Here is a 288,358-nt window from a genome sequence, read left to right on the forward strand (position 1 = left end):
GGGTTAACAAGTTCTAAGCAATTTAAAATATAAAATGAATTATGCTGCTTCAACTGTGCCTCTTGATACCACCCTTTAGACAGCTTTTATTCATATTTTCAATATCATTTTAACTGGATTTCTACATAGGTTTTCCAGTTTAATTTACTAATATTTTAAGTGTGAATTTCATATAGTTTAATGAACTGAAATATGTTTTAGAATATCACTTCTAGAGCTGTGTTGGTTAATGCAACCAAATAATCTGCCATAATAAAGAGCAGTATCTTGAGTAGCAAACACAACAGCTTATGCCAATAATTAGTAACAAATCTGACCATGTACAATGGTCAGATTGGTTTGACCATGTTTAGTTTACTTTATTGTCATTGCACATAGTACAATGAAATTAAATGCCATCTTCAGTGTACATTATAACTATAAAAATAAAAACACAAACATAAATCCTTTACATTGTGTTTATGTATCTGGCTTTAGGTTTGCAATGAAAAATATCAGTTATACAAACCAATGTTACCTTATTAGCTCTAAGTGTAATTTGGTGGTGTCTACTTAGATGGATGAGTGAATGTTTTGAAATGCATACCTAATTTAACAAACAAACAAGCAAGCAAACAAACACAATTGTAAAAGAAACACTGTTCTAGGAAGTTGTTTTATTACATTTATTTAGCCACCTAGTCAGCATTGTTGACTAGACCTCCAGAATTTCAGATAACTTTGTTTTTTCTTCAATTTTATTGGGGATCCTGAGAATTGAACCTAGGGCATTCCTCATACCGAAAAAAATGGATCTAGGTACTGGAATATGGATGCAGCAACAAAAAGCAAGGTGTCTGCAATAGCAGTTAAGTTTGGTGAATTGAAAGATAGTTAATGGTTACTTATATGATTCATTATAATTACATTATTCCTAGGGAAAGATACTTTTGTGTTTTCTTTCTGAGCTACAAAAATATTACAGTTAGTCTTTGGTACTATCCATCTTGACAACATAGAGCACACCGTGTGCTGTTTTGCCTTAGGCAACAACATGTTTAGTCCTGGGAGATAACTGATGGTATATTGAAATAATGCTTTATCAAATACATGCTCAAGGGCAGAAATCTTAACTGCTAGAATCTGGATAGGAAAATTATTATAGTAGCACATGAAAATGTTCTTTTTGAATATTCTCAGGTATATCATTTCAAACACAAAATTCTAAAAAATGTTCATGCATACATGCTGAGGTTTTTCAACAAGAATCCAGATTATGTTCATGATAAATAAGCACAGGGTTAGATATTGCCATGTAGTAATGCTTTTCGTTGTTGTTCTCTCTATAGTTGCCACTGACGTTTTCTTTTCTTTTTGCCTAGAAAAATCAGAGAAATGTTGAGGTGGTTCATAAAAGCCATGGTAAGACATAAGGGTTTAGCCAGAGTCCTGCTTTTTCACTAGACTTTCAATAAATCAAAGTGAATGCAAAAGTATACCTCTTCAAGCAAAACTTTGGAGAAATGTCAAATAAAACCAGACGTCCTTTCATAAATCATATATAAATTGTTTCACAATTCATACTTACCTTTTGCCACCTTCAGTTTCTGACCTTACTGCAAGCACTTACAGTATATTTAACTTTCATATAATGATCTTCTGTCTTTCACTTTTTTAAAATAGATATGCACTCCTACAAGATTTACTTGAGATAAGTTCCATCTTACAAATGAAGGCAAATATACATGTCCCACGAGAATGTTGTAAGATCCAATTTGAATTGGTCATGGGGACCAGAGGTTTAGTTTTCTGAGCTTTTGAATTTGTGCTGGATCCCATCCTCAGGAAACTTCTCTCTACTGGAGTTTGTGTGTTGGGCTATTCTATGAGTAGTATTTATGTGGTGCCTTCCTGTTGGTTGATTGGTGTGTTGATGGCTGGCGATTAGCTGTTGTTTCCTTGTGCTGTCAAGCCCTCAGCTTCTAAGTACCTGATAAGCTGGTGGTAAATCAGCACATCCTGTGGAATCTTGATCTTGTAGGATCTTGACAGACTTGAACATTGGGCGCTATCTACCAAATTAAATTCATTGGTGAAAAAAGTAAGGCTCTACATTTAGGCAAGAAAAATAAAATGCAGAGGTAGAGTATATGTGGTACCTTGCTCAATAGTAGTAACTGTGAGAGGGATCTTGGAGTCCCAGTGGACAACCATTTAAATATGAGCCAGCAATGTGCAGCAGCTGCTAAAAAAGCCAACACAGTTCTAGGCTGCATAAACAGAGGGATAAAATCAAGATCACGTAAAGTGTTAATACCACTTTATAATGCCTTGGTAAGGCCACACTTGGAATACTGCATCCATTTTGGTTGCCACAATGTAAAAAAGATGTGGAGACTCTAGAAAGAGTGCAGAGAAGAGCAACAAAGATGATTAGGGGACTGGAGGCTAAACATATGGGTATGTTTAGTTTAATGAAAAGGAGTAGGGGTGACATGATAGCAGTGTTCCAATACCTCAGGGGCTGCCACAAAGAAGAGGGAGTCAAGCTATTCTCCCAAGCACCTGAGGGCAGGACAAGAAGCAATGGATGGAAACTAATCAAGGAGAGAAGCAACCTAGAACTAAGGAGAAATTTCCTGACAATTAGAACAATTAATCAGTGAAACAACTTGCCTCCAGAAATTGTGAATGCTCTGACACTGCAAGTTTTTAAGAATATATTGGATAACCATTTGTCTGATGTGGTATAGGGTTTCCTGCCTAAATAGGGGGTTGGACTAGAAGCCCTCCAAGATCCCTTCCTAAATGCAGCATATGGGGTGTTCCTATGTTCCTGTTTAGTGACTGCCTCATTTAACTAATTTTTGCAGTTATGACAGTGATAAAAAAGTAACTTTGTAACAAAACCTTACATTTTCAACCTTTGCATTCTGTGAAGCAAAGGAAAGCTGAACTAAGATTAGTAGCACAGTTGCAGTTTCACTTAGCAACTGCTTCAGTTATCAACCAAGTTGCCAATCCCAATTGTAGTTGCTAAACAAGGACTATAATTTTTTTGGAGTCCAAAAAGCCACTGCATGAATGTTTAGGAGCTGAATAAGATATCATTCTCTTCATTAGCTCATGTCTTGCTGTCCTAATCACTAAAGACTATTAAGGAGTAAAATACTTGAGCTTAATTGTTACTGTTACTAATATTGCTTATTTCATCCAAAGTGGCATTTGCTAAACAGATACATTCAGGAAGAAATAGGTAAGATCAAATATATAAGGTTAAGCAACTGCATATATGAAACTAAACTTCAATAAGCTATGTGCCAAGAGCACATGGCAGCTTCTTGCCACTAACTGCATTACCAAAGATCAGTAAGCAAACAAGCATTGAATGTGCAATAGTACAGCTAGCAAGGTTTGGCTATTGGCAAGATAAAATGAAGGAAAGGCAGGCAGATCAATGCCTGTCACAGCCGCCCTTGGTAGGTAAAAAGGTGGGAGGGGAAACTATAGAGAGAAAATAGACATAAAATAGACATAAAATAGACATAATAGACATAATAGAAAATAGACATAAAGGATGTGAAACCTATACAGATGAATTTCTAAGCATAGCAGATCTCAATCATTCAAAGCCTGCCATGCTGCAAGACTTGACAGAGCCATGAAGAATGGCAGCAGGAGCTGAAATGAATGATTACCCTGATCATTTTAAAACTAGCTCGGGGGCAAAGGAATACTTTGTGGCATATTCCCATCTAGCTGTGCTAAATATAGAGGAATAGTAAAGGTGGAGGAGAATCAAATACCCTTGGACTTTTGCATCAGATAGAAACAAAATATTTTAGAATTCTTTAAAATGTAGAAAACAACTAAGAAAGGGCATAAAATCTTACCCAGCTCATTCATATATTTTCTACTGAATACTTTTCTTTTTGATTCTGTGCCATCTATCTAATCCTCTCTTACTTGAGATCACTGTAACTGAGGTGAACCAAAACTCTCAGTAGATTTACAGAAAAGGTGCTTGTGACTCCCTCTACCAAAATGATTGACAAGAAAAGCTCACAAAAGCAAGTGAGCCAAGTAAAAAGTGCAAAAACTATAGCAACTAGCAAACAAGATTAATGTGACACAAAGCACGAAGACATTTCCATGGATAAAACATTGTGGATGGTAAAGAAAATGAAATATGGAGAGTGGTCCAGATATATACAGCTATAGCAAGTATAATGATGTTGAATACTGAAGCTGTCAGTTCTTGGAGCAGGGAAATAAAGTGGCTTTCTTCTCTTCCTCCCCATGGGCACAACCACTGCTGCCTATTCTTCTCCATCCCACCTTTGTTAATGCACATCTTCTCCTACAGATTTCTCTCTGCCTCTAGTGTCTTGTTTTCTATCTCTTCCATGACTGTTACTACCTCCAGAAAAATCTGTGTTGGTGAACCTGTTAAAATTGGAGCTGCATGATTTTGTCATATATATGATGGTATCCAGAATCTCATATTCCACAATCAGCTCAGATTGTTACTGTTTTGAAAAATACCTTATGTTTTTTTTCCCCTTTTGTAATAGTGTAATTGCATCAACATGGCTAGCACAGAGAATAATCATGAAGTGCTTTCTGGGAATCTTGGGATCCCCAACTAACCTGTATTCCATGCTGTAGTTTAAGAAGATCCTGCATCTTGCTAGTCTGCAGAGTGCAGCAGAATCCTAATCCTAATTACATAATTTTTAAATGACAGTATTAAAAAAAAAAAAATACCAGTGAAAAAGCCCATTCACTTTTAAACTGAATTTTCCTTCTAGCTACAAAATGATGACAGATGATCTGCTTGTTTATTTAAAATATTGATTTCCCACTTTAAATTTATGCAAATCCCAGGGCAGTTTACAGCAAGAGAAACACAGAAACAATTCTATTAAACAAAAACAAATCCATTAGAAAGACAAGTATTAAAGGAATTAAATCCCTTAGTGTAATACAAACCACAGTATCTTTTGCAATTGCCATTTTCCAAAGATATTTTTTAAAAAGTAACTAAAAAAATTTCCTTCCTTCCTTTCCCTTTCCCCTCCCCATGCATGAGATTATATTATTGATAATATTGTTAGCAGTTGCAAACCAATTTTTAATACTGTATTTGCTATTTTTGGAATGCACACATTTACATCATAGTTTTGACAGTTTATTGATATCAAATGTATCTATCTATCTTCCATCCATCCATCCGTCCATCCGTCCGTCCGTCCATCCGTCCGTCCATCCGTCTGTCCGTCTATCTGTCCGTCCATCTGTCCGTCCATCCATCCATCGGCTTTCTGTCACAAATTGTTGATTTGATTAACATCAAACCTGAAAGAAAGTATTCCAGTGGCTGCACTGAAATGCACTGCCTTCATCACCTCCTTCAGCAAACCTTCTCAGAATGAACATACCAGGTGGATCAATTCTACCTGGAAGAGACAATCCCAATGATATCTAGGAACTAATCCATAAAGGAATTTATTCAACCATCAAGTTCAACCATGTATTCAGTATAGCAGGGGTGTCAAACTCAAGGCCTGTGCACCAGATCCTGCCCATGGGGTGGCTAATATCTGGCCCATGGGGCAACCCTGGAAACAGCAAACGACCAGCCTGCAGTGCCTCTGCCAGTGAAAATGGAGCTCGGGAGGGCCGCATGTGGCTCTCCTAAGCTCTGTTTTCGCTGGCAGAAGGTTGCAGGAGGCTGTCCCAGTTGAAAACAGAGATCAGGAGACTGTTTCACTGGCAGAGCACTTGGGCCACCACAGGTGACCCCAACACAAGTGATGTCAAGCTGGCCACGCCCACCCTGTCCCTCAAGATGAAACACAAGCCTGATATATCCCTCAATGAAATCGAGTTTGACAAACTCTCAAGTATAGGAATCAATATATAAAAGTTTCAGAAATGAGGGGTCCTTGGTGTTTCTCTAAGCTTGCTTGTTTTCTTGCAGGCATTTCATTACCCAAATTAGGTAACATCATCAGTGCTAGTAAGGAGTGCAGTTTGCTGTCAGTTTATATTCTGGTGACTTGCCTGTCAGTGTTGGGGTTGGTGGTCGTAGAGATTCTTTGATTGGGCTGTTTGCTGTTGGTTTCTTCTTCAGTTTCTTGATTGGGATGCTGTTTATTTGATTGTTGATCTGAAGTTAACCTTGGAGTTAATCTATGCTGATTTGGGTGCTGATGGCTGGTGGAAAAATGCTTGGTTCTTTTTGTTCCTTTTTGGGCTGGATGATAGTCTCTTCTGCATATTCTATAGATATTGTTAATGTTTATGTGTCTATTGATGGCTGATTTGTCAGAGTGCCAGGCTTCTAGAAATTCTTTGGCATTTTTGGACTTTGCTTGGTCTAGGATGATCACATCTTCCCAAGTGAAATTATGGTTAAATCTGTCTATATGTTGTGAAATTAAACAATTTTCAACATGTCTTTCAATTTTCAATTTTCAACATGATTGCTAGCTGGTGTTCGTGGATGTGTTCTGCCAGTCTTCTATCTATTTGTCCTACATAGTGGTTGTTGCAGTCCTTACATTGTATGCTGTAGATGACTCTTGTTTTTTCTTCTGTAGTTGTTGGGTCTTTTGGTCTTTTGGTCTGCTTAGGATGTTTTGAAGGGCTTTAGTTGATGTGTGTGCTACGCTGATTCCATGTGGCTGTAGTAGTCTGTTGGTGGTTTCTGAGATATTCTTGATGTATGGCAGTGTAATTCTTTTTAGAGTTTGCATTGGCTGTGCTGTATTGGGTTGAGTGATCAGGGACTTTTTGATAAAGAGCACCAAGGACCCCTCACTTGAACCCTGAACTACAAATATTCTCCTTTATTGCTGTCAGAAATGTTGATCCAGCCTCTTTGACTATATGCAGTTCAGGAGAATTCACCATCTCCCTTAGTTATTGGTTCTACTGTGTAACTGTTTTTACTAATCAGAGGCTCTTTTTCTCTAGCATTTTACCAAATTCAGCCACTCTGCTGCAGATTATGGGATGATAAAGGACAAATAATAGAAGTTAAATATTGGGTGACTGATCTCATATCTTTTCTCAGCTGTCTTTTCTCATGGCTAAATAATAATATACTTTGCTTTCTCAGTCCTGTCATGTAATGCTTACTTACTTCAAACTGGGAGATATCTAAGCTATTCTAATATTGCACTTACTTAAAAATATATTTATAAATGATAGGTATGATAAATGACTCAAAGATTTCCACCTAATAGTTTTTGTTGAACTGTAGTTCACCAAACAATTTTAGATATAACAACAGTTTAAACCCATTTTATCTGCTATATCTGTACTATAGGCAGATTGCTATTTAATGTCAAACAAGAATGGTTACCAACTGTAGTATTCTACATTTTCTGCTGGAGAAATGCAATTAGGGGCTGATATCCGAAAGTCAGGAACTTTCTGAATGGTTCAGTAGTGCCAATGTTGCTTTTCTAATTATGTTCACCGAAGCTAAATGCAAGACTAAGAGAATTTCTATTACAAATCCTATAGTTGTCCAAATTCATGTGAGGATACTATTTAATGACCAGTATGTCAGAAACTATTGTAGTCCTCAAAATAGCAAATATAACCAAGGATTATCAAAACTACCCATCTGAGTCACTAGCCTTCAAATCATTAACACACTACTTGGAATCTAATTTAGAGCAAATCACTTGATGAGAAAGGTTAAATGGCAAATGACCTGCAGTCCTTGGGACCCTGTTCATAATTTATTAGGCCACAATGTAGAAATTGTTCATCTTTGCTTCTTTTAGGCAGACTGGACAGCTCTTTGTGGTCTCCTGTCCCTTCCATAATCAATTCAGCCCAATTTTCTTAGAGGCCAGTTGCTGGCTGCCACTCACTTGCCACACTTGGCATGGCATGGCCATTCCTATGATTCCCAACCAGTTGTGGAAAGCAGTTGTGGAAAGCTCTGATCATGCACAGAGTTTATTTGTGCAGTCTGCTCCTGCCCCACCTTCTTTAACCCTTGTTTGGGATGTGTGCTGCTGGGAAGCTTGTAGATGATGAGGTGCATCATAACTGGACTCTGACCAGAGCTTGGCAGCCTTGTGGTCTCCTTGGCTGGGATGGTCAGTAGCTCTTGTACCAGGGTGGGAAGTGGGGTCTCTTCTATTGCAGGGTTGGGGGAGTTCTGTGGCTGGAGGGGGCATGACCTCCTCAACTGCAGGGACCAGGAACCCCTCCACAGGGGACCTGGCCCAGAGGACCAGCAAAAGAACAGCAGCATTTTCAGTTCCTTCTCCACAGTGCTCCAGAGCTTCCCACATGGCTGATCTTCCACCTGGTTGGATCATTTTCCACGTGCAGGAAAGAGGAGCCAATCCCCTCCAGGGATCCCCTTCTTTCCAGCTTGTTCTCAATCGCCTCTCCGGATCTTTGGATTTCCATTAGATTTTCAATTTTCCTCCTTGGATCCCTTGCTTTCTTCACTTTGCTAGGAATTCCCAATCACCTCTTGGGATCCTTTTCGATCCAACTTAATTCATTCTCTAGATCCCTTTGTCTCCAGCGGAGTCCCAAGCAATTCTTTTGAGTTTTTACTTTCTGGCAGATTACTGTCCACTTTTGTCTCCTTTGGGGGTGCCTGTTGGTGGAAGAAAAGAAGCCACACTTAGGGATTTTGAAGGACAGCCTTTTGGTGGTCTTCCCAGAATTCACCATGCAGCATGCTTTAAGATAGGTGGACTTCAACTCCCAGAATTCTCCAGCAAGCATATTAGATGGGCAATTTCATGAATTGAAGTCCAGTCATCTTAAAAGTTGCTGCAGTTGAGAAAATCTGCCCAATTCATTGAAGGTCTTTTATATGCTGGGCTAAATAGTTCTAGGGAAGGAAGGTAGCATTAAATTAAACTAAAGCAGTTAAACTGAAGCAGTTAAAATTCCTTAGTTATTTCCTAATCATATAAATTATTCTCTTCATATAAGCATTTTAAGAACAGTTGCAGAAATTTTGTATGTCTAGTGAAAAGGACCAGGATAACATGATAGCAATGTTTCAATATTTGAGGGGCTGCCACAAAGAAGATGGGATCAACTTATTCTCCAAAACAAGAAGCAATGAATGGAAATTTATCAAGGAGTGATTCAACCTAGAACTAAGGTGAAATTTCCTGACAGTGAGAATAATGAATCAGTGGAATAGCTTGTCTCCAGAAGTTATGGATGCTCCATCATGGGAAGATTTTAAAAAGAGATAGAACAGCTATTTGTCTCAAATGGTACAGTGTCTCCTGCTTGAGGAGGAGAGGGATGGACTTGTCCAGGGGTGTCAAACTCAAGGCCCAGGGGCCAGATCCGGACTATGGGGTACTTAGATCTGGCCTGGGGGATGCCCTGGAAACAGCAAAGGACTGGCCCATGGTGCCTCTGCCAGAGAAAATGGAGCTCAGGAGGGTCGCATACGAACCTCCCAAGCTCCATTGTTGCTGGTAGAGGCTTGCAGGAGGCCGTCGCAGCCGAAAACAGAGCTTGGGAGCCCATTTTGCTGGCAAAGCACTCGAGCCATCACCAGTACCCCTGACACGAATGACATCAAGCTGGCCATGCCCACCCTGGCCACGCCCATCCCAGCCCTCTGAGGTCAAACAAAACCCTGATGCGGCCCCCAGTGAAATTGAGTTTGACACCCCTGGACTAGACGATCTCCAAGTTCCCTTCCAATCTGGTTATTCTGTTATTCTCTGTCCAAAAAAAATAAAATAAAAAATCAGTATTTATTTATTTATTTAGCGTATGGCTGGTCACACACAGCATTAAAACACTTCATTTTTACAAGTTAAAAACAATTAAAACAAAAAAAAAGCAGTAAGAAAACCTAAAAGGAAAACAGAAAACAGAAATAACATTTCAAAGTTTAATGTCGAGTTTGGAGATCCAGTCAGTAGCTGCCGTTGTTATGCAGAGGAAGTCCCTAGAATCTCCTGGATACCTTCTGTTAGGGCATTCCCTCACTATGTGCTGGATAGTCTGTCGAGGGGCCCCGCAATCACATTGTGCTGAAGGTGTCTTTCCCCATTTATACAGGGAGTCAGCACACATCCCATGAGTTGTTCTAATTCTATTATATGTTACCCATATGTGTCGGGGTAGGCTAAATCCTGGAGGTATACTACTAGGACTGATACGCTCGGAGACATCTTGGGGGGAACAGCTATTCCACGCCTCCATCCACTTTTGTGTGGTGTTCTGATGATCGGCCATCAACTTACGTGCTGTCAAGATTGGTGGATTTCTTGACTTTAATCGGCATCTTAAGAGATCAGGAATGTATCCATGTATGGGTAGAGAGGAATTTAACAGGATCTTACTATACTCCCGAATGAGAGCTTCTTGTCGTCGTAAGTGCGGGGGGAGTATGTGACTAAGAACTGGTAACCAGTAACTAGGTGTAGATTTTATGCACCCAGTAATTAGCCTCATCGTACGGTTAAGTTGAACATCAATAAGTCCTGTATGTGAGCTGTTTATCCATACAGGTGCACAGTATTCCACTGCAGAGTAGCAAAGCCCGAGGGCTGCACATCGGAGAGTTGGGGCTGAAGCTCCCCAAGTTGTTCAGCATAGTTTTTGTAGGATGTTATTCCTGCTGTTAACCTCGGCAGCCATATTCTGGATATGTTTCTTAAAGGACAGGGTCCTGTCTAAGGTGACCCCCAGGTATTTTGGTGTTGCCTCGTATGGGAGCAGTTTGTTATTTAGGTATACATTGAGTTCTCTTTTTGCCAATTTGTTGTTGAAGTGAAAACATGATGTAACTGTTTTACTTACACTTGGGATTAACCTCCATTGGTGGAAATACGTGCTCAAAGTTGTAAGGTCGGCTGTACGTATGCCTTCTGTAGCTTTGATGTCCTTGTGGCTATATGCTAATGCCAGGTCATCAGCATAAGAGAACTTTTTTGATATCATGGGTGGTATATCAGAAATGTATAGATTAAATAAAGATGAGCCAGCATGGAGCCCTGAGGGAGTCTGTTATTCAGGTGTCTTTGCTTACTGATTTTGTCACCCATGATGACTTGAAAGGTCCTTGCTGAAAGCATATTATTTATTAGGCGGCCCATAGTCCTACAGGGGATAGCGTGGAGGAATTTCTTTAATAGGCCCTCCCTCCATACTGTGTCGTATGCTGCTGTGAGATCCACAAATACAACAGATGTTTTCAATTTATTCTGATAGCTGCTTTCAATATGGCTTGTAAGACTAAGTACCTGATCAACACAGCTCCGATAAGATCTAAACCCAGCCTGTTCAATCGATATTTGTTCGTTAATTTTCATCCGATTCTGTTAAGTATCAATCTTTCAACTAATTTATAACAGACACTTAACAGAGCAATGGGGCGATAGTTTTCTGGCTTATTGCTTTCTTTTCCAGGTTTTAATATGCCGATTACCTTGGTTCTTTTAAATTCTGGAGGGAGCCTACTGGAAGTTAGGATATCTGTATAGAATTTTGCCAGCCATTCTCTTGTGCGAGGTCCAGAATGGATGATAAATTCTGGCATTACTCCATCAAAACCAGGAGATTTTCCAGCTTTGACATTCTTCAGGGCAGTGTCTATTTCAGCTGCTTGGAACGGTCGAGCGTATTCCTGGTAAGGCAATCCCAGAGTTTTTAGATGCTTTAGTTCTCTTTTCACTAGTTTAGTATGTTTTTTATCATGGGGTACTCTAGTTAAGTTGACAATGCGAGTTGCTACTTGATCTGGAGTAACCCCTTGTTGTTTACGTTGAGCTGGTTGGTCTCCTCCCAGTTTTCTCAGTAGGCTCCATGCCTTCCTGCTTGAGTGTTTAAAATCTAATCCAGATGCAGTGTGCTCCCATTTTTGCCTGCGCGCCAGGTCAAAATTATGAAGAAGTTCATCAGCTATCTCAGCATCATCATCCTCTAAAAGTTTTTGGTACAGGTTTTTGCAAGTTTCATTCCATCCTGGGATATATTCCTTGCGGAAGCCACGTGGAATGTATTTTTTAGCCGATGACATAATTGCTCCAACAAAGCGATAGTAGCTGTTACTAATTGCTGGAATACGTCCTATTGTGTTCTCAAGATCCATCATGTACTTTTCCCAGTTAGCCTTCTTCAAGTTCCACCTTGGTCGAGGTATAGATCTAATAATAGGTATCTTTATTCCTGTTTTAATGATGACAGGTCTATGTTGGCTATGGGGGAACATTGGTAGCACTTGTCGGGAGGCAGGTATAGGTTTGGTATTATCTTGTGTAACGAAACATAGATCTGGGTTGTACTCTTTCTTCCATGCAGCTGATTTAAAAGTGCCTTGATCTTTAGCATCAAAAACTAAGTATAGATTGTTCTGCTCTGCCCATTCGCAGAGGGTCTCGCCGTTAGTATCGTTAAGCGTATATCTCCATTGAGTATGGTGGCTATTAAAATCTCCTATGTAGATGCCTGGATGTGGAATCCTTGGGAGAACTGAGTTAGGCCAGGAGATAGTAGGGGGCTTATAGAGGTTCTTGACTTGGGTATCTCCAATCTTAGTTGTGATAGTGTAGATGTTATCCTCACTGCTTGTTTCTAATAGATATGCATTTTCAATGTTATTACGCACATATGTTATCAGGCCATAAAAAATCAGTTTTTCTACCTGATTTACTTTTGCCTGAGTATTTGTGTATGTGTGTTTGTGTATGTCCATTTTTTAAGTTGGTGATCTTATGGGACTTGTGACATGTTAATTTTATTGTAACCTTTTAATCTAAAGTAAAGAAATAAATAAACCTGTTTCTTACTATTTTTGCATTTATTTGATAGCCCCTAGGCTTCTTTTATAGCAATAAGGTTTACCTCTCTGGGTCTGCCATATACCGTAAATGCAGCCAGGATAGATTTTTTGGCTGGGAATAGGGTTCAGTATATCATATGAACTTGTCTTGGGTGATGATCAGTTCCTCCTCCTCTTGGATTCAGGGAGACCCTGGATACTTAAGTCTCTCTTCTTTGCCCACAAGATGCCTTCCAATCCCTCCCACCAAGGCTCATCTGTCTGCCCCCTCTCCTTCTGCTCCTTCTCCTGGGCACCAGGGATCTGGGACAGTCTCTCCCCTCCCCACTTCTGCTGGCCTACATTATAGACTATGAAGAGAATGCTTCAGGCCATGGGGAGGTTGCCAGCAACTGGCACCTTGTGCTCAGCTGTTCAGCCACTTGGGAGAGGTTGGCACACACAATCTCAGTTTTGTTTAGCGGTCAAGGTAGTGGGCTTGAAACTAGGAGATGGGCAGTTCTGAACCTGTAATAGACAGGAGAGCCAACTGGGTGACTTTGGACCAATCACCAGGAGATGGTGAGTTCTACTCCCACCTGAGACAAGAAAGGCAGCTGGGTTACTTATGCCAATTAACAGAAGACATTTAGTTCTATTGCTGCAATAGGCACAGTGAGTTAGAGGCCTGCAACAAACCCAGTGAGTTCTAATCCTACAATATGCATGACAGACATTTGAGTGACTTATACCAATCACCAGGAGATAGTAAGTTCTTGTCTTGCAATAGGCATGGTGATGCTGGTCCTCCAATACTCCTGCAGGGAGATGGCCTGAGTGGTGAAGGCTTGGTCTTCCCTGCCAGTCAAAGACCCTCTGCTTCATCCCTGCCCCTCCCTTCATTGTGGCATCATAGAAGAGTTTGCCCCACACACTTCACTTGCATAATCACTAGCCCCTCAGGTAGGGAAACACTCCCCTTCAAAGAGGTTGCCAGCAAGTGTCAAGTGCTGAGTTACTCAGCCAGTTGGGAGAGGTTGGCACAAACAATGTCCCAGAATGACAGCCAATTATGTTTAGAGGTATGCTATATTTAGAGGTCAAGGTAATGATCCAGAGACGGTGAGTTCTAGCCTTGCAATAAGCATCAAAGCTGAGTGGGTGACTTAGGGCCAATCACAGATTATTGTGAGTTCCACTCCTGCAACCACACAACAGTTGTCTCAATGACTTTGAATCAATCATCAGGAAATGACATTATTCCTGCAATAGGCATAAAAGGCTGCTGACTTTGGGCTACTCACCAGGAGATGGTAAATTCTTGTCCTGCAAGAGGTGCTATGGGTTCTAGTACTGGAATATGCACAGCAGCCATCTGAGAGACTTGGACCAATCATCAGGAGAAAGTGACATCTACTCCTGCTTAAAGCCATGGTGAGGTCTAGTCCTGCAATATGCATGACAATCAGATGAGTGACTTTGGGCCAATCACCAAGAGAAAGTGAGTTCTAGTTGAACCTTAGGCATGAAAGCTAGCTGTGTGACTTTGGACCAATTAAAAAGTAGACTGAGTTCTAAGCCTGCAATAGGCATGGTAAGGTCTAGTCCTGTAATATGCACCAATGGCGGTTGAGTGACTTTGGACCAATCACCAGGAGATGGTGAGTTTTAATCCTATAATAGGCACACTATGTTCTAATCCTGCAGTACACATGACAGGCAGCTGAGTGACATTTGACCAATTTCCAGGAGAAGGTGAGTTCCAGTTGAGCCAAAGGCATGAAAGCCAGCTGCCAACCTGTGGCCCAATAACCAAGAGACCATGACTTCTAGTCCCGCAATAGGCATGGAAAATTCTCATCCTGCAATATGCATGACAGGCAGCAAAGTGACTTTGGACTAATAACCAGGAGATGGTGAGTTCTATTCCTGCAATAGGCATATTAAGTTCAAGCCCTGCAATATTGTATGTACAACAGCTGCCTGAGTGATTTTAGGCCAATCACTAGGAGAAGGTTAATTCCAGTCCTGCAAACAGCATAGTGAGTTCTTGACCTGCAATACACACGACAGGCCAGAGAGTGACTTTGGGCCAATCAACAGTAGATGGTGAGTTCAAATCGAACTTTATACAGGAAAGCTAGCTGCATGTCTTTGGACCAATAACCAGGAGATGGCGAGTTCTAGTACTGCATGACAAGTGACTGAATGACATTTAGCCAACCATGAGGTAGTGGTAAATTCTAGTCAAACCTTAGGCATGAAAGGCAACTCTCTGAGTTTGGTCCAATCACAAGGAGATGATGAGTTCTAGTCCTGCAATAGGCATGGTAAGTTCTAGTACTGCAATACCCATGATGTGCAGCTGAGTGACCTTGGGCCAATCATCAGGAGAACATGAGTTCTAGTCCTGCAATATGCATGACAGGCAACTGAGTCATCTTGGACCAATAACCAGAAGATGGTGAGTTTTAGTCCTGCAATAGGCACGGTAACTTCTAGTCCTACAATATACATGACAGGCAGCTGGGTGACATTGGGCCAATCATGTGATGATGGTAAGTTCTAGTCCAACTTAGGCACAAAATCCAACTGCATGACTTTGGGCCAATAACCAGGAGATAGTGACTTCTAGTCTTACAGTAGGCATGGTATGTTCTAGTCCTTCAATATAAATAACAACCAGCGGAGTGAAGTTGGGACAATCATCAGGAGGAGGTAAATTCTAGTCCTGAAAAGAAACATGGTGAATTCTAGACCAGCAATACACAGGGCTGGCCACTGAATGACTTTGTGCCAATCACCAGTAGACAGTGAATTCTAGTCCTGCAATATGTGCAATAGGCGGCTGAGCAACATTGGGCCAATCACCAGGAGACAGTGACTTTTAATCATGGTAAATTCTAGTCCTGCAATACAGATGACAGGTGGCTAAGTGACTTTAGGCCAATCATCAGAAGCAGGTGAGTTCTAGTTCTGTAATTTGCATGGTAAATTCTAGTTCTACAATACATACAACAGGCAGTGAGTGACTTTGGGACAATCTCCAGATGGCAAGTTCTAGTCCTGCAATAGGCATGGTTAGTTCTACTCCTGCAAGACTCAAAAGGTTTCTTGCCATCCGCCTTGAAAGAGGTGGTGGTGAGGCCCCTTCTCAAGAAGCCTTCTCTGGACACGGCTGTTTTGGCAAATTACCGTCCTGTCGCCAACCTTCGCTTTATTGGTTGCGCAACATCTCCCGCAGTACCTGGATGAAACCGTCTATCTAGATCCATGCCAGTCCAGCTTCAGGCCTGGGTACAGCACAGAAACGGCATTGGTCGCGTTGGTTGATGATCTCTGGAGGGCTCAGGACAGGGGTTGCTCCTCTGTTCTGGTCCTATTAGACCTCTCAGTGGCTTTTGATACCATCGATCATGGTATCATGCTGCACCGGCTGGAGGGATTGGGGGTGGGAGACACCGTCTTGCAGTGGTTCTCTTCCTATCTCTCTGACCGGTCGCAGTCTGTGTTGGCAGGGGGGCAGAGGTCAACCTCGAGGTGCCTTGTTTGTGGGGTGCTGCAAGGGTCATCCTCTCGCCACTCCTGTTCAACATTTATGTGAAGCCGCTGGTGAGATCATCCGTGGATTTGGGGTGCGGTGTCATCTGTACGCTGATGATACTCAGCTGTACATCTCCACCCCAAACCACCCCAATGATGCCCTTGAAGTGATGTCCCAGTGTCTGGAGGCCGTGCGGGTCTGGATGGGGAGGAACAGGCTTCGACTCAACCCTTCCAAGACCGAGTGGCTGTGGCTTCCAGCATCCCAATATAGTCAGTTGGTACCATCACTGACTTTTGGGGGCGAGTTGTTGGCCCCCATAGAGAGTGCTCACAACTTGGGTGTCCTCCTGGATACACAGCTGTCTTTGGAAGAGCATATGACAGCTGTGGCCAAGGGGGCTTTTTATCATGTTCGCTTGATCCACCAGTTGTGCCCCTTTCTGGATCGGGATTCCTTATGCACTCATGCTCTCGTCACTTCCCGCCTGGACTAATGTAATGCTCTCTACATGGGGCTCCCCTTGAGGAGCACCCGGAGGCTCCAACTGGTCCAGAATGCGGCCGCACGGGTGATTACGGGAGCGCCATGTCGCTCCCATATAACACCTCTTCTGCGTGAGCTGCACTGGCTCCCGGTGGTCTTCTGGGTGCGCTTCAAGGTGTTGGTCCTCACCTTTAAAGTGCTCCATGGCTTCGGGCCAGGGTATTTACGAGACCGCCTTCTGCTACTGATAACCTCCCACCGGCCAATATGCTCTCACAGAGAGGGCCTCCTCAGGGTGCCGTCGATCAAGCAATGTCGGCTGGCAGCCCCCAGGGGGAGAGCCTTCTCTGTGGGGGCACCCGCCCATTGGAATGAGCTTCCTCCCAGAATACGACTGATCCTGGATCTCCGCACTTTCCGTAAGGCCCTGAAGACTTTTTTATTTCAGCAAGCCAGCCTAGCCTAATTAGTTTTTTTATGGGTTAGTTTTTAATTGTATAGCTTTGGGGTTTTAAATTGGGGGCCGATTGATTTAATTTATTTTAGCTATCTTAACTTTTATATTGTATGTATTTTAATTTTGGCTGCTCACCGCCCTGAGTCCCTAGGGGGAGAAGGGCGGTATATAAATTCAAATATAAATAAATAAAAAATAAACAATGGCTGTGTGTGATGTTGGTCCAATATGAGACAGTGAGTTGTAGTCCTGCAATACATATGACAGAAGGCTGAATGATTTTGGGCCAATCCCCAGGAGATGATGACTTCTAGGGGAACCTTACACATGAAAGCCAACTGTATTATTTTGGGCCATTAACCAGGAGATGGTAACTTCTAGTCCTGCAATAGTCACAGTAAGTTCTAATGCTCCAATATGCACGGTGGCAGAGTGACCTTGGGACAATCACCAGGAGAATGTGACTTCTAGTCCTGTAATAGGCATGGTAGGTTCTCATCCTGCAATATGGATGACAAGCAGCTAAGTGACTTTTGACCAGTAACCCAGAAACGATGAATTCTAGTCCTGCAGTAGACATTGTGAGTTCTAGTCCTCCAATATGGATGACAGCTGGAGGAGTGACTTTGGGACAATCATCAGGAGTTGGTGAGTTATAGTCAAATCTTTGCCATGGAAGCCAGCTGTGTGATTTTGTACCAATCACAAGTAGACCACGAGTTCCAGACACACCTTATACATGAAAGCTAGCTTTGTGTCTTTGGGCCAATAACCCAAAGATGATGAGTTCTAGTCCTGCAAATGGCACAGCGATTTCTAGCCTACAATATGCATAACTTCCATCTGAGCAATCAGCAGGAGATGGTGAGTTCTGGTCAAACCTTTGAAATGAAAGCCAGCTGCTTAACTTTGGGCCAATTACCAGGAAATGGTGAGTTTGAGTCCTGTAGTAGGCAATCACTTTGGGCCAATGTCCAGGAGACAGTGGGTTCTAGTCTTCCAATAAGAATGAAGGCCTTCCTTCCTTCCTTCCTTCCTTCCTTCCTTCCTTCCTTCCTTCCTTCCTTCCTTCCTTCCTTCCTTCCTTCCTTCCTTCCTCCCTCCCTCCCTCCCTTCCTTCCTCCCTCCCTCCCTCCCCCCTCCCTCTTTCTCTCCTCTTGTGTCTTTTTTTTCCACCTCTAGGCAGAAAGCCATCTTGGTGGACTTGGGGCAATCACTCCCTCTCAGCCCTAAGAAGCAGGCAATGGCAAATCACACTAAGAAAACTGCAGTTACTTCACAGAAGAAACTCCACTCCAACTTTAAGACTCTGCCCCAATTGGGAGGCTCAACCATTAGGTATTCCCTCTCAGAGCTCTGCAGATTCTTGTATATGCAAATGCAAGTTAGGATCTCAGGACTCCAAGATCACACTGCTGTGTTCTTGGGCATGGGAGTGTAGGATAGGATAGGATACAAGAGGGAACTCTTCCTGCTGGGCAGTCATGCTCGGGGGGGGGGGGGATACTAACATTTGTCAAAAACTGACCAATTTCCAAATTTTCTTAAGAAATGAGCCAAATTAATCTCTATCTTCCAACTCCTGCAGTTTATTTGAATATCTCTGAAGTGTGTTGTGAGTGCATGTTAAGATATGACTGACAACTCAACATAGTTTCTTCTTTCATTTACTTGCAAATTTCTCATTTCACTAAGTTCAGCCAGGCTTGAAATCAGGAGACGGTGAATTGTAGTCCCATCTTGGGCACAAAGAAGGAGGAGGCGGGCAACAGGGAAGTAGTAATTGGGGGTAGTGAATTGACCCCTGCTGGGCTTCAGTGCAGGCTCCAGGAGGCTTCATGGATTTCTCTCCTTTTAAGGCTGTGGCACAGGGGTGGGACAAATAGTGCCACTCTGCACTTGGCTGCCAGCAGTTTGGGCAGGCAGGGAGCAGTGACAGTGCAAAGTTGCAACTCTCAGAATGAGAGAACAGAATGGGGGGGGGATGGCGGGAGGATTTGTTAGGATCCTTGCTGTTGCCCAGCCTCTCTTGAACTACTGCTGCCTTTCCCCCTGCAGAAGCATGTTTCTGAGCTTCCTCCATCCCTTCTTTGTAAGGAAAGCTGCAGGCAGAGGGCCAGCTCTTTTGTGGAGCACTCTGGCTGACATCCCAAGCTGTTATCTCTAAAACGGCAGCAGCAGGACCACAATCTGGACAGAGGATGGAGGCTTGTCATGGCACACAGTCCAGGTGCATGTTTCCCATCCTGGGAGTTAGGAAGGCACCTGCCAGGACAGGTCAGCTCTAATTATGAGCACATTGCTGCATTGCATCTTGGGCCTGGAATGGGACAATGTTTCTTCTGGTGTGTGTGGGGGAATGCCTCTTCCCTTCCCTGCTTGGTTTGAATTGTCCCATGCTGGTGATTTCCCTCACTGCAAGTTGTCTCCATCCCTGCATCCCATTGGCTGGAGCATTAGGGGTTGATGTTTCTTCAGGTGGGGCACTGAGTTTTCCATGGGTTCAGTTGGCCAGGTCGACTTGTTCTGCATCAATCCAGCTGCATCCACCAAGGTGCACTCACCCAGCCACAGCCACCCATCCACGCTGACCTGGCCACACTGAACCCATGAGTCATTCACACTGAGTCATCCACACTGAGTCATTCATGCTGACCCAGGCACACCCACTCATTCATACCAATCTGACCAAGCCTACCTATCCCTGCTGACCTGGCCACACCCACCCATCCACATTAACCTGGCCACTATGAGTCATCACATTTTACTAGGAAAGGTATTGTTATAATATTCCCATATAACTACCTATATGACTTGGATCATCTGTGGTCCAACATGTATGGCAGGTAACAATTTAATTGATTACAATTACAGTCAACAGCATTTGCCAAGTATTTACAAGCTAAGACCCTGTTATAGTAGAAAAAATGTTGCTAATTGATCCAAAACATACTTGTTTATTCTATCCAGCTATTCCCTTGATATATTTGATGAATAGATGAAGCTATCACAGTCTGAATTTAATCTATTCCCCAAGATTAGTTGACTACACCAATTAATCTTTTTTTAGATGTTCTCATAAAAAAAACCTTAATCCATTATTGACTTGTTTAGGTGTGTTCTGTGAGCAGGATTTATATTTTACCAAATCAACACATAATTCAGCACTTGATGACTGAGGTAACATGGACATCCCAGAAGCAGGCTTCATAATGTTACACTTTGGGTTACTGCTGCAGATGATTTCAAGGCTTTGTCACTTGACTCTTCAAGATCAAGTCAATTTTTCTAAGCAGAAAAACACTAACAAACAAAATCCAGTTGGATTGCTATCCCTTTAATTTGCACTTGTAAGTTTGATAAAGATCTTCATGTGGCCCAGAGTAAGTTCCAGAAATACATGAAACTGTGTCTAATAAAATTTCATTATCCTCTACTTTTAAGGATTTTCTTAGTTTGGATTTTTTTCTGATATAGATTGTAGTACCCATTTTTCTCAAAATAATTTCTTAACTTTGTTGATTTTTCAGATTGTCAAAATTATTAGAGTTCTTTTATCTCAGTTTGTAATTTGTAATTTGAATAATACTGTCTACAGTTAATTACTTTACTTTATTTGTATCTTTGAATCAGTATTAATTCATAGTGACTTCTGGACAGGTCCTTGTAATTTTCTAAGCAATATTTCAGAAGTGGTTTTCCATTGTCTCCATTTTACGGCTAAGCCAGAGTCACTGAGCTGCCTTTCTGCTTAAGACAGGGAGAGAACTTACGGTCTTTTGGTTTCTTAATTGCTACAACAAACGAGCTTTCAGACATCCTTTCATACTTCTTAAATATTCATATGTATATAAAATATTTTAATATGTAGATCAAACCATTGTTATTTTGAAATTATATAACATTTTTATGATGCTTGTAAATTTCCTTTCTGTTATCTTTTATTTTCCTCTTTTGATTTTTTCTGTTATTTTAAAATCAATAATTTTTAATAATATTACAACATCTGAACACTTCAGTTTCCTATCTTCTGCTCAGGAGGGAAATTTGGAATGATGGATTTGTCAAGAAGAAAGCTAATGTTCCTGTTCTCTGAACAGAGAGCAAAGATGTGGTAGCTATAGCATTCACGACCCCAGCTTCTGAAGACTTGTATGTATGTATATACAGTATTTCCAAAACATGGGTAAAGACTTGTTTAAAGGAATGCACACATTACAACTTAGAACAAACCCATACTGAATAATTAAAATAATCTCACAAATTATTAAGAACAATTTTATGAACCAATATATCCTCTTTCCCCAGAGGACTGCACCAAGTTATTATGCAACACTTGTTCCTATAAAAACAAGTAAAAAAAAAAATACAAACCCTCCCAAAAGACGGTTTCTACAGAAAAAAACCACCGCTGCGCCATAGGTTCACTAGTGTCCCCCATTGTAGCCAATCTCTACATGGAAGAGGTAGAAACCAAAGCCCTAGACTCCTTAACAGGAATTCCACGCATTCACTAATATAAGTATGTGGATGATATCAGCCACAGGAATTGGAAACATTCATCAAACATATTAACTCTTAGGACAGATACATCAAATTCACACAGAAAGATGTTAAGGAAAATAGTCTAACCTTCCTGGACTGGGCAGTCCACATTAAGGAAGACAGAAGCCTTAACATTGAAGTTTACAGAAAACCCACTCACACAGATCAATATTTACATTTTGATTCCCACCACCCACTGGAGCACAAAATTGGAGTCATCAGAACTCTACACCACGGAGCTGAAGACCTGACTACCAGCAAATATGGGAAAGAAAAAGAATGTAAACACATCAAGGAGCCATCAGAACATGGTTATCCCAAGTGGCCTTCATCAAATCTCAAAAAAGATCCTACAGGAGCTCTTCTGTAACAGACAATGATGAGAACAATAAACAAAGCAACATTGTTATTCTGTACCTTGCAGGCATATCAGAAAAGCTCAGGAGGATCTTCAGCCAATATAACATACATGCACACTTCAAACCCAAGAATACACTAAGGCAGAAACTTGTCCACCCCAAGGACAAAGCACCCAGACAGAAACTGAGCAATGTGGTATATGCAGTACAGTGCAGTGAGCCATGTGCAGATCTGTACATTGGGGAAATGAAACAACCACTTCATAAACGCATGGCACAACATAGGAGAACAAACACATCAGGACCAGATTCAGCAGTCCATCTGCATTTAAAAGACAGAGGCCACTCTTTTGAAGACAACAAAGTCCATATTTTGGACAGAGAAGATTGCTGCTTTGAAAGAGGGGTTAAGGAGGCTATATATGTCAAAATTGAACAGCCCTCTCTCAACAGAAGGGGAGGGATATGACATCATCTATCTCCAATCCATAACACAGTCCTTTCAACAGTTCCAAGAAGGCATCACACCAATTTGCACCACTTAGATGAACCTGATGACACAGATAAACCTCCAGGTGACCTTAATGACCTGCTAAAAGAATGCAAATGACCAGCTGTCTGCAAGTAGTATAAATCCTTCCATTCCCCACGATCAAGTCAGAGCTGAAGAAGCTTCTTGGATGAGAAGTGAAATATCTTCAAAGAAAAAACCCCCCAGAATGACCAGTTACCTCTTGAAAAAGCCCCTTTGGGACAACCATGGCCTGGATGACTGAGAATCTCCATAAGCAGCTTTCATGATGAATGAAATGGCTCCAGTAGTTTCAATTTTATATTTACAAATTTTCACAAGGACTTTCTTCACTTCTATGATGCACAAAGAAAGCTCGAAAATTTGAGATTATCCATTCTATGGTGACATATCTTTCCAATAATATGAAGTTTTGAAACTCCAAACTCCAAAATTTGAAAATTATTTAGCAGAGATTTGGAAAGACTTCCTGTATGTCTATGTGAACAGACAGTAGATCAGTGAATAGGATTATGGTGGGAAAGTGTGGACTTTGGGACTCATTCTCCTGGGCTACATGCCAATTGTGAATAAAATTATTTTCATTCAAACATTGCGTATCTGAAACTTTGTATTCCCTTAGATATATAACAATGCAGTACTTTACTAGTGCTATAATTTCAAAATTTGTGTAATTTTCCAGCACCTAAGCTTTTGAGTTTTAAATTTTTAAATTTATCAGGTAGCAATTGAGTATAACTTAAAGTTATAAAATGTTTATATGTTTGAATAGCCTTTCCAACTCTGATATTCTCCAGATTTTTAATGATTTTTATGCACTTTTTTCTCTTAAAATCTGAAATGTTGCAGAACTTTAATACAGGCAGCCACAAGGCAACCCCCCCCTCTATAATAAATATGACATAGGCAGCTCATGTGCTAAATGTAGCTTCGCAATTCCTCATCTTATATTCATTGAAAATAAACAAGGTTCTAGTGTGTTTTCCCAAAAATAAGCCATACCCTGAACATAAGCCCTAGCTTGATTTTTAGGAATGCACCTGTTGTAAGTCCTACCAAAAAATAAGCCTGAGTGAAGATCGTCATCAACCCGTGGGTGGGTGGGCATGGCCAGCAACGGAGGTAGCAAGGTTGCAAGGGCCAATGATGTCCAGCAGCAGCCACAGCCTGTGCAGCACAGGTGAATTGATTATCTGTCTGAGCAGCTGGCAGAAGCAGAGGCGTGGGGAGGCCAGCAATTCAGACATGCCACATGGGCCACAGGCAAGCCAAGAGATGCAAAGATACCCATGGACGGCTACCCACTCCGGCCCTCCGTCTTTTGGCTTGCTTGTGACCCACATGGCACATCCAGATTGTGCTATCCCCTACGCCTCTGCCTCTGTCTGCTACTGTGCCACTGTGCGAAGATGAGCATCCTATGGCCGCCTGCCCATTCTGGCCCACCAACTCTCCGCTTTGCCACAGCCTGTGTGGCGCATCCAGATTGTGTGTCTCCCCATGCTTCTGCCATCTGCTGCTTGGATAGGTAATCAACTCACCTGTGCTGCATGGACTGCAGCTGCTGGACACCGTTGGCCCCGGCACCACCTTTTGTGCACATGCCAGGGGGTGGGCCACCTAGCTGATCACCCTGAAATTGTGTTTCCGTGAAAATAAGCCCTAGTGCTTATTTTGGAGTCAAAAAATATAAGACCAGGTCTTATTTTGGGGGAAACACAGCATGAGTACATGCTCTGTATTTAAGAGTAAAAATATGTCTTTCTGAACTGTAATTGTTTTTTATATAAAAGATCAGAGAACTTTTGACCATACTGTTTGAATGTAACATAAGGTAGAAATATTGCTTTCTTTAATGATACTAAAGTTCATTGATGTCTATCAAATAAATTTACAAGCATTATAATTTATTGGTAGGCTAATTAAGAGTTTTTATCTTTTGTTCAAGAAAGAAGGTAAACTAAAACTTCTTGTTCTAAAGAACTTGAATAGCCTTAGAATAGTTAGATAAGCAATTTCATCCCCTAATAAGTGAGATTAATGAACTCAAGTGTCCTTAAAGAGGCTGTGCCATAGTTGAGAATGCAATGGTTTTCCTTCATCTCCTGGCCCTGAAGTGCATGGGAGATTGCTGTCTTGCAGTTTTCTTGTGAGCATCAACCATCCAGAGGACATGTGGTTATTTTCCTGTGCTCTTCTTGTCCTACTTCCTGCTCTTTGCAGTGATCACCATCTCTACTCTTTCAGAAATATGCTTAGTTAACCATGCCTCCCCAGAAGTTGTTACATATTAGTTTTTGAGCCTATTATTGCTTTTTAAACTATATGTGTGTGTGTGTGTGTGTGTGTGTGTAAACATACATACATGCGTGTACACACACACATATATAATTATGAAACTTGAAAGTTACTAAGTACATTTTAACAGATTTTTTAAAAAATCATGTGGGTCTGAGCTTAATTTTGTATTACCCTATGACTACATGAGGTACTGTTTTTCCCATAGTAAATTTGGCATATATATTTAATTCAAAGATTTATCTCAGAAAATACAGTGAAATTTTGGTTTGTTTTTACAGTGTGCCCAACTATAAAATTTGTGTAAGAAAAAATTTGGTGTAAAATTACCACTACTCGTATATTTGGTTAGATGTGTATTTTTTTTTTTAAAAAAAGTTGCCTTATAATTTATTAATTAATCCAGCCTGAAAATGACTATCAAGAATAAAAGTACTTTCCTAAACATGCGCAAAAGCCCACACGTTCATATACAATGTTGTGAATTGCATAGCAACAAAATATGTAATATGTGTACCTCTGACCCAGAGATTTACCTCTGAAGATCAGACATGCACAGCAAAAAAAACCCCTCTATCTATATAAATAAAAATGTAAATGTCCGTTTGTACATAACCACACATCTCCGAAAGTTCTTCACCAATTGCTTTCAAATTTTGACACAACGTTGCATTCGACTACGGGCATGTTTTTATATACCTATATTATATACATGTCACACCTGTGACAGGTAAAAACATGAAAAACATTGGAAAACATTGAAAGACATTGACAAACATTGAAAAACATTGAAAATCAGCGCCATCTGCTGGATGCAAAACCAACATGGCAGCCTCCCAGCCCTGATTACGCTCAACAGATTTCTGCTCCTTATATTTAGACTCTCCATATTGCTTCCAAGAAACTGCGCATTTGGAAGGCAGAGACACCCGAGGGCCATATCCTGCCACCAGGCTCGGCAGGTAGGCAGCCGGCTCCCCGTCAGGAAGCCCTCGCAGCTGGCGCTTCTAGGGCTGGCCAGGGCCCGCTCTGACCTCCCCCTCCCCCAGCCACTCCATGAACTAGATTCGCCCGCTGCTGCTGCCCATCCCCCTCGCCAGCCGCTCTCAGGGCTCCCTCCAAAGAACACCTGGCAATGAGGCTGCCTGGGTCCGCTGAGCGGGAACCCTCCATCCCTCACCTGGCCCAAATCATGCCTGGCCCAGCGCTATCATGGGCCCCGAGGTCAGAAAGACCAGCCGCTAACTGGCGCTATGCGAATCCGGTCAGTGAGCGGGAGTTGGAGGCAACTGGACCTTTGGGGTCGCCTTTGACCAGCGCCGCCTTTGATTCCCAGGTGGGCGCTCTGGCAGTTCACGGAGCCTACATGAAAATTTTGGCTTCTGGCAGAAAAGGGGCTCTGGGGAGGCTTTGGGGGGCGGAAACGGACAGGAGGGAGGATGGCCAGCCTTTCTTCGTTTCGCCTGGAAGAGCGGGGGATTTAATCATTCCCCTGCCCTTGGCAGGCAAGGGAGGAGAACTGTGCAGCAGGGGTCCAGTGGGGTGTGCGTGGCTCCTGGCTTTGCCGCTTTCTTCCTTCGGGCAGGAAGCCCCAAACCAGCCTCGAGCCCCCACCGCACCCCCTCCCTCCCTCCCTTCCCTGCTATGCGTCTCCCCATCAAGCCCCCAGAGAACATCTGTGTAGGGAGGACAGAGGGGGGCTCCGAGTTTCTGCTGTGGTGCGGAGAGCTGTGAAGGCCTGGCCTGAAAAGGTCAGGGTGATGGTAGGGGATGCAGAAGAGGCCAGGCCAGAGACAGAGATAAACAGAGAGAGAGGGAGAGGGAGACATAGAGAAATACAGAGAGATGAGGGGGGAGAGAGACACATACAGAGATACAGAGAGAGAGGGTGGGAGACAGACAGAGAGAGATACAGAGGGGGGGAGAGAGAGAGAGAGACATAGAGATACAGAGGGGGGGAGAGACATACAGGGGGGAGAGAGAGACATAGAGAGATAGAGAGATACAGACAGAGATACAGAGAGGGGGGGAGAGAGAGACATAGAGCTACAGAGAGGGGGGGAAGAGAGACACATAGAGAGATACAGAGGGGGGGAGAGAGATACAGATGGGGAGAGAGAGAGACATAGAGAGATACAAAGAGAGAGGGGGAGACAGAGAGGGAGGATTTTGTGATTCCCATTGTTTTTTTAGCAACCAGTTCTCTGCCCTAATTACCAGCTGGGTAGGCGTGGCTCTGGGGCTGTCATGTGACTGATGAAAGTGAGTGACATCGAGTTGGCCATGCCCACCAAATGTTCGTGGAAAGTTTGGAACTTCAGCCTTGCTCTTTTAGCCCAGCAGAAGCACCAGACTGGGCCACAGCAATGCGTGGCCGGGTACAGCTAGTATATACATAGAAAAAGATCAGAATTTTCAAAATAAGTTAATCATTATTAAATTAAAAATTCTTAATTCAAAGAAATAGTTTTCTGATTGCTTCCTTTAGATCCAGTTGCTCTCCCAAAAGGAAAGAACGTTTCAGTCATATTTTATATTTCATATATGCTTTTCTAAGAAATAATAATTAGTATAATTTGTACATACACCACAGCACCATTTAGTACCATTAGTATCATTTGTACATACACCTCCTATGCCTGAGTGGCATAGGAGGCTAATGCCTCCTACTAAGGCAGCATTTAACATCCAGCTACCTGCAATTACTGCGAGTTCAATTCTCACCACGCTCAAGGTCGACTCAGCCTTCCATCCTTTCTAAGGTGGGTAAAATGAGGACCCGGTTTGTGGGGGCAATAAGCTTTGTATAAAATATACAAAAGTATGAAGGCTATTGCTTAACGCATTGTAAGCCGCCCTGAGTCTCCGGAGAAGGGCAGCATATAAAAATAAATAAAAAAAAAATAAAAAAATACTCATTGAATATCCAACTTTGCAGACCTAGTGATATATGCAGAAAACTTATTAACTGTGGAACTCTGCCTGAAATTAGTTTGTTATATGAAGTCCCATGGCGTTTAGACTCTTCTATAGGCTCTTCTATAGCATCTCATTGTACTCTATGGTAGAACACATTCTTTGCATGTGATCAGTCTTTGAGGTTTTTCAGTAAGATTGAAGAAGAGGGTTGAAATAACGGAACTGATAATGGAGTACAAAGAAACCAATTGGTATATGGTTTTCATATATTTATATAAAGTTGCATATTATAGCCTAGTAATTAAATATCAAAAATAAGACTAAGAAAATTATTGGTTCAAAAGATTCAAGAAGTTTTCATTTGAATTAATTATTATGTTTAATTGTAAGGTCATTACTACCTTAACCTGGTGAGGGCTAGCATTCTGGTTAACAAATATTTAGTATGGGTATCCCTTTTCACATGACAGACTGTAACTAAGGAAAATAATAGCCTGGTTTAGCTCAACAGACAGAAGCACTGTAATTTAACACCAGCTGTCTGCAATTAAAGTAAGATCGAATCTCACCAGGCTCAAGGTTGACTCAGCCTTCCATCCTTTCTAAGGTAGGTAAATTGAGGACCCAGTTTGTGGGGGCAATAAGCTGACTTTGTATAAATATACAAAAGTATGAAGGCTATTGCTTAACGCACTGTAAGCCACCCTGAGTCTCTGGAGAAGGGTGGCATATAAATCAAATTAAAAAAAAAATGAAGTGTTATGTTTTAGTCATGATGGCAAAGATTCAGCTTTAGACAGCCAGTGTCACAAAGTGATTAAGAGGAGGAGAGGAGAGGGTCAAACTATTTACCAAAGCACCTGAAGGCCAGACAAGGAATAATGGATGGAAAGCGAACAAGGAGAGATTCAACCTGGAAATAAGGAGACAGTTTCTGACAGTGAGAACAATCAACAAAGGGAATAGCTTGCCTCCAGAAATTGTGGGAGCTTCATCACTGGAAGCTTTCAAGAAGAGACTGGATTGCCATCTGTCAAAAATGGTGTAGGGTCTGCTTGGGTGGGGTGGGGGTTGACTAGATGACCTTCCAACTATATTAAACTGTAAAATACTAGGCAAGGACTGAGAAGGCCCAACTTCTAGTCTACCTTCTGCTAGGAAAGGAAAATTCATTAATTATAGATAGTATTTGTTGTATTCAGTGGTTTGAATGTCAGCAACTGGCATTCCATAAAGTTATCTGCAAACTCTTAGCAAGATTGGTTACAGTATTTATCTTTATCAAGGTTATCATTTCAACACTTATCTAGGCTTATCATTTCAACACTTTTCAAGTGTTGACAAGGCTCATTATGGACTACATATTACATCCATATTCTCACATACATGTGCACGCTCACACAGAGATTTTCAAAATGATAGTTTTACAAAAATGATAAACACGTAATTCTTTGCACAAAGCATTAGAAAATACTGTGATATTTTATTATTAAAAATGCTGCTGAAAAGTTTATACATATGTGTCCAGCCATATATATCTTCTGTCCTTACTTAAGGCAAACCAAAAAGAAAAAAATGAAGAAATAATAACAAAAGAAACCCTGCGTGCCTCTTAAGGTTAAGAAGAAAAGTCTGGGATTTTTTTTTTCTATTCTTTAAAGTATCTTTTGTTGTTATTATTATACAATCCTTTGAAGAGCCTAAAAATTTCCATTTATAAATCATACATCTGTCCCGATGTATTAAATTATTAAAGTGACATCATCTTCATTGATTTTTAAAAGCTAAAATCATTCACTTACAGAAATGGTTTTATCCAAATGTCACAAGCCTGACACATTACTGTACATATTGCTAGCAGAAAACAACTGGAAGTACTAAACAAATACCATAATTCACATAACAAACATACCCATCTGAATAAGATGCCATTGTTTTCTTTATTATTCCCCACTGAGTCATGAAGAAGTGTTATGTTTTAGTCATGATGGCAAAGATCTAGCTTTAGACAGCCAGTGTCATGAAGTGATTAAGATACTGGGCAAGGATTGAGAAGACCCAATTTCTAGTCTGCTTTCAGCTAGGAAAGCTCACTAGATGACTTTGTGCCAATCTCTACTTTTAAGACCAATCAATTTCACAGGGTTGTTTTCATGGGGAAAAGCTGGAGGAGGGAATGTTATGTATTCTGCCATGAGCTCCTAGAGGGAAAGTGAAATATAAAACTAACAAAATACATTACAATTACATTTAAAAAAATCAAGGAATGCATTGACTTCCTTTGACTGTTGGGTAAAAATTGGAACTGTTAAAATTTTACCTGGAAAGAAAAGGAAAGCATGTACTAATTTCATTTTCTAAGATGGAAGATCATGTTAACAATTCTATTAGATCTTCAGCAGTTGTTTGCTACTCTAGGAACCTGTTTTCTCTCTCAGAATCAGCATGAAGCTGTACATATATTCCATACTCCATACCCAGCAAAACATCAAAGTAGCTATAAGTTAGAATAGCTCAAACTATCTATTTTAAAGCAGAAGGCATCCTGTGTTACATTATGTGACATCACATCACATTTATATTTATTATTACAAAGATGATAGTATAGCAGTATTGTGCCTTCCTCAATAAAAGAGAAAAAATAGAATGTACACCCCAGGAAAGATGTGATCTTGTGCAGAGCAACTCTGTTCAAATATCTTTGGTTTCTACCTTTATAAACCATTTGTAACTCACTAATAACAATTTCTACTTTTATGATGTCTGATTTATTTTGATTGATTTTCTTTAGAATTGTTTTTCAACTCTATACAGAGATGCCAGGTATATTGTTGGAACAGCTGCATTTCGCATCACACTTCCCTGCATTTGTAGATGATGTGAATAATAATATTTTCTTATAGAATTAATAATGATGAATTATGAAATGATCCAACTTCTTCAAAACAACTCACCCATTATACATTAATATGGTTTCTCACTTGCTTTCCATGGTATCAAGCTTAAGCTTGATTAAAATAGGTCAAAAGTTTTAGCTACTGATCCAGTAAAAACTTAATTAATGGGAAAATAATATCGCCCTTTGTCTAACTTGTGTGATCTCCCTGTTCAACATAGCTATAGCAATTTCCCTTCTTTGCATAACCTTTTCTGCTACCCATTAGAGCAGGCAGAATCTTATCAAAGAAAAAAAAACCTGCTTTAGAAAGTAGGCTGTCTGAAAGAAGCAAAGATTCATGGTACATAGGATACCAAGAACAAAGTTCCTAGATCAACTGAACAAGCTTGTTGAAATTCTTCCAATTTGTCGCTGTGTTGCAATATAACGGACACTAACACAAAGAGGAAGGAAATGGTGGGGTGGGGTGGGGTAGGGTAGCAGGAGAGGTTTCTTTCCTTTAAGGGAGGAAAAATAAAATCCTGTTTCCTATCTATGGATGCCTTAACATGCATCTATTCAGCCTGTAAAGGAAAATCTAGCAGGCCACACAGTCATCTGTGTCCTTTGTATGATACAATATGTTTTCCCAGAAATGAAATATTAGGAAAAAACTTTCATGTTTGGATCTTCAGTAGTAATTAAGAAGAACACCCTCCTTTAGGTCTGGGAGGAAACATAGGTGGTATGATTAATGCTTATACACATAGATCACAACTGAAAGCACAATCTTTCTAAAAGCTTTTTTCAAACTGAAAACATCAATAAAAGCTTCTTTTTTAAAACTCACAGCTATGTACACTTTTTGTTTTTATACAAAGTTCCTTAAATATAGTTCAGGCTGGCAAGTCATCTCTTTGCACAGAACTATACATATTTACTGCATAGTCAGTCCTAGGTTTTTTTTAATAATAATAAAATCTTATTTCCCCATTCTGGATTACAGCTTCTTAGGATGGGTAAAAGCCCATGATGACGTCTTTTGTATAACAAGGGCCATTCATGGTATGGCACATATAGAACATCTTTTTTTTTTTTAATTTTATTTATTCAAAGAAAAAAAGAAGAAGAAGAAACCCTATACAGTCACTGGCTCTGTGTTTCAAAAGTTCTGTTTCTGTTTGTTACACTCAATATATATCCTTTTCTAGGAGACTTTCTTCAGGCCTCAACTCTTATTTTCAATCAAAGTGGTTGAGATATTAAAGCGGAATCCTAATAGCAATGTACACATTTCACATTTCACAGGGTTTGAGAGGGTGATCTTTCTTGAATATCAGAGTTCCTATGGAAAGGATCTGAAGAAAATTATGACTGTTCTGCTCTTTCACCTTTTAACTTTTCATTTCCACAAAATTTCTTGATGGAGAATATGAATTTCCCCCCTTTTTTTCTTATGGTTAATCTTCCGGGTGGTATGTGATGGGTGCATGACTGAGCTATACTCTAGTGGTGGAATGTCCATGAGGCAAATTAGTACTGTTCTGTCCTCCACTGAAAGTGTTGAAAGTATGCAAAGGTTGCATTCCTGTTAATGTATTTGGAATCATGGTTATGGTATTGGGTGTCATGAGTGGAATATCATCTGGAGATCTTCTAAGAGTCAGGGTGTAATCAGGTGGACAGGTGAGTCTCAGGGTATCATGAGCTTGTAGTGACTCACAGTCATGATCATGCTCCAGCTGTTTCATCTGCAGTGACATAATTTCTTCATTCTGTATATGGGCAATATCATTGGTTGTGTTCCTTTGGGGACTGGGGCGTCTGTGTGTCTCATGACGTCGCTTGTCTTTCTTATAGTACAAAGCCGCAAATGCCAAAATGTTGAGGAATAATAATGATGCTCCTACAGCAATAGTAACGCTTAGCTCTGTAGAATAATCTCTCTTGTTTTCTATCAGAACACTTGTATCCTCTGGAGAGGTTTTCTGGGTATCTTTTGAATGCTTTGGATTGTTGCTTGGAGTCATTAACGGGCGTTTGGTGGTAAATTTCCCAGGAGAACGTCGGGTAACATAAGGGAACGATGTCATATCAGGCGGTGGCACCTTAGTTGTAGTGGAAACATACTGAAATATTTCATTCAAATTGTGCAAGTGTGGTACAAGTTCTAACCAGAAAGCGACTTTTGTTGCTCGGTAGTGATCTCGAACTCTGGGTTTCAAACCAATGTGCAAATAAAGTTGGTCTTTTGGGTTGTATTTAGACCAAGCAACTTCCTCAAAACGATTAGGCTTTGTATGGATGAATTTTGTATCTTGGGGAACAGGCTGGTTTGGATCCCTAAAAGTATACAAATAAATAATATTAAAAACAATCAACTTACATACTCAAAAGTATTACAAAAGCTAAAGTCAATTTCCTTACAGTCGTTACCTGATGATATTTTGAGTTTCAAGGTTATGACTAGTAGTCTGTTTAGATCAGAATACTTGCACAAAATATATGCTCTGGATACATTTTATAATACTTGTATATATGAAAGTAATACTCTAAGTTACTCTTTTAAAAAAGGCAACTTTTCAGGGATTTTCAATAATACCTCACAAATGCAGATTTCAATAACAGGCATGGACACAGGCATTCAGAAAGTGGATAAAGTGTCAGGTGTGAAAGACCAGGTCTACATGTGAAGGCTCAATTAAACTAATTTATTGGTAAAAGCTTATGCACCTGCTTAGAGTTAGATAAGGTTAAACGACACTCAAAAGAAATTGGACTTAGTTTCTTTATGGGTATGTAGGGATTCTAGGCTGTTTCCCCTTTTTACTCCACCCCAGGTTTTGCCATCCTTTCTCCTACATAAAGGGATGAACTATGAATTGTGACATCACTGAACAAACTTCATGACTTGGCAACTTGAATCTGATTTGGGATACTAGTATGAAAAGGGGCTATTTCATGAAGTTGAGTGGTATGTTTCCTCAAAATTATTTCTTTGTCATCTTATCTCATCACAATCTAACAGATTCTCATGCACCCAATTAAAAATGTTTACAAATAATCATAAAACACATAATGTCAAGGAGATATCATGATTTAAATGTTCTCTCTGAAAGAGCCCAGTTTGCAACGTATTCCAGAAGATGGCATATCCACATCCTCATGGAAGAGGTCATTCCAAAGGGCCAGAACTGCCACTGAAAAACATTACTTCTGAAAACTCTCCATGACCTCTTGAAAGTGGAGAACTATTTGCTGCTTCTCCTAAACATGATTGTAACAGGTGGGCCAATGGAAGATGCATCTCTCTAGATAGCTTGGCACTAAGCCATAAAGCATTAACATCAGCAATTTAAATTTTACATAGAAGCTAACAGGCAGCTAATACAGGGCTCACAGTACAGGTATAATATGCTCCCAACAATAACTACTGATAAGTATCCAGTCTATACTAAATGAAGCTTCAAGTACATTTTTAAAGGTAAACTCATTCAGTCATTACTATGGCTTACATCAACTACCTATGAACACAGAAATCTTTTTTTTTTTAAAAAAGGCTAAAAATGTCAAATCTTGAAAGTTGTATATCTCTCTGTAAGAACTAAGAATTTTGATTTTTTTTCTATCTTCTCTATACATACAGTAGTCGTCATTCATTTCCTTGTCATAGGAAAACTAGTTCCACCCCATGGAGTTTCATTTTAATTATAGAGGGCTGTTAAGGCAAATCATAATAAGTATCAAGCCTTTTTTTGCTATGTTCACTACTGCTTTTGTTGGAACAGCAGTAATTTGTATTAATGGCTACTGAAACAGAACATGTTTCCAATGTTAATAATTAGACCTGCAAGTATAATTGGTATAAAAGCTACAACTATATTTCTGCAACGGACTGTTTCAAGCAAAGGTATCAAACTTGCTATAATGCAAATCATCAACAATGTAAATATAACTTCATTTGAAATTATTCAGGCTACATTGTACATTTTCCATTCAGTTACCCTTCTGAAATTGGATTGTACATTGTAGATATCTATCTGTATTAGATTTTGCCAGTGGGATTTCATGTTGAGAAAAAAAATGCAGTGTATGTGAATTTCTGTTTTAGATTTATAGATTTTTAGATCTAGGTTTTTAGATTTCTGGTAGATATATAAATCACATTCTACCTTCTGAACTCGCCTACTATGGACTATCACTCTCTACTTTAATTGGATCCAGTAGAAAGTATGGATGATGTGATATAAAAAGTGCTTGGTTTACATATTCATAGACAAAAACAGTTATAAGAAACATGGATGGGATATTCTCCTACCATCCTAAATATTTTTACAGTGGTCTCTCTGCTCAATATAAAAGGGTTTTGTACGGTTTTTATTAATTGTTAAACAGGTTTCAAGTTCCTTGCTTTGATTTCCATATTTTGACTATACACAATAAATAAAGAAATGGCATCTATCTGCCAACCTACTACCTAACAAGCACACACACAAATGCATAATACTAATTTTGCTATATAGCAAGATTTTGCTATAAAATAGTCATGGATTTTGGCATTTTGATTAATCCCTAGAATTTAATTCCGCTTCAGCTGGACAAAATGGCTCTTGCTCAAATCAAGTTCTTCCTCTCAGAGAGAAAGACAAAGGTTTGATATAAATGGGTGGGCCAAAATTTAAAGGTAACAAAACATTCCCTCTGATACCAAAGTTTCTATCTTTTTCCCAAAGAGAGGAAGGAATATTTCAACTTCAACTTGTGGCTCTATCATTGTTAGGGATGTCTTGAAAGTTCTTACATTGGGGTTTCCCCATCTTGTTTACTTAAGAAGCAGCTTGTAATAGGAACTGAAAATGCATTCTGGAAACAAGATAGAACTCCTAGTATGTTTGAATGATTTCACTTAGATACAAAGTGTTGTCAGCTTTAGTTAGAAGTTGAGTAAAAGAGATGAAAGGGAACAGTAAAAGTTCTCCTGTTAAGTTCTTCTACATAAATTGAAGAAAATTGCATGAAGTAGATCAGTTGGATTCATTATGATGTCTTTTATTAGCCACAGTAACAATAGCTTCACCCTGTTTCTGAAGAACTGAAGCAAAATAATTTTTATTGTATTGTATTAGTATTTTATAAAAAAACCCATTTTTTATAAAATACTAAACTGTTGCTGAGGTAACAATTACAGATTCTTCTTCAAAATTGGACAATATGTGGAATATATTTGGTGCATTGCAACTATTGTGCAGCATTCTGTCTTCTGTTATAGGCTTTATTATTTTTTCTTCTGGTTTCTCTTGACATGTAAATGCTTTTTCAATAAGGCAGTAAGATGCATAATGTATTACATTGAATTGCCTTGAGTGTTCTCGTTCTCTCTTCCTCCTCTCTCTTTCTTCTGTATATGTAAAATGTACTTGTGGTTTGAAATATCCATAACTACCATAAAATTCTCCCAAGGTTTTTTATTGTTTACTACTGTTAAAACTATAATTTAATCTTAGTAATATTTTATATTAACTTAATAAATTTTTCCTTTTAAGTAAGATCTCCTAGCATTCAAAAGTAACTCATCATGCTTATATCTGAGTTACTCACTACAGGTAGTTCTCCACTTACAAAAGTTCATTTAGTAACCGTTTGAAGTTACAACAGCACTGCAAACACTGACTTATGACTGTTTTTCACACTTACGACTGTTCCTATAGTCACATGATCAAAAGTCAGATGCTTGGCAACTGACATGTATTTATGATATCACACTGTCTCCAGGTCATGTGATCACCTTTTGTGACCTTCTGATAAGCAAAGTAAATGGGGAAGCCAGATTCACTTAACAATCATGTAACTAACTTAACATCTGCAGTGATTCACTTAACAACTGTGACAAGGAAGGTCATACAATGAGGCAAAAGTTTTGCTTAACAAAAGTTTTGCTTAGCAACATAAATTTTGGGCTCAATTGTGGTCATAGGCTGAGAGCTACCTGCATAGGACAATTCATTTAATCTATGTATTTTGCTTTAAAAATATGTAAACAGTGTATATGTTTCTAAAGAAAGAATTCTATTTCTTTTGGAAAAACACTCACTTTGTTCTAACTCAGGTAATTATACACATTCTACAAGCACAGTTGTTATCCCTCCTGTGCTAGGTGGAAGCAGCCAGTCAAATTCAGAAGATTCTGAAAAAATGTAATATCTCCATGTAATATTTTTATGGGAAAAATGGTTGGAGGCCAAAGTGGGATTAATCTATCTGTCCATTCATCCATACATCCATTTTCCCATCCATCCAAAATGTAAGAATGCTGTTTAAATTTAGCAGTCAAGGAAGAAGAAGTATATATCATTTTTTAGTGTAGAGAAGGATATGTTCTCTCCTGGTTTCTTGGTGGAACAGAAACAATTGTTTGCTTTTTGTGATGATATGTACTATGCCAGTCTGACTTTCTTAAATCCTATAAAATCCACTTAAGCTCCTGAATGAATCAGGACACTATGTTTTTCTCTGAACTGTCCAATATTGCTGCATACCATTTTCTGCACTGCAGTAGAGCTGCGGTTCTGAAAGCTCGGATTTGCCATAAAGTTTCATTGGAAAGATTTATGGGCCCTTGGTGCACTGCAAGGACCTTTCTTAAAATTCAATACTAAGACAAGAAAAGAGAACGAAAAAGAAAGTTTCAAAACCTGAAACAAAACAACAACCATCACTGCTATCTAGAGGGGAAAATACTGCATTATTAATTAAGATATTTATATAAAATGTTTTCTGTTAGCTTTACCAGTAAGTTCCTCTGACCTATTGTAGCATTATGTTCCTTTCATATGCTTCAAAAATATATTTGGAGCTTTCACATTTACAAAACTAAATATTAATTTTAAAATTAATCATATGAAGAAACAAACATATATAATTACTTCTATTACATCTTTTACCCTTTAATTTTAAAAGGCAACCAATTAATTCTATAAAGAAACCACAGTGGCAGTCTTGATTAAATCATTTTATCTTTTTTTCCCCTTTTCTTTGTAATACATTATGCCCTAAGTGTTATGGGAGTATGAAATGGTGAGAAAACAGGTCTGAAATAGACAAACTAACCACATTGTTGCTATTTATGAAACAATTTAATGTGACAAAGGTATCTCTTAGCCATAAATATATATAGACAGAAATCAAATGTGCTTGATTACTGAATTATATTTTGTATTGCAATTCTTCCAAATAAATGTACTTTTAATGCCAGAAGTTGGATGGCAAGAAATGTGAGCTGTAGTCCTGATAATACCTATGAATGGTGAATTTGCTTTATTGCTTTGCCTCTTCTAAACTGGGTTGGTGGGACAAGGCTTATTTTCAATAAAGATGATTAAATTTGATTGTATACATGTGTGGACTATACCTTCCAAGGTCCTGAAAGCTATTCATAATTTGTAAAAAGACAGAATAATGAATGCTAATCCTTTTACATATATAGAGGTCATAGTCCCAAAAATCTACAATATGTTCTTTTAAGCTAGCCTTGCTTGAACATTATATTTGAAAAATACTGCTTTCCTTCGATAGAAGGGTGCCCACTGTGAAACAAGGGCAGGTCCAATGAGAAGGCTTTTATAAGAATATCAAAAGAGAAGATGTTATCGTTATAATTATATCATTATAAAGCAATGATATGCTTAAAATGTTAGGTGTCATCCTACCCTGTTTTGGCGAAGTTTGTCCAATAGGTCATAACAACCGCACTGAGCATGACATCATTCTTTGAAAAGTTGCAGTTGAATAATTCAGTAGGACCGATCATGGGGATACCAAACACATAAGGAACTTCATCACCATGAGCAGAATCAGCCCAACTGGGTTTCATTTCACTTTGGCAATGGTGATAAAATGCATAGAAGTATGTTGGAGAACCATATTGAGCATGGAGGTCTGCTGTGGCAACAGCTGGTGCAACCCACTGGTGGTCAGTAAAAAGTGCTACCAGGGTCTTCCTTCGTGTTTCAGGATTCTCCTTGTCTGCCCAATCTGTGTACATAAATTTAATGGTTTCTCTTAGAGTATCTTTCCCTTCTGGATAACCATATAGATTGTCCACAAAATTAGATACAGAGAAATCAAAATCATTCGGAGATATGCCTTCTTCATTATCCACAATTCCATCTACAAATTTTAAACCTTCTCCTTGGTTTACACCTAGCATTATATCATAGTTGAGAAATTCTCCCTGTTCCATTAGAATCTGTGGATCATCTGGAATTACATCCCCATCAATCACAGGCCCAAAGGCAATGTGGTATGTAGCTGGTGTGATTGTTTGCTGAATGAGTTCTTTGTAGTTCTTGTTCCGAAAGCATTCAACTAAGTCTGTAGTATCCAAAGTGTTGCAGCCCACTTTTTCTGCCAAAATTGCAGTGTACTTGGCAGGCTGGTAATTCACTGCCCAGCTGGACAGGGCTGTTCCACTTTGTATGATTGCTTTTTGGAATAGACCTGCAGGTGCAAAAGTGAAAATTAAAAAAAACAAAACACACATACACACAATTGACAAAGCAAAAGGAATATTTATCATATCAAGAAGTACTGATTAAGAGAAAGCACAATTCAGTTTGCTTAGAACGACGACAGCACAACATCCTCTTGCCAAATGGTAGCTGTATTTCCTCTCATATTCAATGTTCATTATATAAAAAAATGAAAAATCCAATGTGAATATCTAGGAGGTGAAATTATTTCTGAAATGTACAGTACATCAAAATAATTGACTCCAATTTTCACCGAGTCCATCTATGGAGCCAGATGTTACTGTCTCTGCCTAACATAGATACATGTTGATAGCAATTGTTATCTGGCAACAATAACTTTTTTATTTATTTTTTTTTTAAAAAACCCTGTAATGCTTTTGACATTTATATCTGGGCTTTGCTAAACTTCACAAAATCTCTCTCTCTCTCTCTCTTTTTTTTTTTTTTACCGATTTTAAATATTTTATTGTTAAGAAATTGTTATAATACAATTTTTGTCCATCCGGTTACATGGTATAGGAAAAGGAAATAAATACAAATACAGATGTATGTATATATAGATGATCTTTGCTACTCAGTTACATGGTATATAAATGTATACTTATATCATTCTTAATGTATATATATATAATGGGTCTTTAAAGGTAGATTAATAAATACATAAGTCATAAGACTTAAACTTCACAAAATCTCTTATACATAAGTTACTTCAAAACAGAGAACTGATTTGACAATCGAGTCTGACGATTTTATTCAAAGGGGTGATTCAATCAACTCAATTTCAAACAGAATAGTGGAGTAGAATATTTCAATAGAATATTGTGCAGTCTAGCACAAATTTATATCTTCTTTTTTCTTTTGCAATACGCATGGTTGACCAATCTAATTGTGGTAAAAGATTTTTGGATGCTGTATTTTTTAAAATGGAATTTTACTATGTGACATAATTACTTAGTAATTATGAAGATCATTTGGTCCTGATTAGTTTATTGATTTAATCCATATATTACAAAAACACTTATTATCATGACCTTTAACTGGGCAAATAGTGCATCATAGGGCAACAATTTTTGAGACAAGGGACCTCAAATGAACTAACTTGCAAAATGCATTCAAAATCTGTGACCCATGACTCCTGTGGGAATGAAATTTGGAAAGGTTACGGCTGCTTCATTACTATAGGTTGCTTCTGCTCCCACTGCTTTTTTTTTTTTTTTTTTTGTCCATCCTTGGTCATTCTGTTTCTTTGTTTAGATAAGGAAATGTCTCTGAAACAATGACCAATCAGGCCATGTGTGTCTAGTATTACATAAAAGCTATCTGTTTTTATTTTAAAAATTGGAACTGAAAACCTAGTACAATTGCTATAATACTAATTCCTAACATGCTGATATCCTACAGGTAGTCCTTGACTTTCAACCATTTTTGACTATTAGAAGTTATAGACACACTGAAAAAAATGAATTATGACTGTTTTTTACTTATGACCCAGCACAACTCTATGATCATATGATAAAAATTGGGACACTTGGCAATTGGCATGTATTTATGAAAGTTGCAGTGTTTTGGGGGTCATGGGATCGCTTTTAGCGACCTTCTGATAAGCAAAGTCAATTCACTTAACAACTGCATTACTAACTTAACAACTGTAGCATTTCACTTAACAACTGTGGCAAGAAAAGTTGTAAAATAAGGTAAAATTCACTTAAAAATGTTTCAATTAACAACAGAAATTTTTGGCTCAATTGTGATTGTAAATTGAGCATTACCTGTAGTAATTTCTGGAACTAATTCCTACTGTTTTTGCAATCCATTCTTACTTTATGACTATTAAAATTATATTATTTATGGAGAATGGTTACCTTCTGAATAGTGCGATAATGTCAAGAGACTAACACAAGATGCTCCAGCTCCTGATCCAAAAATAGTAACTCTTTTGGGGTCTCCTCCAAATGATCCAATATTTTCTTCAATCCATCTCAGAGCTTGAATTTGGTCAAGTAATCCATAATTGCCTTTTGCTGCTTGGTCTCCAGTACTTAGGAAACCTACAAATTAAAAAAAGAAAGAAAAAAAGGAAGGAAAGAATATATTAACCTCACTGGTCAAGGAATGAGTTACAGGACGTGCACATAAAATCTTTTCTTTTTCCGATTTTCAAAAATTTACGGTTCTACTTAAATGTAATTAATATAAACTTTAATGATCCAATTATTTTTATGTCATAGAAAAATGCATGAAGTGTGACAATTTTTATTTCTTTTACATTTATTCTCGTATAGCAATTACAAGATTAAAAACAGTCTTTTTTTAATAAAAAAAATTGCTTTACAATAAAGTAGAATTAACTGATCTGGCCATACATACATACATACTTTGGGAAACAGGTGCAACTACCCTGAAATTATTCCTCCCTCCCCATCCAGTTCACAACTGCACAGTCTCTTGTCTTGGAATAATCTCTGGAATGTGCTATCTCCTGCCTTGGAAGCCACAGTGCTACTGGCAACTTCCTCCTGCTCCCATTCCTTCTTCAGCTACACTTTCCATCACACAGCTGTTGGGATGGAATGAAGTATTATCAATATGGGATGGGCAAGAGGAGCATTTGGAAGCCCTGACCCAATGCCTGGAGAACTTTAGGTCCAGACAGGGAGAAACAAGCATAGACTTAATTCCATATAGTAAGCACAGCAACTATTTCCAAAAGTCATTTAATGTTGGACATTAAATGAACTTTAATGAAACATCTGAGTATCCCCCTGGACTCACAATTTATGCATGAATAGCAGATAGAGACTATGATCTTTTCACAGTCACATGTTGTGTATCAGTTGTGACTATGAAAAAAAAAGTTTTCTCTAGGTTGTGATCTTGTCATCTAATGACTAGACCACCAAAGTTTGTTTTATATCAGTCAGCCCTTGAAAATTGTATGGAAACCTTTTGATTCAACACACAGTAGTAGATGTAACACTAGTTAACAACAATGGAGCCATGTAAAGAGGCTCTATACTCAAAGTTCTTAGTAGGGGTCTTCTGCCTTGGAACATTAAAACCCCAGGTATTATATTTTTTTTAAAAGTTATGAGCTACTAGGGGAGACTTGATCATTTTGCTGCCTATTTTGTGACATCATCTTCTTCTTATAGGGATGTTATTGATTTTTATGTTTTCATTTTATATTGCTAATTGTAGCCTGTTCCCAGTCTTTAAAAGCATAGAAAACTGACAGAATGAACGCAAAACTAGCTGCTAAGAATAATAATTCATAAATTCATTTGATTCTCTATCCTCTTCAATAATGCACAAAATAAAAATTCTTTATGGACTTAGTAAGAGGTAAATAATGATGAAGAGACCTGCAAAGTACTGCACAGTTAATTTAATAGGACAAGATTTTGGGCAAGAATGTAGGTGAAGCTAACTTTTTCACTTTGGGTACTCAGAGATCCTACAGTAACAAACCAGAGGGTTTATTTTTTCTTCCAAAGGATGGGGAAAAGATGTAAAAAAGCATCTGGCTTCCTGTCATGCAAACCCCATTTACACTTTTATCTTGTTATCAGATTCTGAAAATGGAAATGAGCCATGTTTGCAGGTGGCCTTGTAATTCAGAAAGCTGTCAAATTTATAAGCTTCAGATTTTCTTTGATTTGCTGAAAGCAATTTGCTTGGAACAGTTTGAATTCCACAGTATATAGTTCTCTAAGTCCTAATTTATCATTTTTATTATCAAATTCTCAAGTTTTATTTTTTAAAAAACTTTTTTTTTTACTTCACAGGCGTTATTTCTACAAGCCCTTTCAGAATTGCTGCATTAATGTAAAATGTAATGTAACTGACGGAAAATTCAGATTTCATCACTCCCACTTGGAACACTTGTAGGCACCCAATAGTTGAAAAGGTGTCATCCATTAGCATTTGTAAATTATCATAACTGTCAATATAGAGCAAGCTGTCAACTGGAAGCTGAAGAGATTTTTGAGAGCTTTCTGTTCCACAGAAATATTTCAATGTTATTTCTTGTGGTTTGATATGGATGGAAGATTGGTGACTCTGAGAAATAGGAGATTATTTGAGTTGAAAGGACATTATTTGAGATTTAGGTGGCCTGTCTATCTAATGTAACACAAAGTTAAGACTAATATATATACATTTTCAAAATCATTTTGTTAGGCATGCCATATTGAAGGTTTGGAACAGGTTTAAAGCATGGGTGAAATGCTCCTGGTTCGGACCGGGTCGCCCGATCCGGTAGCGATGGAGGCAGGTGGTTCAGATCATCGGTAGCAAAAATACCTGCCCCCCCCATGCCCAGCTGAGCTGCACAATCATCAGAGGCTTTTTTTTTTTTACTTTTAAAAGCATTTTTTTCTACAAAAATGGAAAAAATGCTTTTGGTGGAAAAATGCTTTTAAAAGTAAAAAAAAAAAAACCTCTGATGATCGTGCAGATCAGCTGGGATCGTCAGAGGCATTTAAAAGAAAAAAAAACCCTTTCATGATCCAAGCTGAGCAGGCAACTCAAGCTGGGATCGTCAGAGCTTTTTGAAAGCATTTTTTTACAACCTCTTCGCCGAAGCGGTTGTAGAAAAAATGGTTTTAAAAGTAAAAAAAAATTGGCCACACCTACCCAGTCACATTATTATTATTTTTTTTAATTTGATTTATATGCCGCCCTTCTCCGAAGACTTAGGGCGGCTTACAATGTGCTCAGCAATAGCCTTCATCCTTTTGTATATTTATACAAAGTCAGCTTATTGCCCCCACAAACTGGGTCCTCATTTCACCTACCTTAGAAAGGATGGAAGGTTGAGTCAACCTTGAGCCTTGGCGAGATTCGAACCCTGCAATAATTGCAGGCAGCTGGTCTTAATAAGCTTAATAACAGGGTGCCTTAAACCCCTGTACTACCAAGGCTCTTGTATTACCGCCCCAAGCCATGCCCACAGAACCGGTAGTAACAAATTTTAGATTTCACCACTGGTTTAAAGCAAGATAGAATCCCAAGATTATTCTATGATTGTCATTCCAAGTACCTTTTTTAGAAGAAAAGGGACGGTCTTACCTGAGATGTTCCTTCTCTGTGGGATAGTGGGAGGGTCCAAGAATGGGTTCTATGATGTCCTTTCTGCCCAGAGACTGAGTGAAACTTTGAAGCCACGCCCAGGTGCCTCTCTCTCTCTGGCTCCAGTTTCAACAATGGCGTGGCAGTGAAAAGAGGGATTAATCACCCTTGACCCCCGCCCAGTCAGTCAGTAAGGGTGGGTTAGGACCTTCCCACTATCCCACAGAGAAGGAACATCTCAGGTAAGACCAACGTTCCTTCTCCAGTGTGATAGTGGGAGGGTCCAAGATGGGATTTACCAAAGCCTACTGTCTCAAGGACGGGAAGACGTCTGGGCCGGAGTCCCCCCTGTGGAATGCACCTTCTGAAAGACCCTTCTCTTGAAGGCTGTGTGGACAAATGCAAAGGAGTCTAACTTATAGTGCCTAATAAATGGCGAAGGGGAAGCCCAGGTAGCCACCCTGCAAATTTCCTCAATGGAGGTTTGGGTAGCCCAAGCCGCCGTAGTGGCTGCACTCCTAGTTGAGTGTGCCGTTACCTGTCCAGGTAAAGGGAGAACTTTAGACTGGTAGGCTGTGGCTTTGCAGGCTCTTAACCATCTGCCAACAGTCAATGGGGTGACTCTAGAGCAGTGGTGAAATGTAAAATTTGTTACTACCGGTTCTGTGGGCATGGGTTGGTGGGGGGTAATGTGACTGGGTGGGCATGGCCAACTTTTTTTTGTTTTTTTACTTTTAAAAGCATTTTTTCTACAACCCCTTCAGCCAAAGAAGTTGTAGAAAAAAAATGCTTTTAAAAGGCTCTGATGATCCCAACTGAGCCGCACGATCATGAGAGGCTTTTTTTTTTTTTTTTTTACTTTTAAAAGCATTTGTAGAAAAAATGCTTTTAAAAGTGAAAAAAAAAAACCTCTGATGATCGCATGGCTCAGCTGGGCATGGGGGGGGGCAGGGATTTCTGCTACTGGTTTTCCGAACCACCCAATGCCATCGCTATTGGATTGGGCGATCCGGTCCGAATCAGGAGCATTTCACCCCTGCTCTAGAGCCTACGGAGGAAGGCTGAAAGCATACAAAGAGGGGCTCTGTTTTCCTATCTTTGGCCGCCCTCCTGATGTAGATATGTAGAGCCTTCTAAACATCTAATGTATGCCATTGTCTTTTCAAGGCATGGGAAGGCCCTGGACAAAAGTTAGGTAAGACAATCTCCTGGCCCCGATGGAACCAGGTATTAATTTTTGGAATGAAAGAGGGGTCTAATCTGAGAACCACTCTGTCTGAATGGAATATGCAGAGGTCGTCTCTGACTGACAGGGCCATTAGCTCCAAAATACATCTGGCCAATGTCATGGCCACTAGGAATACAACTTTAAGCGTCATATAATGGAGAGTAGTAGTCCTTAGCGGCTCAAAAGCAAAAGTGCTGCAGACGTAAGTGCCTGCAGCACCAGAGCCAGATCCCAAGTGGGATATCAATGGACCACAGGCAGACGCAAGTTAGCTGCCCCTCTGATGAATTGTTGAATCATCAGATGATGAGATAGGGGGTCCTGTTCCCCATCAGGACCATGGGGAGGGACACCACTTGCCTGCAGATGGTGTGGTGTGAGAGACCCCTATCCAGCCTGTCCTGGAGAAAGTCTAGGACTTGTGGCACAGAAGTTGCAATAGGGTCAATGGTCTTAGTCAAGCACCAAGTGGCAAATGCCTTCCAGGTGGCGCTGTAAATCCGGGTAGTTGATGGCCTGAATAGTCTGTATGACCCTGGAGAAATATTTGTCCTCCCTCAAGAGATTCTCCTCAAGTGCCAGACAGTCAACTGGAGCCACTGAGGCTCCGGGTGGACCAGGACCCCTTGCCTGAGGGAAACTTTGTCCCGAGGGATCCTCCAGGGGTGCGACACTGAGAGATTCACCAGGTCCATGTACCACAGACACCTGAGCCAGTGAGGGACTACCAGCAGGACCTCTGCCCTTTTCACTAGGACCTTCCTGATGACAGTGGGAATAAGTGGAAAGTGTGGAAAGGCATACAGAAGGCCGCTTGGCCAAGAGCAACACAGGGCGTTGGTCCCTTCCAATCCTGGGGTCGTGAATCTGGTGAAGAAGCATGGTACTTGGGCATTCACTGGGGAGGCAAATAGGTCCACAATCGGCCAACCGAATCTCTGTGACATCTCCTGGAAGATGTCCAGGTGAAACCTCCATTCAGAATGGTTGATTGTGTGCCTGCTCAAGAAGTCTGCCTGCACATTTGTAGGCTCGGCGATGTGCTCCGCCTTCAGGGAGAGGAGATGAGCCTCCGCCCAAGCCCCCAGGTGATTCGCCTCATCCATAAGCATCCTTGAGTGGGTGCCCCCTTGCCGATTTATGTGGGCTTTTGCTGCCACATTGTTGGTCATAATCAGGACATGATGTCCCCTGGCTAGACTCTGAAAGTGGTGAAGGGCCAGATGTGCTGCCCGGAGCTCCAGCCAATTTATGTTGTAGGTGAGCTCTGCCGGTGTCCAACACCCCTGCACCATATGGGTCAGTAAATGGGCGCCCCAGCTGACCAGGCTGGCATCTGATGTAATCACCAACCTGTCGGGCTCCTGGAAGAGACGGCCCTTGGCCAAAGCTGGAGACGTCTAGCATTGAAGTGAGTGAAGAACCGACAATGACACCAGAATCCTGACCCGTGTGTTGCTTCTCCCGGACCACTGGAAGGGAAGCAGGAGCCACTGCAGTGAGCGGGTGTGCAGCCGTGACCAGGGAACAATGGAAATGCACAAAGCCATCTTCCCCAACAGCTGAGATAGCAGGGCCATGGGCACCATGCACCTCTCCCACACCTGATTCACCAGAGCCGTCAAGCTGTCCCTGCACTCTTGAGACAGATACACCTCACACAGGGAGGTGTCGATCACTGCCCCGAGATGCAGAATTCGTGTTGTTGGAACCAGATGGCTCTTTTTGAAATTTACACAGAAGCCATGGGCTTGTAATACTTGAACTGTCATACGAACATCCTCTGCTGCTAGTGATGGAGATGAGGCCTGGACAAAGATATTGTCAAGGTAGCACTGGAGCCTGACCGGGATGGATGTCAGGTGAACTGCCAGTGCTGCCAGAATCTTAGTAAAACACCGGTAGGTGGGGGGCTGAAGCCAGCCCGAAGGGCAAGGTCCGGTACTTATAGTGACTTGTTCCATAGTGAAACTGTCAGGAACCGACAATGTGCCATCAGAATCAGCACATCGAGGTAGGCCTCTCTGAGATCTATTGTGGCCAGGAAGTCCCCCATCTGTATGCCCTCCAAGATGGATTGCAAGGAGCAAATCTTGAATTTCCTGTAGATCAAGTGGGTGTTCAGATATTTTAGGTCCAGAATTGCTGTACAACCCCCACCCCCCGGAAGGCTTTGGCATGGTGAACAGGATGGAATAAAACCCCTGTCTCCTTTGGTCCTGTGGGACCGGCTCTATGGCCTAAATATACAACAAGTATTGGATGGCCCTTTCCATTAGACCCCATTTTTTGATGTTGTTGGAGGCAGGGCACCGTACAAAGTGATTCGGAGGCGTGGAAAGAACCCCAGAGAGAGGCCTAGCCTCTCCATATTGAGAACCCAATTGTCTGTGGTGATCTCCTCCCATTGGGGGGCAAAGAGAGCCAATCTGCCCCAATGGGAGGGTTGGTCTGACAGTCACTTAGGCCTGTGGAATGGACGGCCTCCTCCTCCTCCTCAAAAGGGCTGACGGGACTGAAAACCCTGCCTATGGTCACAAAAGCAGGACCTCTCTGGTTGGCGATCCTACCTCTGTGGCCCCAAACGTTGATGAGAGGAACTGTCCACCTCAGGAGCCCAGAATGCTGGTCTTCAGTAATAGGGAGAAGGCTTGCAGTCTGCTCATTGGGATATGCCCGGCATAACCTTCCTCTCATGGGTCGGTGGGCTTACCAGACGAACTGGGCTAGCCAGCATGTTCCCACTGGTCCCAGTCCAAAGAGATTCAGGTCGGCAGCATTGCCAGAAAAACTGGATTGGCCAGCACGACCTAGCGCATGGAGCTCAGCTCCGGCAGAGAACACAGGGTGAGATCTCCTGCTGCCTCTGCAATGCTGCAACAGTTAAAGAAGCCAAAATGTAGGATAGAACCTGATCCTGTCCAAGAATGGAATTCCAGATGTCCCAACTGTCCAAAGACATCTCTCTAGAGCAAGACTGAGTTGAAACTGGGGCCAGAGAGAGAGGCACCTGGGTGTGGCTTCAAAGTTTCACTCAGTCTCTGGGCAGAAAGGACATCATAGAACCCATTCTTGGACCCTCCCACTATCACACTGGAGAAATGATAATCACACAGACTTGGTTGACCTACACTGATTAATTGATTTTTTTTTTATGGAGAACTTAGAAAAGCATTGGAAAAGGAGGCTTTTACTTTACTTTTACTTTGTCCATGGTTTGTTTATGCTCAGTTGACAGAAAGATTTAAATTGGTTAAGAAGAATTTTGACTTTACAAATGGGAAACCACCCCGATTCTGACCTGGATCTGTGAACCAATTATGAACATGCTATTGCTAAGATGTATAAACTTTTATTGAAAATGAATATGGAAGAAGAATATATTAAATACTGTAACACTAAATGGGTAAAAATGGACATAATATAATGTTTGATCAATGTGAGTATATGTGAAGTAAGGAATTGAAATTCATATTAAATTATAACTTGAAAGATAATTTTTATAAGATTGGTCTTTTAACACCTGATAAATTAGCAAAGATCTTTAATGGTGTGTAAAATATATGCTGGAAACTTAATCAGTCTGAAGATACTTTTTATCATCTTTGATAGACATGTAAGAAAGCTAAGTATTATTGGGATGATATATGTATTTTACCTCAGAGAAATCTTTATAGAAATGTACAACTGAAATCCAAGGTTTTTCTTTAAATTTGATGGATTAGCAGCTTGAAAAAAAGAATTTGGGGACTGAAGAAGCTTCTTAGATGAGAAGTGAAATGTCTTAAAGAAAAAACAAAGGAAGTCCACTTGCCTTTTGAAAAAAACACTTTTTGGACAACATAGGACTTCATTTCTATATATGTTAACAGCAGCAAGACTTTCGTATGGACAGACATGGAAGGATATACAGATTCCCACAATGCAAATATGGATGGTGAAGTCAATGAAATTGGTGGAGATCATGAAACTGACTACTTTGATTAAACAAAATACTTGTGTAGCTTTGTTTCTACTTGGAAACTCATGTTGGATACTTTACTTGAACCTGAAAGAAATGAAACTTTAATCTTGGTATCTGACAATTAGAGCAGTTTATAGTTATAGAAATACTGTGTATTATTGAATTTTAAAGCAAAAGGTAAAGGTATTTTGTAATTGGAACTAGATGGGGAAAATGTGGAAGTTATCCTTTTCCTGCCCCCCCCTTCTTTTTATCCCTTGCACTTTTCTCCCCTATCTTTCCCCTTTTAATTTTTTTTTCTGATTTCTTCTATTTTATCTTTTGTTGAAATTTATTTATTTAACTAATTAATTAATTAAATAAATAAAAACCGATTATTTTAATAATATGATCATCATCAATATTGCTAGAACATAAATAATACTTTGAATTTTATCTATCGTATTAATAGTAATGCAAATTAACATAAATAAGAAAAGAAATATATGAATAGAATAATATTGGAATACAATGAAATTAATGTCAAACTTCCAGTTTTATGCAAGTAAGGCTATTCATTTCATATAATAATCTGTATCTGACTGCCTTCTATCCAGCTGCTGGTTTAAATCTCCAAATATTTGGCATTACCTTATATGAACTATAAAAATCCACTAACTAGCAGCAAAGACAATTTTCTGAGAGTTCTAATTTTTACTCTGGAATTGGAACATATATGAAACTTCAGCCAAAGGCTTAAAATTTGCAGCATGGGCAGTAGTGCTCTGTTATCATATGACAATAGATTTAAATAATTCAGTGAACATTGTTTCAGTTTCAGTTTGTATAAAGAATTTAACTGGTTTTGTCAATCAATAAATTGATTACATCATTCAAATTTTGAAAAATTATCCTAATTGTAATGTGATAATAATTGTATGGTAAAGAAAGAAGAGAGGGAGGGAGGGAGGGAGGAAGAAAGAATAGACTTTTGTCTTTGCACTCGATCTATAGATTCTTTGTGTAAGGTAACTTCTGATTCTTTTATTTTGGAGAATTCAAAGCTTTTAATTTCGTTTTCTCAACTGGTCGTTGAGGTGACAAATTAGCATACAGGGAAGAGGTCCAGAAGTTATCTACATGGTGCTCAGGAAACAACTTGCACCTAACAGCAAGACCAAGGAAATGGTGCTAGACTTCCAAAAGAAAAGAGAGAAACCTGCCCCACTTTACATCAAGGGGGGCTGTGTGGAGAGGGTCTCCTCTTTCAAATTCCTGGGAGTCCATCTTAGTGAAAATCTCACTTGGAAAAATAATACTATCCAGGTGGTCAGGAAGGCTCAACAGACACTCAATTTCCTCAGGATCTTGAGGAAAAACAAAGTGAAACAATGACTGATGATCTCCTTCTACTGGTCTACGATAGAAAGCGTCCTCACATATTGTGTTACGGTATGGTATGCTGGCTTGACAGCCATGGATAGAAAGACATTGCAAAGAGTGATGAGTACAGCACAAAATATCATGGGCTCCCAAATGGATTGCCAGCGGAATATTATAAGACTTTACAGGAATCACTGAGTTTCCCACTGTTAGAAGTTATGAATAAAGTAATGTCAAAGAAGGAAATACCCAAATCATGGTTAGAAGCATATATTACACTTATCCCAAAGGAGGATACTGACCCACAATAAGTCAAGAACTATAAGCCTATATCTCTGCTAAATCCAGATTATAAAATCTTTGCTACAATATTAGCAGAAAGACTTAAAAGATATTTAAATAACTTTATACATTCGGATCAAAATGGATTTCTGCCAAAAAGGCAGATTAGAGACAATTTGAGGATAATTCTGGACACTTTGGAATATTATGAGGCACACTCAGAAAAGTAAATGGCTTTGATGTTTTTAGATGCACAGAAAGCCTTTGACAATGTGAACTGGTGATTTATGATATTACAATTGAAACAGATGGGCTTCGGGGAGAAATTTATTCAAGCCATAGAAGCTATATATCATAAACAAATAGCAAAAGTAATGATAAATGGAGAATTGACAGAATTTATTGAAATACAAAAAGGAACGAGACAAGGTTGCCCACTGTCACCACTGTTGTTTGTGTTAACACTAGAAATACTAATTAGAAATATTAGAGAAGAAAAAGAAATAAAAGGAATGAAAATTCAAAACCAAGAATATAAATTGCAAGCATTTGCGGATGACCTGGTGTTTATTCTGGAAGATCCACTTGAATCAATAAATAAACTGATAGATAAAATAGGAGAATTTGGTAAGGTGGCAGGCCTGAAAATAAATAAAGATAAAACAAAGATTTTGACAAAAAATATGTTAAAAAAACAAAAAGAAGAGCTGGCGGAAATATTAAGGATGCAGGTCATGAACAAGGTTAAGTACTTGGGGATATATTTGACAGCAAGATGCAGTACACTTAAGGAGAATAACTATAATAATCTTAAACAGCAGATAGTGGCAGATTTGGCAAAATGGGAGACCTTGCAATTATCATTGATAGGGAGGATATCAACTATTAAAATGAATATATTGCCTAGAATCTTATATTTATTCCAGACAATTCCAATTAAGTTGGGGAAAGAATATTTTAAAGATCTAAATAAAATTGTGTTAAAATATATTTGGCAGGGCAAAAAGGCGAGGATAAAATTAAAATTGTTGGAAGATGTTAGATCAAGAGGAGGCTTTGGTTTGCCGTATTGGGAACTTTATTATCAAGCTTGTAATTTGATGTGGATTAAAGAATGGATAATATTAAGAAATATTAGATTGTTGACTTTAGAAGGACATGACTTGTTGCTGGGCTGGCATGCTTTTTTATGGTATAAAAGTACAAAAACACAGGGTTATTTTAGAAGACATATTATACGAGAGTCTTTGTTGTTAAATTGGGAGAAGATCAAGAAATATCATTACTTAAAAATTCCAGTCTGGTTATCTTCTACTGAAGCATTCTCACACTCAATAATATTTAGAAAGGAACAAATTGTTAGATATGGTGAATTATTGAATGAAAAGGGTGAGCTTAAATTGAAGCAAGAATTAGAAGAACTAGAGATAGAAATGGATTGGTTTTCATATATGCAAATACAGTCTAGATATAATGAAGATGCTAAGACTGAGGGTTTTTACAGCAATTTGACGAATTTAGATAAAATCTTAACAGGTTCTGATGACTATGTTATTAAAAAGTTATATAGTTACCTATTAGAAGTAAAACTGGAAGAAGAACAAGTTAAAGAAACAATGATTGCATGGGGGAAAAATTTTGGTCATGGGATTGATTTAGAGAAATGGCAGAATTTGTGGTTGCATAATTATAAAATGACAATGTCAACAGCATATAAGGAGAATCTGTATACGATATTTTACAGGTGGCATCTATCCCGGGCGAGAATAGCCAGAATGTTCAAGAACAAATCAGAGAAGTGTTGGAAGTGTCATCAGACTCCGGGTTCATACTACCATACGTAGTGGACATGTGCAGAAGCTAAAAGATATTGGACTAAAATCCACACATGGTTGGAAAAATGATAAAGAAACATATTGATTTTAAACCAGAGATATTTTTATTAGGGATTTTACCAGAAACATATAACAGAGAACTGAGATACTTAATTATGAATGTTTTATCATCAGCTAGAACTGTATTTGCTAAAAACTGGAAAGGAGAAAAGATACATACTGATGATGAAGTTATTAAGAAAATTTTGGAATGTGCTGAAATGAGCAAACTGACATTTGAAATTAGAGAACAGGAAGATAAACAATATTACTTGATATGGGATTTATTTTATCAATGGCTAGATAATAAAGCATGGAAATGAAATATGAAATACGAAACGGATCTAATAATAAAATATATAAAGCGGTTGTTTTTAATGGGAGATAAAACTGTTAAATAATTGATAAATGAGAATAATAATACAAAGGGATATAATAAATTGTAAAATAATAGAACTTTGGATATGGGATTAAGCACCAAAGATTTGTAACCGATCGATACACTTTCTGTAATTGTAATGGATGATCGTTGTTTTAAGTTTTGTTTAAAAATAAAAAAAAATATATCAAAAAAAAAAAATATCATGGGCTGTCCCCTGACCTCACTAGATGAAATTGCTAGAACCTGATGTCTTAGCAGGGTGAAGAAAATCCTTAGGGATGATTCACACCCTGGTGAGCACGTCTTTACTCTCCTACCATCGGGCAGGAGATATAGAAGCATAGCCAGTCAAATGAACAGGCTGAAAAATAGCTTCTATCCATGGGCTGTGAGATTTCTGAATGCAACATAACACCATAACTATTTAGTATGATAGATTTGTAGGGCCAGCACAACGTGCAACATGTCTACACTGGTGCAATATAATGTAATGTAATGTAATGCACATATATGTAGATAGGATTGTGTGTCTTTTAGTATGATCTATTGGGTTAGGGTTCCCCCCCCTTTCACTTATGAGTTATTGAGATGTATTTTGTGTTTGGGGGGCTGCACTAAGGAAGGCTTATCCAATCTCATTGTATACATGTTGTGCATTGACAATAAAGGTTTGAATTGAATTGGTCCATCCAAGATATACTTAAAACTAACATTCCCAGAATTATCATAGAAGAAACTTTTTGAAAGATACTGTTAAAGCAGTGATGGAATTAACTGCTAGGGATACATTTCTAATTTCAATTTTTCAGTTTCTTTCATATTAAATTTGTGCAAGACCCCCATCAATAACTACTTCATGTTTAACAAATGAGTTTTTTTCCCTTCAGTAGCTCTGTGCTGATCTTCATTAACTGCAAGAATAAGTCTTCTTAATTTAAAAACTAATCATCAAAGCAAAGAGTCAGTCTCATCTGACACCAAATGAATAAACAAATATTTCTCCTCTGGATGAGGTTCTATAGCATTTCGTGGGTTGAATACAAAACCATATTTATATAAAAAAAGAACATTAAGAGCCAGGGTAAGATTATGTATTCAAATTCAAATTCAGTAAACTATAACTATTTCTACTTATATTAATAATTTGAAAGATTTTGAAATGCATAATAATTATATATCATTGTAAATACTATTCTATTAAAGTATACTATATATAATTCAATGGAGCTCTTACTTAATCCTTGGCTGTATGAAGAAAAGTTGATACTACATAAAGCTGCCTTTATCAAATGTAATCAGAAGAGTTTCAAAATTACTTGGCTTTCAATAGCTATCATACAAAACAATCTTTCTCTAAATTTCAGTTTGATTGACAGGTGCATATCTCAGTGAATTGAATGAAGAGTCTGTAATCAGTCATTTTCTTTTCTCAATGCTTTAGATAATATCTATTTTTAATGTTTTAAGATTACTACTATGTTCACTAAAAATAAAATAAAAGACTGTATAAAGGAAAAGATTGCAAAACATGGGATGACTTTAGAGGTGGTAATCTACCTATCTCTCTCCATATCTATATTATTAAAATATTTATTAAAAAGAAAAAGAAATAAGGTATATTTTCATTTCATCTTAAATTATTTGTGCTATTAACAAAACAGTGGTAAGGGTCTTAGTTTAGAAAAATGGAATCCATTCGTTGATCGAAGGGCTTGCAATTTAGACAATTAAGAAAGTTGTTTTCAAGTTGGGTCAAAACTTAAGTTCCTAAAAAGATTGGGAAACTTTTTCCTTTTCTTTTTCCTTTTCCTAGTGAATAGAACTTTGACAGCACAGAAAAGTATGCAAAATGGAAATAGCAATAGCACTTATTTATTATTTATTTATTTATTTATTGGTTCAATTTATATGCCGCCCTTTTCCGGAGACTCATGGCGGCTTACAATGCATCAAACAATAGCCTTCATACTTTTGTATATACCTGCTTAGTAGGGCTTTCGCCCCCCCCCCCCCAAGCGATGTCCTCATTTTACCTACCTCAGAAGGATGGAAGGCTGAGTCAACCTTGAGCCTGGGGAGATTTGAACTTGCAGTAATTGCAGGCAGCTGGTGTTACTTAACAGTGCTTTAGTCTGCTGTGCCACCAAGGCTCTTCTTAGACTTATATACCACTTCACAGTGCTTTGCAGCCCTTTCTAAGTGGTTTACAAAGTCAGCATATTGACCCCGACAATCTGGGTCCTCATTTTACAGGATCCAGATTTTACAGACCTCAGAAGGATGGAAGCCTGAGTCAACCTTGAGCTGGTGAGATTTGAACTGCCAAACTTCTGGCAGCCGGCAGTCAGCAGACATAGCCGGCAGTACTGCATTCTAACCATTGCACCACCACAGCTCTTAAATAGGCATGCAACAAATCCAGATGTCAACTTAGGCCCCATATGTACCCCAACAATAACATCATAGAGTCTAGCAAGTATACAGACAAGATTACAGCTGCCTTCACATGTTTCTTTCCTAATGCCACCATCTGCCAGGAATGCCCCTCTGGATTCTGCATGGAACAAATGGAATAACTTTGCACAAAAGTATGTATAAATGCAAATCTGATACAGTATCAAAGTGCAAAACAAGAATAAAGAGGTATTGCAGTATTTCAACTTTCAACTTTTCAAAATACTCTATATCAGAACTGTTTTTGAAAAACAGAACTTGAACCCTGAAACACAGGTTGATGAATTCATATGCATCAAAAGGCAATCTCAGAAAATCTCAATAAACACAAAGTATTCTTAATGCATTACAAAGATTAATTGATAAATTACTTATAACCTGTCTCTCATTTAATCTTTGTTTCTTGTCCTTTTGTTTCTTTCTGCCTCATCAATTTAAATCCTACACCCCCCAGTCTAGCCATTCTGTGGAGCTGATAAAGCTCACAAAAGCTTATCACTTTTAATAATTGTTATTAGGTAGAAACAATGTCATTAGAAATATTCTGATATTTTTTCTAGCCTAGACTAACATGGCATCTTCCTATAATAAAAGAATAAAGCTACATGATTAAATAAATTCTTCACTTGTGCTATCCTGAACTGTTCATATATAATCAACTTAATAAAAAATAATATTCTGTACAGAAACAGACATATCCACATATGCATACACACACACACCCATACAACAATTGCTGCAGATCCAACGAAATGGGAGATTTTAAGATTAATTCAGAGTTTTATTCATGGAAAGGATCTTATAAATTAAAAGATTATGGAGATTAATCACATTGCCAAATGGCAGGGTTCTTTTATAGACAAGAAAAGCAAAGCTAAACATTAATAACTATTGACTGGTAAAGCTGATACTTAATCAATAGAATAAAGCTTTCTATGCACCTCGGCGTATAGTCATGCTGGCCATATGACCACAGAAATATGTTTGGACAATGCTGACTCCCTCAGTTAAGAAAAAGAGATGAGCACCGCCCCCTGGAGTCAGGCATGGCAAGACAGGAAAACCTTTACCTTTACCTGAAGATTTATTGAATAGTGGCTTGTATGACAATGAGGATAAGGATGATAACAACAACAATAATTCTTCCTCCAAAGATACCAAAATCTTTGCACCAAAATATGTTTGTGTCATACAAAATATCCTACCTCCAGTCCCTAATCTCCAAATAGGGCTGAGCAAGAATCCTTTGGAGGGCCAATGTCTGTGATTTATACACAATGCTTCAATTTTGTAGGAGCCAATTCCCTTGTTCCCCTGCATCAAGACTGATGATTAAGTATTCAGAACTGATAGTTAGCCAAAAGTGGTAATCCAAATAAAAGTGTTACACTCCAAAATGTACATCAGTAATGAAATCCTGATTTGGCATACTTATCGCACTGAAAAAAATTGGACATCTTTTTCCTTACAAATTAACCTAACTGAATTGAACATGCCTCAGATGAAAAGGTTAACAAAGATGACCTTCATATCAACAATGCCATTTTACTGAGGGAAGCATACAATTTTGCTACAAGAATTGCCAGAAACATTGATCTTTAATACCAACACAAGAGAAAAAAAAGCAAGTATTTAAATAATAATTTCAGGTTTTAGATGTATTTCACAGAAAGACCTTTAACTGCTCTGCTTGAGTGACTTCAACTAGGTGACAGTCATGGAAAAATAGCTTCTTGAGACACTGGGGAATTGCTATTGGACAGAATAGGCAAATAGACAAATATCTTTCTATATTGCTAAATATAACCTTTAGACAATAGTTTTCCATATGGTATTTTTTAAATCAACATCTGTCCAAACTGATTTTTTTCTAAAGCATTATGTTAATACCTAATAATTCATAATCATGCTTTCAGACAAGCTTAAAAATAACTCCCATTTGAAATGGAATGTTTAAAACACCATGTCTCAACTGTGATACTATTTGAAGACAGACTTGGCAAAAACTTCCCTAAAGCCAGTGTAATCAAGTGTGTGAAGAAGCAGTCAAGTGTAAGGTTATCGTTACATGAACAGCTACTAGCAGTGTTTTGATGCTACACCGGCATTGGGATTAGTTAGTGAGAGAAAGGAATGCTTCCAGTTAAAAAAAAGAAATCAAAATTGTATTTTAATAGGGGAGAACCAAAAGCTTTCTCTAATTTTATCACATTAGTTTCATGCTGCAGATTGGGGATGGAGGGTGACATTTGGTAATAGAGAACAAGGCTTTTAGGAACTAATGATACCACTGATGAGTGTAGCACAATTTCCAGAGGTTCATGAAAGGGTAAAGATAAAGATTTATCAGAACAAATAATTGAGACATTCAGCAGAAACTGGCAGAAGAAACAACATTCGAAAAGAAAAATCCAGTAAAGAAGGAACTAGACTTCTATCCAATTTATGAGCATGATTCATCGGTGGGGAAAAAAAAGAAATCTCAAAGATATTCTCTACAATTGATATTCAGAATAGCTTTTATACTCACAAAATAAAACTTCTGAAGGCTTTAGGAGAAGAAAAGATGATGCTTTAAACAAGAAGATAGTTTCTAAGGCAGATAACTAAGGCCTGTAAGAAAAGCTGTAAGGAATTAGTGGTTATATACTATGAGTTGTATAGTATCGAGATAAGACAGCAACTTCAAAGAGTGATCAGGTTAATTAATTATTCCTTCTTGTTAGTTTTTATGGGGTTATTATTACTGAGAATTTCTAAGAATGATTTATTCATCTTTCTTTTATATTAGAGCCAATGATAGTATTGAAAACTACAAAAGATCTGAGAAGGAAAATGGGAAACCATTGGGATGGCTGGCAGTTCAGATGTATTCTCATCTCTATATACACCCATGGAAAGAAGGAAAGGAAAATAGAAATATTGCAAGTAAATGATATATAATCATGTTAATGGAAGAAATTTGATGTCTGAGAACATTATTGGTTTACCTGGATGATGGACAGTTGGTACAAGACACATTGCAGTTCATAATGAAAAATAAAAATGTGTTTAGCCAAGATTGTGCACTTTACAGGAAGATTTTAAAATGCATCCTTTAGACTTGAAGACCTGAAGTAAATAAAAGACAGTAGAAACCTCATACCATTAAAATAGTAAATGAAAAGTCAAAATGACCATTTGCTCATATCAAAATATAAGAAATCAGTAAGATGAACCTGACCTCTAGTACATGAAAATATAAAAGACTTGTTTTTTGGGTGAAGAATGGTGAGCTATCAAATCTCCAAGTGAGTAAATGTGACTGTAACAAAAGGAATGATGAATAAATCGGCCTCATGGAATGCTTCTGGATAAGGAGAGGACAGAAGATTCAGAAATTATCTATTTTACTAGGTTGAGGCTAATAGAGGTCTTCAAAATAGCATGTTTGCAAAACCACCTGGTGATTTTTCATTCATTTAGAACAAACATGAATATAAACATAGGAATTTAAAGAATTTGAACATGAATATAAGCTTAGGAATTTAAAGAATTTGAAATAAATAACAAAAGAAAAGAGGCAGGGGAAGAACTTACCTTTTTATGAGCATTGGGACAAAATGACATAAAGTAGTAAAATAGTAGAAATACTTCTATTGATATTCTATGTCCAAAACTATTAAAAAAGAAATGACAGATCTGAAATAGAATACAGGTAGTCTTCAACTATAACAATTCATTTAGTGACTGTTCAAAATTACAATGGCACTGGAAAAAGTGACCTATGACTGTTTTTCATATTTACAATTGATGCAGCATCCCTATGATTATGTGATCAAAATTCAGATGCTTGGCAACTGACTCATATTTATGACGGTTGCAGTGTCCCAGAGTCATGTAATCATCTTTCGCAATCTTCTGACAAGCAAAGTCAATGGGAAAGCCAGATTAATTTAACAACCATGTTACTAATTTAACAACTGCAATGATTCACTTAACAACTGTGGCAGGAAAGGTCATAAAATGAGGTAAAACTGACTTAATAACTGTCTCAGCAACAGAAATTTTGTGTTCAGTTGTGGTCGAAAGTCGAAGATTATCTATACCTTCTTCTAAAATCTACAGAATAAGGAGCTAAAAAATGCCTTATGTGATGCAGAAAACTAGATAACAATTGTTGAAATGCCGGAAAATGAAAAAATGAGAATGATAAAACAGACAGTTAAAGTGGAAATAAAAATGAATGAGAAGGACAGGGACTTCCTAGTGGATTTACAAAAGAGGTTGGCTAAAGCTTAGAAAGTCTTTGTGATAGAAAATTCAAAGAGAGATCAAGTCCTACAATATCTGTATGAAATTCAGATTCCTAGAAACAAAAGCAAGTGCAAGGTTGATTTGTTTCACCAAGTAAGCTACAAGATTCAGAGACTTTATGGACTATATTCTGACACTGGGACAGAAAAGATTTATGGAATTATGTATGCATAAGGGATGAGCTATTGCAATAAAACGTAATAGTTGTAACCTTATAGGAAACAAAGAAAATCAAAAATCACTTGAATATTTATTTTCTTCTTTTTTTCCTGTACTTTCTTTTTTTCCTCTTTTTTTCTCTTTTCTTCTCTTCTCTTTCCTTTTCTGTTTATAGTTTCCACTGTCTTTTTAAAGTTTTTCAATCCTTTTTTTTTAAACAAACAAACAAACAAACAAACAAACAGGACAGATTTAATAAGATTGGAGAATGGATAGGATTACTCACATGATTAGAATACAACAAGTGAAGAATAATAAATTTAGAGCTATTATAATTTAATTTTAGCTGAGAAACTAATGGGGAAAGGACCATGGTATGGAGACCTGGAACGGAATGAAATATCCAAGGAAATTGGTTGCAAGCTTGGAGATTAGGGTGAGACAATCAAAGTCTGTGATAGAATGTAGAGCTAGCTTTTTTACTCAATCCCACTAAATGGAGAAAGTGTGCAAATGAAATTTAAAATACTCTTGCCTTGATTGTGTTTGGTATAAGCAAGGCAGAAAGAGAGATTTAGCAGATTTTCAATGTTCTGTTCTTCTATTTTTTTACAATAAGAATATTCCTGGAATCCCTGTTGTGCCTGTTTTTTAATCTTGCCTACCTTAAATGGTTAACAAAGGCAAAATGAAAAAAAAAAAGTCCTGAAGGAAAACCTCGAAATAGTTTTTGAAAATCCCCCAAAACATGTCTAGCTATATATAGCCCAGTTTTGTAAAGGAGAGTTTAAAAAGATGTTAAGAACAAGAGACAGAACTCAGAACTTGTGGCTATCCCAAGTGGGCCTTCATCAAATCCAGAAAAAGATGCAAGCATGAACTCCTCCATAAAAGACAAAGAAGAGAATAACAAATGAAGCAACGGTGTCATTCCATACGTTGGAGGAATAGCTGAAAAGTTCAGAAAGATTTTCAACCAACATAACATACATGCACACTTCAAACATAAGAATACACTGGCAGAAGCTTGTCCACCTCAAGGATAAAACACACAGACACAAACTGAGCAATGTGATATATACAATACATTCCAGTGAGATATAATCTGTACGTTGGAGAAACAAAACAATTACTTCACAAATGCATGGCACAACATAGGAGAACAAACCCACCAGGACAATATTCAGTAGTTTAGCTGCATTTGAAAGACAAAGGTAACTCTTTTGAAGACAGCAAAGACCACATTCTGGATAGAGAGGACCCTGGTTTGAAAGAGGGGTAAAATAGTCCATCTTCATTAAAATTGAATAATCCTTTCTCAACAGAGGTAAAGATATATTACACCAACTATCTCCTGTTTACAACACAGACCTTTCAGCAATTCCAAGAAGATTCCATAACCATTTGCACTCTGATACAGGTAACCCTGAGGGCAAAGATAAACAGTAATACCAAGAAAGCCTCAACAGCTTTCAGAGAGAGTGCTAACAACCAGATGACTGCACAGGAATATAACACCCACCCACCCACCACCCACACAGACACATCCAGTCAGAACTAAAGAAGATTTTTGAATGAGAAGTGAAACTTCTTCATTAAGGAAAAAAAACATAGTCCAGTTGCTTTTTTTGAAAAAGCACCTCTGAGACAACCATGACCTGGATGACTGAGACTCTCCATAGACAACAAGAGAAAGGATTTATTAAGTATGTTTAAAAGAAAAGAAAAAAAATACTAGCTGTTCAATTTTATATATAAAATTTCCCTTCTCACCTCTGTCTTCCTCAAACACAGGTCCTCTAAAAGAGTTTGGAAGTGTGAGGTTGCTGTGCAGTATCTTAGCTATCCTGCTGACTCTCTCTCACACACACATACATTACTGTGGTTTAGTGAGTTTATTATTCCCTAGCAATTCCCTTTTCCAAAAAACCCAGGACTGACCCAATTAAGTCTAGCCATGAGCAGAACAATGCTGGTCCACAAAGCAATGGCCAAAGAGTCCACAAGGCACTTGAAAGTTTCTCAATCAAAATAAATCTACCAGGCAAACTTAAATCCATAACATAAAAGAGTTCACGAGGCAAGAAAAGTCCAGTGTTTCCAAGGCACATTCCAAGTCAAGACACAATGTCAATCCAATGCGAGCTTGAAATCACGAAAACCAGAAAACACAGGGCTAGGATACACACACATTTTTCCCAGCATCCCCTCCATCTATCTGCTGTGCTAAATAGCCAGCTTCTGGTGCAGCCAATCAAGAATGGTGATGTCAATATTGAACCACTTTGCTTCTTTCAAAGCCTATCGCTATTCAACTTGCTAATAACTGGAGGAAGGGAAAGGTGGAATGGAATGCTGAGTAGTTATGCACAAATTTAGAGCCTGGAAACCATCAAGGTCACCACTTCAGGTGCATGAGAAGGAGATGGACTGTTTCCATAACAAAATGACATGTCATAATTTGACAATGTGATCAGCCATGGGTGGGGAGGAAGGGAAGTTGTTGTTTAACTAAGCAAAGCATTTGCATGGGAAAACCATAGCTGGTTTTGATTCTTCAGTACCAAAATGTCAATAAAGTTTTACTTTTGGGAATTCAAAGCTCCCAAGAGTGTTTCCTTGTTTTGGGTCCACTAGTCGGATAGTTGACATTAAACCAGCTCTCCATTAACCTAACGCAGCCTACTTGAATGCCTCTGAGAGAACTGTGAAATAATGATGTCCGGTACAGAGTGGAAAGTTGATGCCCTGACCCGAAGATGTGATGGCCAAGCAGAGTAGTGAAGGCAGCCAAAGTAGAATCCCCCTTGATCCTGCATGGGGTTGCCATGACTTGAGGAAGCAAATAGATGGCCAGGACGGTTGTGGACTGGGAAGAACCAGTGGATTGGAAATTCCTGATTGCATGCTGTAACCATACAGTGGAGCAGCTGCATGAAAGATTTGCCAGAATGGAGATGCAGGGAGCAGCGTGGATGAAATTGTCAGTCCTGGGAGCAGGGCTTGGGACTGGCCAAGCATTGACAACCCTGTCCCCGTCTCCACCCCAACTGACTTGGTCAGGGAATGTGGGGCAAGGAGCACCTCAAGGGGTGACTGCCTTCTCTCTGGCAGCCGTGGGACAAGCTCAAGGTGATGTCTCTGCAGTGGCAGAACTCATGCTGAAGCAGTTCCACAGGCTGCCGAACATGGATAAAAATCTAGCTAAGAGCTTTATACAACCAGCAAAATCTAGGATGGCAACTCTGGTATTCTTCAAAGAAAAGAAAGATGGTTCTTTGAGATTATGCATGGATTTTCCAGGAATTATTGGGATCTCCATGGAAAACATGGAGCCCTCCCCCTTATGAAGGACATGCTGGGATACCTGTCCAAAGGAAAGGAGTTCTCTAAGTTGGACCTTAGAGAAGCATACTACCAAGTGAGGATTAAGGAAGGCGACGAATGGAAAACAGGTTTCAATTGCCCCTGAGTGTTACCAATTATGGGTAATGCCTTTCAGACTGCAGGGAGCATCTGTGGTGTTCATGCAACTAATAAACAATGTGCTGCATGAGTACCTGCATAAAGAGGTGTTGGTGTACCTGATGACATCCTCATTTATTCTGAAATGATGGAAGAACATGTAAAGTTGGTGTGGGAAGTGCTAAGTAAACCATTAAAAGCCAAACTCTATGCCAAACTACCCAATTGTGACTTCCACAAAACCAATCTGGATTACTTGGGGTACTGCATGTCCAGTGAGGAAGAGGAGATTGACTCCGGAAAGGTGAAAGCAATACTAGAGTGGGAAACCCCCCAAAAAAGAAAGCAACTACAGAGTTTCTTGGGCTTTGCCAACTTTTTACCACCACTTCATCCCCTCATTCGCACAAATAGCTCTGCCCATCACTGAATTACTAAAGATGGGCAGAGGGGGTGGGTGAAGCCCAAGCGGAGCCAGCTGTTTAACTGGACTATGGAATGCCAAGTGGCTTTTGAAAAGCCCATATGGCTTTTTGTGGGGGAGCCAACTCTTAAACACCCGAACCCAAAGGAACCGTTCATAATACAAGCCGATGCTAGCGATGTGGTGGTGGGGGCTGTCCTGATCACAAGAAATGTGAAGGGGATGCTGCAATCCTGCATGTACACTTCCCGGAAACTGACTGACATTGAAAGACATTGGGTGGTGTGGGAAAAGGAGACTTCTGCCGTTCGATGGGCACTGCTGACTTGGAGGCAGTTCATAGAGTAAGATCCCTTTCAAAGTGTGGACTGACCGCAAGAATGTAGAAGTCCTAAAACCCCTAAGTAAACTATCCCCTAAGCAAGTACGATCGTAGTACTTTAATCAGTTCAACTTTACCCTTCAGTACATGCTAGGGTGAAATAATTTCCTCGCCAATATGTTTTCTCGGATGCTCCAATACAAAAGGACCTGGGAGGAAATAGTCAACTCCATTATCCCCTCCCAGCAATTGGCAGCACAGGTCTCAGTAAAGTGGCAGCCACTAGCCACTCCTCAGCCAGCTGATAGTGCTCTGACCCAGTAGTTAAAGGAAGCCCTGAAAGAAGATGCATGGTTCAAGGACCACAAAGATGAGCTGATGATGAGGGAGGACCTGGCATGGAATGATCCAGCCAGCCAGAGAACCTGGATCCTACAAGAAGCCATGATGTAAAGCAAGCAGGCACTTCAGGTTCATAAAGACTCTTTACCTGGCTCAGATAGTTCTGGTGGCATAAGATGAAGAAAGACATAGAAAACTATGTTACCAGCTGCCTGGTGTGCATGTCCATGAAACAATTGCCAGGAAAGACTCCTGGGCTTCTACAGCCTGTGGCCAACCCCAGAAGACCATGGGAAGAAATTGCCATGGACTTTATAGTAGAATTGCCTGAGAGTAATGAGAGTACCATGATTTGGACAGTGGTTGACCTGTTTTCAAAGCAAGCACACTTCTTTGTGTGTCCGAAGGTTCTTTCAGCCCAGAATCTGGCCAAGATGTTTGTGCAGCATGTTTATCCAAGGCGCATCATTGCTGAGGCGCCACACACACACACACACACACATACACACAAATATATATATCAGTGGTGGTATTCAGCTGGTTCTATCCGGTTTGGGCAAACTGGTAGTTGTGGCTGCTAGAAGCCTGCACTTCATCGTGTTCTATTTTTGACGCTCTGTGCATGCGTGGAAGACGCGCTCAAATTTGCAAACTGGTAGCAAAGGTAAGTGAATACCACCCCTGATGCATATGCACACAGACAAAAATGGAGAAATGAAGGAAGAACTTTTCAACTATTATAACCATTATTTTGTTCCAATTTTCTATGGATGAAGAATCTGTATTGTATCAAGAAATTGTAAAGATCTGACTGATGAGCAGGATTGTAGCTTCAGACTGATAGAAACAGTCAGGAAATACTACTTACTTTGACTAGGTTAAAATCTTCAAGACAAGATCAATTGCATCATAGAGTACTGAATAAAATAACTGATGAATTCACTAACCTTTATATATGTTATGTTAACAAATCATAAATCAAGAAGCAACAACTAGAGGATTGATCTGGAGCTCTGTTATTGGCTGCAGATGCCTTCCCGCAGGCATCTGAAGGCAAAATGATGGCTGGGCCAATGCATATGAGTGGCGGCAAGCGGCTGCAGAAGAAGTGGCCACAGAAGAAGGTGAGGCAGGTGTTGGGGTGTGCGAGGCCTGGTAAGTTAGGGCAGCTCTACTCCATCCTAGCTTATTTTTTACCAGTGTGCCTCGCCCCACCCCTACACCCCAGGGTGGGCGGGGTCTTAAATAAGGCTAATTTTCTGGGTGGGGCTTAATTTGATCACATGCGCTCAAAAACATGATAGGGCTTATTTTCAAGGTGGGTCGTCTTTTTGGAGAAACACGGTAGAATGGCTTTGTCAAGAACATAATATATATTTCCTTTACTAATCTTTTTTCGTCCACATTTAAAATTATAATTAGAAACTTTAAGAAGGCTTTGTTGGGTATATATGACCTGGGCCTCGGGTACTTTTTCCCAGTCCTAGAGAACAGTTAGGGAATACTCTCCTCACTTTTTTCTGACATTGCTATGTCATTAAGCTTAAGCTGCACAACCATAATCATAATTGGAATCAGCACAATGAATCTTCCTGATTAAAATGAGGCTCACTGTTAATTACCAAGCCTCCTGAAATTGCCTTCATTATTACAGAAATGGAGAAGAAATTTATTGGGCCACATTTTTTTTTACAGATTTATCAAATTATTAACATATTGGTACACAAAAAGGCCCTATTTGATTCTACCTAAATTTGTTTCAATATTGTGAAACATTGTGTGTATGCCTGCATGCACGCACGCACGCACATGCATACAATATTAATACTACAAGAATCATATCTAGAAATGAATATATAAATGGAAAAGCTATAACATTCTGCACAAAATAGTTAGCCATAAAAGCAAATTTTCCTACAAAATATTTCTTTTTGATTTTATTTATACATAATCTACTTTAAAAAAACTTTTAAAACTTTTAAAAGTTAGCAGTAATTACAAGTTCATTTATATTTTTCTCTCTCTAAATTACAACAGAATTTCCTTTTTTTTCCTAATCTACCTTTTCAAATAATCAAACCCATAAATCACACACTCATATTTTTCTTTTTTCAGCAAAGGTCCATAAGGGGTTTCCAGTTACTAGTAAATAAACCCTTTCTCTAATCAGAGAAATCAGTTTTGTCATCTCTGCTAATTCTGTCATCTTCACCAGCCATTCCTTCATTGTGTAAATTTAAGAATTTTCCATTTCTGTACATATAATCTTTCAGAGGTTAAATATATATATAACAATGTTTCACAACTCTTTTCTAATTGTCTATCAATTAGTCCTAGGAAGAAAAAAGTGGTTTCAATGGAATATTAATCTTTAAAATTCTTTATATAACATTCTTTGAATCCCTAAATTTTCAGTTTTAGAGGTACATCAGACATTATAAAATGACCCTTCCTGTTTTCCACATTTTCCACATAGCTTTTAAGTTTATACATTTTAGATTATTTCTCTGGAGTCATGTGTTAATGGTAAATCACTTTATAAAAAAATTATCTTTTAAGTTCTCTATATAATTCTCTTTATAATTCTCTATAACATAATGTAGATTTCAAAACTTTCAACTACATATTCTCCCACCGTTCCATCAGTCCAAAGTACTTAGTCCAAAGTACCTAAGTCCAAAGTACTTAGCCCATTTTGTCATACTCCCTTTCATTTTTTTCTTGTTTCAAATTTAATCAAAAGTTTATATATTTTAGCAATTAAATCAATCACTTGTACTTAATTCAATTACAGATTATATCACATGCTGCTGAATTCCAAAGGTCCTGTTACCTCTACAGTTAATTCTTTTTTTGATTTCTTATCTTACATTCTCCATGTCTTTTTCTAACAGCTCTCTATACGTTAATGGTCTATCTTTGCTACTGTTTCTTTTCTATCAAATTTTCATGCAGAATCTTGATTTGTATGTATTCAGTATTTTCAGTATGGCACTTTTTGGTCAAATTTTTTAAAAAATAAGACAAAAAAGTAAAAAGCTCAAACTCCCTGACGTCTTTCATTGTCAGGAAAGTCAATGAAAATTATTATTCCTCCCTGGGATGGGAACTCACTTGGGAGTGAGTTCTGAAGCAAAGCTACTGATATTGTGAAAAATCTATTCTAAATTAAAATGCATACCTTAATTAAAGGCTAGCTCAGAGGTCTTCAAACTTGGCAGCTTTAAGACTTGTGGACTAGCTATGCTGGCTAGAGAATTCTGGGAGTTGAAGTCCACAAGTCTTAAAGCTGCCAAATTTCAAGACCTCAGGTCTAGATGATGAACTTTTCAAAATTCTTTAGTGGGAATTGAAGAGTTCATAAAGAGAGTAACATTAGGACAGTTTATGGCATACATATTGATTTTATTCTCAATGTTTTCAGAAATAAACACCATTCAGTTTTAAGGAACATCTTCCAAAATAAATGGGGAACGGTAAATTATACACTAAATATTGGCACATTGTTCAGAAAGTATAGTACTTGGCAAGGAATTGTATACTTTGTGAGTAAAGAATCTTTTTAGTGTCAAAAATTAATATATTAAAATTAATTTCTATGATATGTCATTTAAAATAAAAGTATTGGGTGGAAGATAATATATTATGTATCTTTAATATATTATGTATCAATTTCTCTTTTTTAAAAGATCACTTTATTTATTTATTTTTCTCCAGGTTTTCGGCCGCTATTGCTCATTTTTGCTACAAGGGCTGTAAAGTCTTCCTAAATCATCAAGAATTCATTTTTTAAAGAAAAAATAATGCAAGTTGATGGAGGATTTGAGGCTGAATATTATTTTTGCAATGCTCATATATACAAACAATCTAAAAATAGAATATTAGAATTGGAAGTACAGTAGCTGATCTATTTGGACCTTTGTGTTACTGAACCATACATTTAAAAGGCTACTGGTACATTTTTATTTTGATCAATGGAGCTCTAGTATTTTCATTGGACTCAAGACTTTAGAAAAAATGATGTGTGAATTACTCCAGTGTTCTTCCTCAGTTTTTAAAACAAAAATGAAAACTTCTTCTTTTTCAAAATCCATAAGGTCATGAAAGACGGTAAGTTTTTATGCATACATACACAAGACTGGAGCTGAGGATAATACTCTATGAGGACAGAATAATATTAAGTGATCCTATTGCTGTCATAATAGCTAGATCATATTACATCAGCAAAATCTCTCTTGAGAACTCTGCCTGATACCAACATTCAGTATTAAGGGTCTCTATTGCTGCTGGTACTGAAGATTATGTAGAACTACAAACTGAATTTATGAATATATAAAATAATCTATGCACACTATGAAAATATTGATTATAATATTTCACTGAAGATGTAATAATAAAAATGTTTGGTAAGTATATCATACAATACCTGAACAACAATTATGAAGATGCTTTTAATATATGCAATATATGTTTGATCAGAAAAAATATTTCTATTCATAATGACTTCAGTAAAACCCATCAATATTTCCCCAACCATCTGATGTTTGATAATTCAGTTCTTCTCTATAAATATTATTGGCAATAATTAGGAAGGCTTACTTTTATAATGACTGCATACTATTAAAAAAATGATCATCTGTCTCATTGCCAAATTACTGGACTTCAACTCCAGTATTAAACAGCCATCATTATGGTCTGATGAACGGTCATTATCAGAATTGAACTCCAATACAGCTAAAGAATGTCAAGTTGGGAAAGCTGTTCTTCGGAAGGCACTCTCTAAATGTGTCAGCCCCACTGAACAGAATGGAAAATCAACTCAAGAATTAGAACAATATTTTACTGAGATTGGCTATAATATCATTATCCCGCAAGTCTGGTTGTGTTTTACCTCTCTCCTCCTTATATCCCAATAAATCAGTGAGGAGCCTGCTAAGTCACTTTTAAATACTATCTTGCTTCTTAGGATTTAAAGAATGTTTCAGCCCTCTTTGCTTTAGTTAAAAGAACTTCCATATTTTTCTCAAGGTTTTCTTTTTCCCCTTATTCCAAGACAGTCATTTTGTCATTCACATTTAGCCCAATCATTAATTCATGTGGGTTGAATCAAAAGTATTCAACTACTACTATTATCTCAAATGGAGATATTTCAATACACTAAAAAGTGGGTGATTGTAACTGGAAGGCTAAAAGACATTTCCAATAAAATGACTATATCACAGGAAGTAGCCAAACCTCTAATGGCTATCCTGGTCTTTAACAAAAATGAAAGATCAAAGTTTTCCAGGCTTAACCCTGGAAAATGATAGAAATAGAGTATCCTAAGACCTAAGTTTATTTTATGCCACATATTATAAGCAGATCTGTTAGGATAAAACTTTTGCAGCAAGAAGTAGTATCTCTATATTTTCCAGATGATCTTCCTTTGAGCTACAGTATTCCAGCTGTTTCTGTGAATATGTCTGGTTGAGTCCAAATGAAACTTTTCACATAATATCATTGGCTCAGTAGCTCACTTGCTCCCTTAGTGCATTCTACCTAGCTGATCCTACTGACAGTGTCATTAGATCTTTCTGCTAAGATATTGCTGGGGGCAAACCTTATGAATTAACTCACACCATTTAAGGTAATGTTTCATTCCTTAATAGAACACTTTGATTTGGAAAAAAAAAAATACTTCGAATTTTAATATTATGCTCACCCAGAAGGTTTATGTTTATGTTGATAGATTTTCTCCCTTTAACTAGAGTATTAAGAAAATTAAACACAAACAAAAATTGTGTTACTGGACTATACCAAAAAAGGACCAAGATGACACATTGTGACATTTGGTGTTCTGTTGCAGTCTGGATTTAGAGTCCTATTTATTTTCTCATCATCAACATGTAACACACACACACCCCGGCCACAATTGCTTAAATGCTGCCCTTATATAACACAAAAATAACATAATTTGGAATATGTAGCTGCCTTCCAAAATTTCAATAATATTATTAGAAGTTATATAAAGTCTAATGATAACCTGGTGTCTTCTTACCATCACAGATGTCTTCCCCCAAGATTATACTGTATATTCTGCCTCATTACAGAGATGTACCTCAAATATTATTTGGTCATTTTATTGTAGGTAGGTCTCATTATTGAGCAGCCTGGACAGTTCTTTGCTTAATGGCATACTTCAGGTGTCCTTACTAATTGGATAGAAGATTAAGCAAATATTCTAAAATATATTATTATTTTATAGTATCAGCTTTATTAGATGATTTACTGGTTAATCATCTAATAACTAATAACTGTTAAACAGTGATTTATTTCTGATTCTGAAATATTCTTAAAGGGATATCTATGAAGGTCATCTGTCAGTCCACCATTTTCTTTTGATTGGCTGATCAAAGCCAATAAACTCTCTGAGCCATATGTTGATACATGAAGTATAGAGAAACCGTGTCAATTGTAGGGAATTTTTGCATCACAGAAAAAAGCATATGATTCAAAATTTAAAGAGCTTATAAATCTATTAACTTAGGGTTTCAATGTAAATTTCTGATACAAAAAAGGTAGTTAGGTCATCCTAAGCAGGTTAAAAAAAAAGAGTTAACAATTCAGGGATCCTGGACATATACATTTGCCTTTGGGAATCTGCCTTTGGGCAAGCTGTGTCATATACAGTATATTTTCTGAAAATTTTCTGGGATGTTACATGCCATCAGATGATTGGGTGGTCATATTAAATAGACAAATACTGTAGATATTAATCATCCCTTTTTGTTTTCATTTTGAATTAATTCTCTCCTGGAGTGGCTCATGGTTCTTCTTTCAGAAGTCACTAAGATAATTGCCCTAAATTCAGGGACAATATTATAATATAATATATAGTGTAATAATAATGTAATAATATATAATGGTATGGTATGGTATGGTATGGTATGGTATGATGATGGCTAACCTTTTTGTTATCGTATGCCAGGAGGGGGGGCGGGGGAGGTTCACATGTGCGCATGCCCACACCCATAATGCACGTGTAACTCCCCCTTCCCCCCTGTTCCTGGCACGCGATGGCCCGGTAGGCCCATTTTTCTTTCTCACCTGGCTCCAGATACTCTCTATGCATCTGGGAAGGGCGAAAACAGCCTTTCCCACTCCCTTGGAGGCCCTCTGGAGGCCTGAAACGGGCCATTTCCCAACTCCCGGTGGGACAGGAAGTGACTTTTTTGCTGTCCCAGCCTCCAGAGACTCTGATCAGAGACTCTGGAGGCTGGGGACAGCAAAAAAGTCACTTCCTGTCCCACTGGGAGTTGGGAAATGGGCCATTTCAGGCCTCCAGAGGGCCTCCGAGGGAGTGGGAAAGGCTGTTTTTGCCCTTCCTAGATGCATAGAGAGGATCTGGAGCCAGGTAAGAAAGAAAAACAGGCCTTCCTCACCCACCCCAGGCCCTCTGGAGGCAGGAAACAGCCTTTTTCACTACTTCTGGTGGGCCCAGAAGGCCCAAAAATCAGCTGGCCGGCGCATGCATGCATGCCAGAGCTAAGCTGGTGTGCCCACTGATATGGCTACGCATGCCACCTGTGGCACATGTGCGATAGGTTCGCCATCATGGGTATAGTATTAGTATACAATATCATCAAGAGAGTAAGAGAATTGAAATGCAAATTGATTGGTAAAATAGCAAGAAGAACTGAAAGCAGGTAGACCAAGGCAGTCATAGAATGGATTCCACTTGATAAAAAGCATCCACAAAAGAGACCTAAAACAAGATGGATCAATGATATCAGCAAGTATTATGGACCCAATTAGCAAAAGAAAGCTCAGGGCCGTATTGGTTGGAAACATGCGGAAGAGGACTTCATCCTGCAGTGGATAGACAAAGACTAGAATGATGATAACATAAATATAAATTATATTATCCTTGAAGAGTGAGCAATTATTGGTGACTTCTGAAAGAAGAATTATTATGCATTGTATTGTATTGTATTGTATTGTATTGTATTGTATTGTATTGTATTGTATTGTATTGTATTGTCATATTATTAGTAAGTTATATTATATCTTAGTATCTTATATTGTTAGGCATTAGTGTTAGCTAAGCTCAGCGCATGCACCGATCAAACCATTAATGTGACCATGAATCAGAATCTACCCACCATAATTGCATTTTATTTTTTTAAAAAGTATGCATTTTTTTTCAGGCATATTCACTCTGTAAATACTATTACATAATTGATTCTCGGTTGTCTCCTGGATAAGAAAGAAACAAGATTTAGAATGGACTGGTCTATCTTGGATAAAGTTTCAGCATTCCTTCCTCATGCCATTTCTATAGAATATAAATCTGCATTTAATTCTGTCTCTAGGCTTCTCTGTTGACTCATGATTTCTTTTGCTCATTTGCTAGCTTTACAGTCATATCTTTGGGGTTAGATACATAGCTTAGGGCCTGCTGTCAAATTCATTACAAGCCACAAGAAAATACCATTATCTTAGCTCCAACACTATTTAATCTTTATATTAATTCATTAGTGGATTGTTTGGACAATCCAGACTTCCATCCTCCTAAATTATACAAGAGGCATGTCATTATCTTACTTCATGCTGATAATGCAGCGTTTGTATTGTGAACTCTAATAGGGCTGAGAAGAGCTCTTTATAATTTGCTTCTAACAGCTGGCAGGAATTTCTGACCATCAATTATTGCAAGATCAAGTGACAAGTGTTTGCTAAAAGATCTTTGAAATATAAATGGTGAATAGATACTAATGTAATAGTTTCAAGTCATAAATATCAGCTATTCAGCTATGTAGACCTACTTTTTTTTTTCATTTTGGACCTTATATTCCATTAGCTTTCAAAGGCTTTGAAACTAAAGGTATAGCCCAAATGCTATATGGCTTTTAGACTTACATTTAAGCAATTGTAGCAAGTTGGAAAAGATTCAGTCAAAATTTCTCCAGGCTATCGTCTCAATAATTCTCATGTTTGCTTAGTGCTGGCACTACAATTGGAATTCAGGCCTCTTTAAATCTGAGTCCATGACCTGGCTTTTACAGAATAATGGTTGAAAAATATTCTATTTTTTCTCTGTGCCCTTAGCCCCTCTCACTTCGAATGATAATTTTCAAAAATTTTCAAAATTTTCAATTTTAAAAAGAGCCTTGGTAGTACAGGGGTTTAAGGCACCCTGTTATTAAGCTGGTTATTAAGACCAGCTGCGTGCAATTACTGCAGGGTTCGAATCTCGCCAAGGCTCAAGGTTGACTCAGCCTTCCATCCTTTCTAAGGTAGGTAAATTGAGGACTCAGTTGTGGGGGCAATAAGCTGACTTTGTATAAATATACAAAAGGATGAAGGCTATTGCTGAGCACATTGTAAGCTGCCCTGAGTCTTCGGAGAAGGGCGGCATATAAATCAAATTTAAAAAAAAATATTAAATTATTATTATTATTATTATTATCATCATCATCATCATCATCATCTTTATTCATTAAATATGAAACTCAATCAACTGAACATTCAAAAATGCATCACAAATACCATTGACTGGTGCTAATGATTGATACAGGTTGCTGCCAGCATTCTAGGTATCAACTAAGTTCCTTCTTAAGATGTACGATGTTCCAAGTAACACAGTTTTTTGCAGTTCCAGTGGTGTTATTGCAGGAAGCTGCAATTTGCTGATGTATGTTATAAAATTCTTGGACATGGTACCAAGTGCCCTGATGACAATGGGTATCACTGTTACATGTTTCATCCATATTACTATTATTATTTTAAAATGTGTCACAAATACCATTGACTGGTGCTAATGGTTGATACGGGTTGCTGCCAGCATCCTAAGTATCAACCAAGTACCTTCTTAAGATGTACGATGTTCCATTGTTGTTGTTGTTGTTGTTGTTGTTGTTGTTATTATTATTATTATTATTATTATTATTATTATTATTATTATTAAACAAGGTTACAAGAACACAAGCAAGTTTTTAGAAGAGGAGACTCTTATTGGTAGCCTGAATGAACAAGGACATGCATTCAATTTTGCAGCTACTAAGATTGTTGGCCAAACAGGGACAAAAATCATTAGAGAAATGATTGAAGCCTGAGAAACAGGCCCCTTGTCAGTCAACAGGGTTGCTAATTTACCACCAACAAGTACTTAGGAACTTGGGCAGGCAGAAAAAGGAAACAACAATCAACAATTTAATAGCTGGCCATCAACACCATCAACAATTCAAAGCCACACCCAACCAGGCCCCACATAAATATTATGCAAAGAACAGCACAGCGTACACATCTTGGAGAGAAAGAAGTTCCCTGAGGATGGGCTCCAGCATGAGTCTGAAAGCTTGGAATAACAAACCTTTGGTCCCAGTGGCTAACTCAATTGGATCATGAAACAAAATTATTTTCATTTGGATTTTCAGTTTCAAGATTCACTAAAAATAAGCAAAATTTATAGGTACTTCTGTGCATAATTTTCCAATGTATATAGTTTGTGAATTCTTTTCTAAACATATATTTCTAGGCTATTTATCTTGGAGTTTTTAATTTTTTTCAAAGTTTCTTAATTACAACTATTTGGGAAAATTAGCATTAGCTAATCAATGCATTTCCTTATTTTTTTATTTAGCGATTCTGGCAATGTCCAGAAAAATGAAGATTTGTTACATGGATAACTAGTTCTACACTATCTTGACTAGTCAGAGGTAAGTAGTACTTTTGGCATTATAAATACCTTCTGAAATGGAATTACCATATCATTTTAAAAAGTTTATAACCTTTATGCTTAACTTCCATTTTTTTCCTGCTACAGTATTTATGGTGAAATCCAGATGGTGAATCTCTTTTCTGAAAAGTGTATGAATTAGAATGGATAGTAATCACATGGTATTAATTGCCTTAATTATGGTTTTGTCTGGGAGCCCTAAGAATTCTCATCAAGTAATTACCTCACATTTCCAATACTATTTTCAGTGCAGTGTGATTAAATGAAAACAGCCTTTAGTGTATTGTGATTAATAAACTGAATCTGTTGCAGTTCAATATACTTATCATGCTTCTAGACAGTAGTTTTTTTCAGCCAAATTAAAGTGCTGGCAAGTGGCAAACTGGGGTGCTAGATACCAAGCCAGATATGATGAGGATTTTATATTCTGAATCTGAGAAAAGAATCAAGATCTACTTTTTAACACCTAAGCAAAGTCAACTTAATTTGGGTATAATAAAGCAACTTCAGCTTCTATGGCCTACAGATTACAGAACTAATGTGCCCTACATCCTCTTAACACCAAAGCATTACAGGTAATCCTTGAGTTACGAATGTAATGGAGCTTCCCAATTATATTCATAACCCGAGGATTCATAGGAGTAAATCATATAACGTGAACATGATCACTCCCTGCTTTTGCCCTCACATTTGCTAATTGAATGTACAGGTTGTTAAGTGCACTCGTATCTCAGGATGGGGAAGGCCATGGGGGGAGGGTAGTGCTTCCGATCACCCAAGGCCTCCCCTAACCCACTGAGATATCTCATGCTTTCCTCCCCCATCCTGTCAAAATCCGGTCACTTATATTATGTAGATTTCAATGATTAATGGAACTGTCTCCTCTCCAGCCTCTCTGCCATGGTTTTGTCTTGAGAAAAACTTTGCTGAGGCCTGCAGGGAGAAGAGATTGCATCCCTATAGGATCCAGTTGTCTTTGAAAAAAGCCTTTGCCACTGAGAACAGAGGCATTGGGCCTCCATTCTTATCACCAAGGGCCTTTCCTCAAGTCCTTTGCCGCTGAGAACGGAGGCCCAGACAGACGCGCACACCCCTCATGGCTTTGTTCTCTTCAGGAAAGAACTTGAGGAAAGGCCCTTGGCAATGAGAACAGAGGCCCAAAGTCCTCCATTTTTGGCAGCAAAGGCTTTTTGCAAAGATGGCAAAAGGCTTTGCAAATGGAGGTAAGGCTTCGGTCCTTCAGGTCTTCCCTCCGTTTGCAAAGCCTTTTGCCACATCTCGTTCAGGGCTCCATTTGCAGAGAACAGGCCTAAAGTACTGTGAGATCACATGAGATCAGTAGCATGAGATCTTACACTACTGATTTCATGTGATATTGCAGTACTTTAGGCCTCCATTCTCTGTGAATGCACTGAAGGCCTGTGTTGTAAGTACAGGGGGGTATGTCATAACTTTGAACGGTCGCTAAGTGAACTGTCATAACTTGAGAATTATCTGTATAAAGTACTACTATATATTTTTCTTTATTCATACAATTTTGTACCACATTGATTTCTGAACTAATATACGTTAAGGGAATGGTTCTGAAGGCTAACAAAATTAGAACAGAAAAATAACTTGTTGCAGTACATTTTGAAATCTCAATTAACTTTTATTTTTGTCTTCATATTATAAAAACTTCCACTTTATGCCTAAATTTAAAGGATTTTAGAATGCATTTCAGCAATATTCTTGATCATACTGTATTACTATTAAATGTAGTTTTTTTCTATTTCTTCCAGGCATCTAACAGAAAGAATTCCCACAAAGGAATTATTTTACCTTATTTTTAATTTATTCAGATTCATCCAGGAAGAAGATTTAATTATACGATAAAAGGTCACATATAACTGTGGTAGGTGCAAAGAAAAAAAAATATTGCCTCACTAATTTAATCAGAAAATGCATTTACGTTTAGTTAATTTATATCTTTCTAGCAGCAAATGGCACTAGAAAGAAAAGCATCCTTCCCCACATTAAGCTAAATGAGAACAATTAAAAATATGGTACGAATTCCTTCCCAAAAGGGATAACATGATTTCTAAGGCAAAACTATTATACGAAGAAGTAAGGTAAGATACATTCTCAAAAAGGAGTAAACATTTATATTGGCTTTTGCAACTGCCTTGATTTTTCTTCACCATATGTAGAAATGTTTAGTGGCCTTTGACAATGTATGTTATCTTAGTCAAATGATAAGGTATGATGAGGCAATTCTGCATAGCTGAAAATGCTTTGGCAAAATGTGCTGCTGTCAGCAGCTATCAAGCTGAAGTATACTGTACATTTGTTTCTCTTTTCAATATTGTCTCCAATCTGGATTTCTGGTTACTGTGTTTCAGAAAGGTTGTTGCAGTTACAAAATGCCACATTTTGGTCAACTCTAGAAAACTCAGTCCATAAAAAAAATATCTTCCTTTTATTTTATGAGTAATACAGGTAGACTTTGACATACAACGGCAACCGAGTCCCAAAATTTCTGCTACTGAGACATTTGTTGTGTATTTTGTCCCGTTTTGTGACTTTCCTTGCCACAGTTAAGTGAATCACTGCAATTATTTAGTTTAATAACATGGCTGTTAAGTGAATTTGGCTTCCCTATTGACTTGGCTTCTCAGAAGGCTGCAAAAGGGGATTACATGACCCCAGGACACTGCAACTGACATAAATATGAGTCAGTTGACAGGTGGTTGAATTTGGATCACACGACCAGGGGGATACTGCAATGGTCATAAGTCACTTATTTCAGTGCCATTGTAACTTTGAAAGGTCACTAAATGAACTGTTGAGGACTACCTGCATAATATAATAGTGATGGGCTGGGGAAGAGAAATGAAACTATACAGATTTGTGCTTATTTAAATTAAACAAAAATCTGTATATTAAAATAGTCTTAATTATGTCCTAATTTATTACAAAATGAGAAATTCTGCAATTTTAAGCAGATTAAGGGCTCATTGGTGTAAAAGGCACTCAATCTAATTGTTTGAATTATCCATTATGATAGTAAATTGGATTAAACTGAAAGAAGCTAATATTAAAGTATATTACAACTGAAATGAAATTTAGCCTAATCACAGTGTTGCCGAATTCCATTTGCAGAGCATAACTTGAAATCAGGATGTATTGGCATGTCCATATCTCTATTTTATCCTATTGTATTTTGACTCAAAATTAGATATAAACATCTCCATTCTGCTCCTGAATATTCTTGGCCACAACTCTTTTGTAATTTGTGTAATCTGAATTCAAGTAATTTGACAAATTTATGTGCATACACATGTCAGATACTTAAAAGTTCATGTGTAAATAGAAGAGGTGTTTGTAATGAAAATGTTTGAGGTTCTTTCTGTTGCATGTTAGTAAGTAACTGAGTAAGAAATGCAATAATTATGTTTTGTAACCTTCTTCAAGAATATCAAGATAAAGGCTTGACCTCCAAAGTCATGCTAATTCAATTAAGAATAAGATGATTCTACAAAGACATATTTACACTGCAATGATTGTAATCTCACAGGAATAACAGAGACTATAGAAAAAATCCAGATCACATATTTTCTAACCCATTTCTACAGTTATAAAATGCTACAAAAATCTTCCTATAACCTTGAAACATTTGTTCAGAAACTTAAAAAGAGATGATGCCATTTATTTTTAAGTGGGAACTTCTCACTTAAAATTTCTCATATTCCAAACCTATGCAAACTGTGGGATGCTGAAATACAGAAAAGAGAACAGCAAACCCATGTACAAAAGATAAATAGTAAGATACATGTTGACAAAATAAAAAAAATTAAGGGAATTGTTATAATGTCATTGGTATTTTAATAAATGAAATTGGCATTGAATTAAAGCATGTCATCTTGATTCTGGCAACTGCTTCAATTTTATAGAAATGAGGCCTGTACTAAATGGGTCAACTCTACCTTGCGGCCTCATTCAGGTTCAGGCCATAGAATAATCCAGCATGAGATACAGCAATGTTCAAAAAATTGAAATTATTTAACCTTAATTCCTTGAAATGCAATGGAGCTCACCATTTCATTCTGGTGGAAAGGGACATTTGTAGCTGGGATCCTGACTCACTGGCAGCTTACTTAAATGTTGCATTAACGTGCTACTTTGAGTCAGTGCTGAATTTGAGGGAATTCTTTCATTCAGTGTTTCTCAACCTTGGCAGTTTGAAGAAATGTGGAATTCAACTCCCAGAATTCCTTAGCCAACATATTTGGATGGGAAATTCTGGGAGTTGAAGTCCATACATCTCCAAACTGCCAAGGCTGAGAAACACTGCTTTAATCAGAACTTCATGGAGTCAAAGTACCCCTTTGAAGCTCTGCATAAAGTGTGTGTTAGAAACTCCTTACAGGCAGCAAGGCTTTTATTAACCAGATTAATAAAGGGTGGATTTTCACTCCTTTCTTGCTTCCCTATGATTTCAATACTTAATGTCACTTAAAATGTGATTCTGAACATTAAAAAAAACCCAAAACTATAGCAGTGACGTGGGTTGAAAATCTACACTACTCAAAAAAATAAAGGGAACACAAGCAGAAGACATCTGAGATCTGAATGAATGAAATAGCCTTATTAAATACTTTGTTCGTTACATACAGTAGTTTTGTGTTCCCTTTAGTTGTTTGAGCAGTGTATAAACTACTGTATGTAAAGAACAAAGTATTTAATAAGGCTATTTCATTCATTCAGATCTTGGATGTCTTCTGCTTGTGTTCCCTTTATTTTTTTGAGCAGTATATATTATACAGGTATATTTTTAAAAGGAGGCAAACAATTGTAATTGGACTGGCCTCACTATAAAACAGAATGAAGGATGAAGGATGAAGTACGGTGGGCCATGGAAAATGAGTTCCGTTATTTTTTAAAATTGGAGTAATTGCTTGGTTTGTTTCTCTTTAATTAGAGATTACCTTGGAAGTCTGAAAACAGCAGTGAAATGGAATATGGCAGTTTTTAGATCAGCAGATCTGAAAATTAATTTAGGTAGTGATCCACATAGAATATCCAATTGAATCCACTAGATTAGTTTCTTTCAGCAAGTCAGTTATTTTTCACTAATGCTCAAATCTATCGGGAACTGATCCATACGAATGGCATTTTCTTCTGGCAGTCTCTTCTGAGCAGATCGGTAGTGCAGAAGTAAGAAATGAAAAATGTGGGGAATCAGTGAAAGTAGAGAATAGAAAATGTGAGAACAAAAATTGAGCTGTACAGCATTGGCCTTCTCAAGAAATAATCTTACTGACTTGGTTTTGGTAATAACTATCAAATGAGTAGTTAGTTGTCTTAGGCATCTGTCAATTAAATATCTTAAAGATATACAGTATCTGGAAAGCCTGGCCTCCTCATAAATGTCTGCTACATTCCTTTCAAAGGTACTGTTAAGGAAAAATCCTGCTAAACTTACTTCCTGGTTGGAGTGTAAAACTCAGAGCAATAAAACCTGATTTCCTCTCTTCTAATTTTCCATTCTCTGTGTGGAATTTGGAAGGTACTGTATGTATGTATGTATGTATGTATGTATATATATATATATTGTATCCATATAAAATTCATTTCTTTCAAATTAGTATTAGTGCACTTGAACTGTGTTGTCTGATCTCTAATGTTTAGTGTTTTTAATAGTCACGTATTGTCCTCTGCAAATGTTAAAAGTCTAGTAGGATAGAAAATCTACTTTTTACTGTCAATTCCATTAGTTTTATTTATTAATGTATCATATTTATATAGCTGCTCATCTCACAGTAATGTGACTCTGGGCATTGTATACAACAATAATGAAAAACTTCCTAACAATCTAAAACAATCAAAAATAAAATAAACACATATAAATAAGAACTCTTCCATGTTTTTGAGCATCAGATGCAGCTTCTAGAATACATTATGTGAATTGCCTCTGGTCTGAGATGGTATTTTTCTTCATCTTGCAAAATTTGTATCATAATTAATATTTTCCACTATATGTACTGCTCATGAAGTGTATTGAAGTCGTCCTTCCCATTTAATGCCTCAGGTAAATTTGATTTGGTGGAAAATTATGTCTTCTAAAAGAACATGGAACAAAACTGAATGCATTGATAATTTATTATTAATTAATAAATAATTATTTATTTATTTATTAATAAATGATGATTTATGCATTGATTATTGATTATGTTTCTATAGTTTGATAAGCCTTTATCTTAATTGGTTTTAGCAAATTTGGGGAAGATTTGTTATTCTCACCTTAAAAGATGGTTTCATCTTTGCTACAGAAGTCATCTTAAATTTTGAGATATTTTGTTTTAAATATTAAGTGTAAAATTACTAGTAGATTCAAATACTTCATATATTATTGGAATTGTATCACTTAGTGTATGCCAATTTTCATTAAAATTACTTCTTTAATGTATTGTATAATACACATTAAATTGCAGCCAGTTTATTTCTCTTGGGCTTTATTTCAATGTAATAATCACAATCTAATCTTGCAATACATGGCCTATTTTTGCCTCCCTAAATGGCTCCACTAATAGCTGCAGAGAGATTTCACAGACTTCCCAAAGCTTATTTTACTGCAAGAAGGTCACTGTCAAGTGTTGGGGCAATATCTGGCCATTTAGATTTAGCTCATGAGACTCTGATATTCAGTCCTGAGTATATGTATAAAACAAGTTTTTCTAGTTTAATTTTAATGATTTTTTTGTATGCTGACCTAATTCCCAGCAGTCCATTTTGTTTAGTAATACTTTGGTTTTGATTTTACAAATCCTTATTCCTGACCGATGGGGATTATCAACAAGCATTATTTCAAGATTTAGTAAGAAAATATAATTAACAACTTATCAATCAGTAGAAGACATTACAGATTCAGTATATTCAAATCAAATTTCTGCTTGACCTGAAATAGATTAATAACCACATTCTAAAGTATAGCTATCAATCAAAGAACTGGATTGTCAACAATAAGTACACGGCATATGTAGGAAGACTCCAAGTTTCTATATCCATGTTAAAGTGCTTAATTTCATACAGTGATAGTTATTGATTACTCGATATTATATTCTATGGTAAAATTGAGCAAATTTATTTCTTAGAAAAGAATTACTTTAATTATTTTCTTAAAATTTGCTGATATATAACATTTAGAGATAAAATATTATCAAAGGCATACTATAGAATTATTTTTGTTCCTCAATTTACCTTCTCAAGTGCAAGAATCCATAACCATATCGATCAAATTATTGTGTCACGCCAAACAGAGAAAGTAAATAAAAATAAAATGCCAAATACATTAAAATCATAAGATAAAAAAGAATGAAACATAACTAAAACTAGCTTAAACCCACCCTATTTATTATACCTGTCTGTTAGCCTTGCAATACATTATTAGTTTCATCACATTCATATTCATATACCACTTCATATATTGTCTTTTGTTCTTTGGATGTCTTAGTTGAATTGCCAGCTATGGAGTTGCAATTTAACAGTTCTTAGTGCCACTACAATATTGTAACAAATTTACTCAGGGATGATCATGCAATTACCCACTAGGAAAATGAAAATAAAGGCAGTGAGTAATTGTGTTTACTGTACTTAGTTACAGCACTTAATTTTGATTTTGGTTACAGTAATTGACTAGTTTTTATTCAAGTATTATTGAAACTGAAAAAAGAATTGCCAAATATAATATTTTGTTGATTTAAATATAACCTATCAATATTAGTAATTAAGTAGATGCAACTATGTTAATTAAGAGCCATTAAGTTGAACTTAAATTCTACCACTATATAGCTATTTCTAATAATAACTACTCCATAATAACTTTTTATAATAGTTACTCTAAGGACAGTCCTCTAATATTTTTCATATTGTTAAGTCATCTTATATGTTGTTTAGTCATCTTATATGTTTAGAAATGAACCACTGCCTTAAAAATTGGTGTCGTCAAGATACTGTAACTTAGGCTTCATAGACCATGGCCTGTATTACCTAGATGAAGGGCTACCAGCAAGAGATGGAGTAATCATCACAAGAACTGGAAACAATATATTCAGAAAACAACAGGCTCATCTTATCAAAAGAGTTTAAACTAAAATTGAGGAGGGAGGGGGGGACAATCTTTGCGATCTTTAGAACCTAATTCCAAGCAAAAACCACTAGATAACCAATCACATAAGGAGGAAGGAAGTAAAGAGAAAAAAGAAATTAAAAAAACCCCCATAATGAAGTAGAGAGTGATGGAAAGGATGGAAACCCCAGTTACAATGTCGGACTCAAATGCCTATACATTAACATTCAAAGTTTAGGGACAAACAGGGTGAACTTGAAGTATTAGTACATGAAGGCAGATATGATATAGTTGCCATTACTGAAACTTGGTGGGATGAAACTCATGGCTGGAATGTACTGATGGAAGGACACAAACAGATCTAACAAATGAGGAGGTGGAGTTGCATTATATAAAAAAGATCACTACAGCTCTACAGAAATACAGAAAACCAAGGATGGTTGGCTATATGGGTAAATATAAAAGAAGAAAAAAAATGACATTGCTATAGGCATATACTACAGGACACCCAACCAAGCAGAAGAAATAGTCGAACTCTTTGCTAATCATTTGACAAATGTATGTAGGAAACATTCCCCAGTGTAATGGGACACTTTAACTAGCCTGATATCAACTGGGAGACCAACTTTGCAACAAGTGGGAGATGAACAGATTCCTAACCTACTTAGCTGACAACTTTGTCATCCAAAAGGAGGGAACTAAATGAAAAACTATACTGGACCAAATTCTTACTATGAAAGAAGAACTGATAGAGGGAGTTGAAGTTGCCAGAACTTTGGCGAGAGTGACCATGTCATACTGGAATTCAATATAATGCAAACATAAGCAATAGATATAATTCAACCAGTGTCTTAAACTTTAAAACAGCTTATTTTAACAAACTCAGAGAGCGCCTAAGCAAAATTTCATGCATAAAAATCCTGAAGGGGAAAACAACTCAAAAAGTGTGGGAAACACTGAAAAATAAGATCATAAAAGGCCAGTCCAAACACAATACTACTGAAAATGAAAAACAAAAAATCCAAGAAGAAACCAGCATGATTACACAAAGATCTCTCTGATAAACTGAAAGACAAAAAGGATAAGTAACTAAGGCAGAATATCAGCAAATATCTGCAAAGATGAAGTCAGGAAAGCAAAGGCTCAGAATCAACAAACACTTGCAACAAAAGTCAAAGATAATAAATACAGTTTCTTTCAAAATATAAATAACAAGAAAAAAGTCAAGGAAACAGTTGGTCCACTAGAGCAGTGTTTCCCAAACTTGGCTATTTTAAGATGCATGGACTTCAACTCCCAGAATTCCCCAGCCAGTATGCCTGGTTGAGGAATTCTGGGAGTTGAAGTCCATACATCTTCAAAGGGTCAAGTTTGGGAAACACTGCACTAAAGAGAGAAGAGGGCAAGGAAGTAACAGGCAGTAGAGAAAAAGCAGAGCTGCTTAACTTCTTTGCATCAGTCTTCACACAAAAAGGAACTATAGCCCAACCTATCAAAAACATAACTGTAAAAGACAGACTAGAAATAAAAATTAAAATAAACAAGAAAATGGTAATAGAAGACCTGTCTGACCTTGATGAAGATAAATCACTGGGACCTGATGCATTACATCCCAGAGTTCTGAAAGAGCTGGCAGGTGTTATCTCAGAACCATTGTATCGTATCTTTAAAAAATCTTGGAGGACCAGGGAACTACTAGAGAATTGGAAAAGGGGGGCGGGAACAGTCACAGGAAACTACAAACCAATCAGCCTAACATCAATACATGGGAAGATACTGGAAAATAATAATAATAATAATAATAAAAAAACCAGATCTGTGAACATCTAGAAACAAATAAAGTTCTAACTAGTAACCAGCATGGGTTTGTTAAAAACAGATCATGCCAAACCAATCTTATTTCATTCTTTGAAAAAGTGACTAAATTAGTAGACCAGCGAAATGCTGTGGACATAGTGTACTTAGACTTAGCAAGGCATTTGACAAAGTCGACCACAACCTATTTCTTGGTAAACTAGAAAAAAGTGGGATAGACAGTATCACCACTGGATGGATTTGTAACTGGCTGACAAACCATCTTCAATGAGTAGTCCTTAATGGTACTACATCTATATGGAGGGAAGTAAGCAGTGGGGTACCACAAGGTTCCATCTTAGGCCCAGTACTCTTCAATATCTTCATAAATGACTTAGATGAGGAAATAGAAGGGGAACTCACCAAATTTGCAGAAGACACAAAACAGGCAGGAATAGTCAACACCCCAGGATCCAAAAAGACCTTGACAGACTTGAAAAAAGGGTCTTATCCAACAAAATGTTTAATATTTTACCCCTGGGCAGGAAAAACCAAAGGTAAAAATACAGATTAGGCAAAATCTGGCTCAAAAACAGTAATTGTGAGAGAGACCTTGGAGTGGATGATCAGTTAAACATGAGTGAGCAGGGTGCGGCAGCAGCCAAAAAAATCTAATACAATCCTTGATTGTATAAACAGAGGCATAAAATAAAAATCATGTGAACTGTTAGCACCACTTTATGAAGCCCTAGTAAGACCACATCTGGAATACTGCATCTAGTTTTGGTTACCACATTACAAAAAAGATGTCGAAACCTTGGAAAAAGCACAGAGAAGAGCAATTAAGATGATTAAAGGCCTGGAAACTAAAATATATGAAGAACCATTGCAGGATTTGGGTTTGGCTACTCTAAAGAAAAGAAGGACTAAGGCCATGATGGCGAACCTATGGCATGCATGCCACCATATCCGTGGGCATGCCAGTTTAGCTCTGGCATGCATGCGCGCGCTGGCCAGCTGATTTTTGGGCCTTCTGGGCCCACCAGAAGTAGGGAAACAGGCTGTTTCCTGCTTCCGGAGGGCCTGGGGGGGGGGAAGCCCATTTTTCTTTCTTACCTGGCTTCAGAGCCTCTCTATTTATCTGGGAAGGGCGAAAACAGCCTTTCTCACTCTCTCAGAAGCCCTCCAAAGGCCTGAAACGGCCCATTTCCCAACTTTCGGTGGGACAGGAAGTGACTTTTTTGCTGTCCCCAGCCTCCAGAGACTCCTAGAGAGGCTCCAAGAGGCTCCTAGAGACTCCTAGAGGGGCTCCTAGAGATGTTCTGGAGGCTGGGGACAGCAAAAAACATCACTTCCTGTCCTACCAGGAGTTGGGAAATGGGCCATTTCAGGCCTTTGGAGGGCCTCTGAGGGAGAGAGAAAGGCTGTTTTCACCTTTCCCAGATAAATAGAAAGGATCTGGAGCCAGGTAAGAAAGAAAAACAGGCCTACCAGGCCATCACGTGCCAGGAGCGGGTGTGTGTGTGTTGCACATGCATGTGCAGGGCAGGGCGCATAGAATTATCGGTGTGGGCATGCATGTGCGCAACCCTCCCCTGCCCCCCCTCTCCTGGCACGCGATGGCAAAAAGGTTAGCCATCATTGGACTAGGGGTTCAATTTATTTTCCAAAGTGCCAGAGGGCAGGCCAAGAAACAATGGATTTAAACTAATGAAGTAAAGTAACCTGGAATTAAGGAGAAACTTCCTAACAGTGAGGACAATTAAACAGTGGAAGAGCTTGCCTTCAAAAGTTATGGGTGCTTCATCACTGGAGGTTTTTAAAAAGAGACTGGACAGTCACTTGTCTGAAATGGTATTGGATCTTTCTTATTATTTTACTCTGCACATATCAATATTCTCAGATTTGTTTTGTTTTTTTGAAAATCCAGTGTTTTTCCCCAGTATCTAAAGGAGTGCTTTGTGAGGTGGAGGAATGTGATCATATAATATCTAAACTTGTCTTAAAGTTAAAGGCATGTGGATTAATTTTAGTTTCAGCCTTCTACTTTTCAATTTGAATGTGATGAATAGTAACTAATCTGCCGGCAATGGTGTCAAGTTCACTGAATTTATTGAGCCTGTCATTTGGTCAATTTCATAATCTCTGAAGTGGAATTGCTACTGTTTATTTCATGTTTAATGAATGGGTGGGTGGATGGATGGATGGATGGATGAGTGAATGAATTACAGCCATTACACTGTTTATATTCAACATCTATATGAAATTTCTTGGTATATTATGCATAAAACATATTCAAGGAAGGACTTACCTACATATGCTTAAAATCCTTTTGCAAAAATTTTGAAAAAATTGCACAGCTAGGGAAATAGAAAGATCTAAGCTTTATTCCTGCATTTTCTTAGGGGCTTGAATAACTAAAAGTACAGTTTAGTGTAATTATAGTACTACATATATACAAAATTATAGTTTAACAAATAAAAAGACTCTAATCTATGATTAATTGAATGACTAATATTAGCGCAGCTTGATAAGTTTTAATAAGATATCTTATTATAGTTATATTATGATTAGAATTAGATATGTAAATAATGTTATAGATTAGTCCATATTCTACAGAAATTCTATCTGTCCTTAAAATAATATTTACATATCCCTTCAATGTAACTACGGAAGCAAAGCCAAACTATGGAAAACCAGGTACTCTCTGAATGGAAAAGTAACTCTTCTAGATTAAATATTACATATTTTAAAATAAATTGAGAAAGGTCACCAGCTCTAAAACTGTAGGTGATTCTTCATGAAACCCTTCATAGAAATATATATTTATTACTAAATATACTGTATGGAATGTTGTCTAATTTTTGTCTTCAGAAGACAATCTTCAATTGCACTATGCCTCTGGGAATGAAATACATATGTCATATGTATTTTAAAAGAGAAAGGATTCCATTATGGATTTCCTATTATAAATGGGACTTACTGAAACAGCACCAATATATACAATTAAAGATGCTTTTTTCCCCACTCCCCAAATATCAATTGAATAAATGTGTATATTTGCAAGCCCATATGTCGATAATGTCCTAATCAAAGCACTATCCAACTTTATGTCAATAGCAAATACTATTTTGAATTCACAATAAACTGGGGATTTGAAATTTGAAAGAATGACATGTAGAGTGAGGCTACCATGGCTCCTTCCATTCCATGATACTGATGGACAAAAACAAAAAGGAAGAATATTTTGTCCTATCTGTCCTCTCAGCCCGTAAATTGGTTTAAAATAAGTTAGTCTATATAGGTAGTCCTTGATTTACAACTGAGCCCAAAATTCCTGTTGCTAAGTGAGACATTTGTAAAGTGAATTTTGTCCCATTTTATGATTTTTCTTGCCATAGTTGTTAAGTGGATCAGTGCACTTGTTAAGTTAGTGATACAGTTGTTAAGTGAATCTGGCTTCTCTATCAATTTTGCTTATCAGAAGGCCACAAAAAGTGATCATATGACTCTGTGACAATGCAATTGTCATAAATATGAGTCAGTTGCCAAGCATCTGAATTTTATGACCATGAGGTCATAATGACCATGAGGATGCTGCAACAGTCATAAGTGTGAAAAATGGTTGTAAGTCACTTTTTTCAGTGCCATTGTAACTTTGAATGGTCACTAAATGAGCTTGTCAAGACTGACTCGAACTTTCACCTATATTCTGCTTTACTCACAGCTTGACAAAGAAGAGGGTGGGTGGGGGGATTGGAATGCAAGAGTGGGGGGAATGGCATCCAAGCATCATCAGTTCCCATGAGACATTGCTGTCACCTCAAGGACACCCCAAACAGATGTCCCAGCATGGCTGGCTGATTCCCATAACAAAACGAACAGAAGTGATTGGTGGAAGTAAAGGACTATTGGTGGCCTGTGGAGAAAAGGGGGAATGAACTATGCCTTCTTTTGAGTGGGAAGCCCGGAGCTGGTTTTGCTTCTTCTCTGCCAATATGGATTTATTCAGTAAAGTTTGTATTCTTGGTAAAATAATGTCCCAGGAGTTTCTTTTTCTGGATTTGCCAAATGGACAGTTGACAGGAATGTTGTAACTTGAGGACTACTGTAAATCCTAGAAGTAGTGAAAAGGACTAGCAGGCATTAAAAACTAAGAGGAAAAAAAATCTGTATACCATTTATAAGAGCACTATGAAAAACAATAATGAAAACATATTGTAAACATTGTGATATTTGTAATGCAACAAATCAATAAATGATCAAATGATAAATGATAAATATTTCAAACTCAAAACAGTGTTTCAAATTATTATAATTGATTAGTAAGAAAGTGGTTTTATTCCACTTTGACTTTTCATTGTTGTCAACATAAAAAAAAACCAGAATTTTTGATTGGGGATTGTATGACTTTTTTGGAGTTAGGCAAAAGAAACAAGCATTATACTTAAATGCTTTTTAAAATGTTTTGATCATTGTTATATGAGAATCAATGCTATTTTTAAGAACCTAACATATTTCTTTGTACAAAGGTAGTGATACCATATGGCTGTACATCGCCCTGAGTCCTTCGGGAGAAGGGTGGTATAGAAATCTAATAAATAAAATAAAATAAATAAATAAATACATATTTAAAAAGTATAATTAATTTTCTGGTATCATTCTAGTTGTGTTTTGCACATGTGTTAATGTTATAAGAAACATTTTTCATCATTTTATGTTTCTTTCCCCTGGCTTTGGCCAGTTGATAGTTAAAGGGCATAATAATTACATTTGAGCATGAAGGGAATTAGTGAGTGATTATTATTAAGGAAAAGATAATACCCTCCATCCCACACAGTTTTATGGTATCCTGCAGCTTTAGATTCTGATGTGTTCAGGCATTATGCAAACTGGGAAACTGCTATGGAGGGTCATCTAGTAAAAAAATAAATAAATAGAATATATCTTTATTTTAATAGATGCTGAATAGTTGCAAATCCTAACCAAATTGTAAGGAATTATCCAAAAAATTTGAAGGTTGGGGTATAAATCACATGAGAGTTAACTAATAAACTTCTTGGAATGTTCAACAGACAAAAAATAGTTTTAGAAAAAAAACCATGAATACAATTATCTGTTACCTAAGAGCCTTGGTGGCACAGTGGTTGGAATGCAGTATTGCAGGCTGATACTGTTCACTGCCAGGAGTTCAATCCTGACTGGTTCAAAGTTGACTCAGCTTTCCATCCTTCTGAGGTCGGTAAAATTAGGACCCAGATTGCTGGGGGCAATATGCTGACTCTGTAAACCACTTAGAGTGATTTATAAAGCACTATGAAATGGTATATAAATCTAGGTGCTATTGCTACCTCCTTATAATTGTATTATGGTAAATGCCAAACACATACAAACATGAAAGATGTATAAAACAACTTTTTTCAGAGTAAAGAGTTTCCTAAGCTAGACAAAATATATAGTCAAAATATATTGAATTCTCTTGGTAGTGTTAACTCATACACATACAGACACACATATGCAATGAGCAAACTACTACTTTAGATAAGGACTAAACTTAGTTTGCTGAAAGAGCATACAGAAAGGATCAGAATATCTTGGAAATGGAATGGACGAAAAGGCATGGTGACTTCTGTTATTTAGAGTAAAATATTCTAAGCTTTACCATTCCAATAGAAGAAAGTATATGTAGCTCACGGTTGAACTGTGAAATTCTTGACAGACTCTGAGCTTGGTCATTTGCTTGCAGATGTTTCATTATAAATGCATCATGATGTTACCTAGTTGGGTAATGAAACATCTCTAAGTATATAACCAACCTCAGAGAATACCAACAACTCCAAACCATCATTTGACTAAATGTTATGATTTAAAGGGATTGCCTTTTCTTCTGAATCTAGGGAAATATCATTAGCTGAGATACATCCTTTTTCATGTCAATTATTTATAGCTTTTCTTTCAGAATAACAATCTTTTCAACTTGATTTACAAATATGAACAACAAAGTATGGAAGCAGTCAGTTAGAGGAATGTTTGGAGTTTTTGTTTTTATAAATATTTATACAGCTGCCCATGTCACAGTGTGTGATTCTGGACAGCATATAATGAAAAGACAGGTTCTATTTTCCACCAAAATGGCAAATATGAGTAGGTCTGTGAAGGAGTAAAAAATTCAGCTGTGCAGGCTTCTAGAATAGTAGCCTTCCTTTTTTTCTCTTTGGAAAGTTTCTGTATGAGATAATTAATAAATAGGCAACATAGTTGTCTTCGCATCTGTAATGGTTTTTTGTCTAACATTCATTCATTCATTCATTCATTCATTCATTCATTCATTCATAATTCAAGGCAGTGAACATATCCAACATTTCCCTTTTCCTGTTTTCTCCAGAACAACTCCTCTGTGAGGTGGGTTGGACTGATAAAGAGTGACTAGCATAAAGTCACTCAAGCTGGCTTTCATGGCTAAGACTGGACTTGAGTCTCATAGGCTCCTGGTTTCTAGCCTTAACTACTACCAGTAAAGTGGCTTTCAGCTTAACTTCCTTCCTTACTTGGTATTGGATAATAAAATAATGTAGTAATTATAGTTTTGTGATCTAAGCTATATGACCTTTCATCATTATAATTATGAACATTTATTGGCCAAACATCTCCAGGGTTGAGCCAAAGGAAAAATAATCATAATTCAGTTGAAAAATAATTCCTTTTCTCTGAAAATATCGGGATGGGAAATGTAATTTTTCTTAGTCTTGCTTTTTATTTATTTTCAGTAGCTATAACAAATTGTCCTGAGATATTTCAATTATTCAATTTGGCTTATTAAAAATATTGATTTAGTTAATCCTCATTGTTGCAACCTTCAGGGAAAGAAAAAAACTACATAATTGCCTCTATTTTCATATTAAATGAAAATCAAAGGATGTAGGAATTATTGACAGTTGGTTTTGAGAATCCTAAGGACTTGATTAATAATGTATTGACTTGACCATGAAAGAAGATTAGTGATGCTACTGTACTGAAATTATTATGGGTTATGAGTTATATAATTATGGGGTATATAATTTATGGTGCTGTGATCTTTAAATAGACAAATGTACAAAATCTCAAAAATCAATTAAGCAAATAAATTTATTAGTTCTATGCTGAAAACTTTTTTAACCACCTTATTCAATTTGAAAATGAAATCCCAAATGCTATATGCCCTATTCATTCAAAAAGAGTACTTGAATATATTAGTGGAAAGCAGAAATTAATCTGCCATCTAACATTGACTTCATCAAACTACAACTCTAACAAAAATGTCTGTTCACTTCACAGACTCCAAAACACTTATGCTGATATTTATATTCTTCAACAATAGAGTCGAAAAATCTTCATTTCTGCCTGGTATAAAGAGTCAGTCTCCTTAATATGGCACATTTCTTGAACTCCTATTCAGGAGTTACTTCCAATAATAAGATTTTTCTGTAACTAATAAAACAAATATGTGTACATCCATAGACTGCCTGATTTAATATGAAGTTAAATGTTAATTATTTTAAAGTTAACTAATTGTATATTAAATCATTCTGAAAAATATTGCAATAAAATAGAAATAAAAGACAAGACTAATCCTGAAACTGTACATTTCAAAATTGCATTTAGAAAAACCACATATTTCTAATACAATCAGTAACACATACAGGCTACATATATCTAATATGCGGGCCTCACCATATTGATCTTTTTAATGCACTATTCAGGTCCAATAATAAGAATTAAAATCAACAAGGAAATAAAAAATATTTCTCCAAAGAATAAAGATAAACAATAAAGTGAACCAAGATGTCACTAAAGGGTTGACCACTATGACTAGCTTGTCATCATGCATAACTTTCAATGGATTAGCTTCATCAGGTATACCAGCTTTGTAAAATCTCTCCTCCCACAAATATTAAACTGGAAATCCTGGATACATTTTCATCCGGACATGTTGGCAGTTGTAATTCAGACTGCCACCAAGTAAAATTCAGTTTCCAATGCATCAAATGCTTGTATGAATCTTTTGGGAATTGTCATGATGTGATTTCTATGTTACCTCTTGATCCCATGCTTGCAGAAAATGATGCTTAATGAGAACTGGCTGAGTCTGAATTTCAATATGCCTGCAAGTTAGTCTTTTCATTTCTGGGTAAAAGCACTTTACTTATCAACAGGGTGGATTTGATTTAAATCGAGTTGATTTAAATCATAATTTAAATCATGATTTAAATCACTAGTAAAAAGGCTTGATTTAAATCAACTCGATTTAAATCATAATTTTTAAAGAGCAACTGTCATCTCTGCTACTCCTTTGACCCACTGTTGAATCACCGATAATCCCAGTGTTGCAGAATATACAGCCTCATGCTACATAACAAAGCTCCATTTCATGCTTAATAAACTAAATTATTTATGTATCTTAAATAAAAAACTATCTTACGATAGATTTTTACCCGAAAAGTTTTTTATTAAAATAAATTTGATAAAAATAAAAAAAATCCGATTTAAATCAAAAAAATCTGCAATTACTGTGAGTTCAATTCTCACCAGGCTCAAGGTTGACTCAGCCTTCCATCCTTCCAAGGTAGGTAAAATGAGGACCCGATTTGTGGGGGCAATAGGCTGACTTTGTATAAAATAGAACACCGCTTAGGGAGGCCAAAAAGCCCTACTAAGCAGGTATATACAAAAGTATGAAGGCTATTGCTTAAAAGCATTGTAAGCCACCCTGAGTCTCCAGAGAAGGGCGGCATTTAAATCAAACTAATAAATAAATAAATAAATAAATAAATAAATAAATAAATAAATAAATAAATAAATAATTGATGGAGATAACTTTCATAAGAAGGTTAAAGTTAATTTTGTATGTAAACTATGCTCTTTCTGAGACAATGATCCACTAGATGGCACTATGTTAATTAGATAAATTATAAATAACCTCAAAATGATATCCTTAAAATTTGACTTAACATAGACTTCAAAGCTCTCAACAGGCTTTTCTTTAGATTGGAACTAATGAAATGGCATGACTGTTGATAGGCCACTTGGTCATATAGCTGGATTCAAGGAACTGCATGATGACTATTTTGTACCAAACTATGTTTATCATATTAGCACATACTGTATATCCATAAACAGTCAAGAAAGACAAATGTGAAATATCACTGTCCCATTTATACTATATGTCTATTAGATTCTTATGGCTATCCAAACATATTTGACTTGTACCATCACATTCTGAAGAATTTCATTTAATGAATTGGTAATGACTGATTTAATGACAGTAATAATTTTGCTGTATAGAATACTTTCCTCCTTATGTTATGTTTTCAGTGTCTACTGGAAACGTATCTCATTTTATATTTAATGTCCTGATTAAATGAGTATTAATTTATGAATTTTTAATGCTTCCTTCTATACTCTGAATGTTTTTCTTTATTATATACATTGAGGCAATATGAAATGCTTAATAATATGCAGGATATATTATGTATTTTAATACACAATGTGCAGTAAAAACATACCATCATGCATATTATATGAATGCTTTCTAATTGAAGCTGATCTTGCACTTTTATAAAGGAAATTTGTTCCATAAAACTTCAATTTACTTCTAGAAAGCTGATTAGATCTTATATTTGGTAATTTACACCATGAGCACAAATACTGCATTTTTTTTGCTGATCTTACTATTTTAAATTATGTTGTTTCATCAATAGCACATAGCACTAATCAGTAAAATCAATCAGCATTCTTCTCAATAGACTTCTTATAGTTTAAAACCTATTTATATTGGAGTCAAAGTATAAATTCTCATTTTACAAAATGTAACCGCACAATTAAGAACACTGAGAACTGGAGGTTAAACTATGTTAACTTGATCAGTGAAAATCTGGGAAACCCTAGTTAATCAATCTATATGTTCTTTTCTTTCTTTCTTTTTTTACCATAAGCTATTTTTAAAATCTTTGTAGACATGTAATTTACATACCCATCACAATTTCTCAAAATAGCACATTGATCTGGTTCTGTCAAACCTAAAAAACAGAGTAAGGTTTCCTTTTGGTTTAATGCATAAAGGCCAAAAAGATTCCAGCAAACTCAAAAGTGATTGTTTTGCTAAAAATAGGGGAATAGGGGAAATATTTATGGGAAAAGGCAACTTTTTCATAGTACAATGTTCTGATTCATTTATCAATCAATTATCAGATTCATAGGATTTTATAATTATCAAGCTACTGGAAAAAAAAACAAAAATAAACAATACAATTGTAGTTCAGGGCTTTATAACTAATTTTAGTGATGCCCTTGGGAGTCTGATATGGTCCAAACTATTTTTAAAAATTGGTTTGGGAGTGGGGTTAGGAATTAATATTTTAGATAATTCTGTTCAGTTCCTAAGATTTCAATTTAGTTAAAGCCCTATACATTACTCTAATAACTTTCAAATTTCAAACTTTTGCTGATATGAACAAACCTGTCCCACATGAACAAGTCAAGATAGGGCAGACAGGTTTGTTTATATTGGCAAAATACATATGTGGAATTCTGTCACCCTCTTCCAAACCCTGGTTCCTTCTAGGCTGGAGTTGTTGACAGGTAAGACACACTTCTCCCTACCCCCCCCCCCCCCACACACACAAAGTGGAACCATTTCAGCAAAACCTCACAGATCCAGTGAATGCTGGGAAACAGTGGGAGAAGGCAGGAAAAGAAATTGGGAGATGACAGGAAAGGAACAGTTTCCTACATACTGCATATGTGTGTGTATGCAACACTCCAGAAACCAACTTCCTCCCACCCTCTCCTGCATTCCCCCCTTATGCCCTCTCCTGCCATGACCCAAAGCCCACTGGAGTGCTACCCGGGCAAGGCAGGCTCTACACTGGGCATAGATTTATGCTTGTTAGACAAAACAGACTTAACAAACAACTGCTTGGGATGTAATCTATTTCTTAAATAGGATGTATGCTCTTCTTCAATCAATAAAATTACCAAAGTACATAATTGTAGTACATAATTTTAATTAAAGGTAAAACAAAGTGCAAAATAGAGTGTGGGGGATGACAAATTAACTATGCAACATGCTTTTATGAACCTGTGTTACTAAACAGAAGAATTTGGCTTCAATAAAAACTATGTTTCTGTTAACATCAGGAAAATTAGATGCCAGTCAAAGAACTGATTAAGAATAGGAGTAATACATCTTAGGTGTTCCATATGAGAGACATTGCAGAATAATTTTACATGATTTAGTGATATAATAGTTTAGCCCTGCAGGAGTAGATTTGATTATTGGGTATGTATGGCATACTCTGTAAATGTCCAAAGCAGAGAAGATAGATCTGAAAAAACACAGCATGACTTGGCTTTTAATTAAATTGTTCAGAAACCCAGCATATCCTTCATGTTATTAAAGGTCCTAATGGAAAACAATCCATACAGGTTGATGTATAACATTATTGGAGATCAATATTCCAGATGTAAAGGTTAAAAGTAGGCCCTGCTCAGCAATGCTCACTTTTTTTTATCATTTGTGTCAATTCATGGCATTTGACTTACATAAATCAATGCAATTTTTATTATTAAACAAAGAACTAAAATAATGTGCATTACATACATTCAGATTTAACAGATAATATGAGTTTAACCAAGTACTTCCAGTTGATATATGCACTTTGGTTATGCTCTTTTTTTTTTCTTTCCAATTTCATAATTGACCAATTTAATTTAATATCATGGCTGGCATCAAACAGTTGGAGGAAGAAGGTTGTATCTCTCAATAGCTATCTAGTGGTTGTTCATAATTTGTGTCTATAAAATGCAAGTGATGCAAGTGATGGGAAGTGCTACTGAAGAACTGGAAATTGAGAAAAGAATATAGCTGTAAGGAACAGCATGGGAGCGATAAACCACCTAATAACATACTTACCATAAGAAGAGGAAACAAGAAACCAGGGCATCTGTGGGAGTAATGACTACTGGGAAATAATTCTTTAAATAGACTTCATAAATTTAAAAGCTGACTTTTTTCAACTAATGTGTTAAATTAGGATGCTTGAATCAGTTTCAAGGCCTAGGTGTTGACTTCCTAGGTCAACCAGTTGACCAACCTACTAAAAATGGTTGCAGGAATCAAAGTTCTTGTCTTCCTTTCACCCAAAAGAAGCTCAAGTTAGGCAAATAGCCCAGGGCAAGACTAAAGGAGATGGTTGTAAAGGAATCTGGCAGAACAAATTGAATTCCGAAGAATACCAGCACAAAAGTCATTATTTACACCACTTCCTTGATGCATATTACTATGAGTACAATTTCTGTACACAGTATCTTGATTTGGGATATTAAGGAAAACATCAATTCATATTATGTTAACTTAAGACATTTTGAGCCTGTCTAAGCTTTACAATACTGAGATACAGCAAAGGCATTCAAACATATTTATGAAACGTTTAGAGGACTATCTTTGCACTGGGATAAAATGATAGCATGGATTTGCCTAAATCTATAAAAATCTTAAATAATAATTAATCCTGGAAACTATTTTCCAACTTATTTTATAATCATTAATGTGAATTAGTTTGAAATTTGCACTCCACATAAACTTATTTGAGTAAGCCTTGACATTCAGTCTGATAAGGATTTATACTGTAGTGCAAATGTGCATTGAATTTCAACTTAGTGCTTTATTGGTATTTTTAATGTGCATCACCTGCATTGATGTTTTTAATATGGTCTTTTCTTTCTGGCATAACATGGAAATAAAAGACCTCTTAATTCCCCCTTTATCTTCTTCAGTAGTTCAGCTATCTAAGCTTCTCAAACAGTCTGGGGATTGGTTGTACAATGTAAGTCATGTCAGTGCAATAGCTCAGTATATGACTGAGCTATACTGCTAAGCAGCTCCCACTACAAGTCTCTTAATACGGTTATGGTTTAGAGCATTTAGTATTTATGATCCCTCAAAAGCCTGGCCTGTGAAAGTAGTACTGCAAAATGTAGAGAAGATAAAGATACTTTTCTCCATCAGTCATATATGCTGCACAGTTTCTTAGACATTTTGAAAATACAATTAAAGAATGTCTAGACAAAGAGAATGAAGATGGATGTGAAGCTTTAAACACATTACAAGTGGAAGGGCTGAGGAAATGAAGATTACAGACTAATGTGTTTTCAAATGTATTATTTTCTTCCAGCAGCTTTTTTTTTTTTTTTTTTTTTAGAAATTTGGCAGTTTTTAACATCTAGTGAACATGGATGCATTTTTGTAAAATACATGGATGCACACATTAAAGACAGATTAGATGTTATGATTGGATTTGCAGGAATAATATATTCAGTGTATAGTAAACAGTGCATTCAGGAAGTATTCAAACCCAATTTACTTTTGTCTGTCTGACTGAGCTCCAGAGATCCTGTGTGGAGATGGAACAGAATTCCAGAAGGACAACTATTTTTGTAACCCTCCACCAGTCTGGGCTTTATGGAAGAGTGGCTAGACAGAAACCTCTCCTCAGTGCAAAACGTATGAAAGCCCACTTCGAGTTTGTAAAAAAGAACTTGAAGGACTCTCAGACTGTGAGCAACAAGATTCTTTGGTCTAATGAAATCAATTGGCCTCAATTCTAAATATTATATCTGGAGGAAACCTGGCACTGCTTATCACCTGCCCAATATCAAGCCAAAAGTGAACCATGGTGGTGGCAGCATCATGCTGTGGGACTGTTTTTCAGCAGCAGGGACTGGGAGACTGGTCAGGGTTGAATGAAAGCTGTATGGAGCAAAGTACAGGGATATCCTCAATGAAAACCAGTTCCACAGTGCTCAGGACTTCAGACTGGGCAGAAGGTTCACTTTCCAACATGACAATGATCCTAAGCATAAGCCAAGAGGATATTGGAGTGGCTTAGGGACAACTCTGTGAATGTCCTAGGGTGGCCCAGCCAGAGCCCTGCCTTGAACCCTATTGAACATCTCTGAAGGGACCTGAAAATGGTTGTCCACCAGGGGTGAAATCCAGCAGGTTCTGACAGGTTCTGGAGAACTAGTAGTGGAAATTTTGAGCAGTTCGGAGAACCAGTAGTGCAAATTTTGAGTAGTACAGAGAACCAGCAAATACCACCTCTGGTTGGCCCCAGAGTGGGGTGGGAATGGAGATTTTGTAGTATCCTGTTACTTGTTTAATTATTCTGGTCAGGCCCAATATAAAAGACTGAAGCCTTTTTTATAACAAAGGTATTTATTTCTTGTCTTCCTCAGGAATACATTTGGACAGCTCAGGTTCTGACAGGAGCAATGACTTATATACAGAGGAGGCGGGGCAAAAGGTAAGTAGGAACCAATGAAAAAGATCATAATGACATCACACAATAACATATATACAAATATACATATTTACAGAGAACAAGTTAGGTATTTTCAATTGTAACAAATCCCCCTCTAAAATACCTAACCAATAGTAAATTATTAATATTATATATGTACATTAAGTTTAGAAGTTAAATATACATGTTGTTTGGTTGCTAAGGGTTTAGTGAGAATGTCAGCAATTTGTTCACTAGTATCGCAATGAACAGCTTTAATAAATCCTATACTCGATAATTGTCTCACATGTTTGTATTTGATATCGATATGTCGAGATCTTTGGCCTATTGCCTCGGAAGCTGAAATATCTATTGCTGCTTTATTATCTTCATTGATGATAATTGAATAAATAGGTTCACCCCATATATTAGATAACAAATCATCAAACCAGGTTAGGTTATTGACTGCTTTAGACAGACAAACGTATTTGGCTTCTGCTGTAGAGGTGGCAATTAAATTTTGTTTGCCAGTATACCAATGCACCGTACAACCATTTATAAGGAAAACATAACCAGAGGTGCTTTTTCGGCTCTTTGGGTCACCAGCCCAGTCTGCATCAGCGTAACAGGTCAAAGTTGGCTTTTCAGAAATGAATGGTTCTAAATATAAACATACATCAACGCTAGATTTCAGATGTCTCAGAATTCTCTTGATTCCTTCCCAATGGTATAAGTTAGGATTGCTTACATGTCTAGACAACAAATTAACAGCAAGGGTGATATCAGGTCTGGTCCAATTAGATATATATAATAATGACCCAATAATTGATCGATATAAAGTGTTTTCTTTGAATGGCTCGTGTTCATTGTGCATGTTTCATGGAAGTCGGTTGACATGGGTGTCTCGCAAGTTTTTGAGTTTATCATATTGCACTTTTGTATGAGTTCTATAATTTTTTCTTTTTGGGACAGTTTGAACCCCTTATCGGTTTCATCAATTTGGACTCCTAAATATTTGTTTACCTTTCCTAATATTTTTAAGTTGAAATGTTTAACCAATTGTTCAGCAAATTCATCACATTTGGTTTTATCATGTCCAAAATACAATATGTCGTCAACATAGATCAATACATATTCAATAGAATTATTCTTTCTTTTAGTGAAAAAACATAGATCAGATGAAGTAGCTATAAAACCCATATCTTTAAGTATTTTTGACAGACATTCATACCATCGTTTACCAGACTGTTTTAATCCGTAAAGACTCTTATTTAATAGCCAAATCTCTCCCTTTTTTGTATTCTTTCCTGGGGGTGCCTTTACATATATTTCTTTATCAAGATCAGCATGTAGATATGCAGTTTGTACATCAAACTGATATACGTCTAAATTTAAAATGGAAGCTAGTACCAATGCGGTCTTAACACTTTCTGATCTAACAGTTGGAGAGTATGTGTCCTCATAGTCATCAGGGAATCTTTGGGCAAACCCTTGAGCTACTAACCTAGCTTTATATAGGAATTTGCCATCTTCTAGCTCTTTGATTTTAAATATCCATTTAGTGCCAATGGGGGACTTTTCTGTGGGGAGATCTGTTGGTGAGTATACGTTTAGTTCCTTCAAACTATCCATCTCCTTTTTCATTGCTTCCTCCCACTTATTTTTTTCTTCTAGAGGTAATTTAAGTATATCATCATATGTATTGGGAGTCAGATATTTTGCATGGAGAGACAGTACGTAATCATCAAATCTTTTAGGAATTGTACCCCTATTAGATCTAATGGGTCTATCCGGAGGTTGTTCATTGCTATGCATATATTTAGCTTCCCTTTCAGTTAGCGGGTCTACTTTCAATATAGGATGTCCTTTCTTCCATTCATCATTAATTATTTTTGGGTATTTGGGTTTGTTTGTTGTTATAATTTTGGGGTTGGTATCTGGTGAATAATGTTCTGTGTGTGTGTGTGTGTAGTGTTTTTTGATTCTAGGTATATCTCGTTGAGGTGTATTTTTGACCAATTTGCATGTTCATGGAACACGGCAGATCTGGATACAATGAAATGGTTATTTTTATCAATGAAGCGATATCCCTTGGTTCCTGATTCGTAACCCATGAATATTAGTCTTTTGGATACTTTCTCTCCTTTGTGTCTCAATTGTCTAGGTACATATACATCAGCAGTTACGCCAAAAATGTGTAAATGTCCAATTTTGGGGTTTTTGCCATACATGAGCTCATATAGAGTTTTGTTGAGTGTACTTGACCATAAGCAGTTTAGAGTATAATTAGAATAAGTGAGGGCCTCAGCCCAGAATGATTGGCTTAAACCAGCATTGTCTAACACACATTTAACCATGGTTTGTAGCAAACCGTTTTTTTCTCTCTGAGACTCCATGTTGAAAGGGGGAGAAGGGACAAGATTTAAAGTGTAATATTCCTTGTAATTTTAGACAATTTGAAAATTCGTTGGATAAAAATTCTGACCCTCTGTCGGTCATTATTTGTTTAATTTTAATATTATGTTGAGTTTCTACCATTTTAAAGAATTCCTTGAATTTTTTGAAAACTTCACTTTTATGATGACCAAACCTGCTGTAATCATCAACTATAGTTAGAAAGTATCTTTTTCTATATTTAATTGAAGGTTTCATTGGGCCTACAACATCCATATGAACTAGCTGAAAAATTGAATGTGTGGTGCGAGTGGCTTTTTTGGGCTTAGGTTTGTTTTTGAGTTTGGATGAATTGCATACGGAGCATTCCAAATAATTTTTACAATTTTTTATTTTTAAGTCTTCGGAACATTCTAACATTTTCCGTATAACAGGGAAACTTGCATGTCCTAGCTTTCTGTGGAGTAAATGGCTACAGTTGTCGTGTATAGATTTACCATTGTGTAAATTTTCTGATATAGTGGTTTCAACAGTTGGTGTATTATTACCCTCTTCATGACTATCTGCCTCTGCCTCTTTGTTTTTTAATTGATAGTGTGCATAGATTAATTCGTTATTTTGTGGTAGTAGATATGTTAGTCCTTCATTTGTGAATAGTTTGCCAATGTTCCTGTTGTTTCTAGTCATAAATACTTTTCCACCTTTGAATGTGGTCTCTACCCCATTTTCTATGCTTAGTTTTAGAGTTGTCAATATATTATTTGGAATTTCGGGTATAAATAGCACCCCCTCTATTTTTCCTATACCTTTTATATGCATGTCACCTACTCCTCTTACTAGGACTTCATCTTGGTTTGCTACTTTTATGTAATATTCCCTTTCTGTGAAGTTGTTGAGTATTTTTCTATTGTGAGTTGTGTGACATGTGGCTCCAGAATCTATGAGCCATGTGTTGAATGAATCTGATGTTGATATATCACTGTCTTTTATTCCATATAGTGATCCTTTTTTGTTTTCCCTAGGATTGCCTCTGTATATTTGTTTTTCTTTTGAATGTGATGATTCCCTGCGTTTATATCTGTAGTCAGGAGAAGTTTTATCTAAGAAATGTATTCTTCTATCTTTGTGATGATATGTATCTCTATATCCTGCGTTCTTGGGGCAGTCTCTTTTTTGATGTCTTTCAGATCCACATATTGAGCATTCATGTGGGTACCTGTCTCTGACTCTAAAATCTGTCCTTTTTTGATTTCTACCTTCCCTTTGATGTACAGATCGTTCCTTTTTAAGTCTGTCTTCAGCAATAAGTTTATTGGTAAGGTTTTCTAAGGTAATTTGTTCTAAACTTAAGTTATCAATTAAAGTAATGTAGTTATCCCAGCTGGGGTCTAATGAATTGATTATAATGCTTTTCATAGTGCTATCAGAAATATTTTCCCCTCTTTGAATGAGCTCTGCTCTGGTTGCATTCAGATTTAAGATGTGTTCGCTCATAGATGTGTCATGTTTTAGTCTGGCAGAATAAAATTCTCTTGAAATTCTAGTAGTTGTGGCTACACTTTTGCTATAAAACAAATTAAATAATTTTTGGTATGTTTCAGATACAGTTAGATTATGTTCAAGACTAGGAAAGATACTTGGGGAAATAGAAGTAATTAATAAATAATAAGCCTTATGATGGAGGCAGTCTATTTCATAAGTCCAAGGTTTGTCTGGTGGATCATCAATAAAGAATAAAATGTTTTCCCTCAAATATATAATTTGTAAATACTGGCTCCATTCCATTAAGTTGCTTCCATCTAATTTTAATTTTATAAAGTCTGTAGGTAGTGTCCCAGAGTGTTGTGAGAAATTATTTATATTCAGGAGCTGTCCATGGTTTAAGACCTTAGCATACTCGCAATAAGGTATAGGTATGGTGAGGTATGTCTGTATTTACTTATCTCTCTGTTTTGGCTGGATCTGTGCTGACTTGTATTTATGTCTTCTTCTTTTTTCTTTGCAGGTTCGTTCTGCGCATGCTCAGTCCTCATTCTTCCCCAGTAGTCGACGACAGAGAATCCTGTGCCTGCAGCTCCCGGGATGAAGTCCCAGTTGGCCTTCTGTTCTTCGGCTTTGTTTCCGGAGGGCCTCTGGTGACTGAAGAATGCCCGGCATGCTGTCCAGCTCGTCGGGAAGTCTCCGGAGTTGCGGCGATCGAAGAAAAATTCACCGGAGGCTTGTCGGCCATGTTCCTCGATGCGGCCAGGAAGCGGAGCTCGATGCGGGCCGTCATTGGTGGTGAAGTCGGGTCGCTCAGCAAGGTGTTCTTCGGCAGATAAGTATGGTTGCCAGTGCGTCTTTTCTCGGGCGACTAGTTCTTCTTTTAGATAGTTTAGTTCTTTTTGACTTTTGATAGGTGTTAGTTTAGAATTTTCTTTTTCTTTTTCATTTTCTGATTGTTTGTTTGATATTTTTAGTTTAGTCCCGAATGCTGCAGTTAATACCTGCATGGCATTATCTATTTCAAGTTCAGTAGGTTGAGTGTTGTATTGGTTAAATAGTTGTTTTTTATTTATTTCTGGACTCGGGTAGGCATCTTCTTGGTAGGTTTTGTTTCCCGCTTTGTAATTTAAAATTTGGGATTCCTTTAATGATTGGTCGGCCATTTTGGGAGTATTAAGTAGATAAGATGGCCGCCATGAAAAAGGCGCGAAACTATCGCCATCTTCAGCGTTATTTTTATAGTCAGGGGTTGACTTTCTTACCTTGGATTTTTCTTGTTTATTATGTTCATTATTTGCTGCTGTTCCGTGATTGTTTATCATGCTGTGGATTTTCACAAGCAGATTTGATTCATCTGCAGTTGTTTCTATTAACTCTAGTATTTTTCTTTTTACTTCACCTTCTTTGTTTGAGGCTGAGGGGGTTTCTTCTGTTCCAGCTAGTGGTTGTTTGTATTGTGTTAGTAGTTACATTTAGTTAGTAGTACATTTTCTTGTAATTGTATGTGTTTCTTCATGTCTTCAATTAGTGTGTTTTTGTCAGGAGTCAGCTGGGCTGCCATTCTTTTTGTTATATATCTAGTGGCAGGTCTTCTTTTGTCTTTTTGTGATTCTTGCATTTTTATTTTTGGTTGAGCCTACCAAACCATCCTCTTGCTACCAATTTGTTACTTGTTTAATTATTCTGGTCAGGCCCAATATAAAAGACTGAAGCCTTTTTTATAACAAAGGTATTTATTTCTTGTCTTCCTCAGGAATACATTTGGACAGCTCAGGTTCTGACAGGAGCAATGACTTATATACAGAGGAGGCGGGGCAAAAGGTAAGTAGGAACCAATGAAAAAGATCATAATGACATCACACAATAACATATGTACAAATATACATATTTACAGAGAACAAGTTAGGTATTTTCAATTGTAACATATCCTTCCCCTGGAGTGGGGTGGGAATGGAAATTTTGCAGTATCCTTCCCCTGCCACGCCCACCAAGCCATACCATGCCCACCAAGCCACGCCCACAGAACCGGTAGTAAAAAAAATTGGATTTCACCACTGTTGTCCACCAATGGTCACCATCCAACCTGACTGAGCTTGAGAAGATTTGCAAGGAAGAATGACAGAAAATTCTCCAATCCAGGTGTGTAAAGTTTGTTGCATCATACCCAAAAGGACTTGGGTATGCTGCCAAAGGTGTTTCAACAAAGTACTGAGTAAAGGGTCTGAATACTTATGCCTATGTGATAGTTCAGTTTTTTCTTTTTAGTAAATTTGCAGACATTTCTAAAATTTTCTTTTCACTTTGTCATTATGGGGTACTGAGTATAGACCAATGAGAAAAGATGAATTTCAACAACTGTAGAATCAGGCTGCAGCATAACAAAATTGACAAAAATGAAGGAGGTCTGAATACTTTCTGAACGTGCTGTGTATCTTTCATTACTAACACTGAGCAGCTTAAACATTTGCAATTTTTAATGAGCAATTTTATGGAAATGATAAAATATGGTTAAATTTTACAATTACAATGTAATCATAATAATTTGAATCAAAAAATCAACTTTCACTCAGTAAGTAGGTAGGGAAGATTAATGCTTATGAAGTTGAAATCAAAATGGATTAAAAGGACTCCTCAATGTAATTTTTAGTATGATGACATTAACTGTTGTCTTTGTGGATGAATTTAATTTGTTAATGGATACATTGATTTCTATAGGTAAATGGGTGATCCAAATTATCTTGAATATAAATTCTTACATTTAAAGAGTATATGAAAAGCTTCATTTGTCAAAGAACATCATACGTTGGCCACTATAATGAACTGCAACTTTTACTAGATATAATTCATATTACTGTATATTGGATGAATGACTATAGATAATGTTTTATAAATGTATGGAATAAAGGGCATTCTGCCCAGAATTTACATGCGGGTTTAATCAAACCTTATGCTACCTAAGCACACATCTAATATCAAGTAAGTAATATAATCCATGTATGTTTTGACACAACAAAATATAGAAGCAATGGAAAGCATATATCAATGTTTAATACTTTCATAATATCAGGAATGGAAGCAATTGGGTTTACATTAGGTTAAATTATTAAAACATTTATGTTTTAGCCTTAAAGACAATCTACTCTCTGTTTACTATAAAATTGCGTGAAAGGAAAAAAAGCACACAAAATGTTATAATTATTGCCAATATGGTAGAAAAAAAAGCAACCCTCATCTCTGTATTTCCATTTTTTACTTAATAAACCACAACAACAAAAAACAAAATTGAGATTAATATACTACAGTAAGCTAGAGTAGCTATGAAAACATATAGGTGCTCAGCTTCAAAACACTAAGCTCCATACCAAGTATTAATTTAGAAGAATGGGATAATAAACAATTTTTTTTCATTTTTGCACTAGCAGTGGGAAATCAATTGATGGGTATTGCTTCTTTGTCATATATCTTGAAGATTTGAATTTAACCTATCTATGTCTATGAGTCTTCTGCTGAATTAAGATGAGGAGTTGAATTAAATCATAGTGTTGGAAGATTTGAGATTTACTAACTTTAACCATTCCCTCTTCTACATCCACTGGGCCTTTCTTGAATATATTGTCTCATGTATACAACACTTTTTTGTACTTAAAAGATAGTCATAATGCTTTCATAGATCCTTCAGTTTTTGAAGCCATAGATACTGACTACGGAATAATTCAGACCTGCGTTTCTTCCATTTTTGTGACATTTTTACTTTCCTGTTGCATGTTATAGATAAAACTTGGAAGCATATGTGAATGTATCTTTGCATTTAAGAACTTATATGTGAGTTTTATAAATATCTGATGGCACAGGTTTTTTTTTAATTAGACACAATTAAATGATACCTTTGGGATACAAATTATGTTCTAGACTCTAAGCCATAATTACTATATTGACAAATCCATATATTTATAGCATTTACATTACAGTTTTTCTCTAGGAGGTGAGGGTGAGATATGAAATTCTTGCATAACTTGATCTTTGAAACAGAATTTTAGGTACAACAGAGATGAAAAAAATAAAACAATGAGTTTTGTGATGAAGTGGGGATTTAGATCTAGATATTCCAAGTCCAAATTTAATGACTACACAATATGTTCACAGAATTCACTGTTACCCACTGCTCTCCTGGAATTTGTCTTCTGATAAAGAATAACCTGGATAGAATGGTTGAAAATGAGGGCCTTTACTAACACAACAACACTGCCCACTTTAGTAACAAAATATGAACATTACTGTAATGTTGAATCTCTAAAATTCAGTATCAGGTTGTATTTATTAGCAAATATTTTCCTAGCATTCCAATTCTGAGAATTGCCTCAGTCATTAGCATTAAAATTCAGACAATGAAACCAAAATATTAATTGTTTTGTGTAAAGGTGTTCCTTGCATTAGCATAGTTCAAGATTCTTAACAGTAAAGATAAAGCCACCGTGATATTATTTTGTCACATCAGAAAACTATAGTTGTAGCAAACATGAATTAAATCCAAATTTTATCATATCCATCAAATAATATGTGACATTATGTGCATTGTTATGTATATAAAATTTGGAAAAATATTTCACAATGATGCACATATAGAAAATATGAAAAATTACAACAACAGGCCAACTATCTGCTCTAAGTAAAGTCTTGAAACCAAGTGCATTTGCAATATACTGAATATATTTCTTTTGGGTGGAATTTCATTAAAAATAAAACCATAACTGGTATCTCACACACACACAAAAAAACTCTTAACAGAAGCTAGACTATATTTATATATGTATATATGTTCTTAGTCATATGCTAATGGAAAATGTGTTTCAGCTAATTGAAGAAAACAGATCACTGTGATATTTTTTTAATCATGAAAAGAAATAAAGAGACATAGATACCACCTATGTGTGTATGAGTTTATGCATATAGATATTTATTTTACAAATTGATCAGTATATTAGCAAGAAGCAACTAGTTAGTGTCTAATGTTTTGCAAGTTTTAACAGGGCTGTTTAACACTTATGAAAAAGCTTAAAAGCAGTGAGAAATCATGCTGACCTTCAGAGACTAGCAAACACACTCGTTCATAGTGTTCAAAATCTAGAAATATAATTCAATTGTAGCAAGAGGTGCATTTTTCTAAGTAGTAGTACATCTTACATTTTATCTTCCTTCCTTTCGTTCAAAATACAAATACAACTGTATATGTTAACACATTTACAAATATAAGAAGAAATATTCCAGTAAAGTTTTATTTAGTGCAAGTCATTGGGATGAATTAATTATAAAGAGTGATTATAAGGAAGCTTTCTACTGGGGGGAAATATAGAAGTCACTGAGTTACAATAAAACTTAGTGCAGCCATCTTGAATTGATATTACAAATTGTGTTTTATTTATTTATTTATTTATTTATTTATTTATTTATTTATTTATTTATTTATTTATTAAATTTCTATACCGCCCTTCTCCAAATAGGACTCAGGGCGGTGCACAGCCAAGATAAAAACAAAGCATACAAAATTTAAGAACAGTATTAAAATAATTAAATATTTTGGCCGAAATTAAGATAACCCAATTTAAAATCAATTTAAAATTTAACTCAGGCCAGCCCAGCTTGTTGAAATAAATAGGTTTTCAGGGCCCGACGAAAAATCCGGAGGTCTGTTATTATACGTAACTCTGGGGGAAGGTTGTTCCAGAGGGTGGGCGCCGTCACAGAGAAGGCTCTCCCCCTGGGGGTCGCCAGCCGACATTGTCTGGCGGACGGCACCCTGAGGAGGCCCACTCTGTGCGAGCGTACTGGCCGGTGGGAGGCTATTGGTGGCAGAAGGTGGTCTCGTAAATACCCCGGCCCTAAGCCGTGTTTTACTTACAATTGGAAACAGAACATTTGTTGTTAAGTGGTGGGATTATTAAGTAAAGCTATCTGATTTTACACCTTTTTCTGTTGTGGTAGTTAAGTAAATCATCATGGTCATTAAGCGAGACATCACAGTATTGCCATTCTTAACTTTCCTGTTGGTTTCTTCATAGATATTGATATCAGAAGTTGGCTGGGAAGGTCTCAAAAAGCAATAATTTGACCCTGGAACACTACAGCCATCATAAATTCATGCTGATTGCCAAATCTCAGAATTGCAGTCACATTACTGCAGGAAAACTTTGACTATCATAAATGTGAGGACTGGTTGTAAGTTACCTTTTTAGTGCAATTGCAACTTCAAATGATTGCTAAATGAATGGTCAAGATAACCTTTATTACACCACATAGCCTGTGAGTTCTGCACCAAAACAGCCACAAAAAGACACTATGCTTAACAATATGAATTGGTTTCATAATCAATTTTCTAACTTTAGAAAACAAAAAAAGTCACAAAGAAGCTATATTAACCTTCCACAATTCCTTAAAGTGTTTTGGTGTCAACTTCTTGAGCCATTGTATCTTGGAATTATGGAAGTAAAGTGGAAAATTACAGGAAAAGAAGTTGAGCAAAACTGGATTCCAACAAGATTATTTAGTTGACTTTACAAAACATGGATCAAGTCTTTATTCCTTAGAATACAAGAGTAACGAAGTGGTGCAGTCATAAAAAGGTATAGTCATAATTTTGAATCTTAGACTCCGAAATGTTCCAACATGACAAAGCATTATCTTCACCAAACCACATTAACTGTCATAAAAAGGGTCCTATACTTAAATCAATGCAAAAAAAATAAAAGTTAAAATACATCATATGGGTTTAATGGTTTAAGGTTGTAGGCAGATACTTGAAAATAAGTCTCATTTAATCCAGTGAAGCTCATTTGCTGAATGAATAGCCAAACACATTTTTTTTTACTATCAGAAAAAACCTCCCAGTAATGCTAAGTATAAATGAAATCAGGAACTAATGATTTTTAAAGAGAGAGAAGGAGAGAAGTTGCTGGGGAAAGAGGAATAAGAGGGGAAAACAATCACTTACCTAGAACCCCTAGCCTGTAGTTGATGGTTACAACAATGACATTTCCGTAGCTTGCCAGTATGCTGCCATCAACTATATTCCCTGTACCTTCCATATATGATCCACCATGAATATAGACCATCACTGGTTTCTTGCTGTTCTGATCATGAATATCTGAAAAGAATACAAGTAAGGAAAACACAAGAAAGTAATACAAGTATTAAATTTAAAAATCATAGTCTTTTTTTTTTTTTACTTCCAAAGAGCTAATTTTGCATATTTTTTCATTTCAAATGTATTTCTTATATGATCACCTCTATTTCTCTTTGGTTATAAACAATAACATAAAGCAAATATGATTTTTGGAAGAACTTTGGAAAAAAATACTTTAAGTATCATTTATACAGAATACAGTTGATTGTAGGACTGAAAAAGTAACAGAATATGCCCAATACTCAAATATGCAAACAACATAAAAATAGATTTTTTAGCTGTTAGAAAATCCACAGTGCAATATTCATTTCCAATATTCAGTTAGCTTATTAAACATGATTTTCTGCAATTTATGAAATAAAGAATGTATGTAGTTTGAACACAACAAACTGACATTCTTACTACCCCTCTCACCATCAACTAACATTCAAAGTACAAAAAAATCTAGGCAGAATATAATTTTTTTGACAGATACTTTATTCCTTCTTTCAAAGCACACTGTATGTCCATATAACATAAGCTACTTAGAGACACCCAGGAGTTCAACAGTACATTGTGTAATAAATATGTTTTGCCATTGACTTCTTTTAGAAAGTTCTTTTCAACTTCTAACTCTACTTTACTGGTAATCCTCCATCCAACAACTAACCATATCCAACCCTGCTTAGCTTTTCCATCTCTACTACCATTGGCAATTAATACAATGAATCACATAGTCAGCAAAATGATTTGTGCCAATTAACAAATACCAATTTAAACAGCACTTAAACAGCACTCCCCGAGTTGCTTTTACAGAACAATTTCTCTTACATATTCTTGACCATTAATGTCTCCCAATGTACCAGGCACAATCATGCTAGATCAAGCAAGCCCTGGTATCATTCAAAGGTACTGCCATTGGTTTGAATGACTATATTATACTACAAAGAGCAGCATAATAAATCAAGATCAAGACACATTTCACAATCTATTCCAAATAACCATACAACTGATTGCTAAGCACTGCAAAGAGTTGGCTTTGCTGGTTTGAACATCTTTCTTTGAAGATTTATTTGCTTTTGCAACTGATGAACTTATTAACTAGAAGTAACTTTGGATCACAATCAAAAGGAACGAAGATGTATTTGTCTGGATAATATATCACCAGATAATTGTTCAGATCTGATATCTTTACTTAGCTACAGATTGAAATAATGTTTTTTTTCAGAAATATCACATATTGTAATATGCTGTTATTATATTTATGTAAGAATTTTCAGTGGGAGGTGAAATAGTCTTATAACTAGAATTAAGTTGTTTCTGGGATCCCACAATCCTATATTTGAATATGGAATAAACACCTAGTTTCATTATATTTGAAAATAGTTGAAGACTGCAAGGAAAAATAAGATAACTGTTGCATTACCCAAGAAGCAGATATTTTAGCAGCTACATTTCTAAAAAATAGAAATCATCCTGAATCTTGAGAAGTAGGATATTAAAAGATGATCCCACCATACTATACACATTTCTGAATGGAATTGAATAAAAGACAAATTGGTAAAATATGTGTAGAATGTATTAGATATGAAAATTGATATGAAAAATCAGGTGAGAGTCCTAAAACAAGACCATACCAAGAGAAGCTGTCAAAAGTACACATTCCTAAAACAAATGGGTATTTCAATTAATTTTACATTTATGGCATAAGTTTCAACCCTAATTTCACATGGATCCTCTGCAGGCTTCATAGCTCATCATATCACCCCACGGAAAGGTAACCATAGATAGAAAATACTGGTACTTTTACAATGCCACTCAGTGCAAACTTCTATCATGAAATGTAATGTTGGCTGTGTTTATTTTAAATCTGTAAAACCATCACAATATATCAAAGACATATATTTTAAAAGGTTCTGGCTGAATTGCTTTTTTTTACAGACATTTGAAAAAGTATGCAGGTAAAAAAAATAAGACTAGTCTACTATAATGTATATAACTTTCTGACTTATTTTACTTAGAGAAAGGCATTTTTGCATAGTACAATATAATGGTCTGCAAGAATTAACTAAATCCATAGTAAAGTTCCAAATCCCTTGCATTTGATAATTATCAAGTAATTTAAAGAATATCCCTAAAAATTAAAAATATATACCTACCAGTTTGTCATAGCTGATACTGCCTGAGCAGCTGTAATCATAACATCCCACGGATGCTATTAAAATATTTACAGAAATAGGTTTCCTTGTAATTTTACAATAACGTGCAAGTGATAGAATTCCATATAGGACAGATATCATTTGTTGACTATTGTATAAACTCACAAAATAGCTTTTCAAGAGAAATGCGGGAATAAATGGTGGAGGCAATTTTGCCCCAATTACATGCAAAAGAAGGAAGCTTCAAAAAATAAAACAAAGCAAGTTAAAAGCATCAGTGAATTTCCTTGACTTGTTACATATTGAAGGTAAGAAAAAAAGAAAAAAGAAACCCAAGAGGAGTGAAATTGCATCCAGTATAAGGGAAAGAGAAGAAAAATAATGTGAAGGTGAATTTACAAACTACTAAAAGAGAAAAGAAAAAGAAAATATACAGAACATGCAAGGTTTCGGTTCCATTTCTTTTCTTCCCACTTAAAAGTTGGGAATTGGAATAAGCATCTGATTGTAAATAACATTTATGTTACTCACTTCACAGATATTATAGATAATTTGAACTCTTATCTCAAATAGGAATTGCAGTAATCTAAATGCTAATTTGTGTTTTAGAAAAAAAGGAAGGTGGATTTTAGATAAGACAAAAATAAAACACCACACCAAAACGTGTGTGATTAAATAAAGGAGGGGAAAATTTTTATGTTCATGCATATCAGGACTGCGGTTTTTTGGGGGGTGAAAAACAACAACAAAAATACCTTCATCTTCCCCACGATCAGTACTGGTTATATCATCTGCGCTTTTCTTTGTGTTGGCTCCTAGGTTCAAAGGGAGCAGGAGAATAAAGGGAAAAAAGATAATTTGAAAATGGCAAATTCCCCAAAATTTAAAGAAAATGATCCGGAAATTGCAAAAGAAAAAAATGTAATACACACAAAAAAAGTCAACATTTGTACTGGAAAAATAAAGGTTGCAAATTCCATAGAAACATAAATCTAAAAATATTCCAACATTTTTAAAAAAATGCTACTGGGAAAAAACTCTTATCTTGTGTTAATGCTGTTAGTTTGACTAAATTTGATTGGTAAAAAATGAAATTGATATGTATATATTTCTTTTTTACATTGAGAGTTCCATTTTCAGTACATGCTAGATCAAATGGACTTTTATGAAAGCTGTTTAAGAAATGGAGACATGATGAAAACAACTATGAAATTCAATATAAGTTATTCAAGATATGTTTTAACCCTAACCACACTGAACCTGGATCCCAAGAAATACAAGAAGTTGCCATCAATATTTCATGGCAAACCTACAGTATTTGAAAATAAGAAAAATTTCATAGACAGTTTATTAGCTATTATTTGGGTTTGCTGTTCAAAGGGGAAAATTCTACTGTGTGAATCAACAATTAGAATTGAATAATGTTCTCCAACAAAATCCATACATTATCCTTAAGACTGATTTTTTGTTGTTGTTCTGTTCAGTCATGTCTGATTCTCAGAGACTGCATGGACAAATCCCTGTAGTTTTCTTGGCAAAGCTTTTTCAGAAGATGCTTGCCATTGCCACCTTCCTAGGACTGAGAGAAAGTGACTGACCCAAGGTCACCCAGCTGGCTTTGTGGCCAACATGAGATTAGGACAGATTCTTAGATCCTAGCCTGATGCCACTATAGCAAAGTGGCTTTTGTTATCATAATAATTGCTAATAGATCAATATGAACATATAGTCAATTAGCACTTTATACAATCGACAACTTGTAGGTCAAAATCTATTTTACAAAGCTGATTTCAGACAAAAACACATCTGAATATGAACAAATAGTATTCACATGATTAACGCACTGCATTTTGAAAAGATGTGAATTAACCATGACAACCAAAACACAATTAATCACATGCACCCAATCCCCTAAAAACAGCATATAAGGTATTGTATAAGGTGGAGAATTTTGTATAATTCTATTGCCCTGAAACATTTCAAAAAGAAACTATAGTCCTTGATAGACAATTATGGCAATTTCTTCCAATCTAATGCTTTATATCTTTGTTAAAGCTTTCCATAAGAAACACCCAGCCTTACTCTCTCTTCTTATAGATGGATTTATCTGTGTGTACATTTTAAACTTTAATCTTGAACCAAACAGACTTTCATGTAGCAAAAAAACTGAAATCTATCTGCCTCATATAGCCTTTTTTTTTTTTTTTAATTTGATTTATATGCCGCCCTTCTCCGGAGACTCAGGGCGGCTTACAATGCGTTAAGCAATAGCCTTCATACTTTTGTATATTTATACAAAGTCAGCTTATTGCCCCCACAAACTGGGTCCTCATTTCACCTACCTTAGAAAGGATGGAAGGCTGAGTCAACCTTGAGCCTTGGAGAGATTCGAACCAGCAGTAAATTGCAGGCAGCTGTGTTAATAACAGGGTGTGTAGACCACTGTACTATCAAGGCTCTTTTAATGGAATTTCATTTCTATATTATCAAAGAGATGACATGAATGGACTGCTTTAGTGCCACACATCAATCTACAATGCCAACATTAAAAACCTGCAAAGGAACATGAATGTGGAATATACAAACAGGTATATGATTTACTGGGGATGCAATGCTTAGAATGCAGAATTGCAGGCAAACTCTGTCTACATCCTGGAGTTCAATCCTGATGGAGTTCAAAGTTGACTCAGCCTTCCATCCTTCCGAGGTTGGTAAAATGAGGACCCAGATTGTTGGGGGTAATATGCTGACTTTGTAGACCATCCAGAGAATGCTGTAAAGCACTATGGGGTGATATATATGTATATGTATATGTATATGTATATGTATATGTATATGTATATGTATATGTATATGTATATGTATATGTATATATATAAGTCTAAGTGCTATTGCTATTATTTTTAATAATATACAATGCTTTTGTCTTATGTAGAAGATAGGCAATGTATAATATTTTTGTTGTATAAATTGGCAACAGTATTCAATCTCTGAAGACTTTCCAAATATTTTATACTGAAATAAAAATATAATCCAATATATAAAAATCAAAACCAATTTGTTCAGATATAGCATTGTGTTCAATCATAATTTTATTTTTGCCGTTCATAAAGGTATTTTGAGTTTACCTCTGATCAGAAAAAAAAAAATATTGCTGAAACAGTTTAAGTCTTTGGATCATTATGAAAATATATATTAAATATGTGCATAGCAAAAGGAAAGTAAAAACATTCACTTTAAAAACAAATCCAAATAACAGGATAACGCAATATGGGACTGAAGCATTTTTTTAAATCATGGGGATTGCAATGTCGGTTTGAGGATTTTAAGGTACAATCCAGTCCAGCCCTGATTACCAGCAATCAGACAGAGCACCTTCAGATCTGCTCAGAGGAAGCTGGCAGTGGGAACAGTGACATGCCAGCATACATTCATTATCTTCTGTAGCATTACTAACATTTCCCCAATAAATAGCAGCTGTGAAAACTTACACTCAGTCAGAAATACTTGCTTATAAAGAACTTTCACTTCATTAATATGGCTAAAATAGGATGGATATACAGACACCAGTATTATTTAATATGTATGTCATTGGATACTCCTGATTTTACTTTTTCTTTTGTTCTAATTGTTGTTTGAAAGCCACCCATGGGTATGGTGCATAAGATGGGCAGCTAATATTAGTCGAACAAACAAACAAATCAATAAGCAAGCAAGCTATTAAAAGGACCTTCAGGAAATTTGTGGACTACTAGGAGACTACAGCTATTGTGCTTTTTTCTTAAGTGAAGATTGTCTATGATGGATTATCCTTCTTTTATTGAGTGAGATAAGGCACTCCAGTTTCAATACTGTTTTGTGTGTATGCTTTTATCATAGAGTGAATCTGACAAAGCTAAATAAGCCGCTTAGAACTGGGGTTGAAAAAGCCTATAAAGTGACAGGAGAAACAAACCAGAAACTGCAGGGAAAAGTCAACCGACTCCTTTGTTCTAAAGATCCCAGTTGCTTTTTATAAATAGAAGGATATGGAATATCAGGATCAAAGCTAAAGTTGAGAAGTAATTGCATCCGATATCAAGAAAGCTTAGTCCAGGAAACTAGTACACCCCCAACTAAAGTCATGTTTTCTAATCTACCATCTTAGTATGATGTAGCTACTGTTTTTGTGTGGTATATATGCATTGTTGCATTGGGAGCCAACACTTCAAAATTTAACATTGCTTAATGCATTGTAAGCCGCACTGAGTCTCCGGAGAAGGGCGGCATATAAATCAAATTAAAAAAAAAAAAAACCATTACAGGAACAATTTATTTTTACAATTTTTACATTAATTTATCATTTCTTTGCTGCTTTTTTTTTTTAATTTGATTTATATGCCGCCCTTCTCCGGAGATTCAGGGCGGCTTACAATGCGCTAAGCAATAGAAAAAATATTTTCTTTGCGTAGTCATGTGGAACTTCTTTTAGGAAAATGAAAAATGAGTGTGTGTCTTTTTGTTGGTTGGCCTGTCTGTCTCTTTCTGTCTATATAAATTTGTTATAAAATGAGATACATTTTAAATTACCCTGTTGATAAAATTATAGTGTGAATTTCTGTAGAAAATACAATAATACTCAAACAAATAAACCAACCATAATGGGCGTCTTAAGCAGTTTCTATTAATATGTGTGCCAAACATGCTATTACAGCATTTTTAATTGTGTTTTAATAGCCTGATAATGCTTATTTATCTTTTGTTATATACTATTTATTGCTCAAGAATCAGAGATTGCATAGCCTTTTATTAGTACTGTTTAGTAATCAATGCATTGTGCAGTTATTCAGTATAACTAATATTGAATTTTTAATTTTTACTACTTCTCTCATTTCATTTTTATTCCCAAAGTAACCTTTGACAGTGAGATCATTTTCTCATTACTGTTAATTTATCTGCATTCTATTTTTGTGGATCTAATAATTATTCTTAATGTGGTTATATTGTTATTGTTTGGTTAGACCTCACTGTTCACATATTTAATTAAATTTCTAATTTGTTTTCCAATTCTCATAACCATATCATTTTACAGAAAGAAAATACAATGATTTCTCTGTTATTTATCACGTCTTTGTCATCCCCTTTCCAATGCCTCTGTATTTTAAAAAGACAGGCTCAAGAAATGTGTACATTTCTATACTGCTTATTGTTCAGAATACATGATAAATTTCATATAATATTAATATAATTATTTTGCAATCCTATTCTTAGTTAATAATATTAATAAGCACATGAAATCCAATGTAAGTAGGATTATGTTATTATAAATGTGTATGTGTGTATTCACAATGGTGTCTTGGTATTCAATGTTAATTGATACCAGGAAGCATGACGAGTACTAAAAAAGATGAGTATAAAACAAACCATGTGATTTAACATGTGATTTTATTTTATTTATTTATTTTGGCCAGGAAAGACTTCCTATCTGCCCTTCTCTATGGCAGAAATCTTCCCAACATGGCCAAATTCCTGTCCATGCTTTACAGCCAATCCCCACCTCTTTTTATAGTGATCTTCCTGGCTTGGCTAACTTCCTGTCCATTCTCCGTGGCCATCCCCCTCTTCCTATTACAGTGTGTTGAGTACCAAGAAATGAGAAGTTTCAGGATATTTTTGCCTCAAAATGCATCAAGTACCAAATCCGATGAGTTTTGAAGCCCTTGAATATTGAGGTACCACTCTGAGTGTGTGTGTGTGTGTGTGTGTGTGTGTGTATGTGTGTGTGTGTGTGTGTGTGTGTGTAACATAGATACAGTACTGTGCAAAAGTGTTAGGCAGTTGTGCAAAAATGCTGTAAATTAAGAATGTTTTCAGAAATTGAAGTATTAATAGTTTATTAAGTAAGTGACAGAAGAGAAATTTAAATAAAGCCAATATTTGGTGTGATTATCCTTTGCCTTCAAAATAGCATCAATTCTTATACTTGCACATTTGCACAAAGTCAGGAATGCTGTAGGATTAGAGTCAGGTGTATGATTAAACCATTATACCAAGAAGGTGCTAATAGACATCAATTTCATATGTAGGTTGAACACAGTCATTAACTGAAACAACTGTGTAGGAGTCTTAAAACTGGATGAGGAACAACCAAACTCTGCTGCTAAGGTGAGGTTATGGAAGACAGTTTCATGTCACAAGTCATACACCATAGCAAAACTGAGCACAGGAAAAGACAAAAGGTGGCTATACTGCATTAGCAAGTTTTCTCTCAGGCAAAGATTTCAATGCAGACTGGGGTTTCAAGATGTGCTGTTCAAGCTCTTTTGAACAGCACATCTTAAGATAGAGATTGCACAAAGAAACAGGCAATGTTGAGAACCACAGACACAGTGGTAGGCCAAGGAAACTTAATGCAGCAGATGAAAGACATATCATGCTTACTTCTCTTTGACATCATAAGATGTCCAGCAGTGCCATCAGCAGAGAATTGGTATAAACCAGTGGGAGCCAGGTACACCCATCTATTGTCTGGAGAAGTCTGGCCAGAAGTGGTCTACATAGAAGAATTGTGACCTAAAAGCTATACCTCTGACATGGAAACAAGGCTAAGCGACTCAACTATGCATGAAAACATAGGAATTGGAGTGCAAAAAATGGCAGAAGGTGCTCTGAACTGATGAGTCAAAGTTTGAGATATTTGGCTGCAGCAGGAGCAAGTCTGTTCACCAAAGGGCTGGGGAGAAGTACAATAGTGAGTGTCTGCAAGCAACAGTGAAGCATGGTGGACGTTCCTTGCAAGTTTGCGGCTGCATTTCTGCAAATGGAGATTTGGACAGGATAAATGGTGTCCTCAATGCTGAGAAATATAGACAAATACTTATCCATCATGCCATACCATCAGAGAGATGTGTGACTAGCCCCAAATTTATTCTGCAGCAGGACAATGGCCCAAAGATATACCCAATGTCATTAAGAGCTATCTTCAGCATAAAGAAGAACAAGAAGTCCTGGAAGTGATGGTTTCTTCCCCACAGAATTCTGATCTCAACATCATTGAGTTTGTTTGGGATAACATAAGGAGACAGAAGGATTTGAGGCAGCCTATATACACAGAAGATCTGTGGTTAGTTCCCAAAGATGTTTGGAATAACCTTGAAGGAACCTTCCAAGTTCCTTCAAAAACTGTGTGGAAGTGTACCTAGAAGAATTGATGCTATTTTTGAAGACAAAGGGTGGTCTCACCAAATATTGATTTGATTTGGATTTCTCTTTTGTTCACTTTGTTTACATTTTTGTAAATGTAAACGTAAAATAAACTGTTGTGTCTTTACATAATGATGTGCTTAGTTTTGCATGCTTGGTTGTCTTATGCCATATGCCTCTTCTCCCGACCCAGTACATCTCTTCATTCAGAAACTGCCCCTCCTTTTATTTTACACACCCCAAATATCTCTTGCACTTGTTTTTCCTTGTACTGTGAAATTCTTTGCACTGGGGGGGGGATTTTGATAGCTTCCCTTAAAAAGAGGGGGTGAAGTTGTTGGATCACCATCCCAGCAAAAAAATTTCCTCCTTGCCCTCTCAGCCAAAGGGTTGCCCACAACCAAGCAAAACTTCCCAAGACAACCAAGCATGCAAAACTAAACACATCATTATGTAAAGACACAGCAAAAGCGCCAAACAATAGAGATCTACAGAACTCCGGAAGATGCACCAAGCATTTCAGTGATCTTTTGATATTGCCCAGGTGGAAGAAGAACAAAAAGAAAGGGAAAATGCTTTTGAGAAGTGGCAGGGAATGGGAGAAAAAAGGGGAGCACCCTTGTTGTGCTAAATCAAGAGGAGATTAAAAGACGGGTGTGAGGGTTGACAGGAAAGCAGCCACAGCTCCAAAATGGTGTGTGTGTGTGAGAGAGAGAGACAGAGGGAGGGAGGGAGAGGGAGAGAGAGATCATCCCAGTTGCTTGACTACCAGAATCTGATAGATTGACATGGTCACAGCTGCTGAACTTTGATGAAAAGGAAACCAGAAAGAAAAAGAAAAAAGGGAAGTTGGGAATCATTTTAAAGTAACCCAGCAGCAACCTGAAACCTACTTTTCCAGCAAGAAACACACACCAACATACATACACATACACACACACACACGCACGCACGCACACTTCTATGGCCAACCGTAAAATTCACCCCAGCAAACCAATGAATGAAATGTGATTAAACATTAATGTTTAATTGAAACCCACAGAAGTGGTGTGCATGTTGGTGTGTGTCTCTCACTAGAAAAGTAGGTAACAGATCCTGGTAATAAGAATAGTACATTTCAGTCATTCTCTTCATGTCCCACCATGCACTATCCAAATGCTACTGGCAAAGCCTCTCTGTAACCCCACCACACACACACACACTATCCAAAGGCTGCTGGCAAAGCCCCTCTGTCATCCCCTCCCGTTGCCATCCAAATGCTGCTGGCGAATGTGAGACTGCAGCCTCCCCAGCCCCTCCTATACTACTGCTGCTTTCCAGCACCAGTGTGCCTAACACCACTGGGAGTGCACCAAAAGCATGCCAGAAACTAGAAGCATCAGAGGCACATTTAATCGTCTATGGGAGGAATTGGCCGTGAAGAATTGGGTTGCGCTGCATCAGCCACGATTAGGCAGCCTCAGAGAAGCAGAAGAGATGTTGTGGCAGCAGTATATCAGCGGTGGAGGACCAGCCATGGACAAAGAACCATGGTGGGTCAGCCGTGCTGGAAAATCCAGGGTGAAATGGACAGGGTCATGTAGCCATGAAGAATTGTCCCAGACCCTTCTGTGAGTGACTCTGAAACATGATTGAGGCCTATTGAGATCAACTCAACATGGCTTAGTTGAACTGGAGAAGAGCTTTAGGGTACATTACCACTAGTAAAAAGCAGTGCCTTGACATTCAATTGTATGACAAGCAGCACATTCAGTCATATGATGATTACAATCATAAAAACATTAATTCTATCTGATAATCTACTTTATAAAGCAAGTTGATTATTTAAATAACAATATCCACTATTAGAGGCATTGTAATACACTTCAATATAGTTTATCAGTTCTCACTGATAACCATTATTCTAACCATTAAGAATAATTTTTCATAATTTCTGAAATAAAACATGTATTTATAATCACTTTCAGAACTGCGTTATTAAATGCTCCGTATTTGTTAAAGCTTCTCATGCCAATAATAACAAAAAGAAATAAAGTTTCCTAAGCTACAATTTAAATGTTACATTTTAATTGTTTCTTTAAACCTCCAATGTATCACGATGCTTACATCATGCTGCGTTGGGTTACATCATGTTATGACCAGTGATGTAACCCGTCGCAATGCAATGCACACATCGCATTTTGTCAGTAAGTTAGAATATTAGGATGTTGTTGACCTGACTAGAGGGACACTGCCATAAGGTAGAATACACTCCTTCTAAGTCTCAAAATACAAACTGGTACCTTCTTGAGACATACAACCAAAGTGCCGAAACAGTGTCTTATTCAATTTTACACATAATTAGTGTGGAAATATACACTGAAAGGCACATTTTTCCAGCAGCAACCAAAACGTTTAAGACAACCCCGCCCACCACAAGCACTCTGTATATTAATTACAATTGTGTTATTTCTGTAATCGTACTATTCATATGAAAGATCAGATGGTGAAGTTTTTAAGAAGAAAAAGTTTATAATGGTTGGAATATTCAACATTAAAAGAGTATAGGGTTCAAATTCCTTTTCAGCTACAAGGCTGCCTCTGTAATTTAGATTTTTTAATATAGTAACATAATAATAAAGCTGCTTCAAAAGGCTCTTAGGAGGATAGAAGAAAACAAAATCTAGCTCGAGTTCTTTTAAGAAAGGTTGGGATAAAATATTATATGAATAATTGAAATAACTTATTTTATGGGCACCCTTTTGTTGATTTGTTAATTAGTTTATTTGAACTGATTTTATCAGTCATCTGAATATTATATTTGATTTTAGAGTTAGGGTTACATGGTTATGGAATAGCTAAATTCTCGCTAAGTTTTGATGCTAAGTGGTTGGCATTAGTCCACCTGGAAAATCTAAGCATATCAATAAGTGGGTACCGATGTGCTTTATGGATGAAAATTACATTTCAGCCAACATAGGAAAATCATATATAAAATGCCCTAATTTCAAAGAAAGAGTGAAGATCCATTCTGAAATGTATAAAACACTACACTTCACAAAATCAACACACAAATAAAAGTTGACACTTTTGATCCAAATTGAACGTGCATGCTCTCTGATTATTGCTCTCCAGAGAGTGGTTTAGAAGAAGTTTAAAAGCAAATATATGTATCCCAGGATAATCTTGTTCGGTCACCCAGACCAGAAGTTTGTTCTTCTAAGCTTTTGGATTCACGCTTGAGCCCATCTTCAGAGAACTTCTGTTTACTGAAATGTGTGACTATTCTACTTCTTGTATTTCTGTGGTGCCAAGTTGGGTGTAGCTTCTTATTGGTTGATTGGGGTGTTGATGGCTGGGTATTAAGCCATTGGCTATTGTTTCCTTCCCAAATCCTTAGCTCCTAAATACCTGTTAAGCTGGTGGTAAATCAGCACTCCACAGGATAACATGGATGTTTACAGAAGAAATTTAGAAAAATAATTTAGCTCTATGACAGCAGTTGTAGAGTGGTTGTATCATTGTGATACTGATCTATCCATCCATCATATATATATTACTATTTGGGGTGTCTTGGATAATAACTTTCTGTAAATCTAGTTAGCTAATATCATTTTTCATAACTTAAAGAACATTAACTTGAAATTATAAAAATAGAATGTTCAATATATCTAGGGTGAAGATAGAATTAAGTTTTTTTAAAAAAAGAATTAAACTTCAAATCCTTAAAAAATAATGTTAGCTAGATTGTATTCAGATCTTCTCTGGCCTAATCAATCATCTGGATTTAAATATAGAAATTTGCACATTTATTTCAATCAGAACAAAGCTGGAAGGGACCTTGGAAGTCTTCTATCCAACCTCTCACTCAAGTAGGAGACCCTATACCATTTCAGACAGGTGACTGTCCAGTCTTCTCTTAAAAACCTTCAGTGATGAAAGCCCTACCAATTCTGAAGGCAAGCTGTTCCACTGGTTAATTGTTCTCACTGTTGGAAAGTTTATCCTTAATTCCAGCTTGCTTCTCTCCTTGATTAGTTTCCATCCATTGTTTCTTGTCTTGCCTTCTGGTGCTTTGGAAAATAAGTTGGCCCCTCTTCTTTGTGGCAGCCCCTCAAATACTGGAATACTGCTATCATGTCACTTCTAGTCCTTCTTTTTGCTAGACTAGCCATATCCAATTTCTGCAACTGTTCTTCATATGTTTTTTCTCCAGGACTTTAATCATCTTAGCTGTTCTTCTTTGCACTTTTTCCAAAGTCTCAACATCTTTTTTGTAATGTGGTGACCCAAACTGGATGCAGTATTCTAAATGTGGCCTTACTAAATATTAAACGACGTTTAATATTAAATGTCGTTTAATATTTACCCCTCTCCTTTTTCTTCTCCTCCTCCCAACTGGTAATTAATACTTAAACTCTCCCTCCCTAATGTACTTTTGATTGTTATTTTATGTTGCTGCTCATTGATAAATAAATTGTGGAACAGTACGCAAGTAAAATAAGATGCCTTTCAATAACCTTCAATTGACTCAAACAGTATTTCCATTTTAATGGATTTAATAGATATGAAAGGATCCTAGTCTGTTACAAAGAGCAAGAGTTAATATTATTATAAATTAGGGACATTATGCACCATGAACATCTTACTGTTTTAATATTGGAGGGCCAAATAAATACATACACGGAACTACATTAGCATGATGCTGCAATAATGGGAAAACAAAGAAAAATAATACATTTCCTAAATCTTAGTATAAAATTAGTCATATACTGTATAAAATACTGTTGTGGGATATAAACTAAAAGAATTGATATTTCTGCCAGGAAACCAAGAAAGAGTTTGTTTCTAGAAAAAAATAGGTATATGAAGGTACATGAAGACATTTAACTAAACATGATAGCTTTTTAGAATTTAGAATTTGGAATAATGATTTAGAAAAAGTACTGTTGCTTAAATATGTTGATAAAGTAAACCTTAGGTACATAATTAATGAACAAAAAGTCAGGATAGCAGGAGAGAAAAAGAGAGAAATTAATTATGATTCATTATGTATATTTAAAGACAGTTACATCAAAAACAAACTGATTTCATTTATTTAATTAAATTTTAATTCTATCATCTCTCTATCCATATCTGTCTGTCCGTCCGCCTATCTATCTATCTATCTATCTATCTATCTATCTATCTATCTATCTATCTATCTATCTCTATCAAATTTATTTCCCACATATGTTGTAATTCAGGTGACTGAGTGGCTTCATGAACCTTTGTGCATGATGAATTAAAAAACACTAAAGAAAAGGCACTAAACTCTTCTAACTCAATAAAAATATGTGTAGGATTTCATTAAATTCTTAGGAATCATATCTCTTCTATAATTTTTTATTTTAGTATAAATTGGGGGAAATTGTTGCATTTTGTTGCCTATGTACAATATTAACATCATTACAAACAAATTTAGCTCCTGGATTCTTAGCATATAATAATGAAAAATAAATGCAAAGAAATATTCTTTTACCCTACTATAATAATAACGGCATTGGTCGCGTTGGTTGATGATCTCTGGAGGGCTCGGGACAGGGGTTGTTCCTCTGTCCTAGTCCTATTAGACCTCTCAGCAGCTTTTGATACCATCGACCATGGTATCATGCTGCACCGGCTAGAGGAGTTGGGGTGGGGGGCTCCGTCCTACAGTGGTTCTCTTCCTTTCTCTCTGACCGGTTGCAGTCTGTGTTGACAGGGGGGCAGAGGTCGACCCCGAGGCCCCTTGTATGTGGGGTGCCACAAGGGTCGGTCCTCTTGCCCCTTCTGTTCAACATTTATGTGAAGCCGCTGGGTGAGATCATCCATGGTTTCGGGGTGAAGTACCATCAGTATGCTGACGACACTCAGCTGTACATCTCCACCCCGGACCACCCCAATGATGCCCTTGAAGTGATGTCCCGGTGCCTGGAGGCCATGCGGATCTGGATGGGGAGAAACAGACTCAGGCTCAACCCATCCAAGACCGAGTGGCTGTGGTTTCTGACATCCCGATATAGTCAGTTGGTGCCATCACTGACTATTGGGGGCGAATCATTGGCCTCCATGGAGAGGGTTCACAACTTGGGTGTCCTCCTGGACTCACAGCTGTCTTTAGAAGAGCACATGACGGCCGTGGCCAGGGGGACTTTTTATCAGGTCTGCCTGATTTGCCAGTTGCGTCCCTTTCTGGATTGGGACTCGTTAAATACGGTCACTCATGCTCTCGTTACTTCCCGCCTGGACTACTGCAATGCTCTCTACATGGGGCTCCCCTTGAGGAGCACCCAGAGGCTCCAGCTGGTCCAGAATGCGGCTGCATGGGTGGTTATGGGAGCGACGTGGCGCTTCCATGTGACCCCCTCCTGCGCGAGCTGCACTGGCTTCCAGTGGTCTTCCGGGTGCGCTTCAAGGTTTTGGTTACCACCTTTAGAGTGCTCCATGGCATCGGACCGGGGTATTTACGAGACCGCCTTCTGCTACCAATAGCCTCTCACCGACCAGTACGCTCCCATAGAGAGGGGCTCCTCAGGGTGCCGTCGGCCAAACAGTGTTGACTGGGGGCCCCCAGGGGGAGACCCTTCTCTGTGGGGGCACCTACCATCTGGAATAAGCTTCCCCCAGAGATACGGAGGATCCCGGACCTGTGCACGTTTCGTTGTGCTCTCAAAACTTTTTTATTTCAGCAGGCTGGCCTGGCCTAACTCTCCTCTTTTAAATTTTTAATTCGTGATTTTATAAATTGGATGTTTTAATCTGTGTTTCGGCCAAAATATTTAATAATTTTAAGGGATTTTTAATATTTGTATTATCTGTATTTTATCTTGGCTGTTCACCGCCCTGAGTCCTTCGGGAGTAGGGCGGTATAGAAATTTGATTAATAAATAATAAATAAATAATAAATAATACTAATTTGTGCTGTATACAGTAGTTAAAATTCTGGCAATGAATTTAAAAGAAAGGCCCAGCTGAGATAAGAAGAAAAATATTTATAGGTTATAAATAATTTTGGTGTAAGAATGTCTGTCATTAAAGTATATTATTGGGTTTTTTGTTTGTTTGTTTGTTTGTTTGGCTATCCAATATCTTTCTCCTTCCTTATCATAGTCTCATGAATCTCAGATATTGGTCCAATACTTTGCAGTATGTGCTGTATTCCTTTCTTTGTAGCTGATCAATTATTTGTATGCTAAGGATTTTCCAGTGCAGGAGTCACCAACCTTTCAGACCTCAGGGACCACTAAATTCATAAATCCCGCAGACCACTAATTTGAACTGCCTAATGACTGGCTGGGTGGGCGTGGCAAGGTGGTCATGTGACTGGGTGGGTGTGGCCAACTCAATGTCACTCACATCGAGGGGCACCTTGCCAGCCTCTACTCACTATTCCTCGCCTGCCTGCCTAGGCTCTTTAGGGCCCCAACAGGCAGCAGTTGCTGGAGCTAAGCAGCCACCATGAGAAAGAGTTGGCAAAACAGCTGGCTCAGTTCAAATTGGATCTGACTGAGAAGGTGGCTTAGCAGAAGCACCTCACTGAGAACTACAACCATAGGCTTTCCAAACAGAGGGAAGACCTGTGGGAATGCAAGCCCAGGTACCAGCACCTGGAGGCTCAGCAGGCTGAGATAGTCAGCCAGTTCCAGGCCATGATGCAGTCCCACTGGAATAAGGTCCTCCGGCTCTTCGCCAGCAGTGGCGCTTCCCTCCAGCCTTCACCCAAAGCCCCACACCAAGAGGCTGAAGCAGACCCCAAGTCAGAATTTCTGCCGCCTTCTGACCCACACAAAAAGACCCCAAAGGGGGAGTCTCTCTGCAGCAACACAAACGTTCATTGCATGTATCTGTCCCAGGGGCTGTAGTTTGAGGACCCCTGATTTAGTGCAATATAAAAAATGCAAATAATTTTTCTAGCGACCACCAAAATTTTCTCACGGACCATCAGTGATCCACGGACCACCAGTTGGTGACCGCTGTTCCAATGTACCCTTCAGAGGTTTGATAGACCATCCCTCTGCTATTTAGTCCTGGATACTTCACCAATATTTCTAATTAAATATGGTGATGATATACATAATGCCAAAGACAGATAGATGGCAACATAACATATTCCTAAAAGTATTGCAAATCTATTGCATCTGTATATAGACCATGAGAAAAAAAATGAATGGGAATGGAGACTTGAACAAATCTTAAGAGTGTGTGCATGTTTTAACAGAAAGTAACCCCAGTGAACACATTCAATCGTCATTTATTACAAACTAATGATTAAATTATACTAATAATTTATTTCCAATAATGAAACAGGAAAACATTTGATGTTAGATGACTTCTATTGTATTAAAATTGGGAAGTAATGGGCTGTAAGGAGTGGTTGGAACATTCTGATGGATAAAGATAGATATGAAAACAACATTCTGGAAATTAAGAAAACAAATTGTCCCAACATGTATGTTCCAAACAGTGAATTAAATTGTAATACTGTCCAAATTTAAACTAATTGTAAATTAATGGACTCCAGCACATTCTCCTATCAAATAGCATCAGAAAAACAAAGATCTTAGATGATCTGCAGGAAGCAACACAGGAAGCAAGAAGAAGTGATTGCCTGGATAGGTTCAACTAAATTGAACATCCAGTTATGATGTCACTGCAGTACCCCCATAGAATGAACATTGGACTTACCTTGAACGTTCTTTCTATGTGCACTGCAGGAGAGTCCAAGCATGGGTTAATTTCAGTCTGTTCTGACATCACTGAGTTGGAATTTCTTTGGCCATGCCTTCCTCTTCTGGCTGAGCCTCAGTTTTTTTCAACAAAACCGGAAGCAGGGAAGATGCAATCTGTTTGAAGAACCGACCACTCCTGGACCCCGGACCAGTACAAGTCAGGGTGGGATTGGACTCTCCTGCAATGCACATAGAAAGAATGTTCAAGGTAAGTCTAAGGTTCATTGTCCTGGGCACTGCTTGGAGAGTCCAAGCATGGGATATACCCAAGCTAAATTGTTGTAGGGCAAGAAGCAGATTGGTCCAGGGTTCGCTCGGCCGGAGGACTCTCTGGTCTCCCAAACGCTGCTTCAGCCAATGCGTACTGATCCAGCTTGTAGTTCCTCACGAATGGTGAAGGGGATGCCCAAAATTGATGCTTGTGTAGCTCAGGCCGCCGAGGTGGCAGCACTACAAGTAGAGTACACCGTGATGTGACATGGCATGGGACGAGCTTATTGTTCATAAGCTAAGGCAATACATGCCTTGAGCCAACGTCCAAGGTAGATGGAGACACCTTCTTCCCCATCGAGGTGGGCTGGAATGACATGAATAAAGCCTCCGTCCTCCTAAAGGAGGCAGTACATTTAATATACCTCTTCAAGGCTCGGCGTACATCCAATGTATGCCAGCACTTTTCCCTTGGATGTTTTGGATTGGGGCAAAGTCTGGCAACATAACCTCCTGTGCCCTGTGGAACCAGGAATTTATTTTTGGCACAAAGGTAGGGTCCAATCGAAGAATGACTCTGTCCGGGTGAAATATGCATAAATCCTGGCACACTGAGAGGGCAGCTAACTCCAATATCCTGCGTGCAGATGTAATCGCAACTAAGAACACAACTTTAAACGTAAACAGTCTAAGTGTGGTAATCCACAGTGGTTCAAAAGAAGGCAAGGTGAGCGCTTGTAAAACCAAGGATAGATCCCAGGTCGGGTATTTATGTACTGTTGGTGGTAATAGGTTGGCAGCTCCCTTTAAAAAGCTATGGACCTTGGGATGTTGAGAGAGAGAAAAATAGGTCCTTCGCCTGGCAAGATGGTAGCCAATGCTGCAACTTGTCGCTGAAGTGTATTAGTCGATAACTTCTTCTCCAGATGTCGTTGCAGGAACTCCAGGACCTGTGGAGCTGTGGCAGAGGTCAGTACCAGATGCACCTTGGTGCACCAACGACAGAATGAGGTGGTATCATAAATCCTGGATGTCGATGCTTTCCTAGACGCAAGGATGGTAGAAAACACTTCAGGTGAATAGCGTCCCTTCCTGAGGGTCTCCAGTTCAAGTGCCAAGCGGCCAACTTGAGCCACTGGGGGTCCAGATGTTGAAAGGCCCCTTGGCTGAGGGAGACCTTGTGCGGTGGTAAAATCCAGGGACATGCTATCGACAGCGACATCAGGTCTGCAAACCATGGACTTCTCAGCCAATACGGTGCTACTTACAACACCTCCTCCTCCAGAATCTTCCTGATCACCCTCTGGAATAACGGAATGGGAGGAAAGGCGTATAGGAGTTTGGCCGGCCATGGACAACGAAGGGCATTGATACCCTCAGCTGCTGGAGTCCAGAACCGGGTGAAGAACTGAGGCAGGTGAGTGTTTTGAGGTGTGGCAAACAAGTCCAAGGTTGGAGTCCCAAATCGAACTGTGATGAGGTGGAATAGATCTGGATGAAGTCACCATTCAGACTGGTCTATTGTCATTCAGCTCAACCAATCCGCTATAGAGTTGGATGTCCCAGCGATGTGTTCCGCCCGCAAGGACAGTAGATGTCGTTCTGCCCAGAGACACAATTTCTTCACCTGGCACATAAGGAGTTTGGAGAGAGTGCCCCCTTGGCAGTTGATATGTGCCTTGGCTGTGACATTGTCCATTAACAGGAGAACATGCTGATTCGATAACTTGATCTGAAAATGTCGGAGCGTCAGATGAGCCGCTCTCAGCTCTAGCCAATTGATGTCGTTGTGGAGATCTTGCTGAGACCACCTGCCTTGAGTCACTTGGGTCCTCAGGTACGCTCCCCAGCCGAAGAGATTTGTATCCGATGTTAAGACCAGTCTGGGAGGATCGTGAAACAGGCAACCCTCCTCCATGGCCGTCGACATCTACCAATTCAGGGATTGAAGCACCTGTTGAGGAACTCTGATCCTGCACAGTGAGTTGCTGCGCCCTGACCTCTGACTGGGGAGAAGAAGCCACTGCAAGGGCCTGGTGTGTAAACAGGCCCAGGGAACTATTGCTAAGCAGGAAATCATTTTCCCTAACAGTTGGGAAAGAAGCAATAGGGGCACTGAAACTGATGCCTGAACCTGTTTCACCAAGTCCCTTATACTGTCCTGTCATTCTTGAGACAGGAACACCTGAGATAACTGAGTGTCTATCACCGCCCCCAGGAGTAAGCCTGGTGGACAGTGTCAGACAGCTTTTCTCCCAATTGACTGAGAAACTGTGATCCTGCAGTGACTGGATCGTGAGTTGAAGATCTAGTTCTGCCTGCCTGAGAGACGATGGCTGGATCAGCACATCATCCAGATAACACTGTAGGCGGATGGGATGTGACCTCAGATGTGCTGCTACCACGTCTAGTAATTTGGTGAAGGTACGTGGGGCTGAGGATAGGCCAAAGGGAAGTGCCCGATATTGCCAGTGGTGGCCTGCAAATGCAAATCTGAGGAACCTCCTGTGAGATACCCATATGGGGACATGGAGGTAAGCCTCCTTGAGATCTATCGATGTTAGATAATCTTGTTTGAGGCAACCCAGAATTGAATAAAGTGATTTTGAACCTCTTGTATCTTATGTGAACATTGGGGTCCTTTAGATTCAATATTGCCCTTTGGCCTCCCGAGCTCTTGGGAACTAGAAAGAGTACGGAGTAAAACCCCAAACTTCTTTGTCCAATTGGTACCAGTTTGATGGCCTTGATGTCCAGCAAATGCTGAATCTCGGACTCCATCATGGCTTTTTTGGTGGGTTCCCTGGATACCAGACACTGAATGAATCGATGAGGGGGTTTGGAACAAAATTCTAAGGCCAGTCCGAGAGTTAGTGTTTGTAATACCCACACATCTGTGGTGGTATCCCTCCACTGGTCAGCAAACATTTTTAGCTTGCCGCCAATCGGGATCTGAGTCCATGAGTCATTTGGAACGGCAGTAGGGGCGTCCCCCTGAACCCCTGTAAGGCCACCTGGACTGTGATTGTCGAGATCTGTCTTGAAATCCTGAGCTGTCCTGTGATCTGTCTCCCCCCCCCCATGGGAATACTGTCTATGGAATTGGGAGGCAGAGAAACCCGCCTCAGTGTTCCAAAAGGGCTGCCTGCAGTAATAAGGGGTAGGTCTTCTGTCAGGTCTCCTAGTCAGCTGTGGAAGAACTTTCCTCTTATCCTTCCCTTCCACTAGGATGGGATCTAGTGCTTCTCCAAACAGCTGACGTCCCTTAAAGGGGGCTGCAGCCAAGCACCACTTGGATCTTGCGACTGCTTACCACTGGCACAGCCATAACAAGTGCCTGGATGCTACATTAGACACTAGAGCCCTAGAGGCAAATTTATCCACGTTAATAGTAGTGTACTCTGTGTTGCAGCTATTAGCTTACTGATGTCTTGTTGAAGACGTACATCCTCTGGGGAGGTCCTGGCCTGCATCTGTTTTAACCATATAAGTGATGATGTTCGAGAAATGAATGAAGCTGCTGTAGCAGACCTAATTGCCCAAGCCGCTGACTGGTGGGTTTTGTGTGCAGCCAAATCCACCTTCCTATCCTCAGTCTTCAATCCCCCTGCTTTATCAAAAGGAAGAATGGCTGTTGAAGCCAAATTAGTCAAGGGAGAATCAACTGTGGGAATCTGGAAGAGCTCCTCAAGCTCCTTTTCCACAGTATACATCTTTTTGCCCATTCCACTAGGCATTGGAATTGAGATAGGTTGTTCCCATTGTCTCTGAATTACATCTACAAAAAATTTTGGGGAGGGAAAAACTTCCTGAGTAGTAACCTGCTCCGTAAAGAGACTAGCACAAAGATCCTGGGAGTCCTTAGGGTCTGCAGTAGATCTCTCCATTTGACCCATATTAGCAGTCATTTAAGCTTTGAGTAATAATGTCTTTAAAAGATGGGGACCGAATAAGCCAGTGTAAGCAGGTTTGTCCTGTGCAAGCCCTTCGTCCCCAGACATTTCAAATTCACCTAATTCCTCCTCTCCTTCTAGAGAAGCCTCGCTGTGAAGTGATGGAGATGCATGACGTGATCCCTCCCTATAGTCTCTGTGCCTATGTGAATGTTGATGCATAGGATCTGATCTTGAAGGCTCTGGATGTAAGGGAGCCAACAATCCCCTTTGTACCACCACCTCATCAATACCTTGAGTAATGGTTTGCACAATGGCATAACGTAACTCTGAGGATAAACTTTGTTGTGTCACCTCTAGGGGGTGCAGCCCTGCTGCTGTAGGCATAAACATGGCTGATGGTGCAGAATGCTTCCTGCCAGGCACCTGAGAGGAATCAGAAAGGGGCTGAGGAGGGTCAGGGACAAATCCTTCTTGAAAAGGAACTGCATGAAATCCATGTGATTCCTGAGGTACAATGGGAGACCAGTTAGGCTGATCCTCCTGCACTTCCTGTAGCTGTGAGTCTGAAGTTAAGGTATTAGAAGGTTCACCCAGATCCTTAAAATCCTCAGGGGATTTAGAAACTGCAGCCTGTTGCTGGGCCTTTGCAAAGTGCTTTTCTAAGGCTTTTTGTCTCCTCAGTGCATCTTTCTCAGCAGCTACAGATGAAGATTTAGAAGATTTGGCTTGAGTGCTAGAAGAATTCTTGCTAGATCTCAATCTGGGCTTTTTAATTACAGGACAATCAGCCCGATGATGGGAGGGTGAAGACTCTTCAGAATCACTACTATTTGCCATATCTAACCCAGAAGACACGGTTCAGAATCCCCAATAATAATTAGAAGCTGAAAGATTTACTCACTGCGCAGTTCAGAGTTCAAAACACGCCAAACCGGCAAAACGGTTTATTAGCATGTAATTATAGGCAGCAGCAGCAATGACCAGGCAGCTCAGGTGTTAGCAGGGCTTGATCCCAGTAACGTGGCAGCCAAACACCCCAAACAACACTTTATAAAACGGCAAAACGGTTTTCACTTGTGTGGCCATGATTCCCTGCCATGATCAGATCTCCAAAGAAGATCCCTTGCTCCAATAACTGTCCAGCTGCTCAAACGACTGCACAAACTGTCAAACTGCTCAACTGTCCAGCTGCTCAAACGATTTGCTGCATTGTGGGCTACAACAAAATGATCACCGCCAGCAAAATGGCTGCTAATGGCTGAGCGGTCAGCACGCTTTTCCTCCGATCTGCTGCTCCCCAGAGGCCAGAAAGGAAGGAGAACCGAAGCCTCGGTCCTCCCCAACACCAACAATGCCTGCCTGCTGGGTCTGTGCGATCTCCGGCACGATCGGGAGCCACGCGGCAAGTTTGCAGAATTTGCAGCGCTCATCACTCTCTGTGCTCCATTTTCATCACTCCAAGCTAAATCCCTGAGGCTCTAATTTTATTGTTTGTAAGAATTTAGTTATTGTTTGAAATAGCCAATTTTCCTAATTTTATTAATTTTTATTCAATTTAATTTGAAGAACCAACTCAAATAAGTCTTTCTGACGGACTGAGTTGAAAAAGCTGAGGATCGGCCGGAAGAGAAAGATGTGGCCAAAGAAATTCCAACTCAGTGATATTAGAACAGACTGAAATTAACCTATGCTTGGACTCTCCAAGCAATGCACAGGATAAGTTTTGTATATAATTACATGGATTGTGTGTATATGTTTACTTCTATTTGTCAATATTCCCATCATATACTAAATAATAATAATAAAAAAAAAACAGGATAGTTAACTTAGCTCTTCATTCATCTCCTAGTTGTTCAGGTGTTTTATCCTACTTTTGAACAACTTCCCATCAGCTTTAATTTTCATTGATGAGGATATTGACTGGCCATCAGATCTTTTTACACTTGCACTAGCCTAAATTGCTTATTGGAGTCTGCTATTTTTTTTTAAACAAAAGTTTTTTATTTTTTATATTCAAACAACCAAACACTACAAAATCAATTATCATACATCATTTTATCCACACGCAACCCCCCTCCCCAATTCCCCCCCAGACTTCCCAGAGCAAAAACAGGATATAGCATTTAACAAACATAAGCTAAAATATGCTAACTATTACAGAATTCAAAACTCTCTCACACTTGTTAACTCCCCTTTTAAAAATTATACTTCAACCTTCCTTTTATAAATTCTCTTATCACATTTCACATTTGTAAAAAAAAAAGAAAGAAAAAAAACCCATCTTATTTTAAACATTTTAAAATCTCTTAATACATTAGCAGAACATTCTCCAAAATATAAGTTTCAAAACTTTCAAAAAGTTATCCATTAAATTTTAAGTTATCCACCTTTAAACTTCAATACTTTAAAACTACAGTAAAATTCAAAAAGTTATCCAACTTTAATTAAATCTTTTAACATCATGAGACAATCTCCAAAATATTACCAGTCTTTCTTTCTTTCTATATTTTTTCCAGTCCTTCTTCAATAATACTTTCTTCTTCGGCATTGCTCCTCCCCCTGCTTTTATTTTCAAAAAATTTTGGGTTTGAAATTGTAGTTGGTGTGTCTTTGGAATTCGTTCTCTTCTTGGGGTTGTTTCCTTTAATTTGAAGCCCCCATTTCGACTCTTCCTGTATTTGTAATCCATCAGTTCGTTCCTTAAATATTGATTCTGTCTATAGAGCCAAAACTTGTCAAAATATTTATCAACCTGCAGTAAAGAGTCTTCTTGCTGTTTCTCAATTAGTTGAATGGAAGCCTCTTCCAGAACCTCTGTTTTCGGTATAATAACCTCCATTTTAGCCCCAACAGTGTCTCTTTTATCCTCCAAAGTCACATTATCCTGATTAATTTCTTCCTCTTTTCCAGCCAGCAAGTCATTATTATTCCCCAATTTAAAATCTTGAATAGTTCTTTTAATTAGCTGTCTTATCTCAACAGTAAAAGATTTTAAAAAGTCTTTTAAATCCTTCGCAGTCACCACTTGTGAGTTTGCTGACTCATATAATCCATCTTTAATTTCAGCCATTTTTCAATTGTCTCTTTATGTTTGTATTAATTCGGCTATCAGGACATTAAATCCAATTATTTTCCACGCAAATTAAAAATGTAAGTTAGTTAAAATCAGTACCACAGTCTTTTCCATTCCACTTCCACTTTAAATCTTTTTCTTGAATAGCCCGATAGCTTTAACAATGTTACTGATGTTAACAAGGACTTTCACTTATAAGTTTTGTTTTCACACCCTAAGGCGCCATCTTTCCCTTTTTAAACGGAGTTAACATACAATACTTGCATTTTTAGTCTCCTGGATTAACTCTGCCAGCATCCAAAATCCAGAATCCAAATTCTTTATAATTTTTCTAGTTGCTTTGCTGGTGTGGTCGCGATGCTTTGGTCTGCTTATTTTTAAGCAGACTCATCCCGGTTCCGGAGCTCTAAAGTGCTTTTAGGGAGCTCTCACCCTGCAAACCCCAGGCTTAAAAAAAAAAAAGTCTGCTATTTTAATGATTCTTCCACAAGAGCAACAAGGCAAGACATTGGAACTGTCAACCTGATTTTTATGATATGTACTAATTGCTATTTAAACAACAGTAACCATCATAAAAAGGGTGATCACAGGATGAATGAGCCAGAAATGTCCATAAACTCTAATTATGATTCTAGCATAGATTAAAAATAACAAACAAAAATTTGGAATTTTAAGTCTTATCCCTTCAGTGACAAGCTACATTCACTCAAGCACTACAGAAACAGTAACACTATATGGAAGAAAGATGCTTGAATAATTCTGTTTATCTCAGTTTATTTTTCATGCTCACTTGAATAAATAGTCTTACTAGAACAAGAGGACAATGACACATTTCTAATAATACATTGCTTTTTGTCACATTGGGGGGAAACAGTGTGATTGACTGTGGATTCCTCTCAGCAGTTTGTCCTAGAATTGAGGTTATAAGAAGGGATGTTTATAATAAAATTTTGAGTCAATAGTTCTATACAATTGATGTCCTATGGCTAGAAATTCTAAACTGCCATAAGTCTGCTGGACATTGCCCAGCTTTGAATATTGCAACAATTGTGTTATTTCTCAGACTGCACTGATTTATGCCTTTCCATTACAAAATTAGACTATTTAGAATTGGAGGTTAAGAAATGCATTGCAGCTTATCCAGTGGTGGGATTCAAATTTTTTAACAACCAGTTCTGTGGGCGTGGCTTGGTGGTCATGGCTGGGTGGTCATGTGATTGGGTGGGCATGGCCAGGTGGTCATGTGACTGGGTGGGCATGGCCAACTCAACATCAATCATGTCAAGGGGCGCTTTGCCCAGCCCCTCCCCTCCCAGCCACTCCTTGTCACCCCCGGCCTCAACGTATCTATAGTTCTGTAAAATGTTGTTCACTTTTTTCAACTTTATTATCTGCATCTACATACTATAGATGTACTTTCATGGGCCACTGAAAGGAGGAAATGGCTCACATGCTTTGCCCAAGAGTGTGACAGGCTTTTAAGGGGCTGCCACAAAGAAGGTGGGGGCAATGTATTTTCCAAAGCGGCAGAAGGCAAAACAAGGAAGCAATAGATGGAAACTGAACAAAGACAGAAGCAACCTAAAACTAAGGAGAAATTTCCTGACAGTGAGAACAATTAACAAATGGAACTGCTTGTCTTCAGAAGTTCTGGGCGCTCCAATGCTGGAGGTTTTCAAGAAGAGACTGGACAGCCATTTCTCTGAAATGGTATAGGGTCCCCTCCAAGGTCACTTCTAACTATTATTCTGACACCTTTCCCAGGCCCTCCACTCAGATTTGGCATCCTCAGTTTTCCTGCCTGAACAGGGGGTTGGACTAGAACAGAGGTCTTCAAACTTGGCAGCTTTAAGACTTGTGGACTTCAACTCCCAGAATTCTTCAGCCAGCTTAAAGCTGCCAAGTTTGGGGGCCCCTGGACTAGAAGACCTCCAAAGTCCCTTTAAGCTCTGTTATTCTGTTATTCCTAAGATAAATAGCTAAAACCAGTGGTGGGTTGCTACCGGTTCTCCCGACTTCGGAGAGATTGTGCTCAAAGCGCATGCACAAAGTGAACCAGTGGTAATACCGTTAGAACCCACCACTGGGAGGGTGGGACCCTATCTCTTTTGCTCCCTCTGGACTAATGAGTTAAAGAGCTGCCTCTAGACATTCCTTTTAATAAGATTTTTAGAAACCTGAAGTTCAAAGTTCATGTCTCCTTACCCTGAAGACCCAATTTCATTTGGAATTTAATCCCAAACTGATAGCTCTTTTAGCATTTCTCTTGACACTTCTCCAAAATGCACCCTCAAGAAACCACATCTCTCTCCCTCTCCCTCTCCTTCTCCTTCTCCCTCTCCCTCACACACACAGAGGTTGGATTGGATATATCTCTCCCACCCTCCTTCCCTCTCTGCTTTAGGCGTAGAAAGTCTGCCAGTGCTGCTCCTCATTTGGCAATGCTTAAGGAGAATTAGGGGCTTGAGACAGTTGACATTCTGATCTCTGCTACAGGTGAGGCTCTCAGAAAGACTTTTTGGCAGGCACGCAATGCCTTCTCCTCAGCCTCTCAGTACTAATGAGAGATGCAGCTCTACTGCCCAGGGGAGGCAAAGCATCTCATTTTGTACAAACCATCTGCTGCTGGCGGATACACGCTATGGGTGACATGGGCGGGTCCATCCAGGGCACAGAAGTTCTGCCGCTAGCCTGGCAGCCCAGCTCAAGCCATGGGTTTTTTTAAAAAAGTATTTTCTCTATGGGGGAAGACTCTCCACCCCGCAAAAAACCAATGGCTTGAAAGCGGCTCCTCTGCCCCCCCATTCTCCTGCTGCCTTCCCCAAACACCTCCCCCCATTGCAAATGCGGCATGCCATTTGGGTGGGAAATGTCTGGAATACAATAAAGTCCACCAATTCACCTCCTGCTGGCAGGCTGGCTAATGGGTAAGGAGAGGCGGGGGAGCCGATCGGAGCCCTCCGAAAGAAGGGGGCTGAGGAAAAGTGCATGTGTACAGCATGCTGCAGATGCCCTTGCTCACCCATGCCTGGCTTCCCTCCTCCTGCTGTCTCCTCAGTGTTTGCTCGTGTTCCCCCTCCCCACTCTAGCTTGATTGCAGACGGAGCCATGTTGCCTTTTGCAAGCCTGCTGTCAGAGAAGCTGTGTGCCGGTGAGAGCTGGCTTTTTGTCTAGCTTTGTCCAGCTGTCGGGGAGGCATGGCTTCCTCCCTAGGCCCCTGTCCATTTCCCCCCAGACAGCTGGACAAAGCTAAGCAAAAAGCCAGCCCTCACCAGCATCCAGCTACACCGACAGCAGGCTTGGAAACGGCAATGTGAACTTCTACCTGCATCAACCTAGACTGGGGAGGGTGAGAGCGTGAGCGAGCCAGAGGCCCTTCCCTCCAGCCTTTGCCCAAAGCCCCGCGCCGCACCAGGAGGCTGAAGTTTGCATTTCTTCCCCACTCTGACCCACGCGTACCTTGGCAATGGGACTGTTTCTCTCCACCCCTTTTTCCAGCTGCTGGATCAGAGAGACGAACCTAGCTTTGCTGCCCATTGCAGACAGGAATCTCAAAGCCGAGAATGAACATTTGTGCTACAACCAGCCCCTAGATCAGCCTCCTGCAAACTCCGTCTCTCAAGGAGCCCGGCCGAACTTTTGCGCACCACTCGCTGAGGCGGAGGCTGGGGCTGGAGCTAATAGGTAGCCAAACTAAGTGCCCAAAGGATCCCATCCCGTCATCAGGAGTCCTGGTGCCTCAGCGAGTGAAACTTTGGCCGGGCCACGGAGTTTGCAGGCCACCTGCCTAGCTAGCACCCAAATTGGCTGCAACACAAGTATTCATTCTCGACTTTATTTGAGATTCTTAGCTGCGATGGATAGCAAAGCTAGGACTGACCACAGCCAGCTTTCTCATTTAGGAAACCTCTGCTGATTGGGAGGGCCGTGCGGCAAGAGAAAAGGCATTACATATCAGCTTCATCTGAGGTGACTGGCTGGGAGGGGCAAGGGGCGTGGCCAGACATGGTTAGCTACCAGTTCGGGCGAACCGGTGCGAACTGGCTGAATCCCACCACTAAGCTTATCACTTGCTACAGTAGCCAGGAAGAGTTTGATGATGATACTCAGATGCTGGGATAGATCTATATCTACAAGGATGAGAATCATGCAGTAAATGGTTTTTCCCTGTGATGTATGGAAGCAAATATTTTTAAACAGGCAGTATAGAAAGAATATTAATAGCCAGGTAAGCAAACAAATGAATCATCAGACAAATTAACATTGAGTTCTCATTTTAGGTACAACTAATCAGGCTCAAATTATCATATTTTAGACACATTATAAAGTGGAGTGGAATGTGTGTGTTATTTGCATATCCATACAATATGCAGAGACATATACAAAATATATTAAAAGTTATATATCTGAAGTATAATCTTCCAAACTAATAGAGGCTTTGTGTTTAACATTCCAGTCTTCAACACCATTATAGTTTGCATTTTACAGTGGAAAACTATGTGTATGATTTCAATAAAGCCATACTAGGTTTTTTTAAAAAAATAAATGGCTAAATATATTTCAATGAAACTACCCAAGCAACTTCTAATCTTGAATATGTAGTGATCGGGGTGTGTGATAGTTTTGTTGGTGTACATGTGGTGCCAAAATAGATATCTGGGCTTGTTATAGCATTGGGTTGCCAGTTAGCATCATTATTCTGTTGCTTTTTCTGTATGTTTCAGGAAGAACCATTGTTGGTATGCATGTATAAGCCTACTGTCTAGAGTCTGAGAAAATGCAATGCCACTTTTCAGGAAGGGTTGTAGCTTATGAATAATGCATTTAAGTTGCTTGGGTTGTGAATTTTTAGATGACAAACAGTTGTGTTCTGTTGATTTATTTTTGAAGTGTAGTTGAGTTCTCTCTGGAATACATTTGACTATATTGATTTTTGTTTATAAATCTCATTGGATGGATATAGGCACCGTCATAGTTTCTTCCTCTAATGTGATATAAGCCATTATCTGCCAATATGAATTCTATAAACAGACCAAATTCAAAAATTAATGGGCACAAATTTTGACATCAGCATTCAGAACAAGGACAAAGTAGTATCAGACCAAGACCCACTCATATCAAAACATTCTTACAAGGTCTCCACAACCACAATAGATTTTTAACAATCATCTTATCTTCCATCCCTTTCTACCCCCTCATGTCAATTTAAATCCCGCATAAATTCAGTCACATCATAAATCTGATAACATGAACTACAGATCACAAAAGCTTGTGCCTCTTAATAAAATCTGTGGATCTCAAAAGTTGGTATCAGGCTGATGTGGATGTTTAGTTTCCATAGACTTACATGACTGCATTTCTACAATGTCTTTAATGAAAATTCATGAAACATGAAACTCTAATTAAAATTTTGCATACCATTCTCCCAGTCATAGACCTGATGGAATAAACATACACAGCTCAGGTTGTTAACTAGCAGTGATTTTCGTACAGCTTAAATAAAGGACAGTTTCGTTTAGACAAAAATCTAGTAGTATAGAAAGAAAATGATACGTAAGTATTTCAACTTTAATAACTAGTGGATTAAAATGGCAAAACAAGCTTTTTAAATTTCTCTTGGAATGCAATTATTTCATGCACAGTGTCTCTCATGTACACATTTTTTAATGTTCACATCTATACAACTATTTAAAAACCATTTAAAGCCATAATAGATTGCTTTTCTTCCTTTTTCTGCGAAATACATTACATTATCCATTACATCATCCATAAGGAAATCAGATACTACATTTACTATTGATTCTTGACTAATGTATCTTTTCTTTTATATACACTGAGAGCGTATGCACCAAGACAAATTCCTTGTGTGTCCAATCACACTTGGCCAATAAAGAATTCTGTTCTGTTCTGTTCTGTTCTGTTCTGTTCTATTCTATTCTATTCTATTCTATTCTATTCTATTCTATTCTATTCTATTCTATTCTATTCTATTCTATTCTATTCTATTCTATTCTATTCTATTCTATTCTATTCTATTCTATTCTATTGTAAGGACAATTAGAGTGACAAAACCAATGGGAAGTAAGTAGATAGTATTACCATTACAGTGAAGAACAACTCTGCTCTGAGCCTAAAAGGCTAGAACTGTTTTGTAAATCATAAATCTTTCACAGGTATTTCAGCCAAACCTAAGAAAATGTAGGGTAGTTCGCTTTAGGAAAAGAAGATGGAAGAACAGCTTAAGGGCAAACTATTTCATGTTTTAAAATTTCAGTCTTTAAAGACAAGACTTAAAGAAAATGATAAAGATGGTAAAAGAGAATATGGGCATCTGCCAGGGGGCATGTACACATTGTGTATATTTTGACAACATAATGCAAATGACATGAATTACAGAGTTCAAACCATTTGTATGATGGTATCATGATATATATTTTTCCCAATGCCTGTGAAAGACAGCGTCAGGGAGAGTGTCTGCTCTGGATTTCCTCCTCTTCTTAAAATTTTAAACGTTCCTTGCTTTAAATATTTTTTACTATTTATGCATTCCATTATTCTTATTCACTATATGCAATTTTTTCACAGCAATTTTTTCATTTTGTAATTTTAAATAAAATCATCTTTTTTATTCTTTCCATTAACAGTGTGCTATTGGATGAGTTCCACTGCCATATGAATGCATGAATAAATTTATGCTTAAACTCTGCATTCAAAACTGTCTTTCTTTAGCAAATACTAACACACACACACACACACACACACACACTCATTCTTGAGTTATATAATCATATTTTTTCTGCCTTCTATTTATGTCACATAACAAAACAACATTTTCCATGGATTTCATTCATTCATTGATTGTGTATGTTTTCCTCCAAAACCCATCCGTTTCTTTCATTATCACTGTGCATTGGAATATAGTTTGCAATTCTCATCAAGTTATGAATTCTTACATCCATAGTATCCTCAATAATGTAAGTACATTATAGTGTAACTTGGTACTCATCAATTTGTTCTGGGAGGCACGATGAGTAACAAAACCAATGAGTACCAAACGAATTTTTCCCATAAGGAATAATGTAGTGAATCACAAGGTAGACAATATTGTTGAAAACCAAACAAATGATGAAAATTTTCACATGAAATTGCTTTGAGTACCAAATTTGATGAGTTTCAAAGCATTTGAGTACCAACATTCCAGTGTAGTTCATATTCTAACATATATTAAGATTTTCCATTCATAAATAATCCTACACTTTCACAAACATGAAAGTTGATTAATGTATTTATCAACTCACCCCAATATAAACTTTCTCTTCTCTTAGTTCTATAAACTATAACAATTATTTTTCCCTTTTTTCACTGTATTATTAATGCACTGTTTACAATACACCTCTCACATTTCATGTAGCAAATTTCTGCAGCTATTTCAGTAGCCCATTTATATTATTATCTATTAAAACATTATGCACATTACTCATAAAAGAATTCAGAGTTGAAGAAACAATACAAATGTTCATGTTCTAGTATCTTAGAAAGTAAAGACACCAGAAAATAGTAATCCAAGAAAATTGCTTTTTCTGAAATTAGCCAAGGAAAAGAAAATAGTAACAAACTTCTTAATTCCAACATATTATTATGGCTCCTATGGTAACTGCTCTTCTGATTTAAACTGCTTTAAGGGCATTTAGAACTCGTTAAAGCATGTCACAGTGACAGCTCTTTCTTGACTGAAATCTTTCTTTTAATCTATCAGATATAAAGGCAATGAAAATTCACCTGTTTCAGTCCTGACACAGGATACGATCTTGCCTCTTACTACTGTGAAGTTTCATATAAAATATAGCTCATGTATAGAAGTTGTACTGGAAATAGCAAAAGAATTATTGTTCATCACTTAAGCATAGGAAGCCTAAGACTAAGAATGTCTAAAAAGCCTACTTCATGACAGATAATATATTTTTGTTTCTCCACCAGGAGGTGGGGAAGGAATTTAAGCTAATGTGAATTTAATTTTTACCATTAAAATATATTTTGGGATTTGGGATTCTTTGGTTCATGGAGAATTGCCACCTTTGGTCTTGGATGGGGTGGCACTATCCCAAGCAGACCAAATGCATTATCTGGGGATTCTCCTGGACTTGCTACTCCTGCTCAAAGAGAAGGTGGCAGTCATGATCAGGTGGGTCTTTGTGCAACTATGGGTTGTGCACCAGTTATGCCCTTTCCTGGACCAGCAATTCCTACTCACAGTCACCTATGCCCTAGTCACCTCCCATCTTGACTACTGCAATGCACTCTACATGGGACTGCCCTTGAAAAGCATCCAGAAGCTCCAGTTGGCTCGAAATGCAGTGGCCAACATGGTTTTGTGCAAACCTTGATGTGTCTATGTGTCGCCTCTACTGTGGGAGCTGCACTAGTTGCCATTTTGCTTCCAGATGCAATTCAAGGTGCTAGTTATCACCTATAAAGCCCTTCATGGCTTGAGACCAGGTTATCTGAGGGACTATCTCTTGCCAAACACATACACCCGGCCCACTAAAGCAGAGAGGCAAGGAATGTTGTGGATCCTGTCCCCTAAAGAGGTAAATCTGATGGGATCCAGAAAAAGGATTTTCTCCATGGTGGCTCCCTCTCTCTGGAACTTCTCTCCAGAAATTAGACTGGCCCCCACTTGAACATGTGGCTTTTCCAGTGAGCTTGGGGAACCCAGAGTGGAATGGAATCCATTAAATGGCTGGAATGAGTGTTTGTTATTCCTGTGGGGCAGGGTGGAGGTTATTTTTTTATTATTTATTATTTTTATTCCTTCTACATTCTGTTTTTATCTTCTATAAACCGCCTAGAGTTGGTGTGAGCAAGTAGGCAGCTATATAAATTTTCCTAAACAAACAAACAAACAAACAAATAAATAAATTTTGTATAACTGGTATTGGGAAACCAGATTTGGGTTATGACTATAAACAAAGATATGTATTTTGAAAGGAGTAAAAATTACTGTTGATCATTTCATCTTTAAATCATAAACTGATACCATCATAATATGAGCTTAATTTTCTGTCAAATGGAAAATAGGCACAAATCACCACAAAACTTTTGCTTAAATAGTTTATATTTAATGTAAAATCCAATAAAATCTAAGGAGCCTCAAGGCAATGTCAGAACATCTAGAGCAGAGGTCATGGAGACATCACGTGATGTATCAGGGCTTTCCCTCCCCCCCCCCTTCGCTAAACCGGACATGGGCATAGCCAGAGTGTGACACATTCAGCCTGCAGGCGGCGAGTTTGATGGCCCTGATCTAGAGTATGGCTGTGGCAGACCAAAAAGATCTATAGAAAGCTCTTTTTTTGTAAGAGCTTGTGTAAAGACCTCTTCAAAGCTTGTGACATCTGAAAATTTGAAACACACCTCATTTATAACATGGCAAGTTGTCAGATGGACAGGATACCCTGAAATGATGAAAATAATCCAAATGTTAAGGAAAATGCAAGTTGGGTTGTACCAAGAAAACCCCAGAACTTTAAGATTAAGAAAAGATTTAACTCATAAATGAATGGAACAAAGTAAGAATCCCAGTCAGGCAGGATTCAAAGGTAATGATGTAACATTATTAAGTATGAGAGATACCAGCACAGACTTTGCTTTCCATTGAGGTAAAATTTAGATTATAATATGAAAGCATGTCCATAGGTAGAGAGTCAGACAATACCATCATGAAGTAGCAGAGCAGTATAAGAGAAATAAGCTAAAACACTTTAAAAAGAAATAATATGTAGTAGATATCCTAGCATAGCACACTTACTCTTCATATGTTGTAAAATGTGTGATTTACAAAATAAATACAAGTGGTTCAGTGGTGGGTTGCTACCAGTTCCCCCTGGATCGGGCGAACCAGTAGCTGTGGTGGCAGGAGGCTCCACCCAATGGCCCAGAAATCTCTGTGCATGTGCAGAAGCATCATGTATGCATGCGTGTACCCATGAGCAAACCAGTAGCGAATGAAATTGAAACCTACTACTGAAGTGGTTTTAGTAAGATTTAAGTATCTTCATAATCTAGAAGGTTAGAAAGCTCTTCTATTGGCCTAACAGGTATTTTTGTTTGTTTGTTTGGTTGGTTGGTTGGATTTGTTTTGTTTTGATGCCCTGGAGTCCCTTTTTGACTTCTGTTTATACCCTGGACTAGTAATATTATAGTTTTCCTGGCAAAATTTTGGAAATGGTTTGTCCTGGTCTTCTTCCTAAAGCTGAGAGAGAGAGACTGGCCCAAAGTCACCCAGCTGATTTTGTGTTTAAGGAAGAAATAGAACTCATGCTCTCATGCTTTCCAGTGGGGTCCCTTAACTATTACACTAAGCTAACTCTTAATAAAACAGATACAGAATACAAAATTCACTAGATTTTTTTAATCAAAACAAATTTAAATTAGGTAGAAAAACTATAGTATTTTATGATCCAGAGTAAAATTTAAGCATTCATTCTGTAAAGATATCAGAAAAAGTTTAATCTAAGTAAGATTCTATGGCATAATAGATGTCCTCAAGGAATAGGGAAGCGCTGCAACACAGATCAATGGCCAGATATTGAATTCTGGCTGGTTCAGTCTCTTATATACACACAATGCTGCTCCTCTTTTTTTCAGCACCTAACAAGAATTGGATGTGAGGATAAAGGATAAAGGATAAAGTGGACCAGTAATTTTGAAAGATCATATTTTGGTGAAAATGCTTTTGAAAATATTGGAACTAAACAGACAAGCAGACCTAACTTTGTGAGAATAGACAATTTACAAAGGAAAGATAAATGTAATATGGACTAGATTGTAACAGTGATTGTAACAAAGTATTTCATGTCATTTCAGATGAAAGTAATTAGGACACAAAGAAAAAATAAGGGAAAGTGGGGGGAGCCTGCCTTTTACTTTCCTTCTTGTAATTGATACACTTTCACTTTTGGATTACAATATTAGAATGGAAATTACCAGAGAAGTAAAAATGAAAAGATAGGAGAGCATAATAGAGCAACCTGCAGAAAGAACATTCACTTTAGAGCTCCTTCAGGCACTGTATGAATAGTTGGGGGAAAAGATGTCTGAATCAGTTAATATTAAATTAACAGCTTTTGAAGACAGAATGGATGAAAAACTTATAAAGATGAAAAAGGATATGAAAGAAAGGGTTAAGATAGAAAACTCTATAAATAAAGTGTCTGGAGTTGTAAAACAAATGAACAACAAAATAGAAATTTTGGAAAGTAAGACAGATATTATAAATAGACAAATGGAAAAACATGTAAATAGTGTGGCATTTTGAAGTTGAGAGAGAAAGAATTTTGCTTGAGATTAAAAGCAATGTGACATGATTCTGGTGAAGACGTTAGAGAAGACAGAACTTTTGAGAAAAATATTAAAATTAAATAAGATAAATTACCAAAAAATGTGATGGACAATTTAGAGTTTATTAATGCATAGAAACATAAAATGGCAATTCAAGGGAGTATACTTATTTTCTGAAATTTATAAATTTTTTTCAAGAAGAGACATGGTTTGGATTTCAAAGAATTTGACTACCAAGATTCATAAAATAGTGATATTTACCAAAGAGCATAATCCAGGGGGTTTGGTTTTTAAAGTAAAACCCAGTTCTTTTAGATGGATTATATTTGAAATGGTGTTATAAAAAGAAGCAATAGTAGAAGACTATAAAAAGAAATTGATGGGTTTTTTTAAAAAAAAGTCTTAATAAAATTACTGACATAAGAATGATTTGGGACACAAGCAAAGCTTTCATGAGCAATTACTTTAATAGTGAGCTTAAAAGAAAGAGGCAAAAGAAAACACAAGTTATTTTTCATGAGATAGAAAGAGGATTAAAAAAGACAAAACAAATATTACTCAACAAATTAAGCTTCTACAGCAACAATTATCTATGTTCAAGTAGGAGAAATGGAAATACAAATGAATTATGCAAAATAAAAAATTAGTCTACAAATAAACCAGTGGTTGACATACAAATTATGAAAAGAAAAAGAAAAGAAAAGAAAAGAAAAGAAAAGAAAAGAAAAGAAAAGAAAAGAAAAGAAAAGAAAGTGATATTGAAATTACAAGAAGGAGATATTGTAATACCAGATAAAGTGGCTATGAAAATCTATTTCATCGGTTATTCCAATTTATATAAAGAGCAAGAAATTTCCCTGGAGAAAGTAGCTGAATATTTAAATATTCAACTATTTAATATTTAAATTAACCAAAGATTACAGAGAAACCAAGAGAGATTATGAATGCACCTATAATAATAAGGAAAGTTTGCAAAGCTATTAAAAAAAAAAAGGAAAACAGGAAAGCTGTCTGGACCAGATGGGCTACCAGCTTCTTACTATAAATGTTTTGAAGATGAACGTTTACAATCTTTACAAAAAAATGACAATTTTTCTTTTACAAAGGGGGAAAATGCTGAAAAGTGGGAAAGAGGCTAATGTAGCATTAACACTTAAAAAGAGACAAGATTTGACTTTAACAAGAAACTACTGATATTATTATTGAATAACAACTATAAATTGGTGACAATAATTTTGGCTCAGAAGTTGAAAATATTTTTGCAAGAATTTATATATAATGATCAATGTGGGCTTTTACATAAAAGACAATAAAAGGATAACATAAGAAATGTGTTGGACCTGTTGGAATACTTGTATAAACATAATGAAAAACTGCAAGCCACTTTGATTTTTCTCAGATGCAGAGAAAGCCTTTGACAATTTGAATTGGTGCCTCCTATTTGACGTTTTGGAATATATGATTTTGGAGAGAATTTTATTAAGTGGGTAAGTTTGATTTATTCTTTATAGAAAGCATAACTGTTTGTTACTGGTGATGTAACAAAACACTGTGTGATATACAAAATGAACAAGTTAGAGATGCTCATTGTCTTCTCTCCTGCTTATTCTAGTTCTTGAAATATTACATAAAGATACAAGATGAAACAATTTAATAAATATTTTAAAAAGGAATTTATAAGTTAAGGACATTGACTGATGACTTGTTGTTGGTTCTGGAGGATCCACTAGAGGAAATAGAATTATTGATGAAAAAATTAAAAGAATTTGATGCTAGCAGATTTTAAAATTAATAATCAGAAAGCAAGATTGTTAATAGAAACATGAAAATAGAGGCTGAAACAGAATTGATGAAAGAAACAAGATTTAAGATTGAGAAAAAGGTAAAGAAAAATGTTGATCGCTTAGACTACTTGCTAGAGCAGAGTTCCCAACATTTCCGGCTTTGTGGACCATGGGGAGGGAGGGGATGGTTTGTACAAGCAGTCAACAAGCACATGTGCTCCCAGCTCCATTTGCACAAGTGGCGTGCACGCTGCCTGCCACTCACGCAAATGGAATGTGTACACACATGCTTGCCCGCTGCTTTCACAAGTGACCATGTGCACACACATGCTCACCAACTATTTTTACAGCCCAGTTGCAAACCTTTCATGGTCCACAGGTTGGGGACTCCTGTGCTAGAGTACAGAAATGGTGTATAAAATAGATTGAATATAATCAATTTAGAGGTTCCAGAGATTACCTTAAGCAAAACTTATCATTTATTGTAGGACAATACAAAATGTTTTTTTTTTTCCAACTGGGCATAACATTTTATAAGCACAAAAAGTATTATCATATCTCATGTCCTAAAATAGAGTGCTGTAATTCAAAATAACTTAGTACAATTCTGTGATATTTTTAAAAAATTGGGATATTTTATTGATTTAGTTATTAAATTTATATGCCACCCATCTCACTGTCAAATGACTTCGGGCAGCTGGGTGGATAGATTCAATATTTTATATCTTAATTGTAGAAACATTTCATTTGTGCCTTCTTCTTTAGAAAAAGTTTTGCTTCTTTTATGACTCCATTACATGCAATAGTAAGTAGAACAACATGTAAAATTGTTAAAAAGGTGTCATATGTAAATTAGGATGTGTGACAAATATTTCAAATGCAAATTTTTAATTACAATTAATTGCTTAAATTTAAAACTGTGAACGATGTAGAGATATTCATTTGAATATTCAAGAGAACACTGATGGGAAGGCTGAATTAATTTGAACAAAGAAACTAGACTTCCTAGCTCCCCTCAGCTCAAAATGAGACGATGGGGCAAACAAGTGTGAAAATTCCTGATTTTTTCATGCTGAAAATTATTATTCAGTTTTCAATTATGAAAAGGTTTCAAGGACTAGTATTAAGTACAGTATGTGGAAGCAACTCATCACAATCAGCTGGGTTAGTAAACCCCTAATCCTCATCAGAATTATAAAACAGGTTAGCATCCACTCCCCAACTGATTTATAGGGTATTTAGAGAAAGTGATAGCAGCTTATCATATCCTGCAAACCCTGATGAGTGGTTTATTCTGTATATAAAACCCCACTACTAGTAAATTAAAGACAAAAACTTAAAACTTATGTTAACTAGAGTATCGACAATATAGAATTTCACAGCACATTTTAAATGATTTTCTAATGAAAACATGTTTGATTTATTGGCAGCATTAACATGCTATTTGAGAAATGATTTTGTATTATTTCTCATGCAAAAATAACATGCATAAGATAAAATAAAATAATCACAAATTACCTTATTCAGTCAATCCATGAATACATGTAGTAACATTACAGCAGGGCTGTCAAATCATGGCCTGTGGGCCAGATGCATCATGTGCTGGCCATGCCTGATTTAGTGAAGGGGAAAAAGTCATGATACATCACGTAAAGATGCCGTGATGATGTGAGTTTGACACCCCTGCATTACAGTGCAAGCAAAAAAATGGTATTTGCTACAGTCTAGTGGATTGCTGGATGATTTGCAGTCAATTGAAAGATTGACTTCATTCTAATTTTTGGATAGCAACAACTGACAGGCTTACCTGTTCCCAAACTGGAAGAATATCTAATATGTAATAATTCAAATATTATTTTGTATTTATTGTATTTAATCATGTCAATATATGGCTTACTGTTCAAGGAGATAACAGCAGCTGGCTCCTATTCAGATATTACTTTATATCTGGCTGCCATATCTAAATCTCACCTGAAACAAATGAGATTTTATAATCTTGAATCTTGTGTAAATCTGATGGAAGAAAAACAAATTGGACCTGTCATTATTATCAATTCATAAATATAGTGTTCTCACATATAGCTATTCTGTCCTTCATTATCAAAATAATCTTTTCTTAAAGCTGATTTTGTAGTTGTACAAAAAATTATCTAACGCATAAAGTTTATGCCTAGTTTATTCATAAATACATTCTTGTGTGTGATTGAGAAGCAGGAATTTGATTTTGAATTATATAGCGTTAATTATAATTCTGAAATGTCAGTGCGAGATTTCAAGGCTTTTTTCACAGAATTTTTTAGAGTGTAATAAACATAGTCAAGAAGATAACAGCCCTTTTTCCATTAATATGTTCATCCTTATTATCTGAAAAAAAAAGAGCTACAAACCCAGCTGAATGAATGGAGAGTTTTTTTTCTACACATTCCAGGACTCTGAATAAACAGATTTCTCATACTTTGACAAAAGAGGGATTGGCACACACAGTTGTACCAGCCAGAATGTTTAAAAAAAAAACAAAAAAACTTAATATTCATCTCATTATAGGGAAAAACCTGCTGATGTGATGTTCCTATATGCCTATCAACTCTATTTGAATTTACTGTATAAACTTTAGAAATTGGCTAATGTTTCTCATTCTTTTTTGTTTTTCTGACTATCCAAAATATTCTCAGGAATATTTTACAATACATTATTGTATTATTAATGTTTCTATTCTGCTTTTTTAATGTCCAACTTTTACCTCCATAAATTGGGAAATTGCCTGCAGAATTTTGGTTTTTGTAGGTATACAGGTAATCTTCAATATGACTGTAATGGAATTTTCCCATTACAGTCATAAGCCGTGATAGTTATAAAATGATTTTACACTTTTACATTTCAATCATTAAGTGAATACTATGGTTGTTAAGCAAATGTCATAGCAAATGTAGAAGTGCCAGTTTTTGGCAAATCCATTATAAAATGCTGCTGTAAATGCAGCCGTGTTGCCAAGTGCCTGTAGTTGATTCACATGACCACAAAGGGGGTCAGACCATTTGCAACTTTGACTCTGTTTGATCATCACTTCAAATGATCATTAAGCAACTGGTCACAATACTATCTGTAGATATGTAACAGTGTCTAAATACCTTCCCCAGGACTTCATTGCTAACCCAACATATGCTTCTTTAATGTCCAACTTTCACTCCATAGATTAGTTTTTTATGAGACTGGGAAGCCCTTTTTATGAGTCTTTTTTTTTTTTTACTGTTGATAGCAAAACTATCCACTATTTCAATATCTTCATCGCCAATTTTAAGGTTTTTTATTATAGTTGTTGCATTTATATTTAATTTCAATCCCATTTTTTTCACTGTGTATCTTGACTTTTAATGCTAGATCATTTATATTTTATATTTTAACTCCCAGAGCAGTACCATCAACATAGCACAGATTATTGATGTGTCTTCCTCCAATATTACCATCTAGCTCTGAATGATTTGTTTTTGTGCTATCTAAAATCATCTCAATTTTCTGTAACACTACATTTCAGTGGCAATAACATCTAAGTCACATGCCCATTTGTAAAAGTTTGTTTAATGAAGATTCTTTCTAATGAAAATGTATTCATATTTTTCAGGGATCCTAACAAAAATTAAGCTCTATTTTTTTTTAATTAAAATTGGTGAAAAAACAAATGAAGTTGCCTTTTAGTAAATGCTTTGCCTCCATTTTCTTCAATTGCTCTGGTCCATCACTAGGTTATTATTCAATCAGATAAAATATTTTAAAGCAAAGCTGGGGAATGCAATTCTGTTGTTATTATTTAGTATTAGCCATGGACAGCATTGCCAATTGCCAGGGAAGATGAGGTTTGAAATTCAACCATCATCAGATCAAGAAAACTCCTACATAAGTGTTTTGTTTGTAGCATTGCCTGGTGGGATAATTGTGATATTTTCATATAGCACAGCGATAACATAGCCTTATTTTCTGTTCTTCACTACATACAATTTTACTTGTTTGAATCTGATACTGCCTTTCAACACAGAACCTTTAGTTTATATGGCCAAATGAGAACATAAGAGCTGACCTTCTCAGTGCTTACAGTGTGAAATTAGTAATCATGTTTTGAAAAGACTGATCCAGTGACCTTAGTAGCTGACTGAATCACATATGCCCATGATGGTGAACTGTGGCACACAGAGCTCTCTCTGTGGACACCTGAGCCATCACCACAGCTCAGTTCCATCGCGCATGCGTGCATGCCTCCCGCCAGCCAGCTGATTTTCAGGTCTTTGCTGCGCATGTGCGGGATGCTGGGAACATGCGGGTGACACACACACATGTGCGGGGGGTCACGTGCACATGTGCAGGGCAGTGGGGAGCACGGGGGTCATGTGTACATGTGCAGGGGAAGGGAAGGGCAGGGGGGTTATGTGCACATGCATGCATGGGCATTCAACACGCAACAAAAAGGTTAGCGATCACTGACATATTCCTTTGCCCTTGGAATTCCACAAGAGATATTAGAAACTTTAAAGTATTTATTTTAGAGAACAGAATAGATGCTGGAGAATTTGCAAGAGATAGCTTCCAATTCTTTCTTTCTATGCAAAGCTTCTCATTTGTGATTCCAAACCTGTTGCTGCAATGGAGACAAAACCTTGAAATCTATGCTAAGGCAAAAGCAGCATTGGTAGCAATGTACAACTATTATAGCCAAGTTATATAATGATATGAGTTAGAGTGCACTTAAAGGAAAGCAAATTTGACAAGCACTGGCTAGAACATCCTAAGCAATGCATTACTCTGTTAGAAAAAGAAACTTTAAGATTATTGATATGGTTTTAAAATTATATCATTAATGCTGCTGTGAAATGCTGTTCTTATCTTCAGTTAGAGAAGATGTGGTCAGATCTGTATTAGAACAAGGCTGGGAAATGTAAATTTTGTGAGGGTTGCTTCTTTCAAATCTAATTTCATGGTCTATCTCCACGAAAACATTGCTAATTTCTGACAGTCAGAAACCATATAATGTAGTATAATGTATTCATTCTGAATTCTTGGGACACCATGAAAAAGCTATTTTTCTTTGAATTTAAAGAACTTTTTTAATCTGTTAAATTAGGGGTGTCAAACTCGATTTCATTGAGGGCCACATCAGAGTTGTGGTTGACCTTGGGGGGGTCGGGTTGTGTATGGCCAGAGTGGGCATTGCTGGGTGTGGGGCCAGATCAACATCACTTGTGTTGGGGAACATCTCTGGTGACCTGGGTAGGGCTGGGGAGATCCATTGTCTCCAGGGGAGGAAAACTAGAGCAGGGCGAGCACCAAACCTTTGTACACCAGTGGAGACTCGTTGTCTGTCTCAGGCCATGCGGAGGAACCTCGTATGGCAGCACAGAGGGTAAGCACCCAGTTAGCCATCAAGCTCCCAGGGCACTGGGACCCCACAGCCCAGCCCAGCCCCTTCCCCAAGGGGGTGCCTGGCTGCACTTACCTCCTCCTCAAGGCTACTGCTGCTGTGCTCGCTCTCCTTGGCTAGTTGCTCATGATGTGTGTAGGAGGGCAAAGTGTGTGGGTCAGAGGGAGGCCCAGTTTTGTAACCAAAGCATCCTTAGCAATAGAATGGGAGATCACCAGGAAAGGTCAGGAGGAGGGGACAAGGGGATGGTGAAAGGGCAGTAGATCTGCTAGTGGCCAAGTGCTAAGGCAGAACTTCCCTTGGACCCTCCCTCCCTCTCATTATAATCTCCCTCCCTCCCTCCCTCCCTTCTTCCCTCCCTCCCTCCTTCCTTCCTTCCTACCTTTTCCCTTTTTCTTCTTTTTCCTTCCTTGCTCTTCCCCTCTTTCCTTCATTTTCTTTGTCTTTCCTCTTTCCCTTTCTCCTTTCCTGTCCCTTCTTGGATGCTCAAATGCAAAAAGGGAAACATTTCTCGATGCCTCCTTGCCTTGTGATCAAATGTCACTTTTGCTAGTAGTTTGTGGCTACTTAAAAGACTGAGAACAAACCAGGCTCAGTTTATCCCATGCTTGCATTTAGTGGGGGCATCCACAGACAACAGTACAGCAAAACTGTCAAAATGGTGGCTGTGATAGTTGATCATAGCTTCTTTCTTTTTTATGTGCAACAGCTTTAGCACTTAGGAACAGAGGTAAGTCAGTTGCTTTTCTATTAATACATAATCCTTAAAAGAACTCTCCTCTAGGGACCCTGTCATGCTCTAATTCAGACTGGAAATACAGCAAAGGAAAATATTTTTTCCCACTCTGCTTTGTCCTATTTTCCCTACTGGAAATGGCTGTTTGCAACACACAAGGAGGGGATACTTTCCTAAGAACTCACAATTTAAGAATATCAACGTACATGCATTTGCTAATCTAATGCATCTTTCATTAAGTGCACCCTGAGGTATCTAAGGGTGGGAAAGGCCATGGGGGGGGTAGTGATGGAATAGGCCCCCAAAGCTTCCCCGGCCCACTAAGATGCATTATGCTTCTCCATCCCTTCCTGCCACACTGGACTCACTTACCTTGCAAAGATCTGTCTCTTCTCTGCCACTGTTTCTTTGCCTTTGGGGGAAGGAGAGGAGAGTTGGCTTGGAAATGCTTTTCGCGCTGAGAATGGGTGCTTCTTGGTGCCATAATATCATGTGGGTTCAGGCACCATCCCCTTTTGCAGAGAATCAGGGACCCAGAAACTTTCATTCTCCGCATGAAAAGTGTTTGTGGTGCCTGTCTCCTGCTCCTCATCAACTCCTTTCTGCCACTGCTGTGGTAGGGACTCAAACAGTAAGGTAGCCATTGAATCAGAATTGGCCATGCACAGGAACTAATGATATCCATGGCCTGGGTGCGTTGTTCGCTTGCATGTGCCAGACTTATTGTTTGAATGCAGGAATGAAGCCTTCAACTGAGGGAGGAGGCACTGCGGGGCCAGGCTTCTCACATGCACGTCCAGCCTGCTGGAGCTCACCACACCACGGGAGCAATGAGACACCCCGTTGTCCTATGGAGCCCCCTGCCACTCAAGCAGGGAGGATGAGGAGGATAAGAGCAACAAGGCTTTGTGCTGGCTGGCTGGCCAGGCAAGGAGTAGGTAAGGCAGGGCTGACTGGCTGGCTGGGGAGGGGGGAATCATGGCTGCTCAGGTGGCTTCCGCCACCACTGCCAGGAGCTTGGATGCCCTGGCTATGTCCGAACTGAAGAAAGCAGAGACGCAGCAGCAGGATTGCACTCAAAGATCACTCCATTTCCAAATGCCCATTTGCACACAGATGCCCCATTTGAATGCTAGCAGGCTCTGTGGAACAACGGGATCTCATTCCTCCCCTGGCGTAGCAAACTCTTGGCGACCTGGATATAGTTGTGAGGGGCCTGGTCCTGTGGTGCCTCCTTGCTCAGCTGAAGGCTTAATTCCTGCCTTCAAACAGTAAGGCCTGAGCACGTGAGCGAGCAGCACACCCTAGCCACGGATGTTGTTTGTTCCTGCACCTGGCCTTAGATCCGACATGCACGGCCACTCTGGAGCCAGTGAGGGACCACCCAGCTGCCTTGGTCCCACTCTCTAGGCATACAAACAAGAGATGGCAAGGGAGATGCTCAGAACACAATCACAAGCCTGTGGGAAAAGATAGTCCCCAGGGATGCCAGACCCCATATGCGCTTGCTGTTTCTTGTCTGTGCCCCTAGGGGGCTGGGCAGGGGCAGCCCCTTGCTGTTTCCAGGGCAGCCCCATGGATCTAAGGCTGACTCATTCTGGTCTGAATGGCCACTACTGGGTTGTGGGTCAGGGCCCGTTGGCCTGGGCTGGGCCAAGGCGCTGTGGGCCGGTCCTTCACTGTTACCAGGGTGGCTCCGTGGGCCAGATCTAACCAAATTATGGGTTGATCCCAGCTTGCAGGTCTTGATTTTGACACCCCTGTGTTAAATTAGTAAAGGTTTAATTTCTAGTAGTCTACCTGGATATATTGATTGACAACCAGAGAATTAAGTAATAAATACTATTAGGATAATAACTATGTTAAAGAACCTATTAATAGTGGAAAGATCTAGAATTTGGGGGAGAATAAGAAATCAATGGTAAATGTAAAGGAGTCCCTGTGGACTCTGTTAGTCATTGCTGACTATAGAGGTCAGTGCTTATCTCTATTTCAAGGCCATTGAGCCAGCACTGTCTGAACATATTTCCATGGTCATGTGGCCAGCATGATGTCATGGAGTGCTATTAACTTTCCACTGAAATACAGGTAATCTCCAAGTTATGACAGTTCACTTAGCAACCTTTCAAAGTTATGACCTAATTCCCCCCAAGTACTTATGACATGGTCCCGAAAGTATGAATATTGCAGCACCACAGCAGTCATTCACACTCATGAATGAATACAGAAGTTCTGCAACATTCGCCTATTCCCCCTCTCCCCAGCTGGGTCTCTACAGGCTCTAGGCTTGCGGATACTCACCTTTCGAAGATCTAGGGAGCTCTTCAGTGCTTCAGGCCTTTGGTGTGTTTGGAGAGAATGAAGGCCTAAAGTAAAGCAAGATCACACGAGATCAATAGCACGAGATCTCACCTGATCTCACGGTACTTAGGTCTCTGTTCTCTGCAAATGCAGCGAAAGGCTTTGCAAAGAGGACAGGCCTGAAGCACCTAAACCTTCCCTCCATTTGCAAAGCCTTTTGCTGTACTTGTAAAACCCTTTGCTGACAAGAATGGAGGGACATGTGCATCCCTCCGGGCCTCTGTACTCATTGGAGAAGGCTTCCTCAACCCCTTTGCCAATGAGAACGGAGCCCTGGAGGGACGCATGTCGCCATCCCGGCCTCCGTTCCTATCAGCAAAGGGCTTGAGGAGGCCTTGGCCAATGAGAATGGAGGCCCAGAGGGATGCACATGGCCATCCAGGGCTCCGTTCTCATCAGCAAAGGGCTTGAGGAAGCCTTTGCCAATGAGAATGGAGGCCCAGGGGAACATATATAACTGTCCTAGGCTTCATTCTTGTCAGCAAAGACTTTTTGCAAAAATGACAGGAGCCTATAGGCCTGCAATCTCTCATCCCTGTAGGCCTAGGCGAAACTGCGGCGACAGGCTGGATAGGAAACAGGTCCATTGATCATCAAGATCTACATAAGGTAAGTGACCCGGTCGGGCAAAATGGGGGGGAGGAGCATAAGATAGCTCAGTGGGTGGAGGAAATCACTAGGCCCTCCATGGCCTTTCCTACCCTGAGATACCTCATGTTCAGTTAACAACTCAAACATTCTATTAGCGCAGTGTTTCCCAAAGTGTGGTACACGTACCCCCAGGGGTACGGGAAGAGTTTGGTGGGAGTACGCGTTGCACCGGAGTTTGGTGGGGATCACGTGGGAATATCCACTGCACCGTGCTTAGCTGCGCCCACAGAACAAGGAAAGAAATAGGCGCGTATCGCAGTTTTTGCACGGGAACTGGGGCCATCGTACATCGTATCGCAACTCATTATGGCGGGAACTTCTGCACATCCTTCACGCAGCTCGGGTTTGGCCATTTTTAAACTGCGGGAACATTAACAGTTGACGTTGAGCCGCGGAGCTGTTTAAACGCCAGAGAATTGCAGTGTTATCTAACCGTTAGAGTTAAAGCATATGTTTTTTATGAGGGGTACTCAGCGTTACGAAAATTATAGAAGGGGTACACATATGTCAAAAGTTTGGGAAACACTGTATTAGCGAATGCATGGACAAAAGCAGGGAGAGATCACTTTAAGTTACATGATTCACTCCTACCAATCCTAGGGTTATGAATCCTAGGGTGGGACCAGAAGTTGGCAAATGGGCCATTTTCGGCCTCCAGAGGGACTCCGGGGGAGTGGGGAAGGCCGTTTTTGTCCTCCCCAGACTCCTAGAAAGGCTCTGGAGCCTGTGGAGAGAGAAAAATGGGCCCACCGGGCCATCACGTGCCAGGAGCAGGGGGTTCACGCACGCATGCATGGGGGGGGCATATAGAATTATGGGAGTGGGCACATGCGTGCAACCCCCACCCATGCTCCTCCCACTCCTGGCATGTGATGGCAAAAAGGTTAGCCATCACTGCTCTAAACCATCTTCCAAACTGATTTTATCAAACATATATAGAACAGGAAATGTTCTTTATAGAAAAACCACAGATCCGATATAAACAATGTCCATAATACTTAAATAAACCACACTCTATAAACCAATGGATACTTAACACAATCTATAGATTTGATTGATTGATTGATTGATTGATTGATTGGTTGGTTGATTGGATTTCTATGCTGCCCATCACACTGATGGGCAAGTTTACAATGCAATAAAAATTAAAAGTGCAAAAACAGCTATAATAGAACAAAAAGTTAAAATTAAAATTAAAAACCAAGATGTTTGGTAGCTTTATTTTAATTTTACCTTTTTGTTAAAATTGGAGGTGAGCATCTTCTGCCATCACTACACTTAGCCATCCCCAATATAGCAGGGTCCTGTTAGGACCCCAGGACAGGCAGGGCCAATATTTTAGGCTTTTCCAGAAGGCCAGGAGTGTGGGAGTGAATTTCACTTCTGACAGAAGAATATTCCAGAGAGCAGGAGCCAAAGCAGAAAAGGTTCTACTCCTGAACCCCACCAGCTGAAATTCTTTGGCCGATGGGATCTAAATTAGGCCCTAGAATGAGTTGGGCATTTTTACTTCCTCACATGGTTAGAATAGTACTTTTCAGTTCAATTTTCTTCATGTTCAAAAACGTACTGCTTTCACATGGCCTGAGTTTTATAATAATATTTTCAAAGAACTCAATATTTATAACATCAGCATTGGTTCTTTTGTTTGACTGGTTACCTGAATAAGCACCTGTAATTTCTTTCTTTCTTTTTTATAAATGTGCATTTCTTTGGGATAGAAAAAGAATGAACTGTCCCCTTTGTGGATTTCTAGTTTATCACTGAGAAATGTCTACATGGTATCACTAGGTGCCACTATAGTGCATTATCTAATGAAATAAGGCCTAATGTTTGAATACAGTAGCCAGAATAGCTTCTCCTGCTATTACTTTCATGGTTGAATATAATAAATATTACATATCCAAAGGAAAAATAATCCAAAAAGAATATGTAGCTGGTTGAAAACTGAAAATTTTCCAAACCATCACACAAGGAGGAAAACCATCACACAAGGAGGAAAACAAGTCATTATGCAGAGTTATGAACAAGTGATCATGCATCTATGTGAAATAGAGAAAATGAAAATAATCAATTTTCTTTTTAGGTACTAAACAGAAAAAAATGAACAAATGTATCAGAAAGCCCAGGTGAAACTATTTGTCCATTGTTCATAAATAGGCAGTGAATACTAAGCTATTCCAAATAGTTGAGTGAAAAAGACTAACACTAAGTCATTTAAACTGCTTAGCATGGTTGCTTTGAAGGCATCCCATGCCATTTATGCTTATGCATTTATTTCTGCAAAGATTGCTACTAGTAGTACATGGGGTGGTGAAGGGTAAGAAGTGTCAGAATGATGAATGTATTGGCACACCCTATCAGCAAGAGAATGATCTTCGACATTCTCTGAACAGGCATGTGCCCCAAGCCTGCTGGCTCAGATCTAAGAACAACTTTGTGGCAAGAACAAACATTCTTGAGGCTACAAAAGAACAAAATCAAATTAAAAGATGGATGAAGCAGACCATCCAGCAGGGAATAACATTAAAGGAGGATATGGCTAAAGGATCTAATTTCCCTTAAACTACTTGGAGCATCCTGAAGAGGGTTGAAAGTTGGAGCGCCTAAATGTAAAACCAATATGCTCAAGTGGAGGATCTTAGCAGATAATAAAATGGTATGTGAATGTGGAAAGACACAAAGCCCAGACCATCTGCTGGTATGGCAGTTACTATCAGAAACATTTATTGATAATGACAATAAATTTATTTTTGACAAAACCAAGGTGACTTCATTCTGGCAGTTTAAAGTTTGATCTAGATATGGAAGAAGAAAAACTCTGTCAACACGACTGCTACCCCTTCTGTATGTGCATGCATATCCCAAATGAGTGAAGCTTGCAGAAACAGTTGTGCAATACTGCTTTCATCATGTCACACACCCACACATGTACCTGATCCAAGGAAAAAAATATCCACAGTGCATTCAGAAAGTATTCAGACCTCCTAAGTGACTTTTGACAAATTTGTTATGATGCAGCCTGATTCTATAGTAGTTGAAATTCATTTTTTTCCCATTAATCTACACTCAGTACCCCATAATGACAAAGTGAAAACAGAATTTTAGAAATGTCTGTAAATTTATTAAAAAGAAAAAAACTGAAATATCACATCGGCATAAGTATTCAGTATTTTGTTGAAGCACCTTTGGCAGCTATTATAGCCTTGAGTCTTTTGGGGAATGACATGACAAGCTTTGCACATCTTCATTGGGGAATTTTCTGCCATTCTTCCTTGCAAATCCTCTCAAGCTCAGTCAGATTGGATGGCGATCATCAGTTGACAGCCATTTTCAGGTCCCTCCAGAGATGTTCAATATAGTTCAAGACAGGGCTCTGGCTGGGCCATACTAGGACATACACAGAATTGTCCATAAGCCCAGTCTGAGGTCCTGAGCACTGTGGAACAGGTTTTCATTGAGGATATCCCTGTACTTTGCTCCATTCAGCTTTCCTTCAACCCAGATCACTCTCCCAGTCCCTGCTGCTTAAAAAATACCCCCACCACCATGCTTCACTGTTGGGATGGTATTGGGCAGGTGATGAGCGGTATCTGGTTTCCTCCAGACATAACATTTAGAATTGAGGCCAAACAGTTCAATTGTGGTTTCATCAGACCAGAAAATCTTGTTCCTCATAGTCTGAAGTACTTCAGGTGCTTTTTTGCAAAGTCCAAATGGACTTTCATGTGTTTTGCACTGAGGGTAAGATTCTGTCTAGCCACACTGCCATAAAACCCAGATCAGTGAAGGGCTGCAGTGATGGTTATTCTTCTGGTAGTCTGTCCCATTTCCACACAGGATCTCACAGGTCACTCAGTCAGAGTGATCATAAGCTTCTTGGTCATCTCTCTTATTAAGGCCCTTCTTCTCCGATTGCTCAGTTTGACTGGGCAAACAGCTCTTTAAAAAGACCTGATTGTGTCAAATTTCTTCTATTTGGGAATTATGGAGGCCACTGTACTTTTAGGAACCTTCAGTGCAGCAGAAATTTTATTGGAGCCTTCTCCAGATCTGGCATTGCAATAATCCTATCTCTGAGCTCTGCAGGCAGTTCCTTTGACCTCGTGGCTTTTGCTCTGCTACAGTATGCATTGTCAGCTGTGAGATACATGTGTGTCTTTCCTAATCATATCCAATCAATTTAATTTACCACAGGTAGACTCCAATCAAGGTGTAGAAACGTATCAGCAACGACCAAAAGAAATGGGAGGCATCAGAGCTAAATTTTATGTTTTATTACAAAGGGTCTGAATACTTATGCCAATATTATATTTCAGTTTTTTATTTTTAATAATTTTACAGACATTTCTAAAATTCTGTTTTCACTTTGTCATTATGGGATTGCGTTAGATTAATGAGAAAAAAATGAATTTCAACAACTGTAGAATCAGGCTGCAGCATAACAAAATTGACAAAAGTGAAGAGGGTCTGAATACTTTCTGAATGTACTGCATATATAATGTGACTAGATGATATAAAAACCAACTCGGTATTTTTGCTTACCCACTCTGACTGCTAAATTATGAATGTTAAAATTTTATTTAACATCTGGAGATAATGTCTAATTACTCTAGTAGCCTTCAGAAAGATATTATCGCTTATTACCAAACACTTACTTGATTTAAACTAAATATTGTTATTGTTGATTTATTTTAACATATATATTTAAGATGGGAAAAATAATAATTGTTTGGTTAGAACTATAAACAAAGATATCATTGTTCAAATACTTAGGCACCTGACTAGCAGATAATTGAAATATTTAGAAACTAAGAAGAAGGAATTGTTTTTGTTTTTAAAATGTATGCACCAATAATGAAAAAATGAAAACTAAACACTGAGAAAGGGATCTTTTCTCTCTCTTTTGAAAGCAGCTGTAATGTTTTTATGAAAATGTTTGAATTAGAGTTATAGAAATAGGCTTTATTTTAAATGTAGACATTTTAATAAATGAAAATGCCAATTACATTGCTAAATTAATTTGCTTGACAGTGTTTGGAAACACTAGTTTTCTTTTTCAAAGTATCATTTTTAATGCAAATCTCTGGTAATTTCTCATGATTAATGTTTACCTAGTTTGACATAGGAATGTGCCCGAGTTCCGATAAAATGTAAAGGTAGAAGCCATGATACAAACCAGAACCTCTTATGATTTAATAACTCAGATAAAAGAAGTAGATGCTCTCCATTTCAGAACAGTGCTAAGAAAAGATGAAATGCTTTCCTTTTCTTCCTTTTTGCCCTATGGGAGGTTAACATTTTTGTTTTGGGCTGGGTTCTTCTGCAAAAGCTAGTAACAACTCACTTATTTTATCATTATTTATAGTACATAAAGTCCCAGCTTATAACAATATTCTCAAATAACTTAGGGCTAAATTAGGCCTTCATTAACTGGATTTAGCAGATAAAACATTGTTTTGATGAGAACAACAAACTATCTCTCTCTCTCTCTTCTTTCTTTCTTTCTTTCTTTCTTTCTTTCTTTCTTTCTTTCTTTCTTTCTTTCTTTCTTTCTTCTTTCTTTCTTTCCTGTGCTTGTTCTTGAGTGCATTCATTTTAGATCCATTACAAATCTGTTTACTCTTTCCAGGCTGCCCAAGGCCTGCATCTCCTGAGCTACTTCTTGCAGGAGAATACTTCAAGCAATACACCAAGCAGTTTGGATAAATAATGCTGTTATTCATTGTAAAAAAAAAAAAAAAACCTTTAAAAGTCCCCTTATAATTAAATGAAGGATGAAAGGATAGATGGATCTAAGCAGTGTCCTGTGCTTAGAGGCAGATTTGAGAGAGAAGGGACAGGATCATATTAACTGTGGATGCATGCTGAGGTGAAATACTGTAGTATGCTTTCATTGCTAGCAAGGGATGAGAGAAGAGAAACTGGAATCAGTTGCTGCCTAATTTAAGTAAACCCCCCTAGTCTCCAATAATTTGCTATGGGAGGGTGGTTTCAAATTAACTCCTTAAACATGATTAGGGATGAGCCATTTATAGATTGTTCCTTTTCATTTGGAGAAGAACTAGAATGGGTAATCAAAAGAGGAAAGAGTTCAGCCTCCTAGATTTCAAATTATTCTGTGGTAAGAAGACTCTGAAAAGCTCTGAAAAGAAGTCATACGGTGAGGCAATGTTCTTCTAGGTGCAGAATAGAGGAAGCAATAGTTATACAGTTTCTGAATTGGGTTAAGAAAAAAATGTTCCAGAAACAACTGGTACTGAGTACTTATGTAGCAATGAAAGACTATGTAAATATTAGGGACCACAAATAAGATCCTTTAACAGAAACATTGTGTAATTAACACTTCAACTTTCTATTAAAAAGGCATATTCTCTTGTTTCAAAAATTCTCAAATAAACACCAAAAGTATTTAGGAGGTCATCTCTAGCAAGTAATTTCCCCATGCCCATGCAGGAAAGTTGGGATTTGTCTTCATCAGGCAGTTCATACTAAGGATGAAATAATGTCATTAAAATATTGTTAGAAATGTTTATGAATATGCTGAACAAATTTCTACACATTAGAATTGTAAAGGCCACAATAGAAGCAAGAGGAGGAAGTTATTATGCTATTACGGGAGGGTATTGGTTATGGACCAGATTCCACTGGGGTTTTTCCAGAAGCATAAGAACCAAGTTTAGGACTGTTATATTGGAGTTGCAAAGTTCTGGATAATTATCAGATGGCAGCAATGAAATTCAGTTTTATGCATAAATCAGTAGTCCTAAACAAACTTCTTTGTTTGTTTAATAAAATAAAATATAATATATTTTATTTTTCTTTCTTTCTTTTTTTTATTGAAAAGTTTTATAAGAAATACAAACATTTTCTCCCTCCCGCCCTTCCCCCCTCAGCCCTTCCCTCCCCCCTTCCCCTCCCCCCTTCCCCTCCCCCCCATCCCCCTCCCTTGACTTCCCAGAACAAGCACAGGGTATAGCATCCACAAACATAAAACTGAAATATGCTAACAAATTGTTGACTTCAAATTCTTTCTAGGTCTTTAACTCCTTATAACTCAAAACACTATAAACATAAGCTAAAAGTTAAAAATGTTTCACTCATAAACTATATGAATCTTCTTAGTCTGATACTTGTTTTGAATATAGTCAATCCATCTTCTCCATTCCGTTATGTATCTTTCATTTGAATGATCTTTAAGATATGCTGAAATTTTTGCCATCTCTGCCAAATTCACGACTTTTAGTGTCCATTCCTCAATAGTAGGTGGATCTTCCTTCTTCCAATACTGTGCCACCAGTAACCTGGCAGCTGTTATTAAATTCAAAACCAACTTAGTTTCTATTACAGTACAATCCGTAACTATTCCCAACAAAAAAACTGTGGTGTAAATTTAATCTTTTTCTTTAAAATATTTTGCATAATCCACCATATTTTTATCCAAAAAGCCTTAATTTTTTTACATGTCCACCATATATGAAAATACGTAGCATCTTCACATCCACATCGCCAACACTTAGGTTGTAAGTTTGGATACATACAGGCTAGTTTTTTTGGATCTAAATGCCATCTATAAAACATTTTATAAAAGTTCTCTCTTAAGTTTTGAGCTTGTGTAAATCTTACATTTCTAACCCATATCTTTTCCCATGTTTCCATCATTATTGGTTCTCCTACATTTTGTGCCCATTTTATCATACAGTCCTTGACTAGCTCTGTTTCTGAATCTATTTCCACTAACACATTATACAACCTTTTTATATGCATTTGACTTTTGTCTCTTATTTGTTTTATCAAATTCTCATCCTGTTACGAAATACCAATTTTTTGATCTTCTCTCCATCTGGCCTGCAGCTGCCCATATTGAAACCAAGTTCTAATTATTCCTTCTTCTCTTAATTGCTCCATAGGTTTTAATTGTAGTCTGACTCCTTTATAAAGGAGTTCTTTGTATGTAGTCTTATCTTGCTTTTGCTCCAAATTTATATTGTCTATCGCGTGTCTGGGTACTGTCCATATTGGTAACTTATCATTTAATTTATATTTATACTTTTTCCAGACACGTAATAGAGCATTTCTTAATATATGACTTTTAAAAGTCTTATCTACTTTCTTATCATACAATAAATAAGCATGCCAGCCGTAGACCGGACCATATCCTTCAATATTTAATATCCTTTCCTCCGTTAAATTTATCCAATCAATAATTGCTGAGAGGGCAGCGGCTTCGTAGTACAATCTTAAAATTGGGCATTTTAAGACCTCCTCTTTCTCGTGTATCTTGCATTATCTTTTGATTTACTCACGGTTTTTTCCCTGCCCAAACAAATTTATTTATGCCCTTCTGCCATTCCTTCAAATTTTCATCTTTTTTAAGTATAGGTATCATTTGAAAAAGAAATAAAAACCTTGGTAAAACATTCATTTTTACTGCGGCTATCCTTCCCAGCAAAGACAGTTGTAGTTTTTTCCAATTTTCCATCTCTTTCTGTATTTTTTGCCATAACAGTTCATAGTTGTGCTGATATAATTTCGTATTTGTGGTCATAATATAAACCCCTAAATATTTAACCTTCTTAACTATCTCAAATCCTGTTACCCATTCTATCTCTTCTTTTTGGCTTCTAGTCATATATTTTAGCTATTATCTTTGTTTTAGCTGTATTTATTTTAAAACCAGATACTTGTCCATATAAGTTAATTATATCCATCAAGGCTGTAATTGATTGTACTGGTTGGGCTAAGGTAACAACCAGGTCATCCGCAAATGCCCGTAGCTTATACTCATGCTATCTAATTTTAATTCCCTTTATTGTATCCGTCCCACATATTTTACTCAGTAAAATTTCCAGCGTCAAAATAAACAATAATGGAGACAGGGGAAAACCTTGCCTTGTTCCTTATTCTATATTAAAAATATCTGTTAAACCACCATTGATTATTATTTGCGCTGTTTGTTTTTGATATATTGCCTTAATAGATTGTATAAAATGTTCTCCAAGTTGCATCCTTTCTATTAATTTTAATAAAAAAATGCCAATTCAATCTATCAAAGGCTTTCTCAGCATCCAAAAATACTAGCACTGCGGGGACCTGGTTGTTCCTTCCCAAATACTCTAGTAAGTTAACAACTTGCCTTACATTTCTTATCCTTTTTTACGTCCAAAACACCATTCCAGTCACTCAATAGGATACAAGTCTTGTATCCCCATTGTATCAACTTTGAATGTAGAAGATTATAAATTTTTTTCCTGTTGTTGGTTCGGGGCATATACTCCAATTACCAGTAACTTTTCTCCTTTTATTAAAAGTTCAATCGCTAAAAATCTTCCTTGTTCATCTGCTTCAATTAATTTGGCAATTAAGTCTCTTTTCAAATATATGACTATACCGTTTTTCTTCTCTGGTGCTGCTGCTACATAATGTGTACCTAATCTTGTATTTGTCAAATATTTTTGATCTTGTATCCTAATATGAGTCTCTTGTAAACAAATTACATCATTCTTAAATTGTTTAAGATAGTGAAATATTTTCCTCCTCTTCTGTGGCGAATTCAAACCGTTGACATTCCAGGTTAAAAATCTAGTTCCCATCTCTGGGCCTCTGAAGCTTCTGGAGAACTTTCTGATGGTCTTGCCTCATTTGAGTTTCTTGAGTTGCCATCTGAAGTTGTTGCTGCCTTAATTCTTCCCTGCGTTTAGCTGTTGCTGCTCTAGTCTGTCTTTGATCCTTCAGTTCTTCTGATATATCAATTAAATCCAAATCTTGAACAGCAATCTGTAACAATTCTTCTTGACTCGTTGAAACTCCCCCCTGGACTACTGTCATCAGCTCTTTTCTCTCTTTCCATTACTTCCTTCTTTCTTTTTCCTTCTGGTGATTTGGATGTCCCAGCCTTTAACACATTGACATAAAAATCTCTTGCTTTCCATATTGTATTAAGGCGATATCTCTCTCCCGAATATGTCACCACTAAGCCAGCTGGCACTTCCCATCTATACTGTATCTCACGCTTTTTCAGTTCATCCACCAGAAAGGCATAATCCCTTCTAGCTCTCAACATTTTGGGAGGAATTTCTTTCCTTGTCATCACCCCCTGGCCTTCCACCTGAAGCTTGTTTTTGAAGGTAGCCTGTAAAATTTCATTGCGTAATCTCCTTGTAGTAAAATATATTACAATGTCTCTTGGTAGATGTTTCTGTCTGGCCACCCACAAATTGACACGATATATCTTGTCAATCTGCCAGCCTAACTCCACTTTCTTCTCCCCTAACATCTCTGCCAATGCCTCTGACATCATTTCTTTCAAATTCTCTTGTTTATTTTCCTTCACCCCTCTTATTCTTAAAGCAAATTCCATATCCCTGTATTGAATCATGATTACATCAGCTTCAGCCCTTTCAATTCTATTCTGAGTCTCTGCTACTTTATTATCCAAAATTTCTGTAGATTGCTTAATTTCTTCAACTTTGTCATCCAATATTTCAATATTGCCTGCCAGACCTTTAAATGCCAATAATATATCTTCCCTAATTTCCTGATTCCGAATTGAAATGTCCTCTGAAACAGCCTGTATTTTTTCATTAGTTTCATTAATTTTTTCGTTAATCACAGTGGCAAGTTTAGTCTGTGTAGCTATTAGGGCTTCTTGAATCATTTCAATCGTTAAAGTCTGTGGGTCTGTTGGGGGTGCAGAGGCTTGCATTTTAAAAGTGTGAGCTGGGGAACTTCCAGCACTCCCAGTTCCTTTAGTGGAAACAGTCTTTACAGGTTTTGAGGCCATTCTCAGTTTAGGTTAAATTAATCTTTATATTTTAGTCAGAAGCCAAAAGGAAAAGTTCATCAAAGTCAAAAGTTTTCCCCAATCTTAAATTGATGTCTTAAAATCCTCCTTCTCTCATTACAAAAGCTCTTTTCAGGCAAGAGGCTTCCAGCGAAACGAAACTTTTCTTTAACTTTCACTTTCCATGCCCTTTTCAAGCTTCAATCGCCATTTTGTTGCAAATTTACTAAATTGTTACTTCCGAAGGAGGCAATAAACATTGGAATTAAGTTAAATACTTGCAGTCTGACTTTTCCTGGCTTGTTCTTCCTTCAGCAATTCAGGATGTTGTAGTTCCCCTCATTTGTATTTAGCAGAATTGGTCGCAGCTTCTTGCTCCGCTAATTAGCAGAGTCGACCCAGGTCCGGAGCGGATTGACAGGCTTCTAGGTAGCTCTCGCCCTTCGCGCCCCAGAATTTCTCCTAGGGCACTTGGCGGACTCTACCTCCGTCTGTCGGCTCTCCTCTCTCCCCTTTGCCCGGGGAGAGGGTTTCCAGCCTCCAGACAGCTGTTTTTTTGCTGTTCTGGAGGCTTTTACAGTGCCGGGGATCGGGCGCTCACGGAGGAGCGTCTCGAAGCGCGCGGAGCCAACCGGAAGTCCAAATATAATATATTTTAGAAGTAGTAATTAAAGATGTAATCAATGTTTAATTATCTAATTGTAAGGTATATATATCACTTTTATTTAGAGATTTAGGTTTGTGGCAGGTCTGACGCTATCCATCCATCCATCCATCCACCTATCCATCTATCTCAATTAGATTTTTATTTTGCCTTTGTTACTTTGTAAGTGCATACAAAATGCTCCTTCCTCCTCCTATTTTCCTAACAACAACCCTGTGGTTTTGGCCAGGGGTAGTGTGCTCCTGGTTCGGACCGGATCGCCCAATCCGGTAGTGATGGAGGCGGGTGGTTTGGAGAACTGGTAGCAAAAATCCCTGCCCCCCCCCCATGCCCAGCTGAGCCGCACAATCATCAGGCTTTTTTTTACTTTTAAAAGCATTTTTTCTACAACCTCTTCGGGCAAAAAATGCTTTTAAAAGTAAAAAAAAAAAGGCTCTGATGATCGCGCAGCTCAGCTGGGATTGTCAAAGGCTTTTAAAAGAAAAAAAACCTCTTTTTCTTTTAAATGCCTCTGACGATCCAAGCTGAGTTGCCTGATCGGCAGAGGCTTTTTAAAAAAACCTCTGCCGATCAGGCAATTCGCTGGGATCGTCAGAGGCATTTAAAAGAAAAAATGGTTTTAAAAGTTAAAAAAAAATGGCCACATCCACCCAGTCACATTACCACCACCACCACCCCACCAAGCCATGTCCACAGAACCGGTAGTAACAAATTTTAGATTTCACCACTGGTTTTGGCTGAAAGAGAGTAACTAGCCCAAATTCACCTAGATTACTTCTATGTCTAAAATAGGATTAGAATTCACAGTCTCCTGGTTTCTAGGCCAGCACTTGAACCACTACACCAAACTGGATCTTGGTTCAGAATTTGAATTCTGGAACCCATATTTAGTAGTTCTAAACAAACTTCTTTAAATATAATATATTTTAGAAGTAGTAATTAAAAATGTAATAAATGTTTAATAATCTAATTGTGAGATATATCTGATAACTTTATTCAGTGGCATGGCAGGGGACTCTGTTGCCAGAAACTTTGTTGTTTCTTTGTTGTCTCCCTTATGTGACTAAATGGGGGAAAAACACCTACCCATACTGTTCTCTCCATCCTTGTTTTGTACAATCACATTACAGAGATTTTTTCACATTTCTTAGTATTCACCAGATGTTTTCTTAGTTTTTTAGCACCAGATGAGCAAAGTAAACTCTAAGGAATTATTTGTTACCCTTTCAAATGAAGTGTTGGGGAAAAAATAGCATCTGCACCTCACTGTCATGTTCACAATCAGAATGATTTTGATGTAGCTCTAGCTGTGCTTTTTAAAAAAACAAAACTGAACTGTGACTATAAAAAAATGTATTCATTTTTTAAATTAATCCTCCGGAGTCTAAGAGCCAAAATAATAACAAAGACTCAGTTTGCATACATTTCCAAATTCATCTCCCAAATATTGAAAAATTGTGCTAAGGAAGCTTATTATTTGAACTGTTTTTTACAGACAGATTCTTCATTATCTAGAAGAGAGGGAGTAGCATCATTTAATGTCACTGAAATCTCAAACTAATATTTTTCTGGAGGAAGAGGAGGAGGAAGAGGAGGAAGAAAAGCAAAACAAGGGCAATAAGAACAAAAACTGGTGAACTAAAACCTAGGAAACTGGAGCAATTAACTTTTAAATTCTGAACAGAATTTAGGGTCTGAAACAGGACCATAATTGTGAAGTTCACAAGAACATTGCTGATTCTGCATTGTGCAGCAGAGTGCAGAGTGACCAAGTGCCAGTCTGTTTGTTACTCTGATAGCCAGCAATTCCTTCCTCTCATTTCAGAAAGCTATAGGTTCTTTTGAAAGATCTTTCCATCTTCCAGAAAGATGTGAATATTTGACTGACTTCTGAACAAGGACCATAAAAGCCATAATATAGAGACAGTACTATAATAACAGTAATAGTAGTAATAATTATACGGGAAGTAGTCTACTCAGGAGACATAAAGAGATAGAAATGACCATAGAAGGTCATTTAGTTCAATCCAATATTTAGTGCAAATCCACTGGGCACCTCTGAAGATGATCATTCCATCCTGGGTTAAAATACTTTCAGTATTTTAGTCCATACCTAGTCCATTTATTAGCCACTAAGTTCTTCCTAATATTTAGCCTGAGCCTTTTTATTGAAGTTTTAAACAACTTCAATAAAAAGCCTGAGTGGCGTAGGAGGTTAATGCCTCCTACTAAGGCAGCATTTAACATCCAGCTGCCTGCAATTACTGCGAGTTCAATTCTCACCAGGCTCAAGGTCGACTCAGCCTTCCATCCTTTCTAAGGTGGGTAAAATGAGGACCCAGTTTGTGGGGGCAATAAGCTGACTTTGTATAAAATATACAAAAGTATGAAGGCTATTGCTTAATGCATTGTAAGCCGCCCTGAGTCTCCGGAGAAGGGCGGCATATAAAAATAAATTTTTTAAAAAAACTGTCTCATTCCTACTTTTTGAAGCTAGAAAGATAGAAACTAGGTTCACTGCATCTTCTATGCAGACTCCCTTCTGACTTTTAGAAATTGTTACTGTATTTCCCACAGGCTAAACCCTCCTAGAACATTTAACCATTTCTCACAGAGATATGAGACTCTCTTCATCTTGAACATCTTATAGAATTGTTCAAGCTTCTCACTGTACTTTTTGATGAGTAGTGTCCAGACTGGATATAGTATGGCAAATGTAATCTGACAATACATAGTAGAGTAGCATAATTAGTTCTCTTGATTGGGAATTATCTGTATTCACAAGAAAGCTAATGTTGATCATTAAATCAATCATTATAATCAAATATGTGATTGGGAGAGATCAAGAGTTTCCAGGATAAAATGAGCTCATTAAAATCCTGAAATATGTTTTGGATGGTCTACCTGTATTTTTTACCTTCAACTTTGTTTTCATTATTTATATAAACTAACTTTGGAGAACAGGTGACACAGTGTTGAAATTAGTCTCTTTAAAGCATGGTTACATTTTCATATACAAACATTGCCGGAGTAGCTTGTGTTTATGCTTAAAGCAATAGCACTTAGATTTACTGTATATACTACTTCATAGTGCTTTACAGCTCTCTCTAAGTGGTTTACAGAGTCAGCAGTCAGCACCTAACAATCTGGTTCCTCATTTTACCAACCTCAGAAGGATGGAAGGCTGAGTCAACCTTGAGTTGATCAGGATCGAACCAATAACTTTAACATGACATTTAATGTTCCAATGATATATTAAATAGAAATCACCTCTTCCTATACTGGTTCTCTGCAAGCTTGAATCTTCTTTTATAAATTTAACTGTCTATTTTTCAGCCATACCAGATAGGGTCACTAAAAACATCCATATAGCCATTCCATGGAAACAAAATTTGGACTTTTGATTTTTTTCTATAATTATACCTAAAGTAGGCACCTATTTTAGACAAATGTATTCTATAATTAATGTTTTCTATTATTGTTGGAGGATTCTTTCAATCTGAATTATTTCAAATCCTAACAGTTTATCCAGAATGGGCCTACTACTAGAACAGATTGGTATTTCACATCTACCACATGGACAAACCGAGTTATATTGTAATGTTTATAAATTCAAACCTTTTTTTTTTCAGTGGTGACTACCGTTGACTGCCTGAATAAGTCCCTGAAATTTCCTTGTCAGGTTTTTTTGGGGGAAGTGGTTTGCCATTATCTCTTTCCTAGAATTGAGAGAAAGTGAGTAGCTCAGATTCACTAGAACTTACAGTCTCCTGGTTCCTATCCTGAGGCCTTAACCACTACATTAAACTGGCTCTCCATCTAATGTTCCATTCATTAATTGCATTCTGAATTTTAGTTTTTAGATTACAGTATGCTCATCAGTGGTGGGTTTCAAAATGTTTTACTATTGGTTCTGTGGGTGTGGCTTGGTGGGTGTGATATGGCTTAGTGGGCGTGGCAGGGGAAGGATATTGTAAAATCTCCATTCCCACCCCACTCCAGGGGAAGGATACTGTAAAATGCCCATTCCCTCCCCAATCCAGGGGAAGGTTACTGCAAAATCCCCATTTCCTCCCGATCATCTGGGACTTGGGAGGCAAGAGAATAGATGGGGGCAGGGCCAGTCAGAATTTTTACTATCAGTTCTCCGAACTACTCAAAATTTCCGCTACCGGTTCTCCAGAACTGGTCAGAACCTGCTGAAACCCACTTCTGATACTCATACTATGAATAGTGAGAACCATCATTAATTATGATGGTTGCTCTCTTGGTTTGCTTCAACAGTCAAATGACACTTGCCAGAGAAGAGAATACCAGAAACTAAAAAACCCTAAATCCCAAATTGCATGAGGTGAAAGTAATAAAAGCAAAATTTATTCCCAAACTAAGGAAAATATCTGAGCTACCATATAATACAGATCACAGTATAAACAAACTCGGGCAATTCACCAAACTGAGAAAACTGTAAAATGTTCTAGGACAGTGAAAAATAAATATTCTAGAACTCCCAAAATGGAGACAATTCAAAATGTAGTTTAAAAATATGAAAATGTCTTTACTTGTAGACAAACCTTCATCCCCAGAAAAAGCAATCAATGTTCACCTGAATTTCAATACTGTATAGATTTTAAAAAGCTAACTATAAAAATGTATGGGTTCATCAGATGTGAATCCTGAAACCAAAAGAATGTCATGATCTTCATTAATATCATATTGGATCTCAACTACTGGTTTAAAATGTCTAGACTTGTATAACTTTGTCTTTGCTCATAGATTGCAGTAACTTTCATCTATAAGAAGTATAGTCTTGTCCAGTTGAATCCTGCTGATGTCATCAACCACCATTGTTGACAAAATGAATTTATTACATCATATCCTTGACTGTTCTTATAATTGGCAAGCCCAAGAGTATCTTTTTCTCTTCTCAATTAGGAGTTTTCTCACTTTTTTATCCTATATAAATGCATATTTTGTATTATATAATTTCATGTATAACAATTGGCACGATCAAGAGAACTCTGCTGAACTATTGTCTGAGGCATCTTGGCTCAATCAACGTAGTCCTGTCTCACCATCAATAACTGACATTTCCCCAATCTTGACAATCCCTTCTTGAAGGTGTGTTTCTTGATGTATTGTAAGAACAACTTCAACTGCATAATTATCCAGTGTTTTCCATATGAAAAAAAATAAGACAGGAAGACAGACCAAGAAAAATGCTGCCCTGTCCTCACCAGTATTGATGATACCTCAAATAAATTCCCAGAAAACAATTATCCAAAAAAAAAAAAAATCTTAGAAAACAAATTTCAAATATCTCCCTCCCTCTTAGTATTTTTGTGCAACTCCAATACATGCCTAGCAAAATAAAAACAATTAGGATCTTTTAGTTTTCAGGCGGCAATTTCAATGGGGATTTGTAAACTAATGCTTTAGAAAGCTTTCCAAGCTTCTGAACCACTTGAGGCAATTTCCCTCAGTGATATAGCATCCGCATAGCATCACCCACTCATCACTTAAATGGGATCGCCTTATATACTATTACTTTGGCGCAGTGATGTTTAGATAACTCTCCAAAAATATATAAGTGAAATTTTTTTCAATGCTCTCCTTTTCTATAAAATAAGTATCAGAGACAAAATTGAATTGAATTGATTACTTTTTTTGGCCAAGTGTGATTATACATGTAAGGCTTTTGTCTCCAGTGCAGAAGCTCTCATGAAAGTAGAATGCCATGAAAGTAGGCTCTAGCACAAAAATTCTGGCAATTACAGTACATTCCATAAATTCATGCCAGAGATCATAAATTTCCAAAAATTAGACGAATTTGATATCAACCACTTCAAGTTAGAGACAAAATAAATAAATTCTTTCTATAATCTTTTCTTCCTCTGGATTATTTTTAATTATCTATAAATTAGCTGATTTTATATTAATATTTATATAAAGTGAGTCCCTTAATCTTGGTATCAAAATGATAGTGAAAATAGAAGATTCCCCTAGATTAAATTAAACAAACAGTATTTTTAGTCTGAACTTCTTGAACAGCTTGAATGCACGCAGGTTTCATTTGCTTTGTGCATCTGTATGAGATAGGAGATACACCTTCGGCTTATTTTTCTTGCATGAAATGCAGTAAATTGAAAAAAAGGCTGTTTATAAAAACTCTTCATGTTCAAGAACAAGCTGGTAAAATTGCCTCTGTTTTTTTGTACAAAATAAAAAAGGAAATTGGAGTCTGACTGAAAGTGTTTTATTTTCCTTTATATAATGTCACAACTGAACTCTTCCTTTCTTTATTTATGCAGCACCATAGCTCTCCATTAAAATCATGCCAGTTTGCTCTTCTTTTCACTTGCTGTGAAATGATCGGTCATACTTCTCCATAATCCATCTTGAATCAATCTTGGCCAATAAGTTCTTTTCCATCAACAAGAGGAACATCACTTAGCAAGGACCTTGGAAAGACTGAACCACTAACTCCTTCAGATGAAACAGAGAAAAATAAATGGATGCATTGTAATATGCTAATGGGAATAGGGATGGAAAAGGTGCTAAGACTTCATAGCTTAAGTGGGTTGTTTTTTTTTACATTATTGGTAGGAGTAGCAGCAGTAGTAATAGTAATGTTTCATTTTCCTTTTTTAAAGCTATGAAGTAAGAATTAATTATACTAGCAGCACTGCCAACAACAGAATCTTAAATAAAAGCACATATCAAAGCAAAAAAGCAAAGCAAAACAAAACAAAACCATAATAGTGATACTCAGAGGCCTCAAGTGCTTTGCTATATTAAATAAACAAATTATGCAGGGTACATAGATGGTGATAAATCTATAGTTATGAACAAAAGTGAATTGAAATGATCCGTTTTAAATATTTTACTAATACACATCTAAAGGACAATTTTATATTATTCTGTATAATACAGCCAAAAAGCTATGTGCTATGTAAATCACTATCTTTGGGTAAGGAATAAAGATCAAAACTAAGGCTATTGCTAAGAATGTTAATGAGGGATTATTCACAATTATAATCATATGAAAAAATATAAATATTTGTAATAGAAATAATCCATAGAAAAATAATTAGGGAAGGATATTTATTTGAAACAATTAATAACTCCTGGCTATTTTGTTATAGTTATTGATTGGCTTATTTGCAATTGTCTGAAATAAGAATTATATATCTATATCTATAGCTATCTATCTATCTATCTATCTACCTATCTATCTATCTATCTATCTATACACATACACAGTGAGAGCTACTAAAATTCTGACAGCTTAAAAATCAAAATATTGTTATGCCATATAGATATATTATTTATTCTAAATAAATAATAAAAAGTCAGGCACTTCTAAAAAGTCAATGATCATTAAAAAGTTTTCTATTAAAATAAACTATAGACATTTTTGTTCTTTTTAAGGCTTACATATTATATTACTATAGACTCTTAAAATATTACAATTTACTTATTTTTTTTTGTTTAAATAGTCACAAAACTATATTTTTTTAATTGTATATCTTGACTTTTTCTCTATCAACAACCAGACATTGACATAATGCACTCTTTGAAAGGAAAATTGGGCTGTGATCATAAATGCATGAACAAGTAATACAGGCTATTCTTATAATGTTTTTAATCTAATAAGAACCAATAACTTTTTTATTGTTCATCACACAGATCACTGAAGAATTCCTACAACATACGCTGCAATAAATTGTGCAAACTGGCCAACTGGCCGGTTCATGGTTAGTGAATGTACTTACCATCCTCAGTTGGTACGTAGATGTTCAGATAAAGGCAGTCTTCATTCTGATCTTGCACATAGGTCATTACAGTATCCAAGTTGGCAGTAAACCAAACTGGTAGCATATCATTAAGCAGTGATCTCTCATCCAGATACTGTGGGCAAACAGCAGCAAATTGTGTGGCATTCCGTATACCAGTCCATGAAGAAGGAGGTTCTGGGGGTTGGAAACGTCTCTCTCCAGTTGGAGGAGAAGCGTAAGGGACTCCCAAATACTGTTCCACAGGACCAAGGATTTCATTGGGCAAAGGTGTTCTTACACCACGGATTTTGCCATAATTTGTAGTTACAATTGGGTATTGTGCTTGTCCCTCAATAAGTGTAAAACGTATTGCTAGGGCAGTTATCCAGAGGAGGAAATTAGAATTCAGCATGACACAAATAGGAGTAAAAATCAAAGACAGCCATAAGAGTCCCACTGGCTTTGACATGGTTTCACATCAGCATTAGCAGGTCCTGAAGACGTTCACAGCCAGGCAGAAAAACAAATTTTGCAGAAAAAGACAGAAACAACAGTGAAAATTAAAAAAGTGTATGAGGTGTATGAGGAAAAGAATAATTTACTAACAAAAATGTAAAGTATTCTTGGTCAAGCAGAGAAAACCCAATTTAAATGTGGTAGGTATCTCAGCAGATTAAACATAGACAGTTCCCAGGAACACAAACAGCAATTGACTTCTTCTGGCTGCAGCCCATCCCTTGATTCTTGTATTCAATGCTGATATCACTTATCCAAGAAGATAAGATGCCCAGATACTTAGAGCCTACTATGCAAATCCATTTGAGTTAATTCCATCTTGATGGAGAACCCTGTCAGGGAAGAAATGGAGAGAAACAAAGAATTATATTTTACTAAAATAGTTCTTTAAAAAAATACAGTTGTATTATTTTGCCACAATTTTATTCCCTCTATCAATTACTGTGAAATAAGCATCAGGATGCAAGAATAGCTCATTCATGAATCATATTGGAATACTCTATCCCTCTCCAGTAGGTCACTAGCAGCCATGCTTTAATAATCATACTAAACATAAGCTACCATGTCCGTTGGAAAAGAAATGCCATGTAGAAAACCTAAATCTAATAATGAAACCCAATGTCATTACCAATTTACTTAAATTTAAAGAAAAGTTGGAAGGAATTCAACAAAACCAAATTTATATAATTAATCTGAGGCATTTTGAATTTGCAGTGAACCTGTAAGGTAGAGTATTTACTCTTTTGTAGTTGAAGGAGTATATGAATACAAACTATACTCCTTGAGCATTTAAAAAAAAAACCTGAACGTCTTTAGGATAAAGATTATGCATAAGCATGTATTCTCATAAGCAGAAAAATAAGTACAAAATATTTTTCTATATTTAAACTGACTGTGTCTTTTATTCTGGAAAATCAAACACATAGTTGAACAGTTTTCAGAAATATTGAATATGAGTCTTCTTTACTTGAAAACATATCAGGATAAGGAGACTTTCCTTTTTTGTGAAATGCATTATTTAATGTTTAACAGGAGCATAGAAACTCTCTTATACCAGCTGTATACAGATGGTCCTTGACTTACAATAGTTCATTTAGTGACTGTCCAAAGTTACAATGGCAGTGAAAAAGTGACCTATAACTATTTTTCATACTTATGACTGTTGCAGCATCTCCATGGTAATGGTTTACCATTATAACAGTTGCAGTGTCCCAGGGTCATGTTATCATCTTTTATAATCTTCTGACAAGCAAAGTCAAAGAGGAAAGCCAGATTCACTTAACAACTATGTTACTAACTTAACAACTGCAGTGATTCACTTAACAACTGTGGGAAGAAAGGTTGTAAAATGGGGCAAAACTCACTTAACAATTGTCTCACTTAGCAACAGAAATGTGGGGCTCAATTGCGGTCAAAAGTCAAGAACTACTTATAGTTCAGTATGCTAATGAAGCTCTGACAAATATGTAGTCCAGTAACTTAGACTCCTGTTTGTACCATATAGAGTGGATGGGAGTTGCAATGCAAAAGATCTCAAGAACTGTCTATATCAGTCATGGACTCTATGAATCCTAATGAAATGAGCCACAGTCCATGAAATGACTTTATGATTTTAAATAAAATCTTCTAGTCAGATAAGGGTGCTTCCAGACTCCTCCTCATTTTATACCATTCTAGACTAATGGAACAGCTCTCCTCCTACAAAATCTATAAAAATCTAGCTTGTCTTCTAATAGCTTATTTCCAAAATTCAGGTAAAGAATCTTTGCAACCCAGTACAACAGTTCAAGGATTAACCTGAAGATTTTTGTATACTTAACATCCTCTCTGCCAGCAGTTATTCTATTACTTCTGGGCATCTTATCACTTTTATTGATCCAATGCACATTTTTATATATTGCTCATCCCTCAGCCTGCTATATCTAAAAGTAATTTGAGCCTAATCTTTGCCTGTAAGCAAAATACTGATCTTTTTAATTATACTCTATTTGCAGTAAGAATAAGAAGTGTCAGTCCAAGTAATTTTCTACATCAGAACCTAAACATACAGCAAATGAAATTTCCAGGGGATCTTGAGGAAATAAACACTAAATGTTATCAGGCTAGGTATTTCCAGTTTGTCCTGAGGGTATAGTCTATTTTTAACATGGCTCTTTATATTCACCATTAGCTAGTGGTTTCCAGAGAATCCTGATTCGTAGCAAGTAAGCAGAATCAAATTTGCCTTTATTAAGGTTGGATAGGGAAAGAACAAACAAAAATTACATGTGAATTTTCATTCATGAAAATATTATTCTTCCTTGCAAACAAAATAAAAATAGACTCATTTATACCAAGCCACAGTCCCCCTTCTCATTTCCATTAACCATATTTAAGAGTAGAGCTATAACGACTGTACAAGCTTCAAAAAATGACTCAGAAGTAAATAAACCCAATACGTATTTAATGTGGTTTCAAAGCAACTGTAGTTTTTTTTTTGTTAGCTTATAATCATGTGAGGACCAAATCATTTGTTTCAAACTATTTTCAAAATATGAAAGGCACCAATAATTAATAAGTGTTAATTTATTTCTGCAGAATATATTTTGACATCTGTAAAATGTTTTGACTTTCCAAAGATGAGGGAAGTGGAGCAATCTACCTAATATTGCTTCTAGTCCCACCTACTACTACTATGTCATTCTCAACAACAGATTATACCCCAGCTACTCCCTAGGAAAGAATGACCCTTGACTCCATAAGTGTTAGAGAAAAGCTACTTTTACTAGTAGTGTGTTGGGTGAGTGGGTCTTCGATCTGCTTACGCGAGGCCATCATGAATCGGTCTAAGCTTCAGTGTCTGTACATCATCATTGTGGAGAGAGACCATCCACTTTGCAGTGGTGCCTTCCAGGACCATGGTCATGCACCAGACCTGAGCTGCTTTGGTGGCCATGTCTATTCTGTACTCCTACTTATAATTCCACACCTGGGTGAGGAAAAATCTCAGTTGTTTTGGTTCTCCTGCATATTTCAAGGCCAGGGCAGGAAATCTAGTCTTAGCATCCCTCATCTGGGAAGACAGCCCCCCTCGAGGAAGGGGCTGCACTGCCTGAACAGCTGGTGGCCCAACTGCCTGGGCCAGGCTAGGTCCAGGTGAGACTGCTGCTCCCCCCATTATGGCCACCTGTGCTGCAATGCCATCTCCTGCCAGCCCTGGTGGGAGTCAAGGGTCTGCTAGATGGGCAAATAGTTCTTTGGTCTACCAGTTCCCAAAGGCATGTCTCAACACCCTTCACACTTGCTCCACCAGGTCTTTTTGTTCATCCAGTTCCCTTGGGAGCTCGTCTTTGCCCTGATCTCCATCAAGCTCCCATCTCCTGGCTCCGCGGTGTACGTTACACTGAGGATTTTCTCTTCCATATCTTCCTCCTTCCCGCTCAGTGTGAGCAACTACCAGGGCTTCGGGGCCTCCTCACAGATGCTCACATTCCCCAGCCATTCGAGCTCCTCTTTGAGGTGATGCAGTTTGGTGGGGGGGGGAACTCCACAAGCTCCAGCCTCCTCCAGGCCACTTTCATAGCTTGTCTTCTTTTACTCAGTTCCCTCAGTAGACATCGGTCTCCTGTTTGACTGCTACAGCAGAGCTTCCCTATTGTGAGACTGGCCCCAGCTATTCCCTAAGAAAGAATGATCCTCAACTCCATAGGTGTTAGAAAAAAGGTATTTTACTAGAGATGTTGAGTGCAGCATGGATGAAGCAAGCTCGAGGAAAAACTGCATGAAAACCATATATTAAAAGCAATCCCCAATGTCCAAAATCCTCCCTCCGGTGAGAGTAGTCCAATCAGGTCTCATTCCAATGTTTTGGGAACTCAGTGCCTCAGGTGCCAGTGAAAATTTCTTTCCCAGGACTGACGCCCTTGAAGGTTGGCAGATGGCTCAGTTTGGCATCTATGGTTCCTGTTATATCCATACTCCCCAATAGCATTCTTTCATAACTCCAGCATGTTTCCCCTCACAGATGCCCCCAACCCCCTGGTGATGGCAGTTGCTTGCAAGCTTCAAAGAAAGTGAAGATGAGCAGCTGACAGCTGGAACAGTTGACTGGACTGAAGCAAAACTAAAAGCTCTATATAAAGAAAGACCAGAAAAAGGATAAAATGAATCATACCTTTCATCGATGCACTGGCATTGACAGCTTCTATGTATCAAGGACCATAGGTAGGTATGGAATGTTACAAGTATATCAAACAGATGAAAAAGAAAGGCATCGGAAGAATATCTGAAGAATAATGAAGATGCACTGAAGCTAGTATATCATGAAGACTTATTAAATACATTTGCTCTTCCTTGGCCTACAAGGAAGAGCAAATGAATAATAGAAAAGAAACATGGCAGGGCAAACTATTACATGACCAATGCATTAAAAAAAAAATAGGCAAAGTAGATAACAAGACATGGCAATGGCTAAGAGCAGGAAAGTTGAAAAAAGAGACAAAGGAGCTAATTCTGCCAGCACAAGACCAACCCTTAAGAACAAATGCATGCAAAGCCAGAATTGAGAAGGCAGCAACAGATAACAAATTCCACTTCTGTAAAGAAGCTAAAGAGACAGTGGACCACACCTTGTTAGCTGCTGCAAGAAGTAACATAGACTGATTACCAACAACAGTGTGATAAAGTAGCAACAATGGCACACAGGAAAATGAAGAAGAAATATCAATTGCCTGCAAGTAAGAACTAGTGGGACCACAAAATAGACAGAAAATGAAGAACTAATGTGCTCTGGACTTTAGAATTCAAACAGATAGGCACTTGCCTCAGCTATTGTTTCATTGTAATCTAGAATCTCAACAATTCTAGGCACCAGCAAAATTTCAAAATTTATGAAGACAGAAAGCATATTCTTTTTTCTAACACCAAAAAGCTTTTGACTATGTTAACTAAGATGATGAATTGCATTCAAAGTGCTTTATCCAATGTGGCTTTCACAACTAGATAAGTGTTAATCCCATGGAAAAGTAATACTTTCAATAAAATAGTGGTTTTGAAGCATTCCTTCACATTTCCCTTCAGTAGTTTATTTCACAAGGGAAAAGGGAGGAGAAGAAAATAATGGTTTGCTGTTTTTGTTGTTATTTAGATGGCCTGCAATGGCTGGCAATATTTTAAATGTGACTCAGACAGACTTTTATAATTCTTCCTGGAAATGCCTAAAAACTCTGGCACATGTGAAATAAGTAATTTGTCACTGAACTTTTACTCTTTTTGTGATACAATCATTCAGCTGAAGCTTCTAAAAAGAGGCTCCAGGATTCAGATTTATTGCCATCGGTTGACTTTGAGTACAAGGTGTCTAAGTCATCTCCAACAATCTGTGAATATATCAAGCTTTTGTAGCTGTATTGTGGTATTTATTTACTTTACATTATGGTAACAAACCATACTAAAACTACTTTGAAATGTTTTATAGTCAGGCTATAAAATTTGAAATGAAAACATTGACTTTGTGTAAGTAATTTTGCAGACAATAATTTTCTGATTGGCATATGGAGAAGGAAGAATGCTTTGGAATAACATGAAGGAATAATCTTGGGAGACAGGAGGAAGCGCTGCAGACTGAACAATCATCATAAAAAAAGAAATCTCAGCCCACAGAAGGAAAAGAGGCATGAGAAGCCTCTTAGAGAGGGACTCATCATAGTTTTATGGAAAGTAAAAATAATGGAAGGGAGAAATGCTTTCAGACTTGCAACTTTCTGTTACTGTAACCTTAACAGCATGCTCAGTGTTAGTACTCATGACTTGTGCTTCTTTTCATGACTATCTTGAAGAACTGACATGGATAAATATCTACAGTATCTTCTACACTTGCCTCAACTGTTAATACTTTATGAAATGCCACAGAACCTGTGTCTTTGCCAATGCTTTTTTTTTTCTGCGTGCTGATCCCAAACCTATGAAGAAAATAATCAGAGGTGATTATTGATCAGAGAAACAATCAGAATTTGTCTCAACTTGTACTCAACATTTTAATTACCATGTACAAATTTCAGGAACACTGTTGAACTCTTCATCCAATAATTAAAAGTAGTTTATCAGCAACACTAAAATTTACATTGGAGACAGAAGCTCATGATAAATTTAGGACAAACTTTATTCTACCTAATGGCCAAATGGAAGCTCAAATATTCATGGTGGCCACAAATGTTTGGCCATTTATAATTTTTTATGGACATGGTAGCCTTTTATCAAGCTATCTATATGGCCATTTACAGATGAAATGGCTTTCTCTAAAGTGATTTGTGCAGGGATGGTTTGAAAATTGATTTGAAAGGTGATTTCACTTAGATGAATTCACTTAATATAAAATATGACTGTTGTTAATATTCCTTAGATCTCACACAGTTGGATATATTAGTGGGCCATATATTTCCAGGGTCAGTTTAATGTATTAGCCTTGGCTTTTAAAGATTCCAATAGTTTATATTTGTGTTATTTAAAAAGACAGCACCATCCATGTCAATTTGCCCATCTATTACAGGGACTCAATTTTTAAAGCAATTAAGGCATTATGAATGAAATAGCTTGAGATTCTATTTCATACAATATCTTCACCTCTATAATGAACCTTTAATCATGCCATGAAGTTATCCTGCTTATTTTTGATCATCTGCTTTTAACACAGATTTATTAACTAGCAATTTGATTTGATGTCTTTGAATTTTGCGATAGGAAATACAAAACAATAAAAAATATAAAAATAAAATATACAAAATATAAATTCAGAAGTGATAATTTGGTATCTGAGAAATGGCTGTTACGATCAAACTTTACGAGTACTGTTAAGAAGTTAAAAAAAAAGAAACCACCTAAGAGCATGCCTCACCAGAAGACTGCAAATATTGTAAGGGATTTAATGTACTAATGATAACAGCAATAAAATAATAAAAAAATTATCCCCCAATAAGGCACCATCTTCATGTGGCTGTGGCGCTTGTGTCTTCTGAGCAAGATGAGATGTTAGAGTTCAACCGTACTGTACAGTTTTCATCAGAGGTGTTGTGACCCCGACTCCCGAGCCTGTCCTAACAGAGGAAGAGGACTCAGAAGGTGACGGGGAGGAACTGACAAGGCCTCCCTCTCCAGGACCCTCCTTTCTGGCAATGCCTCAGGTTCCATCCAAAGACCAGGAGGAACAGCCTGGGATGTGCCAGGAGGAAGGCCTATCGGAGCACCAATTGATAGGGAGCAAGGATGATGAATCCTGGCTTGATCCCAGGCAGCGTCGGAGGGAGAAGCATGCGCAGCAACGGAAGAGGCTTGGGAGGGCCAGAGATTGAGCTGAGTCACGGAGCCACACCCCACCAGGAATAAAAATGGGTGGGATTGCTCTTCAGGCTTTGTGATGGACAAAGTTAAACCCTGAAAGTCACATCGTGATCTCTGAAATTTGGCTTGGATATATTTTGGACTGAACATTGACTAAACTCTTGTCCCATGGATAATTTGTTGCTCCTGGAACGGACTGAAGATAAGTCCTCTTCTGCTTTATGGGAGTGAAAACGGTCTTGGCAGGCATTCGGCAGTTTGCTGCCAAAACCTTGGTCTGCCAAGAATTCTAATCTGTTTACCTAATAAAATATTGGCAGGCATGCTTGGTATTACATTTGCCTGTGTGAGGAAGGGAGACAGAACAAGAGGAGCCAGGCAAAGAGTGTCTGTCCCATAAAAAATATGGTGAGATATAAATGACAGAAACCCATACTGGCTCGGTTGTTGCCCAGGTCAACAAAGGACCATGCTGGGTATTGAAGTTCCTGGAAATCTGATGAAAAATAGGCAGACTCAGGACTGTTGGCTGAATAACCAGAACCAGCAGCTACAGAACTACTGGAGGAAAGGTGTTTACCTGTCACCGATACATAATGATTGAAAACGAAGAAAAAAATATCTCTTATTCTATATCAAGTCCAACAAGAGGATATTTGAAATGAATGCACCAGTTCTGGAAAGAACAACATCCAGAATCAGAAATAATTGAGAACCAGTAGTAGTGGTAAGTAGAACCCACCCCTGGTATGTGTGTGTCATACATGCAACTTTGCATTTATTAAATTATTTATTAAATTAAAAGTGATTAAGATAATTCCTTTTGAAGCACCAAATTACATATGGCTTCACAGCATATGTTAGAAAAAGTATGACATTTCAGCTGGTCTTACTATAAAAAAGGCTAAAACTTGCTGCTTGCAAAAATCTGTTTCCTTTTCCAAAATCCTCTTGAAATGGCATGACAATGCAAAATGTTAGTTTGTTCATTTTAATTCTGAAAAGTATACAACAGATTATATCCAAAATTGTTGCAAGTCACAGCAGGGAATGGGGTGCATGGCCAGTGCATATAACAGGGCAACAATGGTGGCACATTTGAGAAGCAGAGCGGATGGAGGTCAATTTTTTTTTTTTTTTTGCTGCAACAAGACTGCAGCCGCCATCTCTTTTTTGGCACAAGAAGCATCCAGCCACAGGGCTTCCGGTCTGGCTTCCATCACCGCCAGACGGTCCTCTGAGACTGCCAGCCCCGTGGCCTGTAAAGAGCCGCCTTTACATCTGAAAGGCGGCCCGAAAAACTCCATTTCCTGAAGGAAATGTGAGACAGAGCAGGCGAGGGCAGGTAGAGCCCTCTGCGAAGTCCCCAGAGTTCTTTTTTTACTCTTGGGGACGAGCAGGTTGTGGCTCCCTATTTCCGCTCGCCGCTGCTCCGGGCTTCGGGAGAACTCTGCCTTTTTGCAGAGCCAGGCGCTGGGACCGGACCAATTAACGAAATTAGCAGATGGTTTAATTAAAGAGGACGAGATCTGGACTTGGGACCCTAAATTGCAAGTATTTTTTATGATTTTACAAGCGTTTTTAAGTGAAGGAAAAAAAAGTTTAAAATGGCGACTGCTGAGGCTTGAGAAGAAGAAGAAAGCCGAAAGCGAAAGTCCTTCCGTAACAAGCTACAAAGTAGCGGAATAAACAGTGCTGGCTAGAATCTAGAAGAAAAATATCTATTTTAAGTTTCTTTTCTCTTGGAGATTTGTACTTGATCTTGCTTGGGGAAAAGTTTTCTTTCTTTAAAAAGAGTTTGTTTGTGTGGCAGGATGGCGTTAAAACTAATAAAGCCTGACAAACAAGCAGCGGGGGGGGTGTTCCCCCATTTACAATTATGTGAACAAGTTCTGAGCTTACAGACTCAGCAGAATGGCTTTAACTTAAAAGAATTTGTCCTGGAGGAAATGGCAAGATATCACGAGACTGTGAACCAGAAACTTGAAAAATTTAGGCAGGAAATTAAAGAAATGATACAATTAAAGTATGATAATCTGCAAGGAAAGATTGTAACAGTGACTAATGCTTTTTCAGAAATTGTTATAAAGATGGATACAAATATCAAGTTATTAGAGTCTAAAGTGGAGGAAGTTGATGATAAGATTTATAATTTGGACAATAAAATACAAAGAATTGAAAATGATTTGATAAATATTCAAGACAATAGTTTAGAAGTAAAGTCTAAAAAGGAAGCTGGTCATGAGACTTACAATGCAGAAGATATAAAGCAAGGGATTGAAAAAGTAGTTACAATGATGCAATACAGGCTCACGGAATTTGCGGTTAGAATGAGAGGGTTAAAGGAAAATAATAGAGATGATTTAAGAAAAATATCTGCTCAAGTTCTGGCCGGGATTTTAAAGGTTCATCCTGAGGAGGTATCTTGTAAGATTGACAAATTCTTGGATTGCAAAGCAAAGGCAATTGCCTAGAGATGTGGTGATTTACTTCACAGATAAAGAAATAAGAAATGATATTGTGCAAAAATCCTTTAATTCTACTCTACAATTGTATGGAAGAAAGATCTGGATATATAAAGAGTTGCCGCCTAAGATGCTAAAAGATAGAAAGAAATTTGGATTTTTGGTGACTGAGCTAAAGAAACAAAACATCTCATTCAGGTGGGACGTTCCAGTTGGAATAATATTGAGATATCAAGGAGAAAGATATCAGCTAAATACTGTTGAAAAAGCGGAAGAATTTTACTACAAGGTTCTCAAAAAGCAAAATCAACAAGAGATAGAAATTCAAGATAAGCAGAAGGAGGTGGAAGTAATGGAAAAACAACAAGTTACAGAGGTCTTTGTAGATGAGCCGCTTCTGGATTCTCCTTCAGAGGTCTCAGCTGGACTATTTATAAACACAAGAGAGGTGGCTCTGGATTCTAATGTGATGACTTATCAAGTTACAGACCAGCATGGAAATCAATCAGTTGATATACAACTCATAGAACCAGAATGGAGATTTAAGCCACAAAAGCAAAACCAACAAGATCAAGTTATAGATCAGCATGAAAACCAAACAGTTAATATACAATTTATAGAAAGGAAATCAGGATGGAGATCTAACCCACAAAAAGTCAAGAAAAGAAGAAGCAGGTCTCACAAAAACAAAAACTTTTAAACTAAACAACAGCGTAATGCCAGTTATTTAAGAGATGATTGAATATATGAAAAGATAATTGAGGCAAAGTATTGGTTTATATTATCCTGAGGAGAGTGACAGACCTCTGCAGTGATGTATTTTTGTGATGTGAAAAGGGCCTTAAACTGAATGGATTGGACCTATCTTTTTTTTGGATTCTTTGATAAATGTACTACGTTTATGCTGAGCTACAAGGCGAGAGAGCTATGGAATTGGGGCACACAGATGATCTGGCTATTACCCTATTACGGTGGTTGGAATTAATAATTTGGATGAAAGACACCACTATAGACACTATATGGAATACAAATATAAAGTCACTCGGGTGGTTGGTTTTTTTTTTTTTTTTAGAAGATATTTGTTATTGATGGGGGCAGATGGTAATTGAAGATACCGAACATACTGTTGGAATTAGGATGTGATGTTACCCTAACATGGGTGATGGAGTTAACAATCCAGCTGAAAGACATTACAGAAGATATTATATGGATTACAAGCTTAAAGTCTTTTTTAAGAGGATTTTATTTACATAAGGGAATATTTTTTAGTGGTGTGGGCAGAATAATAAAGATATTAAGAATTATTAAGTATGGTAGTCTTGTAGGAAAGTGGGTGGAGACAGGTTAGCTTATTGATTGTTTAGTTTAAGAAAAGGGATATTATGTTTAGATATGAATATATGTAAAAGATTTGAGTTAAGAGATATATCGATGGGGTGGAGGAAATGGGTAGGCTATGAATTGAATAAATGTTAAATTAGGATTTATTATATAGTCTTATAGTGGAAGGTTGCTTTGAAATGTTATATTAATATACATAAAAGATTTGATTTAAGAGATATATGTATGGGGGGGCAGAAAAAGGGTAGATTATGAGCAGAAATTGCTAAACTGGGAGATATAATAATATTATTATGCTAAATTAGGAGTTATTATATAATGTTATAGTAGAATGTTATTTTGAAATGTATAGTATAAGGGGGATATAATAATATTATTAGAAAGAAAGAGTCAGCATATGGGGGATGGAGTAAGGGGATGGTAAAGTACTATACAATCTGTTATGAATTTGGATTTTATTTTGAAGAAGCCACAGGGGGAGGGGAGGGGGAGGGGGGGTTAGGGAGGAGGGGGGGGAAAAAGGGGGAAAAATTTGTATTTGAAAAACTTTTTCAATAAAAAAAAAAAAGAAGAAGCATCCAGCCACACCGAAAAAAAGAGGTGGAGGCTGCAGGCATCTCGCAACAAGGGACAAGATGCGGGCTGGCGGAGAGCCCAGCGGTGACGGCTCAGTCCTGGCTTGCCTACCCCTCTGCCTGCCATCAGCCACCATGGGAGGAAGGTAAGCCCAAAGAAAGAGGCAGCCGTAGGGGAGGAAGCAGGGCTAAGGCCGGGGCCTCTGAAGGAAGGGAAACAGAACTGGCAAAGGGAGAGCAGGAGGCCTTTAACAAATTAGGCCAGGCCTGGGCAGAAAATAGGTAGGTAGAAATTTATTCAGGGTTCTGTGGGCATGGCTTGGTGGGGGGTCATTTGACTGAGTGGGTGTGGGCATGAGTGACATCGAGTTGGCCACACCCACTCAGTCACAGGAACCCACCCCCCTTGCAACCAAGCCACGCACACAGAACCCGTAGGGAAAAAAACTGAATGTCCCCACTGGTCTAAACATTTGGCTGACTGTGGGACAAATGACAATAATAATATTTTCCCTTGTGATATATTTAGCACAAAATAGCAAAAATAAAACACTGTATAAATGCTATTTAATTAGATAAATAGAGACCTAAAATCTTTATACCCTTGCAGGAAAGGAATACCGATAATGAAGAAAAGAAACAGAATATTTTATTATTCATGGCAAGTCCCTGGTAAGAAAACATGCTGTCTCAGTGCTTTTCTGTAATAACAGAGCAAAACCTGTTAAAATGATTTGCTTGACAGCCCTTATCATCCAGCCAAACACATAAAATTTAAAAATGTCACCCCGTGTTTAATTACATTTTGTACATCAGTGAACTTTCAAAAATTTTAACTCAATTCAGCATCTTTGTTCCAGGAGAAGAGAGACTCAAGAAACAAAAACAAAAAAAATAATTTTAGTAGAATATATATTATTTCCCACCTCACACACATTATTCTCTTTGCTGAATGTTTTCAACTATTATAAAACATTGTTAAGGCAATGTGCTAAAAGTGCTATTAGGCAGACAGTTTGTAATGCTACTATCCTGAGCACTTTTACTAAGGGAATCAGTATACAACACTATCAAATGTTTTTATCGTATTGATATATTCTGTGTTTCCTCCCCCATATTCCAAATCATAAACATCTGGAGTTAAAGCCAAGCCACCTAATAGCCTTTAGGTATACTTACTAATAATCCAAAACATATGACAGTGACTGCAATGTCTTTGTTTCCAGCATAAAATTTGTATATATAGTGTGTGTATTTTATTGCTATTGTTGTTCTCTGGCATGCGTTGAGCCACATCTACTGGCTATGGACAAAACTTTCAATCTTTAGAACATTGGTTTGGTAAATTTTTTGACCTCCTACTGAGGAGGACCCTTACGTCCTGAGAAGCCAGACTCCATTTTGTGACATTCTGAGATAACAGAGGAATCCAATGTGGTCTGTGACACCTGTTCTTCTGAAGACAAAATCTATATCCCATATCCAGCAGCACTGTTTTTCCTTACCCTGTTCTTTAATAAGGTATCAAGATTTACATTTTCTGTCTGATTTATTAAAGGATAGGAGGATTTAGCTGCATGACGAGCTTCAAACAGGCTAACGTGTAGTGAGGATGGAACAATGGCCAATAAAACAAAGTGATTCTATTATACAAGTCTGGCAAGTGTTCCAATTTAAAATCAGAATGATATTTCTAAAGACTTGATTTTTCTCCCTATTTCAACATTTTTACCATTTTATACAATAAATATGGTGTATTTTCCATGCTAGAAACAAGCCCGGTTTTATATTATAATACATGTGTTGCAATGCTGAAAATTTAACCAATAATTGAAAATCCTATGCACATTTCCAAACTTCTTAAGGATTGTAAATTGCATTTCCTTTGAAGAAAAAATATTACAGAAGTGCTCTTTTTGAACTACAACACTCCATTGAAAAGGTGTAACCTAAACTCCTAAACACCATAACAATTGTAAGAAAAAAGCCCACACATTAACTCTCCTGACCATCAATATGCCATTAGTACCATCATTGCTATTATTATATACTTTATGTTAAGCTTAATACTGCAAAAATATTTTAACAAAGAGATATATTGTGAAGACTATCAATAATGAAAATTAGAGGGACTTGCATTTATATTCTTAAAATAAACAAGCCCACAACATGTTGCTACTCGGGTCACTGATTTTATATATTATGGTTCGTTGCAGAGTCAGCCAGATGTTGACTGGATTTTATCCCCCAATTGAGTCCTTTCCAATGACCTGTAATAGGCAGATGTTCATATTTAATGGTGTCAGAAGTATCCTTGCAGGATGTAAACTGTTCTGAGTAAAGCGGCCTTTTGCAATTGACTGATGGTGAATTTCTCAATGCTGATGATGTTTAAATAGCACTCCATTTGTTTTGGGATTGAAGCCAGGGCACCTATTACTATTGGTACTACCTTTGCTTTCTTTTGCCATAGTCATTTTATTTCTATTTGCAGGTATCTGTGTTTTATTATTATATAGATTAAAATGTATATTTAATTTTTTAAAAAATATATAATCACCTTAATAGTTTTATAGAAAATTATATTATATGTTCATTATGTATTATATGTAATATAAACATTATAATTTAAATAATTTATACCATATATATTATATACCAGACACACACAGTGTGGAAAACCATCCGTTACTGAGTCTTTCATGCTGACAAGTATTCAGAAGGGAATAAGAAGACAAGCTTTACTGTAACTTTAAAGAGACTGCTTTGTTGTGTCCACATGAATTGCCAACTCTGAATAAGTCTCTTAGGGCACAAGGAAATCCACACCATGCAAACAATAGCTCAATAGCTTATGCTATTTTCTTTTTATTTGTATGGTTATTATTTTCCTGGAAGAAATAGTAAAAGAAGACTGCTTTGTTTTGTGTTTTGTCTAACTAGTAGTTTATAGTTTTCTTACTGGAGTCAAGAGGAAAGATCAAAAAGTGCCCTTTTTTAACCCTCCATCTCTAGTTGGGACTTCACAACAGGTTTTGGATTGGGTTAAACCTGAAGGCATTCTGCTAGGAGATCAGCTCCTCACTCAGGATCAGCTTTAGGGTTAAAATTGGAACTATGTATAGTATGAGTAGCCCGTTTGCTAACCTGGTTATATTACAATGTAAGTTTTGTTAGCATTATTTCTGAAACGCCTCAGCATGTTTCATCTTGTTCTCCTAATATTATTTGACTTTCAATAATGGAACCAATAGACACTTATCAGGAAATGGTTGATTGGTTGGTTCATTGATTGGTTAAGACAGGGGAAGGGATGGATGAAGAGGGAGATGGGAGAGAGAGAAATCTTTCCTGTGACCTTTAAATAATCTCTGAGGTTGGTCATTTTTCACTTTCACTACTAAATTTCCTATCTCTGTCAGCCCCCTGGTGTTATTTTTGAAAGTATTACTCCATATTTTATTTTCCCTGAAGCAGAGTCATATTTTCACTTCACAGGGTTATCAGTTCATTTTCACCTCCGAAACTGAAGTCTTTGTTCAAATACAGCTTTCAGTTCTGCAGAAAAAAGTAACTGTGCTTTGTCTTACTGTCCTGAACACATATCCATAGTTATTTTTAAGGATAACCATTCTTATGCAGAATGAACTATGAAATGTTCCTTTCAAGGTCAAGTCTGACCACATGCATGAAAAGTAATGATCACATGTAGAAAAACTAAATATATATTACTAAAACTCTTAAGTATGTTTATTTGTCACCTTCAACTGGGCAAAATTAGAAGGTATAAAGCAACAATTACTGAATCAAGGTAACTCAAATGGACTAAGTTGCAGAATATTGGGACCCTTGATTCTTGTGGGAGTAAAATTTTGGAAAGTTATGATCACTTCATTTCCAACATGTCTTCCTATTATACTTCCCAGAAACATATAAGTTTGTATGGTACAAGAAAAGATGGTACAGTCATATTCTTGTCCTCTTTCCCACCTTCTTCTGACCCCTGCAGCCAATCAAGCTGGTGGAAAGGCCTGAGAGATGCACAGTGATTGGCTGCTTTCGAACAAAAGCTGAAATTTTAAATTTCTTAACAGCAGTGGAAAGCAAGGGAAGCATGAAATTTGCATGCCTATATGTGAAATAGAACTGGCTGGGGAAGTGCTGGCAGTCAACAGGTGAACCTTCTTCCTTCTTTCCTGGAAGGGACCCTTGGAAACACACCAGGATGGAAAGTGAAGATGCAGTTTCCCTCACATTAAGTGGCTCCTTGTTTCCCTTCCCCTCAGCACAGTGGCAGGCAGTTCCAAAGGGGGGAGGAGGAAGCTCCCTGCCAGTTTCCCACAAACCACATCAATGAGGAAGCTGGCAAGAAATTGGAAGTTTATTTATTTATTTATTATATTTCTATACCGCCTTTCTCCCGTAGGACTCAAGGCGGTGTACAGTCAAGAAAAATATAGATACACAAACATCATAAAATTGCTAATTAAAAAGGAATTTTAATTATGAGGAAGTTGCTCCCTCATCCATTTTTTTGTTTTGTTTTGTAGTCATTTGCTTGTCTATTTACGTAAGGGAACATCTCTGAAAGGATGACCCAATAGGTCACTGGATGCCTAGTTCCTTTATACATCCATATCAATAGATTTTTCTTTTCATCTTTCTCTTTTACTTTTAAGATATGGTCAGCTAAATCTGATAATTACATATTTACATATTAATATTTTCTCTCAAAAAGGTATATAACCTGATGTTCAAATTTGCTCCTAAACATCAGAATTTATATTATTGATCAATTATGTTAAACCCTTATGGAAAACCTAAAAACCAGAGATCTAAACATGCTATTCATATTGCTAGTGAGTTTAAGGAATTGTTTTTTTTTATACATATCACCACTACAATACTTTGGACATTCAGATGAAAGCTTATTCAGTTGTATGTTGCCATTATTCTGTCAGATATTAGATACGAGAATTTCTGGAATGCCTAACATCTAAGTAGCCTTTAATTTTATCTCTTTTAAAAAGACTTGAGAACAAAACCAATATTCAGACACAAAATATTGCATAGTTCATGAAAGTAAATGTTCTGCTAATAATCTTATGATTGCATGTTCCAAGAACATAACATGAACATGAGGAAGAGGTGAAATCAAGACTATTCCCTATCTCTAGAATGTGTGTTCAGATTTTGAGGGAAAGATTTAAAATTCAACCAGTGATTCAGACAGCTATGATAAACAACAATGTCTTCATATCCACACACTTACAAAGAAATAATAATAAAAATAATAAAAGAACTACAGTAAACAGAACTGATTCTTTGGAAAAGAAGGAGTTCAGAACCTGAAATACATTATGCACTAGAGGGAAGATCACAGCCATACAATAAAATCCAGATAATTGCATTAAAAGTACTTTCCCAGGCTAAACTAATATCCACCAGTTGATCTGCTTCCACTGGCAATGCCTATTCTGTTACAGAACATCCAAATAATGTCTTTATTTATAGGGTATGGGTGTTATTTAACTTATTTTGTTTTCTTCTCTTCCAACCAGTTCAGCAGCTGGTAGGAAAAAAAACCACCATTCATTGTCCAGAAGCAATATTTGACAGATAACTAGACCCATGTTCACCTTTTAAAGACATGAAATGGATGTTGGCTTACCTGAACATCCCTTTTCGTTGCAATGCATAGCAATTCAAGCGTGGGTTTTCTCTCGTCTGCTTGCTAGGGACTGAGTGTAGTATTTCTTTAAATCTGTTGTGACCATGCCTCCTCTGCTCTGCTGAACCTCAGTTGTTTTGCGAAGGCGTCGTCCACCAACGTGTCCTACGAAGCAAACAGAAAACAACCCTCCCTGGGCCAGAACAGACCAGATAGCCTGACAGGCGGGTTGAATTGCCACACATCGCAACGAAAAGGGACATTCAGGTAAGCCAAAGTCCATTTTCCATTGCACCGCTTAGGCAATTCAAGTGTGGGATATACCCAAGCTCAAACTAAGTGGGAGGGAGGCTGGCTGGGTCCCGGGGTCCTAGATGAGTGGACACTCTGTAACACCCTATACCCAAATGATGCCTCAGCCGAGGCATAGCTATCCAACCTATAATGCCTCATAAATGGTGTTAATGATATCCACATGGCTGCTCTATAAATGTCAACTACTGAGGCCTGGGTGGCCCAGGCCACAGACGTAGCCGTAATCCATGTAGAGTGGGCCAACATCCTCCCAGATAAAGGCTTATCCTTGCTGCTGTATGCTAATGAAATGCATGCCTTAATCCAGCGAGCTATAGTTGTGGATGAAACTTTCTTCCCCATGGAAGATGGGTGAAAGGAGACCAAAAGTGCCTCCATTTTCCAAAATGAGGCAGTCCTTGCAATGTACCTACGGAGGACCCTCCTGACATCTAATGTGTGCCACTCTACTTCTAACGGATGTTTGGGCACCAGACAAAAATCAGGCAACATTATTTCTTGGGCACAGTGAAAACTAGAATTCACCTTTAGCAGGAAAGAGGGATCCATCCACAGGACTACGGTGTTTGGATGGAATAAGTCACTTCTGATGGACAAGGCTGCCAGTTCAGATATTCTCCTTGCCGAAGTAATAGCTAGGAGAAAGGCCATTTTAAATGACAAAAGGCATAGACTAATGGATGCCAGCGGTTCAAATGGAGAAGCCATTTAAGGGCTTGAAGGACTAAGGGCAGATCCCACATAGGATATCGATGTATCATAGGAGGCCTGAGATTGGTGGCCCCCTGAAGGAACCCCGTGATCCTCAGATGTTGTGCAAGAGAGTGGGGAATGTCGTGGGCTAGCACTGTCGACAAGGCTGCAACCTGTCGTCGTAGCGTAGCTGGGGCCAACCCTTTCTCCAGTACTGACTGTAAAAAGTCTAAAATGTCAGAATTAGACGCCGTCGTTGGATCCACATGATGTTGCAAACACCAAAGACAGAAGGTCCTCCACGATGCGTCATAAATCCTGGTAGTAGAAGGCCGCCTAGTGGCCTGGATGGTGTTTATCACCTTCCCTGAAAGACTGCCTTTCCTCAGGAAGATCCTCTCAAATGCCATATGGTTAACTGGAGCCATTGGGGGTCTGGATGAAGCATGACCCCCTGGCTGAGAGAGATCCTGTCCTGAGTAATTCTCCAAGGATGGGACACTGAGAGGCTCATGAGGTTGGCATACCAGGAGCACCTTGGCCAATGAGGGGCAACTAGAAGTAGTTCTGCCTGTTCTGTTAACAGTTTTCAAATTATCCTCGGGATGAGGGGAATTGGAGGGAAAGCATAAAGAAGATCTGGAGGCCACGTGCATCATAGAGCATTGCAATCCAGAGCCCCCTGGCAAGGATACTGGGAAACAAACTTTGGAAGCTGCGCGATTTCTGGCTGGGCAAATAGATCAACGGTTGGCTGACCGAACCTGCAAACCAGTTCCTGAAACAAGTCTGGATGAAGTCTCCATTCCGACGGATCCAGCTTCGTCCTGCTCAGCCAGTCCGCACAGAGGTTGGATGTTCTGGAGATGTGCTCCGCTTTCAGTGACAATGTGTGAGTCTCCGCCCAGCTCATCAAACTCTCTGTCTCTGTCATCAGAGATCGAGAGTGAGTGTCCCCTTCCCAATTTATGTGGGCTTTTGTGGCTATATTGTCGGTCGAGACAAGGACATGATGTAAAAGAGTGGGCTGAAAATGGCGAAGGGCCAGGTGTACAGCTCTCAACTCCCAACCAATTGATGCTGTTTTTGCACTCTGCCTGGACCATTATCCTTGGACCACTTGGGTTCCCAGGTGAGCTCCGCATCTGAAAAGGCTCGCATCTGTTGTTACCACGATGCAATTGGGGTCCTGAAACACATACCCTTTCAGAATGGCCCCTGAGGCCCACCAATTGAGGGAAACATGAACCTTGGTTGAAAGAGCTATCTTGGATCGGGAGTTGCTCTGCCCGATCCTCTGGAATGGAAGCAGGAACCATTGGAGTGGCCTCGCATGTCTGCGTGCCCAGGGCACGATGGAAATACATGAGATAAATTTTCCTAACAACTGAGACAAGCTGTTACTTGTCTCTGTGCCAATATGCGAGCCACCGTGTCCCTGATGTCCCTCTGTCAGTCGGATGACAAAAAAATTTGACCCTTCACTGAGTCTATCAACGCCCCCAGATGGTTGATACACGTGGTAGGTTGTAGATGACTTTTTTTTAGGTTGATAGAAAAGCCTTGAAGGTTGAGCATGTGGCAAACAGTGTTCAAGTCCTGCCTGGCCTGCTGATGGGAGGTTGAGAGAATTAAGACATTGTCCAGATAGCATAAAATGCGTACTGGAACCAATCTGATGGATGCCGCCACCACTGCCAACAAGTTGGTGAATGTTCTTGGAGCTGATGAGAAGCCGAACAGCATAGCCCGATATTGATAATGACGGTTGGCATAAGAGAATCGAAGGAACTTTCAATGTGCTGGATGGATTGAAACATGGAGGTACACCTCCTGTAGGTCTACTGATGTCATTACATCGCCATCCCGTATCCATCCCAAGATAATCCTGAGGGATTGCATCTTGAACCATCGGTGTTAGACAAAGTTGTTGAGGGATTTGAGGTTCAAAATCCCCCTCCAGCCCCCTGAAGACTTGGGCACCAGAAAAAGAATTGAGTACACCCCTGTTCTTTCCTGCCCTGGAGGAACAGGCTCTAAGGCCTGTATGTCTAACAAATGTTGGATTTCTGCATCTATAAATTGACTTTTCTCTGCTGACGGGAAATTGGACATTGGATATAATGGTCTGGAGGACTGGACTGAAATTCTAGGGTGAGTCCCTGCCCCACCGTTCGAAGAACCCAAGCGTCGGACAATGTGACTTCCCATTGGCCTAGGAAATGACTTAAACGACTGCCAATGGGAAGATGTGACAGAGAGTCATTTACCCCTTTTAGTGGGCCTTTGCCCAGCTCCTCTATATGGTCTCTTGGCAGAAGGGTTGTATCTGCCCGTCTCAAATCCCTGGGAATAAGGCCTGTTCGAGTAGGACTCACTGAGTCCAGTCTCCTGCCGAAAGGGCTGCCATTGGGAATATGGAGAGAATCTACGGTCCGGCCTCCTATAAGAAGTAGGCAGCACCTTCCTCTTGTCCTTTCCTTCTACTAAAATTGGGTCAAGGGCTGGCCCAAAAAGGTCAGATCCCTTATAAGGGGCTGAAGCCAACTTCCATTTAGACTTTAAATCCGCCCTCCAAGGGCGCAGCCAAAGAAGCCTATGGGAAGTTACAGTAGAAGCCAAAGCACGAGATGCAAATTTGGCCACATCTAAACAGACGTCAGCTGACTACTCGGTGGCCACCACCATCTTATTAATATCCTGCTGGATCCTGGCATCCTCTGGAGGAAGATGTTCCCTCAACTATTGTAGCCAAATCAGAGTGGCATGTTTGAAAAAGGAGGCCGCTGTCACAGCTTTTGTCTACAGGTGGGTCAACTGTGGGGAGATTGAGCAGGATGTCCAATACAGGATCAGCACAATATAACTTTTTATCATGACCACGGATAAAGCACCCGGCTGATCCCACTGTCTCTTGATAACTGCTGAAAGCAATTCTGGGCAAGGAATAAATTCCTGATCTGGAGTAGGGATTGCAAACAACTCTTCATGAGGTCTAACTGTTTCAGAGACCTGATCCTTTGGATTAATAATAGTACCCATATTAGTGGCCATCTTGGCTTTCCTAAGTAAGGTTTAAACACTGAAGAACGAAAGAGCGTGGTGAAAGCCGGTTTGTCTGGCAACACCCCTTCATCCTTTGAAAACTCAGGATCCCTGCTATCTTCCTCCATCCAAGTTTCCTCCCTACAGATAGATTCCTGCTGTACAGGTGACACCGGTCTAGGAACAGATTGGACCTGAGGCTGTGGTTGCCACCCTGACACTACTGCCTGCATATGGGCCCCTTGGTGTAAATCAGAAGCCAGAGCCTGAGCTAAGGCGTTAGTGAACAAGGTTTGAAAATCCAAAGATTGGGCAGATCCCTGCTCCCCCTACAACCCCGCTGCTGTTGGGGTAAATGTAGCTTCTGGAGCCAATCGCCCTGAAGCCTATCCCACCTGTATCCCTCCTGGGTTAACCTTGTGGGAATCTGAAGAAGAATCCTGAACCTCAGGGATTGGCAAATCTGCCCTGGGCTGAGACAGGGGTACATTGGACTGAACAGAAGAGTCCAGAACTTCTGGCTAAAAGGAAACAATAGCACTGGAAGATTGTGCCTTCTGCTGTGCTCTAGCAAAATGTTTTTCCAAAGCATCATGTTTCCTTTGGGCATCCTTGTTCCCAACGGAGGATTTCGATAAAGACAGGGGTGTAGTTGGTCTGTTGTCCCCCGATTCCTTCCTGCACAATGGAGCAGAGCTTTCAGATTTACTTTTGGAAGTAAATCTATTTCTTGTAGCTCTGGGGTTGGGGGTAATAGGCTGCTCTATATCCGAAGAGAATTCCTGATCCCCCATAGTAATTTTAAACTAGCTGAATTGGTCACAAAACAAGCAATTATATCACCACACAGGTTGCAGATTTACAGAAACAATCCCAGGACCTCTCCAGCCATTGCAAAATGGTGTGGAAGTACAATATCAGGCAGCTCCTCCACACTCCAAAAAAGGCATGAGGACCAGCTTCTTCCCAGCACCCCTGCTCGCTGCTGAGTAAATTGGGCTTTGGAAGAGGTTTTTACCTTCCAAGTAGCCGTCTCGCTGAACAGCCCGTCAGAACGAATGGGTGGAGATTCAAATCTCTGCACCCCCAGCCTGCTCGCAAACCTCACAAAAATGGCGCGACACCGATCTCCAAGCCTCTGATGCTCCTCCGCGGCAATCTGGACCTTCCGGCAACTCTCCTTCTTGCCGTCCACAAAGGCTGTCTTCCATTGCGCCAGAGTGAAGAAAAACCATTCTGAAAAGGCGCTGCGCGGCCAGAAATCCTCAGAGCCTGCTTCAGCATGCCAAGCAGAGACTCTGGAGCCGTCCGACAACGTGGGAGCAATGGCGGAGGCGGTTATGCCGGCAGAGCGGGTAACCAACTCAACCACCGGTGGCAAATTCCAGGGCAGTAGTAGCCCAACGGGTATGCCCACAAAGGACAAAACCCCGTCTGTTGCAAATTAATTCTCTCCGTGGGCAGTTGACCTGGAGCCCCAGAGACGATCTGCCCACTCTGCAGCAAAGGCAAACCAGCTGCAGCTGCAAGCTGGTCCCTGCAACAACTCTTCTTCTACTCCCTCCTAAACAACTCTTAAAGGAAAAAGTTTTTGGTTTTGAAAAATTAAAGAAAACCAATTAACTACACTAGCTGCAAGAGCAGTTTTACACATGTCCTTATTGCTAGACTGAGCGAAACAACTGAGGCTCAGCAGAGCAGAGGAGGCATGGTCACAACAGATTTAAAGAAATACTACACTCAGTCCCTAGCAAGCAGATGAGAGAAAACCCACACTTGAATTACCTAAACAGCGGAATGGAAAAAACAAATTTCCTTTGAATGCAGCTGTCTAAAACCCTAGTTTCAAACATCAAGCTGCTGTTGGACCTGAGTTTAACCCTATTCAAGAACAACTCTAAACCTATGTTCAAAATACTGCAATGCTCTCTACATGGGGCTCCCCTTGAGGAGCACTCGGAAGCTCCAGCTGGTCCAGAATGCGGCTGCGCGGGTAATTATGGGGGCGACATGGTGCTCCCATGTGACACCTTGGCTGCGCGAGCTGAACTGGCTTCCGGTGGTCTTCCGGGTGCGCTTCAAGGTATTGGTTCTCACCTTTAAAGCGCTCCATGGCTTAGGGCCCGGTTATTTATGAGACCACCTTCTGCCACCGATAACCTCCCACCGGCCAACTCGGTCCCACAGAGAGGGCCTCCTTAGGGTGCCGTCGATCAAGCAATGTCGACTAATGACCCCCAGGGGGAGAGCCTTCTCTGTGGGGGCACTCACCCTCTGGAACGAGCTACCCCCAGGAATACGACTAATCCCGGACCTCCGGACCTTCCGTCGAGCTTTGAAGACCTTCCTATTTCAGCAAGCTGGGCTGGCTTGAAATTTTTAATGAGTTATTTTAAGGGTAATGGGTTTTAATTTTTGGGAAGCCAATTTTGATTTAATTTTGCTTTTAAATTATTTTAAATTTTATATTGTATGTATTTTAATTTTGGCTGTTCACCACCCTGAGTCCTTCGGGAGAAGGGCGATATACAAATTTAAATAATAAATAAATAAATAAATAAATAAATAAATAAATAAATAAATAAATAATAAAAACAACACAAAGAATTAACAGTCACAGGAAGAAGCCTTTCTGTTACATTGGTTAAATGACATTCAAGTCAATCCAGACCTGTCAGCTAGAAAGCAGTTTAAAGATATGATGGGCACACAAGGAAACTCCAGATTGAAACATGAATTTTTAAACTGTCTCAAACAGAATGGCTCTGGAACTAATGCCTAGGGGCTGGATGGAAGAAGCACGCCTGCTACAGCTTAAAGTGGCTAAGACAGGGGTATCAAACTTGTGGCCCATTGGCCAGATGCATCATGAGCTGGCTATGCCCACCCCCATTTTAGCAAAGGGGACAAAATCACAATACGTCATGTGATAACAATGTGACACCTCTGCGCTAAGCAGTACCAGACTAACCTCACCCTCGGGGATACTTGACATCAACTAAATTGTTAATGAAGTAAATTAAGCTGAAATGACTTGACATATGCTTACAGGAATATTGATTGATTGAATATGTGCCATCAAGTTGCTTTCAGCTCCTAATGACCACCTAGATACTGATTTAAGTATCCATGATTAAGACAAGGAATAAGTATTGCTTAAAAACTGTAACTGTAGCTTGGGATGGTGGTTGTTTCTCCATCCTGGTCCTACTTGACCTCTCAGTGGCTTTTGATACCATCGACCATGGTATCCTACTGCAGCAACTTGTGAGGTTGGGGGTGGGAGGCACTGTTTTACAGTGGTTCTCCTCCTACCTCTCAGGTTGCTTGCAGTTTGTATGGGTGGGGGGGGCAGAGGTCCACCCCGAGGCCCCTAAATTGTGGGGTGCCCCAGGGGTCGGTTCTCTCCCCCCTGCTCTTTAACATCTATATGAAGCCACTGGGTGAGATCATTCGTAGCTTCGGGGTGAGATATCATCAATATGCTGATGATACCCAGTTATATATCACCACCCCTGAGATACCCTTTCCATGATGTCCCGTTGCCTGGAGGTGGTGCGGGCCTGGATGGGTAGAAACAGACTCAGACTCAACCCCTCCAAGACTGAGTAGCTGTGGATGCCGGCATCTCCGGTTTCAGAGACCCCATCACTTTTGATGAGTGGGGAAAAACTTGTCCCCGTTGATAGGGCTTGCAACTTGGGTGTCCTCCTGGATGCTCGGCTGTCCCTAGAAGACCACCTGATGGCCGTGACCAGGGGGCCCTTCGCACAGGTTCGCCTGGTGCACCAGTTGCGCCCTTTCCTGGACCGAGATGATCTTCGCACTGTTACTCATGCCCTGGTTACTTCCCGCTTGGATTACTGCAATTCCCTCTATATGGGCCTGCCCCTGAGATGCACCCGGAGACTCCAGGTGATCCAGAATGCAGCCGCACGGGTTGTTACGGGAGCCCCTCATTACTCCCATATAACACCTCTCCTGCGTGAGCTGCACTGGTTACCAGTGGTTCTCTGGGTCCGCTTCAAGGTGCTGGTTCTCACCTATAAGGCCCTACATGACTTAGGTCCGGGATATTTGCAGGACCTTCTCCTGCCTGCCTCTCACCGTCCTGTTTGCTCACATAGGGCTGCTCTCCTCAAGGTTCCGAAGGCGAGCCAATGTCGTCTGGCGGCGCCCAGGGGTAGGGTGTTCTCTGTGGGTGCTCCCACCCTCTAGAATGAGTTGCCTACTGAGCTCCGGACGGCTCCTGATCTCCACTCCTTCCGTCGGGACCTGAAGACTTGGCTGTTCAAGCAAATAGGCTGACACTGATTCTGGGTTTTATTATTTATTATTTATTAGTTAATTTGGTTTAAAATGGGATTTTGTTGTACATGTTTTTAACTTGTGTTCGTCGCCCTGAGTCCTTCTGGAGAAGGGTGGCATACAAATACATGAAATAAATAAATAAATAAATAAACAGCTAAGAATGATTTTGAGATTGAGGATGGGATGAGGCAATATGTTAAGGAAATGGCAGAAAAAAAATGAAGCTGCTGGGCCATGTTTTTACCATGGTTAGTATAATTGGGGCAAGGTATTAAATTGGGTGTGGTAAATTAATAGGTAGTCCTTGACTTCCAATATACATTTAGTAATCATTCAAAATTACAACAGCACTGAAAAAAAGTGATTTATGATCATAGTTTACACTTATGATCACTGCAGCATATCCAAAGTCATGTGACCAAAATTCACAAGCCAGAATCACTTAATCATGTTATTAACTTAACAACTGTAGTTATTTACTTATCAAGGGTGGCAAGAAAGGTCATAAAATGAGCAAAAACTCACTTAACAAATGTCTCACTTATTGCGGTTGTAAGTCAAGGGCTATCTGCATTTCTTTTGCCTATTGGCTCTGAATCCAAAAATCTTGTCCATGTTATTATCTTGGAATCCTTCACAAGGATCCAACATCCTTATGGTGTTTTGATAAGCTGTCTACACCTTTTTTCCTGAGCTGTGATTGATTTGGATAAAATAAGACTCAATAGAGCATAACAGTTAAATTCCCATTGCCCCCAGTCCTATTAATATTTTATTCCTTTTATGTTTAAATGTTATCAAGTATCGATTAAAAATACATGCACAAATAAACCTAAGACTTCTTTTAAACCATGGTCACATGCCTAGACTTTCACCTCTAACATTTTGGATAAATGAATTCATGTTGACAGGTATATTCTGATTATACAAAATGTTATTCTTAACCTTTCATTTACGCAAGCAGAATGCAGGTAAAATGATCAATAGCTGTTATATGGAATAAATGAATTTTAAGGATGTACGGAACAAAAGCAGTTTGTGCATTGTTGTAAGCTACCAAACCAAATATGTTAGGCATTTAATAGACGTGACAATCACATCAATATATTTGGTGCATTACAACACCATCATGCAAGTGATTTTGTATATTTAGAGAAAAGTTACGACTTATTTAGTGAAACTGTTTTACAGAGGTTCATAAAGTTAAATATGAAAGATTTGTAAATACTTTGGAACTGAATTTTCTATTGTTAGTTTGCATACAATATTGATCTATCCTACTTGTTCCAAGGTCTCACAACTTCCTCATTTTAGATGTACTATGTATAGTCACTGCGGCCACATAACCACAGAAGTATCTTCAGACCAACCTGGCTCCCTAGAATAGGCAACAGAGATGAGGATTGCCCCCTAGAGTCAGACACAACTGGACAGGGAAACATTTACCATTATAGTCTTGTTAATTTGTTGAGCCAAAAACAGTAAATAGACCATAATCATCTAATAAACAATGGGCATTTAAACTCAGGTCTCCCATTCCAAATATACCCACCATATCATATCCCTATGCTTATTAATATTAGCAGAATACAACTTGGTCTTCCTTCAGGGATGGGTACAAATAAAAATTATCTAAGAAAACTTTCTGCCTGAGTAAGATAGCACACAAGAGTTTCAAGCATCACTGGGTAGAATACAAATGAGCTACAGGAAAACAATATAGCCCCAAGGATAACTGCAATAACATTTTATTGTTCTAATTGCTTTTCTTTGAACTACTCTTCTCTAAAGGGCAAGACAATCCTGTTTTGTGACACAATCAAAACAAATTGATGTCACATAAGGTAAATACAGTATGTGTGATAACTATATAACCAAGCATCGGCAGATTTAATCAGTCAATAAAAGCACACTTAGTAAATAACAATGAAGTATGAGAAATCTGAGTCCAAGTCTACATCTTTTTGGCAGAATCATGTCTTATTTCTTCTTTCCTAATAAAGGCAGAAAGCTATTAAAAGCTACTGCCAAAATAGGTGCACAAAGTATAGGAGTAATTCAGGCACAAGCTTAAAAACCAATTCTATGCTGCCTGCTATCAGTTTAAAGTACAAATAATAATGTCAAGAATAAGAAGTTTCCTTTAATTTTGGGAGTAATATAAGGATTTGCTAAGACATCATCATCCAAGGGTGTTTATCAGCTCTGGTAGCAGTAGGTAATCTGTGTTATCAGCTAGCAGCCAGATTCCTGCGCTAAAGAGAAGACAGATGCTTATACTAAAGCATGCATTTGAGACCAAGCTTGATGTGTGCCATCATGCAAATGAATGGCTATATCATGCAAATGGAATGATGAACCATTCAGCTGAGTTCTGGTCCTGCACTGTCTCTCAACAGTGGATTGTGAAACAGAGATGGAGGGAGACAGCATCTGGTCAGACTCCACCTATCCCAATATATCAATCTACCTCAACCAATCACAGCTCCACTAATCTGCCCTTTTCAAGTGGCTGCCACACCATGTGACCAATGACTATTTTTTTTAAAAAAAATGATATATATTTTTTGCAAGAAGACTACTTAATAGCAATCAGCATGAACAGGCACAGTATCCTTGTGGCCTATAAAGAGAAAAAGAGAACAAATTTATTCTGGGTACTTATTGTTTCCACTGGCTAGAACATTAGAAATGTTTAAAAAATTTTACAAGAACATTTTTTTTAGTCAGAACAAAATATTTCAACTGTGGGAGCTGCTTTGTTCTGAACTGCAAACTAAATAATATTTTCCATTATACATACTATTATTTAAATATCTTTCCCAAGTGTATACTTTATTAATTCAGTTGTTAATATATTGTATTTTATTTTATAAGATTCTAGCTTGTCTGAGAGCCTATGCTGAAAAGCAACATATAAATTCTATTTCAATAATAAAATTAAAGAGCAAATTCTGGTTATAATTTCCATCTTATGTTCCTCCAATTTTTATGCTAATAGTTTGGAAAATTACACAAATAGATAAAAGACAATTATTTAAACATAGTGAATATAGATGGTCAGAGTAACCAAGAACATAAAATATATTCAATACATAATAGAAACAATGAATTTTTGGTGTCAAAATATGAACCATAATTTGGTCTTTTAAAAAATTGTGTGCACAACAGATTTCCTTCTGGCAAGAATATTCTGAAATTTATTCTACTGAAAAGAAAAATATCTCTACTTTGCTAATTTACTAAACAGCTGTATCATTTTCTTCTAGGGCACCAATTAGCATAATTGAGGTGGATTGCTTACATTTGGCATGGAAATACACTGATACAGTTATGTTTCATCAGTTAAAAATCCTTTTATTTCACCACTCCGTTCTAGCAGCACCCAAGTTTTGAAATCAAAGAACAATTTGTCAAACATGATGTAACAAATCAATGTTTCTGAACATCGTAAGTATATTGAAGGTTACATTATTCTTATTATTCCCCTCAACCAATACTATTTTCATAAAAGAAAATTTGGTTATTATAAACAATTTTTTTCCTAATGGGATCTTGAAAAGGAGGTAAAATATAAACATGCATACCAATGCTCATGCTTTTCAAATCTTTAAAAACTTGCTTCAAAAGTCAGTGTACTAATGCATGTCTGTGTATTTTGGTAATTTATACAGAAATTTTAAAAAGTCCTATTAATATAAATTCACAATTTGTTCTGTGGGAACAGCAATATATATTTTTTCACAATTATTCATGCTTTTGTAGAAAGAGTTCATGATTTAAGTCCCAGTCTGATTGTTTAATAACCAAGTAGAGGTGGCAACACCTGACTTTCCTTGAGCTCAGAACATGGAACTTGTTAATATTTGGGTGGAAGATTTCCAGGAAATATTATGGCTGTAGACGATGCAGGAAAGCTGAAGAAAGTTCAAAAAAGGGCAGTAACAAATCTAACTGCTGCCAAGAAAATTACATGGGTATTTCTATGTAGTTTCCAGGACTCAAAATCTATTTGAAGATACAGTATATCTTTTCCCTCACCTTTTAAATATATAATTAAGCTTCCAACTATCTTTTCACTTAGATATGATAATTTCATGTTCACGCCCTTGAGCCATTACATTTTTTAAAGGAAACATTGTGAGTAGCAGTAAAAACTGCTATATTTTAGGAAAGATAACTCCCATTTGTGTCTTCTACCTACAAAGCTATCAAAATTAAAGTTACATTCACAACTGCATCCAAGTGCTAATTCTAACATTCTTACAGCTATTCTTTTAGGTTCATTCAACTTATGATAAGTAAAAATATTTCATTTGTCTGTTCCCCGTGAAAAGTCTAAAAAAGGCTACAATATAACGAATCATATAAAGAGAAAGATTTGGAAGAGTTAATGGAAAACTAAGGAAAAATTCATTTTCTCAACATTTTTCATATTTAAATGAAAACAACCCATATTTAAATAAAAACAACCCAAAATATAAAAAAGGCTAAGATGATTTTATTGCCAAATTCCAGTATTTAGCATACAATTTTCAATAAATTGCTCTGTATTGTTATTTTGAGGATAGTTTTTGGCAGATTTTTGTTAAATAGAATTCTTAAATAGAAACAAAAATGAAAGAGAATCTGTATACAGATAGTCCTCAACTTACGACCACAATTGAGCCCAAAATTTCTGTTGTTGAGACATTTGTTAAATGAATTTTGCCCCATTTTACGATCTTTCTTGCCACAGTTGTTAAGTGAATCAATGCAGTTGATAAATCAATAATCTGGTTATTAAGTGGATGTGGCTTCCCCATTGACAGAAGGCTTGTCAGAAGATTGCAAGAGGTGATCACATGACCTTGAGACACAGCAATGGTCATACAGTAAATATGAACCAGTTGCCAAGCAATTGAATTCTGATCGCATAATCATGCGGATGCGGCAATTTATTTAAAAACAAATTTTAAAAGAAGGACATCTTCACACAATGTTATTTTGTATTTTGTATGAAATCAATATTAAATTTTGCTGCATGTAATGATAAAAAATATTGCAGTTTCAGAATCTTTCAAATTTTTGGGATGAAGACTGCATGAAAAAAATCATATGTTAAACTTATACAACTTGTACAACTGAAGGTACAAATTACAAATACAAACACAGTACAAATACAACCAGTATTTCAAATGTAGGTCACAAAACCTGTTTTATTTAGTTTATATAAAATGCTTGCAGACTCAGAGTTTGTGGGCATGATCCTTAGACTTACTTGTTTTTCTTTGCTGCTGCCATTCTTTCAATCCCTAGGGTGAGAAGTTTTATATCCAAATAAATTTTATTTTTTATACTATTTCCATCTTTCCTTAAATATTAACAGAATCCACAATGATCTCAATCAGTGTCTCCATGTTAATCAAATTAGCAAACGTCCTCAAACCCTGAAATAAGTTACTCAGACCTAATCCACATATCAAAAGATAAGGTCTGCAAACACAAATAGAGTTAATTAAATTAAGTCTCCCAGCAGAACTGTATGTTCATAAGAACACACATATACACACACCTTAGCACATAGACACTTTTCACCCCGGGGCAAACTGTTTTGCTTACAGGAATAAATATTTCTTCATTCCTCACAGCTGTCTGGATCCCATTTTTATTTATTCTTGTGCAACCCCAACTCGAGTTGGAACCCCAAATTTTGATACTAAAAAAATTTAGACACAGTTAGTACAGCAAAGGAAGAAGCCTCTTTTATTCTTCTCCCTATTTAATGACAATATAGCTAATCTCCATTAGTCATAGCTCTTTGTTGTGTCCATTCAAAGAGCATTCCATTAGCATTCTACAATCTGAAAAACAGTTACTTTTGTCTTCCACAAAACAAATCCCAGTGCATGAAAATGGAATATTCATATTCTTGAAAGGTTAGTACAAGGTAATTTAACCAGATCCAATGCAGAGAATTATTGGGTATCACTAATCCTGCTGATTACAAATGACTGTTTAAGAATACTTGTTTTTAAAAACTACAACAAGCAGTAGGTTTAGTCAGCTATAGCTTTCAGGAAGGCATTATTGTTTTTCCAGTAGATTATCTCCAAGCATAATATGATCCTGTATTCTCAACATCTTCCTCTTGGCTAGACAATTTTTTTACTTCCAAGCATTATTTGCAGGTGGTAGTCAAGATGCATTTTAGGACATCTAATAGCAACATTTCTTCTGGCTTAGAGCTACAGGAAGATCAATGTTTGACAATCATGCTCACACCAAAATTTCCTATGGCAAAATCAATTGGACCAATCAGCATTTTTTTTTATTTAGCAACAACAGTACATAAGTGACCTGGGGGAGAAGAAAACAACATGAAATCCATTTATGGTGGACTTAAAAGGTCTTTTGGGCAGAACTCAATGCCACATTGACCAGAACTCTTCAAAGGCAGTGTTGAAAAGTCCTGATCTCTCATTACAAACCATGCAGATAAAAACATCTTCCATTGTTGTTCTTTTTATCCTACCAGGATCACCAGCCTCTGAAAGATAGGAAGGAGCCACTTTCAACTGGAGTGGGACCTGATTACTCCTAAAGAACAAGGCAACCACTAAAAAACAGCTAAGAAGAACCTTATATTGAAAGCAAATTAGAGATTTCATTCCTATCATCTTGTCTTCACCCTTCATAGGACTGTATCTACAAAAACAGTCAACAGTCAGTCTGTTTTGGGGTGGGTCAGTCACACAAAGTTCTACAAAAATAGCAGATTGCACAATAAGTGAAGCTCCACCAACTATAAGATTTCACTATAATATCATCCCATTATTTAAAAAAGAAAAATGAAATAGCAAAGAAAAACAAGGTAACATTCTTTTATCTCATAATTTTTTACAATTTGTATATTACTGTACTTTTTAAAAAAAGTTATACATTATTATTATACATTATTCTGATGTAATGAGCTTTATAAAATAATACTTTTACCTGTGCTATTAATTCATTAATGTTAGTGTATGTTAATTGGCCTTATTATTTTTTAAAAAAGAAAGCCAGGGTAAGGTATCAGGATAGAAACTGGGAGACCAAGAATTCTAGTCCTGCCCTGGGCACAAATCCAGCTGGTTGACTTTAGGCCAGTCACTCTCAGCCTAGAAAGGCAGCAATGGCAAACAACTTCTGATAAACATTGCCAAGAAAACTGGAGGGACTTATTGAGGCAGTCTCCAAGAATCTAAAATGATTGAATGGGAAAAAAAATTAAATACCTTTGTAGGTCATTCTTTGCTACTTCTGCTGCCTGCCAACTGCCTCCAATTTGGCACTCCAAATCTCACCAGGCTCAAGGTTGACTCAGCCCTCCCAATCCTTTCAAGGTGGGTAAAATGAGGACCCAAATTGTTGGGGGCAATATGCTGACTCTGTAAACCGCTTAGAGAGGCTGTAAAGCACTCTAAAGCAGTATATAAATCTAAGTGCTCTTGCTCTTGCTATTTATATTGCAAATAACAAATAAACATAAACTACTCTCAGAATTATTTTAGTGTCTAATTCTAGTTAACCCAGTTTAAAAGAAAACTTTAAATATTAAACTTTTGATTTAATTAAGCTTTTAAATTAATGTTATCTCAATTTCTTGCATATTTTGCTTTAAACAGCATTTCATTTAACAGAAGAAAAAATGTAAATACTTTATATCCCTGTTGGATTGCTGTGGAATTTTGAAAGTTGAAGTCTACTCGTCTTAAAGTTGCTAAGGTTGAGAAATAATGTTTTAAATTAATTGTCTGGATTAAAATTATAAGTAGGAAGAAATCAAATGGAATTATATTATCTTCATCATCTCAAATTAAGTAGAATGAAGAAAAATATCTAGGGAAGTTACATCATTTAGGAAAGTTAAATAACTTGTCCTATTAGATTCATCAACTGCATGATTTTTAACTTCGTATCTCTTAAACAAATATAATCTTTTACATTACAAATTCTTTTAGATTATGTCAATATAATTACTTAATGAAAAATTGTAATATCCCTGTTAGTTGATATTACAGAAGTACTAAAAGCCATGCCCCATAGATAATTATATAAATTACATTAGACAGAAAAATTGGTTGCCATTTTTTTTCCTAGAGATAGACAAAGTTTGAACAATCCTATGTACTGCAAATTTTTTATGAAAAAAACCCCAATAAAACATAATGTGATTGACCCATGGATCATGATTTTTGATATACACACCAACACACATACTGCTTATAATCAAATTTATGCATCTGAGTACTCACTTTCTACTAAAATTTTAAACTATTGTGATATTTTTTAATGCTCTCAGGTTGGCAACCAAGGATGATGTTTTGTACAATGCTAAACTATTTCAGCATATTTTGGGAGATTCTCATTATCTAATACTGAACACAAACATCAGTTGATGTCTATTTATACCTGGCTTATAGTTAATTTACTTATAAACAGAAACAAATAAGATAAGAAAATTCACACAGTCATATGTGTGAAGTCTTGAAATTTCCATAACCAAAGTCTTGAAATTTCCTGTAAACAAAAGGATTTCAGTTCTCACAGGGAGTATTATGGTTAATGATGCACCATTAGTTTTCCAGCCTCAAAATTATCAGCACAAACTACTACTATACTATTTCAATTTGTGTAGAAACATGCCACTTTCTTATCTTAACATTGTTATAATTGGGTTTTTATCAAAGTTCAAAATGGATTGCTCCAACTTTACAGGAAGTATTCTTCTGTTTGTTTCAACATTCTAGAAGTGTTCTGATATTGAAACAGTCCTGTTTTTGAATATAAAACTTTGATCCCAGAATTGAGCTATACCAAGAAGGTGTCAAAATAGTTGCTTTGGGATAGAAATAGTTTGAATTAGATATGGAATGGTTGGATATGGAATTGATTGAGCTTTATATTGTTATTGTATGATCTCTCAATTAATTCTAAGAATTGCTATAGAAAGGAAGAAACATGGGGTCATTGTAAATATTATTCAGGGCATGGAATGATATGTTAGTGTAAAATGTCAACTTTATTTGAAGAGAAAATGATTGAAACAGCTGTGCCCTTTCTCCTTCCAATATACTTTCAATTCACAAAAGCTTGGATAAATTACCTGCGGTCCTTTTTAATATACACGTTGATGCTGAATATCATCCTGGTAATTGGGAAGAAATGTATTATTATTGATCTGCTCCTGAACCTTACAGCTTCAGAACTATTGTTATCTCAAAAATCAAGATCTATCAAGTTAAGTCTAATATTTCTATTGCATAGCAAAAGACAGAGTTTAAAACAGAAATAGTCTTTGACCACAGTAGTGTTTATTCTCAGGCCTATGTATACAAGCAACATTAAAAACAAATCCAACTACTATCTTCAACATAAGCGCTTTATAGTAATAGCGAGTAATACTGAACTCAACACACAAATTAGATGGGACTATTTCATGGTCTGCAATGAAACCTCTAAACACAGTTTTGCTGGTTTATGTTATTCCTGGATATTTCACAAATAAATTTATATAATCCTATTTAATTGTGTACCTCATAGTTTATGAACTATTTTAAGTATAGATTATATATATTACATTTATTAGTTTGTTTTTAACACACAACTTTTATATTTAAGCACAAATAGTGCTTAAATTTCTTTATAAAGTAGATGTAATTGCAGCATATATTTTAGTCCAGTTATGAACCTTCACTACAGAATTTCTTAAATCCCTACAAAATGAACAAATGTTTTAAGTTCTCTGTAAAATTGTAAAAAAAAAAAAAAAAAACAACTATTTCCAGCTCATTCCTTGATACTTGACTGCTTATTTGCAGACATTTTATTACCCAATGAGATAATATCATTAGGACTAGTGAGGGTGGAGTTCGCTTGCATATTGTTTATATACAGTAATTTGCCCTCACAGTTGGAGGTGTGACTCCCTTCCCTTCCCTTCCCTCTATTTGATATACAAAACCATTTGTTAACAAATGGAGGAATTGGATCTCTTAACCTTCATTGCTCCAGTCAATTTGATAGACAGATTGGCAAAGGCTAGTATAGTCAACACTGAATGAGATGAATGAACTGATATAAAGCAACATACTATATCCTTTGAGATGAAGCTATCTCTAATAGTCCAATATACCTATGGACCACTCTTTCTTGGCACTTATCTAGTTCTATCCCCACAAAAACACTTTTATAAAATGTAATACAATTATAGATCAAAAAGCAAAAAACAAAAGAAACCCCACAAACACAATATGTATTCAAATATTAGCTTGCATTAAATTGCCTAATATGAGTAAATTAATTTGTTCTGACATAATTATTTGACAGGCAGCATAATGGCATGTCTCTCTTCAAAGACATATTCAATATGATTAAGACTTGTTTTTGTTTTTATCTTGATACAATATTTCATCTGATGGATTATATTTGCTTAGGACTTACTGTTAGGAGGTGGGAAACGTCTATTATACACTCTAGGCAGGGTTAATTTAGCCCACAGTCTGATCATTAAAAGCTTTCAACTATAATAGTTTTATGTCATTTATCTACTCCAAAGGTGAACCAGAATGATGTAAACAAGAGAAAAGAGGTAAGTAAGAGATCTCCATATAACCACAATTATCCCTAATTACCACTGATATATCTTACGGGAAGTTCAATAGTGAGATCTATCATTCTTCCTGATAGAATATAAAGCACTTTATTCCAACATTGGTGTCAACAGAATACATGACTTCCTATGCCAGAAAATGCAGCTTTGTTCCAAACCACAAACTCTGAACAACAATGTGGATAAGAAATTCTATAAAAAGAGATGATGACAGGAACATCGATGTGGGTTGATAAAAGTCAAGACTGTGGGCGCATCTATGTGATAGCAATTCCACTTTTTTTACTTGTGACATTCATAAACACATGTTTAAAAAGGAGAGGAGTTTTGATTACACAGTTGCCCACCGAATCTTGACATTTTTTGACCCCCCTTCCCTAAACATCTCTAAAACATGATTAATATAAAAACACTGCTATATATATATATAATCTCATATAATTTATTATCAAATGTGGTGTTTGAATATTCAGAACAATATTTTTATTTATTTATATCCAGCCTTTATTATTTTTATAAATAACTCAAGGCAGTGAATATATTCAACACATCTTCCACCTCCTATTTTCTCCACAACAAAACCCTTTGAGGTAGATTGAGCTGCGAGAGAATGACTGACACAAGGTCACCCATACCTATGGCACGATTGGAACTCACAGTCTCCCATTTTGTAGTCTGGTACCCTAACCACTAGATCAAACTGGCTCTCAGATTTCTATATCTATATCTCACATCCATAGCTATCTGCTTACACACTTATACTGTATATAGTATATGTATATGAGTGTATATACACACAAACCATACATAAAAGTATAGGACCAAGAAATTTTACTTTGTTTGCCATATTAGTGCTGAGACTGGGTTACTGTATCCCAGTTATGATTTTCAGTGTTACTGACATGTTAACAGCCAGAGGTCTGTACATTCAAAGAACAAGAAAAGGCAGGAGTGGATAGCAATGTTCCTCATCTACTGCAAAATCTGCTGTAGATTCTTTAAGGTCAATCACCAAATAATTTTTAAGTTTCAATTGCTTAATAGTAGAACCAAAAAAAGTGTCATCCTGACTATTTTATACTACTATACTGAAGGGTAGAAAGCTGAGAGATGGAATGATTTGGATATTTATTTGATTTTGGGGTAGATTGTCATGGAGAAAATCTATCTACATGGTTGCTGAAATGAAATAGCTATAAAGCTTGAGTCAATCCTTCAAATTTGGGGTATTTTTTAAAAGAACTTAAAATTACACCTTATACATATATTATACTATATATTGTACAGTGCTATTTACTAAATTAAAATTCTGAGAAACCTAAGGTCTTTCCAACATAATAAATAAGCATTTTTATATCATAGATTAGTTTTTCCCAACATTTCAAATAATTATTTATGTTCTTCTAATTTGATTTTTCAACTAATCTTCCATCAGCTTTTTCCAAAGACCTCCTTTTCAGCTCATTACTGTAGAGTTTTGACTTTGCCTTTCCCTATATCTATTAAGCATATCATCCTTGCTTTTAATGTCTGGCATAATTTGATTCCTTGACTGATTCTTTCTGGATGATGAATTATGACATGAAGACTGATTCATTCATCAGTTTCATTATTATCTAATTTATATCAACTAAATCTATCTAATAGTCCTCATCCTGCAAAGGGGTGTACATGGAATCATGATGAATGAATTATGATTGAATCATGTAAAAAAATACAAAAACAACCTAAACCTGATATTGGGTCAACCAGTGATAGATTACATAAATGCTCCAGAAGTTCCTATCCTTTCAAATATATTATTGCTTTATGTTCCAGGTCATCCTCTCCTATTATTTTTAAATCCCGCAATGCAAAAATTTATTGCCAATAACTTTTGATTGTTATGTGTGGGATAAACAGTCCCAAAACAAGTATTTCATAGAGTTCCTTAGTACCCAGAATCTTTCCAGTTATATTTAATAATGTTTCCCTTATGGCAATTTTATTCCAAGAATATAAAATCAAATCTGCTTTGGATGGTATATAAATAACACATTAATATATATCAATAGCACATAGACTTATATACCACTTCATAGTGCTTTACAGGCCTTTCTAAGTGATTTACAGAGTCAGCATATTGCCCCCAACAATCTGGGTCATTTTACCAACTTCAGAAGGATGAAAAGCTGAGTCAACCTAGAGCCGGTCAGAATCTAACTGCTGGAATCTAACTGCAGGCAGAATTAGCCTGCAGTACTGCATTTTAACCACTGTGTACCACGGCTCCTATATACGACCTAAGCATATCATTTTAACAATTTACATTTTCCTATATTTATCATTCCAGTACATTACAAATGCTCTATTTTCCATTTCCTATCAGTTGCACTTCAGTGTGCCTCTCTTATGCTATTACCAAACCCTGAAAACCTCTCATTCCATTTCAAAAAAAAGTGGTGTGTTTTTTTAAAAAAGTCATTTTAATAATGACTGCATTTTTCTCATCCTTCACCCTAGTCATTTAATCAGCTCATTGTGAGATTTTCTATAATGTGCTTCTAATGAAAGCTCCATTAATTTCCAAAGCTTGGCTCTCTTAAAAGTTTCAACACCTCTGTCAAGTAGAAGAGTGTCCTGAAAATGAAATGTGAAAGAGAAAGGTAGAAAATGCTACTACATTACTTAAATGAAGCTACCTTAATGTGCGTACATTAAAAGCAGAGGTGGAGCAGATGTATGTTATAGCAAAAATGCATAGATGATCTCAGATGTGAAGAGTTTTTATAGAAACAATGTATGATTTCTGAAGTTATCTTCATACACAATAAGAATAAATGGATAAGAAGCTGCCCAGGATTTCAAGTTAGGAAAAAGAGGATTCTGCTTCTAATTCATAGTTCTCACCTCTATGGAAATAGGCATTTATCCTTCAAAAATCATGCAATGCCTGATTTTATGTGCTTTTCCATTCTTGGCAGTTTCCTTAGTCTATCTATTCCTTTAATATAGTGATTCTGCCTATATAGTGAATATAGGCAAATGCCTATATTCCACTCTTTATTTTTATCATTTTCTGACTTAACTTACATTGTCAAGTCCTTTCCATGCCTTTTAATGGAATCTAGCTTCTTCATATGATATGCCAACATTTTCTAAATGCAGTGTTTTCTAATCTTATGCATTTTCTTTCCAACCTGTGTTTTAACCACCAGAAATACCAACTCATATATTTATTTTTCCTCTACCATTTCTGGCTGGCAATTTTTCTTGTTACACATTTATTTACTTGTTGTAATCCACCTGTAATCCTTTTTAAAGATAATATGTCCTCCTAAAGGAGATCCTTAAACAGTTACCTTATCAGTGAGATAAGTGGCATATAAATTTAATAAGTAAATAAATAACTTCATTATTTTATTAAAAAGTTCAATTTGCTTCTTTCATCTATGTATATCTACTGTATGTATGTATATATTAAAGGATGTGTGTGTGTGTGTATTACATATGTGTGTGTGTATATATATATATCAAATTTATATTTCTGTGATAAAGAAATAAAGGGAGACTAGTATAGATCTATTTCAAGCTATTTAGCTCTCATCAGCTAGCCGTACGCTTACTTGGATTCGAACTTGGGCTGCCTGCATGTTAGGCAGCTGTATTAACCTCTGAGCCACAAGTTCTCCTCCCTTCATTAGCTTGAGCCAGGGGAGAGATTAAGTGTTTTTCTATCGAGGCACCTGGTCTATCCCAGCATGTGGGAGGGAGCATATTGCATCCTTTTCAAAAGGGATGCAGTATGCTCCCTCCCACATGCTGGGGTAGACCAGCCTCAATAGAAAAACACTATATATATGAAAATATATGAAATACTTCCATGTCTTGCAAAGATAGTGAAAAACCTACATCATCCATGTTTTCACTCATTCAATTGGCACTCTGTTGCCTAGCTTTCCCACCGCATTCCTTATATCTGCTTTGCAGAATTCTCATATGTGGCCTACTGCTCTTCAGTACTTTAGCTCTTTATTAAAATTGAGTCTGCCCCACTCTATTTTATAATCAATGAAAAATTAAATTATAAGAAAAACTAATTGTTAAAAAATGAAAATGCACATTTACAAGATTTCAATTTACAATTTACAATTTACAGCTGATTTCAAGGAGACAGTAGTTACTGCTTTTATTTGCCTGTATGTATTACTTTTGTTTTCCTTTTTTAAAAAAACTGCTATTTATTATTTTATATGTGTAATTAAACAAAGCACTGGAGTTAAGAATGCTTTATTTGGAAATTACTTCTTCTTCCTTCTTCTTTATCTATTATTTCCAGAACTGCCAATGAAATCTCATTTCCATCAGACAACAAGGTTTTTTTTTCTGTTGCAATTCAGGCAAGGGAACTACTAAAATAAACAGAATAAAGCTCATCAAAAGGTTGGGAGGCAGAATGCAAAGCCCTCTCAGATTCAGATATCAAAATGGCTCATAATATCCGTGCTTTACAAACAGACCTTGAGTACACCTGAGTTGCATAGTGATAGAAGAAAGCTTTAGTCTGAATTTAAATTTCATTGTGGGCTTCAATGGCTTGATGTAAGCCCTGTGTTTAAGATCCAGGTTTCTAATATCGTCAGGGGAAAAACCTGATTATGAGCATAGCTGCACTTAATAACAATTGAACAGACAGCACACCACAAGAAGTCTTGCTTTAGGATTCAGAGGTTTATTAGCATTTAAAGCATGATAAATATAAAACACTTACATTGATCACATTGCAATGAGGGTCAATCTGACAAGCAGTCAAGGACAACCTCCTTGACTGCTTGACAACCTCCCACCAATCATCCTAGTCCTTTTATACCTGAAAACCACAAAACCACATCACTTTCTGGAATTTGCCACTCTGCCATAGCAACAGGGGCAGTTGCTAGCTCCTTCAGCCTAAATGTCACAACATAACTATTTTTATATATGTGACCAACTTAAGTTCCTCTTTTCCCACATCTTAGCCCACCACATTGTGCAGCTAAGCATCTGTCCTGCTTGCAAACCACAATTCCCACATACTCAAGGGCACAAGCTCACCACACAGGCATCAGTGATTTTTCATAATTTAATCAATGCTGACCAGTGTGCTGGGTCTGCGACCCCCAGACCCTCACAAATGTTTATCTTTTGATTACAAGCACTATAATGTAGACAAAGCATCTTTCATTATTCTTTTGAGTACTGCAGGCAGGTATATTCATCTTGATGCTGGACCCAGCCCAGGTCCCCCGAGGTAACTTGCAACTCCAGGAACTAGATAGATGCAGCATCAATAGCAGAAATTTTGTAGGCTTCCCACAATATTACTTTTTATTATTGTTTTTTTTAATGTATTTAATGTAAAGCATAAATCCTCCTTCCTTCCTTCCTTCCTTCCTTCCCTTCCCTTCCCTTCCTTCTTGACCATACAATGGCTCAAAGACAATGATACTGTCCCACACAGGTGACTATATTACACACAATAAACAATTCAACTAATCAAAAACATTCTTCTCTTTTAATGTGGTCATTCTGTTGAGAATCCATCAGAACCAGGCACTGTACTTCTATAGCAACAGATAATGTGAAAAAATAAATCCTATCCTGAAGAGGATTCAAACAGTACTTCCTTCTGCTTCGCAGCTGAACATGAACTGTCTATGCACATTTTAAGATTCCTTTTTTGAGAAACCTTTCATCATGAAGCCAGCCAATAAAAGATTACTGTAGTCTTATTGATCTTTTTCATTTTGTCCTAAAGCAAAATAATGATCAGCCAGTTTATTTCAGATGATAATAAAATGAGGTCACAATTATGCAGAAATAATGACCTTAATTTTATCTACCCTAAACTCAGTTTTAATTTACATTATTTCAGTTTTATATTACTAATGAGAACAAAGCACTTAACTTATACAGGTCATTTAGGAGCTGAAATTCTGACCAAATTCAATATATGGAGGTAGCTATTTACAATGAAATGAAGTGCTAACTTTCCTTTTGGAGATACACTATATCCTTGAACTATATTGTATTTTAACTACATTACAAAATAACAAATATTTTTGGAGAGAAGTAGTATGAAACAATAGTACCTCATACAATCATGATCCACTAAATAAAATTTAAAAACAAAAGAATTTTTTTGCTGGGTAATTTTTATCAAGCATAAGATTCTACTTATTGCTATTTGTGTTGTATTGCTATTTGTGTTGTTGTATTGTCAAATTACTTGTGCTGATGCAATTACTGCCACATAAAGCATGCAACTCTTGTATAAGAATCTCTATAATTCTAACTAAAAATGTACATTTCTCTTCCAGAATAACCGGTGAATCTCTGCTAAAGACACACACACAGAGAGAGAGACACACACACACCAAAGGGAGTAGCATAACTGGATAGAAACAATATTACAATAATATAAAAATGAATGATACAATCCACCATATTCTACTCCACTAATACCAAGAGAGTAGTTTGTACCCATTTCATGCAAGAAATATATTTCTGCCTTCTATTAATCTGAATTTCAAATTTTTAGTAAATGGATTCCTGAAAATTATAGGAAAAAAGCAATTTTCATATGACAGTTTTGCCATCAAATGTGATTTTTAAAGCCATCAAATGTGATCTTTTAAAGCTTTACCTTCTGTACCTTCCCACATGTATGCCCCACCTTATGTACAAGTTCAAAAGATTTCTTTATTTCAGAAACACCCTTTCTTCTTTTCTTACTCATAATAGTATTTTCAGCAAAATCATCTTCTGACAATGTTTATCAATTGATTGATTTATATAAACACCAAATAAGTTTACTGCAATCCTGTCAATAACACAGAATAAAACATGAATTTGATCAAAAACAACCAGTGTAGTGGATTCAACAGATACATCAATCTTTGTCTCTCATTATTAGACCTATAGACTTTTACAGTTCAGTCTTCTCTGGGGATGTACACTATAACAAAGCACGGGCTCTCTTTTCTTCATTCTGCTGCATATCCGTTGACATAATTGTTATATCTTGTTCCAAGCAAGCCAAATCCTACACTTCCTGCAATTCTCATACATGAACTTTGAAATCTCAGAAGGCCTCCTATTTCCCAAGAAGACATAACTGATGGGTAGGAAAGCAGGCCTAGATGAATATACCACAATTTGCAAAACAATCCTGCTTTTGTTGTATGCAGAACAGACATACAATGGGTCTTTTAAGATACAAGAAGAAATAGAGGGGAAAAAAACATTCAAGCAATTGAGGAAATCTCCCCCCAAAATAAATAAAATGCACATCATTAAGAAGTATCCACACTACCACCTTGTGGAATTTTCTTGCAAGAACACCTGCTTTTTCCCATCACCTCCCCCCACCCAAAAGTAGAAAAGTTTCTATTACATATAGTATTTTCCTGTTTTTCTACATAGTATTTTCTTAATTTCATACACATACACCACACACTATACATAGATGTCCATAGTACCTGAGAAGACAAAATCTCATGTAGGCTCTCAGAATTTTATACATGCCTACAGGTCAGACAATTAATGGGGCCTTTTGTTGAAATACCTAACTTCTCCAACCCTAAGTATTGAAAGTTAAAATTAACCAGGCACTGAACATAACCACTTTCCAAATAATTTCTCCCAGCAGTCCAAAAATCTTTCTAGCAAAACAAAATTCAGGAAAGAACATCTCTAGTGAACTAGCAACTGAGCAGCAACTCAAGATTAGAATGGTAAGAACAAGAATTCAGAAGAATTTTTACCTCATACCTTCATAATATTGCTTAATCTCCTATTCAAAGCCTAAAATAGATATTCTTAACTTTCAGGTATCTTGCAGCTAGCTCAGGTTAAAATTCAGGTGAAGTCTATCAAGCAGGGCCGTAACTATTGTGATAAAAAGGTACCAATGGACTGGGGAATGAGTTCAATTGAGTTTATCCTTAGGCCATAGCTTCAACATTGACAGCTGTGATTACCAGGGAAATGGTTGCAAATTGTGGTTAAGTAATTGGAAAATCAACTTGGGGGGGTGACATTTTGTAAAGTGGAAACACTAAAATTGGGAATTTGGACATTGGTGAAGGATAAAGAATACTGTCAATCATTGGAAGAACTAGATAATTTTACCTGACAAGTTGGACCTGGTATGGTGTGAGGGACAAGACAGCTGCAGCTGCTCAACCTTTCCAGAGCATCTGAGTGCCAAAGAGTTAGCAGCCTGTACTGGAGACCTGGAAGCATCTGGAACTTTCAAGCCCCTGCAGTGATTTGGGGGTGGGGAAAGGACATGAAGCCACCTCTCTTTCTCTCTCTCCTCTTCCCCCCCTCCCAATTAGAATCATCCTTTCCTTAAACATCCTCTTAGACCTGGAAAGCTGAGGGCGAAAAGGGGCTGAGGGCAAGATGGCAATTTTGCAAAGGATGAGAGAGGGAGGAGACTAACATGTTAGGCTGCCGATCTTACGACCCCCTTCACGGGTGGCTGCAGAAGGGACAGTTCATCATTCACAACGCCCTGCAGACCAAAAGGGAGGGGTGCATAGGAAAAGGAAGGCAGCTGCAGTGCAGTGAAGGAAGAGGTGGATGAAAAGGGTAGAAGCAGCCCTGATGTGCTGTTCGATCACTTGAGTCTTAGTTCTAGGTTTGCTAACTTTCCACTGGAGAGTCGAGCCTTAGGAACGTCAATCAACCATTCCAGCCCAAAGCGGAGTTTTCTTCCTCCCCCTCCCCACCACGAGAAGGTACAGAGAATTCAAGGGGAGAAAGACCCACTTTGGGGCATACGGCGGATCTAGCAATCCTATTGTCGTCGTCGTACCCCCCACCTCCACCCCCGCAAAGACGCTCCAGTTTTCCCTCCCGCTCCCCTTTTCAAAGCTATTTCCGCTGTTCTTCCCATTTAATTCAGCTTCTCTTTTCAGATAAACAAGTAATAAATAAGGAGGAAACCCACCCCGAATGCCAGTCCGTAAATCACGTGTGTTTTCTCATCTATTAAAAAGAAAAAGAACACCAAGCAGCCTCTGGAGATGGGGGGGAGGAGGAGGAGGAGGAGGAGGACCCGCTTAATGGTTCCAGAGAGCCCCTAACCCCTCCCCATTCTAGCGGGGGAGGTCTAAAGCAACGCTCCGGCCGCCTGTTTTGCATTTCTCCCCACCTCCATTCCCGCTCGGTTCCCAAGAACCACCCCTGAGGTCCAGCTTCCCTGCATAATCTCCGTGAAGCGGCGGCACTTCTCTCCCCCCTCCTTCTCTCTGCCCTCCGTACTGCAGATATCACCCCCCCACACACACACACAGGCTTTATTTCTCCGAAAGGCAGAACTACTTTGTAAACATCTCACATAGAGCCCCGAGCTTCGCCAAAGAGCTGACTGCAGCAAAGTGGTCCCCACCTTCCAAATCAGGGTCCAGGATGTGTGGATGCCCAAGTGTGGGCGATTGTGAGTGTGTGCGTGAGTGCAAAGAGAGGGCGGTGTGTGTGTGTGGGGGGGTGAAATCCTCTAACGGTGGTGGCGGTGGTAGGAAGAGGAGGAGGGCGAGAGAAGAGGAGGAAAAGAAAAGAGAAAGTCTTTGCCCTCCAACCCAACCCCCCCCCCCCACGAAGGTGGCAAAGCGGCGGGAAACGGGGAGGGGGGGCCGAGCGCAAAAATGACTGCAGCAAAGCAATACCTCTAGTCTATGGAGTATCGGCTGCAAACCAAAAACAAGAAGGGAGAGAGAAAGGAAAGACTTCCAGATGCACCTACCTTTACCGAAAGAACTGCTGTTCTAGACGGAACAGGACCTTCCAGCGGATTTCTCTCCGGCGAAAGAAATTTGGTCGGAATCTCACACCGCTGGAATGAGCGGAGTTCGGCGTCTCTCCCCCCCACCCATCCCCTTTCCGTGTCCGTGAAATCCAATCCGAAGGATCGTTCTCGTCCGGAGGAATGCAACAGCCCCCTCGGAAGCAGGGAAGGGGGGGTGGGGGGGGAAGAACGGCGATCAAACAAACAACAACGCGCACCCACGCACCCCGCAAAACCTGGCCTCCACACTAGGCTTGAAATAACCCGTAGCTCCTCGCTGCCAATGACCTACATTCAAAGGAGAAAATTCAGCACAAGCCGCGCGGGAAGAAGGCGAGTTGGGTCTCTGAGTAAAGAGCTCGGATCGCCGATGCGGGGAGACAGCGGTAGGGAGGAGGGAGGGAGAGCGCGCGAGAGACTGCTCGGCTAGGAGAAGCGAGATTGAGCAGGGAGAGGGTCCAGGCTGTACCAGTCTCTCTCCTTCTGCTATTGGACCAAACTGAATGAAATTTACAAAGCCAGCAGCCAATAGATCTCCTCAGTCTGGCCCATCGCTACAGAAACCAGATCGACATCTACAAGCCAAGGCGAAGAGCCTCTCATCCTCAACCCAAACCGGCTGGAAGAGAATTAGCCGGGGTTAATGTCTGGAGGGCTGAACAGGTGGGCATTTGTACACATGTTGAAACAGAAAGGTAAAGAAAAGCACCTGTTACTGCCCCGGAACATCTCTGGCTTCACTCGCGCGCACATACACACCCTTAACCCATTAGGGCTACTTCAAAAATGGTCTCTTCCACAGCAGCAATGTGTACCGGCTAATAAACTTGCTCAAATAGTAAAGCCATTCTTGAACTGGGGAACAGAATTTAAAAAGATGCTGCTGCTCCAGGAGCAGCATTCCAGGAGCAGTTCCAGTATTTCAAGGAGGTATTGTTGGAATTGCTGAAGGTTGATTGTGGGACTATAAAACAGGTGCATTATCATTGATCTGTGTCCCCATTCATTGCTTTGATATTGTGTCTTTCTTTTCTCTATGCCACACCTCATAAATGGGAAGTACAAAAGTGGTTTCCATAAGTCCCAAAAAGTGGTGGCTTTCCACATGCTTGTTCTGCAATGTGACCAAAGTTTCATTCTGAAAAGCAAGTAGAAAACCTGATTTCTTTGAAATGCTGGAGTAAGTTACACAAAAAGCAATTAAATAAAGGCTGCAAATCAATAAACCTTGTTTGTTTTGTTCCATTGTTTGCACCAACAGAACTACAGCATGGGTTATAGTAATCCTACATGGAATTTACTCCTTGCTGTGGCAAGGGAAAAAACTGCCAGTATAATTTGTCCTACTCATTATCATTACTCACCTCTGTGTTTTGCTGCCAGCTGGTGTTTTGCAGTACAGAAAAGAGCAGGATAAGGATGCTTAAATCATGGCCTGTGTCATGGATATAATCAATAAAATTGGGGTTGCCAAGCTACTCTAACATTCTGTGTGTGTGTGTGTGTGTGTGTATTTTGTGTGTGTGTATTTTGTTTAGGTCTCTTCTAAAACCAGATCTTTGACTTACTCTTCATATCACTGGAGCTTCTTTATCACTTTAAAAGTATCTAAAATTGATCAAGAAATATGCTGTGACAATGGGTAGCTATGCATCAGGTTCCACATAGCTTGAGACATCTGTCATGAGCATGGCTATTAAGTGGAACATTACAGATAATTATCAAAGGTGCAAGCCTTTGGACGTTGCCTTGATGGTTTGGAAAGAATAGGAACCGCAGTTCTGAAGTTTATGTAAGAGATCCAGGATAATTGATTCTTGTTTCTTGTGAGGAAACATGAAACAGAAAACTGTTTTAATGTAGGAATCCCCAGAAAATATGACACACATGGGAAGAAAAAGGATGTTGTGTAGAGTTCAGAGTTTTTTAATATTCATTTGCGTCTACCTATTTATTTCACACTGCAAAGCTATATAAAAATTATGTATGCCAAATCACATCAAACACAGATTTCAGAAAAATTCAATAGGTGAAATTATTCAATTATTTTCCAAAGATATCATTTTCAAGATGGAGCAAATTCAAAATTCATAATAGACCTATCATGACTATTCTGCAATGGATTTTGAATTTGCTCCATCTTGAAAATGATATCTTTGGAAAATAATTGAATAATTTCACCTATTGAATTTTTCTGAAATCACTAGTAACATCTAGGGCTGTGATGGCAAACCTATGGCACTCATGCCAGAGGTGGCATGCAGAGCTCACTCTGTGGGCATGTGTCACTGTGCCCCGAGACATTAGCCCAACCTGGCTGTGGCCGATGCCAACCTCGCTAACATGAGGGCTGGCATGGTGGAAATCGGATCCGGGAGGAGGGTATGATGGAAAGGGGGACAGGCCCGCAGCTTAGGAGTGAGCACAAACTGTGGCGGCAGCTTCCTCCTCCTCCTCATGCGACCCCCTGGCCGGCTGTTGTGGAGCTAGGAGGGCACGCACAAGCAGGGATTCTCTCAAGTGAGTGGAAAAAGAAGGGAAGGAAAGAAGGAAGGAAATTATAATGAGGGAGAGTGAGAGTCTGAGGTAAACCCTGCCTTAGCACTTGACCACCAGCAGCCCTGCTGCCTTTTGCCATCACCTTGTCCCATCCTCCTGACCTCTCCTGGTGGTCTCCCATCCTATCACTAATGATACTTTGGTTACAAAGCCAGGACTCCTCATAAGGAGAGGGAGTGGGCCTCCCTCTGATCCACATACTTTGCCCTCCCACACACACCATGAGCAACCTGGCCAAGGAGAGCGAGCACAGCAGCAGTGGGAGCTGGCCACGCCCACGCCAGCCCCTGAAGTCAATCACAATCCTGATGCGGCCCTCATTGAAATTGAGTTTGACACTCTGGACTAACAGATGACCTGAGTGCCACATGTGTTGCTTGCAAACTTACAATGTATAAGCCAAGGTTAGAAAAATTATCAGCATGCATACAACACCAAAAGTCACGTTAATCAAAAGCATGCCAAATGCAAACTTACCTTTCAATAAAAAGTTGTTTGATTCATTGAAACCTCTGTTATTGTGTGTTTTTTTCCAGAGAAAAGACGTTAAATCAAAAACAACCTATGAGTTGTTTTTTCTAAACGAAAACCTTATTATTCAGGTTAAATTGCCGTGTTGGCACTTCACGATAAATAAGTGGGTTTTGGGTTGTAGTTTGGGCACTCGGTCTCTAAAAGGTTTGCCATCGCTGATCTAGGATAATATAAAAAAGAGGAAGTTAGGGGTTTTTAAAAAAAAATCATTTTTTTTACACAGATGTGAGACAAGCAATTTCATTGGTACCATGCACTTTCACAATCTCAATCTTTCTCCAGTCTCATACGTCCTTATCTTATCGCGACCTATGAGTGAAACAACCTTAAATCATCATGAAATGTACTAAAGTAAATTGTACTCAAGAAGCCAAATGCAAAACCATAAAATAATGAGGGATACAGATGGTTATTTCTTATTTTGTCAGTTTTCCCATATTTGTCGATTTCAAATTGACAAATTCAAAGTTCAGTTTCAAAATATTTCTCAGTTCAGTAGCAGATCAAGTTGCATAACAACTAATCAATTTTACTTATTCTGCTGTATAGCATCTAGATAGTGGCATGACTCTTCAGTGTTCCTCTTCTCTGGGGCTATTTTTTCCATATGTATCTTTATATCGCTTTATTTTAATCTAGTGATTGAAGATGAGAGGAGAGGAAGTTAAAGCAGTTTAGAGAAGCCCAGGAAAAGTCCCAGAATCAGATTCATCCAAATCACGCCGCAGTGCCCTGTAAGTGAATGTTTTACTTACTGGCTGGCGATATCTTGAAAGGAGCAACAGTAAAGCCAGAGGAAATCACCTTGTCTATAATATTTGGCAGTGACTTGGAATAGATACAATAGAAGCAGAACAATGATATATGAATGATATATGATGAAATGTAGTACATTTTGCACTGACTCAAGGTTGGATGTATGCACTTCAATTCAATAGGACAAAAAAAAAATCCAAAAATGAAAATTATGTTCAAAGAGCCTAAATTATGTTAAAAGGGTTTGTCACCTACTGACTAATTGTTGCATATTGCTTGGTACTTTCCTGCTTATTTTATCAAATATACCTTCATTTACTCTAAGCTTCAGAGACAACCTAGAAGTTATAGTTTTCTTCTGTTGTGAAGACACATGGACACATAGCCATATGTCCTAGAATTTTCTTTAATGGTGCTGCTGCTAAAACCCCAGCAATGAATGAAACACGCTCATATTGTGGTTGTTCCTCCTGGCCCATTAGGAATAGATTGATCAGCTTTGTATGGGAAGAGTATCAGATACCAAATAAATGATTTATGTGAGAAGAGGGCCATTAGTCTTACAAGCTTCTTCGTGTTGCAGTTGAGAAATCTTAGAACAAAGAAATATGTTTATTGAAGACAGAAGCCATGTTGTAATAAATATTGTAGATTATTCCTTTTTAAAAAGAAATCTCCAAAATAAAAATAAAATAAAATCGCAAACTTGGAGTAAAGAAATTTGACATCAAAAACCCAGTGTTAACTTTAGAAATCCGTGCTATTTATTTATTTAACTTATATGGCCATTCATCTCACATAGGTAATTCCACATGGTTTACGATAAAATGGATAAAACACCTAATTTTTTAAAAAACCTAAAAACCCACAGCAGAATCATAAAAAAATTACAATTAACTTAAACAAGAGTTTATGTCTACCAGGCCTCAGACGTAGGCACAAAACCAAGTTTTCAAGGGCTTCCAAGAGGCCATGAGGCTCAGGGATAACCTGATCACCAGAGGGATGATTTCTCAAGCAATACAGAAATCAATTATCATAGGGAAATTTTATTATTATTTTTTTACAAAGAAGCAAATTAAAATATTAAATCCTTTCTCTCTGGTCTATTATTTCTATAAAAAAAAAAGAGAGAGAGAAAGACAGTCAGGTCTGCCATCTTTGGTTTGGTGCCTCACTGGCATCCTGCCGTCAAAGGCTAGTGGGGAGGGGGCATGGGGCAAAGGAATGAACAAATGGGCTATAAACCTGTGTCATTATGTTATGGGAAATAGGGATTGGAGGAAATGACAGTTCAATGAAGTGTGATTTGACACACAAGGAATCTGTCTCCAGTGAAAAAGCTCTCTGTGTACATGTATCCAATAGGAATTACTTGGCCTATTGCATTGGTACCCAACACTTAATAATATAATTAGATGGCTTGTGTCTTTGGTCTCTTGTCCTGATGAACCACGGCCGTCATCCAGCCACTTGCCCTGCTGCCCTGTCCTGGTAAAAGACTGACTGGCTTTACGTTGCATCCTTAATAGATATATATATAAGATGAGTAAGCCATATGAGAGGTGTTTTTCATCCCCCAGCGGGCCTGTCACACTTTTTCGTTGCGTCAATATGCCAAGTTTCTGGATCATGAACATGGATTATTGGCTTTAATTCTTGTTACTGAATAATTATGTTCCACTATTGTTAGGTGAATCTTAATAACAATATTCACAACATTATAAAATGTAAGTAGTGGAGCATAAATTGAGATCTGTTCTATATTTCTGAAAGTGTCATCCTAATTATATTCCTATTGCAAAATAACAAATATTTTATGCAGTTCATTTAAAAAGGAATGCTCCCAGTTGTGATATTAATCTTTCAGGATATTGCACTGTACCAAAAACTCAAGAAGCATTCAGTAGGATTAATTCCTAAAATTGCTTCTACCTTTTCTGGATCTGTTTTCAATGATTGTCAATGATCATTTTACGTAATGTCCAAGATGCATATTTGTTTCAGGCTTAAGAGGCTTTTGCTTTTATTCAGTTTTACATTTAAAGCCTTGGTTGCTAGAAATTTAGATAATCTCTAACCAGATTTATCTTCATCCACAGTAAGATTATAAACCAAGATTTTCAGTGAAACAACTTCCAGCGGAATGAGTGTAGACATTTTTCTTTGAAACAAATTAAGCACCCCAGAAATTCAAAAAGCTAATCTTAAAAAACAAAACAAAACGAATGGTATATAATAAGGTGACTAAGTGGCACCATGTGAGTCTGACTGGACCAGCCAAAAGTGTCTGTCTGTACCCAATAGCATGAATAATCAAGCAAGTGATAGAAAACTGTTATCTGTAGCAATAGGAGAAGGAGGTGCCTTTGTCTTTTCATGGCTTTATTTAGCCATAGGATAACTTTCTTCATACACATATGGAAACTGTACCATTTTCCTTGTTTACTTATACCACTGGGACACATTGGCTCAGAGCTTATTTCAGTCACATTGTTTCTGGCACCTGGTCTCTGTTTTTATTTATTTTTCTTTGGGAAATGGTGGGACTGTAATCATTCTGACTTCACACAAAACAACTCTTTTCTTAAGCATTATTTTTATTGGAAACATTTTCAAGTTTCCTGTTTTCAGGTGAGTCTTTCTGGTTAATTCTTTTACACGATGTGGAAACACTTCTTGAAGCAGAAGATTGTTTATTTGAGAATGCAGTTATACTTGAAGTTCTCTAACTCTGTACTGTGATTTAGCTATAAAGTAACCTTGACCATGTAATATGTTCTTGTCAAGTCTTGTAGGGAATGCATTTAGCTGCTGGAATCAGGAAAGCTCTGGAAGCTTTTGTAAACCTTAAAGCTTTTGCTTCAAGGTGTTGGTTACCACCTTTAAAGCGCTCCATGGCATAGGACCTGGGTATTTGAAGGACCGCCTTCTGCCGCCGATAGCCTCCCACCGACCAGTACGCTCCCACAGAGAGGGACTCCTCAGGGTGCCGTCAGCCAGGCAATGTCGGCTGGCGATCCCCAGGGGGAGGGCCTTCTCTGTGGCAGCTCCCACTCTCTGGAACGATTTGCCCCCGGAGATAAGAAGGATATCGGATCTCCGGGTCTTTCGCCGTGCCCTGAAAACTTTTCTTTTCCATCAAGCAGGGCTGGCGTGAAACCCCTCCCCCCCCTTTTTAGTTTTTTAGTTGTTTAGCTTTTAATTTGTCAATGGGTTTTAATTCGAATTGTTTTAAAATTGGGCCAAAGTATATAATTCTTTTAATAATTTTAAATTTTGTATTGTTATGTGTTTTAGTTTTGGCTGTGCACCGCCCTGAGTCCACTAGGAGAAGGGCGGTATACAAATTGAATAAAATAAATAAATAAATAAATAATAAACAATACTGTAAACAGTTGCATCAGCTCCTCTATCCATTTTAAAATATTGTTTTGCAAAGATGCTTCCCATGAAGGTTTTTTGACTTTGTCTGTTTCCCAGTATGACAAATGTCTGCAAAATGATCCGCTTTCCTACATTTATGCCAACCAGCTATCCTAGTAGAACATTCTGCCCTCTCTACACTGAATATAATATACATAGTACATAAAATTATTTGCCACAATGTCATACCTGTCAATGACTATTTCAGCTTTAACCACAACAATACACAAGCACACAATATATACAAACTCAAGGTAAACCTCTCCAAACTCGATTGCAGAAAATAATGCCTGGAATGCACTCCCTGTAGTTTCTTCCCCAAACTCCCAAAACTTTAATCTTAAACTGTCTACTGTTGACCTCACCCCATTCCTAAGAGGTCTGTAAGGGGCGTGCATAAGTGCACCAGCGTGCCTACCGTCCCTGTCCTAATATTCCTTTTTACTTACTCTTTTCATGTATTCAAATTATGTTTATACTTTTACCTGTTATTTTATATATGCTTGACAAAATAAATAAAATAAAAATAAATATATATATGAGATACTCCAGCTGGGTTGAAGCTGATTGCTTTAATCATTGGGCAAAGTTTATCTAGCTTGGCTTTCTGCCTGCTTTCCCTCTCTAGATTTGTTTGACTGGCAGGGACTTTTAGCAACTGTCTGCACTGCAGTCCCATTAAGCTGGTTTGGTCTAGGGCTTGGAACTTGATTGGTTCAGAGTTTCTTATCACTGCCATACTTGCACCTAAAGTTAAAGTAGTTTCCTCTTCTAGCTTTTAAGATAATGCTTTGTTCAGTGTGCACTAGCCTAAACATTGCTGCAGTCTCCAAACTCATATGGTTTCTCATTGATTTCTTATAGGAGCTTTAACAGGTTCCTTCTTTGTTGAATTGATGCATTCAGGTCACTTCTTGGATTAGGTTTGTCTTAAGGACAATAAATCCATCATTTTTTCCCCCCTAAAATGAGAAAAAAATCAACAACATAATGTAGGACAGAAACAAAGGTAGTAATTAACCTACTTACCAATTAGTTAATTAATTAATTGTTATTTTTGTAGTCTGGTGACATAAATAGGGACTTGTACAGGGATAGGGGGTACATTTAGGGGGAAATTTCTAGGCCTTCTATCTGCAGCACTATCTGCAGGCCTTAGAAATGAGTTCTACTCCATGTTTGTTCTTTGTAAAATGACTTTTCAGCTGAACAATAATAAACTACTTATAAAATCTAAAATATATAAACTGCATATAGTTTTTAAAGGAGATTCCCAGCTATCTCTTTCCTAGTTTCTTTCTTGTTATATAATGCATTCCTCCTATTTAATGATTAGGAACTATTCTAACCACTATTTCTACTAGAATATTAAAACTATACATTTTCTTTCTCTCTTTCAATACCAAATGTACATTATATATGTGTGTGTGTTATGAGAAATTGTTGAACATTCTAGTTCTCCCCATCAAATATATTTTATTAAAATTTCTGGTTCTGAAGACTGAAAAATTCAGAACCAAGTTACAATATTTTAAAAAAAGAATGGAAGAATAAGTATATAGAAATAGATTGTTCCCAAGGTTGAGTATAAGACACATTCTTAATGCTTTTTTCTTAAATAGCCACCAGAACTCAGGATTTGCACATAAAAATTGAACTGAAAGTTAACAGAAAGAAACAAAAGGTGAGGAGGTCTTTTACAAAGGCACTGAGAAAACATACTCAAATTTATTTTAGCTCAGGGCATAAGAAGGCCATCAGTAACTGAGTGTTAGAGGGGAATATTTGTTCCCTTGCTAACTGTATATGAAATTGGGGTGAAATAATAATATTACTTTGAGAATAACATTTTATCACTTTTATCATAACCTTAAGAAAAATGTTTATTGGCAATTTAATAGAGAGGAAGGAGCTTGTTGAACATTTATCTTGCCAACTACTCTGAGGAACTCACTTGGAAGATATTACTAGACTGGATGTGATTTTTTTCACCTTTTGTTTACTACAATATATACTAATACATTATTTTCCCATAAGTTACCAAGTGGGCTATCGCTATCATTATTAAAATAAAATCTGTTTTGAAAAAATACTCAGTTGACAATGACATTTGTTATAGAGGTTAAAATCTCACTTAGATTGAAAACTTTTTTCAACAAAAAAATGACTAGTATCAGGAAGAGACTGGCAAAGCCAGGGGAAGGAGCCAAGTGGGGAATTAGTTTTGAATCCTTACATGGGCACAAAACAACAAGATTTGACATGCCCTTGCCCCTTGAAAGCCATTGAATGCCATTGAACCTTATTTAGTCTGGCTCAGGTGGGGATTGCTACTCGGGGAAGATTCATGTGAAGTGGGAATGACCAATAAAGTAGCTAATTGAATTCAAGTGTGGATAGCAATAGCAATAGCACTTAGATTTATATACCGCTTCACGGTGCTTTACAGCCCTCTCTATGTGGTTTACAGAGTCAGCCTATTGCCCCAACAATCTGGGTCCTCATTTTACTGACCTTGGAAGGATGGGAGGCTGAGTCAACCTTGAGCCTAGTGAGATTCAATCTGACAAATTGCTGGCACCCGGTGATCAGCAGAAGTAACCTGGAATACTGCACTCTAACCACTGCGCTACCTGCTCTCATGGAACTGGTTGTTTGTGCCTAACAACTATACATCAAATACATGTCTTTTAAAGTAAGCAAAGGTAAGAAGATTGGATTTAGACTTTTGTAGCAATTAGAATTAACGTACCCCCAGAATTATTTTATTCAATAATTTTCTCCAAATACCATTTTTCAGACTGGCCCTAGCTACTCCCTAGGAAAGAATGACCCTTGACTCTATAGGTTTTAGAGAAATATACTTTTACTAGAGATGCTGAGTGGAACTTGGATAAGCCAAGCTCTGAGGAAAAACTGCATGAAAGTCTTATATTGAAAGCAATCCCCAATGTCCAAAACCCTCCCCCCGGGGGAACAATCAGGTCTCATTCCAATGTTTTGGGAACTTGTGCCTCAAGCACCGGTGTCACTTCCTTTCCTAGGACTGGCGTCCTTGAAGCTCGATTGGCACCTCTGGTTCCTGTTAGTGTCCGTACTCCCCAATTTCCCTTAGCATTCTTTCACACCTCCAGCACGCTTCTCCTCCCAGATGCCACCTCCCCCTGGTTATTTATTTGTTTGTTTGTTTGTTTGTTTATTTATTTATTTATTTATTTATTTATTTATTTATTTATTAGTTCGGTTTATATTCCGCCCTTCTCCAGAAACTCAGGGCAGCTTACAATGCGTTAAGCAGTAGCCTCCATACTTTTGTATATACCTGCTTAGTAGGGCTTTTGGGCCCCCCAAGCGGTTTATACAAAGTCAGTTTATGGCCCCCACAATCCGGGTCCTCATTTTACCTACCTCGAAAGGATGGAAGGCTGAGTCAACCTTGAGCTGGTGAGATTTGAACTTGCAGTAATTGCAGGCAGCTGGCAACTAAGTGCTACTTTAACAGCACTTAGTCCACTGCGCCACCAGGCAGTTGCTAGCAGGCTTCAAAGAAAGCAAAGATGAGCAGCTAAACACCTTTACTGTGTCTCATCACTGATACCAGTTCATTCAATGAGAACACACCATTACTTTATTCTCTTCTTTTAAGTTGATCTAGAGTTGCTTTTACTGTGTTACTACTTTAGTACCTAGCTAATATAAATAGGCATATTTATAAATATAAAGCTCTAGAATATTTTCCTGGTGACTTCAGATTGAAGGGTTCAATAGCAATCACAGTTTCACTTTTATTTAATATCATCATACTTAATAAACCTTAAGATAACTAAACAAATTTTACACTACCATAGGGAGTATGGCTAAGCAAACCAGACAGAATAGTGGCAAAGAACCAGAAGTGAAATGATTTAAAAAAAGTACTTTTGATTTGTAGATCTAAATATTTGATCTACAAATATTTCTATAAAACAAAGTGACCATATTTTCTTAGGAATGGAATCTGAAAAGGGAACAAATCTGAAAGATGTTCGTAAGGATAAAAATAGTTTATGTTTATAACATTATTTTAGAAAAGAAATTTAACAGCAAACATAGGTAGTCCTCGACTTACAACAGTTCATTTAGTGACCATTTGAAGTTTACAACAGCACTTTAAAAAGTGATTTATGACCATTTTTCACAGTTATGTCTGTTGCAGCATCCCCATGGTCATATGATCAAAATTCACTTGGCATATTTATGACGGTTGCAATGTCCTGGGGTCATGATCTTCTGATAAGCAAAGTCAATGGGGAAGCCAGATTCACTTAACAATCGTGTTACTAACTTAACAACTGCAGTGATTCACTTAACAACTGTGGCAAGAAAGGTTGTAAAATGGGGCAAAACTCACTTAACAAATGTCTCGCTTAGCTACCTAAATTTTGGGCTCAACTGTGGTTGTAAGTTGAGGACCACCTGTAATTACATGAAATAATTCTAAAGAACAACTTTCTGAATTAAAGGACACTTCTTTATATTACTTTATAATAAAGAATGTATAGAAATTGTATGTATAAAGTATGAATGGATGCTTCACAGTGCATGTATGTTCAGATTTTTATCTTCAAACTACTTAATAACCACTAATAATGTTACAGAATACTGATGTGCTCTGTTTTCCTGTACATATAAAAAAGCAATCATATATGCAAAGATAAATTATATAAATAAAAATCTCATTTTCCTTTGGAAATGACTGTAACTTAGATTAGCTCAAAGCACCAGCCAGCACCAGTCAATAAGTTAGTTCAGCTAAATTATATTATTATTTAATGTCAATATAATAAAAAGCACCATTTGTCAATAGACAAACCCATAAAACGTACTGCTTATGATGACAGAGCTAGAAATTAAAAATGTCTCTCCTGCACCTGCTGTTTTCTAAGATAACCTACCCAAGTGCTCCTGAAAAGCAGGAGGCTTAGTTTCAGGCAGAATTATTTATTGATCTGTTTCAAATTAAATCAACAACCTCAGTCAATCCTAAATAAGCAGACTTTGCATAGAAGTCTGCTCCCACCCACCCCCCCCCCAAAAAAATGAATTGTCATGCCTTGAATCCAAACCCATATTTAAGGACAGAGAAACTGCCAGGGTGCTCCCTCTTTCCTTCAGAAACAATATGGAATAAAAAATAATGTAAAATAGCCAAAATACCGGGATATTTTAAAACTAGTGTCTAAACATATATCATATTTGATAACAGTCTCAATTTGGCTGGGACTGTCCCATTTTTGAAAGCATAATCTGTTATAAAAATCATATTGTGATAAATCCTGGCAATCAGCTATTTCAGCTGTTGTAACTGTATAGTAACTGTATAGTAACCAGCTTCTGAATTGCTTTACAATCTGATTAAGATCAGAAAAAATCCTCTGTTTTTTTTCTTCAATCACAAACCCTAAACTGGCTGGGCGATCATATTGCTTCAGTTGTAGAAGCAAGAAATGCATTTTGAAATCTTCTAAACCCCAGAGGGGAAAAAGAGGCTATTAGGAGTCTAGGAATTTCCTAGAAATTGTTCTAGGAATATCTCTGTTTCTTGCCACAATATACTTAGGAAGTCTGGGAGTGAAGAAAGAGGAGGTATAAAAGAACCTTCTTGTCCATGAAACCCTGTAAGGTGATGTAGAGAGGTGAGAGGGAGGTATTTTAATTTTTTTACAAACTTTTGAGAAGACCTGATTGTCAATGAAGACTTTACTTTCTGTTTCACTTTAACCAAGTTTTGATATTATTTTTAAATAATGGATGAACTCAGCAACATAAAAATTTTCACCTATCTATTCATTTTGAAGCAGAGACTCAGCAGCAAGTGCAATGACAAAAGGCAAATTGCAATGTCATGATCCAAGTATGTCCACTCCTTATGTACTTGACTGTAATATCATGACTCAAGTAGAAAAGTGGCTGAGTTTGTGTCACAAGCATTTGCCTTCTCTCCTTCACCCTTTGCAATATTCCATGGAAGTCTTTACAATGTAAAGGAGCATGTAACATTATTCTATCAAGCATATATTAAATGTAGAAAGAGTTGAAAATCTCCTCATGTACTGATGTGCTGTTAGTCCAATCTGCTGAACACAATGAGAGATAGAACAGTAAATATAAAATTACCTTTTCAGCATTCTTTGCTGCAATATAAATGTCTATAAATAAATAAAATGGTAGTGAATTTTTTTAGATAATGAAATACCTTAGAAATATGTATATGAACACATTTAATTCATATAGTGGAAGAGAGAGTTCAGTACTATCCAAAAACAATTATCACAAATTCTAGTATTTATTATATGTCCACAGATTTATATTCACACACTTTTTAATTGAGTACAGAAATCAGTCTTAACTAGACTGATAACTTGATCCTATGATTTATCACCTGTTAAAATTATTTTTTAATGAGGATTTACTTTCTAAATAAGGTCAAATATTTTCCTATTTTAGAATTCAGTCTAGAGAATTATATGGTTTTGTAATAATTGGTAAATAGAATAGTATTCTGAAACTGCTCCAGAAAAAAAAAAAAAAAGTACTGGGAAAATTTATGGTATTGGCTGTGCACACCATTTCAAGAAAATAGTCTCTGCCCTATATTTGTCTTCAAAGTATGCCATTTAACATACTTTGCAGCAAAATATTGAGCAAAGGCTATTGCCTCTGATCCATGTAATTTTCTGATGAATATATATTATCTCTTTAAAAAGTGTCAAGAGAAAATAACTTCTCAAAGAAGACATTTCATTTTGTAATGAAAGAGTCAAAAAGTGCTTAGATATATTGTAAGTTGATGTTAAATATATCTAATACTCTTGAAAGAGACCTAAATATTTAGGATAGCCTTAAAGATTGTTTTATGATTCAGAATAGTGATTATAATACTCCTCTTTTATCAAAGCTCAAAATTGGAGAAACAAATAAAAACATCTGGAATAAGAAGACTAAAAATACAGTTAATGATTTAATTTATAATGTTTATAGTAAGATAACACAGGAAAAGATGGTAAAGTGGTTGGGTCGCCCTTGTCAAAAACTTGGCTTTGCTCTATCGTAGATGATTAGGGAGCAATATCTTGATGGATCATCTGACATTACCTAGTATGGGCTGAAACAAGGAGATTTTATTGTAGTAGTGTAGGAAGTTAGCACCCACCCCTCTCCTAGAAAAATGAAATAATTAGGAAATATTAAAAAGGCAGAATATTTCCCCTAAAAGAGAAATAGAAATCTTAAGACAGAAACTCAGCCCCAGCTCCCTGCCCCTAGCAGATACTTTGGCTACCTACAAGTCAAAGGCCGTGCCAGCTTATCTACAACACAAAAGATATGACCCTCAGGACATGATAGGATTAACCCTCACTCAAGATCCAAACCAGGACAAAGCCATTAAGCCATAATAGGAATTGCCCAAAGCCCCTTCATTACATCATCGCCCAGCAAGCTTCAACCAGGCCTGGGACACAGACCCCCAGAGTTAGCTAAGACCCCCGCCCCCTGGAGTCTGACAGCCAATGGGATACATTTCTTGTACAGAAACAGGAAATTCTAAGGGAGGACCCAAGAGAGTGTATAAATATAACCTTCTCTCCATTCTATGTGCTCTTTTTTGCCCAGGACCCAAAAAACCCATGTGGTCCTGTCCACCATTAAACCATCTTTCCAAGCGGTCTCCATGTTTCCAGTGTCTTTCTCCTCATTTGGAACTGAACCCAGATAGACATTTCTTCCAAGAGTAGTAAATCAAGTCTTCTTTGAGTCAAGAAAATTGCTCTGTTCATACTCTTCACATTTGAGACTAATGTGCATTTGGGTGTGATTGTATTCTGGCCTTTATTTTTATTATTATTAAAAGTTTGATTTTTCTGCCTTATGTCTACCAGAATATAGACTGCAGGCTGAAAGCAAGGAGACCAAAGTGAAAGACCACTAGATACTTCTTTTTAGATTGGAAATTGCTTATATCTCATGAATGAAGGCAAATTTGAGATTTGTATCTCAATGGCTTTTTATGGGCCCAGGCTCAGAAATGCTTTATGTGAAGTTAGAATAAACAATTCATTGTTAAAAATTCTTGAGGAAGTGAAGAGAAGGACATATATTAGCTATCATATATGTAAAATATGCAGATATTTAAAAGCTATAATTATTATTTATAAGTAATGTTATAGTACATAGTCATTAATCACTTATCTAATGCATCAAATAAATTCTAAATTTCAGAGCAAAGAATATTTTTTGTAAGAGTTTGAATGGACTGAGACAAGGTTTAGTGAGAAGAATTATTTCAGACACAATTACACACACACACACACACACACACACACACACACACACGCCGATGAGCAAAGGAACAAACAATATTCTGAATTAACACTGCAATAATATGTATGCCTGTTTTGATTCTGTATGTTGGGAGTTATACACACATGCACAATCCTCTTTAGCAATATCAGAAAGATTACAAGATTGATTGTCATTTTAGGGTCAGCCACTGATGAAACTTCCTGTGACTTAAAATTTGTATGCTATCTTCTTCATTAAAACTTAATTTGTAATCCAGTTGTTTTTTGTATGCCAACTGTTTAGCAATCTGGCTGATTTATGTGAGGGAAGGCTGTAGACTAGAAACTGCATGAAGTTCAGTTTAATGCTTATTACTAGCCACTAACCTTTGAAATAAAGTAACTCATGGACACTTTATATGGTCAGCTCTCTGACCATGTGTTAGATGCTTTCAAACAAGACTGTATGCCCAAGGATATCCAGGGTTCCAACATGCATTCAGTACATCCTAATCAGTGGTGGGTTGCTCCCGGTTCGGTCTGATTCTTGCGAACTGGTAGTAATGGTGGCGGGAGGCTCCGCCCACCCACCCAGATATCATCATGGATGATCTGCGCATGCGCAGAAATGCACATGTGTGCGCAGAAGCGCACAGCTCCTGTTGTGAATTGGTAGTAAAGGAAAGTGGAACCTACCCCTGATCTTAATGTTGAGAATTGGGTCATTTTATAATGGAAGAAAAGCTTAAATTTTCTATATCTGAAGCCTACAACGATCATTCCTTGCACAAGAAAACCACTAATTTAGAATGATAGGATTTCTTTGGATATATAGGTCCCTATTGTCAGTTCTGCTGCTGCTGCAAAAAAGTATGGTTTTCCATTAGATATAGAACCTTATGATGTGAGTACATGCTATTTAATTTTGTGACATGTTTGCTTTGTAATGTGGTTTCTCTTTTGTTTTTGAAAAATATTCAACACATATATCATTATTATATTATTTTATATTCAATCTTTTGCTGTGAAACTCAGAATGGCATATGCTGGGTTCATAAACATATTTCAAGCTTCTCACCCAAGAAATAACCAAACTCAGGCTTCCCAATAGGCAACATGCAACATGCAACATGCAAATACTATATAAGTTGCTGTACATTCTAAAAAAAAATATTATTAGCTGTATATGCTTTAGACAAGCAGGATTAGTATTCCAAATAAATGAAATAAAACATTTGCATCAGTGGTGGGTTTCAAATTTTTTTATTACTGGTTCTGTGGGTGAGGCTTGGTGGGCATGGCTTGGTGGGTGTGGCAGGGGAAGGATACTGTAAAATCTCCATTCCCACCCCACTCCAGGGGGAGGTTATTGCAAAATCCCCATTTCCTCCCAATCAGCTGGGACTTGGGAGGCAGAGAATAGTTAGGTGGGGCCAGTCAGAATTTTTACTACTGGTTCTCCAAACTACTCAAAATTTCTGCTACCTGTTCTCCAGAACTGGTCAGAATCTGCTAAAACCCACCTCTGATTTGCATGAAGGTGTCTTACTAAAGTTTTCTTTTTCCTGAAACTAAAATAATTTTAGTTTCATGTAAAAGAAACATCTCATAATGTTAAGAGTAATCAAGAATAGCTCTCCTTGTGTTTGGGAAAGTTCTCTTTCTCCACATCCATCAAAGTGTTTGCATAATGGGACTTCTGCCATAAATGTGGTAAACAAAATGGTGTCATTTATAATCACAGTGTTTATCTGTACCTTTGCTTCCTGGTAATACATAATGTAGACTGAAAGGGATTTCTCTTTATAAGTTTTGCAGTATTTACATTTAAATAGGGATTCATTGTGTGATCATTGGAGAGACCATGAATGCCAAGCTGATTTTAAATAGGCTTACAGGGGATTATGTTCAGTGGGGGATAGGTGCATTCATGCTCAAATTGACTAAGTATTGGAGTATCATCAACTGCCTTAGTTACTCTGATGGCCCACAGAAAAAGCGCTATTATTTTATTTATTTATCCATCCATCCATCTACCCATCCATCTATTGCGGGAACAAGGAGGAGAAAAAGGTTGTTACAGCCAACTAACTCAGATGAGATAAGCACAGGGATCTTGGAAAGAAATACAAATTTCCTGGCCAATGCAAGATATTTATCTCATAGTTATGCCAGCTATCCTAGAGTGCGGAGAGGTTGGTGTCAACAATTGGGTCAGGGTTGGAAGTGATTATGGGAATGAAATGATAGAAGAAAATTCCAGAGGCAAAATGGCTGAGGTAAAGTGGTTGATTATTTGAAGGGAGAGGGCATGTCTGCATCTCCCAAGACTCCTAAACACACTTCTGATTATACAACAGGTCCAAGGTTGGTATCTCATACTAAGGTAACATGTGATAAAGCTTTAAAGACCTGGATTTCTGCCCATGTGTTGGGAGATTAAATTATGATATCTTTGTGTGGATTGGTACTAAGTTTTTTGTTTTATTGTTTTTTAATGTTTTATGTTTTAATTGAGTATGTTTTACAGTTTTTAATATTTATTGGAGCCGCCCAGAATTGTCTGAAAGATGATTGACTACATAAATGTTTTAAATAAATAAACAAATATTCCAGTTTTTATCAACCTTGAAGATGTAGCTGGTTCTATGCAGGGGTGGGTTCTAATTTTTTTTACTATTGGTTCTGTGGGCGTGGCTTATTTTGTGGGCATGGCTTGGTGGGGGATAATGTGACTGGGTGGGAATGGCCAACTTCTTTTTTTTTTACTTATAAAAGCATTTTTTCTACAACCTTAAGAGGTTGCAGAAAAAAATACTTTGAAAAGCCTCTGCCGATCAGGCAACTAAACTGGGATCGTCAGAGGCTTTTCAAAACATTTTTCTTACCACCTCTTCACCTGAAGAGGTTGCAGAAAACAATGCTTTGAAAAGCCTCTGACGATCCCAGCTGAGCCGCGGGATCATCACAGGCTTTTTTTTTTTACTTTTAAAAGCATTTTTTCGGCCGAAGAGGTTGTAGAAAAAATGCTTTTAAAAGTTAAAAAAAAAAACCTTCTGATGAGGTGGGCAGGGTAAGCGAGTGGTGACCGGGCCAGGGACCAGTTCGGGGGCGTGGCCAGCCAATGTTATTACCAGTTCTCGGAACTACTACAATTTTTTTACTACCGATTCTGGCAAACCAGTGTGAACCGGGAGCAACCCACCACTGGTTCTATGACACTTCTAAACCTAGATACATAATGAATTCTTTTACTTATAACCTGGGGACATAGTGAGGGAAGGAAATGTTCTGAGTTAAGAGATAGGATTGAGGGTGCCAGGCAGTGGTTGGTTGCTCCTGGTTTGGTCCGATTCTTGCAAACCGGTACTAATGGTGGCGGGAGACTCTGCCCACTCACCCGGACGTCATTATGGATGATCTGTGCATGCGCAGAAGCGCGCACAAACCGGTAGTAAAGGTAAGTGGAACCCACCCCTGGTGCTAGGCATGATTGTGCAATGTTGAAGTATAACTGAAGACAGTACTTAAGTGGAAAATGTAGAAATCTTGTTAGGAGACATGTACTTAAACTTCACTTTTTAAACTCACTTAAAAGTACTTAGGTCAAATTGATTTATACCCGTGATTTATATTTTGTGGTTAACAGAAATATATTTATATTTATGGGTTTGTTGTTTCAACCCAGCCTTATTTAAAACATTTGTATTATATGCATTTTCATTACAGTATGGGATTCTACAAAACTCCTAATTATATTCATCTTCTCTACCCCAGAGATTGTTACTGTAAATATTTTGTGTCAAGCAAACTGCAGGTGCTGCATTTTGCATATGATTTGCAATGTTGTACATCAATGTATCCAAATTCAGATTTATGCTTTTATTTCAATTAAGCATAGGTTAATCTAGCATGAGGAAGAGACAGAGAAAGAGATGCAAAAAACATTTTTTTAAAATTACAAAATGAGTGTGCCTTGATGTTCTAGGTACATTAAATGATCTAGTAGCAAAATATTCATAAGCCATTTTATTACATAGTAGTTTCCTTTCCACCCCTAAATATAAACTGGGTGAATCTCTCTGTCTGCAAGTAACATCAGGGTGTTATCATTAAGCTATATTCAGAAATAAACAGTGGTCAAAAAATTAAAAATGTATGGTTATTTTGCATCAAAAATAATAACTCTAGTAAAAAACATAAGTGTTTAATTTCTAATAAATTCAATTACTTTTCAGGGTATGCACTTAAGAGTTTTTAGTTTATTGATCTTTAAGGTATATTCATGCCCCAGAAAAAAATAAATAAAGCAGGGGGTTTAGGTAGAACAGCAGACACAGGATAATTGTTGTAGGAAATGAAGTGTGCTACGTATCTACAGTCTCAGAAGAAGCTTCGAGTTCTAATTAATTTTTACTTGTTACTAATTGTTTTGAATAATTTTACATTTCAAAGGGCCAAAATACAAAAAAAAAAAAAAAAAAGCATAGAGGCACTGATGGTATTGTTTTCTAGTCTATCTAGGGGAAAAAATCCTACTACCTTTAGATCATGACTTTAAAAAATGAATAAATTTGTGATACAGAATGTAAAGAATATACATTCATTTCTTGGTAAACAGAACATTCTGTACAGGCAGAGTAACTCATATATGTAGAGAAAAGTGTTAACATTTCTAGGAGAGTCCACTGGGAAAAAAAAAACCCTATTTTTTCTTTTCCTGTAGAGTGCTTGACTTTTTTTTTAACTTGAGACAGAACTTTCAGCAGCTCAAGGCCAGGGATTTTTTTCTCTTGTTTTCCACATTTCAAGTCATCAAGAAGAGAACACAGTCAAGATTACCTTCAAATGTCTTTGAGTATTTATAAAACTAGAAGTGTGGAAATTAGCCCTGATTAGATTCAGGCATTCAAATCAATTAAAAAAAATCAATCTATTTAATTCAGACATCAGAGTCAATTCAAAGTGAATCAAGGCCAATTAAATTTCAACATTACAATGCATGTGCATTTTAACTCAGTGCAGACATGTTTAATTCAATGAATCAGATCAATCTGCTGATTCAATTCACCACTGTAAAACAGTTTGACAGTCCAAATCAGTGCAGATCCATGTGAATAATTTCCAAATCTGAAATATAAGCAGTCCTCGACTTATGACCAGAATTGAGCCCCAAATTTCTGTTGCTAAGTGAGACATTTTTTGAGTGAGTTTTGCCCCATTTTATGACCTTTCTTGCGAAAGTTGTTAAGTTGAATCTGGCTTCCCCATTGACTTTGTTTGGCAGAAAGTGGAAAAACAGCATCACATGACCCTGGATGCTGCAGTTATTATAAATATGAGTCAGTTGCCAAGCATCTGAATTTTGATCACGTGATGCTGCAGTGGTTGGAAGTGTAAAAATGGTCTTAAGTCACTTTTTTCAGTATAATTTAAAACAGTCGCTAAATGAACTGTTGTAAATCGAAGACTACCTTGTATGCATATAAGGCTAATGAAAACATGGACTATGAGGAAGTATGTTTACTCTCCCCTTGCCTTAAACGCTTATGGCCTGAAGGAGGAGATAATTCAGGTGAAGGCACATAATCTGCTAAATCAAAAGTTAGAATCAAATATTGATTCTCAAATCCTTTTCCTCATCCTCAGATACTTAAACTTTAATTGGCTAGTAAAGAAGTAGTTGCAGCCCACCATACATAGGAAGAGAGCAGAAAAGTTTAAAGTTAAAAAGGCCCAGTTTTTAATTTAACCCAATGCTGCCACAATGAAATGTTTCAACAATATATGTTGCTTTTCCTAAGGCTTCAGTAAGAACATTCTTAGTGTTGGGCTACATGGAGACGTGTGATTTTCATATTGCCCTAACACTGTGATGGCGAACCTATGGCACACGTGCCACAGTTGGCACGCAGAGCCATATCTGTGGGCACGCAAGCATTGCCCTAGCTCAGCTCCAGCGTGCATGCACACGCCAGCCAGCATGCATATGATTTTTGGGCCTTCCGAACCCACCGGAAGTTGGGAAATGGGCCGCTTCTGGCCTCTGGAGGGCCTCCAGGGGGAGGGAGACGCTGTTTTCTCCCTCCCCAGGCTCCAAGAAACCTTCTGGAGCCTGGGGAGAGCAAAAAACAGGCCTACCAGACCCACCGGTAATCTTTTTGCCGTCGTATGCCAAAAGCGGGGGGGGCACAGGGGGGGTCATGTGTCCATGCACGGGGGGGCAGGGTATGTGGGGCATTGAATTATGGGTGTGGGCACGCACGTGTGCAACCCCCCGCACTCCTCCCGCTTTTGGCACGCGATGGCAAAAAGGTTAGCCATCTCTGCCCTAACAGAATACAAGGCAGAAATGGGATCTAGGCTTCAAACTATCAAGATTATCTTTGAATCAATTTTTTTTGCTGCTAGCCAGCTAATTAATACATTAGATATTTAAATAATATCCCAGATTACCCTGGTGGCACAGTGGTTGGAATGCAGTATTGCAGGCCAACTCTGCCCACAGTCTGGAGTTGGATCCTGATGGGCTCAAGGTTGATTCAGCCTTCTATCCTTCCAAGACTGGTAGAATGAGAACCCAGATTGTTGGGACAATATGCTGAGATTGTAAACCACTCAGAGGGTGCTGTAAGTGTATAAATCTAAGCGTTATTGCTATTGATAGCTTACTGTAGGTGAGTCTTGAAGAGATTGGAAGATGGCACAGAAGTGGCAAGACAAAAGCAATAACGATAATAATGAAAGTAGTTAATCAGTCAACAACCACTTTACAATACTACTAATATTAAACAACTGTCAGGGTCTTCATTTTACTGACCTCAGAAGGATGGAAGGCTGAATCAACCTTGAGCCCTGGCAGGATCGAACTCCAGACTATGGGCAGAGTTTACCTGCAGTACTGCATTCCAACCTCTGTGTCACCAGGGCTTCTACAGCAATATTAAAGGCAGTTCCCAAGTTGTGCACAAGTTATATTATTTTTATATGCCTTTTCAAGATGCACCCAAAAATGGTAGGTACTGCCCTCTTGTGTAATATCAGAATTACTTAGATCAGGATGTACAGAATGTGATCTGGAGATAAATTACTTACTTTTCTGTAGTCTAATAGCTCCAAAGCATGGTTATCTACAACTTTTAAAAATAATTTATAGCAATTTTATCTCCTTACTACAACCATCACTTTGAGAAAAATGCATACAGAATAATATGAATTTTCTATTAATTATATGGCACACTTGGAATAGATTTAAATGTGTTTCAATTAAGATAGAAATTATTATTTCCAAAATAAGATATAATTTGCTTACACGGATATAAAGTCAACTGCTATAGATTTTACTTTTAATATACATTTAGATTACAAAAGAAAAGAAAACAGATTATTTATTAAATCCACTCACTGCAAGTGGAACATAATATTACTTTTAATACTATAACAAACAGATAGATCAAGTTGAAAATTTTAAAATTTGATTTCCAAATAAGGACAAAAAGGACCATAAAATGGCAAAAAGGGGACTCTGTTATATGCCAGGAATATTGCAGCACTAGTGAAATAGTGGACTATATGGGGGAATTGTTTTGGAGAGAAAAGTAAATGAAAATTTGCATAATTATAATGAAAAAGTCCAATCACTTCTGGACTGAATATAGAAATGCTATGCACATAATCAAATTAGCTACCCACCAATTTCCAGGATTTGGCTGTGAATGTTAAAAAGGAAAAGATTCTCAATTTGTATAACTTTGAGAATACTATTGCTTCTTCAAGAGATAGATCTGATTAAAGTTGTAATCTAAATGGAAACTCACTATTATTAAGCTGCCACACTTCGGTTTAAAAATATAATTAAGAATGCTGCCTAATTGTATTCAGCTGAAGACTATTGTGGTATCTTTCCAAAAGCTCTAAATGTCTGATCCTTACAACTATGGATTTCAAAACTAGAACTGTGTGTGAAGCATTATGGAAGCATTAAAAAGTAGAAAGAGATAGACAGCCCACATATATTTTGACAATCTAGACAAAAAATCAGGGCAGGAAAATAGCGTCCAGATTTATGAACACTTATAAAATACAAGATTATATTATATATATTATATAACTGCAGAAAAAACAATTGCTACCTACCTGCCTTCCATTGAGCACCTGTATACTGCATGAGTCAAAAAGGCTGTGAAACTATTTAAAGACCCCTCATATCCTGGACATAAACTGTTTCAACTCCTACCCTCAAAATGACGCTATAGAGCACTGCACACCAGAACAATTAGACACAAGAACAGTTTTTTCCCGAACACCATCACTCTGCTAAATAAATAATTCCCTCAAACTACAGTATTTACTAAGTCAGCAATACTATTAATCTTCTCATCATTTCCATCACCCATTTTCTTCCACTTATGACTGTATGACTGTAACTTTGTTGCTTGTATCCTTATGATTTATATTGATAGTTTCCTGATTGCTTATTTGTAACCTATAATTATCATTAAATGTTGTACCTTATGATTCTTGATGAACGTATCTTTTCTTTTATGTACACTGAGAGCATATGCACCAAGACAAATTCCTTGTGTGTTCAATCACATTTGGCCAATAAAGAATTCTATTCTATTCTATTCTAATCCCATGAGTACATATTCAGGAAAGAAAGAGCAATCTTTCTATATCAGACTAGGGGTGAGTTCTACTTACCTTTACTACCTTCTCGCAACGGGGCCACGCGCATGCGCGAGTGAAGCCAGCACAAGCACTCTCTCTTCTGTTCATGTGCAGAAGACTGCACATCTTCTCATTGATGACCCATTGATGGGTCGGTGGGCGGAGCCTCCCGCCAGTTTTATTACCGGTTCTATAGAACCGGTGTGAACCGGGGGCAACTCACCACTATATCAGACCCTTCCACCTAGGCACTTTAGATATTCGGAGTCCAATTCTCAGAGGTTACAAGCAAAAAGATGGATATAATTGAAAGCACACAGACTGGGAAAGGCTGAATTATACATATCAAATTATGTTACAAATATTAAAAAGAAACTGGATCATCCCTGTACCTATTTATTGTTCGAACAACAACCATTTTCAAGAAACACTAGTCCCATTCTATCTAAACTACTTCACAAGACTTATCTAAATATTCTATCTTGACAATGTTCAATCTTCTTTCTGGATTCTGATCATTCTACATCTAACCCTTAATATATTTTTTTTAATATTTCTACAAACCTTCAGATTTCCTCAAGTTGCTACATATATCATTTGGAACTACAGAAAACAAGTCACATATGTAAAACTCAAATATCTTCAGCCAGAAAATGGAAGGGCAATTGTAAAAAAAACCCAGTAAGATTGTATATTTAAGGGGGAAAAGATAGAATTATATAATCTTTAAGGAAATATCTACTCTTTTAGGAACAATTGTTAACAAGAAATCTAGTTGAGGGAAAAAACCACACATCCTTGCCATAGTAATACTTAACCTTTAATTTTTACAGTACTGAATCATATGTTATAGTTTTCTGATTTTATATTGGAGTTATGCTGTATGATCACTTAACTTTAGGAGGCAATGGAAGGATAAATATTGCTGTGAAGAATGTGCTTTTCATGTTAAAATTCAGCAAGCAGCAACAGTGCAGCAATTGGCAGCCAGCTTGAAAATGTTAAATTTCCAGACAATAAAGACATTACTATTTATTGGTTCATAACTAAAAAACACAAACAAAAAACAAACAAAGCAAAGCAAAAAAACCCTACACAGCTTGTAGAGCCTTTTTTTTTTTTTTAAAGTATCAATTAGTGAATAGCCTCATTTAATAAAAATCAATTATTATTACAAAGCTATAAGAAAAGGGAAGCAAATTCATTCTGGTGAGATTTTGTTTAAGATGTTCATAATGTTTCTCATTATGTTTTAATTGTATGTCAAAGAAAAAAGGTAAATATGGATTAAGGGTAAACTTGCTACTAAAAGTGGTTTGAATCAATAAATATATGTATTATGCATAAATATGTGTAAACATCTATTGGTATGAAATGAATTTTGTTTTAAGAGTCTCTTCCAAATAGGCAATTGGACTATTAAAATTAGACTAAATTTTGATCATATTCATCAGTAAATGAAAATATTTCAAAATTTGAAAAAGGGAGCAACAGTCTTCAGGTTGAATTTTTTTCAACAGCAGTTCCAAAGTTATTAACTTTGTCATGCAAAAAATGCTATGTGGTCTGGCAACCTTTCTCCACAAAATGACAATTGGCTTGCTTGATATGACACCATAAATCCTTGTGGCTCTGGTGCCTGATACCATCACAGTAAACAGAATCGAGGCATTCCATTTCACTCATGGAAATGGTCATGATCTGCCTACTCTTTTCTATTACCCCAAAAGTAATAATAATAAGAGATAATCACCAATTAATCATCAATGCCTCTTTTTCAATAGAGCAATAGGTCTGTGTTGCTGATTTCAATTTTTTGACTGATTACTGTCTGTTCTGGCAATATTTTGAGACTAAAGTAGATAGAAGCCAGTGATGGGTCGCTCCCGGTTCGCACCAGTTCGCAAGAACTGGTAGTAAAAAATTTTAGTAGTTCGGAGAACTGGTACTAACATTGGCTGACCACGCCCCCAAACCAGTCCCCGGCCCAGTCACTGCTCTCTTACCCTGCCCACCTCATCAGAGGCTTTTTTTTTTTTACTTTTAAAAGCATTTTTTCTACAACCTCTTCAGCTGAAAAAATGCTTTTTAAAGTTAAAAAAAAAAGCCTCTGATGATCGCACGGTTCAGCTGGGATCTCAGAAGCTTCTAAAAGCATTTTTTTTCTGCAATCTCTTCAGCCGAAGAGGTTATAGGGAAAAAAATGCCTTTAAAAGCCTCTGGCGATCCCAGCTGACTTGCCTGATCGTCAGAAGGTTCTAAAAGCATTTTTTTCTGCAACCTCTTCAGCCAAAAAGGTTGTAGGAAAAAAAATGCCTTTAAAAGAGTCTGGCAAACCCAGCTGACTTGCCTGATCATCAGAGGCTTCTAAAAGTATTTTTTTTCTGCAACCTCTTAAGGTTGTAGAAAAAATGCTTTTAAAAGTAAAAAAAAAAAAGTTGACCACGCCCACCCAGTCACATTACCCCCAAGCCACACCCACAAAATAAGCCACACCCACAGAACAGGTAGTAAAAAAATTTAGAACCCACCCTTGATAGAAGCATATTTGAAGCATCCACATTAAGTTGGTAAGGTGTACTGGCATGAAAAATATATCATGAAATGTTGCACATTCAATCACTAGAAAACTTTCATTTTAAATTATCCATTAGCTTGAATGGGAGTGATATTTCTCAATTTATCTATAACAGGAATAGCCCACAGAGTAAGGTAAGAAAGGAATAATTGATAATGTTCTATAATCCCATTTATTGTCATATTTGCCATTTTATTTGGGGCAGTGGCCAGCCCACTAGTGCTGATACTTCTTCATCCATGGGATGACTAAATTCCTTTTCTCAGCCATGACTTAAATAGGCAACACCTCAAGTTTTAATAAAGCATAATTCTCCTTTAATTTACAATAATGCCAGTTGGCTGGAAACTAGGATCTTCTTCCAACTTTGACTGAAAATTACAAATATCTAAATGCCCACTATGGGTACTAAATATGGTGCTAGTCCACTAGTCTTAGAAGGTAGCAGAATAATCAGACAGGTCAAATGGCATCCAGCAAAATTGAAAGAATCAGGGGATATAATAAAAGCAAACCAATTCCTTTGTTTGAAAGTAAGTAATTAGGGTTATGTATTAGTATTGAGCTTTCATAGCTTCTAATAATTTTGTGACTTGTGGCATCAGATACACTTCAAATGCTGATACCTGAAGGGCTGAAATTGGCAAGACAGGAACCAGCACTACTCAAGCCATACAAAATTCTTGTGTAAACTTTAAGCAAGCAAATCCCAAACTTAAAGATGTCAAAGTCTTCTGCTTCCATAGATTAGAAGGAGAAGGCTTCAAATTTAAAATTTGAGATTCTGTTTCAGTATCTGTCTCTCTCTCATGCACACCAACCCACCCACCCACCCACGTGTTTGTGATTTCCAACAGGCAGCCCTTGTTGATATATGTAACTTACTTAATATATCTATTCCAATCTAGGGATGATAAGGAAATTTTCTTATATAACACACACACAGAAACACACACACACAGATACCAGTTCGTGTCCAGTTTGACAGCAGTGCTAAGAAATCCATTTCCATTCTCTAGTTAGCAAACTCCATATAAGGTCTTCAATTCCCATCCTTTCGGCCCCTTGAGAGGATTTCCATTTGTAAGGATTTTGAACACATCTTCTCAGCTGCAGACCTAGCAGAAATAACCAATGTCATAATTACCCATGAAAAGGAGCCAGAACATTGAAGAAGAAGGGGTGAAATCCTATTTTCAAGCTGAAGGCTAGTTCCTTAAGCAGGAATCTCAAGGTTGTTGACATTATGCTTAATTATGCAACAAAAGTTACCCAATGTGGAAGCTTTTGCACTTCAACTGAGCCAAAACTCATCTTGGTCTTTATAAATAACGAGGCTTCATTATTTCTATATACAGTTTTCTTCGGGATCAGAATAATATACAGATGGTCCCAGATTGCCCCTCAATATTCTTGAGACCCTCATTATGAGGAAATAGAAGAGCTTTACATTACTTTTCTATGTTCATTCTCATTCTTCTTACTGAGTCCAGTTACAATTTTAGATTAATTGTTCATCTTATGTTGCAGCTGCTCAATATTTCAATTCAATTCAATACTTTATTAGTTATTGGCTTAATACTGATCTATCAGTGGCACAATAAAATGGAATTTAAAAAAGATTCTTGCTATTTAATTTGCCAAAAATTTGTCTCCTTAGAACTGCTTTGACCTACATTTTATTGAAATGGAGGGAAAAATCAAGGTATGTTAAAATAAAACCATAATTTCTTCCACATACACTCCACATTTCAGTCAGCTGTTCATTTGCTATATACTCATTGAGACCATAATTATTTATGTGGAGAAAAATAATACATTAAGGTTTTTTTTTAACAAATGCCAGCTGCCATTTTACTTCTTTGTGAAAGTCAAATATTTTAAAAATCTATTTTTTTAATGATTTCAATCATTGAAGCAATGCACTTTTAAAAAGTAACAATTTTCCACCTCATAACCATTAACAGTTTTCAATAAGGGTTCAAATTCACATTTCAACTGGACAAGCACTTTATTAGTTTTTAAATTCAGTTTCCTGATCTTCACAGTATAATCAGATCCAGGCAGAAAAATAATACAAGGAAACAGGCTTTCATAAATTTCTTCAAGCATTAACAGTTTGGCTTGATTTTTATCCTTATCCTACACTGACTTCTCCAAGTCTCTCAACTGTAATTTGACCATATTTTCATTCCATTTTCTGAGTAGACAAAGGCCTTGATAGATGTTTTCTCTAGGTATCCTGTTATAATCAGGAATCTTAACAGCAGGAGAAAATAGTTCTTAGAGTTTTGACTAATAAGCAAATTATATTCCCTCCCAAACATGGAAATTATATTCCTATCTTTAATGGTAAAGGTATAAAGAAAATCCATGTTTTTGGAGGAAATTGCATTCTTGGAGAATGGGGGCAAAGCAGATGAAACAAATCTTTGCTACTTTAACTGAAAAATAAATGTTTATTGCAGAAAATATATGGAATATGTTGAAGGGTCATGGTGATAGTTTAACCCCTAAGTAGTACCTTCTATCAAACAGATTTGCTTGGGAAGACAATGGCAAAAATTCCTGAAAATAACTCATATCCAAACAGTAGGCATACAGAGAATTAACAGAGAGATTCTAGAAATTGTTAAATCTATATCCATGCCTGACTGCCTCTTCTAGTCAGTAAATCTTGAAGTGCTGAAGCATCAATGCAATTAAAGTCATACTTCCAACATATTTATCTACATCATCCATGTTAGTCAATTTCAAAATATTTCATAGAAAGGAATCCTCTAAGTTACTGATGCCAGGTATCTGGAAGCCTTTCTTATTCACCACTAGTTTCACATGGCTTTCATTTGTGTTATCTATCTAATAACCTGAAGTATAAATAATTCCAAAAAATGCTGTCTTCCTGTCTCATGTGCTATATTATTCTGTGGCTTTTTGATAGTCATAATTCTGCTTGCATTTTTGCAGTCTAGTTTTAAACATCAAATAGAGCAGATATTTAGAGAAAAAGATCATTACTAGAATTCTGGTAGCTGTTTGCATGTCTTCAGCTGTCATTACTAAAATATCCTCTTCTGAGAAATTAGAAAATGCAAAATGGCTTTTTATGACATCCTCTGCTAAATGTTTCTGGAACTCAGGCTTGGCAAATGGACATGTTTTATCCACTAGTCTTAGTTCTGAATGAAATATGCATGGCCTTTTCCAAATGAATATATTTTAAATTTTGCAATATATGTAATAGCTTTGGCATTTCCAACAAAGCCCTGTATATTTTATTAACTCTTGGGAGAGGATGGATAATTTTCAGCTCATTCTGTGGCTAAATTCATGTAATGTCAATTTGGGACTTTTTTTTTTTTAAACATTGTATTGATATATAACATTAATGGAATTAGAATCTGAATCTCTCACTTATGTCATATTGTACATCAATATAGTAATTACACTCACATCTGAAACTTTTTGTAAGTAAATATGGCTTGCTTACCCACAGTGCTCATCCATTATTTAAAATATAGATGGATATTATTAATGCTTTAATGAGAAGATATTAAAAATAAGCTGAAGACTTGCTTGGTCTCTTTTACTTTGAGCATTTACAAAAGTTAAGATATGGATGTTCAAATATGCAACATGGATTAGTACATCCATAAATGGTTTCAGTCCTGTGATCTTATCCCAGAGCTGCTACACCAGACATTATGACCATATGGAAAGCTCAGGGGTACATAAACATAAGCTCACTTAAACCTCCTCATGAAATAAAAATCTCCAAAAGATCAAGATAAATGCTCTTACAGCATCCAAAGTATTATCATTTTGCAATGAAATTTTGCATTTGGGAATCCAGATTATCTTTCTGTCTTGGAAAACAAATGTTTACCTTGTATGAAATGCCTGGTTAATTTTCAGCAGCAAAGCAAAGGGCAAAAGAGAAAGGAATTTTCCTCCCCTGAAAATCCTATCCCAATTCTTATTCTAGATATGAATTGTCTTAAAAAGGGAATGCATGAGAAAAGAAGGTTGCTATGATGAACATTGGGCAGAAAAGAGCTAAGAATCATCTCATACAGAAAATTCTTCTTCATGTTATGCTCCCAGCAGATATTAGAAGTACCTTTTTTAAAGACAAAAAACAAAATAAGAATACAGAGTTATCAGAAGACACTTTGCAATAAAATATCTATAAATTAACATGGATTTCACAATACCAACATAAAAGGTTGTCATTTTAAATGAACGGATGGTACTATTTGCTGGAAAAAACAAGTGTTTCCTGAAAATATTTTTTAAAAGCTTTGCAGTATTAATATGCTAATGATACAGTTTTTCATTAAAAAGAAATGAGTAAGGATTTTCTTCTTTCACCTTGAGAAATCAAATTTTTGTAAATGTTCCGCATTGACCTGAGATATTGAGATTTTGCAAAAGTTTTTTTAATTTAATTTTAGATCAGATGCAATAATTGCCAATGGCAAAGCACTATAGAAAAACTAATATTGTTTGTTATTATATTAGCAAACAAACCTATCTTAGGTCTTAATCTGAGCACCAATATTTATACAATGAAGATTATATTAAGAAATAGGATCAAAGTTTGACCGGTGCACAAATCTAGGATTCCAGTTGCAAGCAAATGTTGATAGAATGACTGACAATATTGTAGTAACATATAGAAAGAGAAAATATTAGCTATGCCTCTCCATGTTTCCATATCAAGGAGTACAGATATAGTAAAACAAGCTGACTAATAACCTGATAAAGGTCATCCATCTATTTGGATACTGCCATCTAGCTCACATGCACCCATCATAAAACATAAAAAGTGTATAGACTTTGTAAAGTAAAGCAATAAAGACAAAAAGCAGACTGAGAGGCTGAAATCTCAATTGCCTTCAATACAATAACAATGTATAAAGACTCCCACCTTGGACAAGAGGTTGGATTAGAAGATCTTTAAGATGCCTTCGAGTCCTATGATACTGTAATTCTTTCTGTATCTATGTCCTATTCAGCAATTCATATGTCATCTTCATGTTTTGTCATGAAAATCTCTTCAGAATAAGAGTCTTTTATTTTTCTGATTGTCCACTTACATTATACTCTATAGTTTGCACAATAACAAAGCACTGGGTTTTTCTGTGTAACCTTTTGGATGCCATGTTCTGTCTATGCATTCAATGCAGTGCAATATTTCCACATTTTCATGTGAAAATAGAATCACTTTCTGTGGATGAAAATTAACTGTAGTAGCAGATGCTGATGAGAAGGAGAACTCTCTTTCCACATGAGTACTGCTTGAATGCTTAATTCCCCAAATAGACTTACCTGTTTATTTGGCGTAATTTTCTGCAGCTGTGACTGAGCATGAAATGATAGCTATCACTGCTGCTTTTCATGACATGTCACATAACAGAACCAAAGCCACACTGTGAAGCATCTCAAGTCACCCTCACTGGTGAGAATATACAGTGCATTCAGAAAGTATTCAGACCCCATTCACTTTTGTCAATTTTGTAATGCTGCAGCCTGATTCTACAGTTGTTGAAATTCATTTTTTTCCTTACTAATCTATACTCATTACCCCATAATGATAAAGTGAAAACAGAATTTTAGAAATGTCTGTAAATTTATTAAAAGAAAAAGCTGAAATATAATATTGGTATAAGTATTCAGACCCTTATACCAATATTATATTTCAGCTTTTTTAAAAATATTTAATAATATTGGTATAAGTATTCAGATCCTTGTAGGGATGTAGTGGCTCAGTGGCTAAGATACTAAGGTTGTTGATTGAAAGGTTGGCAGTTCAGCAGTTCAAATCCCTAGTGTCATGTAGTGCTGGCTCATCAGCTTTGAAATGGAGATGAGCACCGCCCCCTAGAGTTGGGAATGGCTAGCACATATGAGCGAGGGGAACCTTTACCTTTACCTTATTCAGACTCTTCACTCAATCCTTTGTTAAAGTACCTTTGGCAGCAATTACAGCCTCAAATCTTTTTGTGTATGACACAACAAGCTTTGCACGCTTGGATTGGGGGATATTCTGCCATACTTCCTTGCAAGTCCTCTCAAGTTCAGTCAGGTTGGATAGTGACCGTTGGCGTACAGCCATTTCCAGGTCTCTCCAGAGATGTTCAATAGGGTTCAAGTCAGGACTCTGGCTGGATCACTCAAGGACATTCATATAGTTGTCCCTAAGCCACACCTGTGTTATACTGACTGTGTGTTTAGGTCGTTGTCACGTTGTAACCTTTCAGCCCAGTCTGAGGTCCTGACTGCTGTGAAACAGATTTTCATTGAGGATAGCCTTGCACTTTGCGGCATGTAGCTTTCCCTCAACTTCGACCAGTCTCCCAATCCCCGCTGCTGAAAAATACCCCCACAGCATGATGCTTCACTATTGGGATAATATTGGGCAGGTGATAAGAGGTGCCTGGTTTCCTCCAGACATAATATTTAGAATTAAGTTCAAACAGTTCAGTCTTGGTTTTATCAGACCAGAAAATCTTGTTCCTCATAGTCCAAGAGAACTTCAGGTGCTTTTTTGCAAACTCCAAGCAGGCTTTCATGTGTTTTGCACTGAGGAGAGACTTCTGTAAAGCCCAGATCAGTGGAGGGCTGCAGTGATGGCTGTTCTTCTGGCACTCTGTCCCATCTCGACACAGAATCTCTGGAGCTCAGTCAGAGTGACCATTGAATTCTTGGTCACCTCTCTTCTTCACTGATTGCCCAGTTTGCCTGGGCAACCAACTCTTAGAAGAGTCCTGGTTGTGCCAAACTTTTTCCATTTGAGAATTATGGAGGCCACTGACTGTACTCTTAGGAACCTTCAGTGCATCAGAAACTTTATTGTAGCCTTCCACATGTATGCCTTGCAATAATCATGTCCCTGAACTCTTCAGGCAGTCCCTTTTGACCTCATGGCTTTTGCTCTGCTACAGTACACATGGTCAGCTGTGAGGCCTTCTATAGACATGTGCCTTTCCCAATCATGTACAATCAATTTAATATACCACAGGTCAACTCCAATCAAGATGTAGAAACATGGCAGCAAAGTTCAAGAGAAATGGGAGGCACAGGAACTAAATTTAAAGTATTCTTGCCAGGGGTCTGACTACTTATACCAATATTATATTTCAGCTTTTTCTTTTTAATAAGTGTATAGACATTTCTAAAATTCTGCTTTCATTTTGTCATTATGGGGTACTGTGTAGATTAATGAGAAAAAATATGAATTTCAACAACTCTAGAATCAGCTTTAAAAAATTGACAAAAGTGAAGGGGCCTGAATATTTTCTGAATGTACTGTATTTCCATGGCCTCTGTGAAAGCTTCTTGCAGACCACACATAATAGAGTATTAAAAAGGTACACCATGGTTGTTCAATTGGACAAGAATCTGCTCTAATTATACTGTAATTAACAAATCAAAAAGGGACCATTGTTGCAACACATCTTGTAGGCAGTCATAACTCCACTGATGGTGTTAAAGCAATAGGCAACATTGGAATAAATAACTCACATGTGAGTTATTAGAAGTCCATAGTCTGCCAATCTCTGCAAAACTGCCTTGGTATCAATGATAAACCTTGTCATTTTCTTCTAATAGTAATGATGTCATATCAGTAGCACTAGTTGCCTGGATAGCCTTGTGGCACTTAGTTCAAAGCTCATTGGTAAACAGCTAGTGCTATATTATTAGAAAATGTGTTTTACATCATAAAAGTTGTTTCTGTTTACAGGTAGAAACACTTTGAAACCTTCCTTTCTTTTTATCTGTAAGTAAGTTGCCACCAAGTCCATTTTCCCAGTAAAATTGACAAAATTGTTCTTAAATCTGGATAAGAGAAATTGACTGATAGTAGTGAATTATTGGTAATTTTAAAATCACTGCAGGAAGTTTCATTCATTTAATTCCTAGAGACAGAACCAAAATCAATGGGATTTGATCAGTTTTTGAAGGAATTCCCTCAACTTTAACTGATCCAGTTCAGTTTCTATCTTTTTCATGTCACATCAAAGTGAGCACAGTTTATGAAACTATGTTGTGGTAAGTTTCTATTTCATTTTTTATATGATAAGGATGTGGAGATCATCTCTGAACACAGGAGCAGTAGCATCCAGTAGCTTTTTGAACTTATTCTTGGGGAACTTGGCAATAGAAAACATGATGTGCTGGTGGGTTGATGGAATCCAGTGGAAGCTTCCTCAAAGAATCATGACCCAGTGTTTGTCCATCTGTTCTTGCATCATTTACATCCAACATATTTTTCTATTTTATGGCTGTAGGTGGAGGAACGGAGGGCTGTATTGGACTTTGGGAGCCCGCCCCCGCTATCTTTGAGCGGTGGTGCGCTCTGACCCTCCTAGTTCTATCCGACCTCTTGGGGGTTTGAGGGATTGGGTCCCTGGGCTTAGGCTGGTCTATTTTAATGCTAGGTCTGTGGTCAATAAAGCTCCCCTCATTCAAGATTTGATTGAGGAGGAAACCGCAGACCTGGCATGCATTACGGAAACCTGGTTGGGTTCAGAGGGGGGTGTCCCTCTGACTGAATTGTGCCCACCAGGTTTCCAGGTGCTGCACCAGCCAAGGGCCCAGGGCAGGGGAGGGGGGGTGGCGGTGGTTATTAGGGAGATCCTTAGTCCACGGGAGGTCACTGCTCCCAAGATTGACGGATGTGAGGCCCTCCTCATGAGGTGGGACCAGTATGGTCAGTTGGGTCTGTTGATTGTGTACCTGTCTCCCAGCTGCGTTTCAACAGCCCTGCCCGCGCTGCTCGACGCCCTCTCGGGGCTGGTGGTGGAGTTTCCCAGACTTATTGTTCTGGGGGACTTCAATCTGCCGTCCTTGGGTGTGGCATGGGGTGTGGCTCGGGAGTTCATGGCTTCCATGGTAGCTATGGACCTGACTCAGATTATCCAAGGCCCAACTCATGGGGGGGGGGGCACACGCCCGATCTGGTTTTCGTCTCCGAGCAGTGGCGAGATGAGTTCAGTGGGGGATCTCCTACTATTTATCCCCTGTCATGGACCGACCATTATCTCCTTCGGCTAGGCTTCCATTATGCCGCCCCTCCTCACTGGGAGGCGGAACCGACCATCTGGTTCCGCCCCAGGCACCTGATGGACCCTGAGAGGTTCCAGAAGGAGCTTGGGATGATCCCTCTCTCTCTCTTCCACGCCCCGGTCACAACCCTGGTGGAGGCCTGGGAAGAGGCTGCTGCTGGGGCTCTGGACCGGGTCGTTCCTTTGCGGCCTCTGACTTGTTGCAGACCCCAATTGGCTCCCTGGTTTACCGAGGAGCTCCGGGGGATGAAGCGGCATAGACGAGGCCTAGAGAGCTGTTGGAGAGCCAGCCGTTCCGAATCTGACCGATTTCAATTAAGATCGGCCACACGGGCCTACCTGGTGGAGTTGGCGGCAAAGCACCGCTACTTCGCCGATGTCATCGCGTCTGCAAGTTTGTTGACATTTTCCCTTATGCCTGGCTAGAGTTCTATAATATCTTCTGCTTTCCCTGGAGATAACAATTTCAGATGTACTCTTAAATGTTAATTCTGTCTTTGTTAAGAGTCTTTTTTGAATGCTTTATTTCAGAATTCCATGAAATAGCCAGTGTTTCAATACATTGTGCTGAGAGAACAGCTGCAATATCCAGACAGTTTTCAGCTGCATTTGCCACAAAGGATTTTCCTGCTTTATTATTTGCAATTATAAAAGACCCTGCAGTCAGAATAATAAGCTGGATGTTTTGCATTCTACATTTAATAAAACAGGCAACTTTTTTCTACAACTATATAATCTTAGTTCAACAACTTTCTCAGATCTCTCTGTGTATAATGCCCAATCAGTTGCTGACTGGTGGTATAAGGCATTAATCTTTCCAATAAAACTAGCTGTCTGATGTATTCTTTTTCTTTATCTTGGTGTGGTTTTTCTATTTCTTTGTTTTGCTACTGGATGCCTTCAGTTGCCTACCCAATTGTCCCCAGTCCTACCCCAGACATCTGGTGATACTTAAATAGTTTGTCTCCCACTCTCAGGATCCAATTCTGTTACCCAGGTTGCATGTTTTCTACTGATCAAACCAAAAACACTAGAATCAGGAGTAAGATTTTCTGGTGTTTGCTTTACTGAAAGTTCTAGGAGAAACTGACTTCAAGAATCATTATTTATTTATTTATTAATTTATTTATTTATTAAATTAATTAATTGTTTGTCAACAAGTACAAAGAAACAAGTATCCGTATAGACATAGACATGGACACATGAAAAAAATGGCACAAATAAATGGATATAAATAGGCAAAACATAGCCATAAAACATAAAACGATTACATATAAATGGGGACAGTAGAACAGGGATGGTAGGCACACTGGTGCACTTATGCATGCCCCCTTAGGGACCTCTTAAGAAATGTGTAAGGTCTACAGTAGACAGTTTAAGGTAAAAGGTATGGGAGTTAGAGAAACTAACAACAGGATCAGGGAGTGTTCCAGACATTTACTACTCTATTGCTGAAGTCTTATTTTCTGCAATCAAGATTAGAGCGAATTACATTTAGTATGTATCTATTGATAGCCCTTGTGTTATTGCAGTTGAAGTTAAAGTAGTCATTAACAGGTAGGACGTTAAGGTAGATAATCTAGTGTACTAAGTTTAGGTCGGAATGTAGACGGCGTAGTTCAATCCAGGCCTAAAATTTCAAGCCTGGTGATATAAGGAATTTTATTGCCAGCAGAGGAGTTGAGTACTGTTCTTACCACTGGACTCTCTCTAATGTATTAATGTCCGAAATACAGTGTGGGTTCAAGGCAGGTGAGCAGTATTCAAGGATAGGTCTGGCAAAGGTTTTGTATGTCCTAGTTAGAAGTATAGCATTACCAGAGAGAAAACTGTAAAATAAGGTTGACAACTCTTAATGCCTTTTTAGCAATGTTGTTACAGTGAGCTCTGGGGCTTAGATCTTTTGAAATGAGTACGCCTAGGTCTTGACAGAGTGTGGGTCATCTTTTAGATCATTTCCGCCCAGCTTGTAGTTGATGTTCTGATTTTTATTGCCAATGTGCAGGACTGAGCATTTGTTAGCAGAGATTTGGAGTTGCCAATTGTTTGACCATTCAGATACATAATCTAGGTCATTTTGTAGGGTAGTAGAATTGTCTGTGGTGTTAAATAGTTTTACATCAATATAGACAGGCAGGCCAAGATAAAAGAATAACAGTACTAGATCACAGATACGTTTACTCAGCCATAATAAATACAATAATAATGCAAATTATGACACTGCCTTCTTTTGAAGTACTAAAGAATAGGCATTATTCCAAAATCAACTGCTCTAGTGGTAAGAGATTAGGTCAATGGAAGCTCCATAGAGGCCCAGTAATCACATCATTTACATATAATTATTTTTGTTTTAATATTTATTAAAGTTAATTATTTTTAGTTTTTATTCCAGCTCCACAAATTTCCTTTTCTGACCAGTTTTGGATTGCATATGAGTTCTCCTTCCCCACTTTTGCTAAAGATTATGTTCCACTGCTTTAGTTCAAGTAACCACTATTCATTTAGCTGTGATAGATTTTATTCCCTGAAATAACAGCAATACATTCCTCCCACCACACACAGGCCTGGAATTCAAAAGCCATCCAATCAAAGACAGACTCTTGGAAGACATTGATTACAGCAAAAAAGGGATATAAAACATGACTGGCTGAATAGTGCTCCTGAAAGCCTTTTCCATCTTCAGACATTTCTTTCCCCTTGTTCCTACCCCCATATTAACTCTTTATCATCATCATTGTCATGGTTTGAGTACTCACAACCCTCCCCCCCCAACATAAGTAGGGTATTGATTTTTGAAATGAAAAGATTGATTTTCCTCCACCTCTTTTATTACAAAGCTCAAGGCTTTTAATAAATGAATTTGTGGCCTTTCAGTGAATTAATGGAGCTTCCTCCACTGGACCCACTCTTAAGATATCATCTAGATATATTAAACATCTTATTTCTAAGGTTGTTAGAATTGACCCTGCAACTCTTAATAACATTGTGAATGATCCCAGGGCTGTGAAAAGACATAGCCAGATGATGTAAGATTGTGCTTTCATGCAGTTTGTGCATTTCTACATCATAGACAATGTTGGAATCCTTCAGAGGTTTTTTTTTTCCTCCCTTACCACTACTATTACTATCATAGATACTGGAATAGTAAATTAGCATAGTGATTTAATATGTTTTATATGGGTATAATACAAAGAGAATGGACTTTGGCTACTCTCTTTACAGGATCACCTCTATCTAAGACCTATTCTTTTTCCAACAGTTATTTGAACAAACACAAAGGCTGCCTTTTTATTAATGTGTGGTCTGTAAATAGATCATTATCTGTTTTGATTACCTAAATGTAGACACCATGGTCAAATTCATGTTTGCCATCTCTATATTACTGTGTGCTATTATTGGTCTCTTAAAAAATAATTTTGATGGTGGAATAATGATCTTCCATTTAGATGTGTGAGGTATATATACACAAGTCTTGGAAAATCACTATGTTTCCATATGTTGAAAGATAAGTTTGATGAAACATAAATTTAATTCCTTTCTCCTCAAAGGCCTATAATTTTCAATTTCCTATGAGGTCTTGTTTTTATTTATTTGTTTTTGGTGTTGTGTTTTGGGATGGGAAAGCCCATATGAATAGATAAATCTAAAATAAAACATGCTGCAGCTAGAAACACCTTCCTAAATAAGCTAATACTGATTTTCACCCAAGAACTTGAAAAACATTTTAAAAATACTATTTTAAAACCCAAATTTTTACAGTTTTAAAATGTATATGTATGTATTTATTTCTAGGCAGTTACATTTTAAAAGCAAGAAAATCAGACTTGAGAAAAATATCACAGATATTCAGAGTAGAATCCAAACACAACACAAAAAACCCCACAACTTATTAGGACTCAGAGGCCACCTAACCTAAATCCTAGGAGAGCAACCAACTGGCAGGATTATACAATAGTTGATCGATGCAGGCTTCCGGTTTGGCTTCCCTCGTCGCTAGACGGTCTTTTGGGACCGCCACCCCCCGCCGCCCGTAAAGAGCCGCCTTTACAGCTGAGAGGCGGCTCGAAAAAATCAATTTCTTTAAGGAAATGTGAGGAGAACCGGCGAGAGCAGGTAGAGCCCTCTGCGAAGTCCCCAGAGTTTTTTTTTTTACTCTTGAGGAGGAAGCAGGATGAGGCTCCCTATCCAGCTTGCCGCTGCTCCGGGCTTCGGGAGAACTCTGCGCTTTGCAGAGCTAGACGATGTGACCAACCTAATCAGCGAAAACTAACATTGCTTGAATAAGCAGGATGAAATCCAGATTTGGGACTCTAAATCGCAAGTATTTGTAACAACCCTATGATTGATTTTAAGAATGAAGAAAAAGGGAAAAGGGAAAAAAAGTTTAAAATGGCGGCTGGCTGAGGCTTGAGAAGAAAGCTGAAAGCGAAAGTCTTTCTGTTTGAATGGCTTAATATGTTACAAAGTATTTGAAGCAATAGCGCTGGCTACAAGAGAAGAGAAAAATTTCTGTTTCATGCTTCTTCCTTCTTAGAGACTTGATATTGATATTGTGTGGAGAGAAGATTTTTTCTTTAAAAAGAGTCTGTTTGTGTGGTAGGATGGCGTTAAAACTGACAAAGCCAGACAATCATGCTTTGGGGGGGGGCTCCCCCATTTATAAATCACAAGAGCAATTTTCGAGCTTGCAGATGCAGAAGAATGGTTTTAAAGATTTAAAGGAATTTGTTGTGGAGGAGTTGGCAAGACATGATGAGATTATGAACCAGAATCTTGAAAAATTTAGACAGGAAATTAAAGAGTTGGTTCAACAAAAGTATGATAACCTGAAGTGCTATATTGTAACAGCTTTGAAAAGCTTTTCAGAAGTAATTGTACAGATGGATAAAGATATCAATTTAGAAATAGAGTCTAAAATGAAGGAAGCTGATTATAAGATTCATAATCTGGATAATAAAATACAAAGAATTGAAAGTGATTTGACAACGATTCAAGAAAATAGCTCAGAAGTAGAGTCTAAAATAAAGGAAGCTGATCACAAGATTTACAATGTAGATAATATAAAGCAAAGGTTTGAAAATGAAGTTACAATGATGCAATTCAGATCCATGAAATTTGCAATCAGAATGAGGGGAATACAGGAAAATAACAGAGAGGACTTGAGAAAGATGTCTGCTGAAGTTCTGGCTGTGATTTTAAAGGTCAGCTCTGAAGAAGTATTCTGTAAGATTGATAAGGTCTACAGAGTAAATTCTTGGGTGGCAAAGCAAAGACAATTGCCTAGAGATGTGGTGATTTATTTTACTGATAAAGGAATAAGAAATGATATTGTGCAAAAGTCTTTTAACTCCACTCTTGAAATGAATGGGATGAAGATCTGGATATATAAAGAGCTGCCGTCCAAGATGTTAAAAGATAGAAAGGACTTTGGATTTTTGGTGACTGAGCTAAAGAAACAAAACATCCCATTTAGGTGGGATGCTTCAGTTGGTATAATATTGAGATATCAAGGAGAAAGATATCAATTAAACACCGTTGAAAAAGCGGAAGAATTTTACTACAAGGTTTTTAAAATGGGCCCAACATCTCCACGTATGTCATCAGTGTCAGGAATACAGGAGGGGGATAAAGAAAAGCAAAATGAACAAGAGATTGAAACTCAGGCTAAGCAGATGGAGATGGAGGTAATGGAAAAATGACAAGTTATAGAGGGCTTTTTGGATGAGCCGCTTTTGGATTCTCCTTCAGAGGTTATAGCTGGATCACCTATAAATACAAGAGAGATAGCTTTGGATCTCGATTTGATGTCTTATCAAGTTAAAAACCAGCATGTAATTCAATCAGCTGATATACAAGTCCTAGAAAGACAACCAGGGTGGAGATCTAAACCACAACAAGTTAAGAAAAGAAGAAGCAGGTTCTACAAAACTAAAAATTTTTAAACTACAATTCTTTTTTAGCCAACAGATTAATGCCAGTTATTTAAGAGACGATTAAATATAATAAGCGGGATTTATAGAAGGCTGATGCATGAAAATATAGCTGAGACAAATTACAGACTTATACTATTTTGAGAAGAATAACAGATCTCTGCAGTGCTGGTGTTTTTGGGATGTGGAAGATGGCCTGTGATTGAGTGGATTGGAACTTTCTATTTTGGACTCTCTGAAAAACGGATTACGTATATGTTGAGCTATAAGGCAAGAGAACTATGGAATTGGGGCATGCAGATGATCTGGCTGTTACCCTAATGTGGTTGTAGGAATTAACTATCTAGACAAAAGACATTACAGAAGATACCATATGGAATATAAATATAAAGTCACTCAGGTTTTTTTTATATATACAGAAATACTTATTAATGATGGGGGCAGATGGTAATTGAAGTTACTGAATATACTGTTGGAAGCAGGACTTGATGTTACCCTAACATGGTCGATGGAATTAACAATCTAGTTGAAAGACATTACAGAAGATACTATATGGAATACAAATTTAAAGTCATTTGAGGGTTTTATTTATATATGGAAATATCTTTTAGTGATACGGGCAGAAGAATAAAGATATTAAATATATTATGTATGGTGGACCTGTAGGAATGTGGGTGAAACAAAATTGATATGGTACAAGGTGATAGGTAACGTTACTGATTGCTTAGTTTAGGAAAAGGGATGTTATGTTTAGATATTAATATATTTAAAAGATTTGAATTAAGAGATATATGTATGGGGGTGGAGGAAATGGGTAGATTATGAGTAGAATAAATGCCAAATTAGGATCTATTATATAGTTTTATAGCCGAATGCTGTTTTGAAATGTATAGTATACGGGGGACATAATAATAATGTTAGAAAGAAATGTTTAGCACATAGGGAGTGGTATAAAAGGGTGGTAAAGTATTATATAATGTGATATTAATTCGGATTTCATCTTGCAGAAGCCATGGGGTGAAGGGGGGTGAGGGGGGGTTAGGGAGGGGGGGAAAGGGGAAAAAATTTGTATTTGAAAAACTTTTTCAATAAAAAAAAAAAGTTGATCGATGCAGAGTTTCTTGCACAATTACAGCCTTCTAACTAAAGGCAAAATTAGGGTTAAAATGATGTACATACTGGGCATACTTCCATGACATACTTAATCAAGTCAATTAAAGAATAAAAAAGTGAACATACCATGCAAACCTAGAAACCTGATCATCTTTCAGTTAAATGAGAATCAGAGCACCCACAGGAGTGCCTAATTTATTTGTTCAATGATTGACCTGATTCAAGCAAATCTTTAAAAGAAAGTGAATCTTAGGATTGCTAAAATTTCTTTTTACTACTGGCACAAAGAAAAAAAACCTGAAGAATGCAGATAAAGGAGAATATTCCAACTCCTACGTTTGTCTCTACTTTGTTACCCTCCCAGGGAATACCCAAAGGAGATGAAATAATACACAAAGGGAGTTTTTTCTTCATTTCATCAAGTGCTCTAATTTTTGAAGCTCAGAAAGATAATGTACCATATATGTTGAAGAGCACTGAAATAAGTTCTTCTCTCCAATAGATTCCTTCCCAATTTGCACAAATTTGATGACTATGCTTTAACTAGTGACTGGAGAAAATTGGTTGCCAGACAAATAGTTCATGGGATGGCAAATGAAACCCACAAACAGCAGGGAGCTTGGCAATTTTACACATTAATAGCAATAAACTCAGGTGTATTGCCAGTCAAAAAGCAATTACTGTGTCAGATGGATGTACCTGCATAATACACATGTTTACAAATGTTTTTCTATCAAACATCAGATTATCTTGATACACCTTTATGCAAAACTGAATACAACCTTTGAGCTCTCACATCTAAAGAAAATAATGAAACCATCTGGGAACAGTTTCCTGTTAAAAAGGAAAACAAGAGAAGGAAACCCCTTTTTACATTTCTTCTAAGCATGAATTTTTTTCAATTATTAAAAGGAAATTTGTCTTTTCTTTACAGCCAAAGCAGAATTTAGGCTATTTTTTCCTGAGGAAATGAAATACACTATAAGAAATCCATATTAAATTGATGAAATACACAAGTGTGACTCATTCTTGTCATGTAGAAATGCAGATTGTTTACAAGTGCAGATCAAGTCAATCATAGTATGTATTTAGCATATGCATATTTCCTTGGGTAAGTATGACTTATTCATATTTTTATACATATTGTTCTTTCAGCTTCTCATTTGTTTATCTTTCTTACAATAAAAATACCTTTCTTTTTCTAGATAATCTGATATGTCATATAGGGAATAGATTCATGATGTGTTTTTATCATTTTCATTTTGTTGCCAAATAACCAAAGAGCAAATGTTAATATTCATGTTTTTCATCAGAAATGTTTTTCTTTGGGGTAAAAATGTTTTTATTAGCAATCAAATGCTAAAAGCATTCTTTGAGATAACTGAATTAGATATTTTAAACAATGGAATTTCTGCCATGCACATTTCTTACCCAGAGTAGCTGAAAAGAGAGGATACATAAAAAACATCAGTTGAATTATATCACCTTGTTTTCTGCTGTAATAAAGTAGGACCAGAAGTATCTCCATAGTTTTTAAAGATCTACCTATGCTTTAAGGATCAGGAATTGCTAGCATCTCCTCAGCTATTATTTCTCGACAGCAACAAATTAATTTCAGACCTACAGTGTAGCTTTTCATTCTGTCAAATGATGCCTTATTGTCTTTCTGGAGATTGCAGAAAGAGGGAGAAAGAGGAAGAAGAACAGAGTGAAAGAAACAAAGAAAGAAGGGCCCAGATGGTAGCAGAGTTGTAGTATTTATCTTATAAGCAATATTTTCTCATACATTATGCATCTAATAATGTGTATCCCTGATCCCTGGAATTGCAATAGTTTTTCTAATTCTTCAAAATGTCATATGTGGGGAAGAGAGTTATGTTGCTGGATCATGATCAATAGTTTATGAACTATCAAAATAAAAGATAACAGCATATAATTATCTGGCAGAATAAATAACACAGTTGGTATACAAATAAACCAATTACGGGGCCATCATCATAAAAGAAAAATTACTTGCTTCTATCACTCCTCTGAAGGTGAAAGTTTTCATTTCAGAAGCTTCAGTGAAGAGATGACCCCTATGGTCTGCATACTTGTTGTATATTTATTCCAACAAAGAACAGTACAATTTAGCACAAACACCTGCTGTTTCTCTTTTAACTAATGATCTTCAGTAACTCTCCTGATGTGCATCTTATTCACCATAAAAGAACTCTGAAATCTACCCATGTGAATGAGAGTTCTGGCTTAGCTGCAAAGTAGCTAAATATAACTTTGATTCAGTTAAAACACAAAACCAATTTAATCAGTAATTTTCCATAAGACTGGATATTTATTTGTAACATTCTTATATTGCATACGATGCAGAACATTTAGATTTTTTAAAAAAATCCTTTCTTCCAATCATGGGGCACAAAACAATTATCAAATGATAAGTTCATGACTGGATATTCTGAATCTTTCAGAAAATACTATTATATACAAGTAAAGAACATTATTACTATTACTATTATGTATATGTAAAAAAAAACAGACAATACATTATTTACTAAATACTTAAATACTATATGTTAAAGAAAAATGTATAAATAAAAATTTAAAAAAGGAAAAGGAAAAAGAGAAGATTGAGGTGCAAAAATAAAAAGAAAATGCTCTTCTTTGCACTCGTCTCAACATCCTTTTTATATCGCGGCGACCAAAACTGAATGCAGTATTCCAAGTGTGGCCTTACCAAGTGTTACATACCAAATAAGGAGTGAGCTACAGGCTTCACTCAGGTCTGCTAAAATGGCGGGAAAATACTGAAAGCCCATTGGTTGAGCCGTCTGACAGCTCCCTATAAAAGGGCAAGCTGTCAGACGAGCAGGTTGTTGGGTTGTACTGGTCCACTAATAAAGAGCTGTTGTTACTGAAGCACTGTGTCCGTCTCTTCCACCTCCCGATCTAACACCAAGGCATTATAAAGTATTAACAATTCATGTGATCTTGATTCTATCCCTCTGATTCTATCTCATATTTAAATGATTGTCAACTAGGACTCCAAGGTCCCTCTCACAGTTACTACTATTGAGCAAGGTATCACATATACTGTACCTGTGCATTTTGTTTTTCTTGCCTAAATGTAGAACCTTATTTTTTACACCACTGCATTTCATTTTGTTAGATAGCGCCCTATGTTCAAGTCTGTCAAGATCCTTCTGTACCTTAAATCTATCTTCTGGAGTGTTGGCTATTCCTGCCAGCTTGAAAATTTGATGAGTTCCTCATCTATCCCCTTGTCCAAAACATTGATGAAGATGTTGAAGAGTATGGGGCCTAGAACAGAGCCTTGGGGTACCCCACTGCATAGGTCCCTCCATGTAAATGCAGTTCCATTGAGGACTACACATTGAGTGTGGTTGGTCAGCCAGTTATGAGTCCATCTGGTGATGCTGTCTAACCCATATTTTTCTATCCTATTAAGTAGTAGGTTGTAGTCTACTTTATCAAATCCCTTACTGAAGTCCAAATAAATTATATCCACAGCATTCCTCTGGTCCATTAATTTTCTCACTTTGTCACAGAATACTGTAAGATTTGTCTGGCATGATCTGTTTTTGACAAACCCCTGTTGGCTTTTGGTTATGACTTTGTTTGCCTCTAGGTGTTCACTGATTTGTTGTTTGATTATCTACAGATAGGTCTGTAGTTTCCTGGACCTTTTTTTTTTTAATTTTTTTGAAGATGGGAACTACACCAGCTCTTTTCCAGTCCTCTGGTAGTTTCCTAGTGTTCCAGGATCTTTGAAAGATATAGTTCAGTGGTTCTGAGATCATAGCTGCCAGTTCCTTCAGAACCTTGGGGTGTAATCCATCTGGTCCTGGATTTGAACTTGTCTAGGGTGGACAGGTGCTCACTTATCATATTCTTGCCTATTTTAATTTGTGTTCCTAATCTGTTTTTTTGATAGGTTGAAATGTTTTTTCCCTTGTGTAAAGATGGATGCAAAAAATGAGTTAAGTATTTCTGCTTTCTCCCTGTTGCTTGTCACCTTCTTGCCATTTTCTCCCACTAATGGACTAATCATTTCCTTGACTTTGTTCTATTGCTTCTGCTTGCATGTTGTTGAATTCCAATATTGCATGATCACTTTCTCCCAAGATTCCTGTAACTTCAACACTTTGTATCATTTCATCTCTGTCAGTGAGAATCAAATCCAATATGGCTGATCCCCGAGTTACCTTCTCTACTTTTTGGGACACAAAGTTGTCTGCTATGTTTATCAGGAATCTATTTGATCTTCCACTTGGTGCAGAGTTTATCTCCCAGTTGATATCAGGAAAATTAAAGTCCCCCATTACTATTGTGATGTGCTTCCTACATACCTTAGTTAACTGACTAGCAAAAAGGTCATCTTTTTCCTCTGTTTGGTTGGGTATATACACCTATGTAATATACAACTATGGCAATGTCATTTTTTCCCCTTTTATATTGACCCAAATGCATTCAAGACAATTTTGATCATTGTGCTCTATTTCTGTACAGATGTAGTTATTTCTGATATATAGTGCAACTCCACCTCCTCTTTTATTTGGACTGTTTCTTTTAAATAATTTAAATCCCTCTAGCTGTATGTTCCATTTGTGGGTTTCATCCCACCAAGTTTCTGTAATGGAAACAATATGGGCTCATTTACTTGAACTTCTAATTCAACCTGTTTATTCCTCATACCCTGTACGTTGGTATCTATTATGTCAGTCAGCTATATGACTGAAATAAGAAATGAAAATAAATATGTTAAAAAGAAATACTACTCTATTTTCTTGAAATAATACATTTCTTGCCTCTGCCACTGAGCATTTTGTCTGGATCTATCATAGCCATTGTCCCAAGTAGTGGACGTCTATGTATTTCATGGTTATAGACCAGTGATGGCTAACCTTTTTGCCATCGCGTGCCAAAAGCAGGGGGGAGCGCTGGTGCCCACATCCATAATTTTATGCGCCTCCCCCTCCCATGTTCCCCCTGTTTTTGGCACGCAATGGCACGGTGGGCCCGGTAGGCCCATTTTTCGTTCTCATCAGGCTCCAGAGCCTTTCTAGGAGCCTGGGGAGGGCAAAAACGGCCTTCCCTACCCCCTCAGAGGCCCTCTGGAGGCTGGAAACAGTGTGATTCCAGACTTCTGGTGGGCCCAAAAGGCCTGAAAAACAACTAGCTGGCGCACGCATGCATGCTGGAACTGAGCTCGCGTGCCCACCAATATGGCTCCATGTGCCATCTGTGGCACCCGTGCCATAGGTTTGCCATCACGGTTATAAACAAAGTTCTTATGAACTTTTGAGCCTTGAGATATAAAACCTGTTACTTGTTCTGCTTCTCCATCTAGTTATTTTGGATTGGCTTTGGTTGACATTTTTCTCTAACTCTCTTTGTTTCTTTGTTTCTGTTAATATTAAATAGAAGGTTGTCTTTCACTCTCAGCTTTCATCAAAATATTCCTTAAGACTTCCTGATTTGCAATAATCAAAGTTCATCCTGTCCTTCCTTCCTTCCTTCCTTCCTTCCTTCCTTCCTTCCTTCCTTCCTTCTTGTCTTTCTTTCTCTTTCTCTCTTTCTCTTTCTTTCTTTCATCTTCCACCCACCCACCCGTCAATATGTTTACAGACAAGAGAGAGAGAAAGAGGGAGAATGAGAGAGGGACAAAGTGAGGAGGGAGAGAGATGTCTTTTGGATGTTAAATGTGTGCGCCAATAAAAAAAAAAAATAACATGAATCAAAAGGTTCCTGATGATGGCTGGATTTGATTAAAAATATCAACATCATTGTCTCGGATTGATGTACAGATCCATAATTAGACACAGCATGGTAATTGATCTTTTAAGCTGGTACACTGGCACCCATAATCTAGTACTAACCATTCAACTCACACATACTTGACTTTGCTATCTAATAGGAAATTACAGGGCATTATAAAATGCTGGTGGAACTCTATCTCTGTTTGTTCTCTGTAACTATTTCTGAACTGCATTCAGAGGTACTTGCTTGTAACATTATTGTTACAATTAACAACATTAGTGTTGCATTTATATTCTTGTAGCAGGGGTGGGCAATTAATTTTCCCAAGGGGCCACATACAAAACTGGGCCTGTTGTAGAGGGCTGAACCAATAGGGCTAATCCTGCTGCTGCCACCCCGTCACTACTGCAAGTCAGATGGGTACAGCCAAAGGGTCAGATGTGATCTATAGATCATAGAATACCCAGGTATATATATTTTTATTATTGTTTATTAATACTTATTACATCTTTTCTTTTTAATTTTTTTGTTCATCTGAAGGATAAATGATATAGACTATTCCTTGAATGTTTCATTTTGTTTTCTCCCCCATTCCTTGATTCAACAAAGGCTTCTTTGAGATTTGATAGTAGCGATTGTAATAGATCTTTCCTGTATTTTCCTTTTCCTGTTTCCCAATTGTATTTTATTTCCAGAAGACTTATGGCTGATTTAATATAACTTCTGATCACTGTACTAAACAAGCTACTGCATGCAACACATGTTCACATTCAACTTGTCATCAAGTTCCACCCTTGAACATCATAATTAGAATATATATATCTCTCACATGTGATTTTGAGCACATTTGTAGGTTGTAGATTTTGAATAGTTTTAAATTGCAATTAAATTCCATTAGCAAATTGTTATTAATGGGATTATGAAATCCAACTTTGTTTCTGAAAAATGAGAATTTTAATTTATATGTTGTGTATGCTTATTGTAACATGTATAATTTTATTACCATTTTTATATAAATCATTGTATCAGTCAAAAGCATTAAACATATGACTATGTCAGCAGTGAAATGCACTTACCTTTGCTACCGGTTCGGAAATGTGAGCACGCGAGGCTCTTCTGTGTACGTGCAGAGCCTTCTGTGCATGCGCAGAGGGTAAAAAACAGGATGTAATGACATCCCAGTGGGTGGGTGGAGCCTCCCACTGCCAGCCCTACCGGTTCGCACGAATCAGATAGATCCTGTTAGATTTCACCACTGGTCTATGTATTCCAAACATTTGTGTGCAATAAAAACTTCCTAAGGCATGTTTGTTGCACAACATATATACATAGATATATACTTTAATTACACATGTGTATGTATAGAAAGTTTTTATTGCTCACAAATCTTTGGAATACATGAGTGGGATATAACTTGAAAAGGAAGATCATTTTAGTGCTAAAGTTTGAAAGAAGAAGAGGAAATAATAATAATAATAATAATAATAATAATAATAATAATAATAATAATAATAATAATAATAATAATAATAATAATAATTTTATTTCTATACCGCCCTTCTCCCGAAGGACTCAGGGCGGTGTACAGCCAATTTAAAAACACAAGACACAACAATAATTAAAAATTAAAATAATTAAATAGATTTGGCCGATTTAAAACCCCAAAAATTTAAAATACCCCAATTTAAAATTATTAAGTTGATAGCCCGGCCTGGCGGAACAACAGGGTCTTCAATGCGCAACGAAACACCCGGAGGTCGGAGATCTTGCGTATTTCCGGGGGCAGTTCATTCCACAGGGCTGAAAAAATATCAAGAAGAAGAAGAATAGCTAATCTCTTAATGAAGATCTATCATACACTGATAAAATATAAAACATCCTAGCATTACAAATAAATGCACACAACGATAGTGGTGTATATACTGAAAAGAAATTGAGCTAATGATCCAGCAAGAGCAAACACCTACTCTGACATAATGACATTACTACAAGGGACCCAATCTCCAACAAAGCCGAAGACCTGGAAGAAACGTAAGCTTTTAAGAATTCATTTGAATGAGGTCAGGGTAGGAGCAATACAGATCTCTGAAAATATGCCATTCCAAAGGGCATCTGCTATGACAAAGAAAGCTTGCTTTCTGAATCCCACTGATGGCACTGTTTATTGAAAGGGTTCAAGGCATGCCAACTTTGTTGGATTAAACAGGAGAGCTGGACACTGTGGGAAACAGATGAGTATCTCAGGCAGGTCCTATACAATGAAGTATTTATAGGTGACAATTGCAATTTCCAAGTAGTATTCAAGAGTAAACAAAAATCCTTGTCAATGTAGGATTGGCAATTCAGTTGAAACCAATTCTGAAGATTTTTCCCCACCCTATCTTTCAGCAATGTTTTTGTGTGATCTAATTGTGTGTGTGTGTGTGCACATGCTCATGTGCATTCATGTGTTTACTTCCCAGAAACTGCAATCCAGGCATATTAACTGAGCTATTTATTAATTAAAATGTGTAGTCTCTAAAATAAGGTGCCTCATTTCAAAAATTGATTGCTCGTCTGTATAGACCAGCTATTTTCTCTCACACCATTGACCACTGTCCCACAGAAAACTGCAGAAGTACACACTTATTCCTTCTTTCCAGTGGGGGTAGGGGGATGGGGAGAAACATTAAATAGTAGAAGGATCAAAAATATTAGCAGTTTGGATGATAGGAATACAGAGCTCTATTGGAATGGAAGGAAAGAGAAAAGATGACACACTTTGAAAGGAGTTGAAGCAGTGGGAAGAAACAATTGGACAGGAAAGAGGAGGAAAATAGAAAAGAAACCCAATTTAGGAATTAAAAAATGATTAGTTTCAGTAGGCAAGCAACTCTTCCAAAGGAACAGCTAACATGCAAGTTACTATATAAAGACACCTGTGTTTTTGAACGATTTTGTCACAGCAGTTATTTATCTCTCTTTGACCTATTTATCTGTTTTCAACATCACTTTGTATAGGGTATTTCAGCAGAGAAAAACAAATATTCAGTTCACAGGTAATTATTTGGAGGGGGGGAGAACTGTTCCTCCTTTAGGATAAAAACGCTAATTGGGGTGGGGCAGTGGTGAAATCCAATTTTTTTTTACTACTGGTTCTGTGGGTGTGGCTTGGTGGGCATGTCAGGGGAAGGATACTGAAAACTCTCCATTCCCATCCCACCCCTGCTGTGCATAACCTCCATTCCCACCCCACTCTGCGGCCAGCCAGAGGTGGTATTTGCAGGTTCTCTGAACTGCTCAAAATTTCTGCTACCCGGTTCTCCAGAACCTGTCAGAACCGGCTGGATTTCACCCCTGGGGTGGGGGGTTTGTAAGAAAGATCCTCACAGTCAATGCTTAGTAGTACAGAGAAGACCAATTCCCATATCCACAATCCAAAATAGAAGTATTGTCTTCTGTTAAAGCCAATAAATTATTCTATTTTAACAAAATGATTGAATACAAAATATTTTAATGTAAATGACAGTCAGTGGTATTTTATTCATTTCACTTGGGTTTACATCAGTTAATAGTTAAATGCAGTTTAAGCTTCCTGCTGATCCAGAATTGCAATAACAACAAGAACCCCAGGCAATGCGTATATTTTCTCTTTTATAGTATTTGAAGGTCCATCACTACTTTGCAATATGATAGATGCATTACGGTTTTATACCATCTATTTTTGTTCATTCTATTACTCACATTACTGTCATAAAAAGAGTTATGTATAAGGATGTTAATTAGATTGCTCATCCATCATGTGTTCCTGACAATTTGGAAAAGCAAGTCACATTTGATTCCAAAAGCAGGATATACTTTACTCCGTAAGCAATTAGACTTATTTATCAAGAAGTCACCCTAGAAGGAAACATTTCATAACAAAAATAGCAACTTTTCTGCAAAATAATATGCTATTTACTTAGAACCAATTTATTGATTACTTTTCATTATTATAATAAATAAGAGCAGCTAATCAGAAAAGCATACAATGAAGAGAAACAGATGCTATAATAACTTTACGTCTGCAATATATTGTTCCCTATGCCACAACATTCTTTCTGCTGATTTGATACTATTTTTATATATTACTTCACTTTTTATTCTATGCTTATTGTGTACAATTTACAGAATTCATGATATGATGGTATAAAATATAATAAAAGTATGAACATAATTTATGTTTATATTAAGCATACTTTATTCATAGACCAGCATACTGGAGAGAGGGGGGGGGGAGATGGAGAGGGAGAGGGAGAGGGTGAGGGAGAGATAGCTATAGAGATAGGTATAGGTATAGGTATAGGTATAAGTATAGGTATAGGTAAAGGTATAGATAGATTCATTGGATTAAAAAAACTACTTAGAAGAGTAAGAATATGCAGTCATGAAAGAGCAAATTAAATGGGATGGGAAGTAGAGTATACATAGGCAAGTTTGAGTTCTGATGTGAAATTCCCTTACCTTAATACAATCTGCTTTGCCAAGTTCTATTCATACTATAGCTTCCTGACTTTGTATAGGTTTTACTTGAATACAATGAGATGTTATGAGAATTCCATTTCTATAAGAATATTTATCAAAGAAGAAAATGAGAATTTTAGTTTCTTTTTGAACATCAAAAAGACAGGTCATGAGCACTGCAAGGAATGAAAAGAGACCTGGCCATAGAATTGCCAAACATTATCTTGACTAAATAGATAGCATCATCATTATCATTCACTGATATGTTTACTTTGTATGGGCTTTGTGACTTTTTGGTCTTTATTTTTTTCCTGTCAGTTTTTCTTTCTTCCAACTTGCCAGTTTGATAATACTACAAAGCAACTTCTTCTCTGATAGCTCTTTTCCACTGTCCCACTGCATTTGTTCACTTCTTTTTTGGTATTCTTTGGTATTCTTTGGCTGTCTCATTTATTCAATATGCATCAGTGACAAACACTACAGTTTAAATAATTAGTATCTCTCAACATAAAAAGTTGGAATTTCCATCATTATATCTATAGCTGACCTGACAAATTTGATGCATGGTTTTAAACTTTCATTTCCATTACGTTTACAGAAAAATAGATTTTCAACCATAATTACATTCTCTTAACCATAGAACTTATTCAGCTAATATAGAAAGTTGATACTTCTCTCCATCCTACAATCTATTTGTTTGTGAAGTGTTCAATTTATGAAGTATTCATGTTTGATCTAACAATATGAACATCTTTTCATAGGTGGAACAATTGATAGATGTTTCAATTCCATTGACGTGCAAACCCTAATTTTGTATTTCAGGAATAGTCTTCAGTGCTGTAAGCCAACAGAACGATTCATCTATGCCTGCATACCCCAGAGATGTAATAAATAAAGTTGTGCTTTCAAGATGTTTACAAATGAATGCAAATTGTTCAATTCAAGTAAAGTTGGAAAATGAAAAAGACCCTTCTACTTGCCTCTTAACAATACCACCAGACACTTATAAACATTTTTCACCAGGAATGTATGTCTAGCAGCACATAGAAAAGGATCTTACTGGAAGCTGGAAGTAGAGCTGATAAGTATTACTTAGGGACAGTGGAAAAGTGCTATCAGAGAAGAAGTTGCTTTGTAGGGTTATCAAACTGGCAAGCTGGAAGAAAGAAAAACTGACAGGAAAAAAATAAAGACCAAAAAGTCACAAAGCCCATACAAAGTAAACATATCAACACTCAGAAGAGGTTCCAAAGGATAGATGATGAAAAGAGATAGCTGTTGAAACTATGGCTATGAATAGACAACAGGGAATGGACAATTGCAGACCAAAACATCAGAAATTCCAGATAAAGTTGACTGACTAAACAAGACTGGAAAGAAGGGATAGACTTTGGTTTTCCAAAAAACTTTTGTTAAGACTGATGATGGCTGCCAGGAAACAGAAGAGCCAGAAAGCAACTTTGTGGAATCCCAGGGCTGGGAGAAGGCTGGAAAAAGAGATTTGTGCTTTCAGTCAAGGAGAATATCCACAGCAATAATTGGGAGAAAGGTAAATGTTGAGGGAGAGGAATGATATTGCATCAAGAGGAGACAAGTGATTACTGTGCCTATTGAGAACCACTCAGACCCAAATGCATGAAAGAAGAAGCTGACAGAAATATAAGTAACTCAGGAAAAAGAGGAAAGGGGGGGAAAGGGAAAAAAAGATAGTGAAAGCAATTCAAGTGTAAAACATAAGCTATAAAAGAATTGAAAAGTCAACAAAGTGTTAACAGAGATAAATAATCAAGGAGTAGTGGAGGAGTGAGAATGGGAGAGATGATGTAAAGAACTTTGTGTTCAAGCAGAGAAGCCAGTATATTTTATATATAATGCATCATTATATAAAATTAAAGCTTGTTTGTAATAATAGCTTGATTTTGTGCCAGGTTACTATCATTCACCATAAAAGAACCTACAACAGTTCCATTTTTAGTACCGTGCAAAGTTGCAAAACAAAATGTAGAGCTGCATTAAAAAGTTCATTGTTCAGAGTATTTATTGAAATATTGTAGAACCTTTCTTATCTCAGAAACCTTAGCAGGTCCTTCTGAGCCAGAAGATACATGGCATGACAAGACTTTGCTATTCATGTTCATGATTTCTGCACCTTGCCAAATCTCTAGCAAATAAGAAGGTGTGATTCATAGGCACAGATGATACCATCAACAGACCTAATCTCATGGGATCAGAGAAAATGACTCTTCCATAATTGCAATTAATAATAAGTGATTCAACAAAAATCCTGGCTTTTATTTCACATGGAAGTCAGGCAATATTCTGGTCCAGTGAGTTTTTCTATAGAATACAACTGAACCATTTATTTTTACAGTATGTATGAACATATGGCACCATTGCATCCATCTTTTTGTAGGTTTGCAGGAGTTAATATAAATTACATCAGAACTTTATTTAAAAATGAATTTATGCTACTTTCTTTAGCCGGTGCAGTTTTTCTAATTGAAATTTAAATATACTTTCAATTATTATCACTATTTGTGCAGTATTCAAAATAAGCCTACTTTTAGTAGACTTTATTCACGAAAGGTAAACCCTAGACATAAATAATGACCTTTGACCTTTGAGAACATCCTTTGTGATGCTCTGAAAACCATTAAGAGTACTTAGAGAAAATGTGAAATTGAACTGAGTACAAATGATGTAATTGCTAGAAATATATATACTTTTATTGTTTGTTGTTTAACTACAGCAGAGGAATGATTGGTGAAGATGGCAGAATTAACTCTCTCCCCCCTCCCCCAGTTTTTTCTTCACTTTCTTCCATCTTCTCACATCTATCAGAACTCCCAATAGTTCATTGCTTACCTCCCTCAATGGGGCAGAGCCTCCCCTTCCCACAGAATTGTGGATAGAAATTCAAATAGAAGGTCTTTCAGTGATGGATACAGGAACAGGAATTTGGAGAATCACAGAGGTTCCTCATTTGTCCCCAGTCACATTACTTATCCACATCCAGCAGGCATTGACTATTCCTTGCCAGCAACACCTGTTGAAGGTTGACAAAGAATTCACTCATTGCTCATTTGGATTCAGAGGGATTTATTTTGTTCAAGGAAGAAGAGAAAGATGAAGACAAAAGCCATAACATGTCACAGACCAAGAAAGTCAAAAGGAAAGACGTCGTGGTATAAAACTGGGAAATATGGTTCCCCGGTAAGCAGTTCACTCAATTTCATTGGCTCTGAGTTTTTTTAAAAAAACAAAAACAAACAAAAACAAAAAGCATGACCAATACGTACCGGCCAATACGCTCCCACAGGGCGGGGCTCCTCGGGGTGCCATCGGTCAGACAATGTCGACTGGCGACCCCCCGGAGAAGAGCCTTCTCAGTGGGGGCTCCTGCCCTCTGGAACGAGCTGCCCCCGGAGGTACGAAGGATCCCGGACTTGCGCACCTTCCGCTGTGCCCTGAAGACTTTGTTATTCCAGCAAGCCGGGCTAGCCTAATTTTAACGGTTTTAAATTTTAAATTGGATTTTAATGGGATTTTTTTAATTGTGGACCAAAGTATTTAATCTGGTTTTAAATTGTTTTTAATTTTTATATTTATGTATTTGATCATGGCTGTTCACCGCCCTGAGTCCTTCGGGAGAAGTGTGGTATATAAATATAATTAATACAATACAATACAATATGCTGGAAGAAAGGGGGCTAGTGGTATTTGTCATTTCTATTCTTACAAGTTGAAGTTAATAATTTTCTTTTTTATTATTATTATAAATGCTTTAATACCATTTCATTCATTTTAACTCTAAGTGGGTTCAAAATTCTACTATCAGATGAAAGAAGACACCAAGATATTAGCTGTATATTAAAGCTGCACTAGTAATGAATTTACTTCTTTTCTTGCCATCTACAATATTAGTATATCAAGAGATTGAAGAAAATTAGTAGAGGTACTGCATTAAACATCTATTCTTCAAAATAGTATGCTTAAGTCTGCTATATCTCATTAAAGAGGTATCTATGTTGGCTTTTACAACACAATACTGTAATAAAATTATACAGTATACTGTAGTAATACAAGGCATTTTGCTTTGTCAAAGCCAATGTTCGCCAAAGAAAAATAACTTCATTTTAACAACAATGATATTTGGTAGATTTAATTTCTATTCATTCGTCCTTACCATTTAGTGCTTTATTGTGAGATATTCATTTTATTGTGAGAGAAAAAGGGTTCCTCATTACATTCTTTTAGTGCTCTTCACAAAAGGAAACATTATACTTCAACAATTTTCTAAGGCTCTTTTGGTGATTCTCACTTTCTTTATAGGAAATCCACAAAATGACACTTAATACATTGTTCATAGGGTAGTTCAAGTGCCAGTGTTCGTTTATTTGCATTTTGTGGTGTTTGCTCAAGAGATGATGTGGCATTTATAAATTATGGCATGGAAGAAGAGGAAAATAAAAAGCTGAGAGGTAACAGGGACTTACAATAGAAGAAATTAATTGCTTGACACAGTAAACAAGTTGAGTTGAAGTTGGGAATATGGCTAAATGGATAGATAGCTGTCATGGAAACTATATTATGCTGGAAAAGTGATGTAAATGTTGTAGACTTGAATGGTAATACTATGGTAATACTATGAATGGTAATCAGATGAACCCAAAGGCTGGAACTTGATGGATACTTGATGTCTCACCTGTGGTTAAGAGGGCTCAGGAGACCCATTGAACTCACCACTGAGACTGCTGGTTAAAATCTGCCTGAAACCTAGAACCCATTTAGGAGTGATGTGCAAAGCAAGGCTGGCCATTGTGTCATCTGATAAAGGTAGTCCTTAACTTACAACCATTTGTTCAATAACCATTTGTAGTTATGGTGGCACTGAATGGTAGTTATGACTGACTTTTGAAATTCCTTTCCCAACTGATGCCTCTTGCACACTCTCACTTTATGATTGCATTGCTTAGCAATGGAAATTCTGATCTCAGTTGTTGTAAATTGAAGACCCCCTGTTCTGACATATGTCCTGGTAGATTTAATGGAAAATTAAATAGAGAATACGATAAAGAAAAGAAGTATCATGCAAAGAAAGAAAAGTATTGACCCCTTGCATGAGACTTGGAGAACAGGAGAGGAGTGACCATTCTCCAGATTAAGAGATTAGAGAGGGGAATGCTGCCCCTTTCCAACTACATAAGAGTCAAGTGTATACTGGTGGTGGCTGGACAAATTAGAGGGTGAAAACAGTAGGGATGGTGGGAAATAGATTATATGGTTGATTAAGATTGGTCAAACAACCATATTTGGATCTCGGTTACCACATAATTGCAACATTGGTGGTTTGGGCTAGGAAGATATGGAAAGTGGGAAAGGAAGGGAGAATAGTGGTAGCAGTATTGTAGGATATAGAGAAGAGACATTATCAGACAAGATAGATTAATTCTACACTTACTCAACTCATAAGCCAAGAATACAACCCTTGGGCAAGCCAGGCTCAGACTGATAGTCAGGTCTCTCTAAAATAAATCAAATCTCTGTGCATGATCACTGAGGAGAGTGCAGACCTAGTGTGCATTATCAAGATTTAGCTTGACAAGGAGTTGAGTCTGTTCAGTTAAATCTATCCAACTATATTTGTGAATTGCTTCAGGCTGAAAGCTGCAGAAAAGAAGGTGGAATGTCAAGAGGCAATTGTATTCCAGGAGACTCTAACTCTGGATGTTGCAAGGAGCCCCATTCTGCAGATAGTCACATTTGGGTCCCTATTTGTAAAGCTTTGTGGACAGAGATATAATCAGATGCTGCTGCTATTGTACTATTCTTTGTAGATAATAGCAATGTCCATTCCTGAGATGGTATGGGGCAATTATGGACTGATTGAATCTTATGGTTGGGGGTGACAATGGAGTCACTCAGAATGTTGCACTGTAATGTAATTTTAACTTTTCTTTTCCAGGACCAGAGTCTAACTCGGCTTGGAAATTCATGGCCATCATGATACCTATGGACTTGTGCCACATCATTGCTGATCTCACCTCATAGCTGGCCACACATTGGAAAGAATCAATCTTTATTATGGCCACAGACTATAAATGTAAATAGCTATACTAAAAGGAGCATCCACCAGCCAAGGTTCTTTTTAATTATTTCTGGGATAACACAATCAGCACCAAGAGTCTTATTAACTTTAAGGGATCCAATCAGCTGGGCTACCTCTTGTGTAATTGGTGGCTGGTAAGGGGCTGGATCCAAATTAATCTGGCTCTCATTCATTTCCTGGGCAGGGTTCATGTACAACTCTCTAAAGTATTCCTTCCAGGCAAGCAGTGGTACTTGGTTAGTTGGAGGAGGGATTGATTTCCAGGCCTCTAGTGATACCCCAAAAAAGAGTTGTATCTTTCATCCTGATTGAAATAATTTATGCCGGTTTTCTTTTGTTTTAAAAGGGCCTTATGCTGAGCCTTCAAACATCTTAGGTAGTGAATTTGATCCTCAGAAAGGGAGTTTTTACTTTTTCTGTGCTCCTTATCAAATGCTCTCTTTAATTGTATACAATCCTGATCAAACTATTTTCTATTCTTTATAATCTGCTTTCTGGATTGAGGCAGCGTTCCATTGGTGAGAACTTATTTTAGATTGGCAATTAAGGTTTCAAACCCATCTAGATATGATCCTTAAAATTTATTTTCTAGGAGATGTGCATACAATTCTAGAGTTTCTTAGGCTTGCATCCATTTAGTGATTTCAATTGCATTTTTCTCGGTCCATTTAATTCTCACCTAGGTATTATAGTTATCAAGCCTTGGTGGATAGATTGAGTTAGTTCTTAGAAATTTGGAAAGTGGAATGTCAGCGTTAGAATTACTGAATAGTGGTCAATTTTCAGTCTTGAATCTATATCCATCTTCTGTACAAAATTCAAAAGATCACATGATACTACCTAGTAATTAGCTGTACATTTTCTTCCTGTACTCCAAAAGAGGTATTCTGCTGGGTGGTCCCCAATAATGTAACCATTAAGTAATACATAGGTTCAGACGTGTAATCATCTGCCTTGCACATAGACTAGACTTGCCCTGTTAGCTTTAGATCTTTACATTCTTTAGAATATAAGGGTTCCTCTAGTACAGGATGTGTCATGCACTGGCCATGCCCACAGATGGTTTAGCGAAGGGGAAATAGTCCCGATACATCACATGACACTGCCATGATGATGTGAGTTTGACACCTCTGCTCTAGTAATAATGCTCCCCTGCTCTCCTTATAATGGATCATAAATTGGTTAAATAATATTTGATCATTTGGCAACCATTATGGCCTCCTCCAAGGGATGACTTGACTCATATATGACCTGCATCAACTCTTGGAGTTTTTCTTTGGAATGGATGAGATTGACACCATTTAATAATGCTTGCCTTGTGAGGGGCTTCTGCAGAGGTGTTGGGAAAAGAGATGTTAAATCATGCTGCATTTAATTCTGTATGATTGAGGTTGGCAAGAATCCCCTTCCCATCCTCTGATTTGTTACTGGAGTCTCCATGGAGTATCCTGATGAATGTAATGACTCCTCCTCAACTGCAGGATCCTCTACTGACCCAAGAGGATTGAGACTTCTATTTTTTATAGGGCCATTTTCAGATAATCCATTATTTACTGAGGGGAAAGCAAGAGGCTCAATATTTGGAGATACAAGGTCTATAAGTGGGTCAGCTGTAGCGATTGTAACCCACAAGGTTTTCTAGTTTAAACAATATATTGTCTTATTCTTTTCATGGTAAGGAGCCAAAAGCATTAATAAGGCCAGCTTCTGTGCTGAGAACATCTTCATCAAATAAGGCTGACTGACTCCCACGCTCTTGGTCTCTCAAGGTTGGGAGTGAAGAAGCAGCAACCTTGGTTTAGGTTTAGGTTTATTTGATTTGTATACCGCCCTACTCCTGAAGGACTCAGGGCGGTGAACAGCCAACAATAAAATACATAAATACAAAAAATTTAAAAACCAGATAAAATCAAATTAAATCATTTTGGCCCAGACAGATTAAAAGACCCCAATAATTTAAAAACAGATTAAAATTTACATATTTAAAAAGGGAAGAAATTAGGCCAAGCCCGCCTGATGGAATAAAAAGGTCTTCACAGCACGGCGGAAGGAGCGCAGATCCGGGATCCTCTGTATCTCCGGGGGGAGCTCATTCCAGATGGTAGGTGCCCCCACAGAGAAGGCTCTCCCCCTAGGGGCTGCCAGTCGACACTGTTTGGCTGACGGCACCCGGAGGAGTCCCTCTCTATGAGAGCGTACTGGCCAGTGGGAGGCTATTGGTGGTAGTAGGCGGTCCCGTAAATAACCAGGTCCTAAGCCATGGAGCGCTTTAAAGGTGGTAACCAAAACCTTGAAGCGCACCCGGAAGACCACCGGGAGCCAGTGCAGTTCGCGCAGGAGAGGTGTTACATGGGAGCGCCATGTCGCTCCCATTACCACCCGTGCGGCCGCACTCTGCGCCAGTTGGAGCCTCCGGGTGCTCCTCAAGGGGAGCCCCATGTAGAGAGCATTACAATAGTCCAGGCGGGAGGTGACGAGGGCATGAGTGACCGTGCGTAACGAGTCCCGATCCAGAAAGAGACGCAACTGGCGAATCAGGCGAACCTGATAAAAAGGGAGCTAGCATGTTAGCTATTAAAAGTTTAAGTTTTTCTTCACAAAAGTCTCTGGTACGAGAATTTTTAAAGGAAGCTAAATATGCTCTCATTTTGAGGGCATCAAAGGGATGTTAGACAGCTTAAAGGACAGGAGCATCCAGTTCCAATTTGGGGCATCTGGGAGCCCCAAATTGACAGCACATAGATCAATCTGCCCACCTTGGTAGTAAAGAAGCTGACCTAAGGAAGCTAGGATTGCTCTCCTGGTATTACAACGTCCAATATTAAGTCTGTTCATACAAATTCTGAAAGCAATCTGTTGTGTTTGCAATGAACAATTTAATTTGGTGGAGGATATTTTGCTGTCTTCCAAGGAGTCTTTAACATTTGTAAGTTCCCCTATTTTTGCTTTATCAGAAGATAAAGAATTATTCTTAGATATCTGCGAGCTGTTGACAAGTTATTTAGTATTTCTTTAGCTCTTTACTCCTTATTAGCACACCTGCCCAGCGTGGGAGATTTGACTGCGTCTGTTACAAAAGTTTTTGTGGGAGGAGAGGATCTTTGCTTTTGAAGAAAAACAGCAATATCTCTTTACAATGTTTCCAATTCATGTTTTATGGCTGTAAGTTACTCAAATATTGAGATAACAGTTTGTGCTATGAGAGCAATTATTTTGCCATAAACTCAATTGAATTTTCCCATAGTAGCCTCTCTATGTTCTGATCTTTCTTATTATTTTTGGGCTTCATTTCAAATCCCCTGGAACAGGTACCTGGGTTGGCCACTTGTAGTAGTGACTGGCTATTGTTTTGCTCTTTCCCAAGAAATGAGGACAGCTCTAATAATTGTAGTTTTGCCAGCTCGTTTGGAGGTCCCATTCTAGAGCTTCAAATTTGTTAGAGCCAGGGAGAGAATTTGTTTTATTTACAGATTTCTTTTGTGTGGAGTGCTCCTCAATTTGGGGAGCTGTTTTGGGGAGTTCAAAAGAGGGAGATGTCCCAGGCTAGCACCATGACATTTTGTTTCTTTTCCCCACAACTATGAGTTTCAGGCAAAATCCTTTATCTGTGTATTTATCTTCACTATTATTTCATACAAAGTTAGTTAAGTAAAAACAAGTCCAGTACAAGTACTAAAAAGCTAATTATATAATATAATAAAACTGAGTGGAGCTGCTCTAAATGTGTTGCTGGGCTGACAGCCCAGGCTCCTCTAAAATGAGAGAATGTCTGATCTTCTCTGAATAAAGACCACACATTAGATTTGTCTTTTATTCAGAGAAGACCAGACATCCTCTAGTAAGAAAGAACTTTTATATCAGTCCCTTGCCAAGTTTAGATCACTTTTTCATCAGTGATGGAAATAAAATCACTAATCTCTGCAGGGAGAAGGGACCAATTAAAATAGCACCTGATAGCTCCAGATAGTTTTCTCCCCAGAGATCTGTTGGACAGTTCTGTTGAATGCCTTATTAGTTCTGGAATATGAAGGTGATCAGGTCAATAAATAAGTTTGTTCCTAAACTGTTATCGTTGCTTGCTTATTCCAGATGGCTGTTTAGTTTTCAGAGGACCTATGGGACATCAAATAAGCAAAGAGATGCCTGCAGCAATGTCAGCAGAAGTAAGTACAACAGGACACAAGTATAAGTTCAAATATGAGTCCTCTCTGTGACAATAAGAAAGCAAGGCAGAATTGCTTTTTTGACCTTATCGTGCCTGTAAAATGTCACCCAACTGTAGTATTTAGATTGTCCAAACCCTTTGGAAAGCCAGGACTAACATTCCATTTAGTGTAAGCTGTAATTGTTTGACTGTTATAAATAAAATACCTGATGCTGGGTCCATGTTGGGAGCCAGGTAGATTATATCCAGTAAAATGACAGAAGTAATGGCTTGCAATGTTACCTAGGAAGTTTTTGAGTCTGTAAATGTGGAAGAAGTAATCAGTAGTTCTTTGTGATGTCATATCTGCCATTTGTAAGTGGTCCCTTGTTCACCTGCCTAATTAAGACAGCCAGAAAGGAAACTGGAGCTTGGATACAGGAAGTGACCAAGTGATTTCTGAACAAGATCTAGCTGCCTTGAAAGAGGCATTGGCCTACAAGCTGCACAAGAAGTGAGCCTTAGTTGCCTTGATAATGAACA

General features: G+C 37.6%; 1 protein-coding gene across 3 annotated transcripts; it reads right to left on the bottom strand.

Annotated features, from left to right (window-relative positions):
• Window positions 1–31,643: 31,643 nt before the first annotated feature.
• On the bottom strand, window positions 31,644–178,123 carry NLGN4X (neuroligin 4 X-linked). 3 transcript variants are annotated; one of them, XM_070942800.1, is made up of 6 exons: window positions 177,652–178,123; window positions 113,819–113,878; window positions 110,734–110,886; window positions 41,172–41,357; window positions 38,488–39,277; window positions 31,644–33,124 (listed from the first exon to the last, which is right to left on the bottom strand). In XM_070942800.1, the coding sequence occupies exons 1-6, from the start codon at window positions 178,121–178,123 to the stop codon at window positions 32,281–32,283; spliced, it is 2,505 nt and encodes an 834-aa protein (XP_070798901.1). In that variant the 3' UTR covers window positions 31,644–32,280. The 3 variants fall into 3 exon arrangements, with proteins under 3 accessions (XP_070798901.1, XP_070798902.1, XP_070798903.1); XM_070942801.1 differs by lacking the exon at window positions 113,819–113,878; XM_070942802.1 differs by lacking the exons at window positions 110,734–110,886; window positions 113,819–113,878.
• Window positions 178,124–288,358: the final 110,235 nt, after the last annotated feature.

The sequence above is a fragment of the Pituophis catenifer genome, unplaced genomic scaffold, assembly GCF_029215685.1.
Source record: "Pituophis catenifer annectens isolate HBS135680 unplaced genomic scaffold, rPitCat1.0.hap2 SCAF_4, whole genome shotgun sequence".
Taxonomy (NCBI): Eukaryota; Metazoa; Chordata; class Lepidosauria; order Squamata; family Colubridae; genus Pituophis; species Pituophis catenifer.

Excerpts from the sequence above, each read along its gene's own strand:
- NLGN4X (XM_070942800.1), bottom strand. The coding sequence starts at position 178,123 with ATGTCAAAGCCAGTGGGACTCTTATGGCTGTCTTTGATTTTTACTCCT. Across the intron at positions 113,879-177,651 it reads CTACGTACCAACTGAGGATG|GAGCCAACACAAAGAAAAGC; the intron begins GTAAGTACATTC and ends CTTTGAACCTAG. Across the intron at positions 41,358-110,733 it reads CTACAGGCTAGGGGTTCTAG|GTTTCCTAAGTACTGGAGAC; the intron begins GTAAGTGATTGT and ends TTTAATTTGTAG.